Source organism: Trichinella spiralis, assembly GCF_000181795.1.
Source record: "Trichinella spiralis strain ISS 195 chromosome Unknown Scfld4, whole genome shotgun sequence".
Taxonomy (NCBI): domain Eukaryota; kingdom Metazoa; phylum Nematoda; class Enoplea; order Trichinellida; family Trichinellidae; genus Trichinella; species Trichinella spiralis.
In genome coordinates, this window is record NW_003526943.1 from 3,710,283 (window position 1) to 3,979,989 (window position 269,707).

Here is a 269,707-nt window from a genome sequence, read left to right on the forward strand (position 1 = left end):
AGAACAGAATAGGACAGAACATGAAATAATCAGGCGAGAATAAATGATTTCGATTTTTGAAGAGAATTTTAATAAGAACAATAGACCGTCGTGATCTATCTGCCATGTTGTCACAATTAAACTGCGGAAGCATTCAATGCGCTGATTTTTGACAGAAGCTGATAACGGTTATCGATCGACAAAATGACTGTCATTTTCAGACAAATTTGACAAAAAAGGGAGCAATTAGAATTTTATAATGATTGCGATGAAAAACAACGATAATAATAATTATTGTTATAAAATATTTCTCCTTATTATAAATGCTTGTTTAATGGGAAAAAATTATCAACAATTTCATTCTCATGTATATATTTCAAAGTCAGCATTTTCATTGGAAAATCAAATGGGCAATTACTTTTTTTATTTTTTCTTTTCACGTAAATGTATTAATAAAATTTAAATTTATCGATACATTTGTGATATGAAATATGAAAAAAATATCAAAAGTATTTGAAAATATCAAGAATATTATTAAAACAAACAGGTTTAATTTCTGCTTTTCATGCAACGTTGCTCATTTCCAGTTGTGAAAAGAAATATGCGAAAATAGATAACATTCTAGAGAAATAAAATAGAAGGTTTTAATTTTCACACAATATGTTTGCATATCAATTGGAAGGCTAATATTTCTTATATTTTATGTTTAACAAAAGGAGATTTGTATAAAATTGCAAAAGTATCGATTAATTTCATTTTTAACAAACTAATGGCATGTTGTTAAATGTGCAAATGTTAAATGAAATATTGTATCCGCTTTAAAAATGAATATTTTAATGAATAATCAAAAAATTATAGTAAACAAACATTTCTTGACATTATAATCACTCAACTTTACCGGTATTAGTAGATTATTAATTAAAATGCCTATATTGATCATTTTCATTTATACCTCACTCTAATTGGATATGCATGTGTAGATATTTCAACTTTTTGCATTTCTTAGATGATATGTTTATTTAAAAAAAATTTTTATTAAATAAAAAAAGGAAGCAAAAAAATTGAAATACTTTATAAAATAGCATGTAAAATTGTTATTTTTATTTTTTGATAACTTCTTGACTTTAGCATTTTGCGTCATTATTAGCAAGCTAAATTTGTAAGAATATTTCAAGTTTTACAGCTTGATCCTTTTTATTTTGCTTTGCACAACTGTATTTTTTACAAATAATAATAAAATTACAATTAATCTAAATCATTAATAATTAATTATTGTTTTTAATTAACAACTTTTTGCTGAATTATCAAACATTTGCATTTTAATTTTGATTTAGAAAATCCGTTATATATATATTCGTATTGAACAAATTTAAATATGTCTTTGACAGTTTTTTGATATTCATTGTACCAGAAGAGATGTAATACTTTTGAAAGTGCAAAAATTAAAAGTAATGCATTGAAAAAGAATATTTACAACTCCAGTCTGATAGTTATAGCAAGATTATAAAGACCAGTAAGAAATTGTTAATTTGTTTCAAATAAACAGGTTTAAAACGAAAAATATTCCAAGGATAAGCTTCACAGATATCATTTTAATGTAATAATGCAAGTTATAATGAAAAATATATATCATTTAATGGAAAAATTAAATGTTGTTTAATTTCAATTACAAAATTTTAATTACGAATGATATCTTATAGATTTTTATTAAGAGGGCAATATGTTGACATGAAATTTCTATTCTTTCAAAGATGACTATTTTTGCAACAGAAAACAGGATGTTTTCAGTTTGGATATTTTAAAAGTTGATCTCATTTATTGAATAAATGAATCTGATAAGATTTTGAATTTCATGATTTTTCTATTATTAATATGGTTTGAAATTGGAAAAAATGATCAACAATAATTCATAAATATCAGGTGAAATTATTGTTGCAGACTACAAAGCCGTCTATTTGCCGTGTTTATTGTATTTTGTTAATTGTTCTGCGAAATATTGGAGAATTTTTTAAAATGCACATGATTATATGTTTAATAATATGCATATTCACTGCAATTTTTTCTTTGTAAAAATGGTTTCCACAGAACTTTTCAGTAATGCATGCATTCAAAGAAAATTATTATTTTTTTAGTGAAAATTGCTTTTCATTTGATTACGCTTTAAAAGTAGTTGTCAAGATGACGGTTATAAAAAAAACTGTACGCATTACTTCATTTTCAGTTGTTAAAAATAATATAATTCTTTATTTTCCATTTTTCAAATAAAATCCAATCAAAAAAATATTATTTCAATAATATTCACTTTTCAATTATAAAAATTAGCAAAAAAAAGCAATTTCAAGTATCAATTTAATAATTAATTGCACTTGCAGTATTGTGAATTTTTATACAGGTGAAAATGTTCATTTCTTATGAAATATATGAATCATGCATATGTCTATGTAAAATTGAATTATTTTCTTTTCCCCAAATATTAAATTTATTAGTTATGAAAAAAATGACCATTTTAATTATGCAAACAATAGCATTTTCTTTTTGCACGATGTTGTTCATGATTTGTTTGTGATGAGAAATGGAAGAGTTGAAGAAGGGCTGTATTGTTTGCCTTCTGAAGGACATGAATGGCTGATAATAGCGTCGGATCGAATTATGTCAATAAATGTTTCTTTGAAAAGTTAACTAGCTAGAAAGCTGTTTGTCATCTTCTTGCACGGTGATCGTTTGTTCTGTGAAACCGAAGAGGTGCAAGATTTCGCCTTTTGCCCTTCCACATTGCTTGGGATGAAATTTGGATGTTTGATCGACTGAAGGCATTTCAGCTTCTCCTTTACCCCCTCCCCCTGGAGACTAATTATATCCACGGATGGTTTTGTTTCTTGAAAGAGAACAATAATACGCTTCGGTTAATCACTCCCCTTTTGGCGATGATTCTGCAACAACGTCGATTTTCCCTTTCCAAGCCAGCGTTTCCAATGCAAGCAATCTGCTTTTGTCGCAAACGTTTCAATTTTTGTGATTTCAGCATGAATCCTTTTGACAAATCAAGCTTGCAATCAATTGATCACACCTCTGAATTTTTTCATGCACTTTTCAAAGCTCAAGCATGTTTGGAAACAATATTTTTTTTAATCTCTTCCCTTCCATTGCAAGCATTTGAGAAATTGAATATTCATTCTTAAAATATAATTTTGTTTTTTCAATTTCTAACAAAACCACTGAACAATAATACACTGACTATTATGAGAAGCAGAAGAAGTGTTTGTTTTTGATGATGAACTTAATTTTGAATAGAACAAAAAAAGAAATTATCCCTTGGACAATTTTTGTTGTTGAAAAATGTTCAATGGAAAAATGAATTTCGCATCTTTAGATTTCGAGATTAACCTTCGATTGTGGAAATTAGCTTTTAGCCAGTTGTTGGTGAAATGTCGATTGCTAAGCAATTGACGTGAAATGTCGGTACGTGACAATCGGAAGACCTGGAAATTGCCCTCTCAAGGCAAATTTTTGACATCAAATTGAGATAAGAGCAAGTTGAAATCAGTATACGGTAGATACTGGATAAGAGAATGGTTTTTTCAAACAGACTGTTCAGTTCGTTGTAAAAATTTGCCCTTTCTAGTATTTGGATTTGTTTGAACAATTTCAATGATACTAGCTTGTATTTTCAATTATTTGCATTCAATGAGAAAAGAAGATGTAAGTAAAATGAGCATTATCTCAATTTATTAATTTTGCAGCCTATGTTTTCAATTTATTTTAATTTGCAATTAAATGCATTATTTATTTCATAATCAACAAAATCATTACGCTTTAAAAATAGTTGTCAAGATGACGGTTATAAAGAAAAGACTGTACACATTATACTTCATTTTTGATTGTTAAAAATAATATAATTCTTTATTATTATTTTCTTTTCTCAAATACAATCCAATTAAAAAATATTATTTCAATAATATCACTTTTTTTAATTGCGGTGAAAATTTAATAAAAATAAATTTTATTAAATTAGTATAACGTGAAGAATTACAGTACAGAATTTTCCATATCAGAACGACATATTAGCAGCAACCAAAATTCATTTTATGAATAATATTTATTATATTTCTATTGTTATTATTGTTGTAATAATTATATTAAATTGATCAATGAAGAATGGGAAAAAGCAGTGATGTAAATACTGTTTTTTCTTCAAATCTTTCTTGTTATTCATATGTGCATCACTTGCTGAATAGTGACATCTTTTCAATGGGAGAAATCTTTAAGATTTAAAGTAAATTAATTAATTATTCTGATATTTATTACGAATAAAACGCTGAATGAACGTTTTATAAATCGTTTAACGTGGAATTTTTTCAGCATTTTCTACAATGGTGTAGCAACAATAATGTGTAGTAAACTGCAGTACAACTCAGAACTGTTTCAATTTTAACAGTCAGCTTTGCATTCAGTTAGGCTTTGAATCTCCTGGAATACAAAGAAAATGTCAAAAAGATTTATTTCTCATTGCTAATGACAAGAGCGTTTTCTCAAAAAAAAATTTGCTTGCTAAATAGGAAACTTTGCATACGTGACTCTAGCTGTTGCACATTAACTTCTAAATTTATTCAATTTGCATGCTATTCATATTTAAACATGTATATATGTATTTCTCTGATGAAGTACGTGAACACGTGTTTATTTTCATGGATTCTTTTAAATCATTTTATAAAGCAAAATTGACAAAATGTTATCTATCACATAAATTTATATTCCATAAATCATTATCATGATACAAAATTAATTTGAATACAGATATGTCTTTTTAAAAAAGTGTCCTTTGCAATCAGGGCTTAAATTAAGATATTTCATATTCGACGTTTAGATAATTTTGATGACCGTTTAAAAATTAGTTCATTTTTTTTGAATAATACAATTTTACATACATAGATTTGTTAAACTTTAAACAGGATAAAAGTTATTTTATTGCGTTATGAATTTTTATAATTTAAATAAAAAGTTAGTTGAACGTTGACCGTTTCCATTGAAATTCGTTTTGTGATGCTAATGATCAATAAAACAAGATGATAGAATAAAATAAAATACAGACAATATACGTCCAGTTTCACTTTTGTTCTGCGGTGGGTCAGTCAGATAAGAGTACTCTAACGAGATTTCCGCTTTAACCAGCAACAACAAGCGGCTGATGCTTGACGCATGCCGATTCCTGACGTTGATCTGAATTGAACGCGTTGTCAGTTGGAATTGTGTCTTCATTTTTCACCGAACTGCAAGTTCCTAGTTAAAACCTAATTATAATGCATTTGTCTACAATGGAGCATTGTGATGCCGGTTCGCGGCTCGTCATTGTGAGCAGCCGGCTAATCAATGCAACCGTTGATTGGGACAACAGAATGGGAGATACCCAAGCGACTGTTGTTCGTTCGAGGTTTTGTTTTCCATGCATTTCCCCCCTTCTTTGTATTTTCCCTCATTCATTTTCATTCATGTATTCTGCCATTTTATGACAATCGTAAATTTCTAATTTGTAATTATTGTTCTATTCTTTTAAGTAGCCGTATGTCATGCTATTTTTATTATCATTATTATTTAGATCTTAATTGATGCTGTTTCGTTGTTCACGTTTGCCACTGTACACTAGAACCACTGAACAAATACATCAGCTGGTAAGTTTGAAATCAATTGTTAACATAATGTTGTCAAAATTTATCATCTATTTCTGCTTTTTGCTTATTTAAAAACATGTTAAAATTTGACAAATGATATAAATTCCAAGACTGAAATTATATCATTTTTGGTAACAAACTTATACATTGCAAACATATAAGCTTCATATCATTTTTTGATAATTTTTGTTTCTGAAAGATAATACTTCAGTTGTGGAAACGCAACAGTGCATATTTGCAGTAATATTTAATTTGTTTTTCATTTTAAATTGCATAAAAATCGTCTGATAAACTTAGTTTCATGTAGCTTTCTTTATTCAGCGTAAAAAATTATTATATTCTCTCTCCCAGGACACTCTCACGCAATGCAGCACCATTACATACAGTATTTTATTTATTCGTAACATTCATTTTAAAATTATCTGACATCATACAGAATAAACTGACCTAACCTTTGTGAATAATACAATAATTTGAATAATGTTACAGTAAGCAGAAAAGTGAAGCAATTTGAAACTGTTTTACAATTTCAAGGGTAATATTCAGCATAAATGAATAAGATACAATAAATATAGATTGATTAAAGCTGCTTTTTGTAATGTTCTTTTCCTGAAACAGAATAAATTGAAATAAAACTACAATAGTTAATTTCTTGTGCTGTTTGTAGTCACATTTTACACTTGATAGTAAATGATTAAAAAAACGAATAATGAGAACAACAAATTCAGCTAAACGAGCATCAACGGTTGCAACTGCATTACAAAGAAAAGCAGTGAAAAGCTGTCATTTGCATTGTAACCATCTCTGTTCCAGATGCTCAACTTTGAGAGGAAGCCAATATTAAACCTTTGTTTCCATATTGACGGCGCTAGTCAAGCGACACGCATTCTCAGTGATCAATTGAAGCATTGTCTTTCTGACAATTTATCAACTACGCTTATTTGCGCTAGTACTGCCGACGGTTATTTAAAAAGAAGAAAGCTGTTGTCCAGTCGCTCCTCTTTTCTGTCTGTCTGATGGCTTCTGGATCAGCTTGGGCAAAAACTTTTTCTCGGTTTGCTTACAGATTGGATAGACAAAAAAGGATCCATTGTGTAGGTTTTAATTATCCCTCCGACCAACCTTACCACCGCCAGTGGGGATCGCATTGTTGGCTTCTTTCTATTACCGTTCATCTCTTCACTGATCACTGGGCGCATAATTTTTCATTATGCGTCAATTGAAGCCTTCTTCTACACTTTTGGTGCCGATAGTTTTTTTTTCACTTGATTTTCAAAGAAACCAATGTCTTTTTGAATAGCTTTCTCTGAAAAATTTTCTCTTAGTCAATAAAATGAAATTCGAGCCAAATACAATGAATACAACGGATTCTTTGTCACTTTTCAAAGACATTTCCATTATTACTGGAGACGTGTCAAATTTTTCTTTTCACTGAATTTCAACATTAAGCATATCGGTTTAATTTCTTTGCTGAAATTGCACATCGTCTCATGCCTTACACCTTCGAAAAATTGACCAAAATAGTCACTGGAAAATTATTTTTGATTTTGACACATTTAAACTGTTATTTTAAATTATTACTTTGTAAACGAATAAGTATCATCCATGTATATGTCAGCTTTTGTAAATGATCTATTGCAGGTGAGCGTATTATTCATTTTAAAAAGAAGCTACGATATGAAATTTAGAAGAAAACATTATCACATATGTTTATTTTATGAAAAGAATTAATCTTTCAATTATTACAATAACAGAGATGTTTACGGAATTGGCTGATCGTTTTTCATACAGTATTTTTAAAGTCGTATCAGATTTTGCTGAACAAAATATAAATATTTCTCATTCTCAAATACAGTTTTTAAAAGTTGGTGAACTGTCCAAAAGCATAAACTCTTAAAGATGCATAAACTTGCAAATAGAATTACAAGATAAAACATACGGTCAGAAGAAGCAGTTTTTACTTAATAATTACGTTCACAAAACTTCATTAGATTATTTTCACATTCTATGTCGTAATTGTACGTGAAAAGATGCCTATGTTGCATTCTGCGGTGTTTTTTTCCACCCACATTGCTTTTTTACGTAAGCTTTAGCTCATCCAGAATTTACCGTTTCACCGCACAGTTGCTTTGTCCATTTCTATTTGTCAGTGTATATGTTTCTCTGTAAATTTTCAACTTTTAAATATTCTTCAATGCTCAGCTTCTACATTCTATTTTGCTTGACTTTGTTCAATCTAAATCAATCTTAAAGTTAAATATATTTTGATTAAAATATTCAATTTTAAAATTCATTTATTTAAGGAAACTATTGAAAACATTTGTTTAAATCCAACTTTAAAATTTGTATTTTAAAAGCGTTGGTTTAAACGTTTAGTTCAAAAACAAAATAAAAGTTTAAAAGATTTGAATTTGAAATTTGAAAGCAAACTTTTTATAACAGGTATTTTTTTATCGCTTGGAAAGATGAAATTGTTTTTTCGCTTTACTTTGCTAAGTGGCTTTGCGTAGATGTCAAGCACAATAAATTTGGCAGGTCTGAATAATTTATAGTTCTTGAACAGATGCTAAAACGTTAAAAAGATTTAATGCTCACATTTTCGAATGAAAAACAATACTTCAGTTTATACTGCTAGCTTTTAACTATTTAAATTATTTTTATAATTTTTAAAGCGGTTTTGAAAAAAATTTTCGATGCTATAACATTCTGCTGAACATGATGATTTAATTGAATTAGAGAAAGTGTAGAAATCCAAATACAGTCTACTTAACTGTTATCAAAGGCATTCTTAGTGTGTATAACTTTGTCGAATTAATAGTAAATGTATGTAAATATAAATCATATTTTAAATCTCATGTTTTCTAAATGTAAATCATATTTTAAAGACATATCTTAAGCATACATTATGTATATGTGTGTGGGTATGGGTTATTGTTATTATCATCATTTTATATCAGAATTTGATCTCAAAAAAAGGAACAAAATTCAGTAGGAATCCTGATTCTGGAACATGTTTGATTGGTTTGGCAAAGAATCTGTATTGTAATAAATCATTGAGTAATAAAATTACTATTAATTATCAAATTATTATCATATTGATACACTTATTAGCATTTGATTACTGAATTGAAAATTAGACTGTGGCTTTCGCATATAAAAACGTTAAAATGGAAGTCCAGCGATACGTTTCCTTCAAAATATCCATACACAGTGAATAATTATCTCTTTATGTAGATATGCAGAAATATAAAAATATTTAAGCAACATTAAACAAAAGGTAATTTAATAATGGTATTGGCATAATTGTCGGTCGATGTGCAAAATATGCATGGCAGACAAATCAATTTTTAGTAAAATTGTAAATATACAAATAAATTGTAATCTAGAAAGTTTTATAATGAATATTCATTCAGTGAAATTTCAGCAGAAAAAAAATTAATGAAGAAATGATTATTGCATATCTCACGGTAGTACTCATTTAAATAAACAATAAATAATTAAGCAACAAATAGCAGTTTATGATTCTTTTTCTTTCCACAAAAGAAGTAATTATATATTTTTCAGCATATTTTCAATTCTAAAGTATTGCATGTTCTTAATTTTCTTTTACAAGTTAGCATGAAGTTAGTTGGTTGGTAATACAAAGTCACAACCAAGCAGAACTAATTTTTATGCATTTTTTTTCTTTGTTCCAGGGGTTCTGTTTGGCACTTTTTACAGATGCTTCTTTTTTGAGAGAGAGAGACAGAGAAAGCTAGTTATTAGCAAAAAGGCTTGCAGTTTTAATTTCTAGTTTAATCCTCTTCATGCTAACATCATGTTTTCTGTGTTTATTTTCAACTTAATGAATGCATCTTCAAATTTTTTCCAAATAAATGAATTTCAAAATCAAAATTTTAAAAAATTCCAGTATTTTTTTATACAATTTAAAATTTGAGAAAGGTGCAAAAATGGTATGCAATATATTGTTGCAAATGTTTTATTGCTTCAAGCAGCACAAATGGATTCAGTTGTGCAAACGGCAACCACCAACCCCTTTATATATATATATATATATATAATGAACCTGTTTTGCCAAACAGAAGCTGCGCAGCTTTACGCTAGTCGGGATTCAGATTTGCAGCTTATTGTTGTTCATGTTTTTATGAAAAATCAAAATCTATTAGCATGGAGCAATTGTTCACCGGGTGTGTCATGAAAATATATATTTCATCCAGTTTGCAAGTTTTAAGCCGCTTTTCCTTCTCCAATGCTATAAGTAATCCGAGGGGTCAATTGCAAATAGCGACAACTGACTGTGCTAAACTGGGCGTGGCCAAGCATTGTTTTCGATGCTTTCACTTTGCTTTCAGTGCTAGAATTTTTATTTTCATTGCTGCTGTTGTTTTTCGTGTTTTATTTTCTTTTTATTTTCCCTCAATCTCGGGGCAGCATTTTTGTTTCGATCCTCTCGAATGAAAACGACATTCCAGCGGCTGCTCTGCTTTGAAGCTGACTGTAAGTTTCAAATAGCCCAGACTAGTTGATTGTTGAATTCAGCATCGTTGCATTGTTAGAATCGGTGTATTTTTTGTTCTGTATTTTTCAATTTTTTTAAAAAATTTTCCGCTAAAAACATTTTCTCAACAACAACTGACTTCCAGCTAATTGAAGCTTCAAAGATATTTGATCGCTTTAATTGACCTTTTGGAAATTTTTGCATATTGATGAGATGCTATGTTGCTTGGCTTTTTTCTCTGATTCACATGTTCTGATTTTAATGGTTGATTTTCAAGGCAAGTTTTTACGTTTCATTTTTTGAGAACTATTCAGCCATTATTTTAACCAAGTTACATGTTAAAGCAACTAAGTGTACAAGTGTTAAAACATGTTGAGCCGTTGCTGTTGTTGCATCTTTGCTTGCATTTTTTATGATTGCAAATTTTTGTTCCGTTTAAATACTCCAGTGCAGTTTTAAATGTTGAACTGAGACCCATTTCATAAAATACAAGTCTCTGGTAAAATTCTTTTTAGCTACTGATACACTTTCTTCTAAGCATGCAGCGTCCATGTTTGGAAACTTGTTTAACTTACAAACTTAACTGACAATTAGATATTTCATTATTAATATGCGTTTGTGGATTTAGACTTGAAAATTGCACAGATGCTTGTATTAGCATAAACTTCATTTTTCTATAAACTGTGTGAGTACTTCTTGATTTCTGTCATTTCCATAATTTTCTTGTTCTACGAAGTTGAGTTTATACAGGTTTGAAATTTTAGCTTTTTAGACAAATATTACGTATTTTGGATAATTATCCATTTGAAATAATTGTTTTTCAGTAATTCTTTTCAATTATTTTTGATATAGTCTTCTTGAACTAAGTGCAGCGCATTATTAAGTGATTAATGGACAGCTGCATATTAACAATTGAATATTTAAAAATGTTTTCCAATATGTCACCCCTTCCATTATATTTACTTGAACATTCATTTTTGTTGTAATTTACTATTATTCTAATTATGGATATTTTTGTAAATATTTTATTTATAAATATGAGCTGTTTAGAAAGAGTGGAATAAGTTGTTATTAAGTTGCTTCATTCATTAACTAAATATTATTGCTTCCTTACGAATGATGCTTTTAATAATCTGTGAAACACTGTTTTTACATGCTGATGTTGATAAAATCGATATCAATTTCAATCTTTATCCTAAATGTGATTATTCCTAAAAAATTGCAGTATTATTTGTCTACTTTCTTATGTTGTATTTGAGTTAGATTTTATCGGAGAAAAAATATTAATCAGAATAAAGCAAAGAAACAGTCAAAGTTAGCAGCTAATCACAGACTGTTATTTTTGCAATTAAAAAATTATTTTAAAATGGAGCATTTTAAAGACCAACTTTCAGACAGTATGCTTTGGACATTGATGATTTGAATTGATTAAGAAGGCTCGCGTTAGGCAAATAATAAATTTATTATTATCGTTGTTGTTGCTGTTGAAAACCATATGTTGAGCATTTCTTTCTGCTCGAATTCTGTTGACTACCTAGGCCTTAACAATGCGTGGTGAATTGGCTTCGATTAGCCGCGTCAAAGAAAAATTAAGTATTCGCAGTAGATAACTGCAAAGGCAACTTGTTTACAATTTGCTGTTTACTTTGTTTACCACTTTTGACAATATCAGCATATGATTATCCTAGTCGATTTCTTTCCGCTTCTGGTCCCGGTTTAAATTTAAACTTCAGATAAACTTCAATCTTAGCAGATGTCCAATCCACAAAATTTGTTTGTATGCTTTGTCAGTGTTGTTGTATAAGTGGACGCGCATTGTACAAACAATACAATTTACACGCTTCTGTTATGCTTAGCACGCTTGAAATTTACGGGACTGTATTCGCGTGCATGCTTTATTTAATCTGGACATTTCCGGTGTTTGGAATTTCCTTAAATAATACAGTTGTGATGTTATATAATTCTTATCGGCATTTAAATTTAATCAGTGGCATCTTTCCTGTAAAGTGCAATAGCCTGGAAATAGCGTTGAGTATTCTTTTTATTGTTTTTATTTTTCAACTCTGATATATGAAACATATTTTCCATGTAGAAAAGTTCTGTTAGATTATTTTTTCATACAAATAATTAATTGTCAATTTATGATTTTGAGCAGATTTATACGAACAGGCAATTGTAATCATTTTCGAATAATAAGATTTTACAGTTAGAGCTTCAGTAAGTATGCAGAGTATGCAAGTAATGTACAGTGATGTGACAAAAAACTGAAAAGGATAACATATAATTTTTCAAACATTTTATTTTCATTCATTGTTGTTCTTTTTATTTTTCATATTTTAAAATATTAAAAGTTAAATAATTGTAAATTATTAATTTCGAACATTTCTACTCTGTTTAAGAAAACTAAAGGCATATGTATATACATTTACATTTTTTATCAGTTATCAGTTTTATTAGAATTATTTGCTAAAATATTTTACAGCTCATTTATGTTAATTACATATATACGTTAATAATATGAGTTTTTCTTTGTTGCTGATGTTTATCGTTATATTATTTTTTCTTTCTCTTATTTCGTATCTAAAGTTTCTTTTAAATACAAATCATTATATTTGATATAAATGGAAAAAAATTTCAAAATTAAATGCATAATGGCCATTTGTATTTTTCGGCAATGAAAACATTCTTAAAGTATATTTTCACACAGAATTTTCCATTTTGAAGCTTGATGTATAATTGAATGATGGAGTGAATTTTCATCTATTCTACAACGTGATAATAAGGAAATAATTTATTTGTTCATTTATTATCAACTAAAATATAAAGTAGACATTAAAAAATTAAACTGTAGTAAAGAGTAAATATTTCGCGCGTAAAATTTTCTTTCTAAAATTAATGCCAATCAATTTAACAACTGTCTGTCGAATTTATTTGTAATCAATCAGTTAATTTTAAGTGTTTAGTTTTTAAGTAGAGAAATTTTAAATATGCAAAAATGCCAATTTTGATTTGACCAACAAATATGGATTCATCATTTTGGCTTGAAGATGAATATTTTAATAAATGCGTGTGGACAGTGTTTTTACTTTCTTTCTTTGTCGTCCGTGAATGATTCCATCATCTTCACGGCAATGGTGGCGGAAATGATTTGTTCCGTTATCTGTTTTCCCATTTTGGCATGTGCGGATCGAATTTTTTAACCGTCGGTCATCTTCTCTTTAACAGCTGCAAAAATACCATGGAGAATTTGAAATCGCTTTTGAAATTCCTTTGTTCAGCTTTTCTTCGTTGCCAATTCCTTTAATCAATGCATCTTTAAAGCGGTGTGCGACAACACTGTTCGGCATGTATTATATTAATGCGCAAAGCTCAGCTGAACTCTGTCATTTTTGCAGAACTTGGCCGTCGGCTGATGATGACTTTTGTTGCTTCAGCGACTGACTAACTAAATCACCAATAATAATTGCTGAAATGCGGAAAAGTTTGTAATCTGATTAAAATTATTGGACTTTTTCTTGTATGGTATTTTAAGAAAAATCAAGATTGTTCAAGACAATTTATTCCAATGTAAAACTGTCCGCATCTTGTTGAAATCTTGACTTAACAAGTAACAAAAGTTCCACAGAGGAAAATTTCATTTCTATATGAGCATATTTATTTATTACCGTTTTGTAAGCGGATGTGAGCAACTATTGTAGCCTATTGTGGTGAAAAGTATATTCAAAAATGTAAAATATGTCCTTTTGATTTTTGTTTGATGGACAAATTTAACAAGTTTCATATTAAATACAAGACGAAGAAGAAGTTTATTAAGGCAGGACAAAGAGGTTTTCTGAAAAAAAGCAACCACAATTATATTTGTTTTGAATTATCTCAATTTTTATTTAAATTAAAATTGAACTTGTATTTGGATTTGCAAAATCACACCATCTGTTCAAAGATTTGAATAGACTAAATAAAATTTTAATAGATGATAAATAACTGTAACAGAATAAGTTGATCACTACGTTATTTAATGCACACAGAGCAGATATTTGCAAATTTATAGTGGAAAGGTTTAAAAATAGAATTATCGGTAATGATGAATTGATTACATGGTCACAGATGTTTATTGTTTTATTGTGGCCATTTTTTAGAAGAACAAAGTGCCACGTGCAAACCTGAACATGCAGCTTAGAATAATCATCTCAGCGCAAGCGCATGTTATTGTATCTGTAAATAAAATTAGCTTCTCGTAAAAGAACAATCACAATTGAATAATTGATTCAACATTTAAAACTGCATCCATTTTGATCAGATATGTTTTATCTTATTTTTCCTTCTTTTTTTTGTTTGCTAAGGATATTGTTGTTGAAAGAAGAAGCAAAAACGATGTCCATTTTGTGCATTGTCGTTTTTCAATTTTATAGTTTTTTTTTGAAAGGTTTTCCAAAGCAATTGTTCATAATTTTACAATATAAGGTGGTAAAAGCGGATCAATTGTCTGAGCCGTCTTCTTTCAGCTTGAGTGGTAGCTTTCGTTTGTTTATTATTATTCCATTCACCCATCCTATGGTTATTGTCATCTCATGCGTGTATTGTTCGCATTGTGATTCTCTCGTTTGAAGAGACCGGTTCGCTCTTATATTATCTTAATCTTGCAGCTTTTTTCTACAACTAAGCATACACACACGCATCATGCATACATTCATTTGTACGATTGTATGCTACTGTTTTCATTTACTAAAAAAATATATATATATTTCTTGATAAGTTAATAATAATTAATTTAAAAACAAAAAACGGAAAACAAGTTTAAAAATTGGATTTTATTGTTCGTTTTATTGTCAATAGTAGTGAAAATTTGAAGTTGCGACATCCTCTGTCAGAAGCGTTTTGTTTACACCGTAGGTTTGCTTTATAGCAGGTTCGGATGTGTTATTATTGCTGTCTTGCTCATTGCTTTCAATTGTTCGTCACATTGTTGTCTTCTAACATGGTTTTATAGTAGATTAACAATTTGGGCCTGAAGACCAGATAGATCCGAGTAGCTACTGAGGCGAACAACAATAGCTCCGTCCATGCGCTTTTATCGACCCACCAGCTTCTCCACAACAATAGCTTCTCTCTTGAATATGTTATTTAATAATGAATAGAGCTAATGATTTTCTAAACTAGAGTGCTGTGATAGAAGATTTGTATGTATGATAATAATAATAATAATAATATATGAATATCCGATGCCAGCAGCCGACCACATCGACCAAACCTCTTACTACATCCAAATAATTTTTGTGCTGCATGCATTTAATTTTATTCTACTTCAAAACTATTATTGCAGCAAATAACTTGTAGATGTTTAACATCATTTGGTCTTTATACTATCTATATTTTATCCAGTTCACTAGTATTTTTTATCTATTTTAAATTTTAACAATATTTATTTTGAATATAAATTTAATTATAATATTGTTTTTATGTTGTTTCATTATAGTTGTACATTAAATATTTTATTTTAGAAAATTCCAAGAGAACAGTGGATGAGCTAAATTGTCAGGACGGAGGAACACTGTCAGGACACTGAAATTAAAGAATTCTATTAATCTATCTATTAGCAGTTTTCTGCATTAGTAAGTCATTGCTGTGTATTTAAAAAATACTTATTATTCTGAAAAGATGAAATATTTTTATATAATTTTAAATCACAGTGAAGGAAAATATTCATCTTTAAATTATGAAATTTGAAATTTTTATCAAGTTTAAACAAAATGCTCAAATTTTGCTAATCATTCGATTACTCTGTTTCAGATATATCAGTCAAACAGAGGCAATGAAATTAATATTTATTGATGTTATTGTTAATTATTATTGACACTTTTTTATCACTGTGATGGATAAGTGGTAGGAGGACAATTTGAGATGCAGTACATAAATGTGTGAAATTAATGACTGAAATATTTTTATCAATAAATGTAACTAACATTTTCATAGAAAATGAACTTCAAAATTATTATTGCTAATTGTGATTTGTATTCATTAATGCTGTTTAAAAGCACTTTAAAAAGTTTTTTTATGATTTTTGTACAAAAGTCCTAAATAAGAAGAAAGTGCAAGAAATGATAAAACCAGAAGTAATACTCAGTTTGTTGGATGATAATACTTTTTAAAGCTTAAGTGTTTTTTTTTGTATTCTTACACGTAGGCAATTTGCAGGAAGGCACATACATTGCATATACTGCATGACTTATTCTTTTTTTAATGTGAATCTCAAAAAACATTTGATTTTGATGTATACACTTTTTTGCTTTAAAACGTATAATGTAAGTAAATTGAACACTTCATTTTGCAAAGGGGCTAAGAAAGCCTATTTGAATTTATTTTTATTTATACGCTTTGTTTAAAATAAATTACTCTAATTTCTATTCTTGTATAAAGCTGTGAAGAACAATAAGTTAATTGCGATAAATGATAATTGTGAAAATTTGACCAAACATGGCTGTTTGTTCAGTTTCAAGTCTGAAGCTGAGGCAAATATCACTGATCTCAATTATTTCACTGTCAGGAATCAGTAGAAACTATTTCATGATTATTTAGTTGCGTATGCATTTTGCTAAATAGAGGTGTTCTTCCAAAGTGTTTTGATGCAGTGTTCAAAAGAATGAAAGTGTTATTGCATGTTTTTTCACCTGCACAGAGCTACGCATACAGGGTAAAGACTTATTGTTTTCAAAATTTAAACTTTGCGATATATTTTTTAACTACTTTGGCATGTTGCAATTCCAATTGCGTTTTCATATGTAACATATTATTAGAATGGCAAACGTTAATGCATTTGCAATTACAGTTGAAAATTTATGCATAAAACTTAAATTACAATAGTACGATAAGTACTTTTTAGAACATTTTAAAATTAAAATTTTTATCTTTATGGTACTTCTTTTTTATCATCATCTCATCTGGCAGAAACATGCTTTATATAATCTTCTAGAAATAATATCGCAGTTTTAAGGACAACAGAAATGTGTAGATTAAAACTGTGAGTACTTTATAGTGCTTTGAGAAAGTTGCTTGGCAGTGAATAATTTTTAATTTCTAGTAGCAGGAAAAATTACCGAAAACTGCTTTCTGAAGAGCTATCATAGAAGTAATTGAAGCGCTGTATTTATATACAGTTTTATAAAATTTTAATATAAATGTTTTGTAAGTTTTATATTGATATATTTGGAAAGTTGTATTTAAAAAAATTTAGCATATGCTGATAAAAGTATACTATTATTTACAAGTAAAGTGAATTATTTTTAATAATCTTTTTATGCTTTGTTTAAAACAATTTGATGTAATGATTTGTTATTTTTATATTTTGTTATGTGAAGATGAAGTGAAATTCTTAAAAGTAGTCATATTAATGCTAGATGTTGCAGTGTTGTTTTACGTGTGGTTAACTGTTCAATGTTCTATACACACACACGTACATACATATATATATGTATGTTCAAGTTATTTATTTTTAGAAAGAAAAGAAAAATGAGTATATAAATATCCATACTTGATGTAGTACTTTAGAATATTTAAAAATTTGCCAAACATTTTCCAATGAGCAAAAACATGTTGATTTTATCATTTGAATAAACGCCGCTTTTTAAATGAAATCAATATGAATTAAATTTGAAATAAAAGCACATTTCGTTTGTACATTTGCTCGACATTTGTTAGAATGTATTTTATTTAATAATAAAATTCTTCATTCACTCAGTTTTCAAAAATGAAGTAAACATGAATAGAGAAGCTTGTAAGCATATATAGTTTTCAACAGATTTATGTTTCATAAAACGTACGTTTGACGTTTGAAGTAATTTTTAAATGTTGCAAATTATTCTCTCTTTTTTTATTTCTCTTTTCAATATTTTATTTTTAAATTTTCTTTTCATGCGTGAGGTGAATTTTGTGAAACGTGGATGTGATGTAACATATTTTGCAGAAATATTTTTGGTATGTTATTGCAGCAAAGGTAGATGTCAATTTTTGCATTGTTCTGCGGATAGCATAATATTTATTTTAACACGTTGAACCGCAAAATTAATTCTCCCACAGAAAGTCGAGCTGTCTATCGGCTTCGACTGTATTGACATTTGGTTGCGTATTTTATCAACTTCAGCAAAGCTATCAGTTGGTAAAGCAGTCAACGTTTATTTTTTTTCTTATTTTTTGCAAATAATTTTGGAATAAAAATTTTCCAGCATATTTTAATTTTTTAATCTTTCAAAAAAGATGTGAAATTCAACAGAGAGAAAACTACTGAAAAATTCATTCATGGTGCGTTGAAATTAAACAAATATTTTTAATTTTTTAATGCTTCCTTTTTGTATAGTTGTTTTCTTTTAAATTATGAAGAACTTTGGTAAGATGGAGTTGAATTTTGATATTTTATTTTATTACTTTTTGAAGCATAATTTTCTTACTGAAGCAAAATATTTCATCATTGAATTTGAAAAATTATTCAGTTTTAATTTAATCAAATACAAATAGATAAATAAGCCGTTCATTTTTGCTCTGAAATTTGCCATTTATATTGCATTATTAATTTTGTAATCGAACATTTCCAAGTAGAATTGGCGTGTTAAAATTATTCATGCACAGCTAATCATTTTTCACTTTTGCAGTAAAAATGTAAATTATGATTGAAAAGTATATGTTTTTTATTGATTGAAAAAATGAATCAATCCATGGGTGCATTTGGTTTTGCCAACCATTTGTTTTTTTAATACATCCAGATTGCATAACGCGACGGGAGATTGCATTTGCTGTAACTGAAGAAGCTAAAAACATTATTATCATTGGAAAATTGATGCATATTTACGAATAACGCTTTTGTACTCTTTTTCTGTCTATCTATCGTATCTATATACTATCTTTTTTCATGGAAAAATAATCGTCGAAAAAGATTTTATTTTAAAATTAAAAATATACCTTTAAAAATAATAATAATTCTGATTTCTTCGAATAATTCAAAAATTTACTTTTCTGAATCTAATTTTTCACTTTACTATTCCATTTTGCATATGTTAAATTTAAAGAATAGTTCATTTCTTCGTATTTTTTGTAAAATATTCTCCCGGCACAGTTTGATACTAAAGGTGATTTTTAAAACTTAATTGAAGTTTTCTAGGCATAAATAGCATATTTTTGTGCATGCATATCCAACTAAATGCAACCAACTGCAAATTTAAATGACAAAATATTTAAATGTTTATTTTGAAGAATTCTTTTATTGACAGATATGTTTTTCAATTAAATTGCTGAAACTGAAATATTGCTTACCTGATTTTATTTATTTATTTATACCACGGCGTTGCCGATTTGAGTTTTTCCATTTATTCAATGCTCAACTTGATTAATTGAAATATTTTATGCAAATACTTTATCATGTATTTAGAGTGTTTTATTATTTTATCATCTTTTCATATTCATCATAATTCAATTCATCATAATTCATATTCATCATAATTCAATTTTGGCTCAACAGAAAATTAGGAATTAATTCATTGCATTTATTTAGGAAATTGAGTAATTAAAAATATATCATTGTTCGCATTGCTGAATAATTTTTATATCTAAAAAATTTGGCGCCTTTTTTTGCAAAAGTTATCTGTTAATGCTGAAATTTTTAAGCTGTTTGGAATTTTAGTGAGTTCATTTTTGAAAACAATAAGCATGCTTATGAATGTTCTTTAATTGAATGAGTAAGAATCAAACCGGCAAAGTTAATATGTTTATTATGCTATATCTGAAGTAGTTTTAATTTGAAAAACATCGGTTGTGTCAGTTGTTGTTGGGTGCCTTGATCAATTTATAGGTTATAGGTTTTAGACATCGAAGAATTTTAACTGCTTATCTGAAAATTCATTTTGATCGTATACTGCATTTTATAGAGTTTTATATTTCAACTTTAAATATTTATTATTGTGCTTGCTTAATTTTTATTACAATAATCCTGTGAAACCTCCTTTGAATGAATATGCGGTATTACAGTTATATAGTTAAGTTAAATTTAAATTGACGCACTGATTGCAACGTTGCACTTGTCATTGTGACGATAATTGAGGAAATGCACTTTCAATATTAAACATTTATTTCTATTGTGTCAAATTTATTTCATTTTTTAAAAATTAATTTTGCAGATGAAAAAGGCAGTAAAGCAAATAAGAATTTATAAAATTGAAAAAAATAAATTGGTAGCAAATAATTCGATGTTTTATATTAATAAACCTGGGCACATTTATGAATCTGTTGGATCATTGTAGCTTGATATATTAGGCACGTTTATATGAGGAACTGTTAAAATAATAATTCAAATCTTTTGTTTTAAATTAATGAAATTAATTTAAAACTTTTCTGCTGTATTCTGCGAAATGGGAATTGTTTGATTAAAAACCCCAGTAAATGCGGAGATTTGATTTGAAATATTTTTTGTTCGTATTAAAACTTTTATCTGAATTAGCAATGTATAAATTTGATACGTTTCATGTCCCATTAATATTCAATACCATTTTTAATTTGTATGTTTTGAAATAAAAGCATTTATTAATTAATTGTGATTGTGATGATTCGGTATACGAGAAAATATGCAAAGTTATCTTATGTTAGCTTAGTTTTTATATAATATTATCAATTAAGTTACCTTTTTGATTTTATTTTTCATTTAAAAATTTGTTAAGTCTAATAGTTCTTCTTTATCTTATTATATTCCATTTTAGAATGAACTGGTGGGCGTTATGAAGCATTATTTGGTTGAACCGATTAGCAGTTTAACATACGTCAAGGGCGATCTGGGATATACTTCTCTGAATAGTTTTCAGCGTCATATCTTTTTTTATTTCGGGGCAATGAATTGAATATGATGCTATTTCGAAGTGTTTCATTAGTTTTTGTCTGTTATTGTAGAAATAGTTTGTATTTTAAAGTACTTCGCTTTCTATAAAGTAGTAAAGGTCGCGTATAGCTCTGCTTCTTTGTTAGATCGCATTGATTAACAATCGCTAAGCAATTGTTATATCATTTTTTGGCTAAACTATTTTGCTTTTTATAGCTATCACTGCGGAAGAAGAAATCGAATTGAGGTTTTACAGTAGATTTTTGATTGGTGTCGCATTAATGATCAGGTATGTTCTGCTTTTGGGTTATGTTATAGTACATTTAAGAAAACTTCTTTTGTATACCTAAATGCTAGTCATCTTATGCAAAGCTACTTTGTACGTTTTGAAGTAAAATCATGCAATTAAGAAGTAATTGTAGAAAGTAAAATTCACAATAACACTGATGTAAATATCAGAACAATCACACAACCTGTATCTTAGACAAAATTGGATAATTTAATGAGTAAAGACTACAATTGATTTTATTTTGCAGATAAGAGACTTAAATTTCAGAGAAACTTCTTATCATTTTTAATAGTTTTTATTTTACTTTACTATTACAAAAATTTTTGATGCATCTGAAATTTCTTTAATGAACCTGGGTATTATATATGCTTTGGTGATGCCTTGCCTATTAATTCTAATTATTGGGATTATACTGGCAGGTAATTTTTTATGCTTGTCACTGATTTCCACTTGATTGCTATTAATTATTTTAAAAGGCTTTATAGCGTGAGAGAGAAAGAAAAATGTGCTATTGATAGCTAATAAATTATTGCATAATTGCAATATGTTTAATACAGAAATGAATTTAGTCATTTAAGATGATTATAACCGTGAAGAAATTGACATTTAAAATTATAGAGTCAGTTTTATTAGTTAACTTTTTCTTGTATTTTATATATTTTTTTCACATATCCTTCTTTTGATTACGGTTATATTAAAATCATTAATAATGTTTAGTTATCACTAATAACAGTTATTTGATACTGCAGGTTACACTTCAAGAGGTTTTTCTTGTTTCAGCTTTAAATTGAATGCATTGTTTATGATGCAAATAACACACATTTGTCGATATGAATTTTGGTAATTCTGAGTCATAATTTTGATATTGCACAGGATAAGAATATATAAAAGAAATAAGTTGTTCTTGCAATACCGTTTTCTATATTTCTGTGTTGATAATTTGTATTGTTTCATGATATAGATCGAGCGTTGTTAGATGCCATGAAGTTTACTTGAAAAATTAATGATTACATATGTAAGTTGTTTTTAATATTTTAAGGCATATCTTATAAACTATTCTGTCTTATGATCTAAAGATGGACATACTGTGCATTCTGATAGAATAAACTCAGAATTAAAGGCATTTAAGATAAAGTAAAGAGTAAACACAATTTATTTGAGAAAAAAGTAGATGTTAAGAAAGAATTGTTTGATTAATTGTTTTATTTTGAAATGATATGATTTGGGAAATCAACATTATAAAGTATAATGAAGTACATTATACGTGCAGTCGTTCCATTTTTGCATTTTAAAAATATTCTGAAAAATTAATTTTTGATGTTTCATAACAATTTCAAAGAGCATAAATGAATGTTCTGAGTGAAGGATTGAGAAAAATGAATCACTGAATCACAGTCTGGCATGTTGCATTTTATGGTACAATTTGTAGAGTGGATAATTTGCTATGTACTTTTAAGATATTCTATCATATTTTAACTGTATAGAAATATAGCGTAATTTATGATTTCAGATATCTCTAAAGTTAATCAGCCTTTACTTATTAATCTTTTTTATGATTTTCTGCCTTTTATATTATAATTAATTTCTGTCAAAATTTTTCTTAGCAATCTTTCCTGCAGTTAAATATCCTTGACAACTTGATCGTGTGAAATATGCTGTCAATTGCTTGTCCTACGCCAACGAGGGTTCATCGGACTCACAATCAAGTTGAAGAAGATCGGCTGCATTTAATCTCTGGTTCTTCACCCTCACTTTCTACATCTTCCTGCAGTCCAGTTGACTGCAGCACTGCGTCGTCTTCAACAAGTAATGGTGTGTTGGAAAATGACTCCTGTTCACCTAAAGCTGCAGTATTGCGAAAGTTGCCTGCCACCACGTCTGGTATCAGCGATGTACGTCACGAAAATATATATCCTGATCTCTTTTTACACACCAAACGACAAGGCCTTGTTCCGCTGGTTGATGGGAACTACTTAACTGAGGTGTTGCATTGTTGTTCTGATTGGAAAGAAAGGTTGTCTGTTTTGGATAACTTGATTTTACAAGTTGAAGATATTAAAAATAAAATATACGCTGACGCAATTAAAGTTGACACCAACCCTGATTCTGAAACAACATCCGGTGAAGAGCAGTCAAAAACTGAACATTTACCACATGTCAGAAATATTCAATCACCTTCATCCATGCAAGACGTGAACAGTCGGTCTCCGATGGGAATGGGAATCAACATGACGTTACCCAATGTTGTTGGCTCTATTCAAGGACAGGTATTATATTAAGACAGTTTAGTATAATTAAGAATAAAAATAACTGTTAACAAGTAGTTATTTCCCTTTTTTAAAATGCAGTGCTATTTCTGCAATACAAGTTTTATATTAAAATAAATATAATTTAGACCCATAAATGCATAATATTATAATTAAAAGAATTTCTTATTGTTAATTAAAATTAAAATGAAGAATTAAAAAAGCATAAGCGCATTTTCATTTTTCAGTGTATTTGTAAAATATTTTCCCGCTACACTTATTTTTGAGGTTTTTCAAATGACAACTAAACAAGCAGCTATTGAATAGTAATAAATACTAACAATAAAATAACAAAAAACTGTAAAAAATGATAGCAATAAAAGCTTAGCACAAGCGAAGGTAATGACAAAATTGATTTGAAATCCACTAATATTTTTGTAAGACGTGTTCTGTATATGTTAATCATATTAAATAAATCGTGCAGTTATGACTGCTCATATAATCATAAATAAAATATTCGATAATGAAAAGTGAAAAATGTAATTTTCATACTAAAATTATTTTTTTTGAAACTTCTTTCTGAAGTTTTTTTCTGAATGTTTATTTTTCTGTTAAGACATGTGCAATTGTTCTAATGCATGTTATTAGAATTGCTCAAAGCAGATTTCATATTAATAAGCTCATACTAAAATAAGTAAAGAAAATGGTGTTATACTTAAAAGAGATTTCTGAATGCTAATAAACTTAATAAACTTGATTTTTAAAAATTACGGATGGGTGATAGATAACTTTATAAGGAATTTTAAAGTAGAAAACTAACTGAGTTTACTTAAAGAAATCACAGTGTACAGTTTCATTCATGATAATGGTTACTTTTATTTTAAGATAACTGTGGAAAACGATTGCTCGAATGCAATAGCAAACAGTCATTTCTTTTTCCAAGAGCAGCAACGACTGATGGCAGCAGCTGCAATCTCCAGTTTTCCTTCATATCCTGTCCATTCGTTAACATCATTGACTACCTTTCCTCCTGCAAATCCATTGATGCTTATTGGTGGTTGTGATCCACTTTTTGCAGCTAGCTTTGCAAGCACGTTGGCTGCGGCGGCTGCCAATGCAACAACAGGGAATAATTCGTACAAAGCTTCTCAATCTTCATCTGCCAGCAGTGTAACAGCGCCAACAGTGAATGCTGACTTTCCATTAAATTTAAGCCGACCTAAAGCTCCGGCTTCTTCAAATATTGAAATAAAACGGTACACGTATTGTTAAATATATGTAAAATAGATGGTATTTAATGATATATAGCTTAAATATTTTGAGCAGAACAGCACGGAAACTTTAGCATAAATAATGAATTGAATAGAAAATATCAGTAATATAAGAATACCTATTTATGGATTATATAATAAAATAGTGATTTAAATTATTTCAGAAATGGATCTTTATTAAAAAATCGTTCTTCTGATATTATGAACCAGAATGCTATTCCGACATGCGCTAATGCTAAGCGCCATTGTGATAACGGTCTCAGTGAGTCACCAAAAGAGCACCTGCTGCTAGTGACTTGCAATGAGAACCAACATAACAATGCGCATAAGGTAACTGGGACTAGCTTTGGACAACGAATTGGCTCCAAAACTCCACCCATTAGGCAGGGATTAGTATCCCGCTCTCCAGATCACATAAAACGTCCGATGAATGCATTTATGGTTTGGGCGCGTGATGAACGAAGGAAAATGTTGAAGTCTTGCCCAGATATGCACAATAGCAATATTTCAAAAATACTCGGTAAACTCTTCAGTTGCGGTTTTTTCTTATTTCATCAAGTTAAATTTTTATAGGTGAGAGATGGAAGTCTATGAGCAGCGATGAAAAGCAACCTTACTATGAAGAGCAGTCGCGTTTGAGCAAATTGCACATGCAGCAGCATCCTAACTATCGTTACAAGTAAAATAATTATTTCATTTACTGATTTTAAAAGTAGAAGTTTAAAAATTTTAATGTTGAATGTTTTAAAATATATAATAACAGTAGTATCTAAATTTACTTTTGAGTAATATTTTTTGCTTGTCAAGTGTTACTTCACTTCAGGTTTGAGAACATAATAAATTAATGTAAGCTCAATGATTAAAAAGTTGTTTGTTATTTAGAAACAAACAGTTAAGACTGTTTAGCCAAAAACTCAATTAAAAACAAATAAATGTTAAAAAACATTTCATGCGCAAAATATATTAAAATTATTTTCATATTAATTAGTGTTTTAATGAATTTATTTGTTATTAGAATGTTTACATACAAAACATTCTTAAATTTGCATTACACATCTACATTATACAAATATATAAGCTGTAAAATAAAGTGTATGTCAGATTTTATTACAGAGTGTGTTTCTTAGGCCAAGGCCAAAACGGACATGCATTGTAGATGGAAAGCGAGTTCGGCTTTCTGAATACAAGCAGCTCTTGCGTACCAAGCAGGCATCTTGGTCAGCCATGAATGCTGGAATGACTGTGCTGTCTGCAACATCAAATTTAGATGTGTCTGCTTCAGATATTTCTGATACTTCAGAACATGCAAACATTTACCAAAGTCAGCTAGTCAGAAATGAAGATTTTAATGAACTACCCGTTAAACGCTCCCCCATGGCTTCTCCAGTTACTTCGGCAAAGCCTTAAAAGGGAGATCTTTGTAAATATATTCATCACCTCAAATTTTTTGTTTTCTCTTTGTTCTAACGCTCTAAAAGGCAACTTATGTAAAAGAAGATGCATTTCTATACTTATAACAAACCTGAACGCCATATTCTGTTCTGTTTTTTTGTTTGCTAAATGTTAATAATAATGTGTTTCTGTTTTCTGAAGTGCTTCATTTTAGCAACTGTGTTTCAATTCAGCTATACGTTTTTTACTACTTGCTTTAGACAGCTAATTTGTGTCATATATTTTTTCATTTATGGTAATATATATTCCTTTATTTATAAAGCTTCCTTAGAGCCTCACATTATCTTTTGTAAATGTGTAATAGAAACAATGCATGATTATTAAAAAAGCAACATTATAAAGCAAGCATCGTTTCATTTAAATAAATCTTACATTCTTTAATTTCTTTGAAATATTATATAATAAGTAATTAACTTATATTTCAGTTGTTATGAAGCTGCGATTTACATTAACAATACTGTTCGATGGCTATCTGGGTAAAAAAGCTAATGCATAATATTTTTTAATAAAACAAAATTCAGTAGATTCAAAATGTAATTGCATTGCATATTGCAAGCAAATGGCAATATAAATAAACGCATAACGCTTAATGAACTTTTTTGATAAGTTTTTTCATATAAATTATTTACAAATTCAATTTTCATTAACAAATTATTAACATATTTTCAATTTTTATTCAAAATCAGCATTTAATGTTATTCTTAGATACCATTGTCTGTAAAGTATTTATTCTTCGATACAGTTTCAGTGCTCGACCGAGAGGTATTTTCAAATCATTAATAATAAATTCTTTTTCCAGTACCATCAGAGTGCACCCGTCAATGAAATTTTGTTCAAATACCAAAGCCTCTTTCTCAAATCCCAACTTTGCCACAAAATAAGATACATCTTTCACTGTCCATTCACTTAAATTCGATTTTGCCGCTTTCATGAATATCGTATCATTTTCCAAACTTGGCAAATTAAACCTAAACGAGAAAAGTAAAATTAAAGTGAATTGAGATTTTCCGATTATATTTTCGAATTTACCCGTCTTTAAATTGGTTTTTGATATTGCTGTGGAATACCATTTCAGAATAATTCCTAGTTCTAGAATTCTAGAAATTTAAACAAATTGCTTTTATCATGCAGGTAATTAACAAAGTAACATATGCATCAGAGAATTACATTTCATTTTTTCATGATAATCGCAGAAATAAATATAAAAAAGTGAGATATGCTGTATCAGGCGATGTTGATTTTGAAATTCATTACATATCAATATAATATATTTGAATTTATCATAAAAACAACTCACAGCAACTTATAAATGCAATATATAAAATTATGTATCAGACCAAACAAAACAATGTTATTTACGCAGAAACACTATTATCAATCACTAAATTGAATTTTAAAATAGTAATAATGTGGCAGTTCTAAGAACCACACTTTAAAAAAACAAATTTAGTTTAAAATACTAAAAAATTACCTCTTTTTAATATCAGATTATATTAGTTTTTATATTATTTTAATTATATTATATAACTTTACAAAATAAAACATTACTTTTTTATGCGTACAAAAATTGTAACAGTCTTTATGAAAGCAAAAATATTTTCTAGAAAGTTCAAAAATACTACAGCATCAATTCTAAAATGCAGATAAACTTAATTATGTGTGTACATATTAATAATACTAATGGCATGTTTTCTAGCAGATACAGTAGATATTTGCTTTTCAAGGATTAACTGAAGTCACTTGTGCTTTTTTAATATTTAACTGTCGTGCATTACATATGTAATATTTTCCCAAACAACGCACATGACATAACTTATGCTTAACATGTTAAATCTGGATTTGAACATGAAATTTACAATAGTGCATGGCAGGCTTTTCTGCAGCTTAATGTTACTTCATGAGGTGATATTTTAATACAAACTGCTTGAATATAATATTATATCATATTATGTATTACAAATGAGAAATATTTGAAACGTTTTAAATAACTTAGTAACAAAAGTAAATGACTGGATTATGACAAATTTAAATACTTCTGTCTACATACTTGTACTGTTATAAATCACATTTTCAGATAGCTGATAATGACAAGTGTTTGAAATTTTAATTTTGCCTAACTTTTAGTTTGATACAGAAATCTAAGATTAGGTATTTCATTGAAAATATAAGCAGACTAAGGTAAAATTTTTATCCAAATTCTTCTACTGACTGACTTTATTTGTCAACGTTGATTGGCTAAATGATTTTCTGTATATAGTTTACTAAAGTTAGTCATTTTCTTGTCCACTGTGTAATTTTACTTAATTAGAAAAACTACAGTTAAATAGTATTTCATTTATTGCTTTTTATTTTCACATAATGTTTTGATACTTTTGATGTTTTGTTACAAGTCTTTTGAATATTTTTATCGTAGTTTTATATTTATTTTTGTAGCTTTATTCTTCTTCTATGACTATTGTTCATCGTTTATGATATTTGATTCAACTCTTCTTAGCCCTATGACGATGTAGTTCCAACGTTTGTGGGGCGTTTCATTGAACAACAATGTGGAGCTGAAAATGTGGCTGGACATATTCTTCGGCCTGTGATTTCTAACAGCGTGACATTGCTAAGCTATTGGAACGTTAGCAAGAAGTCGTGAACAATGAAAGAGAACATATTCTTGATTGATTTGTTAAATTTTTAATGAAAAATAAAAATTAAAAGCTTCAATTAAAGGGTACCCAACACCTAGTTATTCTTCAAGACACTTTTAACCCCTCTAACTACATTAAAATAATTTGAGAAAACTGAACGAACATATCTGACAACCCTATACATCAGTTCTGAAAGTATTAATAGTCATTCTTTAATTACTGACAGTCATTATAATTAACGCTCTGATGGCCCTTTGGCGCTATCTACGCATTCAGTCCTCTTGAATATTTTTTGCTTCAACTTAAAATGCTTATTTTTCACATTATTATATCATCAAGTTTACTGAAATTCTGCTTATAAGTTTATCTTTCTGCAGACTACCGATTACGTCTACAGACTTCATTACATTCAACACTTCACTTCATTATTTATTAACACTTGTCTATTGAATGTGAAATGAGCCTTATGTAGAAGTTCCAGATCTAGCGTAGCAGTTAGGACAGATGTTATGGAAGTGCTCTCTCTGTACAGCACTGCGCCTGGAATAAGTCATAACAGTGTGTAACTGCAAATAGCAGCACACTGGGGCCAGTTTCTCATGGTCAGGTGATGGCGTAAACCTCTAGCATCACTAATGATTTTTCCACAGATCCAGACAAACGTTTCAGTGTATTTTCCTCTCTTCAATTCAAAGCATTTGCTGTAAAGCTTCTACTTCCAACAGAATTGTAGTAGTCTATGATGTGACCTTTAGACCTTCCACTCAGGATGTTTGATTGTCCATATCACATTCACAGCCATTCACGTGACATTGAACATATAAAAATAATATCATGGGTCATCGATGATCTTATTGCTTGCTAAAGCACAGCCGTATTAGTTAATTCAGGATGCCTACACCAGATTTCGTGATATTATAACTCAAAATAACCTCTGGTTTATGTTTCTTGACATGGTGCATAGTGCTCATACTCACTTTTCTTTGGTACTTAACTTACTAATGTAACGTTTTTGTTAAAATAGAAAAAAGACTATGGCGGACGCCCTGGTGTAACGGGCATTCATGGAGAGATGTCGCGTTTATTATTTCTTAGTGTCGCAACAACTGCGCTATTTAATGCCAAAAAGTCCTTTGCTAGTTTTACACAGGATGAAAACACATCAAAGAACATCAAACAATTATCAGTTGTTATATTTCAGTCTATGACACTCTATGGCAAGATCAAACGTGTTACCAACTCAGTTATCTTTACATGAATCACTGCTTCCGGTTGTTCGCTGACATATACCTCTCCTGATAAGGGGTATGATGTTTCAGTGCACAATATATTTATCCAATTTATCCTTTGGACATAATGTACTGTCAGAGCTTGCTTTGTCTACTTGTTGACAGAAGTTACTCATGAACAATCAAGCATATATCAGGCCAAGTATATATCTTTTATATTATATTATATATATATATATATATATATATATATATTAGCCAAAAATATGTAGCCTCTGTCTATTATTACCTTAACAGTGCTTTTGCTGATTTTCTGCATCGCCTTGACTGGAGTATTTTTCTGTTTAGCAGGTTTTCAGCCACTTCTATGCTACTGAAGAAATGTCTATTGTTGCGTTTCTTCCTTTCGTACACCACTGTGAAAGTGGACGATTTCCCAGAACGACTACATTCATTCAGCTTGATGAAATAACAAGGTATACCAACCTGACAGTGGATATGAGGCTGCTACATCACAACACTAGAATTAGTATGCTTGACACAGTAAAAGGTTCTCCGTTCAAAATTACTTTTGGCATGAAGTCAGCATTCGGCATGGAGTCCTACATTTTGCCACAGAGTTTGCTTGAATGTACCGTAATAGAAGAGGATATTCAAAGCTTTTTAGCGAAAATGAATCCAGTGATAAAGCAGTCTGTGACAAGAAGGAAGAACATGGATGTAAAGAATACGTCGCAAATGGTGAAGCGGGTGCCTCACACCAATCTGAAACACTCATCGACGTTCGAAAGACAGCTGCTGCTGGAATTAGAGGGTTTGCAATGCTGATGACAAGAAGGTCTGCCAAATTCTTTATAGTTTATGAGGTTTGCCAATGTGCTACGCTCTGGATTCCAGCAGTTGAACGTGGCAGAGCAGACTCTAGGAATCTGCTTGTATCGCAGTATCCAATGACCTGTATGCTGTTGGCTGTAGAGAGCGTGCACTGTCTGCCGAATTTACCGCGGCTGACCTGAATATCATTGCTGAAAGGATTTTGAATATCGAGAATACTCCACAAGAAAAAATTTCAGTGAAGTCTGCTACTGTGAAGTCTACTCGTAGCCAGGGTTATGTGAAATGCCAATGCGTAATCTTATGTAAGTCAGGACGATGCACCTGCAAAAGGAAAAATCACACCTACACTCTTCATTTTATTTTGGTAAATCATGTAAAAATTCATGTTATTTTTAGGACAGATAAATTAAAAAACATAAACAACGATTTCCTAGCACAACGGTTTGCCCATTCTGTGCATTTTAGCATTTTAGCCACGAAATGGGCAATGTATCACATTGGCGGTAACACATATGATATATCTGATACATTATATAAACATCAAGAGATCAAAAGCATCATAAGCATGGAATTTATCTTCAACTAATAAGAAACTAGTCGTTATATAAAATATATTAAAGTTATTAAGATTGGTTTACAGAAAATATTTTGAAATAAGTGTCATGAAAAATTTAAACAGCTTTTGTTTAAATTAGATACTTTTAATGTAAAATTAAAGTTAAAACATAAGTAAAAACAATTTTAAAATAGCGTTGTGAATATTTCATGCTCATTCTTGATCAGCATTATACTGAAGGCAGAAATCGCTTGTACACAATGCGCAAAATATTAGTAGAATTTAGAGCTGGTAAAGTATGTCGAATTGGCAGTAGAATGAGCTTTGACAGACGACTTGGTACCTGTTTTATGTATGAAGAAGATGATATGAGCTTGCACTTCTGCTGGAGAGAATACGACACAGTTGATGTTGAGGACGTAAGTATGCGACGTTGCAAAACCTTACTATTATAATAATTATCTATAAACTATAAAATGAGCGAAGAACATTCTGAACATAATTTCTTGTAGCTGTTTCAAACAACAATAATTAAGTACATTTAGAAAGAATTCATTTTCACTGAAAAGTTTGAAATAATAATGTCTTTTAATCTGCTGTTAATACACAGGTATCTTACTACATAAGCGTTTAGGACATAATCGTTACACCAGGAAACGCGAAATTCAAATGTGTGCCTTCATATACAACGCGCCGTGTTTATCAGTTAGTGATCAGTAATGTAGAAAGTTATTATTATTGGATGCAGGTCAGAACAACATCAATTGTATTAGCATTAGCATTTGCTTTTACAAAAAATGCTGACAACGTACTTTTAGGAGCCTGCCAGGAAAGACAGCGCTTATTGCAAAACTGTCAATAAAATTTTAGAAGGTAGTCCTTATTATTTTTTTAAACACTTAAGTTTAAATAATTTCTTCATCACATATCAGTGGTTGTTTCATAAAAATTTCTTTGACGATTAACATATAAATATGCATATTAGTTAATATATTATAGCAATTAGTGCAATTAATTGCATTTAAAACACAACAATGTTGTGGTTTAAAATGAAAAATAAATTTTAATTTGAAATCAGATTATGAAGAAAAGGAAATGCATAAACAAGAACAGCTTCTTGAAAGTTCAAAGGACAAAATCACTACTGGAATGCAACCTGATGATATCAAAAGTCACTCTGATTCTGAAATTATTCTTCGAAGCAGGACTAGAAAACATACTTCATTAAAATCAGATCTGCAACAAGTTTTTGATGAATTTTTAGCTGAATTGAGAATTTTAAATAATGAGAAAACTATATTTCTCCAAGATTACATGAGAAAGCAGTCATCAGATGATCACACTTTTCATTCAAGTAATTAAAAATTCAGCAAACTAAAAAATATTAAATTACCAAATACTGGCTTTTTGCAGATTCTGAAAATGCAGTTGACATTAAAAGTATTCTGCTTAATGACAAAGAAAAAGTGAAAACAGGAAAATGCCCCTCATCGTCGCGTCTCCTGAAGTAAATTATCTATTGTAAAATTTATTTTATATCTAGATAATTAGCATAGGAAATATTTAAATGAAACATGACTAATTAACGTGATTTTTACGTAAATTGAAATTAAGCTATATTAATTAACTAAAATTAAAAGCTGTTTATTCATACATAAGAGAGATTTTAAGAATCATTCCTTTTTAAATTTGTTGTTGAATGAGTAAAGTGAAATTTCATTTAAGTTAAAATAAATGAAGCTGAAAGTATTTAATAAATCATGATTAATAATTGATAGATTGAATCTTGGTAAAGTAATAGCTTGAGCTATGTAATTAATAAAACAATTTTAAAATCATTGAATAGTTGTTTGGAAATTTTCATCTATTTTCCTCTGGTTTCAGAGAAGAATGTATCATGAAGAAGAAAAATGAAGACACAGGATTCAGATCAAATGCCAAAAAAGGTAATTAATTATGTAAAAATGACGCATTCATTAAGCTAATGAATGTGATTATTATTCTTATTATTATTACTGTCAAGTCTTAATTTTGTAAATTAAATCTGGGAAGAAATTTCAAAAATATATTTTGTGAACTTCATTACTTCCTAAAGCTCCTTCTTTCTAAGCTAAACCATTCATTCATACTACTTACATTTTTCCCTTTGTATAAAAATATAAAATTTATTTATACCTAAAAGTATTTTAAAACAATAGATTTTAAAATGTATATGCATTTTCAGATAAAAATAATGAGAAATATTTACAATCTAAAGCTGATAATGGCGCTGATATGACAAAAAAAAATGGTCAGTCAGAAGAGGAATGAGAATAAAGATTACAGATTTTTATATTTTCATATTTAAATTTCAGTCAAATTTTTATTTCATTGCATATATTTGCAGCAACAGTCTTTTCAGAAATTAATCATTAAATAAACTTCTTATAAAATTCATATAATCAAAATTGAAAAATATGCAAGAAATGAACGTTAATGAGAAGCATATCTTATCGATTCACTCTTTTCATTCACTATTTTCTTCAGTTGGAAAATAAAAATAAAGTAATAATAAAAGTGAATAGTTCAACCAATACGTTGCTAAAAAAACTATGAGGTTCATGTATAATGAAATTTATTACATGCTAAGTATTTCTTACAAATGCTAAGAATTTATTCTTTATTGAAAGTATAATTTAAAATATTATAACAATTAATTAAATAATTCATTATCTGCAGTAGCAAAATGTGCAGTAATTATAATATAAAATAATTATCAATTCTTAATTTCTGAATAATTAGATGCAAAAAATAATTTGGTATAAAGTGTAAATTTATATAGAATTTATTCCAAAATCAAATTATTCTTCAAATATGCATACTGCTAACATTTTTCATTCCATCTTTCAACTAGTGAAATACTGCAACATTTTTGAAATTGCTAGAAATTCTTGATTTTGTACGCTGCAAATTTTACCTGAAGAAGCGCTACAGAAAAGCATTTGACCTTACCTATGATCTAAAATTAAATAAATTAAAAATTTAATAATTAAATTTAGTTCCTGAAAAAAATCTGCAGAGAACACGCGTTGCTGTACATGAGAAAAACTTCCTATCAATATTTTTAAACAATTTTGTGAACATTTTCAAATGTAAAATATTAACTATAATAAATTTATATTTCATTACTTACATAGATAACATTTTTCATCACATAGACAGAGAGGTTTTCTTCAAAATAATTAATTTTCAGAAGCATTCTAAATATTATTTTGAAAGCAATGAACTCAACCACTCATTTCAAGAAAAAACAAATTTAACTTTCAAATCATGCTTACGATATGGTTACAATTCAGGCACATTCTTTTACAGATATAAAGTCGTTATATAATTAATTGACCAGTATATTTTTTAATTAATGAAACTTTTTAATGCTGATTCATTTCAGCTAATAAAAAAATAATCTTTACTAAATAACAAAAATTCATCTTTATTATATTGCAAAAAAGTAAATTTGCTAATTCTTATAAATGTAGCAATTCCAAAATTTTTTATTACAAGTTATTACCAAATCTAACATCCGCTAACAAAAAATTTGCACATTTCTAATTTTCATAGAAAACCAGCGTTTAATTATTGAGAGTTATTTCGAGATGCTATTGTTTGCAAGGTATTTATTCGTCGGTACAGTTTCACAGTTCGACCAAGGTGCATCTGGAATTTGTCAAAAATAAATTCTTTATCCAGCAACAACAAAGTCTTCCCATTTATACGATACATTTTAAATAACAAAGCCTCTTTCTCAAACCCTAATTCTGCCACAAAATTACATACATCTTTCACTGTCCATCCATTTATATTCGATTTTGCCGCCTTCAGGAATATTGCATCATTTTCCAAGCTTGGCAAGTTAAACCTAAAACAAAACTTAATGTTAAAGGCTTTCTGAATAATATTAGCTGATTTACGAGTCTTTCGGGTGTTTCTTGATTTGAATTGTTTTGAGAACCTCTTTGGCGTAATACGTCATTTAATCTTAAATCTAAAAATAATAACTGCTTTTATCACAGAGGTACTTATGTAATTAACTGATGCATCACAAATTCACAGAGATGTTATAAGTAATTCAATGACAGTATCAACAATTAATATATAAAAAATGTGATTCAGTAATTTTGAGGTTTAGTGGAACTTGAATGCTATCATAAGTAATCATACTCTAATTAAATATAATGTACCAGTAAACTTCAGCAACATATGCATGTTACAGATGACATCTCATTATGTAATCAAACAATATAGGGTTATTTATGTGGAAGCATTAGCTTTCAAAAATGACAATTGTGAAACAGCTAATAAGATATATACTTTACAGAAAAGCATTTCTTTTAAAATGTTAACCTTATATTTGTTATTTGATACATGATACATGATATACAAAAATAAATGAAAACTTGCTTTTCAACGTATGCAAGAATGAAAAATTGCAGCAGCTCTGTGCACAAAAATATTTCTGTAATGCTGACAAATGTTAAATTACTGCTTTAATACTTTGAATGAAATTGATAGACTAAACCGAGTGTAGTGATTGATAAACAATAAATAAATTAAACCAATGATATTTTTCTTATAAATACAGTAGATATTTAGTTTTCAAGCATTAATTTAAATAATGTCATGCTATTTTATATTTAACTGGCATTCTTTAAATCTCTTACATAAATTACATTTGAAATGACGTAAATTCACATGACAGTAGATTATCTTTAGATTTATTTATGCAAAATGCTAATTTGAAATTTGTTACACTGTAGCATTTCGATAACAGCTGAGTTGTCAACTTTTGAAGCCGTATATTAATGTCCGGTATCATATATTCATAAAATATGCAAATATTGATATAAATGTAGGTTTTCTTCGTTTTTCAATATAGTGAAACGTCTTTATCTTAGCCACTTTAAATTTTCTTTTATAATTCATTTCAAGCTGCAAAGCTGTGAAAATTTTCTAGTGAAAATACAGTTTATTTTAACGATCTGTGAGAATATTATAAATATAGCTAATTACTGCGCTATATAAATTTAAAATCATATTTTTTAATTGTTGAGACAGAGATCATTATGAATATAAAGACATTTTGATACATTTATGCTTCATCAGACAATTTTAAAAAATTTTCATTTAGACATCAAAATTTTAATTATTTGTATTGTAATCACAATCTTTTCATGCAGTTTAAAATTAAACTGAAGAACATTTTAATTAAGAAATTATCACTTTTTAATAAGATTGCAAACATTGGTCACACTGATCGACTGGCTTTTAGGAGCTAATTTAAAGAATAAAAAGATATTTCAATGTTATTTAAGGTCAGTAAAATCAGAAGCAACTGTGAAATTTTACAAAATTTATTCTTTTTAAAGCATAAGTGAATTCTCTTTTACTTCAAAATAATCAAATTGAAAATACTACTTCAATAATTTCATAATATTCATAGATGACTGCATTATGAATGTTTATCACATGTGCTGCAGATAGAATATATATATATGTTAATGAAACTGAAATACTGTTTCCTCATTTTTAACTAGAACTCTTGAATCTACTGTAATTTTGACTCTTGAGAAAATTACAGTAAGTTTATTGCAAATTTACCTGCTTTCATTTATTACGTATACAGGAATATCCCGCTTAACGCAGCCTCGCTTAACGCTGTTTTACTATAACGCTATTTTTTTAGCATGTCACGTGACTCAATTTTTCTTAAAGTGAGAAATTTAGCTAAGTATTTTTAATAGCACTGGAACGATTTTATTAAATTATGCTGTTTGTGCTATTTCATACATTCCATCAATTATTTACGATAACTGGTTTGGATTCTGTTGTTATTATATATTTAGTCAATCATTTTTAGTGTGCTATGTTCATTATCTCACAACGAGATTAGATGATGAATTGAAGCACCTGGCAGAGCTATGCACTGATAATAAACCAACAGTCACTGATTCAAAGGCGGATATATTCTTGAGAACTATAACAACAGAATTCCCGAAGAACAGCATCCCCAACATCGCACAAATCAGGGATCAGTTCATACAACAGGATCTTAATGATGAATGAAGTTCCAAAGCAAGAAGGGATGTTCTAAAAATGATATCTTGTTATCAAGAAATTCTACATGAAAGGATATGTACGGATAGTCTCATCAGCAAGTAATCTATGGTTGAGGAATCAAAGGCTAGTCCAACCTCACAATGATTAATATGAAAAGTAAAGTATGTATACGTTTTAATGAATATTTCAAATAAATTTTGTTGTATATATTCTGACTTTTATTGGAATCGATGTACCATAAAAACATGCTATTTGACCCTGCACAACGCTGTTTCATTTAGCGCTCTTTTTTCAGGAACAGGCCAAGAGCGTTAAGGGGGGTATGCCTGTATTACATTAATATAAAACATTAAATTAATAGATAATTAGCATTAATAAAATTAAATATTAAGCATTACAGATATAAAAAATTTCACAGGTTTTTATGTAAGCAATGCAATAAATGAGAAATTAGTCTGTTCAAAATGTAAATACCTTTAATCAGCAGCAGTTTGTACTACAGTGTCATATCCACCACAGAAAAAATCTCCTGTGAATCAAATACTGAAGAAAAAATTCAGCAATATATTTTTTCTAATAATTAATTTTAAACTTTTTTGAATATAATGTAATGTTTTTTCTGTGATTTCCATCAACTTTTCGAGTTATGATATTCTTTAACTCATGCAATTTAGTATGACGTAAGTTTATGGTAGTATTTTAATTATAGTACTTGTTCAGTAAATACTGTACTCTCACTCAGTAAAGTACGGTCATACCTCCAACACTGCCAACACTACACTTGATCTGAAAGGTAATTTTATTGAATATTATTTTTAGTTTAGGTTTGAATTTTTAATTTTTCTATTCTATCCATTATTTTCTGTTTTATTCACTGCCATTGTTTAGTAAAATCAATAGTTTTCCTGAAAATTATAGCCCTAATTGCACCCCGTTTGTTAACTTTTTTGGTGTTAGTATGTTTTTTGTTTTTTCAAAAATATTAAAGCAAGTTAATAATTTATTTTTTATAAAAAATATTCATGATATATATATATATATATATATATATTTTATTTATTTATTTATTTATTTATTTAATATTATGTTATGTCATGTTACGTTGTATGCAATCATATGATCGATCATATGATTTTTTATCTTATGCTAATATTTTATGAAAAATTAATTGAAGAATTGTATTGTTTGAAATTGTTTATTTTTCCGACAATGAATTAAAACTTAGTAATATTTGCGATGTAAATTACAGCTGAGTATTTTCATGTTTGCATATTTTTTTTATTTTTAAAAATGTTGATTTCATACTTTCAGATTATTGGTTGATCTGTGTTGATCTGAATAAAAAACATAGTTTTAACAAACAATATATACACTAGTTTGAATTGCTGCTACATTTAAACTACAAATGGTTTAGACATGCTAGAAAATACTGTGATATTCCAAAAACTGAAAAAATTTAAAAACACAGAAAATTTTGGAACTTGGAAATTGATTATATGGCAGTTACTTTTGCTGTTACATGCACGAAAATGTCCGCATGAATTAGCAAATCTTAATACTTTTAAAGCACAATGCATATTAGTGCAATGCCGACATGCAAAACTTATCTTGAAGCACATAGAATATTGTTCTGATCAAATTCATTGCAATGGTAGGTGTTCAAATACTAGACTGTTGCTTTTTATTATGTTGGTTTTAGCATTTTTCGATGTGTTTTAGAGCCATATTGCAGAAGTTCAAAGAAATTGCTTTTTCACTGGAACAACTGTAAGAATGATAATTGTGATATTTGTGCAACAGTAAAAAAGACTAATATTAATCAGTCATCAGTTCCAAAGCAAGACGGGCAACAACAGCTCAACAACAGCTCACAGCAGGATGCATCGAAACAGAGTGCCATTTTAACTGCTTCATCAGAAAGTATTTTCTTCAAATAATTCCGCTTTATTAAGTGAATTAAATTTCAGTTACATTAAGAGAAATTTCATTTGGCGTTCATTAAATTTCATAATAATAAATATTAATTTTTATAGTATTCTCATTTGTATTTTAATATTTAAGCAGATGATAAAACTCCACAGTTAATATTATTTATAAGATTAAAATTATTTTGTAAGAGAATCTATTAGATATCAATAATAACTTTATGAATTATGTTTTTAATTATATAATTGTTTTTAGCTTAAAACTTGAATTTTTATTTATGCATAGGTAATCAACTGTCCTTAGCTGAGTCAGAATCATTATCAAGCAACATTAATGATGATTCTACTTCACCTGCGGCAGTATGTGAGGTAAGTTATTTTTTAATGTAAATATAAAAGTACATTGCACTTTGGTTAATATGAACATGAAAAATGTTGAGTATTTATTCATCTTAACCAGTTGTTCATCTGTAAAAAGTGCGCAATAAATGTGCAGGGAACATGTTGACAAATAATTTGTGCATGCTAGGAGATTAGCTTTACTTTTGAAAACGCGCTTGACATCAGTTTAACGTTTACTGATTATCAATATTAATGTTAAAAAATTGAAAACGTTCACGATTTATGTCTACAATGAAATTTTCAACTTAATCAAGTGAATCAAAGACGGATTGTAGGACGACACGCTGCGTTTGAGTAAATCATGTGATTTTCATTTTCATGTTATCTTGGGTTAATGTGTTTTTGGAGAAAAGCTGTTCGTACTGAAAGGCAATTCATGTTCCGCAAACATGTTTGATGTTCTCGTTAACTCAGTTCATCTTTATCCTATTGCATATGTTACTTTTTTTGCCATGAAAATTGTTAAGCAGGCAGGAATATATCATGAGAGAGGAAATGAATAAATGAGTTGATGAATGATCCAATCAACACAATGAAATAATTCGCATTCGATATAGAAAATGCCATATTACCCGGCACCCTGCTTTTTGCTTCATATACCTTTTGAGCATCTATCTTTTACATGATCTGTTGTGATAAATGAGATGCTTATATATTATTATTTTTGCTATGCCTTACTTTTTTATCTCTGGGGTTTTCTGACGTCTCTTTATATGTATCTTGATCCTAAACATAAATCTTAGGTTAAATGATCAGTCAGTTTCTTAAATAATTTCTATCAGGACAGATAATGAATATCATTGATCAGTAACTCTGATGTGCTTTTGAAGGCTGGCGTATGCAGTGTAACGTGATAACAAAATAGGTTGGCACAATTGAATTCTCAATGGTGATATGCAATTGCTTTCAACGCTTTTTCGTTTGAGCAATCATTCATCTGGGCTGTTTGTTGCAAGTGATGAAAACCTGTGAGAACATATCAACTGATTTCTGACGTTGATTGTGCTTGAAGTGATGGTGTCAAGCAGTTCTATGTTCATTTAATTTGTCCATGGTATGAATCATTTGCACAAAATGGAGTGAACATCTTTTAAGATAAATTTGCTTTCTATTGTATCTCCTACGTTCTGATATGAGTACAGGCTGATGTACTCATATCAGTACTAATACAAGAGAGAGTCAAATAGGGAACACATAAATAAGGCATAAATAGTGAATGAAATACTTAATCTATTCTAATAAGATGGCCAAAATTGACGCGTGTTCTTGCTGTCATAAATATGTCATGAATGAGTTCATGAATAAGTGAGTGGATGCATTATGAAATCAGTTCCTACAGTTGACTTGACATACACAAATAATTATTACTTAATTAAATACTCAGTTATTTAATAATAATCTTGTAACATAATGATACACGACGCTTAATTTTCAAATATGTAAATTTTATACATTTTAGTTTATTTTATCTGATATGTTCATTATACTGCTTTAATATTTTTATTTAATTTTTTATTTACATTGAGATTGCATTCATACATTACAAATAATTTTTTGAAAAAATGTAACATAATGTCAGTTTTACTAAAAGTGAACATTTGAAAGACAAAAAAAAATTCAAAAACTATGTTGTGTAAAGAAAAATATTCAAATATTATAAATTTCTGAGATAACATTTGTTTTATATCTAAGACTAATGTTTTTCTGTTATACAATAATGTATTTTTCAGTTACTTTTATCAGTTTTCCAAACAATGTTAAGCATGCAAGAATGTGTTGCATTTCGCAGAAGTCACTTCTTTCAACCAATTTCAATTTCTGAAGTAAGTTATTTCATGGTTATTTAATTTGTGAAATAAAACATTTAGAAATCTGAAGAAAATCAAATGAATTTTTGCACTATTGAAAATAATTTAAAGAATAAGAAGTATGATTCTCCTTGGCAGTTTTGTGAAGACATGTGGCAATTATTTGAAAGGATATCAGCGTATTATTATAGGACATCAAAGCTTCATCGCTACTGCAATACCGTAATAAATATCATTACTGCGTTGCACACGACTAAATTTTTTAAGTAAAATATTTTTAGTTGGAGCAGTATTTTTCTGTAAAAATGGATGATGTGATGCGAATGCTGGGCTATTGCTGTTGTCGAAGTTTGTCATACACAGTAATGCCACTGCCTTGCCGTGGAAACCCAAGCTGTTTTATCAGAAGAAATGGTTGTTATTACTATTATCAAAAAATGTTAGTAATGTTTCACATTTTTTGTAGAAATTTTATATAACGTTATTATTATATATAAAGTTTAAAGCGTTTACAATTTAGTGTTGAAGTTGATGGTAAATGCAATGTTGTAAAGTATATTTACTGCCGAAAATGCTTCAATGAAATTCCTGAAGATATAATTATTGATGAAAATTCAGATGCTTCAGAGTAGAGTTCTTCAAATGCCCTCTTAAATAATATGACAGTATAAATTATTTTCAGCATGATTAGAAAAGAAAAGTTTGTGATACTGAAAAATAATCAAGCTATTTATGAAACGTTCGTGACTTGTAACATCTGTTCTAAGAAATGGCATCGTATTTGCGCACTGCACCATGATGGCATACACCCTGAAGGGTATTATTTTTATAAAATCGTTAATTATTAATGTTTAAGAAATAGTACTGCCGCATTTTTAATGAATTTCAGGTATTGAACTATTGAACAAATGTATGCTAAGTGTTGTGTGATTATAGGTTTATCTGTGAGAAATGTTGCATCAAAAAAAATATAACATTACCAAAGAATAAATTCACTGCTAAACGTAATAAATAAAAAATCTTTAATTTCTATTTTAAAGTTTTTGCTGTGATTAAAAAAATGTTTAGTACTTCCTCAGAACAAGATGTCTGCACATATAGAAAACCGAGTAAATAAGCTGCTACGTAACAATAAAGCTGATGATAAAGAAGTTATTATTCGTGTTTTGTCTGACTGTAATGCCGAGACAGAAGTGAAACCATTCATGAAAGCTTGGTAAATGTGCTTTCTGTGTTTTGATATACTTACAAATTTTTTCAATAGGTTTTGCGATTCTGGTTTAATGTCTGGCACATTTCCCTACCGCAGTAAAGCAATTTTTGCTTTTCAAATAATTGACGACAAAGAAATTTGTTTTTTTGGAATGTTTGTGCAAGAATATGGAAGTAGCTGTCCTCCGCCGAACTCAAGGTAAATACTGATCATTTTCATTTTGCAATACTAAATTTGCAGTGCTTTCTTTTACTTTTTGATAGTGAGCTCAATATTTTGAGATATTAAAAAGAATTAGTGGTTTTTTATAGACAAATATACATTGCATATTTGGACAGTGTAAAATATTTTGAGCCTCAAAATCTTCGAACGACTGTCTACCAAGAAATTTTGCTAGGGTATATGGAGTATGCTAAATCTCTTGGGTACAGGAAATCTTCATACTTTACTAGAAAAAATGGAACAAAGATGCCATATTTTAATTTTAGATTTATGAAAGTTAATATTTGGGCATGTCCATCTAATCGCAATAATGAATACATATTTTATTGTCATCCTCTTGAACAAAAAATTCCAAATGAAAAAAAGCTTCAAGAGTGGTATAAATGTTTACTGGATAAAGGGATAATGGAAAACATTATTGTGGATTACAAAGTAATTCTCATGAATATTTTACGTATCTATATGAATATGCTTATAGCGTCATTCTAATTTGGCTGAGGTATTGTCTTTACTTTTAGGAGATGTACAAACATATACAGGATAGTCATTTTACTTCAGTAACTGAATTGCCGTATTTTGAAGGAGACTGGATTCCTGAAATGTTAGAAAACTTAATAATGGAGCTGAAAAAAGGCATTCAAAAGCGTACGACTGATGTATCTATGATAGATGGCCCGAGTTTGGCTCACACAATTCAAAATAATGATCAGAAAGAAAATGTTACGGTTAGCCAAGACGTTATTTCTGAAAAACAAATATTTGAAGATGCACTACTCCATATTAAGAAACATAGGGAGGTATTTAGATACTATCACTATTATGGTTTAATTTTTACTAATGCGTTTTCAATATACTGCAGACTCACTTTGTAGCAATTCTCTACACAAATAACGTAGTCAACATTCTTAAGCCTATTGATGACATCGATATGTTGATTTCTTGCAAATTAATGCGCACCCGAAATCATTTTTTTTCAATGGCAAAGGAGTTTAAATGGGAATTTAGTAGTATGCGACGTACAAAATTTTCAACAATGGCTATTTGCTATAGGCTCCATAATTGGAACATGGAATCAATTGCAATTTGCGCTAAATGCAGAATTGCTTATGCATCATGGCACTGTACACTCTGTGAAGTAACGAAATCCTACTATCCTTAAATATCCATGGAAATTTCAACTTAAATTTTTTAGGATTTCAACTGCTGCCAGCTTTGCTATAATAGCACAAGCCATCATCATCTAATGGAAAGAATTTTATAATCTACAAAAGAATGAAGCATTTATTAGAAATTTTAGCATTTATTAGCATAATGAACTTATATTCTTTGTTAATTAGACTATTCTTCATATTTAGTTTTAGACAGTTTAATATTTTACTTCTGCATTTAGGCTAAATAATGCAATAATTGCAACTTTATGCATGAAACATGCAGTTGAAATTATTTTTCAAGATATATTCGTTTAGTTTAGCTATGCATAATCATGATGCATAAAATGCTTCATGTTTATGATGTTACAACTTGAATTTGTTCAGATACATTCAGCAATGGAATTAAAATTCACTGCCTTCTTATTTGTTTTATATTTTATATTGTCATATATTTTTGGTGGGTTCTGTCCATTATGTAAAAAGTAAAGTGTGCAGATGATGATAGCTTAAAAAATGCACTGCACCAGAAAGTCTACCACTACTTGCCAGCGGGGCAGTACGGTTTGGTCTTACAGACGGAGACACTCTCGAGACCAACGGCAGTGGTATTCCTTAGCGAACCAAGTTTAAATGATCATAAAATTGCTTTGGTTCAATATCACGTGGACTCAGACGTGAAAAGTATAGTGAAGCTGTGGAAAAGGACAAAACAGGCAACTGCGTTACACTGAAGGTTACCATGTCATGCTCCAAGTCATTGGGCAAATACAGCTAAAGAGCGCTATGTATAGAATATTACTCTATGGTGGTGATGCTCCGCTTCAGCAGCTGCAAGTAAGAGAAGGGGAATGGTAGCAGAGCTGTGGCAGACGGAGCTGCTTAGCAGTGATTGCAAATCAAACAAAATTGCAAATATGAAACATTCATCTACAATTTTATTGATGATCACTGTCATCAAATTTCATTCCATCAGTGGAGGGTTTCATTGTTCGTTCGATATCTATACATCTAACTTGTCGGTTACTATTTTGTTTTTATGTTTAATGGTCTCGACGAGAGTGAGTTGACAAAAATGCAAGGAATTAGATACAGCAACACACAGAAAGAAAAAATTTTTTGCAAAAAGTTTTTAAATGTTTACTGCAATGCATGAAGGTTGTTTGGCTCAAGATTAGTTTAGAATAATTGAAAATTTTTGAAAATTTATAAATTTGATTGCAAAGAACTGTTAATCTAAAAAAAGTGCATTTTTTGTGCCTTAGCAGTGGGTAAATACAGTAGAACAGTAATACCTTTAATACAGTAAAACTTTGATTATCTGAATTTACGGGTTTCGGTTATTATAAGTGGACGTTATCAATTCTTTTAAATGTATGTACATAATTGAACCGTTTATAGCTGCTATCCCCACTCAGGCGCAAAATAGTAGACATTGTGTTTATCGTTACTCACGTTATTTGCTTTTTGCTCCCTAAACTTGCATGCAACGCTTATTAACGTGGTCGGTTTATTCTTCACCGCTGCATACAAAAAGTACCAGGTTTATTTTGTATCATATTTTATATAATCAGTAATAAGTTTCTGTTTGAACAAGGATTGCTTCTTTGCAGCGACATCGCAAATATGTCTGATTATCATCAGCTGAGTACCGATGAATTCTTTCTGCGCTTCATGCACTTCAACCTGACTTTGAGGCAAGAATAGGTTTCTGAATGACCCGGCCCTTCATTTAGTATATCAAACATATCAGACGAATCGGTCTAATTTGCCCTACATTTTCACAGCGTTTTCTTGCTGGTCGCTGAAAGCGCTATGTCATTGGACTTCGTACCGTTGTCTTATTGGTTGCTTGCTTTTTATCATGTTTTCCTTTGCTTTCACTTTGCTTTTCATCATAAACGCTGTTTATCAGTCTTAAATCACCAATGGCAGCGTTTTCTGATAGCATTTGTTGGATTAAGCAGTCCATAACACCCTGATCTGCTATCTGATAGAAAATCTATTTGAGATCAAAAGAGGTTATTTTGATTTAGTTGATCTGCTGTATTTTAACCACAACTGATTGCCAAACAAAATTGGCTTTCTGCTAAAGCTTCCTCTATCACAGATGTTTATTTCTGCGCTAACCCAACATACGCAATGTTAGCAAGCATGAAGCATGAACTGATTTTTTTAAAAGAAAGGGACTATATAAAGATTAAAGTAAAATTCCTTGTTTGAAAACAAGAAAGATTTTAAAAGAACATTCACGCTAAAATTAGAAAAATGTTCACATGCTGAGATTTATTAGTTTGAACAGTTTTAGCTGAACAACTTCAGCTGTGAACAGTTTATAATTTCCCATTTTACTAAAATCACTTTACTAATGCATCTGATGTGACAAGAAACGCGAAAATTTTCTGACAAAGACGTACGCACTATATGCATATAACTCATAAAATTTCAAGCAAGCACGGACTTTGTCTGATCATGCATATAATAACAATTTTCTTTCAAGATATTTGTTTTACATTTTACACGTTTTAGTGATCAGCATTTTTAATACCATTTTTTTCATTATTCTATATTTTGCTATTGTTCTATAATGAAGTTTTATGAAGTAAGATAGGAATAGCTCAACAGATACATATGCATAAATTCATTTTTTTCAATTCAAAGTCTAGATTTTTTTTAAATAAAAGTTAGTATGCAAGGTATTCTTTTGAACGGTATTTAAGGTTTGGAGTAGAAGAAAATTTTCTTTTTTTGTCATGTTCGTTATTCTTACAATGGTAGATATTCCTGTTAGCTAGCCGGTTCGAGTTGGTTACTTTAAACAAGATAAATAAGCTCATTAAAATTCATGAGCATGGATTAACATTTGAGATTTGAAGCAGCGTCTGATTTTACGATTTTAATCACTTTCTTCCCTCTTGTTCGTCATTTTCACAATGACTGATATTTCAGACTGCATCTTGTATAAAATTGTGGCGACCTATAAATTCCTGGTTAATTTGAAGCAAAAAAGTCTGGGAAAGTTTTTTTTGTTATGGTAGAGTGAATTGAACCACATACTGGTATTAGCGACAGGTTCTAACATTAGACTGCTAACAACCAGGAGAATCTGGGGCATAGATGATACATTCAAGTTTGTACCTCAATGGTATCAGCAGCTTTTCGCCATCCAATCTTTTGTGGCGGGTAAGCTAGTGCTATTAGTCCATTGTTTATGTTCAAGTAATGACACTGGCACATCAGGTTTAGTTTTTGAAGCTTTAATAAACAAAGAGACAGTCCTCAAGGTCAGTCTTGATACACTAACAATTATTTGTTATTTTGAAACAGCCCTGATACCTGCGATTCAGGGCTACTTCCTGAATATTATAGGATACTACAGGACAGTTATTTCCACTACTGCCAAGCGGTACATAGGAAACTTAGTGAGCTGAGTTTGAAAACTCGATACAATTGAGAAAATAAAAAAAAAGAAAGAAAACATGCTAATGGCCACGGCTTTCCTCTCTGTACTGCAAGGGTATTCACCTGCCTGAAGTAAGCACTATGAGTAACTTATCAGCATTATTTCAGTTCTTCAGCAGAAGTAAATGAGTGATAAAAGACTGCGCTTTGGAATGTACATAATGTAAATATTAGAACCAGCAACCACTTAGAAGCATGGCATAATCTGCTCAACAAGATTGCGGGTAAACGCAAGTCAGGTTTTATGAATTGCCCCAACTCCTGATAGCAGAACAGGGTGTTATGGGCACGTTAATTTGACATGTGCTATGAGAAACCGCTGCCGTTGTTAATTAAGGCGGATAAACAGCGTTTATGATGTAAAGCAAGAACGCGTTGCGCAATATACAGGTGGATATACTAGCGGTAAGCGTACGCTGGAGCGGTTCCTTTAAGCGTCAGTGTACATAGCGCCAAAGCAGATTTAGTGCGGCTTTCCAAGTGGTGGTTCCATATTATATTTGTATTTTATGTATTGTATGGTATAGTATACTATAGTATTACTTCCATTTTTCCTTTTACATCGTTTCCATTTTGTTAATATCATTCACTGATATGTATAGTTAATCATTGGTAATGTTGTTGTTGCAGTTGCAGTGCACGAACAGTTGAAAACTCAGTACAGAAGTATAAACTGCTGGTCAGCTGCATAGTACAAGTATTTTCTATTTTTCATATATCCTAGCTGTATATAGGAACTAATTCCCACTATTCAGATTTTTGCTATAAAGTAAGTCAACAGATGCTATTCAGACGCAGGCTCTTATGTGATAAAATCTTCATAATACAAATAGGAATCTTAGTAATGACAGAACAAGTTAGGGCCAAACTAAACCAAAATTTTTTAAACAAATTAATAAAATTACATACATCAAAGCAGAAAATTATTGGGGTCCACAAGCTCCCAGACTTCCAAAAAGCCCCTAATTAACTTTGAATCATGATTTTTGATCGACTTAATCAATTTAAATGTATTTTAGATTAATGCTATTCATTAGTCAAAAGAGCATTCTTTACCAGCTGATGGGAAGAGAGATACAATTACACTCTGGGGTCCAAAAGACCTTCTAAGGGTTTAAAATTAGTTTTTATTCTAGCTCATTATTGATGAAATAAAAGCTGACCGATTTAGATTAGCAGGATCAGACTAACACAAACCCCAGATCGTGACCAGCAGCTTTCAAAATTAAAAAATGTTTTTTTTGTTTTTTGTTGTTGTTTTTGTTTTTGTTTTTGAAGACTTTTCCTAAATTTAAAAAATTATTTTTTTATTGTAAACAATTTTCTTTGTTCGAAGTAGATAATTTATATTTCCTCAAAAACAGACGATCAAACAGAAAAATTAACTAGGTTAATGGATCACAAAATATTAATAAAATTAATAAAAATACTAAGATGATTTCCAACGTATGTTTTAAATTGTCTAGTATGTTAATGTATAAAAGCAAAATTCAATGCAACATAAGAAAAAATTTGAGAAAGCACAATAAACGCTAATTATGTGATTGATGTAGGCGAGGTAACAGGAAGAATGCACAGCGAGTACCCTCCAGATCGCATCAAAACAGAAATGAACAGAACAAAACGGCGCATGCCGGCAATTTGTTGACAGGTGACCGCAAGAATATTTCCTAATCTGAAGACCATGGCAGCCTCCTTTCCTTTCCTAAGTTGTGCAACCTCATATTTATTTAAAACAACCATAAAATACACTACAGATTTCTCTGTAGATCAGTATCAGATCTGATAGTCCAATATTACTTCTTGAAGAACCTCAGCGAACATTTCTTTCTTGTACCTACACTAATTTTTTAAATTTTAGATATTAATATTTTAATATATAGTATGCGTGGGAATTAGAAATTGCTACTTTACATTTATATTTGATTTATTAAAAGGCATTCAATTAATTTCATCAGTTATTTACAAACATTAGGTTTCACATAATAAATTGCTTGTTGACAAATAAAAACAACTTAGTAACTTGCAGTTATATATTTGATATTTTGTACTCTAATGCATATTGAGCTATAGAAAATGTTCACTTTGATTTTAATTCTTTATTTCACCTTTATGAAGTAAATATTAAAACACCGGAGTTCAAGAGATGTACGTATGTTTTATTTTGTGCAGTTTGTAAAATGTATAAACTGATATTGAAAGGGTGTAAACATAATATGATACGCAAACGGAAATGGAAATGATTAAAAATGATAATTATAATGAGTAAGAATAAGAGTAACACATGTGAATACTCATAACAACAGCATTCCTGACGATCACTTATGTTTCCTCTGCCTTGCAGTTACTGGAACATGATGCAAATAGCATTCTGTCTGCTTTGGATATCCATATTTATGAACATGTCGACCAAATAAAAAATTATATTTTGAAATTATATAACGTTAGCATACTTATTAACAACTGTTTAGAAATCGATTGAATCTTAATTATTTTTTTCAATTTAAATAATCCTCCATGATCAATTTAATTAAACCCGCCTTTTTATAAATTATTGAATCATTTAACTTACAAGACAAAATGCACAGATACTTATTCCAGTAAAACTTAAAATGAAAAATGAGAAGTTACTCGCACCCCGACGCAGTATTCATATTAAAGAACGCATTTAAATATTCATGTAACAATAGAGGGAAAAGGCACTTGGATAATTTCTAAACACAACTGTAAACCCTACTCATCCAAATATCTATCTAGTCATTTTAGATTATAGATTTGTATGAATTTCTGTTATGTTGGGACTGCGATTATTGCACTGCATGTTCCTACTGTAATGTTTACTGTTGACTGTAGTCTAATGTCTGAAATTATGCTAATTAATATTATTCATATTAATTGTTATTACTTATATTTAAAAAATTCTAAAATATCATCATTTTAGTCTTTATTTATCTTACCATTTTATAAAATGAACAACAGAGGATAGAGGTGAGACTTAAACGTGTTTTTATTAATTACATCTTTACCACGCAGAATTTCTATGTATTTTAAAAAATAAATTTCATAATAAAACTGACTCTAATTTAGTCTATTATTCTGTATTTTTTAGGAAGAACAATACATTCAAATCTGTTGCAAAGGTTTACTCTTACAGTATGCATTCTTTAAAAAACAAATAATTCTTCTTGTAAACATTTACATTTGTTATGCTTTTGATTTTATTCCCAAAATGAAAGAAAAACACAAGCTTCGTCACATAATATAACAGTTTAAACAAATGAAAAGAATTTTGCGACGGCCTTAACAGTAGCAAAATTATATGTAACTCAAACTTAATAGAAGTACAACATTTATAAATCATAACGCCGAGCGCGAGCCTTTCTCCGAACAATTCTTTCCAGATCATCTTCAAATTCGGTCTTTAATATGCGAAGCTTCTGCTCAGAATTGCTACAGTGGCTATAAAAATTTCTAACCACACTCATTGCGAGGGCAACGTATTTAAGAGTGGGTACGTCTCTATCTGAATCTGAGAGCTCTGAAAAATACGGAATAAAATTTTAATAAATTTGACCTAATATAATATACTTTGTATACCTTCTAATGCTTTTCCTAAATCACATCCATTTGATGTGAATTCGCATTTCCGCACCACTGAGGGTAGATGCTTATCTGTCTGCCTGTCCGTCTTTTGTTTCCCTTAATTTAATTAACGAACATAAAAAATAACAAAAATAAATTAAGAAATAACTTAAATTTACCTCGCTTATCGCAACAGAGGTTATGTCGAATCTTAAAACGATGAAGCCATCCGTTGCTCGCCTGAAAATCATTGATTTCCAGCTGAGATGCAAATTCTAAAGCTTTCTTTTTAATTGCAGCATTTGTTGGTATAGAATTCCTCGCTATAATACAATGCATTATGCATATACTAAAAACAAATTAATTAATATTACCTGCTTGTTCATCATAGTACATTTTAATCATGATATCAATTTCTCTGAACTTCACTTTCGGATAAATATAGGCTTTGCTGTTGCCAGGGCGAGATGTTAGAGAATTCTTAATCGGACCTGTTCTTCCCATTGGCTTCGATGCTTTATCAGGAGTTGGTTTTATCGCCAGGTTTTTCTCTTTAATCATTTTTATCGTTGCATTTCCTTGTCGATCCTTTCTCAGTCTGACGTGCACTCTTTCGACTGCCATTATAAACTGAAAAGTCATTCACTTTATAATAAAATCCAAGATACTGCATAAAGTAATATCCTCATCACAACACAATGCTGAAAATAGCAACGAAGTTACGCAACAGATCTCTGAAAACGAGCGCAATAAAGTAACCCTTCTTTTAGTGATAATTAAGACTAATCACGTAAACAAGAAAAGCGCATATTAAAAATAGAATTTTTAAAATATGAATATACAGGTTTAAATTAAGATATCTTAAATTATTTAAACGCAATTTTATTTTTTACTATACGTGAGTTTTCGTGCTTAGACAAATATACAGTATGGAAAGTATTACTGTAGCATGAGCAATAATTCATTAAAATAATAATCAGTATTGGTAAAGCCATGCTAGTGTCGTTGATTCTTTAACATATTACTTAAAAAATAATTTTTTGCAGGAATTTGAAAAAAATTTTAAATATTTAAAGTGCCAAAGGAAAGGAGGTCAACCTTTCAAAATTACATTAGAATTGATGAAGTATTATAAAGGCTCATAAAATAGAAAACTGATCTATAAATTTTTTTTTATTTATTTTATGTCAAATTAATTGAACATATGTGCTTTACAAATACTTTTAAATTATCAATTAAAATCATCATTACATAACTTAAAAAATAAATGTTTAATTTAAAAAATGCATAAAAATCTGAGAAAACTAATTATAATATATCACTTTACAAGAATTATAGTCTTAAAGACTGAAAAAATAGTAGTTTTTTATTGATGTAAATGTTCATACGATTAAAAATTTAAGTTTTACCCATATTTATATTATTTTGTTGAAATAAATATGAAAATTGTAAAATAATTATAATTATATTCATTATTTTATTATTTTGCTACGAATTTAAGTAAACTGTAAGTGACACACTTTTAATGTTACTTGAAAATCCATTAAGTTGAATGTTTACGTTCGCATTGCCAGTTTGTTAACTTCTTTTGTATTGTTGTGCGATACTGTTCAGTTGCTGTCATTGCGTTGTCTTCGTATATTTTCCGACCCGTAGCACAAATTGTTAATAGTTGCTTATTTTTATCTCGATTATCAGTTAATTATCAACTTGGTTATAAAGCTTTCGGCCTGCAGTCATCTACCCTTTTGAAAAAAAGCACTTTTTCCGTAAGTGGTATTTTATATTAAAAATTTCAGTCTCATTTCTTTCATGCCTAACGTTTTATATAAGTTAAACAAGCTTGTATATTGCTTGACGTTCCAATTTGAAGAATACAATTTTGATAAGTGATTCTTATATTACATTATTTTTTGTAGTAACTTCGAAGAAAGCATTTTTACAAGCATTTTAATTAAGGATTTTATATTTTATTATGACTTATATATTTCTTAATTCTTATGACGTATGCATGACATGGAGACATTTCTTAATTCTTATAGTCGGGTATGTAATTATGCCGTTAATAAATTTTAAAAGATTGTTAATAGTTGTTATCCTTCTGGTACTTTTTTCAATCTTTAGTCTAATTTATCTAGCTTTCTTTACTGATTTATTATTTATTGCAAATTGATGGCAATTTATTTTTTTTAATGAGCTTGTTCCATTTTGTTTAAGAAGTGCATTTTTTGAATTCAAAACAGTTATTGATTTTTATAGGCAAGCATGAAAAATTCTGAAGAGTCACCAAATACAAGTAATTCGAAAGGAACCTCAAAAAAGAAAAATGTGGATGTGCCACATTCTGATCCACTTGGAGTTTTTGAATCTCTTGATGAAATTAAAGCAAGTGGAAAGAAACGTCCTACTATTGAATCGATTTATCAAAAAAAGTCTCAGTTAGAACATATTCTTATTCGTCCAGATACTTACATAGGTTCTATTGAACCTCACACTGAAGTATGTTTTTTCATTTTTATTTAAGGTGAAGTTGCTACACATATAATCTGTATACAATATGCAATCTGTATGCTTGCTTTATATAACAGGCTGGATTCAATGAATTTCTTTTATTTAAAATATTGATAAACCTTACTTTAAACGTTTTGTAATTTCACATTTTCACTTCATTATTTTCATTTATTTACGTTATGAGTTTATTGAGGATGCCTCTTCAGAAACTGAATATTTCTTTGTTTTATAGAACATGTGGGTTTTTGATGAAGAACAGCAAAAGATGGTTATACGTGAACTAACATACGTTCCGGGATTGTACAAAATTTATGATGAAATTGTTGTCAATGCAGCTGACAACAAACAGCGGGACCCGAGCATGAACTGCATTAAAATATCGATAAATGCGTAATTCTGTTTATGCAATTTTTGAAATAAATAAACATTGTGTGATGCTTTAGAACTAAAAATGAAATCATGGTATGGAACAACGGCAAAGGAATACCAGTGGTAGAGCACAAGGAGGAAAAGATGTATGTCCCAGAAATGATTTTTGGCACACTGTTGACATCTTCTAATTATGATGACACGGAAAGAAAAGTCACTGGTGATTTGCTTTTTATTAACGTTCATTTCAAGCATTTAAATTTGTTTTGTATGATGATCATCATGCTAATTTGATAAATATGAAATGATATTGCGATCTGAAAGAATTTTTTTGTACATATTTGTTTTCTTCTTATTTATTATGATTGATTGTTTATGTAATTGTTCAGGTGGTCGCAATGGTTATGGTGCTAAATTGTGCAACATATTTAGCAAACGATTTGTAGTTGAGACAAGTTGTCGAGAGTACAAGAAACATTTTAAGCAGGTATGTTGACTTTTTAATCTACTCGTAAAGTTGAATATTATTGTGATTGATTAAGGTGTGGACAAAAAATATGACAGCAACAGAGAAGCCTGTCATTTCTGATTGCGTAGATCAAGATTTTACGTGCGTCCGTTTTATCCCAGATTTAGATAAATTTGGCATGGAAAAGTTAGATGATGATATTGTTGCGTTGATGTGTCGCCGAGCGTATGACATCGCTGGATCTACTAAAGGAGTGAAAGTGTTTTTAAATGGCAAACGTATTCCGGTGTGTTTATGTATATACGTTTATAAATTTTTTTGATATGTTATTTTTTTGTTTTGCTTGGCCAGGTCCTTGGATTTAAAGAATACGTCGATTTGTACTTGAAAGATCGTACTACTGATACTGGAGAACCATTGAAAGTTGTTTACGAACAACCACATCCCCGTTGGGAAGTAGCGGTGGCTGTTTCTGACCGTGGGTTTCAGCAGGTCAGCTTTACCAACAGCATAGCTACAACAAAGGTTTGATTGTTTCGAAAAATCTTATGTCAAAATATGCTTGCAGTTTTGTTTGTCTATCTTTTTGCAGGGAGGTCGTCATGTTGATTATGTTTGTGACGGTATTGTGGAGAAAGTGATTGAAAATGTGAAAAAACAGACAAAAAAGACTGGAATGAACGTCAGACCATTTCAAGTGAATTCTTTGTTTTTCTCGTGAATTGATTGAATAATGTTCACTGTTTGTGCGTTGCATTGCAGGTGAAGAACCACTTGTGGCTGTTTATAAATTGTTTGATCGAAAATCCGACTTTTGATTCTCAGACAAAAGAGAACATGACACTTCAGCCAAAAAGCTTCGGTTCCAAGTGCACATTGAGCGATAAATTCTTTTCCCAAGTGCTGAAATGTGGAGTTTTGGAAAGTGTGCTGTCTTGGTTGCAGTACAAGGCTCAGGTTTGAGATATTCGCCATTAGCCTGCGCGTTGCGTTGAGCAGCTCGCCAACAAGGGTGACAAATTTATTTTGCAGGCGCAGTTGGACAAGAAATGCCATTCTACTAAGCATTCGAAGTTGAAGGGTGTGCCGAAGCTTGAGGACGCCAACGAGGCAGGTACAAAGAATTCTCACCGATGCACGCTGATACTTACCGAAGGAGATTCGGCCAAATCGTTGGCCGTGGCCGGCTTTAGCGTCGTAGGACGGGATTTCTACGGTGTATTTCCGTTGAAAGGCAAAGTGTTGAATGTGCGAGAAGCGAATTACAAGCAGGTAAATTGATTAAAACTTTAAAAATAAAATTAAAAGAACAGAAATTGAAATCAACCCTGTGCGAATAGATTATGGAAAACGCCGAAATTAATAATTTGATCAAAATCATCGGTCTGCAATATAAGTGCAAATATGACACGTCAGAGCAGATGAATAGTCTTCGTTACGGCAGGGTGATGATCATGGCTGATCAAGATCAGGATGGATCTCATATAAAAGGATTGGTGATCAATTTTTTTCACCACAATTGGCCAAACTTGCTTCGTCGCAATTTTATCGAAGAATTCATCACGCCAATTGTCAAAGCGACCAAAGGCAGAGAGGAGTTGCAGTTTTTTAGCATTCCTCAATATTTTCAATGGAGGGCAGAAACGGCCAATTGGAAAGCTTGGAAAGTAAAATACTACAAAGGTAATGGAAAATTTTTTTTCCATTGTCTCTAGGAAATTAAGTATTTATTCAGGTTTGGGTACTTCGACGGCGAAAGAAGCGAAGGAGTATTTCACCAATATGGATCGCCATCGTATAGTTTTCAAATACGAGGGTCCGACGGATGATGATGCGATTGAGTTGGCGTTTAGCAAGAAAAGAGTGGAAGATCGTAAAAATTGGTTGGGCGATTGGATGTTGCATAAGAAACAAATTCAAGAGGCTAATTTACCAGAAGTTAGACAATTGGGCTTGCATTTAGATTTTTTTGTTCGTATTTTGTTCATGAATTGTTGGTTTCCTTTAGGAATATTTGTACCAAGAGGATACGAAAGAAATTTCTTATAAATCGTTCATCGACAAAGAGTTGATTTTGTTCAGCAACATGGATAACGAGCGTAGCATTCCTTCGATGGTTGATGGCTTGAAGCCTGGACAACGAAAAGTTTTGTTCACTTGTTTCAAGCGCAACGATAAACGAGAAGTGAAAGTCGCTCAGCTAGCTGGTTCCGTTGCTGAACATTCAGCTTATCACCACGGCGAAGTCAGTCTGATGAGCACCATTATAAATTTGGCTCATAATTTCGTGGGCAGCAATAACATCAACATATTGCTACCGATTGGTCAATTCGGCACTCGACTTCTCGGCGGCAGAGATGCGGCCAGTGCAAGATACATTTTTACCATGCTTAGGTGAATATTTCCCCCCTCCTCCCTTCTTTTTTCTTTCCTGTATTGTTGCTTCTCAGCAAAACGTGTTTCATTCATTTAATGATTTTTTTCTATTCTTCAGTCCCGTCACAAGAGCGATGTTTTGCACGGATGACGAACCGAATTTAAATTTCCTATTTGAAGATAACCAAAAAATCGAGCCTTTTTGGTATTGTCCAATTTTGCCCCTCGTATTGGTCAACGGCTGTGAAGGAATCGGCACTGGCTGGTCAACTAAAGTTCCTAATCACGATCCGAGAATTGTAGTGAAAAACTTGAAGCGTTTGATGAACGACGAAGAGTTGCTTCCAATGGTATGTTTGTTGAGATTTATATTTCATCTTTTCTTAAATGTATTTGGTGTTCAGTATCCGTGGTACAAAAATTTCCAAGGTGAAATTTCTACTTTGAATGCCAGTCGTTTTGTATGCTTTGGTGAAATTGCTTCTGTCGACGACACGACATTGGAAATTACTGAACTGCCAATTGGAACGTGGACGCAAAATTACAAGGAATCAGTACTGGAACCAATGCTTTACGGAGCTGATGGGAAGCAGCCGGTTATTCAGTAAGCGGATGATCAGTAGTGTTTCACTTTATTATAACGTTTGTATAATCATCGCAGAGATTTCAAAGAGTACCATACGGACACCACTGTGCGTTTCATCATTCGCATGAGCAAAGAGAAAATGGCTGAAGCGAACGCTCATGGAATTCACAAATATTTCAAGCTGCAAACTATCATAAATTCTTCATCAATGGTTATTTTTTTTTCTTAATGATTTTTCATGTTTGATTTTTTGAAAGTAATTTTTGAAGGTGCTGTTTGATGAACACGGCTGCTTGAAAAAATTTGAAACCGCTAAAGACATTTTGATATCATTTTACAAGGTTCGTTTGGACATGTACGTCAAGCGAAAAGCTTATTTGGAAGGTCATTTGGAAGCGCAAGCAAATCGACTCAAAGCTCAGGCGCGCTTTATCATGGAAAAAATTGAAGGCGTGATCAAGATCGAAAACATGAAAAAGAAACACATCGTAGAGCAGCTAGTCGAACGGGGTTATCCGGCTGATCCAGTGAAAAAATGGAAAGAGGCTGAAAATATGAGAAAGGTAAAATGAAAATTTTGATGCTTGATTTATTTTTCTTTCGTCTTCTCTAAGGTGAATTGGTTTTTCAGTTGAAAGCAATGGAAGAATTTGTCGATGAAACGGACGAAGCTAACGAAGTAGAAGAAACAGGAGCAAATGAAGAAGATGTTTGTTTGTCTGATTATGATTATTTGTTGTCGATGGCTTTGATTCGTCTGTCCGAAGAGGAGAAGGACAAACTGTTGAAAGATCGTGACGTGAAAATTGACGAATTGAACAGTTTAAAGGCGAAAACGCCGAAAATGCTTTGGATAGAAGATTTGGACAAGTTTTTGGATGTTCTAGACAAGCATGAACTGTCGGAAAAAGAAGAAGCAGCTTCTGCCGTGAAGGGAATAGTTACCAGCGGCAAAGGGAACAAAGCTTCTTCTAGAAATGCGAGGAAGAAAGTCAGCACGATTACTGCGATGCCAGAAAGCGAGGGAATTCGAATTCCGCCACAGATTACCAGTGATTTGCGTGAAAAAGCTGAAAAGGCTGATCAAGTGAAACAGCGCATGATCAATCTTGTAAATGCTCATTCACTTTTGCTCTTTTAATTACATTCGATTATTATAATTGGCGGATTGGTTATTTTATCAGAGAGAGGCGGCAAAAGCGGGCGATGAGGAAGCGATCAAGAAGTTGGCCAAGCGCAAGCGGATCACTGGTCCACGCACTGTTGCCGGTGCCAAAGTCGTCGCCAAAAAGACAAGTATGTGTTGTTGGTGGTGGTGATTGTGATTGTATTATTTTTTTTTTCACTTCTGAAGTATGGAATGTTGTTTTAGAAGAAAAAGAGCTCGAAAATGGTCAAAACGAAGATCAAGAACCGGCGGAGGTTTTTTTGTGTTTTTTTTTCTATTTTATCCATTTTCTTGAAAATTTGCATTGATAGGATGCATCGAGACCGACAAGGAAAATTCAGAAGAAACTGCAGTTTTACAATTTTCAACCTTTTGATTCAGACGCGAGTGCTGATGATGACGACGACGGCGATGATTTCGACGATGACTACAAAGTCAGCGATGACAGTGGTGACTCTGTTGTGAATGAACGAAAGGTAGGTAGATCGATAGATATACAGATGCTTGGCTGAAATTATTGCAGTTATTAATTTTTTTTTATTTTGAAAGCTTCAGCTGACTGGGAAAAAGAAAGCTAAGAAAGATCAAGAAACCAAAGCTGGCCCGAGCAAACCGCGGAAAAAAAGTGCTTCACCAAAAAATAAAGCTGTTCAGAAAGGTGATGATTATTTTTATTTTACGAATTGCAGTGAAACTTTTTTTTCACTCTGGTAGTGTATTGGTTTTTTTGTAGGTGAAACATCGAAGAAATTGAAAAAGAAAGCGGTGAAAGAAAAAGCTTCTCCTGGTTTGAAAAGGAAAAAGAGGCGAGTTGTAATCGATGACAGCGACGACACTGACGATTATTCATCTGATTAAAAAAATGTCAAAAAAAGGGCATTTAACACTGAATGATTGTGCATATTGTTCTTCAACTACTTCAGTCTTAGCATCTTTCTCATAATGACTTTTTTAATTAAATTTAAATCAATTTTTTAAATTGTGGTAATGTTTATATTTTACTGGAGAAATTATTCCACGAACAACTGCCCGTATTGATAATTTTGCAAAGTTACAATTTTAATAGTATCTGCAGAATATCATTTTTCCATTTATTCCTATTTTTATGTTTTTATTTAGTTTTTTTTGCTTATTAAAAATAAACAGTTAATAATTGACTTGTGTTCTCAGCGCATTGTTAGTTTGGATTTTAACAATTCACAAATAAATGCAGTCTTGAACTTAATCAGTCGATTTATATTGCATTCAATTTTTATTTTGTAATTATTTAAAATTTACAGTTTAACAAATTCAACAAAATAGATATTTGCACTACATTACATTGAATGTGCAAATTGTATTGCAAAGTTTGAAAAATTAAAAAATAAATTGTCTGTTTTGTTTTTTATTATTCACAATTAATTTACTAATACAGTTTTTTAATTATGCTTCTCTTTTTGGCGTTATCGATGCATTTTTGCTAGCTTACGTGTAACAAGTTCAAATAGAAAGTGGACAAATTTTTTCTTTAATTGATTTGAAATTGCGAGCAATTTTTAATATCTAAAGCAGCGTTTCTCAAACCTTATCATTAATAAATATAGTAAGAAACAGTTGGAGTTCATTTTTAATAATTTTAGAGTAGTGATTACATTATGTGACTCGTTCAAATGTGAATAATGCAGAATGATAATTTGTTACAGAGGCAGCAGGCATTTGCAAGGCAGAGTTTAAAGTTACTGTGTCCAAAGAATGAGAATAAAATAAATCAGATGACAAAATTTCACTTATAATCACTAATGAATGAATAAATTCACTCATTAAAGAAAAAACATCCCAACATTAAATGAAATAATTCATAATTCTTATGTACAATCATATCGACATCAGTAGAAGAGTACAATTTATTCAATCTAGTGTTTCCATTCAACAATGCATAAACAAAGATGAGCTTCAAATGCAAAAAAGAATACTAACCAAAATTATAAATTTGCTGCAATTTATAATTCATAATCAAATTTTCAAATACTGCTATTCGGATGTTCATGTGTAAAATGTGAGAACTGATCGTTGATTGCCTCGTACAAGCAACACTGGTGGCATTCCTCTTGTCAGCACATCCAACCAAATCATGTAAAGCAAATCAGAGCATACGCGACGTCGTGGTATTGGCATTGTTCTGGAAATGGAAATTAAAAATATTATTGTCATACTGAAAGCTAAATTTACAACAGTAAAAAGCAAGCATACATCACAATCAATGAAGCGTCACTGGAATTGGAAAGCATGAACTCCCTCGTTCGAAGATGTCGCCAAGTCTGTATAAAAAAATTAAACGTTGAAATTAATTTCGTCATTTCGTTTCGAAAAAAAAACTTCATTTCTGATTTACCCTACTATGCTCAGCTAATAATTCAGATTCACTCAAAGCTCCTGTTCCAAGAAATGGCAAAATTGACTCTTGAAAATCATCCAAACTGAAACAAACAAATAATAATTGCAAAGATATGATTTAAAATTTTCGACCTTTTTACAAAATAATCATACCTCTTCTGATCAGGTTTTTTTGTAATATTCGGAATGGCAGTCACTTCTGTACATCCAACCCTGAATTTACTGAGCAACGTAGCCATGCTAATTGAACAAATTAAAATCAATTACAATTCAAATTTTGTTCATAAAAATGTTCACCTGGTCTCCTGATGTTCCAACTCTTTATTGTTCGCAATTGTGAATACTCGCAGTTTGGCACCTTCCAAATAAGATTTGGGAAGTTGAAGCAAGTAAGGAAGCAGAAGAGTCAAACCTACAAAAATAATGTATCTGGTTTTTCTTTTTTAATTTCAAAATTTCCTTAAAAATTTTCCACGTTGATTCACTCACCTCCATCATCAAATAGCCAATAAACGTCGATTGTAGCATGTTTCACTTTTTGTCTGAAAAGATCTTTTTTCAAATAAAAATTGTACTTTTTAAGCGTTTTGTTCTTTTTTGAAAAATTTTGGTAAATTGTTTTCTTTGGCTTCGCATTATTAGATGTCTCGATTTCTGATTTAAGCTCGTCTTCGTCCATTTCAATAGTGAACGCTAAAATTATTATTATTATTATTATTATTGTAAAATTAATTATAATAAATTAGAAATTGTTGCTATTTGTGAAAAATATCGAGTGTATGAGGGGTTTCAATTGAAAACAATTTTCAATCAGCTTAATCGAATCGATCATCCAGTTATTGTTAATCAACATTTATGAACAATTATTCATGAAAACCTACTTTGGCAATCATTGATACTTGCTTTCAATTCGGGATTATTGGTCTGCTGTTGTTCCTCTTGATCCATTAATGGTTTACATTCGTCCACATTTTCTGAAGCAGTCACATTTTCAGAATTGCAACGAAAAACGCAAACACCAAAATCAGCATCAAATGCCAATCTGAAACAACGCAAATTGTGTAAACTGACATTCTTCTGTGTAAAAGGCAGAACAAAATAACCCTATAGTGGTAACGTATTCGACTATGTCATCAAGTTTGCTGGTTTTCCAGTTATTTTTGAAGCCCAAAAGAAGAATGTTTGGTTTCAATTTTCCAAGACCAGAAATCTTTAAAGCAACTCATAAATTTAAATCGAAACAAAATTACCAAAAATAAACGGAAAAACTTTACTTGTAAAAGCTGTCGAACACCATCGCTCAGGCTTGCACTGCTAACGGCGTGGAAAAAGGCGCGATATTTGTTTTTAGCTAACCAGGCTGTACACTTTGCCTCTTCAGCACTGACTGTTGAAATTAAACTGTCCGGATTATCAGAGACAATTACTTCGGCACTAATCAGAAGACAACTATCTTTGGTGATGCTCGTGGCAAAATTCAAAAGATGATTACATTCAGACAAATTCCCTGTTAATACTAAAATTTGTGGCCTAAAAATATAAAAGATTATATATATATATATATGAGCAGTTTATTGATAAAACAGAAACCTGTAATTTTTCACATGCTCTTCTGTATTATCAAGACGGTGCATCGCGTTCAAAGCGTTTCTCAAAGCATGCGCTTGTCCACTTGATCCCCAATTTACGTCTAAATTAATTCAAATTTTATTTAAAATTATAAAAATTTCTATTTCTTAAAATAAATTTAAATTTAAATTGTATAAATTATTTGCTACCATTCTGTACTCATGAAAATAGAACCTTCATTTCATAATACTGTATCATTTTACAGTTCTCATTTTCGATGGCGCAAGTAAATATAATTGTTGCTATTTGTGAAAAATATGGAATTGGAAAAAAAAATTCGCTGCCATGGCACCTTTCAAAAGAAATGCAGCATTTCAAGAAAATGACAACATCAGTCAGTGATCCGAATAAAATAAATGCGGTAATCATGGGACGCAATACGTGGTACTCCATACCGGAGAAGTATAGACCACTTAGTGGTAGGTTTAACATCATCATCAGCGGCACTATGCCTCAACTAAGCGACGAAGATGTGATTGTTACTTGGCATTGGCGTGAAGCTATCGAAATAGTTGAGCATCCAATTTCTAAAAAAGCCATTGAAACATTTTGGATTTGCGGTGGCGCAAAACTGTACAACGATGTGATAGAATCTGGTCTTTGGAATCGCTTGTACGTCACTTGGATAATGAAGGAATTTGACTGTGATGCATTTTTTTCGTTTCCAGACAAAAATACAATCAAGCTTGTCGAAGATGATCGTATTCCAAGTGATATACAAGTCGAAAAAGGTATCCATTACAAATACGAAGTTTATGAAAACTGTATGAAAATGCAGTCTTAACTATTTATTTTTATCACAGAAATGAGTAATAAAAGGGTATCTATTGGAATTTTGTTGAACGTAAAATTTAAGCTGAAGTGAAATGTTTTTGATGTTTTAGTGATCCAGTTTTAAATAATCATAGTAATTAGTAATAAATTAAAGTAAACTGGCTTTTGAATTCAAATATTTGTATTGGTATTTTAAAAATATGCTTTTAGTGGCAAATTATTTTTATGAGAAAAAACACTTACTAGGTTTTCTTCTTAAAAGGTAGATGTAGAGAATCAAAATCACAGCTACTGTAACCAAAGTTGCCCACCAGTTGATGACGATCATCACGCCCAAGCATAGGAGCGCTCCGCACAGTGAAAGCCACATGTTGTAGTATTTGAACGCTGGTCGAAATCCTTTGAAAGCAGTTCAAAAGTTTAATAGAAAATAGCCATTCAGTGGGACTTTTCATTAATGAATTCAATTTTTATTCCAAGCAAATGATGCGCTATTTTTAGAAATCAGTTCTAGTGCAGGGAAGTAATCTTGTTAAATTATTTATGTGAATTTTAACTGCTTGATTGCACTTAAAGCACGTTTCTAAAAAGTTATAATTTGCTACTGTGAATTATATAAATAAATAAATCCAATAGTAACTTAACGATTATTTAAATTAATAAATATGATGATCAATTTTACTCTAGGTATTGTTACGAATTATTCAATATGGCTATAATAAAGTAAACGTAGAAACTGAACTGTCAGCATAATTATACTTTTATTGTTGAAAAGAATGAAAATTATTTATTTATTAATTATGAATATTTGAAATTCTACTCTTCATATTTGCGGCAGCTTTCTATTGTCAGAGTTCGAATGTGAAAAGTTTGAAAAGCGAAGCTTGAATGATAATAAGCTTTCAAATGTTTTAATCTTCTTACCTAATGACTGAGAATACGACGCATCAAAGCAGGCATAGTTGATCAGTGCATATGAAGCAAGGAAGAAGTTTGAAATTATTGGGGCAATAATATTCAAATCTCCTATAGTTTCGAAAAAAAATTAATATTGTTGTATAATTTCAATAATATGTAATGAATAAGGAAAAAAATCTGTTGATCACTGCTTACCAATAGCGATAACGCAACAAGCGATGAGAAATGTCAATATGTAAGCTGGTCGGGGTTCGTTGTTTCGACCATAGCCACGACCAAAATAACGAATGTATGGAAAAAGATTGTCATTGGACAAAGCCTGTATAGCTAGTTTATAAATATTATAATGAAAAGATATTGAACTTGCTTGAAAAATTTTCGGAGCAGATACCATTGAAGACAAAGCAGAACTGAGACTAGCAGCAAAAACACCTGCAGTGATAAGTGGGCTAAATGCACTTTGCATTTCCATGACCTTATAAATGAAAAAAATGCATATCTTTCCAAGAATATTTTCAATTTATAATTATTAGTTATTACTTGAAAATAATTTAACAATCCGTATGTACAGTTTTCACTTGCAGCGCAATTGCTCAGTGTTCCCAGCTTGAGATCATCCAACACTCCAGATGCATCTTTCAGGCACGTAAAACCCGTTGCCAAAACGCACACGCAGTAAACACTGGACGTAATTAAAATGGCTAGGAGAGTGCCTTTTGGAATTGCATTGTGGGCATTCTGGAAATTATTGTAAAAATTGCATCATAAATTGTGTGCATATTTTAAAAAATTATATAGATTGTCACTGTTGTTACTTTCAAATCACCGGATATATTTGCTCCGGCCATTACACCCGTGGCGGCAGGGAAGTAAATGGAAAAAAGGCTGAAAAATGTTTCCCCACGAAATTCTGGCAGCAGATTTTTCATAAATGTTTCCCCTATTAAATGTAAAATATTGTTTAAATCAAAGTTTTGAATTTTAAATCATCTTTTACATGAATATCCCGTAAATCCTTTTGCTTGCATATCTTCGCTCTTCGGTAGCGTGGTTCCAATGAGATAATTTAGCACGGATATGCTAAGTATGGCTAGCAGTATCATTTGTGCCTAAAATTAAACAACAATTAAGTAAACTTTCGTTAATGTGAACAAATAAATTAATTTTGACTCTTAATTTTTTACAAAAAAATTATAGCTATACATTTTAACGCATTTTTATTTTTTGATATTACATAAACTAAGTGATGTTGTAAAATTAATTTTGTAAATTTGATGAAAGATCGTATTTTCATTGAGCTGTTTGTGCATAATTGAATTTTTTCAAAATATTTAAATAAGCTTCACAAAAGAAACAAACTTAAATAAGCAAATTCTTCTGAAAAATATTTTTTCAATTACTTTTGTCTCGAAAAGCACGCCAACAATTACGATAGCAAGGATGACGACAGCCGTAGCAAGAGAGATTATTCTTATGTCATTTAATGATCCATCAACGATATAAGTGTCATGTTTCTAAAAATAAATAATTGCAATTATAATATATTCTTCATTTATTTAAGAAGAAAAAAAATGAACCTTCATAACATCAACTACACTTTCAGCAAAGCCGACTACATACATGGCAACCGCAACAGCATTGGCAAATGAAAACAGCAACCCAATGCTACCGCCGAATTCTGGCCCCAACGATCGAGACAGTAAAAAATAGGCTCCTCCTAAATTAAAATTTACCATCAATTGCATTTTTGTTTCTTCTGTTAAGCTGAGCTTATTCAGAAAACAGTTTTAATTGCCTCCTCGAACTTCCCCGTTTGTAGCAATGGCACATAGTGATAACGAGGTCAAAATGGTGACAGATGAAGCAAGAAGAACAATAGCCAACGTCAAAACTGAAACACAATTGATTAGCATATTTTTCAATTAACGTTATTTATTCAGCACTTACGGACACCGGCTTGACCAGTAATCCAGCTAAGACGAAGATACAAAATTACTCCAAATATGCACAAGATGCATCGAATCTAAATATGAAAGTTTTCCAATATCATCATAATGTAATATAATAAGTCGCTTGTGTTCTAATTTAAAAAATATGTTCATGCATTTATGAAATTATTTTTAATAACTTTTAATAATAAAGTAACATTTTTTACCAGAACTCCTTTGATCCATCCCAACTTTTGTTGAGGTTTAAATCTTTTTGTAGAAATGAATGCTTCTAAGCCGGAACATTTTCTCAAGCTTTTCTGATCCTAAAATTAGTGTTTCAATGAAATTTATAGCGCAACATCCGTTTCCGTACTTCATCATGGGGAGATTCTGCAGAAACATTTCTACCATCTCGTAGTTGCTGCAAAGTTGGCCTAGAGGATACGGCTTTTACTACTGACATCATATTGCGATAATGATCGATGTGAGGCACTTTTTCCATTGTTTTCATATTTCTGTATATTCCAATATTTATAACTGATGCACTGTGATTCGCATGAAGTAAATACTTACGCAGTGGTGCAGGTTAAATCGTTTGGTGCACTTTGACGATCGTCGGTTTCATTTAAAGCTTCTTCATTTTCGTTGACAATTTCAAAGTGGACTTGTTTCGTTATATGGTCAGAAATGGACGAGTCAACGTGTTCATTATCATCAGAGCATTGGTTTTCCATTTTATTTTGACTGATCTAAAAACTTGCGGATAACTTTACACGCAGCTTAAAAATGCTTTAAACAAATTGCAGTGAAAACTGCCGTCGAACATTTTCAATTTATATCATCGCCATCATTGATAATGCACACATTGTTTTTGTATGACTCAACATTATCACTATGTATAATCCAACAATAAATGCATGTTTTTTATATTGTTTATGTTTTTAAAAGACACCACAATTTTATCATATTTCAAAAAAATACTTTAGCAAGCTTGATTTCTGATTTTGTGAACTACTGATTTTGAAAACTGTTGGCATTACGTTGGTATTGTGATGATGAAAAAGAAATTTCAATTAATTTCCTTCATCACCAGTTGAATTATCAGGTAAACCAGGACAGAATTTAACAAAAATTCGATAAAACTATACACTGCATGATAGGCTGCCAACAAGGAAATGCAATGCTAACACACGCAACATGAGTCAACAGAAATTTGATGACATGCGAAAAAAATCTCAGCAGCTGGGAAAATTTTAAAATATGCTATACAGATTTTTTTCTGTTTTGACAGCGCAGAAAAAACTGTTGAAGCTGATTCACTGTTGAATAGTGTAAAATTGATTCTAGACGTATCATCGCTGAAAACTGTCTCTTCACTCAACTAATAGGCTGTCTTTAGTAAGTAATAAAAATTCCATACTTCAAGAAAAATATTAAAATAAGTGTAATTTGATCAATGGGCAAAATGATCATTAAACCAATGCGTGCTACTAATTAATTAAAATTTTCATTTAATAAAAGTCTGTTTATAATAAAAAAAACAATTGTTTTTCAAATTCTTCAACATGAAAAATTTACTAACTGCATATTTGAAAAATGACGCATCAGTGAACAGTGACGATGATAGTGCGCAAAATTATAAGATAAATTTAATATTAGTTCGGCTAACAGGAAGAATTGGATGGAGTGAAATTAGAATAATTCTTAATCATTTTAATTGATAGTAGTAAAGGCAACATTGTGGCGTTCACTTTTTAACTGTAGGATGAAACAATGGAAAAATGTACAACTTCCTTGATTTGCTAAAAATTGCAAATATATAAACATTTACAATTTATGAGTGAACATTTTTTCAAATAAACTGACGTCACCAAATCAAGCAATACAAGCATACTGTCTGCTTGCTAATTTGAAATTAAAGCTTAAAGGAATTCGCGTTTAAACGTCTGTATTTCAATTAGCATGTTATTAACAAAATGTAATGCACGATATATAATATACAATTCAAAAATAAGAAAAAGAGCATTCGCCATTCAGTGTTATAATGATTTTGTTGAAATTGAACAAGCCAAAAATTGTTTAGCATTTTCCATTGCCAACGATTGCATGAAAACTTTGATGAGATAAAAATGCAGGTAAATATTTGAAAATTGATTCTGTTGTAAAATAAAATTAATCCATTATTTGCTAATTGTCTATAAAAACTGCTTCAAATACAATGAATTCAACTTGTCCGCTGTGCTTGCTTAAACTTGTGGCAATTTTCTCAATAATAATAGATTAAATCATTCGCAGTGGCAAAAGATTTAGATCAACAATCAAAACTGGGATCATTTTTATCATCAAAACAGCAAATTCAAATTCCGACTAATTCATATCATACCGTGATAATGTGATTTGTCAAGTTTTGCATTTGCAAGTGAAATTTTGGCAAACTTTTATCGCCTTGAGTAAAAGTTTAAACGATGACTTAAACAACCAACTGCCATCAGGCGAAGAAGAAAAAAAAGAAGAGGAGTTAGCATTTTTTTTAAAGTCAGACACATATCATTTAAATCAATGTGATCGTTGGTCAGGAAATAACCGAAACTGATCAATCAGCACAGTACAATTCAACGATTGGTCAGTGACAGTGCGGAATTATTAAATTGAAATCGATCGAGACCAGCATCTCTGGTCGACTTTTGCCAATTACAATGCTCTCCGTCAATTTGCGTAATCACAAAAACCAAAAACATAAATTAAAAAAAAACTGTCAAAATTACTTACTTTACAACAATAGCGTGAGATAAAGAAAAATTTTTTTAAGCCAAAAAAGAAAAATTAAACAAATGAAAATTTGATGGAAGTTTTGAACGAAATAGCCGCGCCGAACCGAACTGTATGCTTAACCTGCGCTTGGATGACTGCTAAAGCAAATATTTGATCAGCGTTCATTGAAGTGATGCAAACGTTCGATTTGAGAGCAAAAGTTCGTCAATTGAAGGACCCTTTTGACAATGTGACAAAGTTCTTGCAGTATATTATACAAGCTGAAATTAGTAGATGTTTGTAAAATTTGATCAAAAGCAAAAAATTCAAAACACCTCTACTGGCAATTATACACGGATGTACACATATGTTTCGTTGCCACCTGTAGTTGTTTACGTTAGACCCATTTATCCAGCTGTTTCAGCAAAGTTTACTCAAATAAAGCTCAGAGTTGAAGATATTTTTTAATTTTAATAAAATTAATACCAACAGAAAATAAAATTTTAAATTTAACACAAAATTCAAAATTATTCCATACCCACTGTTCATGCGCAAGTGATGCTAAACTGAAATTAGTGGAGGCATGAAAAACGCCAGAGGCACAGCAAATGATTATTCATTATTGCTGTTAGCGTCGTTCTGTTGCGAGCTGAAATGCTCATGCACTCGCAACAACTGTTCACTTTACCTCTAACACGATTCTATTCAACTGAATCCCCCTTACAGATAATTTTGCAACGCTTTTAAGATATACGCTTCCTGATTATGATTATCCAAAAGATTAATAAAAAGGTAAAAAATGAAATAACACTATGAAACACACATGCACAAATTTATCTTGAGTATTGCAACAGCTAAAGTTTGGTTAACATTAAAGTCATCAACTTTAGCTTTTTCTCTCTGTTACTTGTTTGCGATAGGTTATTATATTTTATTGAATTATCTAATGAACAGTTGTCAAAATACCTACTATTTTGAAGAATTGTGATCATAAATCAGCAATGAATCTAACATCTGTAAAAAAATTTAGCAATGTTATATATCGTTATGAACAAGTTTAATCAATTTTAAACATACAACACCGTTTAGCGTATAAATAACCTTTTTATTAGAATTTCTTTCTACTGTTTTAAAAACAGCTGAATTTAAAATTTATCAAAGTAATCCAAAAGTAATTTATGCTTAAAAAGCTATTTTTTAATTATATAAATGGCTGTAATTGTTTTCTAAAATGAGAAAAGAAAATATCTGAGCAGGGAATTAAAAAAAATCTTTTTAAATAAAATTACGCTAACAATAAAAGAAGTTACATTATTATGGAACATATATTTTTGGTACTGAAGCTAAGAATAAGATCATTTATTGAGAATATAAAGTAACCAATAAAATGCGTTACATTTAAGGTGAATAATATACTGGATTAAAATTAAAAGGAAAAATCTTAAGCAATAAACATTTGAATATTGCAATAATCTTTGTACTGCTAAAATTGAAATTTTAATTGAAATAAGATACTGATCGTATTAAAGAAAATTGCGAAAAAATACTTTGCAATGTTAAGTAGCTAATTAGTTTTTTAAAAATCAGATGGCCTTAAATTAGGCATTTTTATAGATAATTGTAGTTAAAATTGTCCGTTGTTTTGATATGTTAAAAGCATCAATCATAACGTAATATTGAAATTGCTCCAACATTAAAATTTCAAGATTGTTAACTGATTTTCTTGCAAAATATGCAATTTTCAACCATCTACTAACAATTGTTTGTTATCTTTATAGAAGGAGAGTTTATTCTAATAATTTCATTTAGTGTGATAATGCAAAAACTGTTGCAAATGAGCAAATACAAAATTTAGAAGATGACGTTCATGACCAATTGAAAGAATATAAAATTTTACCGCATTTTTATGATTAAATTGTTATTACACACATTTATATATTATTGAATGATGCCAGTTTGTTTATAATTTATGAATACTATCATTTATGAGTGTAGTTATCTCATGACAGTGCATACCTCCTGTAAGCTGCAATCTTCTTTTAATGAAGTCAGGGTGATGTTATTGAAAAGATCCAAAGTTCTTCTTCTGGACACAGAGAACCGAGTTTTACCAATTGGCTCTTTATGCATGTTTTCAATATTCTTCCGTTAACTTTGATCTTGTATAACTGTTATTTCAATTGATCTTAAAAGATTATTTTTAGTCAGTCAATTAATGCAATAAAAATATGAACATCAAGAAATGAAGTAAATTGAGCTCCAGTGTAATTATAAGTGCAGGCATCGTGTTTTTTACGCGTTATAAGGCTACATTTTAAAAGTAATAAGAAGATCATATAAAGAAACATATACAAATGATCTAAAGTATATTTTTAAAAAATATTTATGTACTTAATAGTTTAATTTGCATAAATTATAACAACATATATATATATCCTGTTTTTTAATGAAAAAAACAAAATTAACATTGAATTTAATAAGTAAATTAACTAAATATGTAAAATAATAAATAGAAAATTAGTATACATTATTACAAAATGCAGACATGCCATGTAAGATTAATCAAAATATGATCACATAGGGCTCTACTAAACGCACTGGTAAAACACTTAAATGGCGTTTAATAAGTGAATAAATAATAAATGGTAATTTTATATCACGGTGTTTTCAAAATACTCAATATGAATAAGAGCGTAAAAGAATTGAAATGGAGAAAAAGAATATGAAATACATGTTGAAAAAACTTCAAAAGCGAAATCGATACTCATTGATGCTACTGAGCCACAATATCACAAGTAGAAGGAGTAGGTTGTAGACAGGCGTAAAGTAACATTAAAAGAAGCTATACAACATTATTTAACACTTCATAAGAAAAAATCGACCGATTTTATTTAACTTAGAGGCATCCATAAATAGAGGATGTTTAAGGAAAATTGATGCCACTAATTTAACTGGTCACAGTGACCACTTCCGATGAATGGCACCCATCTGCGTCATGAATAAATCACTGAGACGATACGTGTGTGAAAGGAAAAAGTGGTCGACGTTGTTCGCTAATGTTCTTCTGTTATCATTCCATCAATAGAAAAAATTGATTTCGGCAACGTGGCTACTTTAACTTTTATGACCGCTTCGTTCAGGTAGGAAAGACGCCCTGACGAATCTTACTTTCAGATTTCAATATTCAAAAATTTTTTGCACTATTGATCCAAACGGATTTGATCACTTCCTATCGCTTGAAGAAACCATAATTTAAGCAATTTTTTATTCTTCAATATTCTTTTAATGATCATAATAATGTGCTGCAGTATAACCTTAACTTTCACGTAAAAAACGGGAATCCTCTTCACAGAAGCTTCACTACTGAATGATTTCGACGTATGTAATTTAAACTGTAATTCTAGTGGATTAAATAACCAGTAAGGCACTTTACACTGAAGTTTTTTAGCGTAATATTGCTCCACATTCAAAATATGATTGAAAATTTTCACTTTAAATGAATGTGGTACATTATTAAATTACTCTGATATTTTAGTGCCTTAAAAGTGGCTTCAAAAGGAGAAATCTATTTCACTTATTATTGCTAAACAATTTATTCTTTTAATTATCGAATGTTTTAAAAGTGTAAATTTTAAATTTTCTATGCTTTAATTAAATTTATAAAATTTCGTTTTAAGGAGAAATTATCTTGTTCAACTTTTTTTCTAAAAAACTCCTTGTAATCACTGAAGAAAGTACTAAAATTCTTCCTATTTACTTTGGTTTTTCAAGCAGTTGAGAAAACTTTTTAATGAATCATGCTTTGCTTTACGACTTCAGAAAATAAAGTAAAGTTTAGAATAAACAATAATTATGCATTTTAATATTTATAATTTACCTTAATTAAAGTAAAAAATTATAAAATAAACGTAATTCATTGGACTTTTATTTGTAAATTCCAACAAACTATTCAAATTTAGAAAGCAAATCTTTAAGAATGCATTTAGTTTGAATTTCTCGAATTAAAAAAAATTATTAATTTTTAGTGTGCAAATTTTCAAATCATCCATACGCTTCACTTCTCAAAAATTATACAAACATTCTAACTTTTCATTCAGCTTTATGCTAAAAACATGAATCTAATTGTTACTTAAAGAAGCATGAAACTGATCATAAATTAGTTTCATACAATTTATTTTAAAAATGCCATGAAGGCATGATTGTTTTTTATGCTTACATCTGCTTTTGCAATATATTTATGCATCTGTTGTCATTATTTTGCTGCTTAATCAAAGAATTACTTTGTGGAAGAACTCAATAATTATAAAAAAAGAAACTTAAAGCATTATTTTTTTTACTGAAATACGTCTCTAAGATTTAAAATAGTCTACGCCAATATGGCGCTTTAAACAGCTTTTTCTCACTAAATATATCATTATATGACAACTTTTGCGTAATGTTCTTATTCTGCTTCATTTAAACTATTTATGAGCGGCTTAACTACAATCGCTAGATTAATTATTTATTCTGTGTATTTGTGAAGACTTTTAATTTTGCTAACATTGCTACATAATTTGGAGAATTGTTTGCTTCTTTACTAAGTAAAACAATATGAGCTTTTTTGGTAAAATGTTTTAAGCTTAAATCTTTTAATCATATTTTTATTTTTTAGATTTTTTCTTCAACGTTGCCTTTTCAATAAAAAGTAATACTAAAACACAAATACATTTGCATCAACTGGAGATATAATCACTGTAAAACGAATTTACTAGAATTAATAATAACATTTTTAACTTATAACGGAAAAGCGTAGCAACAATAATTAAACTACAAGACTTACATATTAGTATTTTTTTGAAGAACTTCAATGTCACATATATATATATATATATATATATATATATATATATATATATAGCATTTTAAAATGTACAATACGTGCTACTTCAAGCATGCATTCATCAGCATGTTAAAACGAAATCTTACACAGAAATTGCAAGGTGATTGCACTTGTCAATGAATAGCAAATTACTGACAGGTAAGGATTCAAATGAAATTTTTTGTAAATTACGGCTTGCAATGACTTGTAATTACTGCTACTTTTAAAGTTCGATTTGCCAATGTTTCAAATTTGCATTAATTTATAATTTTTTAAACCAGTTAACATGATCGCAAACCTGGTTCTACAAACTTCAATAAAACTTAAGTAGCATATTAATAACTTGAGCTAATGCATGAATAAGTAAATTTCAGAAATATAATTTTATTTCTATTGTAGAAAAATCTGTTTTAAATATATAAATATAATTTAAGCATTTTTTTAAGTGGCCTTCAAGTAGGCAGCTCACATTTATATAGCAATTAATTTATTTTACTTTCTACTTAGAAAGAAAATATACTGTTCATCTTTACTTACACTTTAGGTACATTTAATATACTTTAGGTTTATCTAAATGTTATTAGTATTTAATCTTGAAATAAATAAGAACTATTTTATGCAATTTAATTGTTAATAATGAGAAAGCAATTGCATCCTTTTTCAAATTAAAATATTTGAAGCAAAACTTGATGCGCTCATGTATTTTAACATTTTTCCCAGAAAATTTGCACAAGTTAAGCATGAAGTTTTAATTTCACTTAAATGAATTTCTTCCAGTTTGATTTATATGTTGCAAACATTATAAACTGAATTTCAAGCACTATTTTTAAAAGTGAAATTTTCTCACTCATGAATGAAAAGTATACAAAACTCTGCTACAAACTGATTAAATCAAAACCTTTTTCACAAAAAAATTTATTTTTAACATTCACTATTACAAAATGAGAACTTCAAATAGTTTTAATTTGTTTAGAAAATAATTTCAGAAAGAAGATATTGTAACTTTTTATTTTAAATCAATGTTTAAAATAATTACTTACTTTTTGAAACTTTCTAAACTGGATGCAAAGATTAGCTTGTTACAACAAAATTACTGAAAGCAACTTCATCCAATGGACATTTCTTCTATAATAAATCAACGGCATTGATTAATCGGTCATATCTAGCTAACCGGATGTCCGGTTCAAACATCATGCTCAAAGACAAAAAAGCGACAGGAAGTACAGTCAACAAAATTGTTATAGGATTAGTAAGTAAAGATCAAAAGATCGGTCAAACAAACTTTACAGTAGCGCCTTTTACTTAAAACGCGTTCTGGTTATTATTATTTACCAAAGTAGATAATATTAGCAATAATTGTGCAAACATCCTGTATGATTTAGTGATATTATATCCTCTGTTTGACCGTTTTCTTCTTTCACTTCCTGTTTTGCCCTGTTAAACTGACCAATAGAATGTTTTGACCTATAATTATTAATATAAATCAAAAAAGCATAATGTGACGGCTTATTGCCAGTTGTTCAACAATTATTCGGTTTTGAAATGCTTGCAGCTATTTTCTTGCTCTTCATCTCCGTTACAAATGCTTCGCACAGGCTGACCACTGATCAGTTATCAATGACTGATCGGGTAGTTTCGTGTCGTGCACATTGTATAGATGCATTTTCTGTTGGATTGCATCTTTCATCAGATTTTACTTGCAAAATGCATGCGGACTGCCATATGTGTTGGGAAAACTGCGGCATGTTCTATCACCAATTTGGCATTTGGGGTTCGATTTGCAAAGACCCTGTCGTTTGTTTTTCTGGTATGTTGTAATATTATAAATGTTTTTTATGCAATATTAAAGTCATAAATGTTTTAGGTTGTCAATTGGCTTGTTCTATATATCGTCAAAATTTAACGAATCGTTCAGATCGATCAGTGGCTTGGGCTTTTGCAGAACCAATGAAAGTTATCCGTTCACCAGCAATAAGTAAATTGGAAGTGCAATGGAATGCTCCAATCCCTCTCCTACCGCTTTCACCACCTTTTCCGAATATGGTCTACGCATTGTTTTGGAAGATGGATCGACGTCCTAATATATGGTTTCCTCTGAATCACACAGTTGGAAATTCCTATGTCACCGGCAATGTTGACATTGTTCATTCAGGAATAGATTTCTTATTGCTTGCTTACACAAGACAAGGCCGTATTGCCGTTAGCCAGTTTCAAGAGTACAGCCCTCCAAAAGCAATTCTTCCACTGATCAAAAATTCAACTGCAGTTAATAATATCGAATCTCCCGGTGGTTCAAAAGACACGGAATTTTATTTATATCTATCTGCTGCTATATTCGCAGCAGCTGTTATATGCTGCGTTGTTGTAATCCTGATGTTTCGATTATATACCTTCTGTATTCGATGGAAATCTCTCAACCGATCAAATGCAATTCAATTTAAAAGACGTCCAACTATTCAAAGTCAAAATGAGCCGTTTTCATTGAAGAAAAAAGGTGATTCAACAAGACAATCGACCACAACTTTGGCTTCAAATAAAAATTTGATCCGGGTAAGCAAGTCAAATCGTCGTTTTCGTAAAGTAGCCATACCAACACCCCATACTTATGTAAACGTTCGCGTGCCTAGCCCACATCGTTTTAAAAAGGATGATTTGGTTGTAAACGGGAATCGCTATTCACTGTCAGATTGCGTTTTGAAAATTTTGGAACGCCCTGATGGCAAAGACCAAATTTTGCTAAATCCTTATGAGCTAAAAAAGCGTCTTGAAGAACAATTATCTGTTATTGTTTAAACGTTTACTTTATATGGTGTACTGTCAGCAGATATTTTATGATCTCCCGTACGTTCTCTTTTTATAATGACATTTTGTTGATTAAATATTACAACTATAAAAAATGATGTCTATAATTCTCGTAAGTAATTTTTTGAATAGATTTTACAGATAATAAATTATAGTATTCTAAAATTATTTATCAGATATGATAAATATAAAAGTTATGCAAACTGTTGAAAATTTAGCAGTCTTTTTGTTAAAGTTTGAAGATTTATAATAATTCAGTTTTAAACAGATCGTTTGTATCGCACTAAATTTTCTATTTCAAAAAGATTAAGCAATGCAACTTTATGACATGTATTAGCAAAGCTGGAATACTTCTTGCTGAAAAACTTTAATCGAATATTGAATAAAAACTATTAAAATGAAATGATTAAAAACGAGTTTATCTGACAACAAGCAGCTATTTATAAATATTAAACTCAACTAAAAAGGTTACTTGCAAAGTAATCTAATAAATTAGAAAAATTATTAAGCCGGAAAAAAAACTAGCAATAAACAGATAAGATGGGTATAATTTCATTTTAAAACATAAAATGCAGTGAATTTATAATAAATTAATGCAATACTTTTAAGTAAATTACTAAATTTGAACTGACTCAGATGATAAATTTACAATAAAGTACCGTTGTTTTGATTATTAAAAGTTTTCATACTTGTTTCTACAGTAAATACAGTCTGCCGTCAACATCTGCGGTATGTGCGTTTCAGCGGAACAGCAAATGCCAAATTTCCGCCTATACTTGCCGTTTCTGTTCATACATCCGCCGATGCCTTATAATCCTACGCAATTGTCTGAAAGCTGCAAGGAATAATATCACGAACATGCAAAAGCCCGAGCTATTGATCGATTTACGGGCCGCATACTGATTTGCATGTTAAATATTTATCCCGCATTATTTTATTTGTTTAATTAAATGTATAACAATGAAAATCATTGCCAGAAATGAATGAACTATTTCGTGCATCTTTTTAAAAAAATTGTGACTATAGTATTTACTTCATGCATTACGTGTTTACTCAAATTTTGCGTTATTCTTGCGCTGTATTGGACCATGCTAGCATAAAGCGGAAATTCTGAACTTCCAAACATGCCCGGACCGGTTGATCAGTCTGGAGCAAGCGTCTGGAATCACTGAACCGGTGCAGCCGTGAGCTAACCTTCCGTTTGCAGCGTCTCTATTCCGCTCACCCTAACGTTTTTATCTTTTTCATATTAGCGTTAGTAGCGGTTATTCAGCTTCCCAATTTGATTAAGTCGTTATCACTACTTTTATGGTGTGGAACCTCATAAGCGGAAACAACCTTGCACTGAAGCTGCAGATCCACAGCATGCATACACACTAAGGTCTGAAAACAGGATTAATCTTTTTGGTGGTTTCGAAATTCACAAATAATCCAGTTCGGGACTGTATTCATTTTGACTATATTTTGATATGTACTTTTGTAAATAACATTTATAAAACAAATAAGTGATTATAAAATTTTGAAAACTACATACAATCTTGAAATAAAAAAAACTTAAATAGCATGTTAACAGCAAAAATAATGCTTTTTCCGAAAGCTTATCATTTTATGTTAAAAATTATATTACAAGTATATATTAATCACACTAGCAAAAAAATGTTAATAACAATATTAAAAAAATAATTTCCAAAATGTTTATTTTGAATTCATATTGTAGGATGCAAATAAAAAACATAAATTCAGGTTCTTTTGTCTACTGTATTTTTTTCGTGTCATTTCAAAAGGGTCGATAATTCATTTAGTATTTATTTGTTCCTCTAAAACGGGGACTTTTCTTTCGTCTCTTTTTCATTCAACTTATTCTGTTGGTTTCTTGTTGGTTTTCTGGCGATGTTGGTTTGGATTCTTTTATCCAATTTCTTATCGATAGAAGCATTTCAACGACTAAGCAAAAAGCAGTTAATTATGGTCGATCATGTATTAACATGTCGTGCACATTGCGTCGATGCTTTTGCTGTTAAAATGAATCCTCATTCTGATATTTCCTGTCAGAGCAAAGTCGACTGCAAGATGTGCTGGGAGAACTGTGGAATGTTTTATCAGAAATCTGAAATTTTGAATTCGATATGTAAAGATTTAAGAATTTGTTTTTCAGGTAAATAACTTAATAATTTATACTCTTTTTTAAAAAATTATTATAACACTATATTTTATTAGGATGCCAGATGGCTTGCTCCATATATCGCTATGATTTTCCAGTACATAAAGTTGATCAAATGGGATGGAGCTTTCTTGAGCCGTTGAAAATCATCCGTTCTCCAGAAATGGGCAAACTGGAACTTTGCTGGGATGAACCAGTTCCTCTTTTTCCCATTTCCACACTTCTTCCAAGTATGGTTTATGCACTCTTTTGGAAAACAGATCGTCGTGCAAACATATGGTTCCCTTTAAATCATACAATTGGGAATTCGTTTATTACGAATAATCCAGATATTGTTAATTTTGGGGTTGGCTTTTTGTTACTTGCTTATACGAAAGAAGGACGAGCTGCTGTGATCGAGTTTAGCAATGACAATTTAGAAAAATTCGTGCTTGCTGTAGAAAACAAATTGCCTGTTGTAGAAGAGGGCGATTATCCTAATAATGAAGCACAGTCTGAATTTTACTTATATTTAGGTGGTGCCATATTTGCTTCAATAGTGGTAATTATTGTTGGTGCAGTGCTGATTTTACGACTGCAGGTGATTTATACTCGATTGATGTCACTGAACAAGAGAAATGCAGTTAGCTTTAAGCGACAACCGAAAACTTTAGATGAAAATCAAAATGGTGATGGGGATGTTGCTGCTTCGCAATCGACATCAATTCAAGTTGCAGATTTGAGTATGGCTGCAAAGCCGTCGAGCTGCTTAAAAAGAGCTTTTATTCCACTGTTGCCTACTTATGTGAATCTTCCACAACTTCCTTATTACGTGAATATTCCTGCAAGTGGTTATGTGAACATATCAGGATGGCAATTTAGTCGGATTGATAATGCTAACTCTACTAGCAACTCCGCTGGAAATCATGTTCTGGGTCCTTTGGTGAGCAATTTTCAAGCAGACAATGGAAATGAACAAATTTTGCTTTGTCCCTACAATTTGCAAAAGCAACATGAACTTTCTACTAGTGTTTGATTACTCGATGCAATTGATTTAATTGGACATGGTCATGAAGTTTTAAGTTTGCATTATACTTAATACAGAAAGAAAACATTCGTTTGTTTGTTTCTTGCTGACGTGAACTTTCAGTTATTGTTATATGTTTCAGTGGCATTTTTTTGAACACTGAAAATATTTCTTGTTGTTATCTTTTGGTGAATTAAAACTGTTGACATCCGCTATTTCTTTTCGATATTTGAAGACAGTTTGTTAAAATTATTGAAATTTTGTTTTTTGTATAAAAGGTTAAAGTGATATTTAAATATTATTGAAAACTGAAAATTACTAATATATAAAAGCAATACACTTTACTTTAAAGTACTTCGAAATGACTTTTGCTTAAACTTGTATTTTGTTATTTCAATTACTGAAGCATATTTATTATCAGTTATATGAGATAATGAATACAAAATGAACCTCTACCGTAAAAAATATCTTAAATCGCTAAAATGCAAACTTTCGCTGAAAATGAAATTAAAAAGCAATAAATTTTGATTGATTAAAATATGCAAAATATTTCATGTCGAAATTTATAATGTCGTCTCTCATTTACTAAGCATGTTTAATGAGTATGCTTTGGAATGGCTTCACGTACAGAGCCATCTTTCATACCAAAGTAAGCTTTTGTAACTACATCAATAAAAAGCCCTGTTTCTACCACACCAGGAATCATAATTATTTTTTCGTTCAACTGTTTAAGCGATAAATTACCATTTACAACGCTCGGAAATTTCCAGTCTATGATAAAATTTCCATTATCAGTTACTACGGGTCCCGCCTTTTTTAAGGCCATTCTTAAATTGCATTCACCACCGTAAGTGTTTTGAATTCGTTGCATTATTGGTTGGAAAGCAGACGGTATAACCTCTATAGGTACAAATGGCCACTGTTCGCCCAAAGAACGTGATTGCTTTCTGAAGTCAGCTATGATAAAAAATTTTTTAGCGCAACTCATAACTATCTTCTCTTGAGTTAAACAACCGCCACCACCCTAAAAAAATTTATAAATTAAATAAACTACTTTACATGAACTAACTGCTTTCTTTTACAAAAGAAAATGCTCATTGTTTATACATTAAATCTTACTTTAATGCAGTTCAAATTTTCATCCACTTCATCAGCGCCGTCTATACAAATATCCAAGCATGGACACTGTTGAAGATCTCCCAAGGGCAGTTTATTGTTTATAATAAGCTGCATTGCTTGAAATGATGATGGAACGCAGATAATATCTTTTATTGAACCATTTTTGTAAAGACTTCCAAGTTGGTTTACCGCATAAACAACTGTTGATCCGCTTCCAATTCCAATTTTTTGTCCACTCTAATTGAATTATCAAATAAATTTTTTATAACTTCCTTTATATCTTTTTAAAATTAACTAGCTGTTTAACAAGTTTCGTGTATTATATAATTAATATTATGTTTGATCATAATGTCCATGTACTTTGAAAAGTATTTATGCACTTAGTGAAGATTTTCAAGTGGATCAAAAACTTCAGAAATGTTAATCAATTATATATAAAAATAATTTTCAACTCTTTATTATTACTTTACATTAAATTCCTTTTTATTTCAGTTCTTATCAAAATTTAAGTTGATTTTTTCGCAACTGCAAGAGTTGTGTAACAATAATAGAATTATTTTTCTAAATGTTCCAAAAGAATATCGGTTCCTTTTGTTTTTGTATGCCATTTGTAAAATGTAAAAAGTAGAAAATAACTAATAGTAATGAACAGCAGCTATTTTGCTTATATTACCTTTTACTTTTCTGACAATTATTAAATAAGCTTATTAATAAATGATAATAAATTTATAATAAATTGATAATTCTTTTATTGTTTAAACATTAGATCAGTAAAAATAGAGCTTCTTAAATTTAGCATTCCAAAGGCAACTATCATTTTGGATAAGCAAAAGCAGTTGTCTAATTACTTCAACGTTCGCCCGCACACAGATAACAGCGGCCAAGTTTTTAGCCTCTTCCAGCTGTAGTTCAGCTTCGTTATGCTGCTGCATTGATTTTGCAGTTCTTATTGCAGCGATAGCTTCCTTCTAAAATTCAGTACCTACTTTATTTAAATTATTTACAAAAATGAAAAAAAAAAGAAGAACAAAATGCAAACTTTGAAATGCTGAAGTATTCAAACAACATGAATAGTAAAATTGAATTTCGTCTCGTCAAATGATGTTGAAAATTTGGAGCATGAAATGTGCTCTCGCTGAACGCAAGGCTTGCTGGAAAAAGAACTGACAGCTAAACTAGTCATAAATGCTTTGAATTTACCTGGTTTGCGGATGCAATTAATTCTGCACTTGGCAAATTGCTGCTTGTTTCAATAGTTTTCTAGTTCTGTCAGAATGATTATGAATTTTTATTGATCATGCTTTCCAAAATGCATATCAGAAAAGTAAATAACTAGTCGCATCGTAAAATGCTGAAAATGTTGAAATCATTTTCCAGTATTCAAGTGGAACAATCAGTTAACCTGTGCAAAGTTTTATCGCAGTCATGCGTTACTTCCAAGTTGCTTCATTTCGTCCACTAGTAGTACTTGCATAAAAATCAATATACTTAAATGTACTTGATTATCATTTAAATTACAGATATTAATTTATAATAAAATTTCTGCAAGCATTAAAGAGTTAATTTAAAGTGTTGAAAATTTTATAGTTTTATAACCAATTAAAAATAATGATTCTGATATAAAAAATTGTATTTTGAATTACAATTTAGTAGACTTTAAGTTCTCAGAAAAATGTAAAAGCCACTTGATAAACCACGTTAATGCTTTATGAGCTTACTTTAAAAAATAAAATATAATTCTATTAATTTTAATAATTAATAAATTAAATTTTAACGAGAGTTAATTTCATTTGGTTGTTGCTGTTGAAGTTTTCTTTATTCTAAATAAACAGTTCCTGACAAGTGCTCCTTCATGATATTACATTAATGAGAAGTTCAGTTTATATTTCGATAACAACATTTTCTTCCACGAGAATGATAAGCATATGAAACTGAATCATAAATTCAATTTCATCATTGGTTATCGGTGATGGAGCCGTACAAATTGAACAGCTTCGCTACTTCGCTAAAGTCGTGATGTTCAGCTCCTTCCTGCAACAGTTTCCGGGCAATTGGCATTCGATTGAATACATTCCAAAGAAGGATGCCGACGATCCGCTTGCCACGCAAATAGAACACCACTCCTTTTCCATAATCGTCGTCGGTTGATGTTTGCGATTGATTAACAGTATCGACTTCTGCTGATTTAGCCGGAGGCACTTCCAGCGCAGCAGCAGCTTCAGTTTCTGAGCGGATGCTGTGACCTGTTGCCTCGACCACCGCTTTTGGAGTGTCTTCTTGGCTAGCTTTTGCAAAAATGGCGACCGTGGGCAGGCTGGAGTCGACCAAGCCGATCGCCTCATAGCCAACATCCGGGCCCAAGTCAGACCAGAACATCGACTGATGAGTGTACGCTTTGGCGGAACCAGTCATGTTCTCGCCAGCCAGACGTCCGCTGACCACTGCGTGGTCGTGGTGCTCAACTCGACGACGGCCCAACTTCACGTCGTAAAAGCTGCAGCAATCACCAGCAACCCATATATCACTGCGACATCTCAGCTCAGCGTCACAAAGGAAACCGCCGAGCTGTGGATCCAGCTCAAGTTCAGAACTTTCAGCCAGTTCAACATTCGGTTCCAAACCAACCGCCACCACTACGTGGTCTGCGGTTATGGTCTGACCGTCGAGAAGTTGTATTTTCACCTGACCGTGGCGGTCCAACTCGGCACCGGTGATTGTCGCTCCGGCCGTAGTCTTCACGCCCAGTTCGTTCATTTTCTTCGTCGACCACTGGCTCAAGTATTCAGGCAACACTTTGGCCATGCATCCGGATTCAGGAAACAACTGAAGCACTGTCAAGCCGGACGTCGCACCGCGCTTGGCCAACGCGCAGGCCAGTTCGCAGCCCAAAAAGCCACCACCGACGACAGCCACCGTTGCCGACGGCTTGCGTTCAAGCACAGCTTCCAAATTCAAAAAATCATCTACCCCCCTGAACAAAGTGACATGCCCATTACAAATGTGCTCAAAAGCGGGCAACTGCTTCGGCCGACCGCCAGTGGCAATCAAGCACTTCTCATAGACGATCCGCTGACCGTCGGCTAGTTCGGCCACGTGTTCGGCTGGTCGCAAACGAACCACCCTAGAATTCTTCAAAACTGACACGCCCCCGTGTTCAGTAGCCTCAAGCTGCAAAGGCTCGACGAAGAACTGCTCGTGTTCGAAGAAGATGGTCCTTTCGCGACCGTTCCACTGCTTGAAACGCAAACGACGTGCCAGGGTCCGGTCGTTGTCGAACCACAGTTCCTTGGAAAGCGGTGGTCTCATGTACGGAATGTACGACTCATCGGTAACGATCAACACCCGCGCCTCTTCGTCCAGACCACGGATCGCCCGGGCGGCGGAGAAGCTAGCCGTCCCGCCGCCAACCAGTAGATAACGTACCTGTGAAGGCGCCCGGGGTCCGGCTGCACGGCTGGCGTCGCCTTTCCAAGTCCGCCAGCCTTGGTAAATATCCAACAATTCATTCTTGTAATAATAACAACAAGCTATTGAGCCAACCGCGATCACCACAGCAGATCCAAATCCAAAAGCACGTTTCCATGAAAATCGGTAGTCCAACGGTGGAGAATGCTGGTTTCCCGGCATATCTCCGAGTGCCGGTATCAAAGGTTTCGACCTCGAGGTCTCGTTCGGTGTTTCTGATGACGCTTTTGAAGAGCACAACAATCGATTGCCCTTTCTGACCGTGCATAATACGTCAATCCGCCCGCACACTGCCTGCACTATACCAGCTGGCCGATGATACTGCCGACAAAAATATCTTGCAAAGCAGACACTTGGTCCAGACATTCTAAAAATCACTGCCCTGAAATTCTCATACTTTTACTATTGATCCACAACAAATTCACTCACAGTGGCCAAGAAAAAACAAAAATCTGCTTTATTCAAAATAACAAATGCAATCATCACCATGTTAAAAGGCAATTTCAAAACATTTGATGTTGATGATGAAACAAGATCCGACAAAACAAAAATGCTAATGACAATTTTGAAATGTTTATTAAAAGAAGCATCTCATTTCCAGTAAACTGAATGCAGCAGAACATATTTTCAATGGTAATTATTTGTGAACAAATACACGTTCAAAAAATTATTTCCTTACTATAATTCTTTTATTTCATTACGACTTTTATAAAACATATGAACAATTTCTTTTTGATATTTCAATTATGATTGCACTGTGAGAGAGTAAAACATTTGATACGACTAGTATTTACAAAAATAAAAAAATCCAACAATTTAGAATCTTTGAGGGTTGATTGTCATCAAAATGTAAAACTATTAGCATTACAGATAATGTAAATATTAACTTTAACCAGTGAAAACTTTACTTCCAAAGCACTTTTTGAGTTCACAGGAAAATTATGCTTACTTTTCATCTTACAGTACAATCAAATCACACTATTTTCAAAAAGAATTTTCACTTCTTTTAATATTTAAGTTTTTGCACAACATTTACAGTTTCCTTAAAAAAATAATGTTTCACACTTTATACTGTGAGAGATAAACTGCACAGCAAATGAAAAGTATATCTGATAACAAAAACATCAACAGAGATACAAGCATCGTAAAACGTAAAAAGCAGTAAGTTGAGGAATAAAATTACTGAAGTATAAACAACCTATATCGTTGTACAAATATCGAAAAGATTAGAAAAGTCAATCATTCATGACTTTTTAAACAAAACTTACACCATTGTTTATATACGACAAAGTATTATAAAAATAATCAAATTTTAAAAACCTTATTAGAGAAAATTTTATTGGAGTTTATGAATCTGACAAAATTTCAAACATTGCTGTTACAAATTAGACAAAACATTCAAAAATAATGAAATGGAATGTTTCACATAATCTCACAATGGCAAAAAGGAATTCAAAAGAGATGGAAGAGAGTTTAAGAAATAAAATTAAATCATTACTGTTACCTTTTTAAATGTAAATGTATATATAAAATTTATTGTTAAATGCTTCACTTATGATCTTCATTAATAGAAACTTTATTCAAAAACAACAGAATCAAGTTGATTCGAGTTAAATGAATCTTTTCTGATAAAATTTCGATAAACCATTCGAAACAGGAACTACGTAAAAATAACTTACAGTATGAAATGCACTAGCAATATTTATGCAAATTTTTATGCATTGAAATATTTATTTGTCCAATGGAAATATACGTAGCGTGTCTCAAAAATACTCTTTTCAGGAAATTTTTATCTCTTCGTATTTACCTAAATGCACAGTGGATTAACACCTCAATCACCTAAACAAATATCCGAATTTTAATTAAGATTTAACTTTTACAGTTTTTTTTTCATTTAGCTTAAAACTGAAATGTAAATTTTTCATAAATGAATTTTAAAAGAAAATTACTTTCAACAGTAATAAAGAAAAAAATGCAACAACGCAATGTTAGATTTCATCAAAGTAAATTGTGATACAGTTCTTCAAAAACATATAATTGCCATACTGCGAATGAGCTTCTGCCTTTAAAGGAATCAATCACGTAGAACTGCACATGTTTGTAGCATATTAATATATTTTAAGTGATTTTACATTTGAGCAGTTATGTGCAACTTGCGAGCACTTAGAAGACAATGAACATCGTAAAATAAACTTTTAAGAACAAGAATAAATCACTCGTGCTTTACTTAGGAAACTAAATTGTTTAATATTACGTTTACAATCAATGCAATATAGTAATTCTATACTTCACTTGATAAATACAATCAGGTTCGAGTAAACTGTTAATTAATTAACGGTTGATGAAACCGAATCGGCCTGGTTCAATCTGTAGGTTGTACAGCTCCCTCATGGGATTTGCGTTTGTTCAACGACTGGGAACTGTTGATATCAACTATATCCAGTTACATACGGTGTGACTGAAATTCTAACAGATTTTCTGAATGTAAAGCCTTTCGAACGCTCTTTCATGAAAGAAAATAATTCATTTGGCTAAGAACAATTATGTTACAAAAAACCCGTATATTTATTATTTCCAAATGTAGCACTCGAATACTGTGCAGTTTTGATTCGTAGGTTCCTGCCATTATTAGAAAAATTAAAACAAATAAAGTCCAAAATGTTAAATTGTGGCTATAAAATGAAAAAGTAAATTAATTAAAGAAATTAAAATTGTTAATATCTTAAAATCTTTAATTCAAAATTTATTCGGAATGAAAAGTTGTCATTTAACTGTATCAAAATTTTTGAATATGCTATAAATAATAAACTCATTTGTAAAAATTGCAAAAATCAAAAGATTATTTTAATTTTATATTAAAAATAAATTAATTAAAACAAAAAAATGTACATAAAAAAATTAATGAGAATATACATAGCAAATATAATTCAGAACTGTAATTTTACTGTAATTATTTTTATTATTTGATTTAAAATTCTTCTTTTTAATTTAAGAATTATTTTACATTGTTTTATTATAAATATTTGATTAAATACATCTCTACAGAATTTTGAAGTTCATTCATTATATAGGTCAATGCAAACGTACTTGCAAATCATTACACCGTCTGCTGAAGTGTTATTCATCAGTGCTTGTTTCCGTGTAAAGTTTGTTGGTGAGTTTGCTCTTGTGGCTATGTTAAGTATTAAAATTTTTGTTAAGTTTTCTGATTATTTAACATTTACTTTTCAGTTTCTTTAATTTTAGCTTATTGTATTGCTGCTAATCTGAACTGAGTGACTTGTTCTTTTGGTTTAAGCTTAGAAACGGCATACAGTTTAACCGTTAACTATCATATAGAATGCATGAATTGATTTTATAATGTTAGATGAGTTTTTCTTTCTTATGAAAATATATAAATCGAAGCAAGTTTCACCTTTCTTATCAAATCATCAAATTATGCCGTACATTTCCTCGTTTTGTTGTCCGCGTTTTAGTAATTAAGTTGCCTCTTATAAGTAATAAGTAGTCATAGTAGGAAAATCACTGTTCTTTCACATATACTTGGTATTTCAGATTGTGTACAATGCTTGAAAATTCAATGGCTGATTCTGATACCGAAGATTCTGTTAAAGTGGAAGACATAAGCGAGCTTCTGTCAAACTATGTTGCTGATCAGCATTTCCGCGAATTAGCATCATTGCCGCAGTGTGTTCTGAAGCGAGTGAACGCTTTGAAACGTTTGCAGCTGGAAATGTTGAAGAATGATGTTGATTTTCAAAAGTCTATGTTGGATTTGGAATACCATTTTAGTGCTTTACAAGCACCACTACGAGAGAAACGGCGTCAAATTATTACTGGAGAATACGAGCCAGATGAGGCGGAAACAGAACTTGTTGAAAATGATGAATTCCTGAGATCGTTTAATGTGGTTCGTGAAACAATACTGAAGAAAAGTCCAGAATTGCGAGAAATGGTTACTGCCGACGTCAAAGGAGTTCCAGATTTTTGGGCAACTGTATTGAGAAATGGAGAGTTCACTGGGGAATTGGTCAATCCGAACGATGAGATACTTCTTAAGAGTTTGACTAACATCGAAGTGAGGTACAGTAAAGATCCTGAAGGATTTTCACTTCACTTTTTCTTTGATGAAAATGACTATTTCACCAATACTGAATTGACAAAACATTATGTAACAACGACTGAAATGAGAAAAAAGAACCCATTTGATTATGACGGTACTCGCATCATTGGTCGAAAAGGATGCAAAATCGATTGGAAACCTGGAAAGAACTTGACAGTGAAATTGGTTAAAAAGCGAAGGAAAGGCAAGACTGGAAACTGCTTTGTTCCGAAGGAGATTACTGTTAGTTCTTTCTTTAATTTTTTTGATCCGAAGTATGATGCTGACGATATTACTGAAGCTGATGAAGAGCAGAAAGACTATTTACTGGAAGACATAGAAGTAGCAGAGGTAATCCGTGACCAGTTGGTACCAAATGCAGTTTTGTTTTTTACTGGCGAAGCAGCAGACCAAGATGATTTTGATGATGAAGAAACAGCAGATTTTGATAAATCCGAAACTGAAACTGATGAAGAGTATTGACCGGTCATTGATTAGATGAACTATTATTGAAATAAAAGATGAACTTGGAAATTGAGCTTTGATTTTGTTCATAAATGGTACTTCATATAAAAATTAATGGGTATCTAGTAGAAGTAAAAATTTTTTGAAAAATTTAGCAATTTGGGAACATTTTTTAATTTAAACAGTTATTATGTAAAAGAATATGCGAGTTAAATCAGCAGTAAATGATTTTCATACTTAACAACTTTTTGTTAGCACTTATAGGAAGCAATGGGATGCTAAAATTGTGAAAATCTGTGAATAATTTTTTAATGTTTTTTTTTATTTTATGCAAAAATGAAAAAAAATAACATTTGTAGGGATTAAGAAAATATATGAATGTATCTAAAATACTGTCCAGAATATATAAAATTTTTAAGTTTCTCAAAGTTCTAATATAAGGAAAATCTTACTGTAATTAAAAATTCAAGTTCTATTTTAGGATGTTGCAGCAAGTGTCAAGTTTTCGATTTATTCTTCTGACTGATGAAAAACATTTAATGAATTTTTTTATCTTATTGGCTTAAAATTATTTTTGTGTGATTATTTCAGAGAAAGATAATTCTTATTAATGTTAGTATCTTTGTTTATTAGCATATGACATTTGAAATTTTATTGCTTACATTGCTATAATATTTTATTTTAAATCTGTATAAATTTATAAATAATTTTTTTCAAAAAATCAAAATTTTAAGAATAATTTTATTTTTTATAGTTTCAATTGTGTTTAAATTAAAAAAAAGTCGAATTTGTTTTATATAAACAAAATGATTTAACTGGGGCTAAAGAAAAACCAGTAACACAATGGTACAAAAATCCAAAATAACGATCTCAACGATGAGTAAGAAAACGCGGTGAAAATTTGGACCGAACTGGACGAAATCACTTATTGTGAGCTTTGAGAAAATGTAAAACCTCTTTTGACGTCATTTGGCTTATGAAGATCATGTTCAGCAGAATATGATTAACTTGTAATTTTAAATTCCTAAAAAATAATCTAAAAAATAATATTGGATGAATAAACAAAATAAAGCAAACAGACGGCAGCAACCATCTCCGTTTTCTGTGAGTCATAGAGAGTTATGAAGATTCAAACAAAAATTTGTTGCATGAAACTAATTTAAACGGCTCTAGAACGCTATTTTTTCAGGAACAGACCAAGAGCGTTAAGCGGGGTATGCCTGTATTACATAAATAATTATTAATTATGGATATATAATTTTATATGAATTTGTTTATTTATTAATTTAAATTCATTAAATGGAAATATTTTAAATTATTTATTCTATAACGAATTATTTTTTCATTATAATGTTAAATGATATTTTTGAAATGCTGACGAACAATTTAAACCCTCTGAAAAATTGTTGAAGCTATCTACATTTCTTGGATTCTTTTGATCTAAATAAATAGCTGAGCACTAAAAAAGTAGAAGCACGCATCAACGACCTTCCTTTAATTCTCATTAGCAACGAAGCAAACGAAGAGATGGCGTTGATCCCCAATCTCTTCCTAATCAGCCGCAATCCGACTTCCAAAACACGCTACGAGCGCCGCCCCGAAGCATTTATTACGCACATGAGCGTACCAACGAAGGCCTGTGGAAAATCTTGCAACAACTATTTGCTAACAAATATAATGTAATTCTGACACCAAAGGGTGCAGATATATATATTATAAAAACGTTCCATACACAAAAATTAAACATTTTCACATGCAGTTAGATAACAGTACTGTTACAATCAAGCTTAAAATTTTACGCTAATTCATAAATTTCAACTTAATATAAATAAAAGAAAAATTGAAACCCACCAATGAACCATGGCAAAGCCGACGGAATTTATCAGTGCATAAAATCTGCAACTGAAATATTGCGTATTTTCACTGAATACCATTTGGTCTCCAATACTTTTTACGAAGGGGAAGATCAGGAAACTATTACCAATTTCAAATCAAATTTCATATACTACAAAACGTGATATGAAATATTTAATGGAAAAAATTCAGCAAGAGTGTGGAAACTGTCTTTGCTACACAAACTATATAAACATTAATGACAATAGCAAAATGGGATTCACTATGAAATTCAGATTCCAAAAACATTTACAGAGTGTTTGTTACACATAACATAATCTAATGTAGATATTTAAAATCGTCTGCTCAAATTTGGTCTTGCTTATGGACCTCAAACATTAATTAACATTTAATAGGTAACTACAGCTTTTAAAATATATTAATCACATTTGTTATCCAAAATCAGATTCATTGATTAAAAATAACCTAAAAAATTTTTGCCACTTTCAGAAGCATATAAATACACTGTATTTATGTTTTTTATAAATTACATAAATAACATACGAATTTTTAGAATACAGGGAATCCCGAAAGATTCCCAAGACAAAAATTCAACACAACCAAAAGGCTGTTATTGATAATTACCTTGAAGTGGGTTCAAAGGTTGAACTATTTGTTCAAAACCTAGGTTACCATTTGTTTCAAGCTTTACCACAAGTTGGGTTTTGATGAATGAATTTAATGGGTTTAAAGAAATCCTGATAAAAAACATTTACAGTGTTTGTTACGGATAGTATAATCTAATGTAGATACAGTGAAACTCCGATTATTTGTTATCCGAACATTCGATTATCCGTACACATTTTGGCAACCTGCATTTTAGTAATACTGTAATATTCTGTTGGCTAGTTTTTATGTCCGGTAGGCCACTACTAGGAAGAGAAAGGTTTTGAGTTTAGAGCAACAGCTAGACGTCTGTAGACTAGTGGAGACGGGCGAGTGGCTTAGGAAAGTCGCCGAGAGTTTTCGTATGGGTCTATCCACAGTTATAGCTATCTATCGCAGTCGACCTCAGCTAACTGACTTTGTGCAGTACATGGATACTTCGAGTAGCTGTTCTTCACGAAAATGGATTAAAAAAGTGGCAAGTGACGCGTTTGATTCAGAAATATATACATGTGGTTCCTCCAGCAACTTGCATTTCACCAACCAATAAGTGGTTTCATTTTGTTAGAAAAAGTTCTAACTTTCAGTACTGAGCTAGATATTGATAATTTTGTAGCCAGTTCAGGATGGCTAAGAAACTTTAAAAGTCGGCATGGCATACGCGAGCTTAAAATTCACGGTGAAAAATTGTCTGCTGACAGTGAGAGTGTCGCAAAATTTACAGGGCAAATTACGTCGCATAATAAACAGAATGTCTACTCTTTCTTCCGCGTCTAATTGAGAATAACAGCTATAAACTCTTCAGTTACGTACATACATTTTGAAAAATTGGAAAAGTTTGATCAGCCAAAAATCCGATTATCGGAAAGAGCCCAAAAACCGAATGTTCGAATAATTAGAGTTCCACTGTATTTAAAATGATCTTACGAGTTGGTAATGTTTATGATGCTTAAACGTTAATTAACGTTTAATAAGGGATTACAACATTTAAAATTTGTTAAATACATCTGATATTCAAAACTAATTAATAAACGAAGTTATTAACCCAATTAAAAACTAGAATACTCCCAAATAATATTCACTGTTTATTATTCACACACAAACTTTAATAAAGATACCCCCCATAAAACATAGGAAACTCCAAAAAGTTTCCCAAACAAAAATTCAATACAACCCACCCGTTGTAATTTATGTTTACCTTCAAATAAATTGTAAAAATCAAATAATCCAAGTTCAAGCCTATTTTACCACACGATTAAAAATTAATAACAAGTTCGATTTTGCTAATATTATTACTTCTTACAAAACACGAACAAGAGAGCTTATTAAACAATCAACATACATCTTTATCTACTGATATTATTTCTACAACCAATACTTGAAAGTAAAAATTATTATACGTTAAAATAAAGACAAATTTTGTTCCTTTCTGTGCATCCTATATCGATTCTAAATGTTGAAAATAATTCTATATGCTTATAAAATATATTCAAACCATTCAGAATAAGAGAATTTAACACTTTTGTTGGAAATTTTTCGAAACAGAAGCGTATCCTAATTCTTAAAACCTGAAGGCTGAAATACGGTGAGTAGCATTTTCTTAGTGGAAATTGCTATAATCAACTCGGCACGCAAAATAGACGTAAATCAACACAGTTGCAAAGGCTATTTTGTTGTATTTTTAAAGACTTTAAAACTATTTCACTTAATTAATTTTTCGATAAAAGATATAAAACTGACTTAATACTATCTGATGAAAAAATTTACATAGAGTTGAGATCACTCAGATTTTTTTACACTTGTTTTTCTAGCGTGTTTCTTGCCTTCATGAATTCAGAATTTCGAATTTAAGATGTTGTGAAGACCAAAAAAAAGTTCAAAAACACGGAATTGAAAAAGACATGATGCTTTGTGTCAAAAGAGATGTCACAAAATTTCAGATCATAACTATGAAAATTGGCGGAGTAAAGTTCATATACACCACGGGGTGGAATGCACCCCAAGAATCCATCACATGATTAATCAAGAAAAGTTATTTTAGAAGAACAAAAAACAGAATAATTTGCATGTTGATATAACAACTGCAGCTTCCTACAAATAAATATTTGGATTGAAATCTATTTTAATTTAATAAACTGCTAAGTGAACCTATGTAAATATCACTCTGAGCTTCATTAAAGTTATCATTGACAGCATTATTTTGCCAGCGCTCCCCAATTGGAGAGGAAATCTGTTTGGATCTCTTTTCTTTTAAATTAAATGAAAATGGCTCAACTTTTGAAATGAACTATTTAAATTCGAATTGAAAATTCTGAAATCATTTTAAAAAATATTCAAAATATTTGAAAAAAACAAATTTTTTTAAGTGATAAAAATTTAATCAAGTATTTTGTAAATAATTGTCTAAACTATGAAGTTAAAAAAGCAGTTTTATGTAAATCACTGAGAGAAACTTCAAATAATAAAAGATGATACAAATTAAATTTTTTACCAAAACTCCCTTGCCAATTAAGGAGATCTTTCAGAAATTTGTCGATCATGGAAAAAATCCAATTAACGTTTAAAGAGTGCCAAATATTTATTTTTTATGAATTTATTATTAATTTTCTTATGAAATAATATTTAAAAAGCTAATATGCTGAGGAAGATTTACTCGCAGTATTTATTATTAAGCTGGACGGGTAGCATTCTATTAAAAGTATAACAAATAAATGTATTTTAAGAATTTTTTATTTTTCATCTTTAATTAGGCCTTAATAAATTAATTAAAATGTTTATTTTAATGAAGCCTACTTAGGATATTTATATTTCATTAATTTATATCTGAATTTATAAACTTACTGAGATTTGTATAAAGTTGTTTAAAACTTGTCATTAATTTTACTTTATTAAATAACTGTTAGATCAAACAAAAGAATACAATACTTGTCAAGAGTGTTCAATAAATTGTAAGTGGCAACATTTGCTTTCTATTATGAATGAATTGTATTTTTAGGTAAAGTTTTTCAGTTCTGAATTAACTGTAGAACTGAGATGTTGGATTTGAAAATCGATTTAGTAGCGGTTTTTATTTTTGTGAGTACCGTTTCGGTATGCAGAAACTTTATTTATTCCATATTTATTTGTTTATTTATTTATTTATCTATTTATTCATCTGAAATTCAATTTCAGCTTTGCACTTCAACCACTGATGTGCTTTATGTACCAATGCTTGACAAAATTTGTGTATTAGAAAAATTAAATCAGTCACGATTATTGTTCGAAAATGAAATAATTTTTTCTGCAGTGACAACTTTTCCACACTGCGTTGGTATTTGTTACCGAAATATCCTGCATTCAAACCACCAAATTCTTTCATTTGACTGGGTGAAACAGAGATGCGTTCATTATTTCAATGTCAGTAGAATGCATGTTGTTGAAAATATTGAAAATACTAATAAAGCTACATTTTACCTTTTAGAAGAATGCGTAGATGGTAATGAAAATTTTAAATAATTCATCTTTCACAAATATCCGTTTATAAAATTTATTTCGTTAAAAATATCAAATGTTTCACATCAAAAAAGGGAAAAAGATTTTTTTAATAAATAAATTAATTACTGAATTATAGTTTGTTTCGTTTAGTTAATAGCAATGTCACAATTGACGAAGGTGAAGTGGAAGAAAATATTTATGCAAATGGTACAACATTTTTGGAACCAGTACATGAGGAGTGCACTGTGGAGCGTTTTTCTTTCAATGCAAGTCGCTCGGCAAAACGAACTGACGCCATGTTTTACTGTACACACTTGGAAATTTGCATTTCTTATTGTCGGATGACAATTTCACCAGTTGTATGCAATGCTGTATTGTTCTCCCAATCAGAGGGTATATGCGTTTTGCTCAACTATGAGGGCCGACGTCAAAATAAAGGCAATTTAACAAAGAACTTCATTTCTGAATTTTTTGTATTATACGATTGCAGATACGGTGAGTTCATATGTATGTTCATATATATAAACTTTTTATTTATTATGTAAAAATGAATTACATCGCTGTTGAAATTCATTTAAATGATCCTATTAATTCGCATTGAAACATGCATGTCAAAGTGACTTTTTACAAGTGAAAAATAAGTTGAATTTTTGCTCTAACAAAAAGCTTTACAACTTGCAGCAGAAGCAGCTGTCGAATCAGAGATGCTCGGATTGGATAATTATACCATTAGTGAACATTATCATTCGCAAATTAAACTGTACAGTTCGACGAAAGTTATATCATGCGAAATTTATCGGTTGCCGTTTGTTGAAAAATTTCTGTCGATGCGCGTCAGTCTGTGGTTAACGAACATATTCAAAGAATGCCTCCAGTTGTGCATTTTTGCCAATTCAACTAATGAAAAGTGCAACAGTGTCTATTATTCAAAAAAGATGGGCACGTGCCTCATTTTTAACATCGCCGATGAAAGTGATCTGCTCATGGAAAACACATCATACAATAGTCCACCTTTTCTCTACTACATCAGCAGCTGCACTGAAAGTAAATGTGCTAACTTTAAAAATATTAAATTGAAAATTGTATAATTGCATTACGAAAAGATAAAAAACTGAAATCATTATAGACGATAGAAGTTTGCATTTGTCTTTTGATTACGAAACTGACTCAACGCCTGAATATTCTGACGGTGAACACGGATATCATTTCGATGAAATGGTTTATGAAAATTATAATGTCGGTGAGTAGATGAAATTATTCTGCTTTTGTATTTTCTTTTCTGTCATTTATTAATTTGTTCTGATTTGTTCGAAATAAATATGATCAATTTTATAACATTACAATTCATTTTCGAGTGAAAACCCAACCAATTTCAGAAGAAGAAGAAGAAAAAGAAGAAGAATCAACAGAGACGTCTTTATCGTTTGTCATTGGAAATACAATTCTCGAACAAGACATTATAAATAGTTCTGCGATGGGAATTGTAAAATTTTACGATTTTATGGAAATTTGCATAACTGAAAAGCTCAATTTTAAACTACTTGAGTATGCTGTTGCAAGTGAGGTAGCAAAAAGATGTTGGTCATTGAACAGTTGCTTGCTAACTTGCCGCACCTCAGTACTGAGAACTGGTTGTCGAGGGGTATTATTTTCACGCCAAAATAGCAGGTGCCATTTGCTGCACGTAGGAGACATTTTCGATCATGTTACTGTCGATCCTGAGGATGAGGTTGTCCGTTTAATATCATGCAAGAAAGGTAAAGAGTTGCAAATTAATATTTTCACAATTCTATTGTATCATTTCAAATTCTGATCCATTTTAGATAGAAAAAATGAACGTACAAACAATCCAGAACCGTTGCGATATTATATTGAAGAAATGCATCAAGTCTGTCAAATAGAATTATACATACCATCAGTTTTATCTTCCTGGATTCCAATTAGTACCATAAAAGATGTTGACAACTTTCAGAAATGCTTGAAATTTTGCGCCACGCATAAGCAATGTTCAGCATTTAATTTTTCGAATGTGAAATTGTGTACATTGCTTGAAAGCGGATCTGTAAATAATATGTACAACAAACCTAATAATTCTGTTTTTGCAGAAGTTCTGTATTGTGAACCTGGCACTGTCATCGATCTGATATATTAAAAAGAAATTTTTTCTTGTTTAGTAATATTCCTCTTCAATTGAACATCGTACTTTAATTATTTATAATTTATCTTTGCAAATTATTATTACTAAACTAAGTAAATAAATGGATGATCATCAGTTATCGTGCTGGATATCAGCTAGTCGCGTTCAGAAGCATCTTCTCAAAAGTGTTGAACAAATTCACTGAATAATCATAGTTCAAAATATTTTTCAATAAACAACAATGCTGCAATTGTTCAATACGATTGATGAATAAAAAAGAGAAAAACCGATGGAAAATTGCATTCCAAACCTTTAAAAGTTATCCTTGATTTCAGATTAAAAGTGAATAAAGAATATGTGATCAATTTTAAAATCAACAGATAGCTTTGTAAAACACGAAATGGAAACATTAAGCATAACAACGAAAACAATTTCGTGCAAAAAATTCACCACAACATGCAGAGCTAGTAAAGTCAACAACAGCAAGGGCTGTTTATAACTGGCGGGCTACATATTTTTACTTGTTACAACGTACATCCAGATATCTATCATTGAACAGTTGGCTGAGGCCAACACTACGGTTGATTATGAGCATGGAATGGAATGGAAAGTGAAAGAACAGTTAATCAATAAATTAAGAAAATAAATAATTTTCAATATACAAGCAGTTTATTTGAGCAGAATATTCAAGAAAAAAAAATAATGTTCTACAGTGAAAGGGACAGATGAAAAACGATCTCTCAAAAATGATCTAAAATCATGATGTTTCAGATTATGCTGACCACAAAAGATACTGGCCAAAAAAGTCCACCATCACCATAAATAACATAAACAAAAAGATAATACGGTCAACCACAGGTAGGTATAATCAAAAATAACAGCTTCATAATCATATGTGAAAAGATGCGCGTTTCAGAAATGCAGCCCGTTTTAGAAGCATGAAAATAAGGCAGTTAAAATGAAACACATCCTTATCGGAGATCAGAATCGGATGACACTTGTTTGGACGTTAACGGACGCTGTTCAGCTTGTCGTCAACAACATTCTTTCGACTTCATCCAAATGGGATAGAAATTCTTCCGGCAACAATTTGTACTTGTCCTTCACTTTGACGGTACATATAATTTTCGAATATTTCGAAAGTAAAACTTTGCGTTTACGACGGGCTGCACGCCTGTCCGAAACTTGCCTAGCAATGAATACTTTCAATTCGTAATATTGTTTCTGCGCCAGCATGTCACTTTCATGTTGCAAACGATGCAGTCGGGATTTCTACATAAAAATAATATATACACAACCGCAAGGAACATTCCAACAAACTCAACAAATACATTTCAAACATTCAAAATTATAAAACATACCACCATTAAACAAATGTGAAAGTCAACTTTATATTAAAAAAAAATGTTTTTTTACACAACTGAAACATTTCAACAATCGATATACATATCAGCTGAAACTATATTACAAATAAAATTTGAAACAATATTTTGAAGCCAAAAATAAGTAAACAACAAATAACATCAAAACTTACTTTAAATTTAAATTGATATCAAATAAAAAAATTATGATCATGAGAAAATTCCCAACTTACTTTCTCTTTTTCAAAGCGTTTGAACGTCTGCTTGACTGACATTGGATTAAAATTTAATGGCACCGGCGTAGTGTAGTTCTGAATTGAAAAGTATTTTTTAAAATCATTATCATTATTAAAGATCTCGACTGGAGGACGGAATATTGGTTTCAAAAATACCTTCTGGCGTAGAGATCTAATCAGATTTATCACATGCCCTTCGTAAAGCCACCGAACTGCAGTTACCGGTTGAACGGAATGCTTTGCAAAATGATTGCGATTCATAATCGCTACAATCTCTCTTTCACAGTTCCATCGTAGACGCCACTGCAAACAGATTATAAAACTTAAAACAGAATTTTGGAATAAAAGTACAAAATAGAAGTATATATACTTAATGAAAAAATGTACTTTTATAATTCAAAATAAGGAATGCTTTAATGTTTAATAAAATGTGTGATTGACTGAGGAACAAAAATTCTGCAATACCATTTCATCGTGAATTTTTTTCCGCAAATCCCATCTTTGCCTTTCCTGACAACCAAAAAATGCACACCATGCCACATTCAACCCCACGGGCATAGGTCGCTGAAAATATATTTTCCCTATGAAACTGCAATCAAACATAGAATAAGACAAAATAATTACCAATCGCTTTTTGTACACTTTGCAGCCAGGACGAGGCCATTTCAGTGTCTTGAAATGTGCAATTCCTGGAATTTCCGGGTAGCCAACTGAACGCATCTGCATAATCGATTTAGCCCATTCTTTTCTTCTCTAAAAATTTTCCATTGAAAAATCATCTCAGGACAAAAGCAAACATACATACGTTTAGAATTTCAAGTGCTAATATTTAAAAAATTACGCTATTGGAAAATAACAGCTACAATATGCGCAAATTCATAAATATGCATGCTTTTCTAACTTACACAACTGTATAACCAATAATAATGCGAATCTCCACTATGATCATCAATGTCCCAGAGATCACTGGCCGTAAAGGTCTCTTTTGGCTGTCTCGGCACGTATTCAACTTGCAAATGTTTGAACTCTTCAAGATGATAAACCTGATCCGACTTGAAAGACAGCAAATAAGACTTTTTCGGTTTTTTCGTCTTAGGATTTCTCTGCTGTCGCCGAGAAGAACCTAAACAAATAATTTCTAATGTTCATAAATACTATTTATAAAAAAAACTCTTTCTATCAATGGAATTTTTTCATTTTTAAAAAAAATATTCCTATTGATACAGTTTTCAAAAATTTCAATAATAAAATTTACTTTTTTTGTTAAGCATTAGCTTCAACGGTGGCACTTTGTTATCACTTGATGATGCCAACTGTTCATCACTTTGTACAGCTCTGTAAGCTTTCGAAGATGAGGCTCGACTGACCGGCGTTGGATCGTCATTTAGACCGCTTGCACGAGAAGAAGCTTTACGACTTTGGGCTCCACGTCTGCACCTGGAACGAGCGGATGCTTTACGAGCTCGGGTTTTGCCGACGGTTGGATTTTCGACCGCCTCAGCCGGGGTGGGACGACTTTCATTTTCCGTATCCGAATCGTGAAATTCGTAAACATCACCAGCACCGGATGTGCCAGCGCCCCGGCCTACGCGTCGTCCACGATAACCAGCTGGTGGACGAGCAGCACCCCGGCGGCACATTGGTCGTTCAGACGCTGAAACTGTTTGCACAGCTCTAGCACAGCTCGGTGGGCGCCCGCGCCTGCCACGACCTCGACCTGCAGCCCTCCCACGCGCTGCTCGAGTTCTACTGCTAGTTGATTCGTCATTTTGATGAACATGAGATGATTCGTCATCGTTCATGCCCAACAAACATGCATCTTCTTGGTCATTGTGAACGCTATTCACCATTCTACCTGCATCTTCTAGTAAAGTGTGAACGGCGGCCATGGATGCTACATCAATTGGCCTTTTTCCACCTGTAGTACACAATGCAGGATCAGCGTGATGTTTCAACAACAATTCTACAATCTATAAAAAAATGCACTTTTTTAAAAAATAACATGCTAAATTATTCTGAAAAAATTCTCGCTACTTCTAAATGATTGTTTTTAGCGGCAACAAACAATGGAGTGGTGCCATCAATCGCAAGTTCATTTGCATCAGCACCTCTGGATAACAAATCCTCTACCATTGGACGGAGACCATTCAAACAAGCATAATGTAAACCAGAACTGTGTTTTACATTTTCTAAAAAATAAACATTGCAAAATCTACCTTGCATTTTCAGCAATCTCAAACACCTAAAGCATGCTAAAAGTAACAGTCTTATTTCACTGGTATACAGTTCCTGGAAATATATTTCAAAATACAAAATAAAATAATGAAATTGAAGTGAATAAAATATTCAATAAAAAATTTTGTTTTTAAATATATAAATCCGTCGTAATAAATTAAAAATAATTTTAAAGTTTGCGTAAAAATAAGCATACAATATCCTTCAACTATGAAACAGTTTACAGTTAAGTCATAAATTTCAAAACATTAAACAAAACTTAAACGCCTGATCAATAAAAATCATATTTAAAATGCTCCTATAAAATCGACCGTTACTTCTAACATTAATTAATCTAAAAATGACAAACAAAAAAAAAAGAACTTTACATGCCAAAAATACAATTTGACATTTTACAGTAATAAACTTACAGATGCTGCATTTCTTTATAGGAAAAATGTTAACCTTAAAATGGTTTTTTCAATCGGCAAAAAAATTACAATAAAAAAATGCACAGTTTACATTATTACATTATATCTTTTCGGTACCCATTACAAAAGAAATTCGTAAAAAATTAACACTAGGTAATTAATATTCAAATATATTTTCACTACGGATATTAACTGCTTATGACTGATTATTGTAGTGCAAGTACCGTAATGTGTTTATTATCATAAAAACAATCAAGTGCAATTACCGTATACCAAAACCCAGTGATATACTGACAGTAGAAAGAAACATCCATTCTGTATAAATGCAGGTTCAATAAAAAAGACATCAAGATCGTTAAAGGACTATTGTTACATCAAAATTTTCCTCTTATCAATTTAAAATAGGAAATTATATAACGTTATATAAATATAAATAAATATATATATATATACAATGGCATGTGGTGTACTATCAAAAACTTATATTAAACAGTTCTACTAGAAAAGCCATACGTACACTAAATGTAATGCTGCTTCTAAGAGTTTCTTGAAAATTCAGCATTACAAAATTATCAAAATTTAACTACCATTAATCAAATTTAAGAATAAAATCTGCCGTACTATGCCATGTGTGCACTTCTAAGTTTGTCTTCTTTAGTAAAAGTAGAAACAGCTGAAATTTATAAAGCTGCAACTATATGCCGATAATCCTTTTTTACTTGACTTACTTAACAAATTGTCATAATGAGTGTATATTGACACTGCTGAACTTAATAAAATTAGCATTTAATAAAATAATTCATATTCAAAAAAATATGTACAATAAAATTTACCACTTCCATTTAAATCAACACAAAGCACTATTTAAACCATTACGTTCTCAAAATTAAAAATAATGTTAAAAGAAAATCATAAAAAATTTTTCGACAATCATATATTCCATAATTACCATTTCTTTATAGCAAGAAATTTTGATTTTTACAAATAAAATGCAATTAACTTCATAAAGAACTGCAATACAATGATGTAAAAAATTATAATTTCACTACTTAAAATTTTCTCTAATGTTTTCTTTTTTATGACAAATTATGCATTCTCAATTATTGTAAAATTAAAATATTACCACCTACCAGTGATACCGTCTTGACGAACACAAGCACCGTTTTCTTCAATCTGTTGACAAGAACTAATTATACTAGGTCGTGTTGTCATACTTAACATAAATTTGAGCATGCCATTTGAAAGCCCTTCTTTATTAGACGAACACTTAGAAATAACTGCCGGATGCAAAGCATCATATGAGTATGTGGAATCTAAAAGCAGCAAATATAGTAATGGGCAGAAATAAAATAACCAGAAAACATTAAAATGCATAACAAACTGAATAACGATTTTACGAAAGCTATAACATTTTTTAAAAGAAATAGCACATCATATTTAAGAATAAAATTTATTTCCAAAACTACTTTCATTGTGGAAACGTATACATAAAAAATACATTATATAAAAATTTCGAAATCTACTTTAATGATTAACGTAAATACAACTTTACAATACATATGACGTGTTTAAATTTTTTTAATTTTACCTTGAGATAAGTGGATTACATTTGGTGAATCAGATCCCGACGCATATTCATTTTTGTCTTCTAAATCTTGCTCCATATTTAAACAATGCTGTATGCTATTCCAATCAAAGAGCAACAGCAACAATAGGGAAAAACATCCTATATAGTTTTTAACAATGTATTAAAATATTTTATAAATTCTAAGATTAAATTTAATTAAAAAAATTTAAAGTACATTTTAAAAAGTAAGTAACTGCAGACATAACTGTGTAAAGCAAATTAAATTTTGCTGTGCAAAACATGAATATCACCCCATTAAACAAAATGTTTATAAAACTACCATTCTGAAACACAGCGTATACATCACAATGTAAACATTTTGTAGCTACCAATATATATACAAAATTTCATTTAAATAAAAAAATGTGCATGACAGAAATATAAATTTCACAAATATGAAAAATTTTATAACGAAAATAAATGCTGTAGAAGTTAGTATCTCATACACAATAAATAAAAAATGCATTTGCACAATTGACAGTTTTCAACTTATATTAAATCATTCTTTAATTTTGCAAAATTTAAATCTATTAAAATTATAATTCAATGTTAAAATTGTTTACAAATAAAATTAATAAAGCAAATGTCAAAAACAATAAATACATCATACTGTTACTAACCGTTATCAAATACCACAAAGGTATAGCATATAATTACTGCATAGTGCAGCAATAATAAAATTCAGGAACTAAATGAAGAGTATTTGAAATATATAATAATAATTTTCAGGCAAAAATTATCAACACAAGCCCTTACAGTAATATCATAATGCAAGCACAACTTTAGTCTTGTTAACCAACATGAGACACTTTTTTATAATAGTGGAATGTTAATTTCTACTGTATATAATATCATTTTCAATTTGGATAAGTTTATGAATTCTTTTTTTCAGTTAAAACGACAAATAAATTCAACTTCCAAAACTTTTTCTTTTAAATCATACTTGACTGTCATACCCACAGTACTGTAATGCATACAGATATTCAAATCATATATTTTTTATCACCTTTTATGTGTAATGTAATAGGTTATCCACAGTATACATGTGGAATACAAATCTCATTTCCGAGCATAATTTACAAACATTTTCAAACTATCAATCATTTACTTTACAAACTGCAATTGTTGCAAATTTCAATAAAATTAGTAAAAGTTTAAAATAGATCAGAAGAAGAAACTGCGGGATCTATCCAAAGCATAGTTTAAAAACAATTAGCAAAGAGTTCACAACAATCAGTGGAACTCGCATTACCGTTTGAATGGAATGAATAAAATTAGCTAGTCCTAATAATTTGTCGTTTCCACTTTTGCTTTCAGGAACGAGTCCAATTTTACGTAAAAAGCGATCTCGATTTAAAACAGCCAAAGCGTTTACAAATAAAATTGTCGATTCTAATAAGCTGTACAAGCCAAATGCCATCTCTATAACATTATTTTGAAATATTAGCAAAAAAGAGGACAAAAACAAAATATAAAGCTTAAAAAGTTATGCCTTAAAAATTTTCAAATATTTGGATAAAACGCGATCAAAGGCATCAAATAAATTATAGACAATTTAAGTGATGACAAATAAAAAATTAATTATATTAAAAAAATACTTTCATTATAATATTAAACCTTCAAAAATGTACATGTTCAAGGAAAATAGGCTAAAATGATTAAAGATAAATGAAACATATTACTAATGTAACAATATTCAAAACCTAATTTCTCAAATTTGTCAAATTCATATACAGATAAATGTAACTAAATTTAAATTTAAAACCAAAATCATTCCTGTTCTATCTTAGTTTTAACGTGATACCTTGCCACACCGACAATGATAAGAATATTTCTAAATTTAACTTCGTTAATATTACTGTACATATAACACCATAGTAAAGATTCAAAAGTACAATTATTTGAAAACTTCGCCAATTAAATTATAATAAAAACAACTGCAAATACATTTTAAATGTTATATAATTTTGGTACAATGAAATTAGTTGCTACAGAAATTATAAAATCTTAGTGTTTTTAACTGCTTATTGTAAGGAGCTTTCAATTTGACTTTTCATTTATTTTGCATAGCTGGAAAAGCGAGTAGACAATAGCTAACTGCTAGAAAGGGGTCTAACACGCCATATGCTGGGACAATTCTGATTTTTATTATGCATTGAAATCCTTGTTGCATTACTTTCGCTATTTTTCAGCCTGGTTTTGTCTGTGCGGCATTTAATTGTTCTCTCTCGCTCTGTTGATAGTAATTAATGCTTGTTACATTCCACGTACTCCCATCATTTTTTTAAATATAATATTATGCGATAATAATTAATGTAATAATTAATGCGATAATATTAGTAGATAATTGCATTAAATCAATAAAATTATGATTTTTATTAATTTCATTTTTATGAATTGTTTTCAATTTATCTTGTGTTAGACAATAATTATGATCATGCAGTATTGTATTTTAAAACATAAAGAGAGTGTAATAACAAGCGCTGATTATGTGAAGAGAGAACAATTAAACGCCGTACAGACGAAGACCACACAGAAAAATAAAAAAAGTAATATAACACAGATTTCAACGAGTTGTTAGAATTCACTTGTCATATAGCTTATTAGACCACTATGTTGTCTAGGCAGTTAGCATTTGTCTAATCACGCTTAAAAAACTTGTTGCCTAAAAATTTTGCGCAACTTGCTATTATGGACATGTACTTTTTGTATTATAATGTTATATGATTCTTAAATGATATGCTTTAATTTAAATCATACTTATTATGGATTCTTTATTGTAAACAAAAATTTATTTTTTGAAATTAATACATGCAATGAAGGATTCTAATTTAATGAATTAATATATTTCGTCTTTTTATAATTTTTCTTTAATTTATGCTTTAGTTCATGTAAATTGTGAATTGATCCTGTAAATTGACAATTAATAATTCTTTTCTGTTGTCGCGCACGTAACTGAAATTTACATAAAAGTAAAAAATTATTTTTAAAATCATATTTGTTTTTTTCTAATAAAGTAAAAAATGGAAGAAAAATGGTAATTGTAAATTAACAATGTACATACTTTTTACGATTTCATTGGTTCAAATTTTGGTTACATAGCTTCAGGTTACTCAAGAGGTTTTTATTAATATATACGATCTTCGACAATATAGTTAGTAAAGTAAGCAGTTAATAATTAAGCAGCTTCTATTAAAAACCTCAATGAAAGATTATTTTTTAAGTTTAGCGGAAATGTATTCCTTTAATGAGATTTTGATATCATTGGTAAGTTTAAAATTTTTATGTTATGAATGTTTTATTATATGCATTCGTGTGTGGAAAATTTAAGAATGTTCTCGATCAATAGACATATTGCGTAATGATTTCTCATAAAACAAAGAACATTTATCTCGTAGTAATTTTATAGTTATCCAGCATTCGTCTTTTTTAATAAAAAATTAAATTTTCAGATAGTTTTTAATGAAATCAAGATTGTAATTCTGCTCCACATTTGATTGTCAGACAACTGAAAATGTTTTTGCAAACTGTCTTTGCTTAATATTTTTTGGATATACCTTTATGTTATAGACTTCTTTTCTTTACTCTGGAGAAAAATAATAAGCATTTAAAATAATTTTTGCTATTTATTATTGTTTTCATTCAATGTAATTTTTGTTTTTTAAATTTAATTTCTGATTTTTAACTTTACGATTAAATTTTTAGAGGTTCAGTGATTCAGGAATTTTCAGTCTTCGATAGAAGAGAAAATATGGCATATAGAATATATTCTGGTTTTCATTTTCCTTTTATTCTGTACAATCCAACTTCAGTTTTCCCATAGTGAAATATTGTTGTTTTCTATTGTATACTTTACGCTTTTCTGATTAAATAGTACTTTTACAAAGCTATTAACTTATTAGCTTGCAGCTAAATGGCCTGTAGAATAACCCCTCAAAAAGTGTACAAAGTGTATAAGTTAAATTTGTTTCTTATACGTATTCATAGAACAATATTTATTAGTTTCCAAAGTGTTATGTATGAGCGCTGCAGATCGTCTCACGTGAACAAATAAGAAATACGAGAATTGTAACCAAGGTTAAAAGAACTCTGTCCGCTTTAAATGTTCATTTCAGCTTTTCACCTTTAATAAAGTAATTTATTTATATTTTTTGACGCGCGATGAACTTTTTCAATTCAAACGTTGTATTTGGTTTGTTGTGTGCTGATTTGCGCCTGATAAAAAATCTATTGGAATGCATTCAGCCGATTGCACTGGGAATTTCTCTTTATCCATGGTACTCTTGCACTGCTTGAAATTAATTTTCGGTGTATCATTTTGCTTGTTCAACAAAATACTTTTGTATGACGGTACTAACAGCAAAACTTTACAAAAAATACAAGAAGAACAACTTCTACAAAGGTCTTCAGATGTAACATTATCTAAAAACAACAATTTGATTTTCAGCAGAGGAATTTAATTTCGGAAATATATGCATAATATTAAAACTCACTTGAAGAAAAATTCCCAGAAACTGTATATTCTCCTTTGCTCTAGGCTGGTTGCATATCGACATCGTTTATGCACATCTGTAATGATTCAAAGCATTTCACTCAATGAAGTGCGCTAATTGAATACTTCAAATGCTAAATGAATGTAATGGGATTTCATTGCAGTAATTTTCTCCTAACAATATTTTAATTATTTACTTATAAATTTACCAATTCAACACAGTTCGTTTGGAAAATAAAATTTTCCATCAATTACAGTATTTTGAAAAGCAAGTGTTTTAAAAATTGTTTTATATTTTCATCTTTCAATTATAATTGTTAAGAATATCTTTTGAAAACTTTATTTTGAGATATGCGGAACTGCGCGTCAGATGTACAACCAGCCGGCCCTGGTCAACGAAGAATTCCGTACGGTTGCTTCAGCTATCCACCGCCAGCTGGTCCTGCGTATTACGCTTACGCAGAACGATTTCACATTGCCGATTCCACGTCACCTTATGCTCAATATTATGGAAATAATATCTTGGCCGCCAAACCGAATGAAATGACTTATTATAATTCTGCAGAACTGGCCGACATGTCGGACAGTTCAGTGCAAAATGGCTACTATATCCACGGTAGCAACGCTTATCCGGCAGTGATTGCGGCCGACGAATTCACCGTGCTTGACCAACTGCGGTCTTTCTCGCTGACCAATCCGAATGCACGTCACGTGAAACGGAAATTGATCATCGGCAGCCAGGTGTGGGAATTGGACTCGTCCGACGAAGAAGAAGATGTCGACTTCATGCATCGTATTGACGCGCAGCCAAAGAGCCAACGTTTATCCGAAGCTTCGGCTTCGGTGCCGCGAGTCCAAAGTGAATGTTCGGCTGGAAGTGACCGTTGGACGCCTTGCGGTCGAGCGTTGAACAGAAATGGCAATTGCCGTGGGCGGAACCGAAGAAAATTGCACACGGATAACGTGAACAACGGTCGAACGGGGCGTGGCAAAAGTACAATTGTCGACCAGCCGTGCTGCAGCATTTTACCTGATTCTTCGTCACGGCGAACTGTATGAAAAGCCAAAAAAAAGGAATGAAAGATACTGTATACTGTAAAACCGCCATGTTTGTAAGTTTTTCGCGGTAGTTTTGTTTTTATGCTTTTATTCGAAAAAAAATTCCAAAAAAAACTGAAAAAATCCCTAAAGCCCAAAAAAAGTTTCTACGTTTCCTCATAATTTATTGTTTTTTGTGTTCATGAGCCGAGAAAATGGCAACAGCAAAAAAATTATAATAATCCATTTTCCACTGTCACCTGTATCGTGCACTCGGGAGAGCATCAGATGATTTGTGAAATTTGTTCTTCTTCTGCAAACTGACCAAAAAGCATTTTTTGAAATCTGCAACACAGGCAGACAGATACACATCAATGATCTATTATTTTTATCTTAAGATCTTATGCGTATGTTGTTTTTCTTTTCTTTTTTTTGTGGAGAAGAAGTAAAATAACAGGTGACAATACTGTTACTTTTTCTGCTGTTTTTGTCGGATGGCAATGTGTTCAAGATTTGCTAATTTTGAAGAAATTTTTAAATTTCTAATCCATCTTGATAATTATCACTATTTGCATAAATATTTCATTCCCACATAAGCTGAATGGAACATTTGCAATGGTCCTCCATTAATGCAAAATAGCCGACTTTAATTCGATCAAAACGTTGTAAAAACAAAGTATTATGCTTGATGGAATTAATTTCCTTTGTTACGTTATTTTAAAAAATGGAAAAACAAAATTTTGTTCATTCGATTTTCGCAAGTCAAATAAATGATTGAAACAGTGATATGCTGCTTCCAACGTGAATGCAAACAAAAAGTTGCTTATCGACCGTCCGTGGTCGGTTCCGGTTTGTTTTCGATAAGCATAGTTTCAGTTCAGTTGGACATTTGATATTTGAGCTCGAATAAATTGCAAAGCCACAGATGCCTTTGCATTTTGTCACTTGTCAACAGAAACATTCTCCGACAACAATCGTAAACAATTTGTTTACAACAGCTGACCAGATATTTCAAATCAACAAACATTGGTTTTTGAACGTTGTATTTGTTTTCTGGTAAATGTTTTGTCTTACGAATTTCCCAATTTTTGTTCTTATTTATAAAATTAATGCAAAAATCAATTGTTGTCATTGCGAACAATTTAAATTATTCCCCAATAATCGTTAATTTTTTTATTCTTTTTAATCGTAATGTGATGATATTCATGTTTTGAATAAATCTGATATTTTTCAAATAATTACGTAATTAACGCTATTTTTACCTAACTTAAAAGTATGTCAATCAATCAATCAATCATAATAAGGATATTCAGTAAATCATCGTCCAGAATTAGCACTTCTCATTATTTTATATAAAATTTTGCTGCTCTAGCATTCATTCTACATTATAGTACAATTTTTATTTTTAAATAGTAATTATTTTTCTTCAGTATTAACTTTCATTTAAAAAATTTAGAAAATTTCGAAACGAGCATTGCAATACTATTACGCGAATAAATTTATAATTAAAAAAAAAAGGTTGATGAAAGTTATTTGAAATTTATATGTTTGTTTCATTAAATTTAAAACATTATTTTTCATTTACCCAGTTATTGACTGAATTTAACAAAATATCGTTATTCAATTATTGCATTCTTATAAGTACCTGCTTTCTGTTATATTTACTGTAATATAGTAGAAAATGCTTGATAATCTTTAATGTTGATTTTGACTTGTGACAGTATTTCTAGTGTGTGTTTGTTGTTTAAACTGAAGGTTGTTTCAACTGTGTTTACTCTTAATTGTTCCTTGTTAGTTTCGTAGGTAATGTATTTATTTACTCCTCTTGTATTTTTGCAATTAATTGATCTGACAGTTCTTCTTTATTGGAATTTATAATCTGTTTAACTTGAACAATTATGAATTGAAAGTTTTCTATATATTAAATTTAACGATTAAAAATTATTTCGCCAAAGTTAGCATGATAGACAGAGCGATTCGTCAGTGCTGTAATTTCGTTCAGTAAATCAATTGAATGAATTTTTATTTCAGTTCAACATTTATTTTTAGGTGCTTCAATTTTTTAGTTTTAGCATGGGGCGTTATACTGGAAAATCGTGTCGTTTGGCAGTCATGCTTATATTGACTTTCAGTTTTTTCTTGGTCGAAATCGTATTTGGATATGTCACAAATTCCACGGCACTTGTGGCCGACTCGTTTCACATGCTCTCTGACGTGTTAGCGTTATTCATTGCTTTTTTTTGTATGAAAGTAAGTTTTAGTTTTCAAATATAAATATGTAGATGCATTTATTTTATATTAATATTTATCTTTTCGTTTTTAACTGCTATAATTAGTATTTTATCATTGCCAGTTGTTTGCTTTTAATTTTATAGGTAAATTTGTTCATAACTATGAATATTTGCTTTGGGAATGACGCTAATCTGATAAAAAAATTTTTCATGCGCTTATTTGACTAGCATTGAAATATGCTTTAATCGAATTGAACATTAAGTTTCACTTTTCTTAAACATACATGAAAACATAGTGCTGCGCGTCAAACAGTTCTACATTTTGTAAATATATAGACGTTGCTGTTGAAAATTTACTTTTTTAGTTTTCTAAAAAAAGCCCTTCGAATAAGAATACGTTTGGTTGGATTCGAGCAGAAGTTTTAGGGGCTCTTATAAATTCAGTATTTCTTTTGGCACTATGCTTTTCCATTTTTATAGAAGCCATCAAACGACTTCTGGAGGTAATTTTTTCAACTCCAGAATTTACATTTTTATGTCTGTTGTCTGTTTAGCCAGAAGAAATTGAACATCCGCTGCAAATTTTAATTGTTGGTGTGCTTGGATTTTTGGTGAACATCATTGGAATATTTATGTTTCATGGTAAGTGATTTGAACGCCAAACGAAAATTTTATTTCCCTTGTTGATAATTATTTCTATGTATGAATTTATGTTAAACATATTTCGAAATTGAAAATTTCGTTTTCATAAAAGGCAGGACTTTTGTTAAATTTTGTATTTAACTGAAATGCAAGTTTGAACTTAATTTTCAATTAGTTGCAGATGTTTATGTAGGGAAATTTGATTTTTTTTAAAAAGTATGCATATATATGCTAACTGCTATATGTATAGATTTGACGTATTTTTTTAAACTTTGCAGTATTTGATTTTTTAGTTTTTGTATATTAAATAGTAATTTAATGTTGTTTTGTTTTGTATATATTAGATAAATTTGTAATTTCTCAATTTTGTTGCATATTGAAAATTAATGTTAAGAAAATTGTTTTAAAATATGTTAAATTTTTTGAAATTATTTTTCTTTTTGAAAAATTGTACCATATTTTTTGCATTTAGGTCATGCATCTTTAAATGGCCATGGACATTCGCATGGTAGTCGATTTGCGGATAGAATAAATGAAGAATTTGAAGAATCGTATGAGCAGTTGAATTCGATCTCAGAAGCACACAACATTTCATTTTTGTCTGATAGCAACGAGGCTAACAATTTCAAAAGACCCAACGGAAATAGTTCGGCTAAGTCGGAAAAAAATTCGAAATTAATATCAAATGTTAATAGTAAGAATTTTAAAAATAATTTTTTCATTTTCAATACTTACATATTTTATATTTGAATGTTGAAAAACTGTGCTCATGAAGAAATTGTTTTAATTTATATCTTGTTTGTTTACTGAATTAATTGTTTAGTGGCTAGCTCAACACAGATGAACATGCATGGAGTTTTTTTGCACATACTTGGCGATGCGTTGGGTTCTGTAATTGTTATAGTGAATGCGATCATTTGTTGGCAAGTGAATAACACTTCATTGAGGAAATATTTGGACCCTAGTTTGAGGTAGCTAATCTTTTGTATATGTTATGTGTGAGCAGTTGTTTTAATTCTTAGATATATACTTTTAGCTTATTTCTTGCACTTATTATTACTGCGACCACATTGCCTTTATGTGAGTATTTTGATGTTTTTTGTAATTTCAAAAATCACCGAGATAATTTTTTTAACTAAATTTTATTAACTTATTTTTTTTAACTAGTCATGAAATTAATTTCGAACAATTCCAACAGCAATAAATAAATTACTGCGTGTTTCTCTGATCGCGGTTTTGATTTTTCTACACATAGTGGACACTTTTGTATTAAAATTTCCATTAATTCTGACATGCTGATAATTAATTTATTAATTATGCAATGGATTGAATGACTTGTAGTTAAAGAATCAGCTTTGATTTTGCTGCAAACTGTGCCGACGCATATTAACGTTAAAGATATTCGATTGAAGCTGCTTAAATCAGTAAGCGAGTGAAAATGAAAATAAAATAGGTGGATATATTTTGATTTTAATTTATAGATTGATGGTGTGATTGCCGTCCATGAATTGCACATTTGGCGGTTAGCTGGAAACAAGATCATTGCAACCGCGCATATACATTGTAAAAATTTGGAAGATTATATGAAAATTGCTGAACAAGTGAAAGAATTTTTTCACAAAGAAGGAATCCATTCTACCACTATACAGCCTGAATTTTTTGAGGTATTTCAATATAGAATTTTTTGAGAATGAAATTGAGCATTATTTTTATTATTTTGTGTTTTGTAATTGAATTTTGCTGGACATCCATAAACACATCCCTATGTTCCTAATAGGCACACATTTATGCTTGGCAACTGTTGTTTGTTAATAGAATTTTATATTATGTTTTGCTTTATTATTTATTTGTGTTCTAGAGATAAATTGGAAAGTAATTGTATTATATACATTATTTTTTTAAATCAATTGGTATACTATCTAGGATACTGCGGCACGGAAGAGTACAGTAGTTTCTAATTCGTGCGCTTTGGAATGTCCAGGGCAGAAAGCCTGTGCACCAAGCACTTGCTGTGGTCCGAATGAAAATTCAAAATCAAGCTCAACTTCTTCAGAATCTCCTTAGCCGGGTTTCGAACTGTTTGAGTACATTTTAACTAATATTGTTTCTGTTTTCATCTCTCTGGATATTTGATTTATATATATATATTTTTTTGAAAGAAAAAACGCGCATATATGTAAAGCACTGCACAGCCGGTGAAACGTGCAAATCGATGACATTTTGCCTGCTTACTTATTTAAATTATTTGCTGTTTTTTGTCTATTCTTTTTATATTTAGCTTAATATGGAATGTTTATTCTTTTTTAAATGTTTTTTCTTCATCATTTTTAAGCAATGTTACTTGCCGAATGTTATGCAGTTTTGGCTGTTTGTTATTTTGATGTTATAATTATGCTTTTCTATTTGATCACAAATAATTATAAACGTTTACAGTGTAAAAGTTACAAGCAAGTCATGTTGTATCTTTTTGTTTAATTTTGTACGAAATTTGTTGTCTGATTAATTTGCAAGGACAGGAATGAATATTTTTGTTACTCCTAGGAATGAATGAATTATTATAATAATGATATTATTATTATTAGTATTATGAATTTGATCGTTTGTCTGTTCGTTTTGTTTTGTTTCAACTGTTGAAAACTGACTTGCATTGTAGCATTGTCTAACTGCATTTTACAATACTCAAAAAGTGATTTTAAAAAAAGAATATATATATATATATATTGATGAATTAAAGTCCAAGCACATGTGTGTGTGTGTTTCGTAGTTATATATTATAAATTGCGCGATTGCAAGTTCGAATGTGCTACCAATTACCAATGGCAGCAGTAATATTGAAGTACTGAAGTTGTGAAGGGAAATTTCCTGTTGAAACAATAGTGCTTTTCAGAGCTAATGCTTCGATTGTTTGTTTAAAAAGCTGATCTGTTGATGTATGGAGTGGAAATGGAAAAGGCGGATGTGCTGTTTGTAAGTGGTCGATGGGCAAAAATTATCTTGGTCAAAATCCGCACCGAGATGCCTTTCTTCCCAACAACTTGTCCAAATTGTCTGGTGGAAATTAGCAGAGCGTGAAGTTTGTGTCGCTCGTTCCGGTAATGCGGTTCCTGTTGACGGGCGTGTCTACTTCCTTTTCTTTTTGTTCAACTTTTTCGTCTTGCAAAGCAAAGATGGGCGGCTTTTGCAATTTCCATTTCCACTGCTACATTGTCATTTTCACTTTCTGCTTTATTTGGCTTTTTTTTATTTCCTTATTTGTTTATTTTTTTTTGGTTTAAAGATTTTTCATCAATTCTGTTAGTCATGAATTTGACGGTTTCAATAAATGAATCGACGTAATGCTTCAAATAATTGAAATAAACGCTGCATATCCTCTCAAATCCTTACTGAACCCCCATCTCACTAGCAATTTTCGGATGATTGCACAATAATTGTTGAAATTATTTTTCAAATATTGATAATGAATTTTTGTTCCCTTTGAAAACTGTAACTATTAATAAATAATAACAATAATGTACGGTTACTATTATTATTATTATTATTATTGTTCAAGTTTTGCATGTGAAATATTTTGAACAGACTGGAACAACCAAATTTGCTAATTATATATGGTCCGATAGTAGAATGCCACAAAATTATTGAAAAATAGATTATCTATCGGACATTTTAATTACCGCAATTTAGTACAGATAAAATCATCGATTTAGGTTTAAAGCCAGAAGGAATAAATTTCACTTTTCCATGACTGTTGTCGTCTGAAAATAGTGCTACTTCACATCCGACATTTTTCTACAAGGGTAAAAGGCAAGGCAATATTTTTTTGTTTATTTGTTTGTTTGATTTCTTGGCATTTTCGATGAAAATGCATATTTTTATTTCTCTTCATTTTCCAATCAACATCATCTCCAGGTTTTTGAAAATTTTTCATACAAGTGCTCTGTCGTTGTGCAAGCTGTTGATGGCTGCTGCTTCGACTGGCCACCTCCCCTGTCCATTATCTACATCTTTACCGTAAACAATCATCAGACAAATATTTTATTTGCTCTTTGTTCAAAGGTTTTCTTTTTTATTGTGAAATTTTTTATGTTTGTAGAAATGTATCTTTTATTTTTCATTTTACTTTTATAGTTTGAATTTAAGAGAAAAATTTATCCAAATTTCACAAATACTCCTCAAAAATATTGATATTTTAAACTTTTTGTTGATTTTTTTAAATATAATTTTTGTTTAATTGAATCAAAATATGAATATTGTATGATAATTTTAACCCATCACTTGATGTAATTTAGAAGTCGAAGAATTTGCAAATGTTTAACTTTTGCATCTTATTCGTATTATTCAGTATTCAATAACAACAATAATATGAATATGAATAGTTTCCAAAATTGTTGAGCAGCTGTGTTTGCTGTGACATTGCTGAACAGAATCGAATTTCAGGTCCAACTGCACCTCTCATGTGCGTGAAATGAACCAGCTGACACGCATCATCTGCCTCTGAAATTCAACGCCCGCTTGCTTCTATGAGCAAATTTTCAGCCTAGCCGACCTCTTCTCCCAACTGCCCTTTGCAAACATCCCGTCCAAAAAGAGACTGTGCTGCCTGTCGTCTGCAGTTGAGAAAAAAAAGATATTATGCATAACGGTGTTGCTGTTGGTTTGCAATTTCCAACTTGGCTTGAAGCAGTTGCGACAATTTTGCTGCTCACAAACGCGACCATCGTCAAAGCAGCGTTCGTTTCGTTTCCCCAGTCGATGGGTTCCACAAAATTCAATAATAATAATCATAATTATACTTGTAAATCTGTTGCATCTATTTTAATTTTATTTGCAGTCAATGATTTATCTTATTATATAAATATATATATTTTTTTTTGTTTGTTCCTTCAAGCGAAAGAGTCGAGTCAGTTGGTGCAACTGTTGACAAAAGCTGTGCCGAATTGGAATAATAATACAACCAACACGAACCCAACGAACAATTCAGGTGCATTAAATTTATTACAATTATAATTTGCATGGAATAATAGAATAATAAATAACATTTGAACACGTTTGAAAAATGCACGACATACTTTTGGTTGTTGCATTGAAGAAACAATGTTCCTATTCTTTTAACAATAAGATCGACTAGTTTGGAAAATTATTATTAATTCGCAAATGCTTTCTTTGTTAAGCATTTGATGAATCTGTATTATTATTTTCAATTTGAAATAGACGAGCAGTTTAATTGAAAATATTTTTTTCTGATTAAGAAATAATTTTTCCAAAATGTTCCGTTGTTAACTGAATTCTTTTCACTAATGTAAAAGTATCCTACAGACGTACTGATTTTTAATCGGCAAATTGCATAATGAAAAGTTTATTGAAAATATTATTTTCTAAATCATAAAAGTCATTTCAGAAAATAAGAAAAATTTTGATTATGTACTAAAGATGCAAATCAACGAGACGGAAGATAATGTTACTGAAGGTAAACTCATCCAAAGATTGATTTGATTGCATGTCACTTCCTAATTGTCTGTTGATAGAGGCTGCAACGAATTGTGGCTATTTTTTTCATTTATATTAAAATGCATTCAAAAATAAAAAACAAATTCAAATTTTTTTATTTAGGTGTAGAGCCAGTGGAAATTGATACGAACGTTTTGATTTGGCATCAGCGGTTGAATCCGAGTGCAGTACGAGTGCGATGGTATTTTTCGGCTAGATTCACTCGCAAGCACAACATAACGGGTTCGTTGGTGTTGTACACGTCGGATGCCAGTTTGGAAGATCACAAGTGGAAGAAAATAATTGTCATCGAACCCAGACATCATTTGACCATTGGCGATTTGGATGCGAACAAGAAGTATTACGTTAAAGTTTTTCCCAGAACTTCTGAGACGACAATTCTGCTAAACATTTTGCCTCTGATTGTACTACCGTATTCTTTCAATTCAATACATTCTGCTCATTTCAATCAATCAACTGAAGCTGCGTTTGAAACTGATCGAAAAACTGGCGTCGTACGTGAAATTTCTTCTTTTTTTTAAAAAAAGTTATTAAAATTTATAATTTCAATCCAATTTCAGCAAGAACATTTCTGCTTGAAAATATGCAACTTGACCGCCGTGTCTAATCAATGCCTTGCGGATGAAAAATGTATTCTCTTGTCAAATGATCAGTACAGTTTACCGGTTTGTTTGCCAGTCAAGTCTTGAATAATCTGAAGCAGAAGTCTCGCCATTGATGCTTTTTTAAAAGTTTACGTTGTGCAAACAAGTCAATCAAAAAAAACATCTCGTAAATATTTGTACCATCTTTTCGATGGACGAATAAGTAAACATTTCTTTGAACAGTTTAACAGTTATTCTCATTAAATCCCACTGATAACAATTTTCAATTAAAAACTGCATCACTTTTGATCAAAATATGCATCTCTATATATACATAGTTATTAAATGATTAGTATTAAAATCTTTTAATTATTATTTAAAGAAATATATGTATTACATTTAACAAATGAAATATTTTATATCTGCTCTTTTAAATGCTTTTAGAATTAATATTTAATAACAATAATATTGAACGTGAAATACAGTTACTGTAATATCGTATACTAACCGTAATTGTGTTCATATTCAAACAGTCAAACAAAGACGCATTGAACGTCGATAAGCAGCAGTGCATTTTTATGTGATATAAATGTGAAATAAATATAATAACTGCATGATGTTTGCATGCATGCGTGATTTTTTATATTCAGTTAAATTGCGCATTTATTTAAACAAAAGTTTTTAGACATATTGATTGAATAGGGTGGTTTAACGCATCTGTGCAAATATATTTTTCTTTAAATATTTTAAAATTGTGTTAATGAAGCGGACATCGACTGTATGGAATTTAAATTTTTTTTAAACATAAACGCTTTCAGTGAGTTGATAAAAATGACAGTGCGACATCGTCCAATTAAGCAATGGGGTCGTTTCAACACAAAAATATTTAAAAAGTTGTTTGACAAGAAAATGAAAACCAAGGTTGAACCGTTTGTCATTCCTGCATCTTTGGAGGTGAATATAATTTTCTTATTTTTCTATTTTTTTCACGTCAACTTCTTTTATTAAGGCAATGAATATTAAAGTTGAAGATCCAAATGATCCCAATTTTGGATTGAAATTAAACGAAACAAACAAGCTGCCGATGTCTGAAACGTTAATTCCACAAGGAACTCGATGCTTTTTATTTGACGGATCCGAATCGCTTGCAGAAGGTGCTTGTGAATTGGAAATTTGTTTTCTGATTTTTTTCTTTTTAATTTAGGAATTTTGCAAGCTTTGCATATAACGAATGCCGTTGGTAGGAAAGGTTTACCAAGTTCTACGATGAATCTGCTTGATTTTGAATCGACCGTTTCACTGGAAGAACGAATTCGAAAAGCTGCGATGCAGGCTAACATATGGGATGCGACGTTAGTGAGCCTTCCGGAACGTAGAGATCCTGCTCTTTGGTGGATAAGTTGGCCAAGATATCACGGCATTCCCGTTTTAAAAAAGAGGTAATTTTTTCAAGAAGTCAAGCATTACGATTGTTTTAATTCTATTGTGTAATTGTTAGATTCAATATTTTTTGCTGGCATTTCAATACAGCAAATTTAGTTCATTATTGAATGTTAAGTTTTCGATTTTAAAGTGAAAATACCAAGAGGTTATGTTCACTAGTGAAGTTTGGCAAAAACATTTTAATTAACCGTGAAAATTGAATTTATGATTTTGTTCAGGCGTCGATGTGTGAATTGTTAAAAAATTTTCATATTTATAATAATTCAGTGCTGTTTTGGTGGACTTTTTCTTTCGCTGTGCTTTAACGTTGGCCGCCAATCATCCAGAAGTGAAGGATTTGCGCTACACTCGTGATGCATTGATAAAAGCTTTCATTGCAAAAGGTGGTAACTAACGAGAACGCGTTGTGACATTATTTGTGTATATTTTTTTTCTCGTTGTAGGCGAAACACTTCTTTGCTTTAAGCAGCAACCGATGATGACTGTCACCGGTCCTCGACCGTTGGAACCCGTGCTTTCCAAGGAGGCCGTGCTGAAAACAATTGAGGAACCTCTCGTCAGCATTCACCCTGTCGGAGAATTGATCGACTTTACAGAAGAAAATATTTCTGAAATAGAAAACATCTGGCGTATTTTTTGTTTAAAATATTATAATTTTATTTTTATCTGTTTCAATTGTGGAAGTTGGAATTGTTTCAGCTGGTATTGCGCCGTCTTCTTTTCCATCAATTCATACTATTCTGACGGTGAAAGACAAAGATTACCGATATCCGTGGACAGCGAAAGAGATGACCGGCAATGCGATATTGAGCTGCTTTACGGCGGCGTTAATTTCCGCCATCAGACAGTATGGAGTAAGTGAGATTAAAATTGTTGTTTCATTCATCCGAAGATACTGGCCAAAATCTACATCAGTTGTAAGCAGAATATGAAAAGTGTTGTACTTTTTTGTAAAAAAAATTTTATTTAACTTGAGCTTGAAATTGTAGTTACTATAGCCAAAAAGTATTGTTTTTTTCAATTTTCTGTACTCTACATTGATGTTTGAATGAAATTTCAGGATTACTGTGGCGTTTTGGAACGTCCCATAGTGTCGCAGTGTATTCAGTGTTGTGAAAATAAATTCGACTTTATCACATTTCAACTGAATACTACAGACCTGGCGAAAAGTGACGGTGTGAAAAATGTCGTCTGGTATGACGGTGGTAGGTGGTCATTGGTTGATTGTTCGTAATTTAATTAATTTCAAAATTGCCCCGTTTTCAAGATAATCAACTGTTCAAATCGCTGCCTTATTGGGATGAATTTGTGGAAGTGGAAGAAGCGAATGCTAATGTTCTTCGAAAATTTCTGGCCATGGTATTCAACTGTTGCAAATGTTGATCGTTGTTGAATGGAAGATCCAATGGTGAAAAGTCTTTCTTTTTTGTTTGTTAAAAACTGAGAAATAAATAAACATACGACAATTGAAATTGTGAAATATATGCCAAAATAAAAAAGAATACAGAAAGAAGTTCAACAAATCATACTGAATTTGATGAACTGGAAATGATAAAGCGTTTCTGTAAGGAACAGTGTTGCTTTGCTTGTTCGAGATAAGAAATTGACGTTAAAATTGCTGAACAAACTGTCAGCAGAAGTTAATCAGGAGATGTTTTTTGTTTATTTTATTCCAGTATAAAAGCAGGCATGTTCTGTCAATTTGCTGGGCAGTAAAATTAGGAAAAAGAAAGTATTCCAGGAAAAGAGAGATAATTTTAAAAAATACCGGTGAAATAAAATAAAAATAATAAATTGAACAATGGACAGTCCACTTTGTGAAACCGAGCTCAGAGGAGAAGATGTTTGGCTGGCGTTGGCGAAATATTTTGCTTTGGATCCAAAGCTCAATCTTCTCGACAGTGTCTCAGCCGTGAGAATTGGAGTTGGCCAAGGCTACATGTGCAGCGTTATGCAAATCAAATTGAACTGGAAGCCCATTTCCATACAGTAAATATTTTCCAGTGAATTCAGAATTAATTCTATTTTTGTCCTTTCTGTTCAGATACTGTCAGCATTTACCTCAGTCAGTTATAGCCAAAGTGCCGCTTTCAAGTCAAATGAAGGAAACTTTTGAATCGCTTGGTTTCAATGATAGCATTCTTGAAGAAATGGACTACCATTCGACTATGCAATTCATGCACAATGCTGAATGCTCGTTCTATTTGTTGTCGTTGAAAGAAAAATTGAATTTTCCAGCAGCAAAGTGTTACGCAGCATGGAATACAGGTGTGTAGATTTTGTTTATTTTTCAAATGAAAAAGCAATTATGGTTTATATTGTTTCAATGCTTCAGATGAAACAAGAGTGAATGTGATTTTATTGGAAGATTTGAATGATGTTGCTGCGACAAAGGGACTTTTTCCTGGACTTGGAGTCGAGGAACTGAAAGAAGTAGTCGAAAAGATAGCTTTGCTGCAGGCTTGGTCTTTGAATACAGATGTAGAATGGCAGAAGGTGGTTATGAATGGGGAAGTGCTTTACGAAAGATTTTTCAAATTTATAGATCATTCTATAAATTCTTTGGACGACTATTTGGCAAAATATTCGGATAAGTTGGCGTCGTTTGATTTGAATAAAGCCAACTCAGTACTCAAGAAGCAGCAGAAGGACATAATCGAGGTGAGGTGATTTGAATTGAAATTCTTAATCAGAACTTTTAATATATCAAATTGAATTGCAATTGTTCGCTTTCAGTTTTTCACTGAACATCGAAAGCTTATACCTGATGTGATCGTTCATGGTGACCTTTGGTCAAACAACATGATGTTCAAGCTTGATGGTGAAGGGGGTAAAATTTCGAATAAACTGGCAGCAATTATAGACTGGCAAATAGTACACGGTGGTTCGTTTGTTGAAGACGTGGCACATTTATTCGTTTTCAGCGTGAACACGGAAGTTCGACGTGCTCATCAAGAAGCTGTATTTCGTCACTACTACGACACGTTGATGAAGCACTTGCATAAGCCGTTGACAGACGCCACTTTTGAAGCTTGCTATGATATGTTCCGCAAGACTTTGGCATTCAAGCAATTGTCCTTTGCCGGCATGACGGATCGTTTTGTTGATGTCATTTCCAAGGGGGATGAAAAGTTGGCTCAAGAAATGGTCAACCGGATATTCGAAAGTTGCGTTGATGGGTTGATTTTTCTTGGTTGTGAGAAAAATTAATTTCAAGAAAAAATGCCAAAAAGTAGGGTTGATTGAAGGGAAAAAATTTTGCTTAACTTGCAAAAAAACAAGCAATCTTTTATGAAAATATAACTTGAATGATGATTTTTTTGAAATGAAAAGGAATTCAATTTTTGAAATGCAAATTTTACAATAATATTGGTGAATGAAATGAAATGAATGGCAATTGGTGAATATTTTATGTTTTCTTTCCGCATGTTTTTGCTGTTTCAAATATTCCAAAGTCAAGCAAAGTACATATATTCAATCATTTCAAAGCGTTTGAAAGCATTCTTGCAACATATTTGAACAGCTAGATGATAAGGTGTCTCTGTTGTTTCTATGCAAAATAAATCATATCACATTGGACTTTTAAATATGAAATAATGTTTTCTTCTAAATATATGCTGATAAAGGAGGTCTTTTTACTCATACATTTGAATGATCGATTGAACATCAATTTTTGGAATTTCTCAATCAAACAATTGATGATTTGTGAAAGCAACTCTGCTTTTTTGCTACCTAAATACCTACAGCTGTTGGAAACGTTGATTTCGTCAATAACTAAAATTTTGACACTAAACAATTTGTTGCGTTTTGTCTGTTGAATTTTTGCAGAGTGAGGGGGGGTTTTATCTTTTCCTTTCTGCTTCTTCACCACCATCATCATCGTATTATTGTTATTGTTGTTATTATTATTGTTATTCTTTATCATTTTTTAATAACTTGCTTATATTCAACAAAGCTGCCAAACTTTTTCATTGCTACCAACTTTTTTATAATGGATTTTACAAGCATGAGAGGACGAAATTGCATAAGCTGCACAGTATGGCTCAGAAATAGTTTGGCATTTTTCAGCGTCATCTGCAACACAATGTCCAAATTTCACCTGCTTTCATTTGTACTGTTGATCGTTTACACTCTTATTGGCGGTGCAGTGTTCTACGCATTCGAAAGTGACCAGCAAGAACAGCAGCATTCCAATATTACCGTGGCAAATTTAAATGAAAAAAATGAACAAGCTAGACGAATGTTGGATCATTTGAGAAAAGTTTTCGCGTTGAAGATGTGGAAGGTTGGTCGTCACGCCGGAGCTATGTCGACCAAGTTCGCGCGGTCCAGAGCCATCTGGAAATGGTATGAACAAAATGTGGACAATGTTACAGAATTCTGCCAATCAACAAATCAACAACCCAACAAAACAGCCGTTGATTGGTCGTTTTGGTCATCCGTCTATTATGCTGTCACTGTGTACACCACTATTGGTAAAATGTGATAAAAAATATGAATTTGCAAGTATTTCATTCGTAAAGATACAGATTCTTCTATTTAATTTGTATTGCATTTACATTTACGATTAATACTGTTTTGGTTCAATCGATCCATCGAAAAAACAACTGATCTAGATTTTTATAAATATTGTTTTATGCATATCTATTGATTTAGGTTATGGAGATATGACTCCATCGACAACATATGGCAAAATATCGACAATGATTTATGCCCTTTGCGGTATACCTTTGATATGTTATATATTGCAAGATTGGGGTTTGCAGCTTCTACTTTCTGCGAGATATCTCATTAAACTGTATGATAAAATGATTGACAGACTGTTTTCAAAATGGAAGAAAAAAAATATGTTGAATATAGGTTGGCTAGAATTTGGCGATTTGCCTATTTCTGTTGCATTACTCATGGTAATCTTTCTGTTGTGCATCTCTGCGTCGATGTTTCTCATTTGGGAAGATGAGTTGACTTATTTTGAAAGTTTTTATTTTTTCTTCATCAGTTTCACTACAATTGGATTTGGTAATATATTCAAAAGTGCAATTAAAATTTATTATATTATTTGATAAATTTTCTTTTCAGGTGATATTGTGCCCAAATACCGCATTAGCATGGCCATGTGCATTGTTCCAGTTTTGATGGGTTTAGCTACTGTTTCAATGACGATAAATCTTGTGCAGAGTAAAATAGAGCGATTATTTGAAAATATGAAAAAAAATATAGAATTAGAATATCAAAAGAAGCAAACTGATCCCAACAAAAGTTTAATGAGTGTAGACTCGGATGAAGATGTCATGACGCGTCTGAAACATATTGGGGATGGAATGTCCTTCGAAAGTCGATTTCTCTTTAGAATGCTTAACAGAAGTCAGAGAAGACTGTTGGAAGAGTGTTGGAATCGTCGCGTTAAAACAGCTAATGCTGCCAGTCAAACTATACTGTTAAATGCAGAAGAGGAGTCTCAAACGTCCATAGCGATGCAATTTCCAAGAAGAAATACCTACGTGTACAATGCAGAATAAATGATGAAATGGAAGAATTAGCTGTCCGTTTCTTGGCAATCAAACAGTGATAAATGCGCTGTTGGATTTATTTCATTGCTTTAGTAACATTTTTCGCTACTAAAGCGCTGGTGTAGTGTAGAAAAAATATAAACTGAAAAAAGAACAGTTAAAACATAATTATTTTAAAATTTCAAAAATTGATTTTTGGCTGAGTTTCTTAATAAATAATTAATTTATTTCAAATGTATTACAAAAATATTTGTGAAAACATTTTAACTATGAAAAAAACTATAAGAAATTAATTAAAGAGCGCGTCACTGAAAATTAATTACTCATCAAAATTAAAAATTCATTCATAATTAATTTAATTACTGGTTACATAAATTTGAATAGAAAAGCAAAATTGTTGCACATTCTCTTCAGTTTTGTAACTTTTTTTAATTGGTAATACTTTGTTGATTATCAAATATTTGCTTATACATTACAAAATTAAAATTTTTATTTTAAAATGTCTTACTTTTATTTATTAGATTTACCAGTACTTTGATATTTACAAGAAATTTTGAACTGGCAACTTATATCAGAATGACAGTTTAAAACATTCATAAAAACAAGCTTTGCTTTGCATTTAATGAAAAAAACATCAAGACTTTAATAAAAATAAAGTGAATAATTAAAAACTGGTTTAATTTTTTTATGAATATGTAACTGTAAAATTTAAGCGATGTACATTTAAACAAAGACAATAATAATATACTATTTTCTGAAATTTTTTTCAAATAATAATAGACATTTTGTATAAATATAAGATAGAATTAGCTATAATTAATAATTTTAATTAGTTTAACTAAATTAGCAACAGCTTATAAGGAAAATATAATTTATCAGCATGTTTCAACTAAAACTTTACCAAATTTATGCAGCAATTGCGGCATGATGATAATATAAATAAACATGGCAGCGTAACGCAGGATTCTTAATTTACTTAACTTCAGTGTACTTTGTATCTGTAATGCAACATTGTGAAAATATCTTAAAGTTCAAATTCTAGCATAATTTATCTATGTTGCATATTTTTTATACGGAACTGCTTGCAATAATTACACAGGTCAACATAATTTTGTGGGTCTCCCAAATATTAGTTGATTTTGGGTATTTTTGACACGCTGATTATGAAAATGACATTTGTTTTCTCCCATCACGTGCTGTTTTTTCAACCGCGTTATATTACTGTTTCCACTATTGTACGTAAGTAACACATTGTGCTTTCTGTTCTAAAAGTAAGTAACAAGACATAAACGTGTAAGGAGACCCTGCAGTAATAAAAAAGGTCATTACAAAAGTGCTTAAGTAGTCCGGATTCATTTTGTCACATTTGCGGCAGTTTTGTAGTGAAGAGCAAAAGGCATAAAATAACAGATTTTGTGAAGAAGGCACATTTCGCATACTTTGGTATAAAGCTAGGAAATCAAGACAAGTCTTGGGCTCCACATATAGTCTGCCACACATATGTTGAGCAGTTGCGGAAATGGTGCAACAAACAATGAAATCTCTTCCCTTTGGTGTGCCTATGGTGTGGCGGGAACCACAAAACTATGTTGATAATTGTTATTACGCATGGTCAAAAAACACTTGCCATCAAAGTTTAATTAATCCGGAAAAAGTTCTCTTATCACCACTTTACATAAAACTGGGTATCATGAAGCAGTTTGTTATAGCACTGGATAAAAATGGAACTTGCTTCCAATACCTTTGCACCCAGTTTCCTTTATTGTCAGATGCCAAATTAGAAGAAGGCATATCTGTTGGACCTGACGTACAGAAATTGATTAAAGACAAGATGTTTTCAAGCACAATGACACAAGTTGAAAAAGAAGCATGAGTTGCATTCACGAATGTTGTTTCGGAATTTCTGGGAAAGAAGAAGGACCCGGAATATGGACGGTTAGTGAATGTTATGCTTGAAAAATTTGAAAAGTTGGGATGTAGCATGAATTTGAAGCTCCACTTTCTGCACTCACATTTAGTTTTTTTCCACAGAATCTTGGTGATGTTAGTGAAGAACAGGGTGACAATACAAGGTGACAACATAAACAACGGATTGAGAAATTACATTTCACTTCGAAATAACTTTGAATTTTGAAAATGTAGCTAAATTTTTTAAAATTTATTTTATTAAATGAATTACTTAATTAATCGTTTTCTAATATACATTATCATTAATTGTAATAAAAAATTCAAATATAGCCAAAAATTATTATCGCAAATGTTGATGCACTTAAATGCTACTGTCAGTTCATTACTGCAAACATGGAAAATTTTCTTTAAAAAACATTTTTAATACTAAAAACGCATAAAATGCATATTGTGCACTTTGTTGCTATCAGTGACAGGTATTATCAAAAATATAATCAGAGAATGTTAAGTTAGTTGAGCAAACAGAGACAAATTCACAGTGCAACAGACATCAATTTTTCTAAGCATGTTGATGCATGTTGAGTAAGCATGAGAACTGGTGCAAGAATTATATGTTAATTGAAGCTTTCTTTTAACGTACAATTATTTAGTTTACGTTTATAATTCTTTATTTATTTGCAGCTATTTTCTCTGAATGTCAAATGAACGCTGCTAAATAAATAAGAAATTGTATTAACTGCAATTATAAATAAAAAATATTTACTTCCATCTTGTGTTAGTCCGTTGCTAAAGAGCGTGACTAAAATGCTATTTTATAAAATGCTCATTCAGGTAATTATTATTAATTAACCTTAATCTGGGCACCTGTCTACATATGTAGACAATCGATGTTTGGAGCAGTGCTGTGATATGAAAAAAAATAATTAGCCCTATTCATTCCAAAACTATCGAAAAAATTCTATGCTCTACCTTCACAGTAAATTTTTCGGTTCTTCGACGTTTTTAAGCTGTTGTTTCATGTTTACTATTCATATTCCGGGCATCTGTCTACATTTGTAGACACATAACACTTTCTCTTTTTTTGATGATTATACTGAAATAATCCACATCTTTGATTATTTTTGAATGTGGTCCATGTTTGTGTGTTTTACGGAATCTGGGATAAAGTTTCTGTAGATTTGTGAACTCTAACAAAAGCGTTTTTATGGACCGTTATTTTACATCATATTCCACTGTGCAACATCTTCTTGAGCATGGTCTTACAGCTATTGGTACAGTGTTTGCACATGTTTGCCGTGATGCTCTGGCATGCTTGCGTAAAGCAGCACGACGTGATCTTTACTCTACATTAGCTGTTTATGAGCACAACAGAAAAGTTACGATGATCAATTACGTGCCAAGGAAAAGCAACAATGTTCTTCTGTTGACTTCATGCCACGCAAAGTTGAAAATAGACAACCGGAGAGATGATAAAAGATCAAACATCATCAATGATTATACTCTTGGCAAAGGATGCGTGGATAGCATGGATGCTAGAATAGAAGATTTTTGCTATAAAAAAAGCCCAACAGATATACCATGCTGAGGTTGAGCTTCATCGTTGAGGTGTGCATCAACAGGGCATTCTTACTGATGAGACATCAGCAAAGTTATCAGAAGACAAAGAAGCGTTTTATGAGAGAGCTTTCAGCACAGCTGGTATACAACACAACGAAATGAGGTATGAAAATCAAAAATCTATGCACAAACTAAACGTGCCTTCATCCACTACAGACTGCCCAAAATCACAAATGTTACAGATATCAGTTATAAGACGACAAAATCCATCAAAACGCTGAGAGCAAGGACGTCAAAGGAAGGTCAAAAATCAACGTGAATTTGCTGCCATTCATGTAAAAAGATATATACGTAGCAGCCATAAAATCAATAAAATATCGTGTAGTGCTTGCATTGAATAAAATAAATAACCTGTTTGTGAAATTATTATTAGTTCTAGAAAAAATAATCATTTTAACATCATGTACAGAGACCAAACATGACGAAACTTCTAGTGTCTACATATGTAGACAGGTGCCCGGATTAAGGTGTAAAATTTGCCGCCTGGATGAGGGTTAATTGAAAATAATGCAAAGCATTTTTTATTTTTTAAACTTCAAATCACAAAACAGGAACATTATTGCATGCAGGCAATGGATATTCACTCTGCAAGAATATCCATTAGATCGATTGCCTCTAATTCATATAAAGCGGAGGAATCACCTCTGAAACACTGCAATGATGGATCATTGAGAGTATTGAGAGGAGAATAAAAATTTTTGTGAAGTACTGTGCATTTTACAATATTTTGCGGTTTATTCGAATCAATGCCACAACATCCATTTCTTTTTCGCACCTGTGGAACTGTTAGCTAAAAATAATTTAATTATTTTATAATTTTAATTTTTATTTGTTCATGCATTCCTTTCTTACTTTTGATACCTGAATTTTTTGACATCATTTCGAATAAAAGTTGTTACCTGCATATTTTTCGTGCAGTTCGACCTTTCGAAGATAACTTCTGACGAAAAGAAATAAACTGAGAAATGAATAGTTGAAAGAAGTTCCCTAATCAAATAATAATAATAACGATCGCTTCTATATGCAGCATTAAACCAGTCTTGGAGGAGTAAATAAAACACTTCCATATCAACAATATGCATGGTTTTATTGCTGAAACTTTCAGGAATTTCACTCCAGAAAACAAAAAGAAATAAAATTATATTTATCCACATTCTATTGAAAATTTTATTTTGCAAAAGTGTAGTAGAAATCAAAATTTCACCAAATTATGATATTAATAAAGGAAGAATGCCGAACAAATATTATGAAACAATTTAACTTGACATTCATCATATTTATTTAAAATTAACTTGGAAATAATTTCTTCAATATATTTTAAACATTTTAATAATGATTTTAAAAGCTACTATTAATAACAACAGTACCCTATAATTACGGCAGTACAATAAATAATATTAAGTAGTTAATCTTCATCCGGGCGGCAAATTTTACACCTTAATCCGGGCACCTGTCTACATATGTAGACACTAGAAGTTTCGTCATGTTTGGTCTCTGTACATGATGTTAAAATGATTATTTTTTCTAGAACTAATAATAATTTCACAAACAGGTTATTTATTTTATTCAATGCAAGCACAACATGATATTTTATTGATTTTATGGCTGCTACGTATATATCTTTTTACATGAATGGCAGCAAATTCACGTTGATTTTTGACCTTCCTTTGACGTCCTTGCTCTCGGCGTTTTGATGGATTTTGTCGTCTTATAACTGATATCTGTAACATTTGTGATTTTGGGCAGTCTGTAGTGGATGAAGGCACGCTTAGTTTGTGCATAGATTTTTGATTTTCATACCTCATTTTGTTGTGTTGTATACCAGCTGTGCTGAAAGCTCTCTCATAAAACGCTTCTTTGTCTTCTGATAACTTTGCTGATGTCTCATCAGTAAGAATGCCCTGTTGATGCACACCTCAACGATGAAGCTCAACCTCAGCATGGTATATCTGTTGGGCTTTTTTTATAGCAAAAATCTTCTATTCTAGCATCCATGCTATCCACGCATCCTTTGCCAAGAGTATAATCATTGATGATGTTTGATCTTTTATCATCTCTCCGGTTGTCTATTTTCAACTTTGCGTGGCATGAAGTCAACAGAAGAACATTGTTGCTTTTCCTTGGCACGTAATTGATCATCGTGACTTTTCTGTTGTGCTCATAAACAGCTAATGTAGAGTAAAGATCACGTCGTGCTGCTTTACGCAAGCATGCCAGAGCATCACGGCAAACATGTGCAAACACTGTACCAATAGCTGTAAGACCATGCTCAAGAAGATGTTACACAGTGGAATATGATGTAAAATAACGGTCCATGAAAACATTTCTGTTAGAATTCACAAATGGCTGTGCCAATTGCCTAACTTTGGTGCTTGCTAGATCAATTTGGCGTTCTTCACCACTTCTGTCAGTATATAACAAACCTTTCAGAACATAACCATTCTCTGAGTCACATATCCAGTTGATTTTCACACCGCACTTTCCTGGTCAAATGGTCAAATGGTCAATACATATGGTAAAATGCAACAGTGGCAATCACAAATTGACAACAACAGATTATCTCTAGCAATAAATAGCTGCATAATGGATATCGCTCATCCAGTTTTTAAAGCTGCCATAAACAAGTGATTGTTTTTGTCACATATTCAGCTAATAACAGTGATTCTTAAACAAACGTCAAGAAGGTCTGAGAGCACTGACAGACACTCATGAAGCATAACGTATTTATCTTTGGGGTTGACACCCTTTTTGACTAATCTACTCTGTAAAATCCACAGAAACTTTATCCCAGATTCCATAAAGCACACGAACATGGACCACATTCAAAAATAATCAATGTGGTAACCTCAGAGCACTTTAGCTACTACAAACATGTAGATTATTTCAGTATAATCATTAAAAAACGAGAAAGTGTTACGTGTTTACATATGTAAACAGGTGACAGAAATATGAATAGTAAACATGAAATAACAGCTTAAAAACGTCAAAGAACCGAAAAATTCACTGTGAAGATAGAGCATAAAATTTTATCGATAGTTTTGGAATGAATAGGGCTAATTATTTTTTTTCATGTCACAGCACTGTTCCAAACCTCGATTGTCTACATATGTAGACAGGTGCCCAGATTATGGTTAATATATTACAGACACTTCAAATTGTTAATATTCTCAGTACTGGCATTTTTTTAAATTTAATTAGTCATTTATTTCATAAAACAATTTTTATCATCTGAAACAAAAAGTGAAAAAATTAGTAGTGCCATAAATTCAAAAATAAAGTTTCATTAATTTTCAAAATATCTCAAATTAGTTAAAAAATAACAATCCTTAAAATAAAATAGTTTGACAGCGATAAGTGAATTTCAAATACCTTTTAAATGTAAAAGAGAGACGTTCTAAGTAATTCAGATAAAATAGCATTATTTGCACATATGCCTAATGTCCATATCAAATTGCATACATACATTCATGATTTAAAGAGTAAATTTGCAACAGCTAGGGATCGTATTTGCCGGTAAGATTCTTTTTATAATAACAGTAAACAGTTAGAAGCAATTCAATTGGATGTTGCTCAAATTATAGTTGTTTAGTTTTAATTTTAAAATAAAATTAAGAAAATAATAACACACAATTTTATCACAGTATATAAAGCTCAACAACAAAACGATAATCAGAATAAATTTACAATTACTTCTTCTGAAAATGGATATTTTTTTCAATAAATTCACAAAAAAATACAATACAAAACAGCAAATGAGAAGAACCTTTTGTAAAAAACGAAAAATTATTTTAATGTTCATTCTCTTTATTTCCATAATTGTCACAATGATAATAATTATTACAGCTGTAATTCAATCCTATTACATGCCGTGCAATATTTACAAATCAGAATAAATTTCTATTCATCTCATAATGCAAATGCATAATTCATTTCACTGCAATTGCCATCTGGAAGAAATATGTTTCATATCTCCGAAAATGCATTTCTCTATCATTTGCACAGCCCTAAACAATACTTTATCCCTTTCGTTGATGTAACGAGAGCAGAATGATAACAAGCGATAAAAAGTGGAAGAAAACAGACGAAAACACATTTGATTAAATGCAAACGCTGACGAATCTCTGTAAGTTGTTGTTATCTGAGGATAGTGACAGTAAGCTTCATTCCAAAATGGAAAGTCAGAACGCGTTGTCCATGTGGCAGATGAAAATGTAGTTTTCTTTTTCGAAAAATCAATTCCAAATAATACAACATTACCACCATCCAATGGTGCGCTACTCTTCGAAACTGATTCAGCCAAGTACAAGGGTAATGTCTTCATTAAGAAGCATACCGGGGGCAAAGATATTAGTAGTTCGTCTGCAGTGGATGAAACGTCTCGAAATATTGGACATAACAATGGATTGAAAAATTTTTCTGTTCTCTGCACAGCACTAGGACGCCTCAGTTTTTCCAAAATATTCGTAACTTTACGGCTGGCATCAGACCACCGTAAACTAAAAACGTCAAAAAAGTAACTAAATTGACAGTAGCATCTTATATAATTGTACAACATTGACGCCACTATATATTAAAATATTAATCACAAAATTTTCTTCATGAAAATAACAAGTTAATTAGAAACGAATTAACAAATACAATCATAAGCTTCACTTCACACTTTAAAAGAATCAACAAACTTCAACAGTATAAATGCTTGATAATTATGAGAAAATGAAAATTATCAAAAATATTTCCTAACCTACCCAAGCACCTCTTCTACAGGCTGCCCTTGTAAGATAGCTGTTTTCAATTCATTATGAAGCAGCCATTGCAAAAACGAAAATTGTCCTCCTTCGAAATCATTATCATCGACTGAGATGCTTAAAATAATATTATTCAGCATCAAAAATTTTAACGCTCTTCGATGTAAAAATAAACAAAACCATACAATTCATGTTGATCATTCAAACCAAACAACAATTTCAAAACGACAATCAAAACTGCCATCACTTGGGTTTCTAATGGAATTTTGGGCCGATCTGATCGATATTTGGAACAAAAATTTGACCACTGAGTATCAGTATCAAATGATATCTGACGAAGGACAAACACCGCAGCCTTAAATAGTTCACCTAAAAAGAAACCGCTTTCCTTTAAACACGTATATTTATAAAAATTAGAAAAAATAAATAACTCGGAAGATTCAGATCAACCCAAAAGCGAGTCAACACAAACACGGGTTTAATGTTAACAAAATCTTCAAAGGAAATGAACTCTGCCAAGCGACCGAACATCCAATACAAATGAGACAAGGAAAACAAGCTTGAACCCTAAAAAAGTTTTTTACATGATTATAATAAAAAACATAAAAATAAAGATTTTCAAAAATAAAATGAATAATTTCATTCAAATAAGCAACTAATTTCAATATTCAAAACAGTCTTAATATTAAAATTCAAATTCAAATATTAAATATTAACACTAACCGAATAGAATTTCGCCACATTTGGATCATCATTGTTACAAAATAGCGGATCATTTGCAAAATACGGTAAATGGCCCATTTTCAAAAGACTAGAAAATTTCCAATCGCAGACATATGGCGACACTATTAAAATTACAATACCGAAATATATCAGATAAAAATACTCTGCACGAACACTTCATGCAAGCAAAATAGCATATAGCCAACGTAACCTGAGGATTAACCAACGCCAACTTGTTCTACAAACAAAAATGACAATTCTCAAATACAGAAATTTCGAAAAACAATGATTTTCAAAGATTTATGAACATAAAAAAATAAAACGAAGCTGGATAACAAAACCATACATTACATAAAACATTATTTTACAAAAATCGATAAGCAACACTTATTACAATTAAAGATAAAAAGCAAAGGTACAGGCACAAAAAACAAATGTTTAAAAAATAAGACAAGCAAAAACAATACAATTCATATCGTACTTTAGAAGTCGAGCTGCAATCAGACAACTGCTCTGAATCATCTTCATCATATCTGAAGTTCCAATCGGCATTACAAATAAAGTTATATTGCAAGCTCAAAAACAATATAAAGATCAAAAATTAAATTCATCTCGAACACTCAAAAGTTAAAACTGCACATTTGGATACCATACCAAATTTCCTTCTAAAAAAATCATCTCAGCACTAAATAACCTACTTCTATCGAAGCAAATAATAATAGATAAATGTGAAATTTATCAGACTTACTCCTCGACCCTTTCAACATCCAGCAAAACAGAACTCGCACGTTTGACTAACAAAGCATCTTTAACGTAGTCAAACCAAAGAATACATATTGCAGTCTTAAACAAAAAATTAAAGTATGCAAATTAACAATATTTCAAATGAATGACTTGGTAAATTATACCTTCACACTTTCAGGAAAACCACATGTAATCAAAGCGTCCGCTTGCAACTGCATGACTTTTGTATAAGCATTAAGCATCAACTGCTCAGGGGTAAACTTAATATGATATTCAACTTTAGACTTCGAATCAGATGAGGAAACATCCATAAACAAGCTTCCATCTTCACCTTCATATTCATATTCATGATCCATTTGTTGCTCAGAATGCTAAAAACGAACACAAAACAACACTAATAACAACAACCACTCGTGGCATTGCAAAACCTGCGACTGAGCACCACAAGAGACACAAAAGTAGTAACCATCAACGACGCTAAATTCAGAACAACCGCACTGAGAACAACTATCCATTTTTTGCTATCATTGATATTTTTATGAAATTGAAATATATACGCAAATCAAAAATCAAAAAATAAATTATAATCATCAGCAGTACTAAATGAACTATCGCCAAGAAACAAAAGCAACAACTATGTGATAGCATTTTCAATGCCGCATCGCTGAATGAAGTATACATGATAGATTATTAAATAAAATGTAAAATATTCAATTCATACATTACAATGACATAAATGAGTAATGGTATGAGTGTTGTAAACTTCGACAAAAGTATCACTAAAATAAAACGAACAATCATAATGATTCACCATCTTCAACAAAACGTGCTGCTATTTCCGCTGGCACGCAGTCAGTGTGACAAACACAATAGTAAATAAGCAAACAGTAAGCATTTTTTGGAATAAAAGCTAAAAACCATCAGACTGAAAAAAAGAGTGAGCAAAATTATCCTAATCCAGATGAAACATACGCAACTGTGATGAACTTATCACTGCTTGATAATTTCTGAATAATTTCAGTGAGATAGTCATGACAACATTACTGTTGCATTTACAATAACATTTAAACAAACATCTTTATAAAAAATATAGATTTGTGATATCGTGCGTCGATTTCATTTTTAAGACAAAATAGAGCAGTTTCACACATCTGAACAGCAAAAATCAATGTCCATGCAGGTAAAGACTATTGTCAGCCAGACAATGCTGGCATCTGATTCATCACAGCAGCACCAGTAAATGTTATCTGTAACGCAACAACATCTGCTAGTATATCATCCTTCTGCATCTATCAAATAAAACATTATCTCATAGTTTTCACAAAGAAAAAATATTATTCAATTATTAATTTTATTACATAAACACTACGAACCTTCATTATTATTTATAACTACTTTTTCATAATTCAATTTTTGTAAAAATGACATTATTGTATTTCCTACATCGCTGTTAATAAAAAATAAAACAATTTTACATTTTAAATTTGAAAAAAATAAAACAAATTAGGAATTATATTTATGCCAATAAAAAATATCCATTTATTTTTGGATATACCGTATACGGAATTGCATATAGTAGTCCGTAAATTAAAATGATCAGGTACACACATGAGTGCCCCATTTTCAAATGCAAACAGCAACTGTATCTGCTTACTTCACTCTCCAATTTGTCAGTGATCTCAGTCGGTTGCTCCGTGGCCTTCCTCTGTATTTCATTGTACTGGCATAAAAAATGAACCCAAATTGCAGCGAATATGATAAAGTCGACGAAGCCAGCACTTCCAGATCGGTTTCAATACTTCCCAAGTGCAACGGTCACCGTTTGCAAGAGTCCAATGATTCTTCACCTTCCATGTTCATCGATGAACGCTTTCGAATCATTTCAACTCTGGGCAAAGGTAATTATGGAACCGTTGTCCTTGCTGAAGAGAAAGAAACAAAAAAACGATATGCCATCAAGATAATAAAAAAGAGACACTTGATGCTGAGTAGTTTGGGATTCAAGCAAGTGTTCAGTGAAAAGAAAATCTTGCAGATGGCACAGTTTCCCTTTATTGTCGACTTTTACGGTTCGTTCAAGTCCAATTCCAATTTATTTTTGATGCTAGAATTCGTCCAAGGCGGTGATCTGTTCACGCATTTGAGAAAGATGAACCGCTTCAGTGAAAATGTGGCTAAATTTTTTGCGATACAAATTGTGCTCGCATTCGAATACTTGCATAAATTGGATATTATTTATCGAGATCTGAAGCCAGAAAATATTCTCCTAGATCAACACGGATACTGTAAACTGGCTGATTTTGGTATGTCAAAACAATTGAACAACGAGCGCACGTACACAATATGCGGAACATGGGAATATATAGCACCAGAGATTATCAAAAATCAAGGATACGGTACCAGCATCGATTGGTGGATGTTTGGAATTTTACTGTATGATTTGTGCAATGGCAGAACACCTTTCAAAGCAGCATCGCTGAAAGAATTGCAACAAATCATCTTGAAAGGCAAGTACAGAATGTGCCGAAAGTTCTCTGCGCCGTTGAAAAATTTAATCAGACAATTATTGAAAACGGATTGCAGAAAACGAATTGGTTGTCGTGGTGGCGGCGCTCGTGAGATCAAATCTCACGCGTGGTTCAACAACATCAACCAGCGAGCAATACTGCAACGCCGCATCACTTCTCCATTCTTGCCGACCATCAAAGATCGTGATGACATGAACAACTTTGATAATTACGAAGAGACGGCAATTTCCGAATCGCCAGAGATCGAATTAGAAAATGTTTTCCATGGTTTTTGAAACTTTGTTGCTATAAACTTATCATTGTAATAATACTACTGATACCGTGATATATATTATACAAATATTATTGTTATCTATTATCGAAATAAAATATTCATTTTAAAACAAAAATGTAAATTTGCGTTTCACGATTTCAGTAATATAACCCTGTGTTCAAAAAATACCAGATATGTTGTACATGATAATTGTATACCTTGATGCCGGAACAAGCAAATTATTCAGCTTGAAATATGCTGGTCAGATCGACTGCTTGGTGGATATTCATCTCAATTGTTTTCATTACAAAATGACCTCGGTCAACGGCAGTTAGCTTGTGAAAGAATTTTTCAATACATTTCGAAACCTAAATTAACAACTGTTGTATAACTAATTTATTATTATAGTTGCCCTTTAATGAACAACAGACACCTTACTATGATTCTTAAAAGTCAACTGTACAAGTTATTTATGTATTTTTCTTATCCAACAGACTGATCATATCCATTATTGACTGAAATTGAAGAAGAAATTTAAATAAATAACAATCAAAATTGTACTTGATGGACCTCATCGATTTCCATCGACTTCACTTTCCGCATCAGCAGCTTCTCTCCTTTGGCTCTAAAAAGCTGACAAAAACTAACCGAATGCTTCTCTGTTTTAACATTTTCGTATTTTTTCAATTCGTTGTTGCACTGTTCGAGTTGTTTGAACAGGTGAAACAAACAAAGAAATAAAAGAAAAAGTAAAATATACAAAAACGTATAAAAACAATAGTTACCGACAAGGTTGAACGATAATGATATTAGAAAATAGCGACCCAAAGAAGTGAACCCCATCCATGAAGTTTCTTCATCACGTCATTTTTACTCTTTCTGTAAAATGATGTCAATATGCAATACGTAATTACAACTATAGACAACGGTTCGCGTTGGCTCTGAAGCTTAACTTCGAGCTGCACATTAGTTTGATGTTTCAACTTACACCACTGCGATTGCGGGATCACCTAACACCGCACAGGCCTTCCATTAAAGCGAAACTCTTGTCAACTCTGTCACCTTCAAATAAATAAATTCAACAGTTCAAACCATTCAGCAAAATATTACACGGTGTGTAAATTAAAGAAAAATTTACTCTACAAAGTCATTCAATCCATATTTTCAGACGGAAACATTTGTGTTGCTACATCCATCCATGTTGTGACCAATTAAGGTTGTATGAAAACAATGCCATAATGCTGCAAGAAAGCGCTCTTCAAATTAAAATTGGTTAATACTATCAGCAATATGCACTAGAAATTTTTCAACAGTTCCACTAATTTTGCATTAAATTTCGCATATTCATTCAAAAATACTTGATTTTGTAAATATTCATACAGTGAATATTGAATTCGATTCAGTGGAAAAGAGTTTCCTTTATCAGGCAACCGCTGACAATTGACCTCTTCCATAACTGTTGTAACAATTCCATCGTTGTCAGCAATTTGATAAAACAATCTAAAATAAAATCAAGCATCATAATACATACTAAGCAAAAATAATGTGGAATTATGATAAAAAGCTTACTGATAAAACTGATAAAATTCTTATCGTACATTCAACGCAAAGCCACCAACAACTAACTGCCTGAATTCATATTCATCACATCTGGAGTTCTAGTGGACACTACAAGCAAATTACTTTAATCATATAAATAATATACACAAAAAAATGTTTGAAAAAAAACGATCTTTTTCCTTGAATATATAACAGTTAAAAGTGCGCATTTTGAAAATATTCAAAATTTACTACAAAAAACATCATTTCTAAATTGGATAAATTACTTTTACTTAAATAAATAAAAATATATCAATGAGAAATTTGTCTAACTTACTCCTCTTTCATTTCAATCTCTACCAGAACAGATAAAACAGTCGGGCAGAATGCCATACTAAGAACAACCGCTTTCTGAACGACCATTCTTGCTTTTTCACTATCACTATCAACAATATTCTGATAAAACTGACAAACATATGCAAATTAAAAATCAAAAAATAAAGAATAATCATCAACAATATTGAATGAACTATTTCCAAAAAAAACAATAGCAACAACTATAGGAAAGCACTTTTAATGTCGCATCGTTAATGGAGTATGATGCATGATAAAACATTAAGTAAAATGTGGTATATTCAATTCAAAGATTATGCCTAAATTATTACAGACTAATGTTTATCTAAACAGTAGATGAAGAATAAGAGGAAAGCAGAGGAACAATATTCATCCATGAGTAGCATCATCTTCCACGAAATCTGCTGCTTCTTCTGCTGTCACGCAATCAATGTGACTCACCTGAATGTAAACAAGACATTTCTGGTAAAAGAGCAGAAATTTCAGATCAAATATAAAACGGCTAACCTTGTTCCTGAATTTCACCCCGTAGAATTTATCCGCACTTTCTAACAGCTCCCGACGAAATGTTGTTGTTATGAATTGCGCACTGCTTGATAATTTGTGAATCATTTCTGTGACAGTGAAAGCAACATCTTAATTGCATTCATAATTATATTTAAACAGTTTTTTCTATACCAGCTACTGATTTGCGATGTCGAGCGTCTAGGGCAGCATCGATTTCATCAAAGAGATAAAATGGGGCAGGATCGCACTTTTGTATAGCGAAGATCAAAGCCAATGCAACCAAAGACTTTTGACCCCCTGATAGCTGCTGCATCTCTTTCGTCTCATCTGCACCACTGAATGCTACCTAAAACAGCAAAGCAGATTAAAGCCCACCATGTTTTCGTATTTTTTACAAATAAACAATTATCTGATTCTTGAAACAAAAATCATGTTATTCAACAATAAACATTATAATATACTGATTAACTTGTAATGTTAAGTTCTATTTTCCGCTTTTAAGGATGTTTGACTTACGCATTTCTTCCTTCAGTATTAATAAAAGATTCATTCCGTCTGCTGATTAGAAATTATATTTGAACACATTGGAAACTTTTCCGGTTTACATACTGTAAGATCCAACAAGACTAAACGTTAAGTACAATTATGAATGCTCTATTTATAAATGTTACTTGCAATCATATTTACATATTTCAGTCTCTAACTTTTCTTTTATATGATTCAGTTGCTGACCTTTTATTTCTAATTTATATGACTTTGCAGTGAGTGAAAAATGAACATGAATTACAGCAAATATGATAAAGTCGACGAAGCCAGCACTTCCAGATCGGTTTCAATGCTTCCCAAGTGCAACGGTCACCGTTTGCAAGAGTCCAATGATTCTTCACCTTCCATGTTCATCGATGAACGCTTTCGAATCATTTCAACTCTGGGCAAAGGTAATTATGGAACCGTTGTCCTTGCTGAAGAGAAAGAAACAAAAAAACGATATGCCATCAAGATAATAAAAAAGAGACACTTGATGCTGAGTAGTTTGGGATTCAAGCAAGTGTTCAGTGAAAAGAAAATCTTGCAGATGGCACAGTTTCCCTTTATTGTCGACATTCACGGTTCGTTCAAGTCCAATTCCAATTTATTTTTGATGCTAGAATTCGTCCAAGGCGGTGATCTGTTCACGCATTTGAGAAAGATGAACCACTTCAGTGAAAATGTGGCCAAATTTTTTGCGATACAAATTGTGCTCGCATTCGAATACTTGCATAAATTGGACATTATTTATCGAGATCTGAAGCCAGAAAATATTCTCCTAGATCAACACGGATACTGTAAACTGGCTGATTTTGGTATGTCAAAACAATTGAACAACGAGCGCAAGTACACAATATGCGGAACATGGGAATATATAGCACCAGAGATTATCAAAAATCAAGGATACGGTACCAGCATCGATTGGTGGATGTTTGGAATTTTACTGTATGATTTGTGCAATGGCAGAACACCTTTCAAAGCAGCATCGCTGAACGAATTGCAACAAATCATCTTGAAGGGCAAGTACAGAATGTGCCGAAAGTTCTCTGCGCCGTTGAAAAATTTAATCAGACAATTATTGAAAACGGATTGCAGAAAACGAATTGGTTGTCGTGGTGGTGGCGCTCGTGAGATCAAATCTCACGCGTGGTTCAACAACATCAACCAGCGAGCGATACTGCAACGCCGCATCACTTCTCCATTCTTGCCGACCATCAAAGATCGTGATGACATGAACAACTTTGATAATTACGAAGAGACGGCAATTTCCGAATCGCCAGAGATCGAATTAGAAAATGTTTTAAATGCTTTTTAAAATTTCTTTGTTAAAATTTATCATTATTGTGCTACCATCTACAGTTATTCAAATATTGTTGCTATATATCACTGAAGTAAAATATTTCTTAGGCTATTGTTTAACTTGCAATGAGGAAAGAAATTCACGCCTTGCAATTATTAGTTTGGTCTGTCTAGTACAACTCTGTGCTCAAAAGCGATAAGTTTAATGTTTATGATAATTGCCTACCTTGATTCCGACACCAGTAAACTGTTCAACTTGTGGTATGCTGGCCAAATCGACGGCGTTGTCGCCGTTCATCTCCATTGTTTTCATGACAAGATGACCTCGCCCTGTGGGAACTAGCTCGTGAAAGACTTCTTCAAAATATTTCGAAACCTAAATTAACAATTGTCGTTCATCTGATATATTACTATTGCTTTCCTTTAAGAAACAACAAATACAATACTAACCAACTTAAACGTCAACTGTATAGCGTCGTATTTTTTCTGATCCAACTGACTGATCATATCCATAATTGACTGAAATTGCAAAAAAAAAATTATATAAGTGACAATCGTAATTGTATTTGACGTTTTGATGATATGGAAACCTCAAGATTTCCATCGACTTCATCTTTCCGCTTCAGCAACTTCTCCTTTTGCTCTGAAAAGCTGACAAACTGATCCAATGCTTTTTTGTTAACATTTTCATATTTTTTCAATTCGTTGTTGCACTGTTCGAGCTGTTTGAACAGCTGAAATAAACAATGAAATAAACCCATACATAAAAAATGACATTTACAAAAATATCTAAAAAAATGTCACCTGCTTGGATGAAAGATTATGATATTTGTCGAAAGCGTCCGAAGGAAGTGAACCGAGTTCTCGAATTTTCTTCATCGTGTCTTCTTTCTGCAGTATGAGAATAATTAAAATTGCACTGCATAGTAGATTAACAGTGATATTAACTACGATAACGATACGAAATCGAAATGCCTAACACAGCAAACAACAAATAAAGCGAACCTTCCTGAGTAGCATGCTTTGCTTGTTTGCCATCTTTTCCATCTCCTTCGCATCTTCGGTAATTTTGGCCTGCACATCACGCTCTTGATTCTGGCACATTTCTAACTGCTGATTTAACTTTTTCTTTCCTATATAATATTCTTCCAACTGATGTTCTAATTCTACAGCGAGAAAAAACAAATTTTTATAATAATTTCAACGTAATTAAATACATATGTATTGTTCAAATGCATGTTATAACTCAAAGTATGAAGTATGAAAATAATTCTATTCAATAAAATATACCTCCCATTCGACGACTAATTTCCGTTATTCGCTGAGTGACAATCAGCAATTCTGACTGATGCGAGTCAAGCGATTGCGTTCGGTCAGCCATGGAGATTTCTTGTAACCTCTAGAAAATTATAAGCTATGGTAAAAGACGAAACAAAACTAAAAACCCAATGCCATCCGCATCTGTTACCAATTGCAACTCCTCCTTCTTTCGAAGTAAATTTTTTTGTAACTGATTCTCAAGTCGATTCTTTTCCGTTTCTAGCTTAAATAAAAATGCAAAATTTAAATAATATTGTTCTAATATTAATTAAAACTGAAAATCACCTCAGATCGTTCGTTGAAAAGCACCTTAGCAGATTCCTTGAGCTTCAGTATGCGACGGTTCAATTCTTCCAAGCTAGACTGCTCATCGACGGTCAACTGCGAAAGCATCTCTGAACCCAAATCTCGGTTCAGACTTTCTTTCTGCGCCTCTAGCTGCTGTAGAGTGCTTTCTAAAGAACTAAGTTGCCGTTCCTACAAAAGTAAAAACTGTCGGTTTTCTTTCTGCTCAAATACTAAAAATACTATTCTAAACAAATTCTATTGCCTTCGGATGCTTAGACTGCTGAAGCATCTGACGTTCTTCACGAAGCAAGCGACCATCCTGTTGCAATTTTTCATACACATCTCTATTGTCGAATCAAATATTTAAAGGTTATTTATGCATAAATTTAAATTAATTCATTATTATCACATCATTTTGCCAGTTTTCGTTTCTAATTTTTGCATTTCAGATGACACGCCGTTGATTTTCCCTTCAATAACAGTTAACTGCTCGCGTTGGCTATGCAGCTGAGTTTCGAGTTCCTCAGCTTGCTGTTTCAAATTCCACCGTTGCGACTGAAGTTGTAAACGAGATCGCCTTACATCACAAAAACCTCCAGTTAAAGCACCACGGCTGCTAACCCTGTCACCTTAAAATAAATTAACATTTCCGTTTGACTACTTTGTCTCTACATGAGAAAAAGCCATTTACCTTCCAAAGTGATGCAGTCCATACGCTCAGAACGAGCCATTTGTGTTGCTACGTCCATGTTGCGACAAATCAACGTTTTCCCAAAACAGTGCTGCATTACTGGAAGAAATCGTTCTTCAAATTGAAGTTGGTTAATCATCGGCAACACGTACTAGAAATTTTCAAAAATGTGATCAATTCTGCTTCAAATTTCATATACTCATTAAAAAATACTTGATTTTGTGGATATTCATGCTGCCGACATTGAATTCGATTCAGTGGAAAAAAGTTCACTTCACCGGGCAACCGCTGACGATTGATCTCTTCCAAAATTTTTGTACCAATTCGATCGTTTTCAACAATGTGATAAAATAATCTAAAAATACAAGGAATACAATATTTCTATTTCATTAGAATAAACAAAAAATAATATTTTAAATTTCAATTTCCACATGGCTTACTTGTTTCCAGCAGTCATCTCAACTGCAGTATAAAATCGTTTGTCAGTTTGAAAATTTTCAATCAGCATTCCATAATAGCCGTCGACGAGATTCGAATGTGCATGACGTGATCGTAAAGATTCAATCACCTTTTTCACACTGTCCATACCGTAAATAATTGCCTAAAGCGCAATAAATACTTTGGCAAATTCAATTCATTTTAAAAATTCGACTAGCATATAACAGTAATTTTTCTAACCACTCCACATTTTCTTAACTATTTGAAATGTAAATTAATGCCAAATAATTGCCACATTTAGTAATTTTAATTATCTTCATTGCTAAACTATTATAACTGATAAATTATTATTCATAAAATAACAAAAAATATTATTCACAAATTAATCTATTGTAATCAAATTCTTCGACTGTTTCTTCAGGTTATAATTATAACTTTTCTTACATTAAGAGCTACATTACAAATTTGTAAGTAAATAATTATAACAGCGCAAGATAACATTTTCTCACCTTTGGAACTATTGATCGCAAAATCATATCCATATGATTTATTTCCTCTTTGCATGCTTGAAGTGACTGAGACAAACCAGATTCAGTTCTCCACAATTCTCTAAAGATGATATTTTATTTTTCAATTTTGAATGCATCCGCAAGAAATCATTCGAAAAAAATATACATACTGCCTTTCGTTTTGTAAGGCATCACGATTATGCTTAAGTTCATTCTGATGACGCTTGTTGCGCTCAATGCTTTCTCGTTGTTGTTCCAATTCTTGGGTAGATTCCTATAAAAAATTCATATTTGTAAGCTACAATTTTCAGTTCTTTTTATTGAAAAAGCGTATATAAATTGAAAGATTGAAAAATCTTACAACAAGGCGGACTTCTACATTGTCGAGGCGTGCTAATTCTTGCTCCAACTCAGATTTCAATCGAACAATCTAGTCAGTTAAACAATATACAACTAGCATTATTTAAATTGTAAAAAAAAACTGCCGTCTGAAAAAAACTACCTGATCTCGTTTGTCGCTTATTTGACGAGTAATTTTTGCAAGATTTTTTTTGATCCACTGATCACGTTCCTCAGCAGAACGAAACTGTTCAGTCCAACCTTGTTTACTGTACAGTTCTCTCTGACGTTGCTCAGCAATTGCCAGTCTAAAATATTTTTTCTCAATTAAAAGGAAAAATTAATATTTCTTCTTCATAAACTATAAATATCACATTAATATGTAACAAATCAGTTTCAACTGAATAAAACCGCTCACTCTGTATTAACTTGTTGTTCTTGTTTTATTAATTCATTGAATCTTGGCTGCACTTGATCCAAGCTGGCTTGTTTCTCCGTAATTTCTGCCTTCAGTCGATCCAACTCGTTTTCCGCTTTACGCTAAAATTTTTTTCAATAAAAACACGGTTAAAATTATAAAGACTGTACACTGAAATTATGCAATAATTATACTCGATTAGAACGCTCGCCCTCCACTTCCTCTTTCAAATCTCTAATGGCTAATTCCAATTTTGTCTTCTCTTTAAAACGTTCAGACTGTTCAGAAATCATCTGCAGTCGTTCTTCTTCGAAACCACTCCATTGCCGTTCCAGTTCACGCAACTGCTTCTGTATATTCTTCAAAAATAAAAGTAATATTTCATCATTGAATAAACAAAAAAATTCTGTACATATTCTACTTGATAATAAAATGTCAGTTTCATTACCTAATTCATTAACGTGAAAAACTTTAAATATTAACAGTCACGCAATGTTTATCACATAACATTCATTATTAAGAAAAAAACTAGCATACATAGATTTGATCAGTCGCCTGCTGCAGAGTATCATGAAGTTGATTACTACCTTCGTTGTAATTTTCACGTTTTTCAGCAAGCTAAAATAAATCTTCTCTTGTACTATTAACATTACAGTCCTGTAATTTTAATTAACTTACAAGGTCCAATTTTCGTCGAATATCTGCCAATTCATGATCAAAAATTGTAAATTCCAATGCTCTGAAAAAAACATCAATCAAACAATTTCAAAATAAAATTCATAAATAAAAAATTATTATTTTAACAACTAAAATATAATTATCTAAATAAGTCGTGGTCAAAATTGCAATTACAGTAGCCTTCCGGTTAATGAAAACATTTGATTAGACAGCAAAATGCGAGTAAAAGAAAATTCGCGTAGGTGATAGCATTACGTTAAAGCTACAAGTTAACGCAAACATCAAGCATGGCTTAATATGAATTTCCTTTTAACGTAAACAGTTTTTCCCCAAAAGCATTATCGCCTCTGAATAACACGAACTTCAGTTTCAGTATATACTATGGTTTTATCTATATCTTTGGCTACTGTCGTCTTTAAACCAATTAACAATTCAGAAGCAAATTTATCGTCTAGTAATAAAAAAGTGAAAACTATCCGACAGATTGAATCAGTAGCCAAGCAGCGCGAAGTGTGTAAATCCCGAAATTTAGATCTGTCAACAGCTGCCAATATCTAGAAAAAGCGTGAAAAAATATTGGGTGCCTTTCGCCGAAGCGAAGCTAAAAGAACAAGGAAACCGGTAAACGAAATGCCAGTCTGCCTTTAATGATGAAGAAGGCGTAATGAGACTGTGGAGATGCTGATCAAGATCAGGCAATTTGCTGAAAGGCAGCGTGACGTACAGCAATTTTTCATCGATTGATTCACCTTCCCAAATTGATAGTTTTGTTGAAGTCACAAAATTCAGTAATGTCAAGCAAACCGCCATCTTCAATTTTGCAATAAAGATCAAAAGCTATTCCTTGAGGGCCTGATGCGTAATCTGATTTCTGCTTCCGCTTTCTAATCTGCATTACACTATTTGTTAGTTTAGCAATACATTAATTATTAATGCTGATGGAAAAATAAACGCAATAATACTAGTCGAATTTGTCGAAAGAAATTTCGAATTGTCGAATTGTAAAGAAATTGGTCGAAAGCACTGGAAGAAAGTGTTGTACATTTTATAACAACTTTGTCTGTTAAAGCATTGTTATGCATATTATGTAATTCATTAAATAATATAATACATATAATAAATGTTTTATTGTGAAATATGATAGAAATGCATGATATATAACAAGCGTTTATTAGCGTCAACAGCGCAACATAGAGAATAACTGAACGCTGCACAAACAAAAAACAGACAGAAAAATGACGAAAGCAGAGCAAAGCAGATTAGAAGACGAAATTGACCAATGAGATTGCGAAACAGGCCCACATATTTTCTCAAAGAGTGGCTTCTGTCTAATCGCTTAATGTGTCAAGCGCATTTACGAAAATAATGTTCATCTTCTGGCATGAAAAAATTATTTTTCCACCTGCTCCCTGAACATTTATTGCTCACATTTATAACAGATAGTTGAAATTTTTCTTGATGATGTTAATTGAAGTTGACTGTACTATTCTAACCTGCTTTTACTTAACTTATGACAGTACACCACACATAATTCGAAATGATCATTTTCATTAAATCTGGGAATTAAAATGTTAATATAAGTTAACCATGCAAAACCAGCAATTGGTTCTTCGAAAGCATAATAAAACGTAATGCAAATTGAAAAAACACTTTAACGTCGAATACATGCAAAAGAAAAAAAAATCTTTGAAAATTCTTTAAATGCACTTGACAAAAATACTACCATTAATGTGAATAATAAAAAAATATTCTTACCTTCTCATTCGGTCTAACTTTTGATACTCCTTTAGCTCTTGTGTTTCTTCTTCGAGTGTCTTCAAACGTTCTTCTATATATTTCAGTACTTCGATAATTTTTTCAACTCTAGCTTCTACGAAAATAATTTTGCAGTTCAACAATAATATAAATTTAACATCACAAGTTACTGCTGTCCCGTAACAATACATTGCTTTCTTCTTTGCGTTCGTCGTAAACTCGCGTACCTGCCACTTCTCTTAATAATTTCAGTCTGTATGAATCAGGAGCAGTAGCCAATTCATTAATCTGTAAACATATAAGTTTTTATTTTTTATTTTCCTGTGTTGTCTAAGGTAACGAGTTTATGACAAAACAAAGAAGATGCATACTTTTCCTTGTTTTACGATATAATATGGATTGCTTTTTGAAAAACCAGCACTTTCTAGCAAGCTTTGCACTTCTTGTTTCGGTATCATTTTCCCTTCGAGAAAATACTGATCTTTCTTTGGACCGATAAGGCGTCGCAGTCGAACTTCATCTTTTTCAAACTTAAATGTCAGTATAAACAATTAACACACAAACCAATGTATTTTGTTTCTTTCAACTAAATTCTAAAGGTTCTACTTTCTAACAACATTTCAACAAAAATCCTTTCATTTGCGCATGCTGAACATGTTTACATTCTAATTAAAATATTTTTTATTTATTTAATATTTGAATATGTGCGTATTATTTAAAAATAAAGAAATCAATGCTTACGGGAAGTCTATAATCTGAATTGTCAAAGACAATTTCAACAAACGCTTGTAAAACTCGAGGACCTGTGCCTTCGTGTAAAAGTGACTGGCGTTGTTCAACACGTAAGTGAGAAAATTCGTCGGAAAGCACGAACTGAATGGCTGTAAAATGACAAAGCGTAAGCTTCATTTAAATGTAAAATATATTGTAAAAGTTCACCGTAAAAAAAGTTGCTTTTTCCAGATCCATTTCGGCCAACTTAAAATGTAATCGTCATTTAAAATATAACATTTATATTTCACTTATACCTATAACGTTGTGCTTGGAACTGAAAGGTTCTACTATTGTCTGGTCACGATAACTACGAAATCCTTGTAAAACAATCTAAAATTATTAATGATAAATGTGCATACATGTTCGATTGATGTATTTAAAATTCTTTTACAAATAGAATAATTACATAGTGAATGATTTATATTTCAATATAAAGCTGAGCTGTCATGCTTCATAGAGTAAAGAAGTGTAAATTATTCTGAAGTGAAAAAGAAAGGAAATAAAAAATAATTAATGCAAAAGTAATTAACGAAAATATAAATATTGTTGTTTGTAAGTTATAATATGTAATAGTAAAATAATAACACACCTGCTTTATAAACATTGGAATTTGTTTTTAACACAACTGCAGGAAAACACTGCATACAGTGAAATATAAAAGTTCAAAATTTGAATTTAGTCATACTGTAAATAGCAAAAGTAATGTCTGGGAAAATGACTGTTTCATTTATTTGTTTTGCTTACAATTCTTATCCAGTTTTATAATTTTTTTTAATTTTGTGTTTAGAAGTTTTAGATAATTTACAGAAAATAAAGATGGGTTTGGCCTTATGCGGTCAGGATTTTTATCGCGTTTTCCTATTGGTTTATGGAAATCGTGTTTTCATTGGGTAATTATGCCCTAGCTTCTCATTGTATACTTATGGCCTCATAAGATTGGTTCTCTCAGCTAATTTTTCATTGACTTAAATTATCATGTTTTGATTAGCGAAAATATTTTTATTTCATTGGTCCAAATTTTTTGATTATGGAACAACTGATTCCGTAACATTAGTACATTTGATGCCATTTTTATCAAATACCGTTGTTTTCACATTCGTATGATAGCTATTTTTCTTTAAATATTTTTTTATTTGACAGTTTTTAGTAATTAGTGTTTGTAATACAATTTAAATTTTTATTATTATGGCAACTAAATGAAGTTTAATGAAATGAGATAGCAGTAGGCCAACAAATACAGTGAAATAATTTTTTATTTTTTAACGCATACATATGGAACCAAATTGATTTTTGAGATACACACATGAAACCAAGATACAATTTTTGATTTTCTGTACAGTCTTTGCAATGAGCTCCTTTCAGATTAAGATTTTGCGCCTAACACCTTTAAATTACTGCAAACAAATGTCTCAAGAACTGGAGAATTCATGATCTCGTCAACACAACCAAAAGGCCACTGCTTCGATCTCATATCCAATATCCGAAATGTTATACAGAAAATGACGCCCACCGCCACAAGTTGCCACGGTGAGCAAACGCCATTTGTTCATAAAGATTTGATGAACAACACGCACATGCTCATTCGGAAAGAAGCCCTGAAAAAAATCCCTTAACGCCACCGTATGACGGACCTTATCGCGTCATACAAAGAAATGCACAATTCTTCAGTTTGGAAATAAATGTAGATCGACGTTTGGTTGGTGTGGACCGACTGAAACCAGCATTTCTACCTGTTTCATTGAACTACTGTTCCCAAATAATGTCTGAATCCCCAGAATCAAAAAATTCCCTGCCTAAGAGAACACGTTTTGGCTGCGTCATTCGAATCCCAAACTGTTTTTCCTAATATTGCTGACACCAGGTGGGGGTACATGTAGTGACATACGGATGCACCATTTTCTGTATGATTAACCAAATTTACGCATTTGGAGCACGAAGTCAGGCCGTTGACCCAAAGTATATATAAATCCTAATCTCTTCGAATAAATTCATTCTTGTACGTATCGCACGCCTACAAATGCATTCACAAAAATTTTAATTCACAGTTTAAATGCAAAACATATTACAAATTATTCAAAGTAAGCAAATGTAAATTATTCAAAACTCACTGCCTACAGCAGTGTAAGCACGAACACATTATCGATCTACCTCACCGAAAACCACATCTAAAGTTCCAATAATTGCCACCAAATCGGCGATAAAATGATATTTAGATATCGGCTCGACCATAGAAAGATGAGCAAAACCGGGAGCTCGAATATAGCACCGATAAGGTTTACTCGACCCATCCGAAACCAGATAAACACCAAATTCTCCTTTAGGAGCTTCTGTTGGTACATATGTACAACCAGGTGGCACTGAATATCCTTCGGTAAAAAATTTGAAATGATGAATCAGCGATTCCATGTCGCGTTTCATTTCGGAGCGCTTTGGCGGAACCAACTTATGATCGTCAACTTTAACTTCTCCAGCAGGCATGCGATTCAAACACTGATCAATTATTCGTAAACTTTGTCTCATCTCTTCCATCCTCACTAAATATCTATCATAGCAGTCGCCTTTAGTACCGATCGGCACGTCGAATTCTATTTGATCGTAGACTTCGTACGGCTCAGTTTTCCGTATATCCCATTTGATGCCCGAACCGCGTAACATCACCCCACTGAAGCCCCAATTCAATGCATTTTCTGCAGTCACTACACCTATATCGATCGTTCGTTGTTTCCACAATCTACTTTCGGTCAAAACATCCTCCACTTCGTCAAGTCGAGCGGAAAATCCACTTGCCCACGCATGGATATCATCAAGCAAACCGAGAGGGATATCCACTGCCACGCCTCCGGGTCGAATGTAATTGGCATGCATCCGGGCGCCACTAGATCGTTCATAAAATTCCATTAATTTCTCACGCTCTTCAAACAGCCAAAACAGAGGTGTCATCGCACCTACATCCAACGCATGCGTAGTAATGCCGAGAATATGATTAAGAATACGCGTCAGTTCTGCAAAAAGGACTCGAATCCATTTTGCCCGTGGAGGCACTTCAACAGCGAGCAACTTTTCCACGGCTAGAGAAAATGCATGCTCATTGCACATCATTGAAACATAATCAAGACGGTCAAAATACGGCAATGCTTGCGTATACGTTTTGTACTCGATCAGCTTTTCCGTTGCACGATGTAGCAAACCGATGTGAGGCACCGCCCTCAGTATAATCTCCGCGTCCAATTCTAGCATCAAACGTAGGACACCGTGTGCAGCGGGATGCTGCGGACCAAAGTTCAAAATCATGTTTTCCACTTTACGTTCAACAAGGTCAGGTGTTAAGTTCGGTCGGCGGTCATCATCCAACATCCGAGCACGAGCTAGATCCGCCTCTGAAGGACGAAAACCGTCGGATATAGTTTCCGCTTCAAAATAAACTTTATTAAACCTTTTGTAGAATTTACCATCAGGGTACCACACTGGGCCAGCATATGACCGACGTTGTTCACAGTTCACCGGAGATAGGATGCGCATCACTCTTTGCATTTCTCTAGTTGAAATGTTTTTGCAAAAACGTGAAACACTCATTTTCGATATTCTCGTTAACAATTTCTATATTCTATAAACTTTCTCGCCACAAACAATCACTTTCACAGTAATTGATAATTAAGTATCTACAGTAAGGATGACGTTGATTAAATGCACTTTTTGAAAACTTAAATGAAGAACCTCCTAATAATTAATTAAAATGTTAAATAATATCTTTAAAACTAATTTTCCAAAAAAATGTTCGGATATTACTGATTAATCTTTCTTACAAAACAGGACCAAACTGAAGTTGCAATTTTCTTATTACCTACATATTAAATAATTATAAATTACATTTCCTCTAATTCTTGATTTCAATAACAGTGTCATACTTCAGTTTCTCAGATTTTAATAACAACAGTCAAAGCGGACATAAAAATGTTCACTTAAAATAATATTCGCTGAAACTTAAAATCACACTACAAATATAAAACATGAAAAAACAGTAAAGGCCAAATGATTACAGTTCATCCAGCATATGCAGTTACACGATCAATTGAAAATTTTGTAGTAGAAATAACTAACTACTTTTCCTTTTCACTTGAAATTTTCAAATCTGTACTTTCAAAAATCACTTTCCGAAGAACGGAGTTTTCCAAACGCAGCCGTGCCAATTCTTCCAAATCTGCCGCACTTGCCCTTTCACCATCTCGAATACACGAGTCAAAAGCAACCAAATAATTTATCAATTTTTCAAAATCACGCGAATTACGTGACTGTCTAGCGGCAAACATTTGTGAAGCAATTGCCGCTTCTATCTCGTTTTTTCGTCGAAGTTCTCTAATTTGTTCCCTGTAACGCTGCATTATAAAATCCAACGCTGCCTGGTGTTCATTCAACATCTGAAACAGTTGACGATTGTCTTCTTCAAGAAGTCGGATCTGTCGATTCTCTTGTTTCAAATTTTCAATAAGAGCGAATCGATTGCTAGCCGCTGAAGCTGACTCAAGCTCGGAAACGCAATCCTTGTACTCTTTCAAACCGACCACAGTGCTGTACAACCGTCTCATCGATGCGATCATGTGATTCAGACCATTTTCTTTATCTTGCAAGCTGGTAGCCAACAGCCGCGAACTGTTCAACATCTGATTATAATCCATGAATTCGAGCTGATTTCTAAAATATTTAAAATATAAATTAAATAGAATCAACACTAATATTAAATAACCATAATATCATAATAATTATAATTCAAATAAAATTATAAAAATATAAAGCATAAATAAAAATTCGACATCATTTTACCTTTCACTAACCACTACTGTGTGAAGTAATCAAGTACAAAAATATTCATTTACAGTATATAATGCTTAAGTTTAAGTTAAAAATTTTTTTAATAAAAAATTTTCATTTACATTAAGTATCAAGTATCATTAATATACATTTCGTGTTTTGTTTGGGGTATTTTTTATTAAAAAAATGAACTGTCTTTTTATTGGTAAAATTTTTCAATTTTTGCGGATTCAGATGCATTTTACGTAGTCCTTAAATAAAAATGCGTAAAGGTGGGTTATCAGAAAATTTTTTATTTATAAATATTAATGAATGTATGTTAAATATGAAATTTTATTTCAATAAAATTGTTTTTTCTCATATAGCACAACTGATTAACTGAGTAAAAAAGCATTTTTTAAATATTTGCGTTGCTTACTTGGCAATTAAAATTGAGCTTTACAAAATATCTGAATAAAATCATAACTTTGGAGTGAAATTTAAACAAAATTAAATCTAAAAACAATACTCTTTCAATTTGAAGTTAGATCACTGCTACAATCTTAGAGTCAAGTTTTTTTGAACTGCCATTGTTTTATTTGAAGATGATATTTTCTTGTAACTTCAAGCGTTAGTCATGTAATAAACTTTTTTAATATCGACAAATTACCTGCAGCCCTGCTCATTTTTTATCATTTTGTGAAGTGTTAATTATGTTTATTTTTAAAAACACACTGCATATTTATATTTGAAACGTTTTATTCGTATTCAGCACATATGAAACATAATAAATACATTTAAATATTTTATAAATTTTTTAGTAATTAGGTGATAGTAATTTTGCAACGACTGATGATAAATGTTGATGAAAATAGTTCCACTGATATAAGTCAGCTGAATATCAGTCGTTGCTCATTGAATAAATAACCAACGATGCCAGCAAATAAATGCACAGAACAAAGGATGCGCGATGTACTAGTAACGTGTGCAGCAGGCTAAAAATTCGCATTTGTTATGCTGCGGCCGTTATCTCATACGATTAGCATATGTAGCGGTGAGGTGAGAAAGATAAGTGCTTGTATGATGGTACTCATATGTAGCATTCAGTGTCAAAACGGGAAAGTATAAGAACAACAGGCAGAATAAACATTTACAGAAGCGATTAGACAAAGGCAACTTTAAAGGAAGGTCGTCTGAAAGCAATGTGCCTAAATAAAGTGTTTCAAGTAGACTGATCCTATACGCTCCAGTAGTTTGTAAGATTTGTGTATTCCAGATATGAAGAAGTGGGAAAAAGCATCTGCAGAAAGATTTATCTAGTTTCATTTGTGAGAAATCATACTGTTTTTTAAAAATCCATGACTTAATATAAAGGGGGTTGATATATGTAAACTGATGAGAATTCTGGGAGGCTAAATGGCATCACAAAAATATCGCATACTCATATGAATATTTGGTTAGATCAAATAATGAGCGATTAGTTGTCTAAGCAATTTATGTCATTCCAGCAATGCTAATTTGGTATATGATTTATTTGTGTTTTATATAAATGAGCGTCATAAAAGAAGAATTTTAAGTACTGACAAAAGTAACAATATAGTTGAAACAAAAATGAAATAAAATTAATAAAGAGCAAAAGTAAATGCTAGTAGTGAAAGTAAAAACATGAAGAGCTTAAAGCTTTGCACTTTATAAATTTCCCTGAATACTTCTTGAAAGTTTGCACTACCTTTTTACATTTTGTTTGTTATTCCTTTAAAAAATATTTTATTCTTACCATTTAACTATGCTCATTTTTTCTATTCTTTGGTGCTTTGATTCTGTTGAAAATTTTTTATTTTCACTTGATTAGCCATTTGTGAGGAATATTTTTATTTATTAGTAAATGAATTCTATAAAATATCTCATTTAAATATTATTTTATGTAAAAAGTGTGACATATAAAGATCAGTCAGTGAAACATTACACTGCAATGTGATGACCGCATAGAGCTACTAATAATCATAATGCTGTTTATCTTAATAAACAACGAAACAAGAAAATTAGTTAGCTGAACCTTCTTACACTTATACAATATAAACTAAAGATCTTCAGTATACGTGACGGGTGTGCGCATTATAGTTAGTCAGTGTGTTAATTACTATTGTTGCGTGTGTGGCGCATAAACGTTTGTTTCTATAACTGATATTCTCAATGCAAGAACACAACACGTAGCATAATGATAATTGATACTCATAATCGTAGAAAACAATAATTAGCGCAATGCAACTGCTCATCATACTGCTGTTTTTCATTATGCTTATATTCTGAGTAATTTAATTTAATCATATGACAAGACTTTTTACCGTTGAGCCATTTGTAATATTTTACTCTATTTAATTATTAAATACATCATAATTTTGATGAAAATGATAATTAAATAATATTGATAAAATTTTGAAACATCATTTATAAAAGTCCTTTTACCTATTTATGAGTTGAAATAAGACTTTGAATATTTAATGATCAGAATTTTAAATTCATTTCCTTAAATTTCAGTTTCAAAATTTTTTCTATGACATTTTCATGTATTATAGCAATAACCGAACTGTTTGATGCTTTAAAGTTTTTATTATATCAAATGTGCATTTCTATGAAATTATCTTCTTAATCAATAATAAAAGCTGTTCTAAGAATTTAGGAATTAAAACAACAGTGATAAAAAAACTGATTTTACCTTGCCAGGACAATGCTAATTACATTACATGAAGAAATATGATTTCATATTAGCTTTCTATATTATTCTTTCAATTTTATTTTCTTGAAAAAATGTACGGATCGTTAACCTCAAGCTGATGAATATGAATAATCTGCAGTGCCCTGATTTAAGAAGTTAAAATATTAAAATATAACTTACACTCAAAATCTTTAAAGCTGATTTTCATTCCATGTAACCTTTAAGATTCTATTTTTATTATTTATCGTTATAATAATATAAATGTGGCATTTGGATAAAGAAAGTTTTTTCTTTTGAAATTTTTATTTGAAATAAAGTTAACGTAAATGCTTATTTTGCTTATAGCATGGGACCTTGATAGCAGGTTGGATGAGCGATAACTGTGAGTATATTATCGATAAGTGCACATCTGAGTTGGCATTATTGCACTGAAGTTTGAAAACAAGCAGATAGATTTCAAATGCCGCTTGACACTGTTATTCAATAGAATGCAAACTGCGGCATAAATGGTGCAGCTTATATTTTGCATAAGCCAAAAATAATCAGGCATGAGGCTCAACACATTTGGAGTTAACAGTACCGTTTTGAGGTTCAACATTGCGGGGATGTTTTGGAAAAGCAATGTAAACACTACAGCAACAAGGATTCTCTTCATGATGATCGTTTCTCGTTTCAGCTGCAGTTGACGAATATCTCTACATGTGCTTCTGTTTCTCTTCAGCAAAATTGCAGCCAAGAGAAAGAGAATAACAGTTACGGAGCCCAAAAGGCTGATACAAAAGAAATGCATTGTATACAGTTCTTTTGGTAAAACTTCCCGTTCTATGCATATTACTGACACATGAATTTGCTGTTTGTAAAAAGTGCAATACCAGCATAAAATCAAATCAATTAACGATAATATTGCTATCATCACCTGCAGCATTGAAACAGCCTTCGATCTGAGTTTGTTATAGACTCTTGCCTTTGAAACGGCAATCAACCTTTCTACAGAAGAAGAAAAAACTGAAATTGCTAAAATAGTATCCCCAAGCACGTAAAACGTTATATGAGGAGATTGTGTGAGACATTGCTTTGGTTCTAAAGTCGCCTTTAAATCTGTGATCAGTACTATCCGCAGATAAAAAGAAATAAAGCCTGCACCAAGAAAAACACTACCAAGAGCCGATCCTAAAATAATAAACAAACAAACAAATTAATTATTAGACTTCAACAATGAACGATGCTCATAACGCACCAGCAATGAAGCGTTGTGATTGTCGCAGCTTTTTCTCAGACAATATGACAAAAAATAAAAGTAAATTTGACACGATGCAAAGGAAACCAAAAACAATTTGAGAAATGCAAAATGCGCTCGCTTTGGCGCTCAATGAAAAATAAATTATACTTTTGTTTGACATTTTCTGTAGATCAAAACTTTCGTTAGATTGTTACAGTGGAATTCAAATCACATTTTAGCTCAGCCTATTACAACAGTTTTAAGAAGTTGACGAATTCACTAAAACAAGAATTATAAAAAATTAAGTTTATCATAAGAAAATTAATTGTCATTCATTCGAATGGGAAATGCTTAATGAAATTAGCCAATCACAAAAGTTGCATTTATCTTCCGTTGTGCTATAGGACAGACAGTTTATTTGATAATAATATATAAATAAATACAAAAATCAATGCATCGAGACACAAATGATGCAAACATCATTAAATTTTAACCAATTTTGTTTTACTAATCATTGCTATATTTTAACGAATTTTCTAATATCAAGCTTAAAATGTTCAGTTCAATTCAATTCCAAATATCTGTCATATTTTTCAAAATCTTAACAGCATATATGCTTCTATTTCCTTTTCACCGTCTTATAAAGTAGTGTGTTGTTTGAGAAAATTTAATAAGTTATTTTTCATTTTCTTCGAAAGTTTTTTAATATTTCTTTTTAATGGGTCAATTTATTAATTTAATTATATTTTAAATTGACATTTTTAAAACCCTAAGGAAATTGCTTGAAAAAATTCTTTTGAGTTCATTAAAAAGAAATGCACTATAACTGTAAGTGAAAAATACTTTTCAATCTTGATTTTACAAAGAATGAGTGGCATTCGAAATTTCGTAAAAGTTTTGCAATACCAACAATATATATAGTTTAATAAATAAATCTTAGTACTTTATGAATATGATAAGTGCAAATTTACACAAAGGGAGCAGCAGTTTTATTTTTTGCAATATAATTATTGCTTTACAACAGTATAGAACTTTTCATCTTCAGTCACTTATTGAATCTACACTTAGGAAATATCTTGAAGATATTAATTAAAATTCATTCCCTACCATTCAACTTGAACGACTGCACGCATTCCCTTTTCCATTTCATCACTTATTAAGAATTAGCAAGTATGAAAACTTTAAATGTCACAAAATGAACATTTATTAGCCTGTATTTTACATTTTACCATTTTTGTTAATTACAACATTCAGTGAGTGAGAACGCTTTGAAGTGCTAAAAAAAATTATATACTTTCATCTTTCTTTTGAAAAAAACATTTTACATCATTTACATATTTTCTACATGATTGCAAAATAAGTTTTAATTCGTTAATTTTTTTACATTAGTTGCTTCATAAATTTTGTTTACAAAATATCAAACCATATGAAAAACATTACGTATAAATGGTTATATTGAAAGTGATCAGTCGGAAAATGTTATATTATAATTCGTTAATTAAGCAATACTGCTTGTTTTATGATGATCACTAAGCTGTGTTTTAATGCATATGAATGAAATAATTAAATGCATGCATGTCATTAAGTTTGTTCATTCATGATACTAACTGATTATTTCTAAAAGTGGGAATGCATCAAAAAAATCAAATATCCAAATTCAGATAATTCATCGTGCATTGTTTTAACCGTTATTTATATCATCACTGCTATGCAATTATTAGTTGAAAAGATTTATTTAAAATTTAACCGGTTTACATTAAAATTCGCTATTATTTTAATTTTAACTTTAATTTTATTCAACTTTTTCATTTTACTACACTTTCTTAATTAAAAAGATTGTTTCAAATTTAATAAATCAGATATAATAGATGCATTATTAAATAGTAACTTATTTAAATTAATTTAAATGGAATAAAATAAATTTTTCAGAATAAAAATTTAATGGAGCATGAATTTATTGCATGCATAACCGGCCCATGAGCAATAAATAATCTGAAAATAAATTGTGCCATTAATATGAGAAAAATAATTAAATAGTTCAGCATTTTAAATTTTTTCAAATGGACATACGGTACAACTTCTCATTTATTTAAATCTGCGTGATAATCATTTTGAAAATTTGATAAAATTTGTCAAAGTAAACTTTTTGTCATAGATAAATACGGGTAATATTTTCTAAATAGAAATGTATTGATTTTAACGAAATACAAGGTTGGTTGTAAATATATTCTATCATTAATTTTTTGAAAATCAAACAACTTGCTATCATTACACTTCATTGATTTTCCTAGCAATAACCTTTTGCGCAAATACAATAATCCTGTCAATTTTATGCCATTCAAACAATTCGCCTAAAATTTATGCTTGAATTCTCAATTTAAAAGTTAATTGAAAAAGTAAATATATTTAATTATGAATTTCTGTATAATATATTAACAAAAAAGAAATCCAAATATATCATATTGTTTTAATTATCTGTTTTTGTGTGCAATTGTATAAAATGAAGTATACATTTAAATATGTGAAAATACTTGGAATTTTAAACTTTAAATTAAATATTCTCTCAAAAATCGATCATCACAAAGAATTTATCAAATGCTATTGAAAAAAAAGAAAATTTGCATGGTAATAATTTGTTAACATGAAAAATAGGCGAACGAAAATTTATAACGCAGTGTAATTGTATCAGTTCATAACAGTACGATATGATAATTAGCAATATTTAATTTATAAAATTATAATAAAAGAAAAAAGAATCATAGCGGATAAAAGTGAAAAACAGATTATCTACCGTTGAAAAGGAGTCACTTTCAACAAAACTTTTTCACTTTTGTGTTTGGACTTTTCCAGTTCACAGATGGTTTTCTCTGATTTTCCACAGGTAGAGTGAACAATAATTATTTTATTATTTGCAGCGTGAACTGAATTGAATTTGAACGGTGAACAAATGCTGAAATGGAAGAGCATACGGCTGAATATATTTCTGATGCTGACGGTCAGTAGTATATGCATTGCAGCATGAACAGATGCACTAATATTTTGTGCAATCCAAAGGTACTGGGAGTTCAAAAATTCCAAATCAGGGTTGTAAACGACAATCAGATGAAGCGTCGCGGGTACGTTTTGAAAGCAAAATGTGAACGCCAAAGCTACAATAATTCGTTTCATCACTCTCATTTCACGCCTCAACTGCATCTGCCTCACATTGCAGCAGATGCTCCTATGCTTCTTGATAAACAGTGCAGTTATTATGCATAGAATCAAACTTGAATAGCCCAGCACACTGATGAAGATGAAATGCATCACGAACAACGTCTCAGATGCTATTTCCATGTGAACGCAGTAATGCACTTTGGGGCGTGAAGTGGACAATACCAAAATCCAAAGTATTGCACAATCCAACAGTGTTGCCAGAATTGTGAAACGAATCAAAAAGTACTCTGTTTTCTTTATGAACATTTGATCCAATGTTATCGTAGAAACTGCGATGCATCTCTCGACAGCCAAAGAAAAAATGCTCACAGCCAGAAGCGTATCTCCGAGCTGGAAAAGCGTGATATCCGGAGCTCGTAACAAGCACAACTTTTGGTCGATTGTTTTATTTGTAATTTCAATCACTTCAATTCGAGTGTTGTATGCTACAAATCCGGCTCCAAGAAATGCATTGCCAAGGGCGGAGCCTAAATAGCAAAATCGGCACTTATCTTTAGGCAGTTCTCAAAATAGTAGCTCCAGTCAAGAAAAAAGTTTTATTTTACGTCCAAAATGAAAAATATGCTAGCTTTATATGCATTTCTACTGCGCACACAACAGTAATGTTTTATTACATAATTCTTACCGTAACAGATGCGACAACATAGAACACTTTTTCAAAAAGAATTAACTTTTTGAATTAATAAATTATTCCACGTATAACTTTAAACTTTTTAAAATTGATTAAATATACAAGCTTTAAAAAATTCTGCAAATTATAATAATGACCGTTTTTTGCGATTAATTACAGTTAATTAATGAAATTAATATTACAGGCAATCAATCTTTGTGATTTTTTCAGCGATTTTTCTGAAAAAATTATTGCCGCAAGAAGAACATTTGTCGCAATTGAGCTGAAGCCGAATACAATCTGGATCGCTTGAACAGTTGTTGCGTCTTTATTCATAATTTTCTACTTTAATTTTCTAAAATAATTTTTATATATATGAAATAATATGAAAACGCCATTTATCAGTTGTCTACTTTGTAGTAATGATGAATTTTTCAATTTCAACAAAATCTTCCACAAAACAATAAAGTTGAAACATGAAATCAAGCATATTATAAATGAAAATGAATAAATAAGAACGTCAACAGTTGAAATAAATGAACAAACTTCTTTTTAATTTGTAAAACAAATTTTCTTCCTGCAATGTAGAAAATTGTCAAAAGCAGTTTTCAACTATAGCATTCATCATGAACGAATAATAAATAATTATATTACAACTGCATTTGTAAAACTGATTATTTTATTTTAATAAAACAATTTTGAATGTACGTTTTTAATAACAAAAAATCATACTGTCAGTGGAAATGTAAAACTTCAAGAGTTCACGTGTAATGTTAAATGCACATTAAAGGAAGCGCGGCATCATTAAGAAATGAAGAATAATGCTATTGATAATAAGCAACGTTGCTTAATTAATATAAAATCATAAACATCCGATGTAATTATAATATGATAATCGACATTCTCAAATTAAGTAAAATTATAACAGTTTTCAAATTCACTGTGTCAAATAGCCATATAATTTCAAGCAAACGTTGTTAATTTTTTTTATTTTATGTTAATTTGAAATGTTTCAAATATAGAAAGTATTTTCTCTTTTTTCAATTACGTCTTTGTATATGCAATTACATTTACATATACATGTTAATTATATTCATATGAAAAACTTACAATTACCAAAATACTGAAATTCACATGTTTATACTTCACTGAATTTGATATGACATGACTGATTTGATCTAGCCATAAATCAAGCATAATCAAATAATACATTTTTAAAAATATTTCATAGCTTTCAATATAATCAAGTAAATCTGATGCACATTACTTAATTTTATTAAGAAATTAATTTTGTAGCTATATGCGAAAAGGAAAAAATATATATTTAGCAGATAATATGTTTTATTTTTAAATTTGTTAAAAACGGATGATAAAAATAATAAAAATGATAATAATAAGTGAATCAAATTTAATTTAGAAAGGATTGTGCGCAAAATCACGATGTTCAACATGGTTACTCATTAACTGAAGAGAGCGATTCTTATAATTAAACTTCATTGCTTGACGTAATTTATTGTATTTGAAAATTATAAATCGATTATAATTAAAATTTGATTATATAATTAACGTATAGTTAAGAGGCTTATCTATTAAGGATGTTTAATAATACTCATAACAACAATAATAATACTATATTAATTGCTGCCTATTAATTAAAAAATCAAAAATTTATTAATTTAAAAATGTTATCATATTCAATTGCCTTATACTTTCATCACATGATGGCACCAGTGAATACTGGAACTGTTTTGAAAATTTTGAAAACCTTTTGATATATTATTATTTTTACGATATATTTGGCTTTTATTCATAGCATTTATATATATACAGTCCAACTTGGTTAAGTGCACATTGGATAAGTACACATTTCCCTTAAGTGCACAAGATTTTGGGCTAGCAAAATTCCCTGTAGTTAATTATACTGAAAATAATGGATAAGTGTACAACTTGATTAAGTTCATCCTACTTCTGAGGTCCACGGGATTTACTGTTTGCAATATGTAGTCCTTAATAAGCACGCGTATCGCAGACAAGGCGAGCTTGGCCAAAGTCAGAACAACTACTGCTTTCCCAGGAGTTACTCGCAAGGAGGCTGTCGCATGTCTGGCGACAATTCGGTCTTATTTTCACAAAAACAGAGTATATCAGACAAACCTAGACTGAATCAGAGAGCGGCTAGTATGATACTACAAAATATAATTCAAACCTACCTTTCTGACTATTTTACATAAAATAAATGGGCATTTTTTTCACACAAAACCTATTTGTAAATGTGAAGTTATTGCTCCTTTCAATTACTCTGCATAATTCCCAACTTTGGATGAGTGCACAACTTGGACAAGTCCTTGCCAAATTCCATATGCACTTAACCAAGTTCGGCTGCATTTACGAATTGAAATTTGATTCCATGATAACTCACCGCAAACGTTGTGCAAAATTTAAAAAAACTACTGCATCTGAACGAAAAATTGCTAACAAAATGAAATATGCTGTACAAAACAAATTTTTAAGCTATAATACTACATATATATATATGTATACATGTCGTGCATATTTATTATCAGCAACGGAAATTAGAAAGGCCTTAATTAATCAAAATTATAAAAGTATGTCTACGTTGTAGTAGATATCAGTGACTCATTTAATGCTAAAAACAATACAATAACATTCAGTTTAATGTATACTTGCTGCTAAAGAAAGATGAAAGCATTCCTCAGTATTGTTCAGATGTCATCAACAGCATGTAGCTTTTTGCTTCAGTTAACAAAAATTCGAGCGGTGGAGAATGCTGAAGTAATAGAATATAAAGCTGAATATGTTTCTGATGCTGACGGTCATTGGTGTGTGCATTGCAGCATGAACAGATGCACTAATACTTTCTGCAATCCAAAGGTACTGCGAGTTCAAAATTCCAAATCAGAGTTGTAAACGACAATCAGATGAAGCATCGCGGGTACGTTTTCAAGGCAAAATGCAAACGCATGATAAGACTCATCGGCTTCAAATTGTTATTTGTGATTTTATTTTTTTAAATAGTGTTTTCAAATAGGAAAAGCAGTAAATCACAATAGTGAGCAAAAAACACTTGCAAATTTAATTTATAATAAATCGATAACATGCTGATTAACTGATTTGACTCATAAAAAAGAATCTGAGTCTTTTAGATACCTTAATAATGCATTAAGATTGCATTATTTTTGCAAATAATAAATTTATAATTGGAAATTTATTCTCTTTTACAAGTCATGATGCTCTGTAATAATGCAAAATAAAAATTGAGAAGCATTTTAATAAGTACCTACAGATTTTACATGCACAATACCGAATATGGAATGTTTTTGTAATTAACAGGAACTGATTTTTCAGAAAGCTTCCACTAGCAGTCTATGCTCCTGCAAAAAATTTAATTATGAATTATATAATAACACAATGTACAACCTAATAATTTAAAATCATTGTTACATCACGCTTTAAAGTAAATTACACACAGTTAAACAAGCTTTTAAAATTAAGGCGTAAATTTTAATTCAAAAATTGCTTTCTGAGAAAATTTATAATTAATTTTACTGTTTCAAATCTTAATACGATCTGATCTTCCAGTTCCTCCCGCGATACACAATGTGGCGGGAGATTGATGGTCTGAGATTGTTGCTGGTGCTCGTCAAGCAAGCTAGTGCTCTTTGCACAATCAGCAAACGAAGCATTGAGTGTGTAACTTTATTTAACGATTAAAGTCAGTAAGGAATAGACCATACTGCATTCAGATCGACAGTTAAGATAGTAATGCACAACCCTGCAGCACGCTAATTGGCAGCTACCACACGACTCTTTCAATGCACATCCTCAATGCTCTCTTTGCTCGAATTCAGGCTTGCTTTTATAGAGCTCAAGAGAGTCAGTCCCACAGTCTCTGTTGGTCTGTAAATCCATTTCTATTCTTCTCCTGTCAACCGAATTAGGTGTAGCCAATTTGGCATCAGGGCCCCAACTCCACATATCGCCGACACATGTTCCCAGTCAACTATCAACAGATTTTGATGGATAGAAATGAGCCAACTGCAGCACTTATTGCTTCATCTTCTGTCTCACACCCACGAATAAAATGATGCAATCGTAACACCTTTTGCAACATCTAATTCGCTCAACGCATGATGGAGCTCTGACAAGCTAACTGATTTAGCTGAACAGTTGCGCGAGTTCAGACATGAGATGATACTTTCTGCTGATGCGACTACAACATGCCCAGGAATCTAAGAATAGAACGGAATTTCCAACATATTACAAAATTATATTACGTAAAACACAATAATTTCACATATTAATGTTTCAACTGACAAAATTGCTTTCATGAAATTCACAGCACTCTTGCACTGTTTTCGACAAAGTTGCTCAAACTCAAATTAAATTTACTCTAGACTGCTATGCTTGACTAGTGCTACTGTAAATATTTTTAAAGCTTTCAATTTTCTTTCATACGTTATTCTTCAGCAATAGCAGTTTGATTTCAGAAAAATAAAAAAATAACTGAAATTTCATCTACATGAAACATAAAATTTATTGTTAACTGAAAAATTTTATTTTAAAATCAATCCAACCGACTAATTTCTCTGACAACAGGCTGTTTTACAGATAAAATAGGTGACCCACTGACGTCTGTAATCACACCTTGCCCTCGGTAAAGGCGACTGTTGAGAGCAATCCACGAGCAACGGACAGCGATTGCACGTCCCGTTCGACAGTCAACCAGCAACTTTCATTCATAAATTGTATTATTATGCATTCTACATACAATAATTAAGAAAAATATTCACAGATAATAAATTCAAAATGTTTCCACTGATCAGTAAGAATACAATATATTATGCAACATTAAATCAAAAGTAATTTATAAGAGACTACCAGAGAAAACAATACAGTAAGGATAACTTGCATTTCATGACAGTATATCTATGAAACGAAAAGAACCTGTCTTAAATGGTAAGAAATTCGATGCAAATGTATTCATAGACCGGATATTTTTGTGTAAACCATAGGATAATTTTTTGCTTTTTATTTATTCACGAATTTACATTTAGTTAATCCCGATATAAGGTTATATTAGGTATACAAAATATGTTTGTTCTGTTGACGGGTATATTTTATTTTCATTTAAACAATTACTGATGAGATATTATTGTCATATATTTTGAATAATTTTTTGTTTCAAAATGCTTTTACACTCTGTGAGTTGTTTAATTATTCTGATGATTCAGTTTATCTTTTACAATGGAAGAAGAAGAGCAAGTCACTTCAAGAAAGCGTAAAGCGAAAAGACGAACTGAAAGCTGGGAACTTTCGTATCGAACTAAACCTGATGCAGCAGCTGATCGTGAAAAAAATCGTCGTTACAGATTTCTGGCTACAAAAGGTGTGGTCACCCTGTTCAACGCCATTCGTGAGCGTCAGCAGAAAACTTCTAAAAAGTTGGAAGAAGCGAAAACAACTAGATCAAAGGAAAAAGTTATTCGTGAATTAAAGAAAGATGAATTCTTCGAATCGTTACAAAATTCTGACATTGTGAATCCTGTCAAAGGTTCAGGAAAACAAAAAGACAAGGCTGAAATGACGTCAAAATGGGAAGTGCTGCGTGATGATTTTCTTGTTAATGGTAACTTTAACAATTTGAAAGATTGGGATAAAAAGAAATGATCAATCTGCATTTTACCGGTATGTTGTTTACTGTTGCTGAGAAAATTATTAAATGGTTTTTTTCATATTTATTTTATAAACTGTTTCATTTGTCACTTATTTAAAAAACCTATAAAATCAGTTTTTTAGTGTTTTATACAAAAACTAAATAATATGTTAATTATTCTTTGTTGATCATGTGGAAAATTTATGATAAAACGGAAATCAGTTAGATGAATGAAATTTGATTAGATCTGAAAATTTTTAGGTGCGAAATTGCACTACAGGTATTTAAGTACAGTATGAATAAATGATGTTTAAGTATATATTTCTGATATTACGTAAATTTAGTTAAAAATTAGTTCAAAAATTGTTGTAAGCTGAAAACACTTATAATTTCAGTAAACTTAATATCTGGTGAATTTTTACTTTATTATATTTTAAAGTGCAATAGTTTACGATACATTGATGTGTAAATGAAATTACGATGAAAGCGTAGAACTTTTTTTATTAATTGTTTTCAATCAGTAGAACAGATGTTAGGAAAACAATATCGCATGTTATAATTCATAACCAGGCAGTTTTTTTGATAAACGGTGATGAACGTTTGGCAACTGCTGGTGCATGAGATGCGCTGATCAAATTCAACGTTACATCCCATTTGCGCAAGGACCGGTAGAAATTTTCGGAAATGTGTATATTTGGACATTTTTCTCTGAGCAGCTGAACCGCACGATCGCAGCTCAGTCCTTTCACTTTCATGATATACTGTACAACGAAAACCGCGCATCGATTTCGACCATTGAAACTGTATATCAGTACTGCTTTGCCGCAGGCTCTGGCGGAGTCGATGAAGCGGTTCGCATCTTCGAAATACGGCGTCAAATCTAAGGTACTTTGCTCGTCGACGGTGATGGTCATGCGGGCCCGGCTGTGGGCAGTTTCACGAGGACAAACGCAAGGCACATCGCTCTTTTTATGTCTGGGCACTTGGCACGGTTCCAGGTTGGTCAGATCGATCAAGAATTCGATGTTGTACTTGCAGAGCAAATGCGCGTTGAAAGCCGCCTCGACACCGCTCATGAACAAATAGTCGTATACTTGACAGGCGGCTTTTTCCAAGCAGCTACCCCGTCTTGGCGCCGGAACTGCTTGACCAGAGTAGGAGATGGATCCGTGAGAAGCAGACCGGGAATGTGGAACCGAAGAACTCGGGCGTTGGATGAATTCAGAACTGGTTGGTCCGTTGCTGCACTGATTGAAGAACACAGAACCATCGGCTGAAGCACTTTCATCAGCTTCACTGTGCGATGAAGGGCAATCGATTTCTACGCTGTGGTGTGCATGCGGACCATTGCTGTTCGCGCAGCTCAGATAGATGTGAACATGGCTAAATATTAAAAATGATCATTTTTCAATCTCTGTATTTCTCTTTCTTAGCATGCGCATCTGCTTCAATGTGCGCAATCATCATGAACAGTGATTTCATAAATTCATATTAAACTTCGAACACGTGACAAAAATGCAAATAAATGCTAAAAATTTGGAATTGAAAGAATCTGTTTATTTTTGGCTTCATTATTTTTATTATTCAACTAACTAATAATTTCAAACTGCCTATGGTTTAATGTATTCCACTAAAAATCAGCAATAATTTGATAAGCGTTTGTTTAATCACCTTATCCTGCATAACTAATTTCATTTATTAATTTGTTTTGTATATAACTACTACTTATCTCTTTCACTTTACTTTATTTTACATTTTTTTTCGATAATTCGTTTCGGTAAGTCTGCAAAATTAACAAAACTAACAACATATCAAGTAATATCAATACATTTATTTTAAAATGATAATCATAAAAGCTGCTTTTTTAATTTATATATTTTAAAATGTACTTAACGTACACATTTAATTTTTCATACAAAAAATAAAATCATAAACTGAATTCAGTTTCTTCCCTAAAAGTATGCCTCGGGAATGAAAAATGTAAAATGAAATTTTTACTTTTGAAAACGTAAAAATGCAGTGTTAAAACTGAAATGAAAAAGCAAATGAATAAAAAATCCAGTCGAAGTATAGTAAGACAAGCAAGAAATGGATAAAGCATGAAAATTGAATATTTCTGATCACAGCAGTAATTGAATAGAAATTTAATTTAAAATTCTAACTTAAAAAGCAGTACCAAATTTATCTATGTATGTTGGCTAAAATTGAAACTTTTAATCATTTAACATTTGAAAAAGCAACAAATTTCTTCCTTGTATATATATATATATGTGTAGGTTAAACTTTGATATAATTGTATTAATAGCAAAATTGAAATTTTCAAATAAAATTGCAATTATAATTTTTCTTCACTTATTGTACATGTGGAAATCAATTTAAAGTAATTGAAAGACTTCTTACCACAAATTAACAGCTCCATGTATAATAAATGACGTATCCATTGCAGTTATTTGAATACCATAATTTTATGAAATTATTGTAGTTAATATTTTATGCGCTTATATAGCATGCATTAAAAAATAATACGTTGAAAAACCAGCAAAAGTGCAAGTTGCTGTAAGCTGTTCAACAATTCATTTCATATCTCAACATAACAAACAGTATATCTCATAAAGCTGAAAAAAATTGGTTTTCTTCATAAATCAATAAAAAATGGATGAATGAAAATAAAAGGTAATTTATAAGAAATATGAATGAATACATGTGGTAAAACATAATATAATGTAAGTAAAGTATTTTTTATTCTTAATGTGAAGCAACTTTTTATATATTTTAGAGGTAAATTCATTTATTTATTATAAATTATTGTTTATAAGATGATTTTCATTATAATTTACTTCCAATTTAAAATTTAACTTTTAGTTTTAACTGACTTAAAACCAAGCCCATATTCAGAAATTAAATAATTCCATGCTATAAAATCAATGATGAATTATATTATTTGATTTATACATTATTCGACTGAGCCGAAAGGTTTCATCTTTTTAAATCCCATGGAACACCATGACACGCATAATCATAGCAACCATTTGTATAAGGTAATAATATGCAAAGTCATTTTCTGAAATTTAATAAAGTAGATTAAAATTTGCTTATTTTATAGCTTTTTCAATCGCAACTAAATATTTTATTCTATTGCCTTGCATAGTCACACTTCACTGGCAAGTCAACAGCATGATCGATGACTAACATATCTTGCTTATGCAATAAAAATCAGTTTTCAAACAAAGTTAGTTAATTCTTATGCATGACCAGACAACAGTGAATGCCTGTCTTTACTTTCAGGTTTTTATTTTTAACAGTAATGCATTTTTTCCTCACAATAGTCACATGACAAAACAAAGACACTCCAGTGTTAAACGACAATAAATTAATCTAATTTCTAACAAACACGTATTGTATTAGCAAACAAATTACAAAAAACTTACCTATTTATAAAACATTTTAATAAAACGTATTTCATAAGATATGCAATATTTAGTGATATTTAAAAAATGTGATTATTAATTGAGAAGCTTATCTTAATTTTCAGCTTTAGTGACTTATTTAGCTAATAAAATTTCAAACCGGATTACTACTGAATGTGTATTCGTTTTAAAAATCAATATTTTTCTAAATTTACCGTGCTGTAATATTATAAAACTTAAAAAGTAGTTATGCTCGCATACTTGACTTTTTATTTTAGCAGCACTGAACCATAATCACCGTTGGGAGAAAATGGAATTTGAGAAATGCCTATATTCAATTTCTCTAACCGCATACTGTTCCGTTTGACGTCAACATTTGAAATTCGCCATTGTCAACAGATATGTGCATTATTTACTCATTTTACAATAACAAAAGGCTTTGTGTAAGATATTTTTCAAAAAAATTAACGCAGAAACTTATGTAACAAATCAAGTGTAAAAAAGATTTCAATGTTTTTAACATTGATCATAAATTTCAACTATTTACATCATGCCAAACATTTGTTCAAGTCAACACGATGTGTTAACATGCAATAATTTCACATGCTGTTGTTTAATACCATATTCATTATAAAAAAATATGCAGAAATAAATGAGAAAATAAAAAAACAAACTATAATAAAAAATAAAATCCTGCAAAAAAATGTTGAAATATATCGAACAACAAATTTCTATATATGAGAAACAGCATTCAGATAAATATTGTACCTGAAAATCATATATCTATAAAATTATAAAATTGTAATTCGTTCAAGTTGAAATGTACGTTAAAGTGGTGAAAATAATTGTTAGAACCTAGTTAAAACCAGAATATATCCATCTGTAGCAGCGGAAATTCAACACCGAAAAGTTGGGTGGAGGAATAAAAAAACATTTGCAACATAATATATTGAGATAAAAAAACTTTATTAAACTTACACATTAATCCACGCTATTGTATTGATTCAGTGTCATATTATTGAAATGTATATTATATTCTCTGTTGGGTGAATCATTTTCTTGCTACATTTTTTTAAAATTTGTTACAGTTGATGCTTGGTTTTTTTTTAATTTTGAATTCAAATTTGTAAGAACTTTTCAAAATACAATCAAAATTGACGTTTTTGAATAAAAAATAAATGTGAAATAATAGAAATGAATATCATACTTTGCATCAACAGCCGGCGGTGATTTAGTCGGCATGGATTTGATGTCTGGATCGTTGAAATTGCGGCTCAAGGTGACTTTGAAATTTTCCACATTTCTGTTCATCGTTTCAGCAGCGAATTGCAGGTCGAGCAAGCAGTGTCGTTGGTGAGGCAAATTTGTCTTATTTTTATTGTTGAACTTGATTTAAAATTTAAAGAAAAAAAGTTGTTTAAATGATAAAACAGAAAAGCATATTAAAGTGGAACAAATTTACCAAGGAAGCTCTGAAGAAGACGACGAAGCAGTTGGACTGTGGAAATCAGACGTCTCGTGAAAAATGCCGCACCTGCTGATGATATTGGTGGACTATACGGGTTGGTGTAAAGACGACTAGCCGGCCATTGATCGCGTCGGTGCAGCGGCTAATTGCACCGCGTCACTTTTCATCGTTATGGTAACTGAAACGGAATTGTTCCATTGATTAGCATTGGCGGAACTGGTGGCAAGCTGTCCGGATTTGATGGATTTAAAAATTGGAAGATAGAAGTTTTCATTTTATTTTTTTATTCTTTTTTTTGTTATATGCTTTGAACTGTTCACCGGCTAGGCTAATAGAACGACTGGTTGGCTGGCTTAAGTGAAAAATCAATCTTTGATCAAGTGATAAATTATTCACCAGATTTGTTCGATCAGACTGGAGATTAGAGGTGAAGAGATTCAGAAAGAAAAAAGAATTATTATTTTTTCAAGCAAAAAAAATTCATTTGAAAAGAATGTGATGACAAAATTAAAAATGATGATTATGCATACGGTTACGGAGACGGTAAAGGGGAGGGGGGACAGGCAGGCAGGAATTACAGACGTGATGTGGTGGTGTTCTATCGGACGACGTTGATTGATTGAAAAAATGAAAAATATTATGAAAATTGTTTTGTATAAAAATCGTGCCAACAGGTAAATAAAAGCTGTTGTGAGCGTGATGTTTTTTCTGAATTTGTATTATTGAATAAATAAATTATGCTCAACCACATACAAACAAATATCACACCTGTATGAATTTAATATTAATAATATTTTTGAATATTTAAAAATGTCATTATAAAAAAAGAAGAGAAACTTTTTAAGTTCGATCAAGGTTGTTTGATTTGCTTGAAATTGGAAAATAGTAATTTTAGGGAATCAAATTTATTACTACCAGCAGATTGATGTTATTTTATACATTTGAAGAAAAAAGAATAAATGAACAAAGTTGCGTATTATTTGGAACAACAGTTGTATCGTAGAAGTGATAATTGTTAGCATAATTAATAATAATCGCGGAAGAAAACACAATGAACCTCACGTTTCCCTCATAATTAGTTTAAATTCATATTGCATTTTTTGAACATTTTTTTTTGTAAATTTTCTTATTCATCATTATTTTGAACCGTCAATTGAGCAGCATTATTATTACTACTGGTGATGGTTGAATTTGTTTTCTTTTTCAATTTTCACGGCAAATGATGCAAATTATACAATAATTCAAATTCGGCTAATATCAATCATTTCGCAAGCACGAGAAGAAAAACAATAAGCAGCCGTTTGTTCATTTGACCGCACCAAGCAAACGACCAATCAAATGCTCATCATCATCATCATCAGTTTAGCTCAGAAATAAATAAATTCAAATTGCAATGCTAGTTGATGTATCTTTCCAGTTTGCAATTGCTTCGATGACCCATTTTGTAAAATAGTACACTTCCTGCCATGTGGAAATGTAGTTTATTTATCATGCAGTCGAAATGCTACAATGCATAAGCATCAATTCAACGTAACTGTTCATGTTGAATAAAACTGTGTATACATATTATTTATTCATCGATTGACTGAAACGACAATAATAATAATAATAATAATAATAATAATAATAATAATAACAGCAAAAAATAGATAATTAACCTCCGTGCAATGTGGAAATGAATGTAACTTTGTCATTCGGTTTCAACACATATTGCAAACCGTTGCAAAGTTCCCAGTCGACTTCGTTGATGAGAACCAAAATTCCTGGACGCACGGAATTGCCACAAATCAACATGCTGCAATTGTTCACGAGCAACATGTTCTGCTTGATCCATTGGAACAACGAGGCCAGTGTCCACGCACGTCCATCGTCGTCGGTATTGTCCAATTCAATTTCGTGCATCTGCTGCGGACATTTCAACAACCGCTCGGAACCGCCAACAAATTCCAACGTCAACTGCATATTTACTTACACCTGTTCTATATGCTTTTTCGCTTCAAAATCGAATTTACCAAATTTCAATCTAAATCGAATTTTAATTCAATAATAACACGAAAAATAATATGTGCGAAAAAAATATCGAACCGGCCATTTTTCAATCGGGATATTGCGAAAAGTGGTAAAAGATTATTCACACGACATGAAAACAAGAGAAATTTGAATGAGAGAAAAAAAAATAATTTCTTCTTTAATTAAACACAACGCTACATTGGCAATCAAATCACATCAAAATCACTTGTTTCTCCGATGTCCGAAATCGAAAAGTCCAAATTGAACAAAACCACTCTCATCCATCCATCCATTCACACACATATCACACGTTCACATACACAATAATTCAATACCAACAATCAACATGCAGCATCAGCGAAACTGCTTGCTTTGCAAATGATCACTGAGCAGATTTTAAAGCATGTTTTCGACTAGAAAACTAGCCAAACACAATGATAATAATCGTCATCATCATCCAAACTATATTTCTACAAATTTTCACATCAATGCAATGAAATCATCGATTGACAGACAAATTTCACAAATCAAAAAAATAAAATCACTGGTAGTAGTGGTGGTGGTAAATTGAAAAGTAAATTTTCAATCTAAAAATTTTCTGTTCGGATTTCTTCCAAACACAGCCACTCGAATATCCGGAATCAGCTGAAAAGAAGAACAATTTTATGATTATCAAAAAAAAATCAATTCATGTTGTTCAAATTGATCTCCCACTTGATCGCTTATTATTTCCAGACGACTTTCCAAAGTAGAAGAGACGCGTATTTTGCCACCATGCGCGAAAACTTCCACCCCACCGGCTGAATCGTCAGCAAGAAAATTTTCCCTGTCAACAGAGACGCGACAATCGATGGAACTCGCTCGACGTGCTTCTTCCACACACGACGGTATCAATTGCGTCAAAAGTGTCAAATCTTTCTGTCGACAACGCAAAGTCACCTCAAGTTCGAGCAGTTGCAAAAGTGCCTTGGAAGAAAAAAAATTTCTTTTTTCTTGGCAATAATATATATCACGATGCCAGCAGTAATCATCACCAATTAATCCAAATAGAACAAAAATTATTATTAATTACTTGGACAACTAAATTTTTCAAAATTGGAGGATAAGCGGTTGGGTCGTTGGAAATTTGCAACAATCTGGACCGTGTTTCGTTCAGAACATTGTTAATGTGATCTTCCTGAGCCTGACAATGAACAATAAACAATTACTCTTACTAATACTTGTTAGTATTGATGAACTTCAAGTGTGATCATACTTTCAAAATTCGAAGACGCGCTTGATTGAACATTGCTGAATTTTGAATTTTTCGTTGCAACTCCACTTGTTTCTCTTTTCGTTCGTAATAATCCATAATTTTAGATCGATGTTGTTGAACCAGACGTCCCTTTGAAAATCGTCAAACATCATTAACCAAAGCAAGCGAAACGGATATTATAACTATTGGTTTTAGCGCACAATTAATAAGTTATGTAACGATAAGGAAATTGCTTGATTAAAAGAAAAAAAAAAAATATATATATATATAGATACCTTCTCAATGTTGAACTCTTCCTCCGCTTTGGCGTCAATTTCTTCGGCTTTTTCATTGGCTTCTTGTTCAATAAAAGCGATCATTTGCCGCAGTTGCTTCTTGACGTCATCGTCGGACAAGCCCATCTTTTCGCTCGTTCAACAACTGCAACATAACATGCAAACAACAACAACAACAACAACCAAAAAAAAAACTTTTTCCAAAGAAAAAGAGCGGACTATTTTTGTCAACGCTTTTGGATTTTTTCCAAAAAAAAACAAGCGCCGTAAAGTTTTACACATTTTTATGTTTCATGGCAAGGAAAAGTGAAAAAAACATACACGCATATTGTGAGAGTGTGTGTTTGTATACTATTATCAGACTGTCATCTCGCCGGCGTTGAGGAAAAAGTGCGCGTCGGTTCGACGAACAGTTTGGGCGCGTGTTTGATCAAAAAATGCAAAGCGCACAATTCTAACTGAGGCACGAAAGACGGAGGGGCGGGGTCGATTCTGTGCTGGTCAAAAGTGGCGGCGGCGCCGTTGCCGGTCATCAACGTCAACACCAGGATGCGAGCCAAATTGTCGTCGGTCATGCGGTTCTGGGCGCTGAGCTCGGCGACGCGGTGCAGGTGGCGCGCGAACAGCGCCAGCACCGCCTGGTGGGCGGCGGGCAGCGTGTCGCGCAACACTCGGCCGACCAGCTTCAGCTTGTCGGGGTCGGCTTCGAGACGGCCGCCGACCGCGCGGACCAGCTCGCGCCGGGCGGCGTACGTCACCAGGGGGATCGGCAGCAGTCGGAAGTAGAGTTTCAACAAGCCGGTCAGAGCGTGGACGTCTTCGACTTCGGCCGGGCAGAGGCGCGCCGACCACGGGTCGGCGTCGAACTGCAAGCGCAACTTTTCGATCTGCTCGTGCGACCCGGACACCCGGTACAAGCCTTCGGTGTCGAGACCGCGGCGCTCGATCTCGTCCACGCACCATTCGACAACGTGGGGCACCGGCACCCGGTGGGCCATGCTGAACGTGGTCAAGTCGACGCCGAACGTCCGCTTGACGTATTTCAAATCGGGCCGACAATCTTGGGGAGTTTTTTCGGCACAGCGCCGGTGGGCCGCGAAGCCGCACTCTTCGCACTTCAAACCCTGGCCCACCAGACCCCAGATGTAATTGCCGCAGTAGTCGCACCAGTGGGGCGTCAGAAATGTCTGCACTTTGAACGTGTGACTTTTCACCGGACGTTGTTGGTGGTGGTCACTGTCGACCACCATGTTGTCTTCGACGACCACGACTCCAACAGGCTTACGGCAACAACAACTCGGCGACAACGCACACCCACCTGCAGTTTGTGAAAAAATGCAGTGAAAAAAACGAAACGAAACGAAACAAAACAAAACAAATAAACAAACAATACACAACCGGAGATGTGCTGCTCTTTCAATCGTTGACGCATCCGTTGGAATTGGCTGTAGGGCGAGTGTTCGTAAATGGTCTGCTCGGCCATCCGACGCACGTAGTCGGCGGCGTGTTTTTCGATGTGCATCGAGATCAGGCCGTCGGCGACGAGCTGTTCGACACTGTCGAATCGCTTTTCGCCGACGAAATGTTGACCGTCGTAGAAGAGTTTGTAATTTTTCGTCTGACCGTCGAACCGAATGCACAACGTGTACGAATATTCGGCCCGTCGGCTCTGGCGCACCAAATAGCTCCCTTCGCCGGCGCTGGCCAACAGACGGTCCGACTCGTCGCGACCGATCAGACCGTGGAATTCGGCGCCGAAAAACGCCGGCCTCTCTTCGACCGCCTTTTCGCAAATCACCATTGTCGGCTTGACCGCGCCCTCTTGGAGCAGCAGCAGTTGATTTTTCCAATAAGCCGACCCGAGTCGATTCGACTCGTCGACGACTTGATCGCCGCTCATCATCGGCCCACTTTCGACGAAAAAAAAAATTTACCAAACCAACCCATCTCAACAATATCGTAATACTGATATGCAGGTTGCAATTTTGTTATTCCTAACACTTACAGTAGATTTTGACCTCGTTTGGAAAACAATTCGAACTGTTGGACGATTGGACGAATCGGCAGAAAAGAAAAATCAAAAACAATACTATTTCTTTTTTTTATCGAAATTAGCGATAAATATTCAATTTGTCAATTCATCACTTTCATCCGAATCATAATCGGAATAAGACGGTGGCAAGGTGCGATCGACCGTCGGCCGTTCTTGCCGAGTGAGAAATTCACTTTGCACTTTGATCACTTCTGCCACCGTTCTGCACTGACTGTACTTTTCGAGCAGATCACCGTTGAGGTTGAAAAAGCCATGACCCCATTTGAATTTCGACATCACTGTTTTCGATTGCTCTTTGAAACCTGCGACACGACACTGATGTCGATCATCACTGTGAATATTACCGATTTAGCAACATACCAATAGACTTACCGACAATGAAAAGTGCAGCCGCGAACGCTTCTGCACACGACAACTGGCACGATTTGCCATAATTGATCGGATTGCTCGCTACTAGAAATGGTAAAAGTCTGGCATGTTTGCATTTCAATTTACCGAACGCTGTTCCTTCAATATTATGCCAAGAACAGTCAACTGCTGCGATGCCATATTTCAATATTATTTCTCTAAAAAAAACAACTGATCACTTTAGTGAAAAATCAAATGCAACAAAAACAACAACAACGATTTACCTATCTTGTGGTTTTAAACAACAACTGGCCGTAGGAGTGAGCGATATTCCACTCCAAAAGCTACCTAATCGGAGGCTTTTCACAAATCCCATCCTGAAACAAAATTCCTTTTAATACGAAAACTGGTTTTTTTCTACTTTTCATCTAACCTGACTAATTTACGACCAGTGCATTTTTTCACATCACACTGATTGAAATCCCACATTGCAAGTGGAATAGCTGTACGACCACTTTCTGCATCTTCGTCACTTGAACTATCTTCTGACGACTGACGTTCTTCAGCATTGTCTTTGCACTTTTCAAAACTCGTTCCTACTTGATAAAAACCGGATCTCAAATGTTAAACAATTCAAAAATAAAATAATAATAATGTACCTTCCATTTTCAGTAATTGGAAAAATTGTTCTTACAGTATCTCCAGGACACCCACAACTCTGTATGCAAGAACAAATCATATATTTATAATTTTTTGTGCTTGAATATTATTTTTGACACCCAGTGTGCCTAAAATCATAACATCAATATCTATCCAATTGCATTCTATAGCTATTCAATTGCAAAAAAATAACTGCACATTCATGACTGTTTACAAGAAAATATTTTTTCATCGTGAATAAATGCAAAAAATTCAATATTTTAATTTAATTTGGACAATTTTGACCTCATTTTTTTGCAAAAATATAAATAAAATTACAGTAATTTAAATTATTTGAACATGATTTTCCTACAAAAGTTTTTCTTTTCCTAAGTGTTTGCAGTTATTGAAAATTTGTTTTTGTCCATGCACTAGCATAATTATTGTATTAGTTTTATTTACTTTAATAAATTTATTTTACGAATCGCAATGTCACAGCTTCCGGGACAAGTGTTCATGGATGTTCCACCGACAAATTATCCGGTCAACAGTGTTACTTTTTATTGTTGGCACATTGTTAATTGTATTTATTTTCGTTTTTAGGCAGGCGGATCGCCTGCTCAGATGGGCGTGAGAATGAATCTTCCACAGGGCCCGCGTTATTTTCCTCCCGGACCTGCGCCTGTGCATTTGCAAGCGAGCGGTATGATGAACAGCCCTATACGTGGGCACCTCAGTCAAGCGGTTCAGAACAGTTCTGTGCAGCGTCGCGTGCCGTCTTCACAGGTCGTAAATCTGCAGGCCAAAGTGCTACCAAAAAAGCCGAAAAGAGTTGCAGACCGAGAAATTCCTGTCGCGGTAAATTTCGTTTCACATGCTGCTTATTTTGTTGTTTGATTGTTTTTTTTTATTCAGGCACTGGTTAAATTTGTGCCAGAAGCGAAAGCTTATGCAGATTTGTTAGCGTTTGAGCAGAAACTGGACATGGTTATAAGCCGAAAACGTGCAAATATTCAAGAAGCACTAAAACGACCGTTGAAAATAAAACGAAAATTGAGAATTTTTGTTTCGCACACGTTTATAAGTGGAAAAGCAATGGAAGTAAAATGAAAATTTTTGATTATTTAAATGAAAATATAATTAATAAAAGTGTAAAATTTGCTCGTACCTTATTATTATTGCCATTTTGTCATTTAGAATGAGGAAGAATCATCCTGCTTTTCGCAGTGGGAATTGCGCGTTGAAGGGCGCCTTTTGGAAGATTTGATGCCCACTGGCTCTTTGGCACAAACGCCAGAAGCAAATCGACATTCGAAACGAAAGTTTTCATCATTTTTTAAAACTTTAATAATTGAATTGGACAAAGAGTTGTACGGTCCTGATAGTCATCTGGTAGAGGTAAAAATGATTTTGTATTTCGATAGTAGAGTGACTTTGTAAGTGATTTTTATTCTAGTGGCATCGAACTGCTCAGACAACTGAAACGGACGGATTTCAAGTGAAACGGCCCGGTGATCAGAACGTTAAATGTACAATTCTTTTGCTTTTAGATTATCAGGTTTGATTTATTTGAAATTAATTTCATCTTATTTGTAAAAATGTCTTCTATAGCCGATGAAATATAAACTGGATCCACGATTGGGCCGACTTTTGGGTGTACATACTGAAACACGAATAGGTATTTTGGAAGCTCTATGGCAATACATTGTTCAGCATAAATTACAAGATCATCATGAACGAGATTTAATCAATTTTGATCGCTATTTGGAGCAGGTGAAAACTTTTCTTTTCAAGTTGAATTTTTTGTTTGCGAAATTTTATTATTACGTTAAGCGACGTGTAAAATGCTCGTTTGATATGTGGGAACTGTCTTGCAAAGAAATTATTCAATTATCAATTTTAGATATTTCAATGTCAAAGGTTACGATTTATGGAAATCCCTCAACGATTGAATCCTCTACTCCAACCTCCTGATCCTATAATCATACATCACATAATTACGTAAGATTACTTTGTTTAAATGTGGAATAGTTGAACATTTCTATATAGCACTGATTGATATGCTTATATTTATTTAGTGTAGATGGTAATGAATCTCAACGCTGCAAATGTTACGACGTGGATGTAGAAATTGTACAATTTTCAAAGGCTTTTTCTCATATGCTGTTTTCTATTGTTTTCCGTTTGTTTTATAGGACGATCCCTGTCGAGCAGTGATGATGCAGTTTTTACAATCGCAACAAAGTCAACAGGAAATTTGCGCTTTTGATGCTAAAGTGAATGAAAGTTTCTTAAACTTGGATTATATTACAGAGAATATTTTAGATTTTCGAGACGGTTGATCAAATTAAACAACTTAAACTTCAGCGTGACTTTTTTCTCCGTTTTGCCGAAGATCCACAGGGATTTCTGCAACACTGGCTTTTGTCCGAATGCAAAGATTTGAAAGTGGGCAAAAGTTTCAGATTTACGTGTTTCTTCTGGTCTTTTTATCAGTTTGTTTTTTGAGAACATGCACAACCATGTAAGCCAACCTGAAGCGGATCGCAGAAGTGAGTTTTACGATCAAATATGGATGAAAGAAGCAGTGAAACGTTTTCTGCATACTGTGGTACCCCTCTCTTGAAGATCTGTCGTTTTTAAATTAATTTAATTTTCCACTTTCTTTCAGGTTTTGCAAAAGAAACAGGAAATTGATTCTGGCGTAGCTTCTTCCTCTTCTAATACAATGCAATGACAAAATCCAGCAATCTTTCGCTGGTCACATAAATACGAATAATAATAATATAATGTGTATGCTCAGCTTAAAAAATTTGAATCTCACTCAGAAAGAAGTGCTTTTTTTAATATTAATTTACTATGACAAAAATAGTAACAAAATATATCCAGAACCATTCATTCTCCTATTCTTCAACAACGGTTGACTGGTTGTTTACCATTGTCAAACATCCGATGCCATCGTTGCTTCAATTGGGCGCTGTACCAGCCGGTTTTGGGCACATGTTTTTCGCATATGGCAGTTGGTTTACGAAAATCTGTCAATTCTTCATGTCGAGCGTTGTCTAAGCTCGATTCGGCGACGAATGATTTATTGTACGTTAGCAGTTGTTGTTTTATTTTTGTCATCTTTTGCCGAACATTTTCATAACAAAATCCTATAAAAACCAATTTATTAGCGATGCAAATGTATGCATCTAAAAAATACGGAAAAATACATATTGTACATTATGCATGCATTGTATATTTACATATTAATCCATATTGAATAAATACATAATAAAATTCACCTCGCGGATTTAAAACCAATGTGTACAGAAAGAATGAATGGATTGTTTAATTTTTGAACATTTTCAAGTGTTTCTCTTATTTACGATGTTACTAACAGAAAAGCTATTGATTGAAGAAGTTTCAGTATTAAAATTGTCAATGAACAAATTAGCTTCTTTACCGCATATGGTGCTAATTTGATGCATAGCACCGCATCTTGGACACGGCATCAAATCGTTGTGCAACTTCAACAATTTGTTATGGCTGAACATGCGCGTTCTTTTACGAGCTGAAATTCTTTCTCACAACAGTATTTGAAAAAAAATGTATAAAAGTGTTGTTTTTCTTACGTCTGCAAGTTTTCGACACCGGGGTACCCCAAAGTATGCTCCAGTCGGTCACGTCGACCGTGTTCCAACGTCGGATATGGGTGTTCAAAGATTGTAGTTCGAAAAATGATGGTGTTCGAAGAACAATGCCTGCAAAAGATAAATTCCACCATTGAAGTAGAAAAAGCAAAAAAAATATTTTTACCATAATCTAAACGAAAAAAATTTGCCAGTTGATGCTGAAAAAAACGCACAAATTTTCCAATTGTCATATTTTCATTTTCAATGTACACCTACATATATATTAACAATGCACATCATCATTGGCCGTACAATTTATCCCACAAGTGAAATTATTCTTATTATTTGTTCTGTTATTAATAGATCAAAAATAAAAATAGCAGAAAACCGGTAACAAAAAACCGAAGCAATTTCAACATATCAATATGAAAAGAGAAAACATCATTTCAATGAAGCCAAAGTTTAATTTCATCACCAATGGAAAAAAAGATGTAAAATACTTGCCGGGAAAATTATTCATTAATTTTATGTGAATCAAAAAAAGAAAAAAAACTATTATTATTATTATTAATATTCATCTTCGTCGTCTTCATCATCATCATCGGCTAATTCTTTCGCAAATTCCAGCTCTTGTTGTTCTCTTTCTCTCTTCTCCTGCAAAAAAAATAATACATACAGCTCTGTGCGCGGTTAAATTCAGCTAATCAGTCGGTTCAGTGTTTCTCATACATACATACATACCTCAGCTGTTTCTGCACTGTTGTACGATTTGGGCGGAAAACGCATCGCCTTCATCGCCTGGTTGTACAATTCCAAGCAGAAATTAATGCGAGTGTGAAATTGGTTTTGCGGTTCAATTGTAGCGTACAAGTCGTAGACTTCCCTGGATTGTAAAAAACCTCTCTCGTGGTTCACTTCCGCATCAATCAGCCCTTCTTCTATAGCCTGTTAAATGAATAAATAAAAATAATAATAATGAAAATACACCTCTGAAATTAAAAATGATTTAACAGATAATAATAATAATAAATATACCTTGGCCATGACATATTCCGCATCAAGTGCACTGCTCAAGCCTAGCATGTGTTCGATGTCGCAAAAATTGATACAACTGTAAGCGAGAGCAATTCGACGGACGGCTGTTTTCACAACATTCGGACGCAAGCGAATTATCAACATCAATGTCTGGTCTTTCGCAAACGTGCCTTTGTGCTTTTCCAACGTTTCGTCGAACATATCCAAGCCGCCAATTCGAACCGCTTTTATTCAAAAGAAAAAACATATTTAATAATAATTATATTTTTCAAAAATAATAAATTCGCCAACCTTGTGCCAAACCCTTGTAAGGCATGAGAGCTTTTTTGAAAATTTCTTGACGAAAAATTTGACGCTGAGGCGAATCACCAAGAAGCAGTTCGACAGTGATCAAAAACTTTTGTACCTGCGATGAACAGAACAAATTTGCATAAAATCATATTAAAACAAATCATTTAAACATACACTTCGACGAAAACCGGCCGCTGTGTGCTGTGGACATTTGCGCAATGCTAGACGAAAATGAGTTTCCGCCAAAGAATAATCTCCTTCGATCGCTTTCACTCTACCTGAAAACAAGCAAAACAACGAAATAAACCAACAACGAAGAAGCACACAAACACTTGGAATTACCCAAGTAATAAAAATATCTGGCCATTTCACTGGTACGAGCATCTTCAGGAAACGCTGTTTTGCTGTGAAGCTTTTCGGCCATGTCGTACATGTTTTGCAAAATATAAGCGCGAAGTAAGCAGTTGGTCAGAACTGCTTGAGATTCGACTTCGTGGTGCAAAGTTGCCGACTGGAGCCGTTTCATCAAAGGTCTACAATGAGTGAAAGAATGCTAATCTTATTTGATGGAATATTCTTGTTTTTTTTTACCCAATCAAATTAGGCAAGTTCCCTTTGCGTTCATTAATTAAACAATAATAATAATAAGCTTTGGCAGCAAATGGATCCAACGAACGACGACTATGCTGTTGAACAAGCCGAACAAGATTCATACTGCACGTGAAAGCCTTAAATACGCTACTTTATACATTCCGTGACAAATTGCATCTTTTTCTGTACAATTTCAGAAATTTCACCACAAAGTTACATACCATATCAACTTATACTTCAACATAACAAGAGAAAAATAAATAAAACATGCTAAAAAGCAGTTTTTAAAATACCTCTTCGTGTTTATTTTCTTTCATCAAAAATACAAGAACCAACAAGTAGATGTATGCTTCGACCTGTGGCAAACTGCCAATTGATGACGGCATCATTCCAAATGTCTTTTTCACTTTTAACGGTGACGCAATACCTCCAACTTCTGTCTAAAAAAATACGAGCCTATATATTATTATCAATGCTTTTTTCTCTCTTCACATCATACAGCCTGCGGTTCGGATTCCACTTGAAGCAATCGTAACAAATCAATTCGAGTTTTTGCAGAACTCGGTGCAGTGAACACTTGATTAACAAGTCTTATCAGCACAGAAGCGCTCAATAATTTTTTCGTAGATCCCAACGCCCGCAACACGCGACCAACACTACGCGGCTCCTTCGACTGTTCACAGCGTTCTATGAAACGGCAATGCTCCTTCAAATCTAAATCAGTAAATAATAATAATAAGAAGAAAAAGAAGAATTATTATCGAATTATATACAAAAAACATACAAATTATGAATAAGAAACTAATTTAAATAGTTATAAATTAACTGCATGAGCTGTAAAAGTAAACAATAATACCTGACATTTACAGTAAAGTAACACTGTAAATACTTTTGAAGAAATTAGTTTATTTCAGCATATATATTTTTTTCTTTATTTATATTTATTTAAACATTCATAAATCAATAAATCAATCATTTATGAAAATTTTAACTAGTCAAATCTCAAAACACATTAAAAACACCATGCAAAAACAACTCTGTCGAACATATAACAACTTTCAAAAATAGATGTACACGTCATACAAATAAAGTTATAATAAGAAATACATAAAACATACTTATACTTGAAAAGAATTACATATGCCATGTCATTACAACCAATAAAGAATATAAAATTAAGCGTAACATTATTCAAAAATGTAGTTTCATTTTATTATAATAAACATTTTTCTAGCCAAATATAAAATTAAAAATAAAAACAGATACGATCAGGTACCTTCCAAAGTTATTAAATCAGGGTCACTGGGTGGAACGGCTTCTTTTTGATCTTCTGAGTTGTCTTCAATTTCCATTGCCTCTTCTGTTTCAGCATGCATTATTCCAGACGAATGAAAATGTTAATTTGCAGAATCTGAAATTTTTGCAACATAATTCATAAGAGTACTTTTGAGAAAAGACTTTCGCATTATAAATCAAATTATGTATGAAAAAAGTCAAAAGCAAAAATAAAACGTAACACAATGAAGTGAAGTCGTAGCAATTTCTTTCACTACACCAGTATGCCATTTACCAATTAAAAATACTCACTGTTGGTTAAATTATAAAAATTTCCTTTAATTCATAACTACTTTTCACTATTCGATATTTAAAAAGTAATCAACTTGCCTGAAATATTTAACTGCCAAATTGCTGCTACATACGGTAAAATTAAGAAAAAAGCAAGTAACATTCATTTGTTCATCTCAAATGATTTTGAAATATGCTCCATAAATTCATTTTTACAATTATTTGAAACATATATAATGCATTTTTAAAGAAAACACTGAAATTTTCACTAATTTTATATTCATATAAATATTTCGTAATTTGTGTTCTGCATGAAAATCAGTTTTAATAAAACTGTTAGAACTCAATTCTTAATTTCTCAATTAAGCAAAAAATTGTTTTGTTTTAAGCAATTTTATTTTTTGAATTGATATGGTTTTATTTTTTTTATTACTTGATTTATCAACTTCGTCTTGCAAAACAGATATAATTAATCTTTGTTCTGCTTTGCCTTATAACAAATTTCATATAATCAGAATGATTTTGCACTTTTAACAGTTTATTTAATTTATTGTATCAACCATTTACGAATGCGCTAACCTGAATGTACTTATACTTTTCAGTGTAAAAAACAAAGTATGATCTGCATGTAATTAGTAATTCAACAGTTTATTCTTTTTTTACTCTACACAAATAGAATGTGGCTGCTTACCATAATGAAGTAAATTCTTAATAGTATATCAAAAATCAAGTAATGAAATAATGAACTTCAAAACAGCTTGTGATATTACTTAATTTGTCATATATGACATCTGCTTAATTTTGAGTTAATAATTTTTAAGTACAAAATAATCTTCACATATTTATAACCCTTCAATAATTCAATCCATAAATATTTCAAATTAATGTATTATTTACTATTATTTAATTTAAAAATCATGTATAAAACCGGATATAATGTAATGCAAAAAAAACTTTATTTTTTTCAAATTAAATTTTCATATGAGCATGAAAAGATCTTTTCAATCAATTTAGTACCCCTCAATAACAAATTTTCATCGGGTTTTCTTACTGGTCTTTGAAAGCGTTATCTTATTATCGTTTGTGTTGTTGTCCTATTGGTTTTTGTTGTCCAATTGTTGATTCATTCAAAGTTTCTATTGTGATTTGTCGCAGCATGCTTCGCTTCATTGGTTAAAATATTTCCATTTCCAACTTTTGTAATTTCAGTGGTAGAATTTTTAATTTTTTCAAATTTCATTACATTAATTTTCATCACAATTTATGAAGTTTTACCATTCATAGAAATATTATTTTTGTAATATATTGTTGTGAACTTTATACTTTTTAACGATCAGTGCTTTCAAAAACAATTTTTTCACTGTTCTATATTTTACTGTATTACAATGAAGTTACATGAAATATGACAGTAATACCTCTTCAAAAGCAACACAAAAAATAGTAAGTAAAACAATGATTTTTATTTTTTTTATTCAACAGCAATAACAATTAAAAAGACATATCAGTGAACAATATCAGTAAAGTGATAAAGAGGATAAATGAAAAAAAGAAACAACACAAATGTAACACAAAATTATCACTTAGAAGGCCGCATTAAATTGGTTTGGGCGTTTTTACGACACATTTTGCCCGGTTTAGGTACATTGCGGACTTTACACGTTTAAAAATGGGGAACTGGCCTGAGGTAGCTGAATCAGCGGATGCGGCTGAAGCTTCTTGATCATAGATGGTGGAGATGGGCGTTGTTTCTTCAGCGCTTCGTTTTTTCAAAATCGCTTTCTTTTCCATTTTGTATGCTAGATGCTCATCCACTGGGCAGTTTTCCATGTGATCTTTCTGACTGATAACGGCCGTCACTTCCAAATTTGTCCACATTGCACCTTTGCAGCCTTGTTTGTCCTATAAACTAATCGTTAATAACAAGGAACAGATGCTGCACATTCAGCACATGCCTTCGAACATCCCCAATATTTCTTCTGTTTACCGGTATGTTTCAATTTGTACGCCCTGCCTTCATAAACAAGGGACAAACCACCGTAGCGATTTTTCACGAGACGCAATTCAGAAACATCCGCCATTCAAGGGACTATCAACAAAACAGATAATGGAAATCTTCGTCTACCACATTTTCAATTTGAACGCCACTTTTGTTTAAGTGCTAATAAACGATTATGCAAAAAATATGTTCCCAGATCCATCGATGGTGAAGTTTCCCAGCTATGAGCTGCGCAGTTTGTCAGGCTCTTCAAGAGACAAAATATAGTGGGTCGAACACGTCAGGTAAAAATAGTCAGTTGTCGTCTCGTGTGTAAAAAGTGATTTTGGGTCAAGGGCTCAGAATCTTCTGGTTCCGTACTCATAAATGATCCACGCATGCACTTGATGGCGTCAAAAAGCATAGAAAGTGACATTTTTTGGAATCTACATTTTTCGATGAAAACAATTTAATTTATGATATTTTATTCAGGTCTGAAGTATGTTGGATGACAAGTAGAATAGAAATCTCATCCTACGAAATTGCGAAAGTGCCTGTGGATTTTGACTCAACAGCGCATCTTTAACCTTCATCATATGGCTGCCCTATGGAGCTGACTGCTCACTGACTTATGTTCATGTAAGGATCCATGTATTCACTTGATGACGTCAAAAAGCATTCAGGATAGCTTTCTTCAGAATCTTCATTTGTCGATAAAAACATAATACAATATAGGTTACTGGACTTCGAAGTACGTTGGATTACGGATATAATGAAATCCTCGTCCTCTGAAATTGAGCACGTGTCCGTGGATTTTGACTCTGAGCGCATCTTTAACCGTCATCGCATGGCTGCCTTATGGGGCTGACTGCCCACTGGCCTTTGTTCATGTAGAGAAACGGTGAGTTAGAGGCAGATTATTTAGGTTTTCTAACATAGATTCTTTTCACCAAGTCGTCAGCGAGATTCTCTGAACACAAGACGAACTGCTATTGCTCATTAGATGACACTTCAAGAATTTCTAAAATTCGACAATGACTATGCAAGATTGCCATGACTTTAAATCAGAATGCTGTCAACAGAATGAATCCATCAAGGGACAAAAGCCCTCCAGCCGGCCCAATTGAGACTAAGGTGACTAAGGTGTGTCTACTAAGGTTTAGGGTGATCTCAAAGAAAAACGGAATAAAACGCTAAGGAGACATATAGATAAGGTTTCCGATAGAAGCAATTTATTTCGAAAATTTTTAACAAGAATGACAAAACAAGCACTCAACAGCGACACCCACACTTTTCTATGCCCACATCCAAAGAAGAAACTATAAAACCGTACTGTTACCGTAATGTGCAGTTAGGTTTAAATTAACAAAATCTTTAACGCAAATAGTATGAATGACAGTTTTTGCTTATGTAACGTATCAGTTTTCAGAAACATCATAAGGCAATTTTTACTACAAATATGCATTAATAAATGTAAATAATAATAGTTCGACAGAATTATAAATTACGGTATTAATACCTACATGTCAGATATACGGTTGTTGTTGTAGTTAATAGCTATGTGACGTGTCAGTAAGGACTAATAAAACTAGTTATTTTGTACGCGTGTTATTACACATTGTTGACTTTAATTGCTACGATGGTGGAGCGTGACAAATTGGTGCAACAGATAGGATTCACGGTGTTGAAATTAGCGTCGAACAGAGGTAAAACTGCAGCAACACCGGCGAGACGACCGTCGATTGCGCTCGATACTTTTGACGGATAACAGTCCTAGGAGGATTGGATTGTTCGTTTTGGAGTGTGCACAGAGTTGAATGAATGGTCTGATGAGGAAAAGTTGAATTGGATTACAAATGGAGGAAGCGGTAAGGGTCTGACGAGTCTGACGAATGAAAAGGAAGCGTTTTAATTAAGAACGAAGAATCGACTCATGGAATTGTATCAACATCTTCATCATGAAAGATTATGTTACATCCAGTTCAATATGAGAAAAAAAGCTGACAAAGACTGGTCCAGTTTTAGCGAGGATTTGTTAAAATTAGCTACAAAAACTTTTCCTGAGTTTTCCTGACGTTGCAGAAGTTTTTGTCGTCGGTTCAAGATAAAAACGTTCGGATGATTGCTCGCCTTGGGCAACCCGAAATATCTGGAAGAATTGGTAAGCGAAATTATTTTCCACGAGTGTTTTGTGCATGCACCGGAAGGTCATCTTGAACACTGCTTTACTGGCCCGAATACTACCGCGCAAGGAACGTATAATCGGGAACAGAATGACATCGTTATTGATGAAATAAATCAGACGTTGGAGAACGTTGGAGTTTACACTGAGGAACGCTTGGTCACGTCAAGTGGGCCTGGAGAAACGGAACGATCAACCGAGACGTCCACATTCGTAGATGATGGCAGCGCAATGTTGGAATTGCGGGAAAAGAGGCTATATAGCTCGGAATTGCCGCCAGCCTTCGAGCGCACGAGTGCCGAAATCGTATGAGTCGCTTCGTATGAGAACTATTCATATGGGTCGAATGAGTGGTTCAGTGGAACAGTTCTACTCGAAAGCCTAGCAGCTGTGACTTCCGTAGCAGATACTTATTTACTGCCATACCGGGCACTGTATTAAATGCGCGACTCGGGTTTATGGTTTATATTGGAGCGGAAACCGCTGATGGAAGCCAGCACCTAGCAGAAAGCTAGTAAAGGACAGTGCCATCTACTGGAGTTCAAAGGAAAAATGGCTATGGCCAACGGCACTCTGATCAGAGTGAAAGGTATTGCGGAAGTCGAAATACAAGTTTGCTCATGTTCATTCTTGATGAAGGTGGTAGTAGTGGAAAATCTTGCCTTCCCAGCCCTGCTTGGCGTTGATTTACTTCTGAATAGCCGATGTAGCATTCACCTGAATAAGTTGCGACTGACAATGCAGGGCAATCTAGGCAGGTTTCACCCAATAATATATACGGAAGGAAGGAACGAGCTTAAAGCTAAAGTGGGAAACGCTGCGGCCAACCCCACTGAAACATCTGTTCAAGAGCCAAGTGATGTCAATAAGAAGCATTTATTGGCCTTAACCGAAAGTAGTGAGCAGCAGCTAACCAGTTATTAGAAAAGGCTACTGTATGCAGTGCGCTATGAATATAGTGATGGTTTTGCTTCTGGTGCGTCTGACTTACGACTTATGTAAAGTATCTCATCGATACGGCGGGGGAAAGCGAAACTAATCCGTCACGCTCCAAGATTGTCACCACTGGAATACGAAGAATTAGTGGCAGCGATAAATAACATGGAGCAAGATGGCATAATGCAACTTTCACAGAGCGCTTGGGCAGCAAGAGTTCTACCACTGAGGAAGAAGCCAAAGTAAGGAAGGATGAGACATTTTCAAAAATATGTTGTGTAGTTTTTCTACCCATATAAAACATGCTGACTGTATATATACATGGAACCAAAAACTCATTTTGGACGTCGTCATGGCATGTATATGCGATACATGGCAGCTGTTGTTTTGAACATCGGAAAGGGTCAACAGTTCACCTTGTGTGGAATTTCTGAGCTACCTGTCGAGGATTTACTGTAAAAGTTTGCTGCGCACCTTCTGTCCAGACAAGTAGCCTTGCTTTTCAAATAAGTTTGGACTGCCTTACGCTTCACTATGTACTTTGACACTGTCTTTCGGCAAACGAAATCAGGACGAAACGTTAGACAGATTGTGGTTCTACCAGATCCTGATGTATCTGAGCCAGATACAGTTTCTGACGATGAATTAGATCGTTTATCCCAACGATCCCACGATTCAAGTGAGGATAAAGATGATGCTTTCTTCAATGCTATTTCAAGCCTGAAACATCAGCATTGTTTGGTAAATAATCATTGTTATTATCTTGCATTGCAGTTAGGCCATGAAACTGTTCAGAATCTGATGCACAAATATCACCAGTTCTTAGGCCAGTCGACTACTTTACCAGGTATTTTACCCAAAGCTTCTTTCTCACATTTCATGTGATACCAGTCGTAAAGCAAATCAGCGCTTATTTTCCAACTTGGAAGAGACTGAAGCTGAAATTGAGGTTTTGACTGGTTTGTTGATCAAGATGGGCATTATTTCGATGTCACGGTATCATATGTATTGGGCGAACCAAACGCGTGGACGCTGTGGCAAATTGCACGAGTCACAATGGATTCGAAACACTACTGCGATTTCTTCACTTTAACGATAATGACAAGGTTATCATGGACCATGCTGATTACGATCGATTCTACAAACTTCGGCCGCTTCTAGAAAACATCCGTATGATTTGTTTACAAGAAACTGCAAAGTGTTCATGAACATCCAAAAAAACGCTGTCGTGTTTGTCAAAAAACATATCAAATTCTTTGCATGGAATGTGATATACGTCTGTGTATTACTAACACACGAAATGTTTTTAGTAATCATCAGCAGTGGTGATCTACTAACGCTCTTTTGTCGATGTTGTAAATTAATATCAAATAGAAGTAAATAAATAAATGAATATGCGTGAAAAGTTGTCTAAAAAATGCTTTGTATCTTGAAAATATCCATTTTGTTAATCTTCAAAAATAAAGGTAATTAGCTATCAAACATTACAAAAAACTAGCACGACTCATTTTGAAAATTGAAATAATGTTTTGAGATTCAAAAAGAAATAACATTTGATATGAAAAAACGAATTTTTACCATTAATTCCTGGTGGTACTTTAAAGCAACATTTCCAAAAATAGTATAATAATTTGTCTTGAGACTTCTAATTAGAAATATGTTCTATCTAGGTGTATTTTAATGAAAAAAGACAGAAATAATAATAATTGCACTGTCAGAAATAATTTGGGCATGAAATGGTTGAGTGCATAACAACTAGAAGATCCCTTGTGTGAAACTTTATTAAAAGTAGACAGCGGAGTAATAGAATCACCACAGTAGTTAATACACGGTGACAGCTCAAATAGCTTTAGATTTGAATTGGACAATGCTTACTGTGATATATAATTTGTATACGCATATAATTAATAGATCAGGAATTATAGCGGTTTTGTTGTTTTGGTCCATTTTGCTCCCCACCTAATCTTCCGTGATCTGGACTTTTTACCAATATTTGGAAATTAAGTAGCACTGGAAATTAAGTCACAGCCACCAAAAAAATACCTGAGATCATCGGTCATTACAATTAAACCAAATACGGAGTAGACATTGTCGACTAGATGATTCGGGAGTATACCAGATAATATGCAACAGGATAACTCACCGATGTCCTGCTGTTCATGGTGATCCTGGACACTGCAACATTGAATGCCTACGTTGTATAGACTTTCATGCATCATAACTAGATGGAAATGAGGAAAGACACCAGGCGAATGTTTCTGCAGCAATTGGCGTCAGCATTCGTGCGACCGCATGTCCAGCACAAAATCAGTACCAAGACAGATCTACCATGCAATGTTCTGAGGGGTGCACAAAAACTCGGAATCACCCGTGAACAGCCCAGATAAGAATAACAGTTCTCATTTTTAGTGAGAAGAAAGCGTGGTATATGTGGCATCTGTTCAAGAGGAAATAACAAGAAAACAGATTTCCAATGCTCCATCTGCCAAAAGTTGGTACGCAGACAGCATGCAATTAGGGATACATTGCATACATGTAAAGTTTGTAGAAATTATGCCTGAACTAATTTGATTTTCTGACAATTATAATCATTTATGTTCAGAAAATTTATAAAAATTATTTGTTTTTCAAAAAAAGCCACGCTATTACAAAAAATGTACGGCATACATTTGGTACCCCACTTGACCGTTTGACGTTCAAAGTTCACTTGATCTGCAAAGGGTTAATGGCGTTTTATACCGTCAATGGTATGCGACGGTATGGATCGCACGTAATGTTATAACTGGCATTCCCGAGCAACAAGAAAACTAAAGTATTACGTGAACTATATGATACCATAATATCAAGACATTTGGAGGAGGTGAAGAGAATATAAAAAGTCATGGAAAGATTCTTCTGGTCAGGTTATGCACGAGATGTAAAATATAAGACTAAATCCTGTTTGGACTGCAGTAGAAGAACCCCCCCCCCTTTTTTTTACGCACAGTCAGAGGGCACATCTTAGAACAGAGGCGTGCAAGAGGCGGTTTCAAAAAATCAAGATGGACAGTTTTAATCCATTGCCACGAAGCGAGCATGGAAACAAGTATATTTTCTTGATCATCGATTGCTTTACTAAGTAAGCTGAACCTCTTCCAATACCATACAAGAAGTTATGAATATAGTGGACAAGTTAGTGGATGAATTTATCTACAGATACGGAATGCTAGAAGGTATTCATACAGATCAAGAATCACAATTTGAATCTGCCTGTTTTACTAAGTGCGTAAGACCTTAGGAATCAAAAACCGAGAATGACTGCTTTCCATCCTCAGTCAGATGGACTGACTGAGCAGCTAAACCGTTGTTTACTGGAAAGGAATTTATACTAATGAATAAATAAATAAATTAATGTGAATAAATACTGCGAGAGAATTCTAAGAATTGAGATAGGTATCTCCCAAAGATCACGTTTGCATACTATGCAGGCGTTCAGATCCCAACTAAAGAAGCCTTCCTTTTCCTTTAGTTTGGTGTACCTTTCCAGTTACTCGTTGACACTGGCAAACTTACCTGAGTCGGGACCTCTCGGATTCCATTTATTTCCATGACTAAGAATGGCAATTCTTTGCACAAAACTGTGGCTTATGCAATCGAAGAAAACGATTGAAGGGAGCGCACGAAAGGCAGAAATAATATTTCAATCGGCGAGTCTTTGGGGAAACATTTCAAGAAAGCGATTTGATACTGCTCTTCATTTGGGCGATCAAATAAGAAGAGAACAGAAAATTCCACCGTACAGTCCACGGCTGTTTTCCGGAGTCAACAACAGTACATTTCAACCAGCTAAAGCCATGCAGACGATACATCAGAATTGAAATGAAAAACACAATGCATGTAAGTGATAGAAAAAATTGGAGATTAAAGAAAGCAGATACCTTATAGGCAGTCCCGACATTTAAGCCGATCGTCTGGATAGATAACAACGATGATGACGACCATTAACCGGGCAGACTACTGCTCAACATCCTGTTCGAGCGGCGAACGCGGCGATTCTTTGTAAAGTACAGTGACTACGTGATGCACTGATGAGAAGAAACAAGATTGCAAATTTGCAGTAGGACGTGCTTTAAAAACGCAAGAAAGGATGATGTAACTGAATTACGAATTATAATATAGATACCTACAAATCAGATATACGGTAGTTATTGTGATTAATTCGCGCAATTAAACTTATAAAACTAATTATTTTGCACGCGTGCTATTACATATTGTTGACTGTAATCGCTATGATGAGGGAGTGTGTCAATAACAATGAGCTAAGTAGTTCATTCTCAAACTTAGCTAAATGCAGACTTAAAATTAATATTCTGAAAAAGAATACATTAGTGAGTTAGTTAAAATTCAATTTGATATATTTATTATTGTTTATCAGAAATATAACTTTTCTAAAAGATAAATTACCAAAATAAATCTTTTACCAAAAATAAAAAATACTTCAATACAAATGAGCTTTTATCTTTAAAAAAGTCAAAAGTAATGAGCCTAACCAAATATTATGACTATAACTTAAAAATTATTGACACAGTGCTAGCAAGACATTAATACAGTTGTGAAAATTGTTGATATCTCCAGCAAAATTGCAACATTAAAATCTAGTCGACATGGTCTTCTTGATTTTCTACAATGCACCGTATTTTATTGTCATCATTATAATAAAATAATGGCACTATGAAATTATCATTGCAGTATATGTTGTGCAGATGTTGTTTTTTATCGTAAAACAGTCTTTCGGGACTATGAAATATAAAGTGTACAAAGAAAAAATAACTCTGATATCCGATTTATTTCACTTCAATTCTATGTGAATTTGATGTTATGAGCCTCAACTGAACTTCGCTTATTGAGAAACATTTGAAGCCCAATCTGCTGAATTACTTTGAAATTGGTATATTCAAAAGTATAATCATATGAAATTCATCTAGAAAGCTGCTTAAAATAGGTAGATACAATAAGCAAATTATGATAATCGATACAGCTGGTTAAAATTTAGAGGCAAATAAAAACAGTTTTTCTTATTTGTTTCACTTATATAAAATTCACGAACAGAAAAATATTTTGCTAATTGTTTTATTGAACTTAATTATGCCTGATTTTATGTTTTCGTTGTTTGTCATACTGTATTCTTTGATTTGAATTCTTGTTTTTCTATTGCATAAGCTAGTCTATTTGTTTTTCCTGTATTTTATCTTTTGCGGTATTTATATTTCATTAATAAATATGTGTTCATACAAATATGTTGCTACTTAATTTTTATTTTTTTGAATTAATATTATTTTTTAAAGCTTGTTTTTTTAATCGATGGGCAGGTTATTATTAATATTTTTTATTGATAATTTTATTTCTTCAAAGCTTATTCTTATTTATAGAAATTGTCAGTATTAAGTATATTTTTATCATATGTGTGAAAAATATTATTGATATATTTTCTATATAATATTGTTTGTAATTTATTTTATTTAAATTTTAGAATCTGCTGGAAAAGTATATTATGTCTTCACCTCCGAAAAATATGTCCAAAATTAAAAGTATGGAATAAGCGTTTTATTCATTTCGTATTTAATTTAATTATGTGTGTTTTTTAATTTTTTAGATATGAAAAGTACACGGAAGAAAAATAATAAGGTTTGTAAAGATTTGTTTTTAGTCTTGTTTGATATAAACATTTTTCAGAAAAAAAAGGCAGAGAAGAAACCACCCGAAAAAGATGAAAAGCAGTTTCCGGTATTTACCTCAGCTTGTGACGGTAATGTCAATGTAACAGATAACTTTCACATTGGATATTTTATTTGTGCATGTTTTCTGTTTACAATACATATATGCTTTTATCTTTTCTAGAGAAATACAATTTGGATACTGGACCTATAGATTTGAACTACTTAAATATGTCAAAATTGCTTCATGCTCATGCCGTATACAACACTACTCCGTCATCTGTGCTCAGCTCTTCGGAGAGGCTGAAAAAAGTAGAAGAACATTTTCAACTTTACGAATCTTTCATCGTTGATAACTTTAAAGAGTTACCTTTACCAAGTATGCTCAATAGTTTTACAAAATCCATAGTGATACATTTGCATTTAGATGGTCTTAAATGTGAAAGAGGTGAGAAACTCTTCCAATATTTAGAAGAAGCACTGAAAATACAAGCGGAAGCATCCAGTGAAAATGTTGAATTTATTAAAAATTTTAATCAGAAAAGCCGCAGAATTGAACTGCCAGATTTACCCTTTGATAATTATTGAAGCTCATTTTTCACTTGTTATTCAGATAAAATATGCATTTTTCAGAATATCAGAATGAATTTTCAAAATAAATTGTATTTTTTTTCAGTATCATGTTTTATCTTGCTTTCTCCACATGCGAGACGCTTAAAACTATCCAATTTTAGTAAATTTAAACCATATGAAATATTACTTTCCGATGTAATTATTTCAGGTTGTAATAACAAATTGACTTTTTGCAAATAAGTATATATTTTAATTATGTAAATGAATTGTGATTTAAGAATTCAAAAAACAGTTTATGTTCACATGAACTTTTATTGCTTTAAATAAAATTTCATTTTAGTATAAATCTGTTTTTTTTATAAATTTCGTTGTGTGATAAGCATAAATTGTAAAAATATGAAATTTGTATTTATTCCTTTATGATGAATATCCACAAGTCGCGATCTAATTAAGAGAGCAAAAGCTACTTGCAAATAGCAGCAGTTCAGAGATATCGAGAAATCAATCAAAAAGTTTACAGTCATAGCCGCAAACAATTCATGTTTTTAATAACAAGCAAAACTATGCTTGCTAATTAAAAGTATAATTGATTTTTTTTGCAATGCTACATTAGCAATGTTTTTTGTAATGTAGGGCATATTTTTATATGAGACAATGCACTATCTATCAACGATCTTGTGACATCGAATTACAACTTCATTGTTGCGCAAACAGCAACTAGTATTCGTCAATTTTCGTAATTGGAAAGAAAGCAGAACGCATCTTATAATGCAATAACAGCAGATGTTTACTTTTGCATCTCTGAATAACCGCCCAAACCTGGATAACAATGAGCAAATGAATCATTAGCAAATAATTCCAATTTCTGAGGAAGTTGAAAAGTTGTAATGCATACAAAGAAGTTCACTGAAGCATTTTTGCAATATTTATCAAATTCTTACTCACCATTTGATCACTTGATTGCTTGAAAAAAAAACTTATTTTTTAACTCTGCAAGAAGCTTGCAAAGCACATCTTTTGTCATTTGATAAAATTTAATAAGCAATGCTCAAGATTTTCTGCTTCAGCCTTCTGTACATACTTGTTTCGTTACCTGCAGGTAAAATGAGAAAAATACAAATTGTCATTAATTTTTTTCAATGTTGTGCATACTGCACAATTTCTGAAAATTAATTTTCTAAATGTATCTTACTTTAAAACAATATTTTATTCTTTATTTTTGTCATGTTCTGTTAAAATTTCTTTTTCTACAATTTAGCTCAGTCGATCGCTTGTTATCAGTGCAACAATGATCCAGATCCGTATTGTCATCAGAGAACATGCTACCACGGCTTATACGGTTGTTTCAAAACTGTAACTTACACGGGCGGCTTGGATCCTTGTAATAAATTACTTTTAATTAAACTTTCTTGGCTCGTAATGTGTATTTAATCGTATTTTCATTTTTGCCTTTGAAGCCGGTGCACAGAGTGAGTACAGCCAAAACAAAGTGATTAATTTGAAAGGTTGCCAATTTTTACCTTTCACCGGACTGGAAGGATGCCATGAATCAACTTTATTTGGTGATATTCGTCAAGTTACTTGCTTTTGTCATCACGATTTTTGCAACGCTGCCAACAGTCACAGGGCAGCAGTATATTCAATCTTGACCATTTTACTTCTTTCAATTTCTTTCTCCATCTACTGCACAGTTTTATAAATTAATTTCTCACCCAAGCGCATGAAAATGCTAGTGAATAATTTCAGTGTGTTTTATTATTTATTTTATACATTCATTTACATGTTGCAGCTGTTTTATTGCAAATAATTTCTTTTCTGATTACAATACAGTTCTGTCCTATTCGGCATGTCAAATAATAACGCAAATAAATTTTATGTCAAAATAAGCAGTTGAGACAATATTTCATTGATAACATTTTTAAATAATAAAATTAATTAATAACATTTTCGATGTACGCGTCTCCTTGTCAAAAAACTTGGTTAAAATTAATAATCTTTCAAAAGGTGTACTGTACTAAATATAATTCATCATTATCAATAGAAAAAAGAAGAAAACATTTATATCAAATTGCTTTGTATAAAAATTCAGTTATATATAACACAAATTTTTTTGATATTGTGATAATGCAAACTGCTTTTTTAAAACATTCACACAATTAAGGATAAAGGAGATTATTGCATTTAAAGAAAGAATCATTCAGCAATATGGTCATCTTCCTAATGAACTGTAAAAAGAAAATATTTCATTTTGAATTTCAAATATTGATTTAAAATCATATAATGAGTAATCATAATGATGTTTCAAATAATAATATCGCAAACAATCTATGAAAGTAATTAATTGTAGAAAAAAAAGCATCAATTCAATTTTCAGATTGATAAATGACAATACTATAGACCATTGTGCAAAAGCAAACATGTGAACAAATGGTACAATAATATAAATGTATAAGTATTTTGAAAATATAACTGTGAGACTGTAATTTATTATTCTTACAATATGAAACTTTCAATAACTTCTGTTTACGTCACTTAGGTGCAATCTTTAATTAATTTTTGTGATATACTGTTTTTAATTAATTAATTAATTATAAAAATTTTGAGATACCCTATTTTACTTTGAAAATTAATCGCGCAAAATGAAACTATAAAACATCATTTTTATCAAATGTTTTACAGTATGGTCAGTAAACTTTATTGTCACTTTAGCAGTGTAAAATTTCACATCAAACAGTTTCCTGCAGTTATGAAATTTAATGGGTTTTATAATAAATGTTTTATATTTACTTGCTTATTAGGCTTAACAATATCAGTATATGCATTATTTTTGGAAATAATCAAAGAAGCTAGACCTTCTTATGTTCCATTTTGTGATGTTAGCGAAACAGTCAGCTGTTCGAAAGCTTTAATGTCTCGGTAATTTTTTGCAGCTTGTACAAATAGTTCTCTTTAAAAATGTTAAGTTTTTAAGGGTATAAATTTTTTTATTGAATAAATTCATGATTCAACAAAAAGAATGACAGTTGCAGTTTTAAAGTTTTACATTTACTATCAAATCGAATTATCGAAGAATGAATAAAAATTTACCTTTTTGAAAATTATTTTTGGAATCGAATTTTTACCCAAAACAAAATTCACTTGTCAGTAAAATGAATTTATTGTTGTCTTTAGATGGAGTCGTGGATTTGGAATAGTTGGCATATTATTAGGCGAGAAGCATTTTTTGAATATAAGAAACCCAGTCTATGGAATATTTTTCTACATAACTCTAATTCTTCTAAGTATTATTTACCTTATATTAAAATAAATATGAAGGAGAATTATTCTTTTTCAGAACTTACGAAGAAAAGAAGATGTACTAGGAAAGTGATTTTTTATCTCGTTGTTGTTAGTAATATTGGTTCGTTGTATTTAGCTTATTTGTTATATGCCGTCATTCATTCGTTGTGTCTTGTTTGCATTTCTATATATGTGGTGAATTTTTGTTTGTTGATATTGCTTCGTGCAAGCAAGTAAAATTGTTCGTTTAATGTTATTTAAAGATTTAAAATATTTTCACTTGTTATGCATCAATTTTTATAAATATCTTTAGGTGATTTCTCATCGTTAACTGCAAAATGGATTACTTTTTTTGAAAAGTCGGAAAGCACCAGATTTGTTTATAATATATAGCGATATGTTTTCATGAGTGATTAATTTGCTGTATAAATAGAACTTTCATGAATGAATTCTTGAATTGTTAATTTCACGTGTAACATTTTTTAAATAACAACTAAAATGTGAAATTTCAGTTTAAGTAAAGCAGTTTCTTTGAAATTTAGAAGCAACACGATGTCATATTTTAATTATTTGTTCAACTGTCAATTTAGTGCAATCATAGCATAGTATCCTCAAATTTGTTCAGATCGTCATGCAGTAATTTGTTTTTCTTTCCAGTGGGCAACAGTGGTTCGCTCTGCTCGGCCATTGAAGATTGATAAGCTTCATCTTGCAACTGTTTCGCTTTGGGATACTTTTTTGAATATTGTTCAGCATTTGCTGACAGAAATTTCCACGAATTTTGCACCGCTGTCTCGTCCGCGACCGTAACGTTACTTTGCAGTGGAGCCGACGATTTTCGATCCGAATCCGCGTTCAAGGTGCCAATCAAGCATCGTTCCTGACTTTCACTTTTTCCTACTGTTATTTTTCGCGTGAAATAAATCGGCAGTTGGCTGATTCGTTTCAGCTTTGCTCGAATTTCGTTCCGCTCTTGTCGCTTTTCCGTGCTAAAAACTTCCGTTTCACTGCGGTCTCTTAAACGTTTCGACGACAAATTTGCTGCGGTTTTTCGACGAACATTGCTCAAATCTACACTAAAGCCTTTCAATAGTCGTCGTTCGGCCATTGCATTTCGACGTTTGTTCAACACTAAATTTGTTTAATTCAACATCAAAAACAATATCAATTCATCAAATAGGTAAGTAAATCTATCACGCTGTTTTATTTAAGTACACTTACCACTTCGTCGACTACTGTTCGCTTGACCAGTATTGAAGCCTGCTTGACCAAGTATAGACAGCAGTTCGTATCTAAATGAAGATATATCTTGCTTCAGTTCATTGATATCTTCTTCTGTAACTGTTTCCGCTTTCTGTTTGTTGTGTTGAACTTGTGATATGTAACGTTTTACCAAATTTCGCATCACAAACTGAAACCAACAACTATTTTCCCATAATATGAAGTAATGGTCAATATTTTGCAAGTGATATTACCTGATAATTATTCTCTGTTTGACTGACAGTCTTCAGTATTTTTTGCAGCTAAAATTGGCTGCCATTTTAACAACAGCTTATTAAATTAAAATTTGATTTCACACAAAATTTAAATAAATACTACGGTAAAATGTATTTTTCAGATTAATATCAGTCAAATGAAATTCAACCCCTGCATTTATTGACTTGATCACTTTTACTTACTCTCATACTTTTCTTAGCGGATCTGTACTTCTTTAATGAATACTGGCGACAGCAGAGCTCTTTCAACCATTGAAATACATAATAAATGGCTTTTGGAGATGGAATAATATTAAAAGGTGGAGGCAGAGTGGCTGACTCTTCAAAGTATTCAATCCATAATCGACTTCGGGCAAATTTCCATTCAGTATCAGCTTGATTCTAAAATCAAGCACAAGTTTGCGAAGTGAGATTTAACACAAAGTAGCTGTTCTCTTTTTTTCGTTCATAAAGATCACTTACGGATATATATTGGTAAGAATTGCTCATCATAGCAATGAGCATATTTAGCAATACAATGATGGAAATGACGCCATACGTGCCAAACATAGTTTTACCTGTCCATTCTGTGACAGCGTGATTTTCTTTCAAGCGAAAATTTTCCAAATCAATCATACCAAAAATAGACCAGAACAATGTTTCCAAGCTAACAAATAAGCTGAAAAACAGAAAAAATGCCTAGCTTAATTATTCAATAAAAACAAACAATAAGGCGTACTCAGAAAATGAAGAAAATTTTGGATTGCAACTGGTCTTGTAATCTTCACGCATTTCTTGACTGAGCAATATTTCGTCGGATTGGTCGCATTCATTTCTGCGCATCGATGCATAATACCAGAATAGCTGATTTAGTCCGCATGCGAATGCAAACAAAACCAACGAATATACAAAAAAGAATTTTATAATATCAATGACCATTCTTCCTAAATTAAAGTCAATATCACAGATACGCACAATTGATAGAATAAAGAAAAAATTGTAATAATTTACCAAGAGAAATTTGAAGTGGACCCAAATGTGGATTAACAGTAAATAGATGTACCATCTTTAGCGAAGAAAGTATATTGGCAGTTGCGAAGACGCATTCTGAAATCAATGTAGGATCCCAAGCATTCCAATACCTGCGTGGCAATAGACGACCTAGGTGGGCAGTTTCTGGATTTTTCAATTCATTTTCCACCTAAATCATGGTGGGACATATAATTTTTAACAGTTTTTCAAAACAAAACTTACACCAATATAAGCAATAATTCGAAGCGTGATTGTAGAAATGTACAGCGAATTGGTGATAAAGTCAAGTATATTCCACATATTTTTCACATAGTCCGTCAAGCCGACATCCCAGAGTTGTTTGATTTCGACCCAAATTAGCCCGACAACCCAAGCTACAATGGCGCATTCTATGACACTCGGAGCCGGACCTCGTTTCTCCTTTCGATCCGGATCTTCTCCGGATTCATCTTTCACACTGCCAGTTTGAGTAGACCAAGCGGAAAGCAGATCATAGTTGATCCTCTGACTGGCCAATATCAGCAAAACTAAACACAGACAAACAAAACCCAAACAAGAAAAGTTGATGCCCAAAATAATAATACAGTATACGATACAAATAAAAGTGCAATACGATGCTCCGTGACAGAGAAATTTGATAAACGGCTTTCGAACAAACTGACCAATGCTTGATTTTGGCGCCAATAAGTAAGTCACTGATAAAATTGGAAAACCAATCGAAACGCTCAATATTAAAAGCAACTGAAACGAATATGATTTTTCTTTTCATTTAAAATCAGCCAACGGAGTTAGTTGTTGAAATACTTTAAAAATGATGTGCCTTCTACGATAGCCTGGCAAACCTTCATACCAAATCGACGCGAGCAGTTGCTGGCAATTTGGGTGAGCTACAAACTAAATTATAACAATATTATTAACTTTTGTATTCAAATTTAGATGTATAATTTTAATTGAAATTTATTCATCTTCCTACTTTCTTTTGACGAAATTGAATGGCCAGTTTAAGTCGGGATAATTCCATTCGTTTTCCAATATTTCGTTGCACCGGCCAACGGTCCGAAGAATCATAATTGAGAATAGTCGCCAGCTCGTTCGAACTGCGCGTCTGGTCAAGTAAATCGGCAGCAAATTTTTGGCACTTTTGACTGAGCTCCTTTAAAATAAGAAATACATTCGAAATTTGAATATTTTTTTTACAAAAATATTTCCCACCAAGTAGTCAAGTTTGAACTGGTGTTCAATTGTTGACAAGCGACGCAATTCCCAACTTAATTCAAAAGAATAAAGAATGGGATCTCTTGCTGAAAGGCAAATCAAAGACGGAGACGTCAGTGCTCTGTATGCGTTAATTCTGGACTGTGTTAGTTGTAAAGAATCTTCATTATTTGCCTAAAAAACAGTTAATTAATCAACGAGAATTTGCAATGCATGACTATTCATGGAGGTTATTTTAAATTTTGTAAAAACAATAAAATTTAATATTTGATTACAAGTTTACCTCAACACAGTCTTTACACGAACAGTGTACATCATGAGGATGGGGAATGGATGCTCCGCGATCAAGGAACAACTTTATAATTTCATAATTGTCTCTGTGAGCAGCAAGAATAAGGGGGTTGATATCCGGTGAAAATGCTGAATACTCGTTGATTTCCACGCCTTGTGTCTAAAATACACCTATAAATAAGTTTTCCACTATTTACTGAAAACGTACGCTTATTTATGCCCATTATCATGGATCAACTTGAAAGCTTTTAAACGTGTGCTTGCGTGCAGAAAAGAATGACGTCGCTTGAATATTGTAACATTAATCAGCAAATAAATTTTTTTCTGTTTAGCAATATTGCTTTTAGCTTTAGTTTTAAACTATTATTTATTTATTTATTTTCTTTATTATCTAAACTATTTAAACAACAAAGAAAAATATCCACCTGATGTAAGGTAATTAATTATATTTGAAAAAAAGGAAATTTATTTCAATTATTACAACTTTAGAGTAAAAACAACATGCATACTTCGATATTGAATTTGTCTAATTTTTCCAGATGGTTTACAATAATTTCCACTGCTTCAACATTTTCCTCATTTATTGCGTACAATAAGCAGTCACCGGTTTCCACATTCGCTTCGAGCAGAACTTCGATCATTTCAATATTTTCATTTTCAATCGCAATACGTAGGCTGGTTCTGCCAAGCGGATCTACACAGCTGGGATCGAAGTCGGATGCTGGATCTGCACTTGAGCCGGCCAATGACAGAAATTCCCTAACTGTGGCTACGTCACCACGTTCACATGCCAATAAATATTGCTTTTCCATCAGCGATAATTCACGGTCACGATTCTTAGCATGTTTCCGTTCTGTTCCGTTTTCCATCTTATTATCTTTACCTAAAAGAAAATGAAAAAACAAAACCAATAGATAAAAAATTTTCATTTTTTCTTCACAAATGAATAATCAGCAGCTTTTTATAAAAAGAAGAAATTATGCATGTATGCCTACAATTAAATGAACATATTTCTAATAAGTACAGGACGTATTGTTAATCAAAGATGAATTTTTAATTTTAAATAATTTCGAAATCTACGCATGTCACGGTTGAGGAAAATCAGATTGATGCTTCAAGTCAAGGAAGAAAATTTGGTCTAGGCAAAGAGCACTGCTTTGAAGGATGACGAACAAATTCAAACAAGCCAACGAATGGCTTTTAAGCTGTGAAGCCGTCGAGCAATTAAGCGCGCCAACCGGATGAACATATGCCTGCCAGCCAACACAAGGGGGGGGGGGAGAAGTTTGGGATTCTCGTAATTAAAAGTTCTGCAAATTGAAAGATATTAGAACCAACCAATTTTACCCAACCACGGCTGTTCTCATATATAGATAATTACTTTTCATTCACTTTCATATCACTGAGAAACAAAAGAAAATAATTATAAAAATATTTACAATTTTTTTTGTTATAATTTGTATGAAAAATTGTAAATTCTACTTCAACTCAATCTTGTTACTTGAATTATTAATTTTTAATATAAATCAGTTGTAAATCACAAATATAATTTATTGCTGAAATTAGCAAAATTTTAAACTAGCAGTTTAAAAGCTTAGAATAATTCTTAATCTAGTTGTATGAAGTTAAAAATAATTTTTAAAGAATACGAATTGAAAAGCATACTTTAAAGAGCTCTTGAAAATGAATACACCGATAAATTGGCAAATAATCTATTCAAAGTAGAAAACTAGATAAAAATAAATAAGTTTATCAGGAATTTGATGGAAAATATTTATAAGTAAAATATGTTCGAAATGGCAACGAAAATTTTTCTGCTTTGTCACATTGGTCGAATGGAATCTTTCCACACAACAACAGACAAGAAATAACGTTACATCAAAAGGGAAAATTGTTTGTTTATTAAAACTGAAAGTTGTTGAATAATTAATTAAACATAAAAAATATTTTTCTTCGTAATTTCAGTAGCTTTTTATAATGCGTGATAAGAAGAACTCAGAAATAATCATTCAATATAATGAAGCGCAACTCACAGCAAAGGTATTTGTTAATACGTTCATATGTACACCATGTATACAGAGGAAAACTTTTTTGCATGCTTTAAATTAATAAAAATATTTTTAAAAATGAATAAAACAACAGTAAAAAATAAAAATAAAGCAAAACACGCAGTAGATGAGGAAGTTGGATTTGACGAGTTTGCCGTAATTTGAAAACAATAAGTATGCAACATTCGAATGTGCATTTTCAACAATTAAAAAACATTTTACATTTTAAAATTTTCAATAAAACAACACTTGAAACAAATTTATTTCAAATTTGTAAAAGCATATTTCACTTTTTACTGCTTGGCATTCAGTCTAGGTACGTTTGAAACATTTGCAAGTTGTTACGGTTCAACATTTTTGCGCAGAATTTTAGTTCTACATTGAAGATGTGAAACGTGAAATGTAAAACAGCAAAATTAAACAATGAAAGAGCAGTATTTTATATGTATCATAAATTTCAATTTAAATAATTTCATTCAAAAAAGCTTTAAGCTTATTCTAAAATGTAAAAGAGAAACCATGTAATAATTCTAGCACTTACTTTGAAGCTTAAACAAAAAATAGAAAAACTGAAAATAAGCTGTCCGTAAAAATTCAAGTAAAAACATCAGAATATAAATAACGATGTAGTGGAATTATAATTATTCATATTTAACAAAAACTTACTTTAATAATGCAGAGTAAGAGAAAAAAGGTAGTCAGAAAAGCGAACAAGTCGACTTTCGCCTGAACATAATATTTGCTTGCATATTACTTTATCCGCTTGATTAATGTTGAAAACCATTTAAAAGTGTCGCGTTGCTTCGTTTGATTTTTTACATTTCTGCAATTTTGGTAGTTCATGGGCTTTAGGAATAAAAGAAATAATTGACTGGCTATGCCAATTTTGAGCTTGGTCTCATCAATGCTACAGAAGTCTCTATTCGGTTTTTTTCCAATTTTATAAAGTTAATCAACTTTAAATAAATTTCGCTTTCCCACATTCACGTTGGTGGAAAAAATAGATTCTTACAAATTTTCAACTTTACTGTTGCTGCTTTCTCAGCATGTCGAAAGCAAGACTCCTGAATCGAGAGGTACAATTCGACCTCGTCTTGTGGTTCTAATCGAATCCAACTATGATTGCCAAGTACGATTGATTTGTTAAACGTTATGCATGGGCTAACAATGCACTTAATTGATGCACGCATCCGTTTTTGACCCATTCACCATGCATGGATAATGCGTGAAACGGCCAGAATCCAATAAGCGACTGAAGACGGCCGCCGAATTGCAGACTGAGGATGGAAATTTATTATTATTTTTTATGCACCAGTATTAAATGCAGAAATTACGGCTGCTTATTTATCATGCTTAGGTCATTTGATTTGGACTTGAGTGGATAAAAGAGGGCGTGTCAGTCGATCTAATCATGTTGACCGCACGTCTGACCAGCATTCGATTGCGCAATGCTAATTTGACAAGCATTTTCAATGCTTTAATTATGCGAAATGACCAAGTTTATTGGTCATCAGTTGGAATAGTTTCTTGTCATCTGGTATCACTGAGTATCGTCAAATTGGTGACTTTCAGACGATGGGAAAAGTGTGATTCAGAGAAAAAGTTTTACTTGTTCATAAAAGGAATTCAGCCAATTTTTTATTAACAAGTTCGAATGTAGAATTTGTCATCAAGTTATCGTAAATCTTCATTGGCAATTTTTCAAAGCAAGCTTCATTGTGAGAAGTCATAAAGCTTGTTGCCCGATGCATGTGATAATTATTTGATCAGCTTTGAGAAAGGCAAATAGTGTTGCATCATTGAATAGAAATCCCATGGTATTGTCCACGTAGCAGTCAACTATAAAATCATTAAAGTAAAAATGGATTTTAGTTACGCCACGAAAATTTTCAACACATTTTCATCAGCAGTTTTTGCTTAATGCATTTAAGCTAGGCTTGTTGTTAAACAAATAAACACGAGTAATTTTTACGATTGAACGTGAAGCTTGAACAAGTTGATACTTGTGCTTACCCAGTCTTATCTCATAATATGTGTCTCATTTCAAGTGCAACTTGTTAAGTAGAAAATTTGATAAACTACTTTTAATTTATGGTACAAATAGCCCGTTATAGCTGCTAAAATATTGTTCATCAAACTATTGAAAATGAAAGTACTTCTTTTAAATTAATTTCTGTTTCCAGTGATGCAAAAAATTAATTTGAAACATTTTCCTTATTTTCATCATTTCTCAATTTGACTTTAATGCTTAAAGAGCCCATTAGTAATTGAAATACATCATTTGTTTATTTTTATAATTTATTTTCCTGTCACTGAAGAGCTCTTTATCAGTGGACTGTTAATTCTGCATATTAATTTCAAATTACAACATTATATTAATCATTTATCATATTTAATGTATATTCACATACATTTTACTTGATTATAGCAGCATTTTCATCAAGTTTATGTCTATATGTTGTTGTTGAGCAAAAAATTTTAATTATGTTATCTTTTAAGAAGAGCAATCTAATTCCGGACATGTTGCAGAAATTTTACATTTAGAATCTTTACTTGGTGTTGCTATAGATAATGCTGAGTTATCTGGTACTTTAGAAGGAGTGTTTGTTCATTTGAAAGATATTTTAAATGCAAGTGCAGATGTTGCACAGTGTTTAATTCACTTGAAGTATTGTATAACTGTAATGAAAAATGCGATTATTACTTATAAAACGATAAGCAGCAAATTCTAGAATTCGCTACTGCATGTGCAACAGTTATTCGATTCAATTCGAACTTGATCATATTTGCATATGAAAAGATGCCATTTGATTATACCGATGCTAGTTTCTGCATTTCTGTTTCATTATGAATATTTTGAAATGCAAATTCTTTCATTTTAATTTTTATTAACTCTATATTATTAGAATGGTAAAAGGTGAAACCATTTTGCAGCAAGTTTATTAAGTCTCAGCTTGTAAGACAGACAAACTCGTTAAGTCAAGTTTTAAAATAGTGAAATATTTCTACAACTTTAGCAATTTTATTTTTTTACAAATAAATGAATGGCATTTGTCATAATTTGATGAAAATGTCGACAATTTTGACAGCACCTGCTGCACCTGTGCTTCAAAAGCTTCAATTTTGTCTGTCATTTGTGGAGCTGCCTCAAAAATCTATTCTTCTTCAGAAAACAACTTCCGCTTGAAATCATACAAAGCTGACGACATCACTTTGTTAGCTTTACATACAATATGTCCTTTTTTCTTAAAAATTAATGTTCTGCTATTGTAAGAGTTTAATTAAATTTAATTTCAAAGCAATAAATATATCCTTTTCATACATTTTCATAAAATGTATCATTCATATTGCTTGTAATAGTGCATTATCTATTTCTGAATAATGATTCATTTTTAATGTGGTGATGAATTATTTATTAGTAAAAGAAATATTGAATTTGAATAAAATTATAAAAATAATTTGCACCTGGTGTCACATTTTATACTTTTTTCAATTAAAGAGCATCCACAAAGTGACAATGAATAAAAACATGATTATTTCAAATTTTGTAACTTGTTATATATTAACATTGGACATTTTGAAATAAGTATGCTATGAAAATATAATTCACTCTTGATTTTAACTTTAAAATTACTTGATTTTACAATCTCACAAAATTTGGACAATTTTGATTTCATATAAATAAAAGAGCACAAATTAAACAGATCTCATTTCAATTTCATTTAATTAGCATATATTTATAACTGTGAAATGTTTTACATAATAAGAAAGGAGCAATTTAGATTGGAAATATTTTAAAATCTTATCAAATGAGACATTGGAATTGTAAAAGTGATAAATTTTTTATTACTATTTAAAATTGCCAACTTGAGCACGATTGGTGATGAATTTTTGTGAACAAGAAAAGCCAAATCGAGGTTAAGAACAACTTCAACGACAGCTGAACTTATCATCCCACGCAAAGCATTTTTGAAAAAGCAGATCCTCTTGAAAAGCTACGGTACAGTGCAGCTTTTCTGTCTAGTGATGAATTTTAATTTGACCAATTCGAAACGCTTCAATAATCTCATTCACAATAGAGAATAGTTATTTTCTTGTTTTTTTTTAAAAAAAATACTGTCTCACTTTCACCTTCAAATAAATGAAACACGTGAATATTATTTTCTACTCTGTGCTCTGTGTCAAAAAAGACAACACTTCAGTAAGATTATTTATAATAAATTTTTAATTAATAACAAATTTACACTCTTCACGTGGTTTTTTACGCTTATAATTTTTTAAGTAGAAAGTTTAAGCTTTAATTTCAAAGGGGGAGGGGGTTGTAGTTGGAATTTCAAATCTTTTAAGCAACATTTTAAACAGTGCATAAAAAGTATGCGATAAATCTTTATTCCAATAATTTTTTTATTAATTTTCCTCTTAATATATGAACACAATTTGTTGTCAAAAATGGATTTTCAAATGTGCAGTTTATTGCATCCATTTAGCATTTTTATTGCAACAATAAATCATCAACAACTGGTCGTTGGTCGAGAGAATAAGAAGAAATTATTAATTTTGTTTGCTTTTTTTGAAATAGTGCGTGAAATTACTTCGAAATCGGTTAATTTATTCAAACATTTCAAAGAATGAAATAAATTAAAAAGTTTGTCAAAAACTTTATTCATTAACAATGACAATTCCATAATTTGTTGATAAATTGATATAATTGAATATTTTTACAGAATATTCAAATCCAATTTAGGTAAACCTGTTGTTTTCGTAATTTTTAAATAATACAAAGCATCTCTTTATTTTGAAATTAAATTCACTTAGCTGGTCAAAAAGGAATAAAATGTTTTTTGATAATTCTCCACTTTAGCCAGATTAAAAGTTGTTTACTTAAAAAATATGCATTTATGTGTTTTCCAATTTAAAAATAAAATTAAAATTTGTCTTTTTTGTCGGAAAATAATTTTATTTCCAGTTCTGATCTTCTTCTTCTTCTTCTTCACCTTCTGGCTAAAAATTATTGAATCATTTTTGATCATTTCAAATGATTTTTCTCTTTCCAGTTTACTGTCAAAATCAATTGAATTTCATTTAAATAATAAAGTATTTATTACATTGGCAGTTGAATTTAAAATTTTCTTTCAAAAATTCTTTCTCAATGAGAAAATTTACTAAATGTCTCCTTTGAAAGATGTTAATTGAGTTGAGCTTCATTCGAAAATTGTATTCTATAAATAATACGAAATTTATTCAGAGAACATTTTATTTGATTTAATATAGATAATTTCATCACAGAAAAATATTGAAATTCTACATGAAAATTATTTCTTAAACAATACTTTTAATAAATTTATTATAAATTTTAAAATAATGTATATATGTATTTGAATAATACTAACAAACGGATTAATTTGCAATTGATAATCATGTACTAAAATTTGAAAATACTTGACTTTTTGGTAAAATTGAAAAGAAATTTTAAAAAATCGTTTGACATTTTTAATCATTTATTTTCTGCATCAGTATTATTTAAATAAATATCTACATATGAATACTCTGTTCCAGCAGTTTGTATAGTTTCATTTATTTTTGAAATCTGATCAAAATATAAAAATTGGCACTGAAATTGAAATTATAAACGTTAAATATTTTTATGATTCATATGTTTGTTGAAATATAAAGTTGAAAACATTTACATGTCATTCAGAATTTGAAGTAAATCTGGCTGGAATGTTTTGAAATGCACTGTATGCTTTTAATTTATGAAGTTCATCTAAACAAGGACATCTTGCAAGTATGCGTGTTGTAAATTCGATCGTTCTTCATTCTCTGTGGAATAGATTTGAAAATAGATAATGAAACTGCGCCCAAAAAAAACTTGCCATTCTGATGCAAACAAACAAATAGCAAATGCAAATTACAAAAATGCATTTGAAACGGGGTAAAAATGCAAATTGGAAAACGTATACCGGTGAAAGCAGTTGACAAGCGTCAGAACTTGTTGTCAAATTATTCAAGAAAGCCCATTTGGACAAATATCGGCAGATTTTAATCTGATAACATGCTGCTGCAGCACCATTTCAGTCAGATGTTATGCAAGAATAAATCGACCGAATACTGTATGCAACCTGCATAATTGTCTGTGATTACAAAAAAATAAGGAAGAAAATCACTTTTCAATTTAATTGAAATATTTTTCACTTGTGTTCAAATTTCTCTTTTTTTTTCATTTCATACTTGACTTGAGTTGATTGAAACGCTTTATTTGGTTTACTTTGTCAAATTAAATAATCAATTTAATCAAATTATTTCTATTAACACTGTAGAGAACTTATTTTGAAAAACAGAACATAATAAAAGCAAGTTTATATTTTATTAAATGATATTAATTCAATAAAAACTCTGAATGAATTTATTTTTTGATTAAAATCTATACATTAATTTTTTAAAAAAAGTTTTTTTTTAATTGTAAATATTTGTTGTTTGAAAATTTACATTTTATCAAATGGGAAGGAAAATCATTTTTTTCAAAATAGTCCACAGCAGAACATACAGCATTGATAAATTGCTCAAATATTGTTGCAAAAAATATTTGTCACCAATCAATATCAGCAAACATTAAAAAAATAATTAACTAAAATTGTTTTACATTATCGTTTTAGTTGAGTGTTGAAAAAATAATACAACAAAACTTTTAATTAAAATTTGTATTTTTTTGACGAACTTGTTCATCTTGGGGGTACTATACTATATGAAACTGTAACTAGAGGAGAAAGAAAAAAAAAGTTTTTTTTTTCTGAAATTTTTATCAACTTCCCTTTCGTATGTTTGTTTGTTTGTTTGTTTGTTCCATTTCAAAATTAATTGTTTGTTTTTTGGAATTTGATGTTGTTTTTCTCAGTATAATTTTTGTTCCGGAAAGTGGATGAAAAATGAAAGTGTCGCGCACAGAAGTCATAGGCGAACGAACGGCCGGCACGATGACAGACATCTGTGCTAGATCAGTGTGATGAACACGTTTGCCAACAGTGCAGTAATAATAATAATTCGTTATCATTATTACTGTATACAGTAGGCGTGGTTCAGTGGAATGGTCGAAATTGTTTTGACCAAAAAGAGCCAAAGTAGAAAGAAATGTTAATAATGATGATGGTTGTTATTTGTGAAAAAAATATTTCTCAAGTAAGATGAAAATAATAATTGGCCGCCCACGCATAAATTGACAGTTTACCGTAAAAAAGGGATACGATAGGTGAAATGTGAAAAAGAAGAACAAGAATAAGAAGAACAAGCGAAAAGGGGGGGGGGAACTAAGAGAAAGGCTTCAGGGGGAGAGAGAAGGGGAGAAAAAAAAATTTACACGCCCCGGGCATTGTTGGACGCGTTCAAGTCAAATCGGCCAACCGGTTTATAGGTTAAACAGTGAACGTTTGCGTCGAGAACAGTGAGAAGCACTTAGCCGGCCGGGCTCGCCTTTATGGTCCGCTTTGTAACCCGCCAGTAAATGAAGAGCGCTTACAACGCGCCACGCCCGCCATGCTTGCCGTGGCTCCTGTGCTACTGTTTGCTTGTTGCCGCTTGGAATGTCGAAGCCAGACGCCGCAGTCGGTTGGAATCGATCGCAGCGGCCAACAATCCTGGCATCATCCTCCGCATCACCAACGACGGATTCATGTACCTGAAAGACACCATTGAGTCGGTGCTACGCCATCAGCTGAGCCGGGTGCGCATCGCCCACGTCCAAAACGGTACCTTCCTCAGGGTCCGTTTCGCCTTGCACGACTTCACCATTGTCCGGGTCTCACCGGCGGCGGTGGCCAATGTCGAGCTTCGTCCTCAGCTGACCAGACAGATTCGGCTTGTGGTCGACGATTTCGACTTTTCGTTCACAATTTCCGTCAGCACGTCGCTGAGAAACTGCCCCGTGGTGACGTTCCTGGTCCACCTGCTCCACTGCACCTTTTCGCAGAGTATCCAGCTCAAATTGTCCACGTCGAAGCAGATCCAAGTCACAGCCGACCAGTGTTCGTTTCGCTTTGCCACCAGTGACGTGGAAGTGGCCGAGTACGATTGCAAAAAAGGCCTGACCAACATCATCAGGAACATATTCGCCAAACGACTCCACCAACTGATGCAGGAGAACTTCTGCCAACGACTCGCCTCGTTTACCGAGCAAACTTTGACTCGCGTAGTGCAAGATATCCCAGTCAAGCTTCCACTTTACAAGCAACAACCCCAAATTCGTCGTCCCGCATCCTTCAACAGAACATCCGCCACAACCGATATGAAACGTTCCAACAACGTCAACAACAACAACAGTGTCAGTGTTGACGACATGACGGCTTTGTTACGGGATTTTTACGTCGATCTGGGTTTGACCAAAGTGCCGGCTGTGGTCAACGCTCCACCGACGAAATATCTGATGATCGCCATGAAGGGTGAAATTGCCAAGCAAAATTCAGCCGAAGCGGCCCCGTTCCGTCCGAAACGAATCGGCAACACGCCCGGCAGACGTGGAGCCATGATGCATTTGATTTTCACCGACTTCCCGATCAACTCGATGCTCTACCACATGTATCGGGCCGGCATGCTCGACTACAAGCTGTCGTCGGAATCGTCGCCCAAAATGGCCAACTTCCTGCGCACCACCTGCGACGATTTGATGTGCGTCGGCTTCGGCATACCGGAACTGGAGATGCGCTTCCCGAACCACGACGTCGAAGCCGACTTCCGTCTGCACAACCCACCGAGGGCGGTGTTCAGTTCCGACCAAGTGTCGGTTGAGTTCGACGGTCAGTTGGACTTGTACGTCACCAGAGGTTTGTACAAGCAGCTGGTGTTCAGCTACGATATCAGCGCCGAAATCGACCCCCAGCTCAGTTTGGACAACGACGGCCAGTTGAGGGGTAAGGCACGCTTCAAGCGATTCGACATGAAGCCCAAACGCTCGCCAGGCCAACTGCAGCTGGTCAAGCTGCAAAACGAGATCATCGGTGACGTGCTCAAGTCGTTGGTCGAGGCGAAATTGAACGCCATATTGGAAAACGGCTTCGGCTTGCCCCAGTCCAAAGTGCTGAAGTTGGACAAAGCGGCCATGAATATGGAAAAAAATGCCCTCTGGCTCACGGCCGACTTGTCACTCGACGAGCACGAGTTGCAGCAACTAGCGGCAGACACGATCAAATAAAGTTAACTTCATTTGTTTCATCATTATTCTCATTTTCATCCCTTCATTCATCACCATTTTTGTACAAACCACTCATTACAACTCCGCTCGATGAATGAAATATGATACAATAAAATTTTTTCTTTATTTTATCCTCGAATTCAACTAATCGTTCATTTATTTCATATTTTAAACAATTCTTTTGCTTTCGTTTCACTTTCCCTCGTTGTTATTGTGTACAATTCAATTTTTGCTTTCTCTCTCCTCCATTTTTTTTGCTTGAGAACTTATTTACCATTGTTTGCAAGCATGTGTGTGTGTGTATGTGTGTGGAACACAAGGAGACGACACAAAGCCGACGGCAGTGCAAGTTTTGCCTTGGCAGACGATCACTGGCGCACCAACGTGACAATTTTGTAAAGCGAACAACAACAACAACAAACGTGCGAACAATTTGCGCAAAACAACTCGAAACAAAAAACTGTACTTGATTAATTTTTTAATCTACAGTATCTGCTTTGAAATGAGCCGGTGAAAATAAATTATTACAACAATTCAAAAAGCGACAAAAATTCCAATTCATTGGTTCAAAATTGCATAATTTAACATTCTTTTCAATTTTATTTTGTTCCATTTTCGAATATCAATCATGCTTCTTTGCAAGCTCAACAACTGTGCTTGAAATCGTGGATCATTATGATTTTATTGTGCAATTGTAGAATTTTTGCCTTGCTGCGCGCAAATTTCAGAATAATATTTTGTCCAGAATTAACAACAACTTAAGGTGATCAAGTTTTCCCAACTGAAAGCGCAAATAATTTACCAGCTGGAACATTGGAATAATTAAACGACACTGACATCATTATTAATAGATTCTTTCAAGATGTGGTCAGTTCTGTGTAGTTGGTGTTTGGTGTGAATAACGATAATTTTGTATGAAAACGAAACCGGACCGAAAATTTGACTTGAACACCAACGACAGGATGCTTGAAATTGGAGCGTAAGTGTCACCGCGGAGAAAAAGCCACCCGAACGATGAGAATTTCACACGACAGCACGACGCTCATTTTAATATTTCAAATCTCGAACAATATTCCCGAAATTTTCCATTTTCAAATGCGAATCTCTTCGACCGGCTTTATCTATTCGGTCGTTTCAGATTTTTGTAATTTCTTTTGAAAAATTCGTGATTATTTACCACCACACGTGTGGAAAGTAAACAATTGTTTACAAAACAACAACTGGTTGTTTGTTTCGCGTTGTTGATGCTGACTGACTGGTTTGTTGTGTCAAATTATCCCAACAGAAATTGAAATGAAAATTTCCAATCCAATGGAACTTCTCACTTTATTGGATGATTAATTGAAACGGACTTTGTTAATTTTACAATTTAAACAGTGCATTTCATTCAAAATTAATACACATTTCTGTGCACAAATTTACTAATAATCATCGATCAGTATAAAAATCAAAAACAAACTTCCGTAATAACTAATAATGTTGAATAAGAATACGTTAAAAGGTTAAATTTCTTTGAATTTGTCATGTACTAGAAAATGTATGCTCATCTACTAATTAACTGCAACTGAAAGTAGATCAAACCTAACTGAAGAATGTTTTTCGAAATATCTGTGTAAACAAATTGAAATATTTTAAATTACCTTTTTTAACAGTTGTCTGAAACAATGGAATAGAATGACTCCAATTTATTTATTTATTGTAATTAATATTAAAGTTAGTTTCCATTCACAGAATTGTTGTGATATACTGTTAAATTTCTCAGTCGATTTTACTTATATCAACCAATTGCGACGCCATCAAATTCATATGCAATTCTAATCCACTTTATTATGATTCAAGAACAAACTTTTCCAAGACAGGCTTTTCATTTCTACAAGCCTTATACTTCGACTCTTCAAATTAACTCAGCCATGTTTGTCTGAAATAATTACTAAGCATAATAAAATATTACTTACTGATTTTTCAGAATAATTCCCATGTCATTTTACTACAATAAAGGTATAAGCAATACATTGGCATACCATATCGTGTATCATCCACAGTAAAGGAAGTTTTGCAAAATGAAAAATGTAACTTTATGTTTTCATTATGCTGCCATTGAATTTTTGTGTTTGAACTTTCTCTAATGCTTAAAATTCTATTTCCTCAATGCCTTTAATCTTCGTACTCATGTACATGCATCCTAAGATGCTCTAAGTTAATAATTTTTAATTTCATTAAATAAAAAATTGAAAAAAAAGTATTTTAAAATCATTTAAAATAATATATCGTTTGATAATTTTATTGGATATTACTGTAATTACACTTGATTTTTTCATACTGTAGAGCAACAATTTTTGACAAACCATATAGCGACAACAATTTATTCGATTTTTGAGAATGTCCCGAAGATATCCACGTCCTTCTGCTTTTCCTTACCCCCAATTTCACGGTGGCCATATACGTCAGGAAGCGTACATGAGGAATATGGAATTTATTGGTAGAGGTTATGATCCATATCCGCCTTCACTGCGTGAACCACTTGCAGCAGGAAGACCTGATGGCTCTTCATTCCAAGGTTTCGACTATTCCTACAATGATTTTCACAGTCGTTCTTTCGATACAAACTTCGCCATTGATTCCTCCAATTATTTGCTTCATAAGGTATTTACATATATATATATATATATATATATATATATATATATTTATTTATTTATATTTATTTATTTATATAAATGAACTATGTTCACTTTTTCTTTTCCAGCCACCTGAATACCATCGTTACTATCAGCATCACGCACAGTTACGACAACATCAACGGGTTAATTATAATAGGAATGAGCTTTTTAACGATTCTATGTTTGAAAATCCATGGGAAGATTTAGAAAGACAGTGGAATACGAAGCAATTGCAGTATGATTCTCAAAGTCAAAAGAGTGAATCAGATGACCCTTGCAAAAAAATTTGGACAGAGGTTCAAAAGATCATAGAAAGTTCTCAGAAATAATTTATCTACAGTTACTTCGTTGTTACTATTTATTAGTGAATATTTAATACTTTTTATTATTGTTATCGTTACTATATTGTTTTTATTATACTGAATTGTTTGATAAATGATTTGAATTGTCAAGTTAAGATTTTTTGTGCATGTTTAATTTGAGAAAAGATATTTCCAAATGAAATTAACGAAATTTAACAGCAGAAATAGTGGTATGGTGTCCTTCTCCCAGACAGGGGCCAGATGCCATGTAAGTGAGTGGACGGTGGGCCGCATTCATCTAAAGTTTATAAATTGAGGTAGTAATAATAAAGCAATATTTATGCCATGAAATCCAAATGACACAACTCAGTGCGACATTTGATGCTTTGCGCCTGCAGTCAGACGCGAAAATCTTTCAATATTAGGCGACAAGCAGGATAAGGCCAGATACAGAACGTCATTTGAATGGACATCAGTCAAGTTGGTTTCGTATCTTCTTCGTCTACTTATTTTTAAAAAGAGTTATCATGTTACTTGTTTTTAGAAAAACTGCGGGCCGGATCCCGCCATGGAGCCATAGGTTGCCGAGACCTGACCTAGACCAGGAATATATTCTCTCTGAATGAATAAAAAAGTTCTTAATCAGGTGGCTTGACCTGTGAATCTTGGCACAGTATCATCATATATAGCATACTTCATACCTTTGCGGACGAGTAGGTAACGTCCGAACCCCGGCTAGAGAGTACGGCAACTGTTGGTGATGGGCAATTTGAAAGCTGAGATGGAGTGACGTCTGCGATGTATAAATGCGGTGTGCTTAAACCCGCGCTGAGTGAGCTAAAAGAGAACCGAAGTGCGGACCGGAAACGCGGAAAGAGGAGTGGCATTTCGTGAACAACCATGTGGCATAAAACGGTGGTGAAAGTTGAAGAGTATTCATTCGCTCCAGAGTATGCAGATAGAGCGCTGTAGAAGGAGGGAGTTGTTGCTGAGCGTGGTTATTCTGCTTTGTTGGGGACTCAAATGTTGTGCTTACGCCTATGCTGTCGTCTTGCACTGAGAGAGCGATGCGATCCCTACCCTACATTGAGTTTTGCATGACCAGCGTTGGCCAGTGAACGTAAACAATCGCGGTTGGGAATTATACTCACTCTGCTAGTGCGTAAAAACACCGTCCACTCGAACACTCGACAAGATTTTCTCGCCAACATCATGGTGATGCAGGCTACCACAGCCCTCCACTGGACAAGACACTTCTTGCTGGCATTTACACGCAATGTGTCCGACGCCTAAGCACTTGAAGCACATGTTCCTCCATTACATTGACTTCTTCCGCTACCTTGCGCTGACCGACAGGTAAAAGTCGCAACAGGTCAGCATGCATCTCCTATGGCAGAGACAGCAACTCTCAGACGACCATCATTCCGTGCTGATTATCTCTTTAGGGTTGCACGGCGGCGACCGCAGCACTGTTATTATTACATGGGTTCGACCCGTCCCTTCTGGACGCCTAAATGGCTTTTTCATCACCTCGACTGCTTGCAGGTAATTTGCCGGTGACGTAGGAATTCCTCGCAATCGCGTTGGATGCTTCGCCGTTCAAGCTAGAGCGAAGACAGACCTTGGTTAGTGAACAACATTCCGCTGAAATGCGAGAGCTGCTGAAGCGTCCCATTCCCATCCTTCACCGAGACATGGACAAGGCCTGTTTCCACTTTAGGCTTCTGTTCCCAGCCCAGTTCCAGCTTCCAACTCTACCAATTCAGAGCTTACTGTAGTTTCTGAGAGTCAAGTTTGACTCAATAATATAATGACGGTGTTCTGTCGTCATACTTGCTATGTACGTTGATTGATTAAAATTAATTTACAAAACTTAGCGATCGCATATACCTCTACGAGAACTAACATCTCTTACTGTAATGAATTCACAAAAACAACCCCATAACTATGGATCGCTTTTCAGTCACTCGAGATTTTCCGAATTTAGTTGAAACTCCCTCACACTGAATATACTATAATAAGTTAACTAATATTGGATAGAATAAAAGTACATCTGTTGTTCATTATATAAATATTTGATTTCTTTTTTTGCTTTCTTTATCAGCACTGACTAGATCGTAAAAAGCAACAGTAAATATAAAGATTTTCAAGATTTAAATTTGATCAATATGAAATACACAGACAGCAGCATACGTGTTTCTGTAATCCTGTAATTTTGAGAATTTGACATTTATTTTCGAAACAAAACATCGGACAAGTAATATTAAGTAATTTCTTGACGTTTTTGAGCATATGAAATATCTGTATAGCAGTATACAGTTGAACAGTATGCAAAAAATTACATTTGCACGTGTAATTAAGCCGCTGCACCGTCATTTCGCAACTTTTCGTAATACGCTTGAAATGCATCCCATTCTTCTGAAAATGATCATCAAAAAATTTCATAGAATAAGTCAAGTCAACGACTGCAAAATTATACTCGGAGAAGCGGCTTGGAGTTGTTTCGAAAAATTAGAATCTTTTTCAAAATACTGAAACACAGAATAAAACATCAACGGATTGTTCGACTTTTTCGCCGCTTCAATGAGCTTCAGCGCAATCACTGGATCCACAGCATCCAAATGACGAGCATATCTAATTGAAAAGAGGAATACAAAACACCGCCATGCTAGATGACGACAAAATCACTTCAATACTTCAAAGCTGAAATAATGTCCTTCTGTTCGAGCAAAATTTCGCAAACTTCAATTGCAGAATTTTTCCGATGCTTAAACAGATTAATTTGCATTTCAAATGAACAAAAAAACACACGAAATGAGCATTACCATGAGGATATGCAAAGCTAAATGGAAGCAGGACTCGTTTTTCGCGGCAAAAGACACCAAAGCCAACGCCTAATGTGGAAATTTTCAAAAAAATAAAAAATTTCCATGTCAACAACACATACCAGAGGTTTCAAATCAGGAAACACGCGCTGGTAAAGCATCTCTTGCAAAAGCTGAAATTCATCAGCCTCAGCCAAAAGAACAACCAACAATTTCCACACTTCGGCATCAACCGTGATATCGAAATTAAGCAACGACTGTACATATTGCAACAAAACCTTTGCCAGCCAAAGTTGTTCCGTTTCCTGAATGAAATTTAAAAAATCTTTTTTTTTCTTGAAATATATTACTTGAAAATAAATAAGGAGAAAATTTAATTCATGAACATAAATAACACTGATAAGCAAAGGCAAAAGAAAAGAGATACCTCCAAAGTGGAAAGGGGTTGAAAGATTTTTTCAATTGTCTCATTTTGAGTTAGCGGTGTTCTGTCAGTTTTTTCATCTTTCTAAAATTAAAATGAAAACAAAACTGACTGTTGAATTTTGTTCTCCATTTTCAAAATTGCACACATTTTTCGGAGAGAAGACAACGTTGATTTGATCGAAAATATCCCTCAATTCTTGAATATTCAACGCCCGCTGCCTGAGCCATCGCAGAAGCAATTTTTGAACAACATCGCCAGCATTGTTTCGCCGAATCAAAAATGCAATCAATTTTGTCTGCAAACAAAAAAAATCACAAACTTTCAAAAAGTGAAATAATTCAACAACGCTAGCTACTTTCGATGATATGACGCTTTCCGCATATTGAAAATTGAATTCCAATCTCCACAAACAACCTATATAGACAACATTATGCATAGATTTTTGAGGAAACAAACAAACAAACAAACTACCCTGTTTTGCATCGACTATGATGTCCGGCTGGTAGAATATCCAATTTGGGCAATCTGGACAGATGTTTAAATATTAAAAGAGGAAAAAGTACACAAGTGTTAGCATTTGCTTACATAATTCAAAAGAGAAATTGTCAAAATGCGACAACGACGACGTGGATACTGATGATAATAATGATGAGGTGGATAAAATTGGCGGTTGAAGTTTTACTTGAAAAAGCGGAAAGTGATACTTGATTCCATCTTTTATGGAAAAACAATCCGAAGATATATCAAAAACAAATGTAGCCTAAAATAATTTTGAGAAAATCAAGGATCAGATTTAAAAGAAAAAAAATATATATATAGATATAAAAGGGTGTGTTCAAGATTAAACATCAAAATTGATGCAGCTTACACATGCAGTGTGCTTGGATTAATTACTGAAGTTGAACCAACGAAAGAAAAAAACATAAAATTATAAATATTCATATAATTTGTCTACTTGAAGCTGCTGCTGGTGCATGAGGAACAGATTGTCGACCACGTGAACGGCAAATTTGCCGACTTTATTCACGACGAGAATGTCGGTGACTTTCGCTGTCGAAACGCTGGAACTAAGCCTAGACTGTAGTACCCTGTGGGAAAAAAGACAAAAAGTAGAAATAAAAAAATAATAAATCACAAGAAAATAAAAAAATCAACAAACATGTACTTTTTCTGTACAGGATAGAGTTGAACTTGAACACAACCGCTTGAATAAAGCATCAAATTTGTCAAAAGAACGCCAACGTACAAATTGTTGTATCTTAAAAATGATAGAATTATATAAAAAATAATTTATGAAAATATTACAACTTTTATCAGACATTGAAAAGAAAAGAAAAAAACTGTACATTTCAGCAGCAATAACTTGACGTTCCATCAGCGGTTGGCTTTTAGCCACGTTACAAACATGTTCCACTTCAAATTTGGAAAATTTCTGCAATACTGCAGAATTCTAAAACAAAATTTCAAAAAAGAATATATATATTTATTTGAAAATGAAGTGCAGCTAAAAATAAATAAATAAATTAATTAATTAATAAAATATTCACCTTGATACGAAATACGGTAAATGTGGTGCTTCTGCCGTGGGTCCAGGTGATCAAGAGGTTACAGTCGGGCGAGTAAACATAAGCGTTGGTACAGATGCGTACGGACCTGAGCCGACGCAAACAATGCTTCTGTTCGACAAACTGTTGACGGAAAATTATTTCAAAAAATATTCAAAAAAAAAATCAGAAAACAACACCTGATAAACACTGATCTCACAGTAGGAGACGATCAAAATGTCGCCGGATTTAAGCCACTCGAAGCCGAGTATTTTCGACGCACCGGAACTATCCAAATCCGACACCAGAAACGATTGTTGACGTTCTCCGAAAATGACAAATTTCTGCAACAATATTCATAATTTGAAATGAAACAACAAACAAACAAACAAAAACTGACAATAATATTCTGCGATTGTTCGAAGGCGACGGCTTTGCAGTTTGGAGAAATTTTCAACGACGAGATCATTTCACTGGATGGCAATCTGAAAGCAAATGAAAATCAAATTTATTATACAATTATCGAATCAATAAATAATTACTCGAAGTTGAATGTCTTGTTCGAACCTGCGGTGTGCATGACGCCTCTGAAATGACTGCTTCCAACTTGCAACAAGCACATCTACGATGCAAATGAGGGGTAAAAAAATGAAATGATGAATCAGATAAAAAAAAGAAAAAAAATTACCCGTCTTTGAGCGTGATCATGGAAAAATAATGTCCTCTCATTTGGTGGTGATGTGAAATTGGCCGAAGCTTTGATCAAATTAAGCATTTTGTTGTTTGTGTGAATTTACAAAGCAACAACTGAAACGTTTTCACATACAACAAACAACACATTCACAAACGGCATATCATTGTGAAAAGATATAATACTGCAAAGGACAGAATGAAAAACTTCGAAACGTAAAACAAGAAAGAAAGAAACCGTTTTAATTTGTTATTATAAGCAAAAGTTAATTATGAAATGTTGGGCATTATATAATAATAATAATCGAATCTATTTTCTTCTTTTTCATTTATGGTTCCTTTGGAACAAAGAGCAAAGTGTGCGGCAGAGGGGTACAATGTACTGAATCGATATCAATGACGTGCTGATTAAATAAATAATAACCAACAGACAGAAGTTCCTCTCTGGTCAGTGTGGCCATTGTTTGGTCATTTTTCACAAACTCACTAGCCGATGTGGAACCGAAAAGTTTTTCAGCCGCATCTTCCAATCGGGCAAAATTGACAGCCCGTTCTGTTGGTGTATAGGAAAGCCATTCCAAAGCGACGTCATCTTTGAAAACTGACGGATAGCTGTAATATTAAAAGAAAAATAAATAAATAAATGAAACAAATTCAATCAACGCATAAATTATCATTCACACAAATGCATTTTACCGATTCTTGAGAAATATATTGATCAAAAAATTCGTTCTAATGCTACGCATTTGTTCATTCAATGACGAATGATCGGTAGACAAAATTTCATCGCGGAATCTTCTCACAAAAGTCACCGGACCGTCGTACTGTTTCAATTGTTCTGCGACGTTCAAATTCATGTACGTCCTAACCGTAGACTTCACCAATGCCGACAACGAACTGGGAAAAATGCTAAGCGCAAGCGGCAATATGTCGTCAAAAGTTGCATCCAAAAATAGTCCCTAGAAAAAATTACACCTTCCTGTTGTTTTACAACAAACTCAAAAATAACCATTCAACAACTGTAACTGTTCAACATAAAATGCTAATATTAATTTTAAACAACAACAACTACCATGAAAATATTCTCCATCTCTAAAAGAACAATAAAGACTAACTTCAAATTTAGACACTAAATTCAACACCACATCACAAATGTATCATCACATTTGTCAACTGAAACCATATTACCCTCATATTAGGATAATTCATTGCAGCCCAAGTGGCAGGATAGGCACCAATAGACCATGCATAAATGAAAATATCCTCTTCCTTAAAACCTGCACATAATGTCATTGAAATTCAACAAATAAAAATAAATAAATAAAAACGAAAACAAAAATTAAACCTTTTGACAGGGCAAATTGAATGACAACATCAATGGCATTCTGCTCATTTTTTGGCCAAGGCATGCCAGTGCTGGAGCCGAATCCAGGATGGTTCCATGCGAGAACGGAAAAATTCGCTTCAAGAGGACAACGGGGCAAGCCAATTTCATAAAAGCCAGCATTCCCTTCGCAAGTAATTACCAAAATGTTGCCATTGGAAAAACTTTTCGAATCTCGTCGATCAAACAGCATGCAATCTATATATTCGCCTAAAAATCGTCCTAATGAAATGCAAAGCAAAAATATACTAACATGACAACTGTACGGATCGTAATTTCAACGATGCTAAAATTAATCTTCATACCAAATAAAAGAATGGAACAAACCATTGCTTTACAAAATGATGAGTAAAAATAAATAGTCACCATATGATAAACTTATTAACTGTACAATTTATGAGATATACCAAATAAAAATAACAAAAAATACCATCTTTATCGCGAATTTTGTGTCGAATTCCACGAAATTCGTCAAACAGTTGCAATCTGCCTTGCCGTAAATGAAATTGCACAGAATTGTGAAACCATGACATTGAAGCTGGATACAAAAGACGAATGCCTATTGTATTTGCCAATAGCCAAGATAATAAAGCATTAAATCTGGCATTCAATGACGAGCCATTCTGCAACAATGGTTCACTTTCCAAAAAACGTCGTTGCTTTACTTTCTCCCCTGAAAAGTGATGATTCAAATGATATCAACGCATATTGCAAAACTAAATCACACCGTCAAATAGATCATTCCAAGTATATTCGATTGGAAAATGAGTAAAATCATATTCATACTGACGCAACAATTGATAGCATTCAGAATTATCCGAACTTATGGTAAAATAGCACTGCGACAAATGTTCAGCAAACTGAACGTACTTTGCATTAAATCTGCGTCCAAAATAACGACTCACATACACTAAGCTGCAGATGCTAATTGCGGAGAAGAAATATCTCGATACTGTTTGAAAGTCATAATCTGGAATGGAGCGCAACAAATGACAAATCCAGAATGGACTTATATACTTGATCAAAGCATAAGAAAAGTGAAGCCACCAGCAGGACAAGTTTCCAAATCTTTCCAAAGCATTTTCATTATACTTTATGAAACTCGTTTCCGGTGAAGCTGAACGAATTCCATAAACATTAGGACCAAAAGCAATTAAGTAATTAGTTCGCAAAAAATTCATTATTACAGGAAACATCGAAACACAAAAATAAAGTTATCACAAAGACACGTTGAATAACAATTCGAGCTGTTGTACCAAATTAACTGAAAAGTTATATCGGATACAATAAAAATTAATATCCGGCAACAATTTTTCAGTTTCAACCAAAACTCAATACTGAATTGCAAATCAACACATTAAATACTGTGAAAATTTTAATACTGTATATAAATCAAGTACAATTCTTTTTTGAACAAAAAATGCAGCACAAAATTTTTATAGAACATCTTTTATCATCTATTCAAAATAATATGCTAAATATTTTTTTGAACATCATATATAAATAAAAATTAATTAATCGTAACATGATAAAATTAATTAATTGAAATGCTTTCCATGAATCATTTATTTGCTAAAACTGATGTTTAGTTGAAGCTATTTTAAGTGTTGTACAAATAAAGTAATTCACGAACTTTCCTTACTTGATGTATATTGCCCAAAATAGCGCTTATAAAATATTTGGAATACTTTTGAAAGAATTAAAAATAAAATTTTATAAAATTGCAACATTTCTTGTCCAGTGATATTCAGAGAATTTTCTTTTTTACTAGTGAACGAATAAAAGCATCCAGGTGCATGTTATTCTATTTGAATGTCTAATTCGATGAAAATAATTATTCCAGACTGGCAATTACTAGTTCTTCATTATTCACTCACTGGCTCATTAACGTGATGATATATTTGAAAGAATCGATCAAGAAATTGTTAAAGCTGTCAGCCATCTGAAATAGTCGACCACATGATGAAGTGATTGAAAATGATCAAAAGAAACTATCCGTCAACTGGGAAAGTTTTCATGTTACAGATCATAAACAGTTTTCTGTTCTATGCTGAAGATACTGTACTTGTGTGACTAGCAAGAGTTCTAACTCGATCATGGATTGAATAATCAAGATCAACCAAAGATGAATAGTTGGAATTATTCATTTATAATTACTGCTTGCTGTGGAGAATAAGAATGATCATTTTCATCAAGAAGCATCAAACATAAGTAAAATAATAATCAGTGGTCAAATAATGATAGTTAGACACGTTGATTCAAAATTGTAGCAAAAATGGATGACAAAAGTGAAAGATTGGTTCGGGCGTAACGATGCAAAATACCTCATCCGTCTTCCACTATTCCTCGTAAACTATGAACCCTTCAAGACTTTTTTCCATACGATGTTGATTCGGCTGACTTTGATGCGCACATTTCACTGTTTTTGCTTAGCTTAGCGCTGTTAGCACGCTGAAAATCCAAAGCAGTGCCAAGAATCAAAGGTAACTTCCCTACAAGCGGCCATATTATAAGTGGGAATTGCAGATTCTGTAAATTCCCATTCACACTGATGTTGCTGGCATTATTTTCAGTTTTTCACTGTAGTTAACGTCCAATTTCAAATTGTTAAAAAAATATTTATGTAAAACATTAAATAACATCTGAAGCAGTGCTGCGGCAAAGCTTCTGTTTCCACAGTTTGCTCCACACTGACGCAACAATTAACCATTATTTGCATCTGGAGAAGTTCGATAGTTTTCAAAGTGGTCAGTTGGTCGAAGTTGGTTTACTGGTGGGTCGCGACCCACACTTTGAGAACCACTGGTCATAGACATTATAGAGAAGAAAAATGTCATGAGAAGTTTTACATGATAGCATTTCCTAGACGTAGTTTTTTGTTATCCACATTTTAAGGCAATGTTTCTGCTTAAAAAAAGAATTGAATATTCTTCGAAATATAATTATAAATAAAATAGCTTTCCTAATGTGGGAATAGAAATCAATGATGCACCGACAAATCAGAGCAAAAATTTTTGTTAAACATGATGCAATACGTGATATATCAAACAAAAGTCTATAAATGATAAATTAAAACAACAAATATATTGTGTGCCAGAAACCCCTTTTTATTTTTTTGAATGAAAATGAAAGTAATTTGAATGGAATTCTTTTCTCAATGAAGTAAAATAAGAAGTTCCGCCTTCTACAAGTGATGTTAAAATTTAAATAAAAATAATTTTAAAAGAGGAAAAGTATTTTTTACATATTTATATAAAAATTATTTTATTATTATAATTGCATACATGAATGAATATGCAATGGGAATGTTAATGAAGAAAAAATGATCTTTCAATCAATGAAATTGTATTGATGCAGATGTTGAACAAAGAGAAACATTTGGGTCGCTCTATGTTATATGTGCGTGTGTGTGCGTGCTTGATCTTCATCAGCAGTGTGTTGGTTGCTTTCTTCAACAACGCCAGTGGGACGTTGTCGTTGTCATCATATTGAAATTTTCAGAGCAAAATTGGGACGAACCTTTTGACACGCTTTTCACCACGGACGTCTGCCAACTTTTGGACATTGTTTCGTTGTGAAAATTTTTCTTTGTTTCCAAAATCTCCAACGAAGCAGAAATACAATTTTGCCACTAAGTAAAGCATTTTTTTTCTCTGTTGAAATAATGGAATTAACAAAAACGGTTCCAACAGTCATGAGATCTTGGATCACTGTTGTGATGCTGTGCCATATGGCCCGTGGAAATTGGGAATTCCAACGTTACGATGGATGGTACAACAACCTGGCCCATCCTGAATGGGGAACAGCAGGTATTTTAAATTAATACATTTTCTCTCTCTCTCTCTTTTGTCTGCTCATTTCAAATAATTCATTATTCTACACTTTACATTCAACATATATAGATATTTTAATAATTTTTTAACATTTAATGATTAATAATGTGTATTTTAAATGAATTTCTAATTGGATTTTTACCACGAAAAAGTATTGTAAAAGTTCGCTGAATTTAGTTATTCCATTTGCTAAATATGCTGTAAACATTTGTGAAGTCATGTTCCCAAGATGTAAAGAATATTGATAAGGAGAAAATGTGAATATGATATTATTTATTTATGCTTATAAATTTAAAAAGATGCATGCAATACAAACAAAATAAGTAAATGTTATGTATGTTAATATACTAATAGTGCTCAGCATTCAATTTTAACATTGTAGACATTTTTAACTAAACGGCATCTGCTTCACAAATGCGACTTCATCAAATGGAAACATATTTTCCGTTTTATCATGTTTGTCTATTTACAAAATATTTGAAAAGATTTTAAAATATTCAAATATTTAAAAGTAATATATTAAAAAAGTAACTTTTAAATTATTACTTATGCAAAATTATTTATATTTTGTTCTACTCTGAAAACTTAGATGAACTGATGCTTAAAAATGTATACACCTTGAACATTAATTTCTCCTTGGAAATAGTTTGCAAATATTTCATAATTTTTGATAAATTTTAATATTCAATCGATTTTTAGTCATTTAAATATAAATATTTAACAATTGAAATGTGGATGATGAAAATATAAATTAAAAATATTCTTCTTAATATTAAAAAATTTCCAACATTGCAAAATATTATCAGTAGCATTGAATAAAATTATTAATAACAAGAAATTTTTGAATGAAAACGAAATTTAAAATTTTAATTCTACACATGTATGTTTTGTATACTGATGCAATAATATAAAATTGTGGATATCAGTGAATGTCTGACACATGTAGGTCGCAATTTGGTAGGCCAGTTTCTATGCTGTTAAGTGAAAAATCATTGCTAACCAATTGCTGATTGACCTCGTAGAACAGACTTTTAGGTTTCTAGGTCATTTGTGATGATTTTTCCATAAAATTGAAAAGCAGTTTTCGAAAAAACAGAAAAAATAGAGTTTTTGCTATTGTTAGAAAAAAACAAATGCAAAATTCAGCTAACTGATTTGTTTGTTAGTTTGAACTGAAAATTTTGTATGTGAAAAAGGAAGAGAGAGGAAAAAAATGACGAATAATAATTTTAATACAAATGTTGATTAAATTGAAATTTCAAATAATAAAAACTGTTCGTGTAGAATTGTCTAGAATTTAAGATTTCGATGCTTTCATTAAAATTTCATCCAGTTTCAGAGGGAGAAATTGAAATGTTAAACTTGTCATTTTGAATTATTTAAAATCGAAAAAAAGTATGAAAATAGTTTTTCAATGAACAATTTAACATTATTCTGAATAATGTATTTCTTTTTTGGAAATTTGTAAATTTAAAGGGTTTTATTCATTGTATCATTTGTAGCAATTAAGGTAGTTCAAGCATGCATGAACAGTTTCAACAAAATGTGAAACTCGATTTCACATCGAGGTCAGCTGAGATTAATTTCATTCTTCACATTTTTCCATGTCACTGTCAGAAGTATCAGTTTTTTCTTTCTTTCATTCTTTTCAATTATTTCAAATTCAAATAAACTCTTTTGTAAAATTTAACTTCATTTATAAAAAAAAATGAAAAATAATACTGTTTCAATTCATTTATTTGTTTACTACTGTAATTGTCATATATAAAATTACATTTATATAGGCATTATTTAAAATCTTGCATGTGAATTTCTGAAATAATACTGAATTATTATTATTCATATTCTTGTATGTATAGACCTTTACAGGAACTTTTATCATCCTATGAACATTTTGAAAACATTATTTCAAACAATATACATAATGTTTAGCATTTTGTTCTGTTTATACCTTGTTTATTCAGCACGTGCAATCTTCAACCACGTGTCCATTTATTGTACAAGAAAATTTTCGATGTAAATATTATTGCAATCATTAATGTTGTCAGTTGTCAAGCATGACATCAAATTAATTATTAAACTTAAATAAATTTAATTTAGTAAACAAATGTATCATAGTATTATTCAGTGAACATCTGTATTATCATGTGAGGGTATTTTATAAAAAGAACGCAAAAATATGTTTTTTCTAGAAATTAATTTTCCAGTGAACAATTTAGCTGAAAGTATTGCATTTAGTATTACAAAAGAAAGTCATGTCAGATCAACTTTTACTAGCTGTCATGTTTATAATATAAAAATTATCAATGGATACTAAATTTTTTTCAATACCTTCATTTCAAATTAGGTAGCCGTTTGTATCGACAAACGCCAAATGCATATTTAGATGGAGTATATCAAATAAACGACTCTAGTCCAAATGTTCGAGTAATAAGCAATCTGGTATTCAAAGGGCCAGATGGAATTCGAAACAGTCGTAATGTAACCACCATGTTTGCTTTTTTCAGTAAGTTTCTATGTGTAATGATATTCAAGTATTTAAAATTTGCATTTTTTCAAGGCCAAATGGTGGCATATGAAATTTTACAATCAACAGAAATTTCATGCCCAATGGAAATGCATCACATTGCTATTGAACGATGTGATCCAATTTTTGATGCTAAATGTACAGGTAAAATAGCAATGCCTTATTTACGAGCCAAATATGATAAGAATACGGGTTTGGGAATTAACAATCCTAGAGAACAGGTAAAAATGCTGAATAAAAATATTTTTTGAATATTTTATCTCCGCTATTACAGCTGAATGAAAGGACAAGTTGGATAGATGGAAGTATATTGTACAGTGTTAACGAACCTTGGTTAAATATAATGCGTTCATTTGAAAATGGTACACTCAGAGAAGGACTGATGAAAGGTTACCCGCCACTGAATGCAGAAAGGCTTCCACTGATTAATCCACCTCCACCACAGTTGCATCGCCTGGTTGATCCGGAGCGGATGTTCAGTAAATTTAACTGATTGAAACATTTCTGTAGAAACTTTTCTTCTGTTTTTATTATTGACGTTTTCAGTGCTCGGAGATCCTAGAATGAATGAAAATCCTCCTTTATTAGCTTTTGGTTTAATGCTATATCGATGGCATAACAAACAAGCGGAAAAATTGCAACAAAAATATCCGCACTGGTCAGATGTCAAATTATTCGAACGGGCTCGTCGTTTTCTCATAGCACATTTGCAAGTATTTCGATATAATCTATAAAAGAAATAATCAGCTTATTGATTATTCATATTATAGAATATTATTATGTATGAGTTTTTGCCGGCTCTTTTGGATGAACCAACCAAACCGTATGAAAAGTATAATCCGCATTTGCCACCAGGCATAAGTCACGAGTTTGCCGTTGCAGCATTTCGTTACCCTCACACTATGGTTCCAGCTGGAACGTTTTTAAGGTTTTATTATAATTTTCATCAACTTTTCTTTAACTAATAGCTGTTTAGGAATGGTCAGTGTCAGTTTGAAACAAATGTAGGTGGGTACCCTGCTCTGCGTCTATGTAACACTTGGTGGAATGCACAGGTAATCATCATACTTAGATGAAATTTATAAATTTGAAATGAAAAAATATAGTTTTTCCATTTTATCCCATCACGTAGGTTTGAATTTGGTGCTTTTTTAAATTTCTTAAAAATTTTTATTTTTAATAGGATGAATTGCAAAGGTATGGTATGGATAAATTTATTCTTGGCATGGCTTCACAAGTAGCTGAAGAAGAAGATCGTTTTATTGTCAGCGATTTGAAAGGTGAGTGATTGTTTTAGGCGAATGTATTTTTCAAATGAAACCAAAATTAAGATTTCGTATTTGGACCAATGCATTTTTCTCGACGAGATCTACCCGCTTTGTCATTAATGCGCGGTCGAGATAATGGCTTGCCGGATTATAACACCATACGTAAATCATTCGACCTCCCTGCCGTCGACTGGCATACTATAAACCCGGATCACTACAGTGCTGATCCACAGGTTGTGGAAACTGCTGTTTTATTTCTTCTTTCTGGTCTAAGTTATTATGGTATTTTAGTTTTACGAAAAGCTGAAGTCGCTGTATGGAGGAAATATTACCAAAATGGATATGTATATTGGTGGAATTTTGGAATTCAACAACGGAAAGGTTGGAGAACTATTCAAACGTATTATTCGTGATCAGTTCTATCGAATTCGTGATGCTGATAGATTTTGGTTTGAAAATCGTGATAATAAGTAAATCTATTTGCGTTGTTCTTTAAAATCTTCATATTCAATGATGTAGAATGCAAAATGAGGTTTTGAAAATCACGTTCACAATTTACAGAAAAAGTTTGCAGTGTTTTATCATTTTAAGCTTCTTTCATAGCAGTACTAGTTTAAATTATAATGTTCTGCAAACAGTGCAATTAATGTGAAAAATATGGATGCACTTTAGGCTGTTTACTGAAGAAGAAATTCAGGAGATAAAAAATGTTCGACTGTATGATATGATTATACAAACCACAGGCATTAAGCCTAATGAAATTCAGAAAGACGTTTTCTTTTGGAAAAACGGTATCATGCAATTAATAAAAAGCTGCAAAAATTCAAGAAATTAAATGCATCATTTCAGGAGACCCCTGTCCTCAACCATTTCAGCTTAATATTAGCATTTTGGAACCTTGCATTCCGTTTATGCGACATGACCATTTTATGGGTAATGAAGTTTCCTTCATCTATTCTTGCATCGCATTGGGAATTGTTCCAGTAGGTATGCATCAAAAAATTGTATCAATTTTTATTGTTTTAGCAGTTGTGTTTTATTTCAAATAATTCTATGGAATGCAGTTTGCTTAAATTATAAATAAATGAAGAAAATACTGTAGCATTTGTTTCAAAATTGTTTAGCATGCGTTGGCATTGCAATGTGGATGGTGAGACGGAGTAAAAAGCGAAGAAATGCTGGATCGTTCAACATTAACAATGCGAACATTCGCAAAGAATTGAACAGCAGCACTGATGAAAATCAATGGAAAAAAGAAGAAAATAAAGTTTTTTCCGTTTTTCACGGTTAATTTTGTTAAAGAAACTTCAACTAATTTTGAAAATGCCTGATCATAAAAACATATCATAATTTTAATAAAATATTTTCCATTTAGGTATCGAATGGTTGCATGAACATTATTGCCGTAGTGTTGTTATTTGTCTTGACAAAAAACCAGCCATTCGCTTGCTCAAGCGTAGAGGAGGTCTTTTACGTTCAGTTTGTCTTGAAGCAGTAAAGACCTGTAAAATATTCGTTAGCGATCGAGCTTTTCTTCTTATGGTATTTCCAGACGACTATGATATGGTAATATTAATATTATTTGTGCTAATTATATATTTTTCTTATAAACTTTACTTTGATCTTTTGTTTAGGTTCTCCGTTTTGATTCTTATTCTTCTTGCACAAAGCTGCTAAGAAGTTTAGAATTGCTGCTGCGATGGCATGGTAAAGATATAGAAATAAAACACGAAAATACTGAACGCTTGCTGGCAATGGCTGAAACTGTTGAAATTAGAAAGCAAAAACTTGAACACTTTTTCCGTGAAGCTTATGCTAAAGTGAGCTTATTTTTTTTATATGGAAGAGAAATAGCTTCAAAATTTTCATTTTGATTTATAGGCTTTTAATGTCCCAGAAATGCGAAGCGAAGCTGTAAATATGGATGACGTTTCGCAGTCTGTTCTTCAGACCATGCTGACAAAGGCTGAATTTGCTGATGCCTTAGGAATGGATGAAAATGATCTCATAATACAGCGACTTTTCCGATGCGTGGCACGCCAACATCCAGACAAAATTTGTTTTCGTGACTTTCTTGATGTTGTTATAAAATTTGCAAATGGCACCATAAAAGAAAAGCTGCAAATATTGTTTAATATGTGCGATCGCAGAGCAGATGGACATGTGGATAAAAAAGAATTTGCTCACGTGATACAGTATATCTTTTTATTGCATTTTTGATTTTGAATTATTATGTATTTTTTACATAATATAATAGTTCCTTTTATTACAGAATTTTCAGAAATTAGAAATAACCTGAAATAATTTTGTAAAATTAATTTTATAAATTTAGATCAGCTATGAGCAACGCTGGTACGTGCTTACGACCAGAAGAAGAAGCAGAAGCAATTGAAAACATTTTCCGTTCTTGCGGAATTGATCCTAAAAAAGAATTTCTTACTTTGGAAGATTTTGAAATAATTCACAGTGAATTTAAAGGCATTGGCTTGCATTTAAAAGGACGCAATCAGCATATTTTGAATAAAACATCTTTAGAGCGGTTAGTTTTAAAATCGAACATTCCTTATTATTTTAATTTCTGTAAAACTTTTAGTACTGAAAGCATTTGTTTATCTGTACCAGTTACAAATAGAGAGTTCACTGTTAAAAATTTTGGCAACAACATTACTAGCTGGCTTGAAGATTACAGGCAGCACATCACTTGTCTCACTGTCTTTTTTACACTTTGCTTTGCTGTTTTTTTTGAACGCTTTTGGCGTAAGCTTTTATTTATTTTTCTCAAATCAGAAAATCTAATCAATATGCTTAATTTTGGCACGTTAATTTATTTATTTCAGATTTTTATTCCATGTCAGAACACGGCGATCTAAGACGCACTATGGGACTGGGGATTTCATTTAGTCGAGCTAGCGCAGCAGTCATTTCCTTGTGCATGGGGGTCATCTTGCTGACAGTATGCCGTAATATTATTACATGGCTTCGAGAAACCCCCCTTGGATATTACATTCCATTTGACGCCACATTATCATTTCACAAAATTGTTGGTATTACAACTGGAATATTTTCAGGTATATGATTTTGACTTTTACATGCATTTAATATTTGTATTAAACCTGCTTGTTTTTAGCAATACACACAGCTGGTCACTGCATTAACTTCTATCACATCTCAACTCATGATCTAGAAGGGTTGAAGTGTTTGTTTCAAGATGCTGTTTTTGAGTATAGTATATTCCTAAATTTATCTCCATTTTAAATGAGTTTGCTTTAGCTCTGACATGAAACCATCCATAAGTTACTGGTTGTACGGAACTGTGACCGGAGTTACCGGAATATTGCTTGTACTTGTTATGAGTGTAATGTACGTTTTCTCTCTGCCATCCATCATAAACAGCGCTTATCATGCTTTTCGAGTCACTCACTTGCTTAACTTCCTTCTTTATGCGTTGACCATAATTCACGGTTTGCAAAAATTACTGACGGTTAGTGTACCATTTTTATGAGAGCTTTTAATAAATGTACATGCATTTTCATTTTTAGCAGCCAAGCTTTTGGTATTACATTACAGTACCCGCTGTTCTGTTGGTGCTGGATCGACTGGTCAGTCTTAAAAATGATTATAAGCAGCTGGAAATTTTATCTGCTGAATTATTACCTTCTGGTTTGTTTATTTTTTTCCTTTTAAAGCAAATTGCTACCAACGTATTGTTTTAGATATTACATTTATTAAATTTAAAAGACCTAGAAATTTTCATTTTCGCAGTGGTCAGTGGGTGCGAATTCGATGCTCAGCTTTCAACTGCAAAGTGAATGAATGGCATGCATTTACTCTTGCTTCTACTCCAGATGATCGAACTTTAAAAATTTACGTCAAAGCACAAGGGCCCTGGACTTGGAAACTCAGAGAAAGTATTTTGGAGGCACAGCAATATGGCACCAGCTATCCTTTAGTAAAATTAGCCGATGCACTTATCCTGATAAAAATTATTCTAATTGTTTTTAGTTGCAAATGGATGGTCCTAATGGTGCAGGTAATCAAGACTGGTATAATTATGAGGTCTGCATTATGATTGCTGCTGGGATTGGAGTCACTCCGTATGCATCTGTTCTTATGGACGCAGTCAAAGCAAGAAACAGTTCTAAACATTCAGATTCCATATGCAGAAAAGTATAAAATAGTTTTTATCTATTAATCACATTCTAGTCAGCATAACATCAGTGTTGTAGATATACTTCTTTTGGATTTGCCCAACTTATAAAAATTACGACTGGTTCATTGAAATTTTACGTAAGGCGGAGGAAGAAGATAAAGAAAACATGGTAGAAACGCATATATTTGTAACTCAGTTCTTTTATAAATATGATCTCCGCACTACAATGCTAGTATGTTGTTTGCTTATTCTGTTTTGCATATTTTATGTTAAGCTTTATTTTCATAGTACATATGCGAGAAACACTTTCGGATTGAAGAAGGTCGAAGTATGTTCACTAATTTGAAAGCAACAAATCACTTTGGGCGACCAAACTTAGAAGCATTATTTGGCTATGTGCAAAGCAAACATCCAAAGGTATATTTTATTGATACGTAAAAATTACTGTCTAACTTATGCATTTCAAACCTGGTTATATTTTTTAGCTAAACTGCATCGGTGTATTCAGTTGTGGGCTTCCAAGTGTAAATAAAAGTGTCCAGAATACATGTGAAATAATGAACAGACGACGAAAAACTCACTTTGTTCATAAATTCGAAGCCTTCTAAAATGTGTTTAAGATATAAGATTTTCTACTGAAGAATATTTTCATTTCAACGAAATCCGACAAACGAACGAACAAAATTTTAGTACTGTTGAAAAGTTTGCTGGCAAACTTGCTGAAAACAGTTATACTGCTTACTACCATTCTTTAGCAATACTTAAAAAAAGTAAAACTTTAATTTTTAAACATGGCTGTTTTCTTTACCTATGTTAACTATGATTTACTACATTTTTGTTATGAACGTTAATATAAGACGTCATGTAATTTAAATTTTCCTAAATACGAAGTTCATTTAAAATGTGAAGTCACATGTGAAACAAAGCAACACCGCATTTTATTTTTATTGTTCTTAAATAGTAAAACGATGTCCTAAAAGAGTAGACCTGATTTCCCCAATGAACTCCGCCTACTTTTTTACAAAAGCAATGCTCTGAAGCATGGTGTTCGCTTATGATTTTGCACAGTGACTGTGTGTTTTGTGAGTATTTTGTCAATTTAATTGTCTGAAATAAAACTAACCATAATGCTACAGATGTTTTATAAAAAGAAATTGCAGTTAATATAGCAAAAAAAGTGCAGCTGTATGTGTTGGATGGTGTGCTATCTTTCATGCTTTTTGATGCAAGCTGCTATATATGACTTTTATTATTCAATAAAACAATTATAATAAAATTTCTAAAACATTAATACTCCAGGCATTGTTATTTTTGACTAATTATTTTAACTTTTGCAGAAACAGATTTGCATAAACCTAATAGTTGTTTCTAAATTATCGCAGAATTGGAAATACTTATATGATAAAGAAAAAAAGTTATAGAATCAAAAAATTTTTTTGAATAATTTTAGAATTTACACTCATGAAACTTAATTTTGTGTACAAGTTTATTAACTGAAAAAATTTCAATATGCATATAATACAAAAATATAAACAAATTTTAAGCGTTGTCATATCACAGAGCTTAAAGCTCACACGAAATACGTTGAGTAGGCAAAATTTCTTGTGGCTCAGTTTCAATACCTAAAGAAATTTCTTTTCCCGTATTTAATCGTTCACTACATGTGCAATTTTCGCAATGAATTTGCAAATCAGATTTCCATTTTTCCAGTTGATTTTTATCTGCTGCTGGTCTCTGAAAATCATTAAGTGTCGCATTCTTTGTAAAAGCACACTTCTGAACTGGATCAAGCTTTGCTAGCAAAACTGGCGTATGAGATGACGCTTTGGAAATGTCACTATCGATAGTCGATATGGATATTTCTTCATAATCAAGCTGCAGAAATGTCTTGAATTTACAAGATGAAAAACGTTCTATGAGCCTTATAGAAACACCAATTGTGAGGCAGCTTCCACCTGAATATATTATTTAGCTCATAGAATAATAAAGTAAAATAAGTAAAATTTTAATATTTCATATACTATGCGCGTTACCGTCCTTTATAATATTTATAATCATCAACATACCTGTGGCAAGAATAAGCCAAAAGCACCATCCAAAACGGAACGTAAGGTGCGAATGCATTTCCAGTGTATTTGGAAAAGGGATAGTTAAATGTTTTGGGCAAGCCATGGCATAAACTGCATTCGAGATCAACAAGCAGCAACCGAGAAGTGATAAAATTCGAGAAAAGTATCTTGGTAACATGCACATCACCAACAATAAAACACACCACAATGAAAACGATATCCTAAATTAGCATTGCAAAAATGATTTACATATGAAAATAATTTTTATTTATCAATTGGAAACTTATTTGATGATTAATTAATAAATTTTAAAAATTTTGAAACAAAATTACCAGAGAATAAAATCTGTGTAGTATCCGGCTAAACGGTAACCTCGGCCCCAGATAAAGCCGGCTTTTTCCATTGCAAAATATTCAGTTACAGTAATTATTGGATAAGGCAAGCCTTTATGCAATGATTCCATCAAATTTTGCTGCATTGTTCGGACTGTTGAAAAAGTTATTTATTTGTATAATGAAAACACTTTCAAGTAAACTGATTACCATCGGTAAAGTGAATACGTTCATTGTAATTCATATAATCTTGGCTCTTTTGGTCAGATTCACCTGAAAATTTTTAAATTTATATTGGAATGCTAATGTTTAAGTCATAGAAAAATTTATATAGCTAATAGCAAAATAGAACAAAAACACCATCGCAAACAATGTTTTTGCTTTTGTGGAAACTTTATTTATTGAATAAAATGTTCACTTTTAACTCTGTGTATATGTGATTAAAAACTCTGTTGATTACTAGCATAAAAACTGATGAATTGCCTCATTGCAAAAATAGAAATTTTTAAATTTCTCAAAAGTAAAAATTTTGGCAAAATAAAACAGAATAGAATAAAATGATGTGAAAAGCACTTTTTTATAAAAAGCAAATATTTAATTCAGTGCGTGCATAAAATGCGCAATAAGAATATGCATTTCATATGAACAATTGCAAATCTTTGAAGTATCAGGGTTCTTGGGGTATTTAAATATTAAACAAATTTTCTGTCTATTCTTACAAAAAAAATAATAACTAAAATGATTTCTTCTGAATCTTTCCTGCATATAATAAAATTAGAAACACAAAATATAATTGCACGCATTAATTTTTAAAATAATCATGATTTTTCATTTTTAGATAATTTATGTTTCAAAGACTAGCAATTCAGCACTTATTATATTGAGTACTTAAAATAAAGCAGTAAAGCTGCATGAAAAATGTCGAGTAAAATTTTACCCTCTGAATTTTACCCTTTAAAATTATTAGTTTTTATCAATCCAATAAATAAGCTTATAAGTGTAAAAATTAATTTGCGCTAAGTTATTTAGAACTTATCATAATAGAAAATTCTACATTTCGAAGTGGACGTTCAGCTCATGGTTCATAATAGAACTACGCACTGTTGGCTACGTCGATGATTTTTTTTAGTGCGCTCATTTATATTCCGTAAAAGCTAAAACATTGTTAACGAATTATAAAAAAGTAATTCTTATAAAAAGAACAAACCTATAAGAGTAATATTGGCATGGGAGAGGCCTATTTTTACGCCTAGGACGCCAAAGAATCGTTCCGCTGTGAAGGCACGGTAAGGAGAAAAGAGTGTTACCTCTGCTTCGTGCCAGCATGGATAAAAATGAACCACTTGAACAGAAGAAACACAGCGTATATTGCATTGGTGCAACTTACGTTAATAGCACTTACGCAAAATTGAAGCGCCGACAAACAAAGTTAAAATCACAGAGAGAAAACTGGCCAATTTCTAAAATATTTCAAAAATGTTTAAATATGCAAATGAGTATTTTCTTAAATTTTAGTTTTAAAGTTTATAACAACGCTGCAAACAGTAAATTGCAAGTCTTTTTTGCTTTGAGTAATAAATTCTTTGTAATTTAATTAAAATTTATCACAATATGCACAACTTATAGCTGAATGTATCATAATTTCGTTTAGAAACATGTCAGTAATATTTTGTATGCCAACATCAAATTCAATTGTAACTGTATACTAATTATATTGAATATTAACGTATTAATGTTAAAATTAATTCTCGAATTGCTGCACGTATTGAAATTGCTCCTTAAACCTGAATTTCATTCATTGCACTAAAAACCCGCATAGTAAGAGCAACGGTTGCAATTTAAAAAATAAGAAGCTACAAAGAAAACGATCAGCATTTATTGTGTCATTTTTCTGACAAATATACTATTCGTTAACCCAGAAAATATCTTTGAGAAAAAAGGCAATAAAGTTATTCACCTATTACCGCACCCCTTGTTTGGCAAGAAAATAGATTTTTTGCTATTTAAAGATCTTTCTGTTTATGTCATCGTTGGGATGTCGAAATTGACAAAAATTGGAACAACACAATGATTCAGACAAGGACCTAACTGAAACTTCTGTCATTACATGTCAGGCATGAATATCCTTTTTTTCTTGTGGTTTAATTCATCGAAATTCAAGTACCTTTTTCAGTTTGACTGAAAAGGTTTAACTTTTTCAGTTTAAAGATTAAAAAGGAATAATTTAAACCAAACTAAATATTAAACTTTTTCAATTGCTCGAATTTATTCACTACAATTCAAAAACTAGAGAATTTTGTTTTCAGCCCTGTGCTCTCATTCTGCCATTTGAAAAATAGGTCTCTACTACCAGCATGCACTTCTAAGCATCATCTAATCGTTACTACTATTACTATTATGATTATTGTTATTATTATTATCATCATTTATGACAGAATAATTTGCATTATCAAGTTAAAACAAAATCAAAACAAAACAGTTTGTAAATACATATATACGGTAAGCCAACTGTACTGTAAATATTTGTCAATTTTATGAATTGTCAAACTGTTTTGCTAGTATTAGCAAATCAGTTTGCATTCCTACAATCGTTTAACAAGATACACAATGTTCTATAAAGAAATAAGATGTTTTGAACTGCTGAGTGAAGTAATAGCATACTGATACTATTGGTATAAAAAGGTAGTAAACCAGATATATAATACAATTAAATAATGTATGTTTGCTTTCTTAGGCAATTGTATGTTTCATAAAATTAATAAAGAAGGAAATTAATTAAATTCAAAGCTTTTTATAATCAATTATCAATAAATTACAACTTTTGGCAAATAATATAAAAGCATTTTATTGGGGAAAATGGATTGCTTCAATGATCAATAACTTTGGAATGTTCCATGAATAAAGTGATTAGAACTGGTCATTTCACTTCCAGCTGTTGCTGTTGGTGTTGTTGTTGTGACCAAGCAAAAGAAAGCCATTATTACTTCTGGATGAAAATAAAATTTCTTCTCAGTCTTAACAGACATTATTTTCAACTGACACATGAAAAAATTTTTTTTACTTGTGACAGTAAGAAAGTAGACTGAATGTGAAACTTGTCAATGTATTTCACTCAAAATGCTGCACAGTTAACTCACAAAAAATAATCAAGTTCCATAAAAGAAGCAAAGGGCAAAAAATTGAAAACTGCAAATGGAAAGCATTTATTCATTCTCTTTTATTCACCAAAATTACAATATTAAAGAAGTTTTCTTTTAAATAATTATTAATCCGTTTTCAAGTTATTACTAATTTATGCAAAGATGCCAAAATATTATTTGAATAAACAAACTTTAAAAAGGCATTACATGAAGTGCATTCTTTGGGCACTGAAAAGACTGGTAATACTTTTATTTTTTCTTTTAATAAAACTCATTAACAAAATTTTTTGAGCTGAATCTAATCTAACTTTCTACTGTGCATAAGTAATATTCGTTTTTCTATTCGTTCTCAGTTAGATGCAGATGGCATACAACAATTTTGTATGCCAAAAATATTATTCAATAAAATGCTATTCATATAACGAAAGTGGTTTTATTCATTAACCACAAAGTAAAATGAAAAAGCATAGCAAAACTACTAAAAAGAGACATTTTCCAAAAATTAAGTCCAAATGCATATTGTTTTTTTGTCGATAATAATAAACTTTAAACCAACTATCTGAAAGCAGCTACACTTATTCAAAATGGAAAGAGAAACAAATATTTACACAATTAATTTGTTCTTCATATAAAATAAAAGTGCAGCAGGATACAGGTAGAAATTTTAATAAGCTGATAATAAGCATGATTATGCTTGTTTTTTCAGTTGCTTTCATTTTTTGCTTTTTGATATAATAACAAAGTATTGGATAAGGTAACAATAATTCGATACTGAACGAAATGGCCATTTAGTAAACAAACCTTTTTATAGCAAATAGGAATCTAATCTATAATCTGGTACCAGATACTGCTGGGAGACACTGTAAATTTATTTTTAACTTTTAATCTCATCTATCGGCAATACGATGAAGATGGCAAAAATGAAAACTTGTTCCCACAAAAATAAATACGTCATCTTTGATGTCACTTTCAACAAATTTATAGCTAACATCTAAACCACCCTGCAATTATTAGAGTGAATGAATACATATAAGAACTTTTGAAAGCTTAAACTGAAATTTGAAAGCATAAAAATTTAAATTCCCAAAAGCATATACGTTGCAAAGTTTATATTTCAAATAAGATGATAAATCAAGAATTGTTTCATTACCACTTTTAAATTGCTTTTGTATGACAATAAATAATTCACAAAAAACGAAAGTAAAATAATGCATTTTTCTTACACGCCTCCGAATACCAGGAAAGATGATCAGGAATGTGATGAAAAATATGGAAAACACTACTGCAATTTTAGCAGTAGTAAAATCGATGAGAACTGAAGTGCGATGGTCTCCATAAAAAGTTGGTCCGCCATTATCGCGGAATGCGTTGAACCAACCTTGAATCATTCGATCAATGCACAGTTGATGAACAGCAAGTCTAAAATTTTCACTGATTTAATTGGCAAACAGTAACAGCTGCTATAACTTGGTATATGTGTGTGTGTGACTGTATGTGTGCAAAACTTGAATAAATTGTTTCCAGCTTTGTAAAACTGGCCCTTCGCCTTAAATCTACGCTTTTTACCTGTCGCTAATTTTTTTATATTGGTCGTTGCTTGAAAAGATGAAGCAATGAAGGTACAATGAACAGTTGGCGAGGCTATTTATTGTTTTTTAGATAACTCCAGCAAGGTGAAGGTCTGGTATGTGCGGAATGTAGTCCTAAGGACAATTTACGTCATGATAGGTAGCTTGCCATGAAGCAGTGAACTGGTATTTAGATATTTAGAAAAAGAAAAAGGAATAGAAAATTGCTTGCTTGAATAAGCTGTGAAATACTCATGCCAGCTGTTCTTGCTGAATATCATTTCTGTAGTTTGTAAATTCAATGAACGCATATCATATAAAAATGTAATAGAAGCTGCCACATCGGTGAACTGTAGTAAGCTTCAAGGCTAGAGCATTATAAATCATCTTCCCACGTGTGCGGACGTACCGACTTCCGTTTGCACTTTCCCAAATGCTCGCTTTCGCTCAGCTTGCCTCCATCGCCAACGTCTAAAGCGACGATGCTGTTGACACGCCCTAAAAACCTATTTCTATCATCAAGTAGGTCTTTTTAAAGCCAAAGGCAAAGTGTGGCAGTTTTGCATGGTCGTACAATAGCACATCAAAGAACAGCAACCACCTCTGCTTTAACATGAAACCCTGCGTGGATACATTCTTTGGAAAATTTTGCTGAACTTTGACAAATCTTTCATTAGACTATAGTGGACTTTCGATTTTGCATACTTTTCCAACTATTTACTGATATATTTGCTAGATGGATAAAAGAACTGAGAAGTCAATGCTTAATGCATTTATACGGGGATATGGTTCAAAGTTTTGTTTTAATTTACATATTTTATTGTGCAAATGAGTTTAAAATTTTGCTAATAAAAGGCATTGATTATGGTGACTGTTGGACAAGATGAAAACAGATAATTTTGACAAACGCTGAAGAAATCACTACTTGCTCCTTTCTAATAATAAAATTCAGGCTACTGTGTTCAGTGTGTATGACTTGAAGCGCGTCAAGTTCTCAATTGTTTCTTGTTGTTCCACCCCATGCCTGCATGCTATGCTCTGAAACTGCATTCCTCTGGGCAGTGAACAATGCACGTGATGGCAAAGTTAGTGAACTTGTGACAAAACGAATCAGCTGAGTAGATGTTGATTAAAAAAGAGAAAATAAAAAAAGAAAAGATTATTTCGCAAAACTGGTCTATAACAAAAAGCTTTGCTTTTGAAAATTTTAGCAACAGAAAATTGCTTTGCATTTATTATTAGTAGTTGATTTCAGTGTAGTTGTAGTTGGATCAACAACGTTTACAAGAAGTTGAATTAGAACGAAAAATTGGTACCATTGAACTTTGATAATTTGCATTTAATTAAAAATTTCAAAAATTTATACAATGGAAAAAGAATACAATACAATTTTAAATAAAAGTAATATTTTTTTAAATAAATTTTCAAATTCTCTTACAAACTTAACAGAAAGTGCGGAAGTGTCAAACAGTTTCAGCTCTGTCAGTGTTGTTCTAGTAAATGATTGCACTGGTGTTAAAAGCATTTTTAAATTTCAACTTTCTTCATCACATTTATTACTTAGGCAGCTAACAGCAGCGCTTCAAGCAATCAAGCATTTCTAAACTTTGATGTATGTTATTTTGAACAATTCACTTCTGATAACAAACAGTTTTGCTTTTATTAAATGCAAAATATTTTTCAACTACAGTATGAAATTGCACAAACAAGCAAATAGTTGGACAGTTTCATAAATTTTAAATCTTTAAAGTGTTAAATCTTTAAACAGTAATATCATCTTGTAACAGGCATTTGTTCAATGACAACTTACCCAATCTAGTGAGTTCTATTATTGGCCAAAACTGCAATTATTGAACTCAGCAGCAGCGGATTGTAAAACAAAGAGCAGCGTTGATTGGAGCAATTGCTAAAATTGACATGGCTAAAATTTTGTTTTATTGCTGTTATTGGAAGCAAAAATTAGCGTGAAGTGTTTAGTTCAGCGTTGTGATGTGCATCTAGCAATTATAATCTTCTCGTGCTATCAAGTATCATTTTTTGCAACAACAGTTTTAATATTCATGGTCTAATAAAGTTTTAAATTTGTTAAAATACAAGAGCAAAGAATATGAATATGAACAATAAAAGGTCATGAGAAATCATCATAAGGGTAACCCATTTCAGTATAATTGACCATTTCAATGGAAAAGTGCAATCGTTCCATGCTTCAACTTTTCACTCTAGTTATCCTTCCCCATATGTTAAGTGGTGTGAATTGTTAAGCAGTATGAATTAAAAGAGCTCATTTTTCATTTAAATAAAAAATACATATAGTGAAGCAAATACCTGAAGCAAATTTTTACAAATCGGCAAGAAAGCTTGACTCCGTGATGAAAATCAAATGATGAAATTGAATGCTTGGTTAATAAAAAAAAACAAAAAAAACAATACCAATTTATTTTGTTGAGTCATTTTTAAAAGAAACAATGAGGCCAGATGTTTTGCAATGAATTCAGGTATTGAATGATTGTTTTACAAGCAATAATGACAGAGATTTATTCATTGCAAAATATAGCGCAAATCACTCAAAATTTAAAATGCAGAAGTTTCGTAAACAAAAGGTAAATTACACTACATAAATTGATTATTTTATTTAAATGAAACAAATATTTCTTTTATTGCTCAACGTATACGAAGATGTTTATACGAAAAAAAAGTATATTCGCATATCAGCTTCGTAAAATATATGAGCTTTGAGATTTTTTTTCAAAACGTATGTTGAAAATAAAATATACACTTTGTGAATGCCAATTTTAAAAGTTTGAAATTTATAAAACAGCTAATGGACTTTTAAAATACTCTGCAAAATAAAATTATCAAAACAACGAACAATATAGCCCATTTGAATTGTAGGCTAATTTTATTAGGCTTCAATCAAAATTAATCAAACCTGCAACTATAACTGTAGCTAGTCCTTTTTACTTTCTTGTGAGCGTGCAAAATGTGGTAAATGCAAAATTCAGCTACCTGATGGTGGTATTTAAAGTGAAAATATACGTGTGATTTTTGTGCATTTTTTATGCATCTTTCTGAAAACTAGTCATGTAGCGTCAGTCTGCTTTGAAAGATAACAAAGCAGATCTTGTATTGATGTCACTAATGAAAGCAAAAAATGTATATTTCTAAATGTGTTTACAGTTGCTTTCTGATTAATTTGTTTTGCCTTGCAAAATGAATAAAAGATGCTTCCAAAGGAACTTTCATTTCAAAAATTTTATAATTATCAAATGGTATAAGTCAGCTAAAAAAGTAACAGCTTTTAAAAGTATATATATAACTCTGATGAAAAAATAACATGAATTTTGCAAAGAGCATGAGTATATTTTTCCACAGGATGAACATTTTATCCATATGGTTCCAGTGAATAAAAATTCTCTTTTTTATGATTTAATCCAAAAAATTAAAAATGCATGCATGCAAGCAATGCCCATGCCATTACATTATCTCGAATTTTTCATCCACCTCTAATGTCTTTTATTTGTGATTAAGTCAGATGTTTTTAAATGCAGTAACTTTACTTTAAAATTTAAACCTGACATTTCAATAGATCATCATGGTGGATAATACACACTTAACTGCAAATAATGTACATTTAAACTTTCAGAGTATGCAAAAATTTTACGACTAATTTAAAACGACGTTAAGTTGGAAAGCTTTAGCTTAACTACTTTGGATTTTTTTAAAACACGTTTGAAATTGCATTTGAGATTATTCATACGTAAACATACATAAAACTATATTGGTTTTTCTACTTTAAATTTTTTTTGCATTTTTAAATGATGATTAATCATGATCACTGAAATTTTTTTCAATCAATGCAAAAACGTAGCAGCTGATTGAAATATGAACCTTTTTCATTGTAAGAAATTTTACTGCCAGTTCTAAAAATCAAACAATCTTTGTCATTGTCAGAAACTGCTAACATCTTATCTATCTAATCAGTAAATTACTGAACATGGGTGTTTTTCAAATTCAACAAACAGAAATCTTAGAAAAATATTTTTGAAATTAAAAAAAATATTTTTTATAATTTAACTTTAAAATATGTTTTTATGTTTCAATTCTCATTACTTAAATTCTTTATTATTATGTATTATTACTATTACATCACAGTTTATTCTTAAATTTTAAAATTTTTCAAAAAATAATTGTTAAGCTATTGAGTTATTAATGAAGTTAAGTTTTTAGTCTATATTGTAAATAAAGTGTTGTTTGCAATCACTTTATTGCCTCACTGTGATACTGTTTTGAAGTTACGATCTTACCTGCATATCAACAATTTTTAAAAATAAAAAAATGAGCATACTTGAAAGTGATATTTAAATGAAAGATGAAGCATATTTAAATTTTATTATTCTTGTTTTATTTTTATTATTTCAAAAATTGTAAAAGTAGCAACAAAAACGTGACTGTGGCACAATTTTTGAAAAAATTCTCGTCTTGCATTTCAGGTCATGGCCTTTGAAAACTTTTCTGTTGCTGATATGGCCCCTGATGAAGTTTCTAACGCTTTTTTAACGTCAGTTCAATCTTATAAAAATTTAATCAATCTGTATCAGAATAAAAATGCTGCAAGTTTAAGCTTAAAAAATATATTTAAAAGTTCACCGCAATTTTATTTACCAATTTCAAAGCACGTGATTGAAAGAAATTTGTCACTCTTCTCAGCGATTCAAAATCATAATACTCATAATGTGCCGCTAATTTATGAAAACTTTTTTAAAAGGTTATTCATGCTTTATAATTATGCTGTTACTTTTATTTTCATTTAAAATTATCAAGATGCTGGATTAATGTAAGACCTGCCTAATAAACTTTTGAAATGATAGCATTAAGCATTTTATAAACGATAGTTCTTTTGAATTTTTTTTTGAACAATTTGCAATGAATTATATATTTGTTTTTATCAGTATGCATTTTAACAGATAGAACTATATCAAATGAATTTGTTTTGATTTTCTATTAAAAAAGTTTTTTCTATAACAATATAAATGCCAAATTTATAAGAAGTATATTTAATTTCAGTTTAATTTTCTTAGTTGTTTAAATGTTTAAAGATTTGCTAGAAAAATAAGCTGGATTTATTATTTCCTCAACAGTGCGCCAACTTTGTTCATTTTTAAATTCTGCTTACTAACAGTGAACTTAATATTGACTTTCATTTTATTAATTTGACTTCATTTCAGCAAAGCAGTTTGTAATCTTCAATTTATATTTGATTTATGCATATTGTATTGCATTTGTGTCCACTGTTACTGAAATAAGATAATTATTGATTAAACAGTTTTATTTACAAAGATTACGTTTTATGATAACATATTAAAAATAGCAAACTGCAGTGATAAGACTAAATATAATAGATTAATTATAATTATCATTTATTAGCATCATGTTTTATTTACAATTTTTACAATTGCTCATGTTTTGAATTTTCAAACACAAAATATGTACATATTTATATTTCTCTAGCATTACATTTTGTGGTTTTAAATGGATTTTAAATTAATATATCTTTGGATGAAAAATGTACCATAATAAAACAAAACTTATGATTTGAGATAACACACAATGAAGCAAAGCAGTACAAAGTAAGTTTTATTTAAAAAAAACATTAAAATAACTGCTGCGTAAAGTCGGGTAATAAAGTAATCTTTTGATGCAATATTGTGTGGACAATTTTGTGCATTTCCGCTTTGCTGAAGTCGAAGTCTAAGTCAACCCAAATAGCTCCTGGTGTGTGAACAAGATTAACATTCTTCAAATGGAACATCTCAAAAGCTGGCAAAGCAAAACCCCTTTTCAAGAGATGGTTCAGTTTCTCTTCGATCACACTACGAGATATTTCATTCAACATCTCCATCATCAAATCACCCAGTTCAATAATACCAACTGGGGAAATTTCCAATACTGGGATTTTTGCTTGACCAAAAACATGATCTGACTTACTGTATAGCTTAAAGTTTGCTTCCATTTTTGCATTGGCAGTGAAAATGGAAATTTTTTCTTTTTCACCTTGAATACGTATTTCTAACAAGCCTACCAATTTCAACTTGATATTCTCTGACTGAAAGTTAACCAGTGGAACTTTCAACGTAGAAAAGTAAATTTCCAACGAGTGATCTGGATATTCTTCAGCTACATTTGGCAAAAATGTTCCAAAACAAAAACCATCACATGTAGTTTGCAGAAAACTTTTCATATCAGGAAGCATCTGCGAATTCAACGTCACATTCAACGCACCAATTTCGAATAAACTGTTCACAAATCCGCTGGCTACATATTCACTGAGTCCAATATAAAGCATCTTGTTTCCAGTCAGTTGTTTTGTTGGTATAAATTTTGCTTTTACATTGCTGCTTGCTTTGCCGTTGATCAGCACGTCACCTTTCAAGCCACTTTGCAGGTACAACACGCTGCCGCTGGATTTGACCACCGGATTTCCAACCAGACCAGTATCGACAGCTATTTGACTGAATGCTTTGTCAAAGTGATTCACCAAAGCGTCGCTTTGGTCACCTTTGCCAGCAAAATATTTTCTACTGGACTTATTCCAAATTGACATCTTGTTCGAATGTGCTTGAAAATAGTTGGAAACTTCTTTTGGAATTCGTTCTCGCAGAAAATCGCATAATCTGCTGTTGACGAATATTTTTAATTGGTTTTTGATCACGGATCGAGCAATATTGGAAAAGATGCGCAAACCTTTCACCTCGTCGACCAAAGTCACCACTTTGCGCATTGCAAACTGGCAATCGCCGACTTGCAAATTCAAATTTCCTTCACTATCAGACGAAAGCGACAAGCCAATGTTGAACCCAACGTTGGAAGCAAAAACGCTGAACGTCGCCTGACGCAGGCCAATCATATTCGAGGATACTGTAATTCGTAATGAGAAATCCAAATTTCGAACTTTCACTTTCAGTTGATCATTTAAATTTGGCTGCAACTCAACCGTGAAAGTTTCAGGAGAATGAAACGAAACCACACGTAGTTCTTCAACTTCAAAAGTGTGAATTAAAAGCACAGCACTCGGCAAGTGGTGTATCGAAAAATTTGGAAGTTCTTCGTTCAAAACTTTGTCAAGCGTTTGGACAATTTGGTTCAAGCCTGACGATGTTAGCTGCACCAATATGCCCGGCTGACGGTGGACTTGCTGTTGAATTGGTTGGTTGACGTTGTTGAACATCATCTGAGATTGTTCAAATCTTGCGATTATCGGCAACTGTTCCCAACGACGAAGAAATCGAAATGACGACACCAGTGGTACTAGCAACCATAATAATAATCTTAATTTTGTCGCTTTCTTTTTCATCATCATTGATATTAGTTAAACAAATTGGTTGAACAAAAAATTACTTGATTTCGACACCGCTTTCTAACAAAATAAAGAAACAGAAATAACAAATGCATAATAACACTATGTACGTAATATAGATAAAAATTTTTCTACTTTTTTAAACTCAAACAACCTTGATCAACTTGTAATAAACAAGGAAAATTATATTACTCACCAAAGTAAGCATAAAAACTGAAAGTTCAAATTAATATAAAATATTATTTCCTTGTCAAAAAAATGTCAATTAAACGATTAAGTGTAATAAATATTGATTATTTTATTAATTATTATTGGTTGACTATTTAAAAAAAAGCATTATTTTACAGTAACCTTGTAATGTCTTCTTTTTAAAACAAGCAGTAATTTCCAAAGTTCAATACAGCATTTATACATATTATAAAGTTTTTCTTACAAGACTTACTCTACTGAAACTTAAGGAAATACTAAACATAAATTTTTCTACTTTTAAATATAGTTTTATTAACTTATTCATTATGCTTAGTATATTTTGCCATTAAGAATTTGAAGGATAAAAAGTTATCAGAAAACAGCTACAACACAACAAATTATAAAAAAATATTTTTGCATGAATATATTTATAAATGTCAAAATGCATGCATTATAAATTAAATAAGTGTAATTTATCAATATACGTCTGGTTGTTTTAAACACGGCATGCGTAGAAATGTATTGCTTATAAGAAGGATTAGCAAAAAATAATGTTCATCTTACCTTACGTAATCAGTAAGATTTTCCTGTTCATTTGAAACAGTGATTCTTGAAAAAAAATATTTAATGTTTTCAATGGTACAGATGGGTTTTCAACATGCTTCAAAGAAACTTTTTGAAATGTAATGCTTGAGGTTTTACTTAAGTAAAAAATGAAATCTTTTGCTCTCTTTTCTGGACTAGTTTACAGAAAGTAAACCTGCTTATTCTTTTTTATATCTGTGCTTTATGAGGAACTTTATACAATGGATGGAAAATGAAACTTGATTGACCAGATGGCCATTCAACAAATTACAGCTTCCATGCTGAGCGCGCAGATTCATATGCAGACAAACAAACAAAGCATTATTTATCAATGGGAAAAATATTATCCATAGCATTTTATTTGCGTGAAAACAAATAAAGGTAATGAAACCAAATATTGACAGCATGTTTAACGAAAAACATAAAATAAAAAAAAGAAGACATTATTGGTGAAAATTTTACGATGCAACAATAAAATGGCAAATATATATATATATATATATATATATAGATATGTATGTATCTATAAAGGTTGAGTTATGTGGTAAAAAAAACTTTTAAAAATCAGCAGATGTTTGACATTTGAATTTATAATTTAATAATAAATGAGTGCACGTTTTCTAAATCATACCGACTGAATTATTAAATGTTCATTGGGATTGTGCAGTTTCAGTTGGCCTAATCAAAAAGACACAGCAGTGATTGTGAACTTATTTTTAACTTATTTTCCAGATTGAAGTGTCGAATGAAAAGCGTGTTTTCTTAGCACTTTTGCAAGGACGTCAGAAATTTTGGAAAATTGTTCAATTTAAACGGCCCATTTTTGCCCAAGCCCCGTCTACTGATAAGATGGGGCGCTTGTTTTCAAGTGGAATATTGAACACATCGGCATGTACTAGTTTCTGATCACCACTGTCACACGTTGTATGCTTCATGTCAATTGTTGAACAGAACAAATGATGCATTGCATACAAGTGTGAAAATTTTCTAATCTTACAAAAAACATACATCCACATATCTTTTTTATTTTAATTTTTATCAATAATTATAACTGTTCGTTCTTAATTCTCAAATTGCTAAATCGAACAAACAAATTGAAAAACAAGCAATATACTATTATAAAATTTTACTTCGTTTGAAACACACCAGAGAATGTTCCAAATAATTTAAATTACCAAAAACGATCATTTTGCATCATCATCTTATTCAATTCTTCATCATCTTTGTACTTTTCTTCTTCTGGTAATTCATCTTCAATATCTGGACTGTAGTACACTTGAAGGGTATGGCGTACGGTAATTTTCGGTGGATATTTCCAAAAATGCGATGCATTTCCCTCAGTTATTCCAGGAGGTACGACAGCAAAATGAATTGACATAATGTCGTCACTAGGAATCCATGCAGGCTGTATCAGTTTTCTCAATTGCACGTTTGCAACTGTTATCGCATTTGCTTCGACTATTCCGTACGGTGGTACAATGGACAGTTGATTAGGGCGAGGTGAGCAAAATTTGTAGGCAACTTTGTAGTTGGATTCATTAGCCAATTGAATTTCCGTATACCTGTCTCGTTTGTAAGACGGCTCAATAAGGACACCCTTCACTGATAATTTAACTGCAGACAAAATTTTACGTTCATCATATTCGTCCATGCTTTTTCAAACACTTTCAATATCCAATACGTTTGAGGAGCTAAGAAAAAATTTGAAATCATTTTATTTCTCCAATACATAGAAATAGGTTAAAATAAATTTCACGTTTTAAACAATGTTTAGCATTTGCATATTTTAAAGAATTCTGATATTATTGCCTATTTTCTCAACTGCATATGAACTTGTGCATATACTTCTATATATACATATACATATACATATATATATGAGAGTATAAGCATATAGAATATATATACTTCTTATATATCAAACAACTGTTAAAATTGCTCGCGCAATATCCTTACTGAGACCTTTGTTGAGTTACATTCAAGATCTTTACTAACAATCAACTAACAACAACACACTTGCAATAGCTGACACAAACACAAACTGATTACTACTCACAATTGTCTCTGGAGTTCTGTCGAGCTCATAGTATCTCTTAATAGACAGTCATGTGCAATTCTCATTTATCTCAAAATATACATTGTATAACATGCGCTACATTTACAATGTGTGATTTTCTGATACGATGAATACTTATTCAACTGCCTTCAAAATTTGGCCAAGTAGACAAGACGCAAATTTTTCAGACTGATGTTGTTAAAATTTTCACAATACCGTAATCTAGATAAAATTTTATCACAAAGTGTAAAATGCTGTTACCGACTTATCTGAGTAGGTACCTCCAATTCACAATTCTATATTTAATTTGGCGGCAATTCGTAATGACCTAATTACGTCGATCGTTACGAACTCTCTATTAGTTCGTTCGGGTAGCCAAGAGATGCTTCTCTCACGTCGTTCAACAGAGAATTGTTCGTCGAGCGCGTTAATTGAATGCAAATTATGAGGTGGATCTTTTTATTCTTGTAAAGCGCAAACACAATACGATATCTCAACACTCAATGGCAATCTCACTCTATTTTTTTCACTACTTACTTACTGTAACTATACGTGATGATCAAGTTTTCAACTATTGTCTGTAACAAATGCTTTGAATTGAAAATGTTTCCACTCAATGATTGTAGTTGTAAAATCATCATAACTGGGCAAACAGTCAGAGCTGCGCTGCACATTGATCATGTTCATTTTATCTCTGGTTATTGTTGTACAAGTTAGTGACAGGAACTTAGCAACTCAGTTCATAAGATGCTGTTATTGCTTTGACTGCGATCTGGAATTTACAGCTCAAAATCTTTTTTTTATCATTTTTAACGCTGGAAGCACATTTTGATTGACATTTTACTAAGTTTCATTTGCGTATAAATCTTGGATAATTTTTAAAGTGTTTTAAGAATGTATTCATTGAATCAAAATTTCTACTCTGCAGCATCAGTGAATTTAACTAATATTTTCACAAATACAGAGGTAGCATTTATTCAGAAGAACAAAAATATTGTTAATTTACAATTTATACTTGAAAGTCATCTTAAAGAAAATTTACAATTAATTGTGATTATTGTTTAAATTTGTTTTGGATAACTGGATTGAGAGGATAATTTTATAAAATTAAATTCAGAACATTGGAAACTAAATGAAACAGACTTTTCAAACTTTAGTCAGTTGTAGATCTGTATCACTAATGGACAACGGATGAAAAAAACACATGTATTATCTCTGAGTAAAAGTCTCACTTGTAAGCACGTTCTTTATATGAGTTTTTTATTTATTTCGGTGAATGATTATATCATTATTTCAGAGTGCAGCTAGTTGGTGAGCTTTCGACCAGAGGAGAGTGTTTCTTTGTTTGTGTGTCTAGCACAAATCGAGAAACGCAACCGACCTCAAAGATAAGTGGTATGACATCAGCTAATATTGATTACGCTTATGCTGACCTCGCTGATCCATAAAATCTAAGAATTTATAGTAAGTGGCATATCATATTCCGTATCGTTTGTATCAGACAGTTACTGCAAAAACATAAATTGAAAATTTAAAAAGCTGTATGAAGTAATGTTGCGAAATATTAAATTTTAACTGTTAATTTTAATATAACAATTAAAAGTTTTAAGCATCTGAAAACAAACATTTGGCTACAAACAAGCATGAAATATTTGATAACCTTATTTTTTTTATATACAGTAGGAACAAAGTACCATGTTCACATTGTAAGTTTTCATTGATTTATACTGGAGTATGCCTAGTAAGTATTTTTTTTTGCTAATACATTTATGAATAAAGAAATCTGCGTATTTACAATTCCCATTCTTAGAATTTGTTTTAATATTTGCTCTTTCTGCTTTTATGTCAACTTTTAACTAAATCAGTATTTGTGTATTTATTTGAAGTAAATATTAGTTGAAATTATGTTCTCTTTTTATAAAGCAGATTTTGCTTCAGAAGTGTATTTGTAAAATTTTACTAATTGATAGATAGTCATTTTTATGCGGTTTGTTTTGGTTACTTCAAATGCATTTTCGGTTCAGTTTTCTGCATTTAGTTTTCGTTTTTTGATTTCTGATTTTTTAAATTAAAACTGTATTTATTTGAATATTTCAGTTAATTTATGCATTTATTTATGAGAACCGTTTTATGCACATGTTGTTTGCAGAGTATTGCAAACTGATTTATCAGTTGAATTGATAGTTAATTGTATGTAACAGTAACGTGAGAAAACTGTTGTTTTAATGATTAAAATTATTGATTTATCATTGTTTTTGATTTGGCATTTTAGGACCGCGTAAATCTGCAAAAGCAACTGCCAAAGTTGAAACTGTTAAAGTTCCACCAGATACTTCATGGGTAACGCAGTGATTGTTTATTTTATCGACGTTTCATTTGTATTTTAATTGTTTAATATTTATATTGCTTCATAATAATTATTGTAATAGACTGAGAAGCCTGTGGAAGTGAAGGAGACCAAGAATTTGAAACCTGAAACACAGGAAAATTCCGGCAACGTGAATTTCGGCGAATGTACTGATACGTAAGTACATCCATAATTTTTATTCTCTTTCACTAATCTTAATGGGCACTACCCGCTGATTTATATAAGTATATCGTAATTGCACTTACTCTCATAATATCTAATGTTAATTCAATACCTGATCTGAAATAGTTATCTTTTAGTTGGTGTCTGTAATTAAAATAATTTATTTTAATTGAATTCCTTTAAAGCTTTTAAAGTCTTTATTTTCTTTAACTATAATATGTGTGATGTGTAAGAGAAGTACTTTTCATAATTTTATTCTGTAGTGTTTCTTCGACATTGCCATGTGAAGAAGAATGTCCTGCAAAACCAACTACTACTGTCAAAGTTTCGGAATCAAGTAAAAATATGTTGACTGAAAAAGTTCGTCATCCAAGGGTATAATTACATATTCTTATTAAGAAATTGCACTTTACAAAAGTTTTAATCTGTAATGTACAATTTTTTAAATTCACATCATTTATGTAAAAACTTTTTACGTTTACATTAAAACGAACTTTTTTATTTTTAAGATTGTTTGGTCCGAAGCAGGAAGTGAAAAGACGAAGTAATTTTTTTACTGATTGTTCTTTGTTTTTTTAAATTAAAATTTGTTTTATTAAGAGAAGACACCCAATCAGTTTTGGAAAAACGAATTAAAAGATTCCGAATGGAAAACGTAAGCAATTCCAACACGTTTGCCGCTCCTGCTACTACCGTTGAAACGAAAAAAGTATATTTCTTCAATTTGATGATTATATGCATGTATTTAATTTTTAAAATGAAATGTTTTTAGGTTTCAGAAGATGATGAAAAATTGAGAAAACGAGCTGAACGATTTAAAGTCAATTATACGGTATGTTGGTTAATTTTTTGAAATTGTATATAAATAATTTTAATGTGATTAAGTTTGCCACATTCGAAGACATAAAGAAATGTACTGTTTTGTTTTGTTTTTAGTGATTAGTTTTTTAATATAAAATCATCTTTATGTTAATGATATTAACGCAGTAGTTATTTTTAAATTGTGCATTAACGAATTTCATAAATAGAATTGTTTTTTGAGTGGTAATATTTTCTGTGATAGTAACGTGTATTATTTTTTAATTCACTTTGTAGATTCATAATATAGAAAAACTGAAATGAATGCAATTTGTTTATTTGTTTAGAGTCCAGTGCACAGTAGAAGCGTGAAGACTGCTATAGATAATTTGGGCGATGAATTTACTAGGAAGGTGAATCGAATGGTTCGATTTAATACGTGAATGTTGTTATTGATAAGGTGGTTACAGCGTTTTAGCATTATCTGTCAAAGTATTCGGAATTGAGAATTTCAGCTTTGCATTATTACTATTATGAATCACTTTCATTCTTACGCTGCTGTCAAATCAGTAGTGTACTGGCACACATACACACTCAAAATTACAGTTAGTAAATGATGTTCATGAATACTTTGTCATACTGTAATTTTTAAGTTCCATCTCGTAATTGCAAAAAAACATTCAGTTGTCAGCATGTTATTCATTTTGAAGAAAAACTGAAGTATTTTATTTATTAAAATATGAATACAATAAATACATATTTGTTAATTTGATGTTTTTCGTCTATAGTAATAATAATAATACAATAAAATATCGTCGTTTTTGGTGGCTGTTGTTTAAATCATTTATTGATCTTTTATTGTAGTTTGCCAATATATTTATATATGAATGTAAAAATTAAAGTAAAAAATGGTAAGCTAACGCAGAAAGAAATTTTCCAAGCAAATCTGCCTGATTGATGCAAATGAATGCAAGTAGTTTTGGAAAATGATATATTTTTTGTTGTTTGCTCGAATTGTTATGAATTATTTAAAAAATTCATCACTTTATATTTGTTTACTTGGATGTCTAAATGAAAATCAGTTGCAGTTGTATTTATTATTAATTTAATAAGTGTGGAAAAACGAGACAGCCAATGCGCATCCACGTGATCACGTGAAGTTTTCAAAACAGCTGGCTTGTGAAAACAGCCTCGCGGCTCTTCATGGCTTGCTTTTCCCTCTGAGTTCCCTTTTTCCATTTCATAAACTTCATTTTCTTTTGTCTACTTCAACGTTGTATATATATACACATATTTGTTGAGTATTTTCAAGTTTCGTCGTCACTCTGGTTTGGAAGCACTTTCTCATTGAGATGAAGCTTTTCACAAACGAATCCTTCTCCGCTCTTTCGTGGGCATTGTTCAGCGTTGCATTTCTGCTAATAGCTGCAATTACGTTATTTGCTTTGCTGTATTTGATACAACACACGGAAAAAAAAGTTGAAGACAAAAAATTAGCTTCAACAAAGCGCAAATTGCAGAATGACTCCAAGCCGCTGGAAGAGGTAAAAGAAATAGAAGAAGAGGAAGAAGAAGAAGAAGATGAGGAGGTGTTGGAGGAGAATAAACCCAGTTTTTTGAGAAAACGAAAATTTCAGATTGTCCAATCAATTTCCGGACCAATTACAAATCAGCCTACCATTTTGACTTCTTCAAATGATTCTGCCAAAGAAAAAGCCAGAGAAGTGATCAAAAATGCACTTCAAACTGTTGTATAAAAAAATTCCCATATTGCATACTTTTTTCTACCAATTATCCAAACCTGAAGATCATATCTGTTCTAAGCTACGATGATTTTTTCCCTTTTTTCAGTCATTTTTCAAATGATGATGCGTATGTTCTGTTGTTTATTGCAGTTGAAAACAATCTTTTTTGTTGATTTTTTAAACAATGCATTTTTGTATTTTTTATCTTCTATTTTATTATAATCTTTTAGCAATACTTGCAGTTATTTATACTGAATTGATTTTGATGGAAGAAAAATATATGCTTTTATAAATCATTGACTCGAAGAGTTGCTTCTCTTGCCAGCTGCCTGAAAATATTTCACAAACCCTCTAAAAGCCAGTCAGCCGTTTCAGAGTTCAACTCATAAATTTCAGCTGGCATGTGCTGTGTTATTCTGTGAAAGCTGATAAAACAGCTTCCTCAATTTTGGAAAATTATTCATGTATAAAATAAAAATTTCTGATATTTATTCTTTACTTTTTTATTTCAATACATATGTTCTTTCTATTTTATATTTCTTTTATAATAAACAGTAATAAATATGGTCAGTATTCCGCTTGACTTTCATTTGTCAATTTCAAAAGCAGAATTATAATAATTGAAGTTCAACTATTTGTTCATCTATCTGCTGTATACTTTTACTAGAGTTTAAAATATGTTCTCTATCCATCCAATAATGCATATCATTCAATTAAATATCTTATTGAAATAATGAGAACAATATAACGACACCCACAGCACATGACAACAAATTCAAATATATGCATAGATATAATTACAAATATAAACAACAGATAAAATGAAAATTAGCAATAACCTATTATTAATTTTATAAATTAGCTGATACTTATCAATTACAATTAATGCTTAATGCTCCAACTTTTTGGAATCGTTTTAATTCAAAAGCGTTACAACAATTTTTCTTTCTCCAAAATTTCAAATCAGCTAGGAATTATAAAAAATTTTTTTCAATTTACATGATCGTTTAGCTAGCTAAAATTCACCATAAAATTATTCTATTCAACATTTCACGACAACAATATGCATACTGCACAATTATCAAAAAAAGTGGAAGAATTCACTTTTTCTTTGTTATGCAATTAGTCATCTCTATTATCTATTCACCCATTTTCCCAACTCAAATATGCCCTTGACAATCTGTTGCAAACAATCATATCAAGACCAATATATTTATTATGTTTTTTTTGTTCAAATGGTTCTTTTGATAGCAGTTATATAAATCGAGAAAAAAAATTAGTTTTTTACCGAAAGAAAAAGCAACGGTTTACTTGGAAAAAAATGGAGTGATATAAAGAAAACTTGAACAAGAAACACGAGGGTTAGATGCCTAACGAAATGAAATGGTAACGGGCAAGGTGATGATCATCCTTAGAGAAAATGCCGAAAACTTTTGTCACAGAATTCATTCATTCATCCATTCATTTCATTCATTCCATTGTGTGCGCGATTAATCAGTCGCTGCTTCTTGACTTTTACGAACACACTTCGCCACCCGTTTCTTGAATTCAGTGTAATCTTCACGCCACTGCTTCTGAAATTTAAATTTAAATTAAACATCCACCGCAATCTTTATTGAAGCTGTTAAATTGCAGATAAAAATATCCGTGATTTACAGCTGCGTCGACATTCGCAGGCGACTGATCGTTCGGGTCGGCCAGCAATGATATAACCGATATCAGGATGCTTTCGACAGTGTGAATGGGCAGCCAACGTTCGGACGCTTTTTCGTAGCCGTATTTGTCATCACCGGGTTCGTGCAGAATCGAAATGCACACATTCCCATCCTTGTCAACTGCAAAAGAAAAAGTCCCACTCAGAGAATGAACCTACTTTTCAATAATCTATTGAAAACAACAATCATAAATCACGAAATAAATCAAAAGTCCAACAATTAATTCAACCTACTAAACAATATCATTGCAAAACCTCTATTTCAAATTATTACAATTGTAAAAATAACAAACGACGACACACCGCTTATTCTCTCTTTAAAAATTTTAAAAGTTCTACAATTTGTGAAACAGCAAAAACTTACTGTTTGGATGCCAAATTTCAGTAATAAATTTCATTTTCGGAGGACGAAGAGGATATTCTCGAGGAAAATCAAGCAGTGCTTTGAAAAATCCCCCTTCACTGAAAAGTGTGATTTAATGACAAGTGGAGAAAATCAATTAATTTAAAAACATTATGTAGACTATCAGATGCATACTATGGCGTGTCGGCCGGACCAATGATCAGCACTTCCCAATGGTAAACGTCGTTGTCATTAATCAAACCGGCGGAAAAGCCATCGACAGGTTTTCTCTTTAATTCTGAAACAAGTACATTTACATAAATATAAATAAATATATGTATCAATTCCCTCACGGATGTAACCGAAAAGCAACTTTTTACCTGCCAATTGTTTGCGGAGCAACAACGCGGACTGAGATTCAGACATAACTAATAATATCAACGGATGCTACTCCACTATATGGAAATATATTGATGAAGCTTTCAAAAGAAAACACCTAAATTATTACAGTTCAAATAATGATAGAAACAGGTAATTTAACAAATTATACTTATTCTTTAAAATATTTAATTTAATTTAAAAATAGTCGCTCTGATTCAGAAAAGGCTGCTGCGTACTTCAATCCTCAAAAGGCTAAACCAGTGTTAAATACCTTATACCCAAAAACGGCAAACATTACTGAATTACTTTACGGTAAAGAACAGGTGAAAAGGAAAAGCAAGTTCAATAAACATTACGAATACCGTAAACCACTTACACGACTGCAATTTTAGTATTTTCAAAATATTAGTTCTCCAAATATTTGAGAAGATCATTATACTAACTGAAAATGCAGAAATCAAATATACAACATGCAATCATTAACAAAGGTCGAACATTTTAAACTGTTGAAATGCCTATTCTTCATTCAAAGATAAGTTGTTCAACTTCTCCCGCAGAATGTGACAATTCTCCACACACACAGTCTCACCATACGGACAATTCTGCTAGTGTAAAATTACTAGCAGCATATTTGTAACTTATCGTGTCTGTGAAGATTATCTCCTTTCACAAAAACAAAGAAACTCGTTTCAAAATCATTTTTATCAGAGATGCTCGACAATGAAAAAATTCTTTATTATAAAAAAATATATATATATTAGTTATAAAGAAATCACTAATATTCTCTGGTTAAATCATTTTTTGATTAAATAAAATTATAATTAAATGCAAAGCAATACTTACAGGTAAGAGTAACGTATTCAATAAACACCAACCTGAAGGCTTAAACTAAAACTGAAAGGTATGACACATTTAACAAGGTTAAATAACATACTGTAATTTATAATACTATTACATTAAAAATCTCAAATGTTAACAGCTCAAAAATTTTGTAAAACTGCTTCAACAAATTATTTCACTGTTTTAAATCATTAAAAATAAATATACAATTGTAATTATACATACATATACTTTTACGGTAGGATGGTTTCTTTATCATTGTAATCTATTCTTTTCGGCATAAATTTTATAAATGAGACGGGTAATACTCTAGGTGGATTATTCAAATTTTCCACATTCGAAAGAAAGTAATAAATACATATTTATTTACATATTCATTTATTTACACACACAATGTATTACAGTATATTAATAATGCTTAAGTAATTTATACAATTAATGGTAACCCTGTCATCTGATTATGAGCAGTGTCAGAATTTTAAAAAGAATTTGATTGTAAATATTCACAGTTTTGTAATTAAATAAACTGGAGAATTGGATTTCAATTGTTCACATTGTTAGTTATATTTCAATAAGACCGATACCTTTAATATTTTGATACATGGTTAGAGAACACTGTTAAATAAATTATAACTGAAATAATTGCAGAACAGAAAGCTTCTTCTTTTGCTACAAAAAATTAATTATCAAGTACAAAGCCCCCAATTGTTGTTACGTTATTGGTGCTAGCAAACACACAGGGTTAGTGAGTGCCTGTCACTACCAGCAAATGTCAAAAAAATGACAAGGAAGTGTGTTGAACTGCCTATGGCTTTAGTAACGCTTTGCTTCATAGGTGAATAAATTGCAAAGTTCACAAATCAGGTTGCAGTTGAACATACATTTTCCTGAAGTAATTGGTTAATAATAATTACACCCAGATCAGTATAAAAATCAGTCTTTTCGCATTGTTTATACTGTAGAAAAACAAATTTACTCTTTCTTGATAATCATGGTTACTGGTTGAATAACAATGTCGTTGGGTATATTTCAGTTCTAATTTTGACAAACAGACTTTTGAAAGCTTTTTTTGTTTCTATTGAGGACCATTTCCGAGAGCTGTTTCAGAAGGCAAAATTTCAATGTGTAAATTTTCAATTGAAAGCAACTGCTCACCGGCAGCTGAGCGTAAAACTTTTTACTTGCCATACTTTCTTCGACAAATAATTCCCATCATCAATTTTCACTGATAGCTGAAGCCGGTTATTATTTCTAGCCTAGCAATCGCGTGAAGCAGTAGTTAGCTAAAAGTGGTCTTTCTTTTATAAACGCTTTGCTATTATTATTAATCACACGAAAAGCCAACTTAATTTTTACAAATCAAATGTCAATTTAACGAGTATATTCTGCAATTGCTATTGAATTATAGTGCACAAGCGTTGATTTTATCAAACATTTGATTTATCAGAGCTAAATTTATAAAAAAGTAGATGAAAGCAGATAAAACTTAAACAAAAAGATTAAATTGCCCATTTAGTATTTGAAGTCACAATTTTTCATCTCTTTGCGTTCGTCTATGATGGCCGCCATAGCTGAATTTATGTATAGTAGAAAACTGCACTGGTAGTATTTCGGTTGTCTATGCAGATGAATATACAGATTAAACGAAGATAAGAATAAAGATATGTTAATTATACGCAAAGGAAATGTAGGTCGTTGAATATGTATTCAATGTTATTAATCATTAGTCTATTTTGATTTAAGATAAACAAGGCTGAAAACATTATATACATATATATATATATATATATATATATATATATATATATATACCATGGTTACATGATAGATAGAACACTCAACTAACTCTCGGACGGATGACATTTTCGCATGCAAAATTGAAAAGAAAGACGTCTGGAAGAAAGGACATAGATAAAACGAAGCCAATACAGGGTATTTATATAAATGATAAAATTGCGAGTCATACGAAACTGCTAGGCAATTTCTTCATTTAAAATATCTAAAACTATAATGAACAGCAAGCAATGTTACTTTCTCCTTTTGCCAAGATGTACAGAAGAAAACTGGTGAGCTTGGTTTCAACGAAAAGGTGAAAAAATATTGCTAGCCAACACTATTTTATATCTTGGCTGTATCGCACGTAAAATATGCAAAATTTTGAAAATATTTTTAAGTTTTAGAAATTATAAAAGAAATTTGATCAATAAATGCCAATGAAAGAAAGGCAACATAGCATACGAGCGAAACGGACGAAATGAATCGAAAGTTGAAACCAATCAAAAAATAAAACTGCCGTTTGAAAAAATGTAATCTTTTTATCTGAACAAAATGCTTTCAACATACAGCAAGTTTAAAATTATTGACAAAAGTTTAATAGATAATAATAAAAATCATACAAATATATAATTTGTCAATTGCACATCTTTCGCTTACAGATCAAAACAAACAAAATAAATATTTTAATATTTCTGAAAGTGAAAACAAAGTTTTTGCACTAATGCAAAGATAGAATAGAACAAAAGTAAATAAAGTATAAAACTGCTCAGATTGTTTTTCTAAAAATTTCTTTAAATTGTGAATCAATAAAATTTGACAATTCAAACAAGAAACGCTCTGGCACAACAAACACATCAGCGCAGAAAATGTACAGTGATTTGTCACTTTAATTTGAAAAAAAGAAAGAATTCTAAATTTCAACAAACTGCTTCCAACTGTTCAAATGTGAACACATCAGTTTATCATCAATCAATATCATCACCACAACGAGGAAAATTTCATTTTCAATTAATTGCAAATACCAATTTTATCTTTTGATTGTTTTCATTGAAAATTAAAAGCAAAAAAAAATAAAATCAATCTCAACGTAGAAATTAAATTTTCAAGCGGATGCACTTTCACAAGTATCAAAAGAAAATAGAAATCATGAAAACGACGAGTGGTGATGGATGCCATTTTATGGAAAATAAAAAAAATTTCTCCAAAATTATTTATTCAATATCCACGTGAAAATATGATTCTTTTTGTTTTGGAGACAGAAGAAAAAATTGAATTATTAAACAAAAATAATGGATCAACATGCCATTGAATCGAGCACCAATGATGCAACTTGACGAAAGAGAGAAAAAAAAGAAAAGTAAGTACAACTCTTGAATTGAAATTGTCGAAAATGGAAACTGCCCTGCCTCTCGAGTGAGAAGACCAAAAGTACAAAAAAGATAAACCAAATATAATCGAATCGAACAATGAAGAAAAGCTATTCGGATGAAATGTGAGAAGAAGGAAAAGGTGTGGCACAACTGGATGTTTCTGTGCGCAAAAAGAAACCCTATATGTTGTACTTGTCTTGTAGCAGTAATAATGAAAATAAAAATCAATCACAACAACATTCATCATCGATAAAGCAGACCAACAATACATAACAGCACTGCAAAAATATTTTTTCACAAAAATACCTCCGATGGAAAAAAATTTTTTTGAAATATTACACAACAACGTTCATTCAGGTGACAACGTCCCTTTTGCACAAGTTGTAAAGCGAATACTGAGTATCCCTGGTGACTTCTTTCGATACTGTAATAAAAGTTGGTATCGGTAAATTTCCAGTCGTGTTGGTCGTGTAAGTCACCAAAATTTTCAAATCGTGACATCTTAAAAAAAGAAAAAGAAAAAAACACATCACGAGATGTAGAGGGAAGAATTTTCCAAAATCGACCAATAACCAACCAACCTCTTAGGACAGGGTTCTACAAAAACGTCCAGTTGATAATAGTGATGGGCGTGCACAAAGCAAAGACGCTTTTTGAATGTCGGATATGTGGCCGGATCGACGTGTGCACGAAGCATCTGTCGGCAAAATTTTCAATGTGAATTCAAAGGATAAAAATAAAATTTTGAAAATCATATTCACTTCATATTCTCTTCGACTGAGCAATGCTTTCGTCTCCACTGGAACCCCGTCGACAACCCTCCGCTCGTTAATCGTGTACAGCCAGTTACCTGAAAAAATGCTTCATCCATTCCATGCATCATTTCATCAGTTGTGTTGAAACAAAATAAACCATCAGTTAACTGATGATCACAACATTACCATTTTGACCACGGCGTCGAATCCATGTCTGACCCATGTCACTTCTAACGCATTCGTGTACAACATCAAATTCTTGATAATCTTTACATTGCTTAATAGATCATATATGAAAGATAGAAATAAAATGAAAAAAAACAACAAATTTGAAGCAAAATGCAAATCACACGCGTGTATAAATATGTCAGAAGTTGGGAAATTACCGAAAGATCAAAGTTGGATACTAAAAATTTCCTTTTGATGCTATTCGGAGCCAAACGATCTCCGTACTCCACGCCGGCTCGATCGCAGATCACCTGAATAAATAAAAATACTTCAAAGTCACATTTTTTTCGATTAAATTTTCTTCTCTTTTCCAACTTGAGCCATTTTCAGCATCTTATCACGAAATGTTTTGCAATTTTCATTATCGATAATATCCATATAAGGATGGCCAACCCAAACCTGAATTCAACAAAACACATTCAATATTTAAAATAAATAAATAAACACAGAAATAATATTCAACATAAATGAAATATTCTTTCCAAGTGCTTTTTTTCTTGTTCTTCTCTTTTAAATGAACATGAGATTCAAAAATACAATAATTACTGTTAAATATTGAAATGTTATTTAGCCTTTTCAAATCATTCTTACGAAATAATATGTTCACCTGAGAAAAAAGAGAGTACAAAAATTCGTGCAGAGCTTAGTGTAGGAAAAATTACATGTCTGGTTCTGTGTTCCACTTCGCGGGCTTCTTCCAAACTTTCCAAACGAAGAGCAGTTGAGCAGTGGTAGAAATTTTCAGCCCCAACCGCAGCGCTGACCTAGAAAACAACATCACGTCTCGACCGTAAGCCGTATCTCCCCGACCGCATACGGTGCCGCTTACTAGGTGGACAATTTGATTGTAGCGTTGATCTCGCAGCGCAATTGGATTCAAATTATTTCTTCTCAAAATTTCTTCCCACGCTTCACGATTCAAATCTAACACAAATATAAATAAATATTGAGCAAAAAAATAATTTAATTTAATTTAAATATTAATACAACAATTTCACTGATCAACTTTGAGCAAAGTCAAAATCAACTGTATTGATTTCAATCTAAGAAACAAACTATGTCCAAAAGCATAGACAAAATTGAACACTATTTTTAACGTAAACAAACGACAAATTCGTTCGCAATCACTAAAACAAACAATTCTCTATACATATCTGCTATGTTGAAAAGATACAATTTTATTTAATAATTTCAGTTTCAGAATCTGTTGCGTAAAAAAACGACAAATCGACATCTAATTCAATAATGTGCAAAAAAACTCATTTCAATCGATGCATTAATAAATTATCGCTCGACCTAACTGATCATTTAAAAAAAAAGACAAAAAATTGAAAATTTGCTGAAAATCAAAGCTGACAACACTGGCCCATCCGTTGAAATAATGACCGTCTGTCTGATTTGTTAGAATGAACACAACACAAATACGGCTGCATTCGATCGATTTTATCAATTTCAATAACAGTAATTATTAAACATCTCAACTGGTCAATTTTCGCTTTTAAATTTCAAAAATATTCAACTAATTTTCACCAATCAACCAATTCGTGCAAAGCAAAATTCTCAAACTGAAACTAGTCACTTTGTCGAGTAATTACAAAAAAATCTCAAAAACAAAAAAGGGCTTTTTCTACAACTAGAAAAAAATATGCTCATTTAAGTAAAAAACACGCTGATTAAAAGTTCAATGAATGAATTCAAGTCACTCACAAGCCGAGCCGTCCATAGCACCTCGATCGCATATGACCAAACAATTTTCACCGCAAGTCTCGGCAAGAGACATGAACGAATCTTCAAGACGCAACAATGTCAAAAGCAGATTCTCTTGGAAACGCATAACCTGCTCTTCGTTGAGTTCGTTGAATCGGGCTCCGCCTCTAAAATTACGAAACAATTATGAATAGAATAAATGGAAACAATTTTTCAACTGATTAAACTTGCTTGAACATGATCGTGGCCAATTCAGGAACTCGAAACACTTTCCAGCCGATTGCTTCAAAAAATGACGCCAAAAATTCTTGGCCAGTCGTTTTCCCGCTGCACGGACCTCCAATATGAAAAATTAACACAACATGCAGTTGAAAATTATATATTCAAAATTTTCGTCCAGTTATCACCTCCGGTTAGCACCACTTTGTAAACTTTTCGCTCATCTCCGTTGCGAATCATCTTACAAGTCTGACAAACAAACAAAATTCCTGCCGCGCTGGAATTCTACTAGTCTACTGTATTCACAAAATAAAATTAGGTAATAACTTTGAAAAATGTGCATTCCTCGAAAATAATCCTAAAAAAATATTGTGATAAATTATTTTAAAAAATATTTTAAATTTCAGTTTTTTTGTATTATGAAATTTTTTATTAACCATTCAAAAGTCTCTCTTAATAAACAAGTTATATTCTTTTGTATGATTGCTTAAAAAACACGTCATTATTGCAAAAAAATTATTTTTTATAGTATTTTTTAAAAAAATTAAGTTTTTAATAAATGCACATTCAAGAATTTCAATTCAAATTGATTTACTGTTTCATTTCGCAAAACGCTAACGCTCGCGGTGTAACAGAGAGAAGAGGAATTCCCAGTTTATTTTGCTTAAAGAAATTCTAATAAATTTGCAAAAAATATAAAATCGTTACAATCAATCACTAAAAAGCTTAAATATCTATACTCCTGTGCAATACAATTTCAATAAAGAATAACCACTGTAGCGTTATTAAGTGTTTTTTTCTTGTGCATTGTTGTACATCAACTTCAACATGTCTAAGCTCTTTTGATAAGGACGATCCGCTAGACGACTTTGTCGAAGCCAAGTTTTCTTGACTTCCTTCCAATGTGGCAAATACGACTGCAATATTCTTTGCGGAGTACTCAAATCCACATCAGCATCATCGGTTTCGTTCATTACCACAGTCGGTGGAATTCTCGATATAGGCGAAGTAGATGGACTCGGAGGTGGCAAGCTGTAAATTTCCGTGTTACGTTCATTCCACTTCACCTTAATAAAAAAACAATTCTATTTCTGTTTTTCTAATCTAAAATAATAATCAAATTAAAAAAAATTGCTTCATGAACAACATTCAAATTGCATTTTAATGCAATCGT

At 31.8% G+C, this 269,707-nt stretch overlaps 69 protein-coding genes across 69 annotated transcripts in view; 31 read left to right on the forward strand and 38 right to left on the reverse strand.

Moving 5' to 3' along the window:
• Positions 1 to 6,128: 6,128 nt before the first annotated feature.
• On the reverse strand, positions 6,129 to 7,303 carry Tsp_01000 (conserved hypothetical protein). Its single transcript, XM_003376683.1, has 4 exons — positions 7,227 to 7,303; positions 7,050 to 7,172; positions 6,492 to 6,561; positions 6,129 to 6,254 (listed from the first exon to the last, which is right to left on the reverse strand). The coding sequence occupies exons 1-4, from the start codon at positions 7,301 to 7,303 to the stop codon at positions 6,129 to 6,131; spliced, it is 396 nt and encodes a 131-aa protein (XP_003376731.1).
• Positions 7,304 to 18,630: 11,327 nt separating this feature from the next.
• Tsp_00999 (vitamin B6 biosynthesis protein) lies at positions 18,631 to 18,920 on the reverse strand. Its single transcript, XM_003376684.1, has 2 exons — positions 18,870 to 18,920; positions 18,631 to 18,672 (listed from the first exon to the last, which is right to left on the reverse strand). Exons 1-2 carry the CDS (start codon positions 18,918 to 18,920, stop codon positions 18,631 to 18,633), a joined length of 93 nt encoding a protein of 30 aa, XP_003376732.1.
• Positions 18,921 to 22,933: 4,013 nt separating this feature from the next.
• On the forward strand, positions 22,934 to 26,746 carry Tsp_00998 (putative HMG box). Its single transcript, XM_003376685.1, has 7 exons — positions 22,934 to 23,548; positions 24,413 to 24,783; positions 24,963 to 25,318; positions 25,372 to 25,477; positions 25,585 to 25,621; positions 25,912 to 26,119; positions 26,676 to 26,746. The coding sequence occupies exons 1-7, from the start codon at positions 22,934 to 22,936 to the stop codon at positions 26,744 to 26,746; spliced, it is 1,764 nt and encodes a 587-aa protein (XP_003376733.1).
• Positions 26,747 to 30,496: 3,750 nt separating this feature from the next.
• On the forward strand, positions 30,497 to 33,818 carry Tsp_00997 (protein ADRM1). Its single transcript, XM_003376686.1, has 9 exons — positions 30,497 to 30,591; positions 30,783 to 31,072; positions 31,189 to 31,316; positions 31,703 to 31,927; positions 32,327 to 32,381; positions 32,587 to 32,862; positions 32,922 to 33,015; positions 33,393 to 33,454; positions 33,733 to 33,818. The coding sequence occupies exons 1-9, from the start codon at positions 30,497 to 30,499 to the stop codon at positions 33,816 to 33,818; spliced, it is 1,311 nt and encodes a 436-aa protein (XP_003376734.1).
• A 1,302-nt stretch (positions 33,819 to 35,120) lies between these two features.
• Tsp_00996 (atherin) lies at positions 35,121 to 35,517 on the reverse strand. Its single transcript, XM_003376687.1, has 2 exons — positions 35,456 to 35,517; positions 35,121 to 35,403 (listed from the first exon to the last, which is right to left on the reverse strand). The coding sequence occupies exons 1-2, from the start codon at positions 35,515 to 35,517 to the stop codon at positions 35,121 to 35,123; spliced, it is 345 nt and encodes a 114-aa protein (XP_003376735.1).
• A 3,500-nt stretch (positions 35,518 to 39,017) lies between these two features.
• Positions 39,018 to 44,330, forward strand: Tsp_00995 (TAZ zinc finger family protein). The gene is made up of 10 exons (XM_003376688.1): positions 39,018 to 39,252; positions 39,321 to 39,521; positions 39,813 to 39,895; positions 41,659 to 41,751; positions 42,018 to 42,175; positions 42,419 to 42,553; positions 43,001 to 43,147; positions 43,261 to 43,603; positions 43,690 to 43,968; positions 44,031 to 44,330. The coding sequence occupies exons 1-10, from the start codon at positions 39,018 to 39,020 to the stop codon at positions 44,328 to 44,330; spliced, it is 1,974 nt and encodes a 657-aa protein (XP_003376736.1).
• A 604-nt stretch (positions 44,331 to 44,934) lies between these two features.
• On the reverse strand, positions 44,935 to 45,277 carry Tsp_00994 (hypothetical protein). The gene is made up of 2 exons (XM_003376689.1): positions 45,122 to 45,277; positions 44,935 to 45,093 (listed from the first exon to the last, which is right to left on the reverse strand). Exons 1-2 carry the CDS (start codon positions 45,275 to 45,277, stop codon positions 44,935 to 44,937), a joined length of 315 nt encoding a protein of 104 aa, XP_003376737.1.
• Positions 45,278 to 46,132: 855 nt separating this feature from the next.
• Positions 46,133 to 47,556, reverse strand: Tsp_00993 (conserved hypothetical protein). The gene is made up of 2 exons (XM_003376690.1): positions 47,458 to 47,556; positions 46,133 to 46,309 (listed from the first exon to the last, which is right to left on the reverse strand). Exons 1-2 carry the CDS (start codon positions 47,554 to 47,556, stop codon positions 46,133 to 46,135), a joined length of 276 nt encoding a protein of 91 aa, XP_003376738.1.
• Positions 47,557 to 48,387: 831 nt separating this feature from the next.
• Tsp_00992 (conserved hypothetical protein) lies at positions 48,388 to 49,605 on the reverse strand. Its single transcript, XM_003376691.1, has 4 exons — positions 49,594 to 49,605; positions 49,367 to 49,500; positions 48,979 to 49,066; positions 48,388 to 48,465 (listed from the first exon to the last, which is right to left on the reverse strand). The coding sequence occupies exons 1-4, from the start codon at positions 49,603 to 49,605 to the stop codon at positions 48,388 to 48,390; spliced, it is 312 nt and encodes a 103-aa protein (XP_003376739.1).
• Positions 49,606 to 50,571: 966 nt separating this feature from the next.
• Tsp_00991 (tigger transposable element-derived protein 6) lies at positions 50,572 to 52,987 on the reverse strand. The gene is made up of 9 exons (XM_003376692.1): positions 52,924 to 52,987; positions 52,686 to 52,710; positions 52,475 to 52,522; positions 52,257 to 52,374; positions 51,738 to 51,993; positions 51,543 to 51,686; positions 51,370 to 51,480; positions 51,146 to 51,319; positions 50,572 to 50,642 (listed from the first exon to the last, which is right to left on the reverse strand). The coding sequence occupies exons 1-9, from the start codon at positions 52,985 to 52,987 to the stop codon at positions 50,572 to 50,574; spliced, it is 1,011 nt and encodes a 336-aa protein (XP_003376740.1).
• A 641-nt stretch (positions 52,988 to 53,628) lies between these two features.
• Positions 53,629 to 59,700, forward strand: Tsp_00990 (DNA topoisomerase 2-alpha). Its single transcript, XM_003376693.1, has 19 exons — positions 53,629 to 53,862; positions 54,107 to 54,264; positions 54,318 to 54,463; positions 54,633 to 54,730; positions 54,786 to 54,998; positions 55,064 to 55,237; positions 55,305 to 55,409; positions 55,475 to 55,669; positions 55,745 to 55,984; positions 56,053 to 56,395; positions 56,448 to 56,650; positions 56,721 to 57,106; positions 57,207 to 57,438; positions 57,493 to 57,692; positions 57,750 to 57,885; positions 57,944 to 58,237; positions 58,306 to 58,785; positions 58,859 to 58,970; positions 59,576 to 59,700. The coding sequence occupies exons 1-19, from the start codon at positions 53,629 to 53,631 to the stop codon at positions 59,698 to 59,700; spliced, it is 4,074 nt and encodes a 1,357-aa protein (XP_003376741.1).
• A 1,164-nt stretch (positions 59,701 to 60,864) lies between these two features.
• Positions 60,865 to 63,583, reverse strand: Tsp_00989 (solute carrier family 12 member 1). The gene is made up of 12 exons (XM_003376694.1): positions 63,328 to 63,583; positions 62,806 to 62,905; positions 62,490 to 62,745; positions 62,319 to 62,425; positions 62,097 to 62,257; positions 61,791 to 61,908; positions 61,705 to 61,757; positions 61,513 to 61,627; positions 61,369 to 61,455; positions 61,214 to 61,298; positions 61,072 to 61,139; positions 60,865 to 61,000 (listed from the first exon to the last, which is right to left on the reverse strand). The coding sequence occupies exons 1-12, from the start codon at positions 63,581 to 63,583 to the stop codon at positions 60,865 to 60,867; spliced, it is 1,542 nt and encodes a 513-aa protein (XP_003376742.1).
• A 532-nt stretch (positions 63,584 to 64,115) lies between these two features.
• Tsp_00988 (solute carrier family 12 member 3) lies at positions 64,116 to 67,201 on the reverse strand. The gene is made up of 12 exons (XM_003376695.1): positions 67,041 to 67,201; positions 66,841 to 66,982; positions 66,692 to 66,790; positions 66,484 to 66,559; positions 66,342 to 66,427; positions 65,937 to 66,050; positions 65,534 to 65,645; positions 65,352 to 65,476; positions 65,077 to 65,274; positions 64,732 to 64,855; positions 64,543 to 64,644; positions 64,116 to 64,201 (listed from the first exon to the last, which is right to left on the reverse strand). Exons 1-12 carry the CDS (start codon positions 67,199 to 67,201, stop codon positions 64,116 to 64,118), a joined length of 1,425 nt encoding a protein of 474 aa, XP_003376743.1.
• An 8,417-nt stretch (positions 67,202 to 75,618) lies between these two features.
• Positions 75,619 to 77,726, forward strand: Tsp_00987 (conserved hypothetical protein). The gene is made up of 3 exons (XM_003376696.1): positions 75,619 to 75,883; positions 75,941 to 76,857; positions 77,589 to 77,726. The coding sequence occupies exons 1-3, from the start codon at positions 75,619 to 75,621 to the stop codon at positions 77,724 to 77,726; spliced, it is 1,320 nt and encodes a 439-aa protein (XP_003376744.1).
• Positions 77,727 to 78,768: 1,042 nt separating this feature from the next.
• Positions 78,769 to 80,054, forward strand: Tsp_00986 (DNA topoisomerase 2-alpha). Its single transcript, XM_003376697.1, has 2 exons — positions 78,769 to 79,006; positions 79,138 to 80,054. The coding sequence occupies exons 1-2, from the start codon at positions 78,769 to 78,771 to the stop codon at positions 80,052 to 80,054; spliced, it is 1,155 nt and encodes a 384-aa protein (XP_003376745.1).
• A 586-nt stretch (positions 80,055 to 80,640) lies between these two features.
• On the reverse strand, positions 80,641 to 81,401 carry Tsp_00985 (ribose 5-phosphate isomerase A; the record flags this gene model as incomplete). The annotated part of the gene is made up of 2 exons (XM_003376698.1): positions 80,641 to 81,069; positions 81,165 to 81,401. Coding segments are annotated over 2 exons (666 nt in total), but the record flags the coding sequence as incomplete, so codon positions are not given.
• A 1,716-nt stretch (positions 81,402 to 83,117) lies between these two features.
• Tsp_00984 (drug resistance transporter, EmrB/QacA family) lies at positions 83,118 to 84,995 on the reverse strand. The gene has a single exon (XM_003376699.1). The coding sequence runs from the start codon at positions 84,993 to 84,995 to the stop codon at positions 83,118 to 83,120; it is 1,878 nt and encodes a 625-aa protein (XP_003376747.1).
• Positions 84,996 to 87,704: 2,709 nt separating this feature from the next.
• Positions 87,705 to 89,214, forward strand: Tsp_00983 (nucleosome assembly protein). The gene is made up of 2 exons (XM_003376700.1): positions 87,705 to 87,775; positions 88,185 to 89,214. The coding sequence occupies exons 1-2, from the start codon at positions 87,705 to 87,707 to the stop codon at positions 89,212 to 89,214; spliced, it is 1,101 nt and encodes a 366-aa protein (XP_003376748.1).
• Positions 89,215 to 92,059: 2,845 nt separating this feature from the next.
• On the forward strand, positions 92,060 to 92,616 carry Tsp_00982 (jerky protein-like protein). The gene is made up of 3 exons (XM_003376701.1): positions 92,060 to 92,184; positions 92,283 to 92,395; positions 92,501 to 92,616. Exons 1-3 carry the CDS (start codon positions 92,060 to 92,062, stop codon positions 92,614 to 92,616), a joined length of 354 nt encoding a protein of 117 aa, XP_003376749.1.
• Positions 92,617 to 95,510: 2,894 nt separating this feature from the next.
• On the forward strand, positions 95,511 to 97,321 carry Tsp_00981 (putative PAN domain protein). The gene is made up of 5 exons (XM_003376702.1): positions 95,511 to 95,664; positions 95,851 to 96,213; positions 96,296 to 96,409; positions 96,579 to 96,926; positions 96,993 to 97,321. The coding sequence occupies exons 1-5, from the start codon at positions 95,511 to 95,513 to the stop codon at positions 97,319 to 97,321; spliced, it is 1,308 nt and encodes a 435-aa protein (XP_003376750.1).
• A 1,008-nt stretch (positions 97,322 to 98,329) lies between these two features.
• Positions 98,330 to 103,212, reverse strand: Tsp_00980 (conserved hypothetical protein). Its single transcript, XM_003376703.1, has 11 exons — positions 103,137 to 103,212; positions 102,679 to 102,861; positions 102,277 to 102,312; positions 100,938 to 101,092; positions 100,159 to 100,873; positions 99,809 to 100,026; positions 99,528 to 99,656; positions 99,369 to 99,467; positions 99,060 to 99,206; positions 98,901 to 98,978; positions 98,330 to 98,578 (listed from the first exon to the last, which is right to left on the reverse strand). Exons 1-11 carry the CDS (start codon positions 103,210 to 103,212, stop codon positions 98,330 to 98,332), a joined length of 2,085 nt encoding a protein of 694 aa, XP_003376751.1.
• A 4,806-nt stretch (positions 103,213 to 108,018) lies between these two features.
• Tsp_00979 (hypothetical protein) lies at positions 108,019 to 108,726 on the forward strand. The gene has a single exon (XM_003376704.1). The coding sequence runs from the start codon at positions 108,019 to 108,021 to the stop codon at positions 108,724 to 108,726; it is 708 nt and encodes a 235-aa protein (XP_003376752.1).
• A 2,052-nt stretch (positions 108,727 to 110,778) lies between these two features.
• On the forward strand, positions 110,779 to 113,642 carry Tsp_00978 (zinc/cadmium resistance protein). Its single transcript, XM_003376705.1, has 9 exons — positions 110,779 to 110,955; positions 111,302 to 111,439; positions 111,491 to 111,578; positions 112,051 to 112,272; positions 112,402 to 112,549; positions 112,615 to 112,658; positions 112,920 to 113,002; positions 113,060 to 113,242; positions 113,502 to 113,642. Exons 1-9 carry the CDS (start codon positions 110,779 to 110,781, stop codon positions 113,640 to 113,642), a joined length of 1,224 nt encoding a protein of 407 aa, XP_003376753.1.
• A 2,565-nt stretch (positions 113,643 to 116,207) lies between these two features.
• Positions 116,208 to 117,772, forward strand: Tsp_00977 (conserved hypothetical protein). The gene is made up of 5 exons (XM_003376706.1): positions 116,208 to 116,331; positions 116,464 to 116,556; positions 116,974 to 117,042; positions 117,186 to 117,577; positions 117,644 to 117,772. The coding sequence occupies exons 1-5, from the start codon at positions 116,208 to 116,210 to the stop codon at positions 117,770 to 117,772; spliced, it is 807 nt and encodes a 268-aa protein (XP_003376754.1).
• A 726-nt stretch (positions 117,773 to 118,498) lies between these two features.
• Tsp_00976 (conserved hypothetical protein) lies at positions 118,499 to 120,344 on the forward strand. The gene is made up of 7 exons (XM_003376707.1): positions 118,499 to 118,621; positions 118,677 to 118,821; positions 118,872 to 119,106; positions 119,378 to 119,496; positions 119,554 to 119,739; positions 119,795 to 119,964; positions 120,171 to 120,344. The coding sequence occupies exons 1-7, from the start codon at positions 118,499 to 118,501 to the stop codon at positions 120,342 to 120,344; spliced, it is 1,152 nt and encodes a 383-aa protein (XP_003376755.1).
• A 567-nt stretch (positions 120,345 to 120,911) lies between these two features.
• Positions 120,912 to 122,320, forward strand: Tsp_00975 (conserved hypothetical protein). Its single transcript, XM_003376708.1, has 4 exons — positions 120,912 to 121,099; positions 121,155 to 121,378; positions 121,446 to 121,771; positions 121,847 to 122,320. The coding sequence occupies exons 1-4, from the start codon at positions 120,912 to 120,914 to the stop codon at positions 122,318 to 122,320; spliced, it is 1,212 nt and encodes a 403-aa protein (XP_003376756.1).
• Positions 122,321 to 123,101: 781 nt separating this feature from the next.
• On the forward strand, positions 123,102 to 124,629 carry Tsp_00974 (Ion channel family protein). The gene is made up of 5 exons (XM_003376709.1): positions 123,102 to 123,585; positions 123,767 to 123,868; positions 123,971 to 124,087; positions 124,190 to 124,288; positions 124,331 to 124,629. Exons 1-5 carry the CDS (start codon positions 123,102 to 123,104, stop codon positions 124,627 to 124,629), a joined length of 1,101 nt encoding a protein of 366 aa, XP_003376757.1.
• Positions 124,630 to 125,789: 1,160 nt separating this feature from the next.
• Tsp_00973 (hypothetical protein) lies at positions 125,790 to 126,493 on the forward strand. The gene is made up of 2 exons (XM_003376710.1): positions 125,790 to 125,859; positions 126,330 to 126,493. The coding sequence occupies exons 1-2, from the start codon at positions 125,790 to 125,792 to the stop codon at positions 126,491 to 126,493; spliced, it is 234 nt and encodes a 77-aa protein (XP_003376758.1).
• Positions 126,494 to 126,969: 476 nt separating this feature from the next.
• Positions 126,970 to 128,113, forward strand: Tsp_00972 (DNA topoisomerase 2-alpha). Its single transcript, XM_003376711.1, has 2 exons — positions 126,970 to 127,036; positions 127,794 to 128,113. The coding sequence occupies exons 1-2, from the start codon at positions 126,970 to 126,972 to the stop codon at positions 128,111 to 128,113; spliced, it is 387 nt and encodes a 128-aa protein (XP_003376759.1).
• Positions 128,114 to 128,725: 612 nt separating this feature from the next.
• Positions 128,726 to 129,926, reverse strand: Tsp_00971 (hypothetical protein). Its single transcript, XM_003376712.1, has 2 exons — positions 129,774 to 129,926; positions 128,726 to 128,935 (listed from the first exon to the last, which is right to left on the reverse strand). Exons 1-2 carry the CDS (start codon positions 129,924 to 129,926, stop codon positions 128,726 to 128,728), a joined length of 363 nt encoding a protein of 120 aa, XP_003376760.1.
• Positions 129,927 to 132,076: 2,150 nt separating this feature from the next.
• On the reverse strand, positions 132,077 to 134,872 carry Tsp_00970 (DNA topoisomerase 2-alpha). Its single transcript, XM_003376713.1, has 5 exons — positions 134,786 to 134,872; positions 134,522 to 134,728; positions 134,362 to 134,456; positions 132,891 to 133,007; positions 132,077 to 132,641 (listed from the first exon to the last, which is right to left on the reverse strand). The coding sequence occupies exons 1-5, from the start codon at positions 134,870 to 134,872 to the stop codon at positions 132,077 to 132,079; spliced, it is 1,071 nt and encodes a 356-aa protein (XP_003376761.1).
• Positions 134,873 to 136,111: 1,239 nt separating this feature from the next.
• Positions 136,112 to 137,160, forward strand: Tsp_00969 (cAMP-dependent protein kinase catalytic subunit). Its single transcript, XM_003376714.1, has 2 exons — positions 136,112 to 136,255; positions 136,393 to 137,160. The coding sequence occupies exons 1-2, from the start codon at positions 136,112 to 136,114 to the stop codon at positions 137,158 to 137,160; spliced, it is 912 nt and encodes a 303-aa protein (XP_003376762.1).
• Positions 137,161 to 137,947: 787 nt separating this feature from the next.
• Positions 137,948 to 139,851, reverse strand: Tsp_00968 (putative RecF/RecN/SMC N domain protein). Its single transcript, XM_003376715.1, has 5 exons — positions 139,710 to 139,851; positions 139,473 to 139,666; positions 139,015 to 139,142; positions 138,497 to 138,638; positions 137,948 to 138,097 (listed from the first exon to the last, which is right to left on the reverse strand). Exons 1-5 carry the CDS (start codon positions 139,849 to 139,851, stop codon positions 137,948 to 137,950), a joined length of 756 nt encoding a protein of 251 aa, XP_003376763.1.
• A 465-nt stretch (positions 139,852 to 140,316) lies between these two features.
• On the forward strand, positions 140,317 to 141,381 carry Tsp_00967 (protein kinase A catalytic subunit). Its single transcript, XM_003376716.1, has one exon. It carries the CDS (start codon positions 140,317 to 140,319, stop codon positions 141,379 to 141,381), a length of 1,065 nt encoding a protein of 354 aa, XP_003376764.1.
• Positions 141,382 to 141,567: 186 nt separating this feature from the next.
• Positions 141,568 to 152,148, reverse strand: Tsp_00966 (NADH dehydrogenase I, D subunit). The gene is made up of 26 exons (XM_003376717.1): positions 150,724 to 152,148; positions 149,165 to 149,213; positions 148,543 to 148,682; positions 148,173 to 148,331; positions 148,029 to 148,089; positions 147,802 to 147,916; positions 147,540 to 147,602; positions 147,009 to 147,069; positions 146,796 to 146,935; positions 146,047 to 146,107; positions 145,563 to 145,727; positions 145,369 to 145,490; positions 145,114 to 145,258; positions 144,782 to 144,885; positions 144,612 to 144,711; positions 144,105 to 144,265; positions 143,878 to 144,019; positions 143,665 to 143,815; positions 143,454 to 143,602; positions 142,971 to 143,162; positions 142,656 to 142,764; positions 142,371 to 142,531; positions 142,170 to 142,256; positions 141,956 to 142,099; positions 141,816 to 141,884; positions 141,568 to 141,741 (listed from the first exon to the last, which is right to left on the reverse strand). The coding sequence occupies exons 1-26, from the start codon at positions 152,146 to 152,148 to the stop codon at positions 141,568 to 141,570; spliced, it is 4,449 nt and encodes a 1,482-aa protein (XP_003376765.1).
• Positions 152,149 to 152,672: 524 nt separating this feature from the next.
• Positions 152,673 to 154,046, reverse strand: Tsp_00965 (conserved hypothetical protein). Its single transcript, XM_003376718.1, has 3 exons — positions 154,031 to 154,046; positions 153,800 to 153,876; positions 152,673 to 153,233 (listed from the first exon to the last, which is right to left on the reverse strand). The coding sequence occupies exons 1-3, from the start codon at positions 154,044 to 154,046 to the stop codon at positions 152,673 to 152,675; spliced, it is 654 nt and encodes a 217-aa protein (XP_003376766.1).
• A 2,421-nt stretch (positions 154,047 to 156,467) lies between these two features.
• Positions 156,468 to 162,330, reverse strand: Tsp_00964 (hypothetical protein). Its single transcript, XM_003376719.1, has 6 exons — positions 162,225 to 162,330; positions 160,124 to 160,975; positions 159,594 to 159,646; positions 159,266 to 159,287; positions 157,120 to 157,246; positions 156,468 to 156,846 (listed from the first exon to the last, which is right to left on the reverse strand). Exons 1-6 carry the CDS (start codon positions 162,328 to 162,330, stop codon positions 156,468 to 156,470), a joined length of 1,539 nt encoding a protein of 512 aa, XP_003376767.1.
• Positions 162,331 to 163,818: 1,488 nt separating this feature from the next.
• Tsp_00963 (hypothetical protein) lies at positions 163,819 to 164,850 on the forward strand. Its single transcript, XM_003376720.1, has 3 exons — positions 163,819 to 164,010; positions 164,039 to 164,125; positions 164,719 to 164,850. The coding sequence occupies exons 1-3, from the start codon at positions 163,819 to 163,821 to the stop codon at positions 164,848 to 164,850; spliced, it is 411 nt and encodes a 136-aa protein (XP_003376768.1).
• A 1,217-nt stretch (positions 164,851 to 166,067) lies between these two features.
• Tsp_00962 (conserved hypothetical protein) lies at positions 166,068 to 167,261 on the forward strand. The gene is made up of 6 exons (XM_003376721.1): positions 166,068 to 166,095; positions 166,194 to 166,209; positions 166,371 to 166,758; positions 166,787 to 166,824; positions 167,054 to 167,072; positions 167,232 to 167,261. The coding sequence occupies exons 1-6, from the start codon at positions 166,068 to 166,070 to the stop codon at positions 167,259 to 167,261; spliced, it is 519 nt and encodes a 172-aa protein (XP_003376769.1).
• Positions 167,262 to 167,352: 91 nt separating this feature from the next.
• Tsp_00961 (putative dual specificity phosphatase, catalytic domain protein) lies at positions 167,353 to 169,233 on the reverse strand. The gene is made up of 2 exons (XM_003376722.1): positions 169,193 to 169,233; positions 167,353 to 168,175 (listed from the first exon to the last, which is right to left on the reverse strand). The coding sequence occupies exons 1-2, from the start codon at positions 169,231 to 169,233 to the stop codon at positions 167,353 to 167,355; spliced, it is 864 nt and encodes a 287-aa protein (XP_003376770.1).
• A 543-nt stretch (positions 169,234 to 169,776) lies between these two features.
• Tsp_00960 (conserved hypothetical protein) lies at positions 169,777 to 170,608 on the reverse strand. Its single transcript, XM_003376723.1, has 2 exons — positions 170,548 to 170,608; positions 169,777 to 169,853 (listed from the first exon to the last, which is right to left on the reverse strand). The coding sequence occupies exons 1-2, from the start codon at positions 170,606 to 170,608 to the stop codon at positions 169,777 to 169,779; spliced, it is 138 nt and encodes a 45-aa protein (XP_003376771.1).
• Positions 170,609 to 173,320: 2,712 nt separating this feature from the next.
• On the reverse strand, positions 173,321 to 173,629 carry Tsp_00959 (ubiquitin-related modifier 1). Its single transcript, XM_003376724.1, has one exon. The coding sequence runs from the start codon at positions 173,627 to 173,629 to the stop codon at positions 173,321 to 173,323; it is 309 nt and encodes a 102-aa protein (XP_003376772.1).
• Positions 173,630 to 173,934: 305 nt separating this feature from the next.
• Positions 173,935 to 175,354, reverse strand: Tsp_00958 (vacuolar proton pump subunit E). The gene is made up of 6 exons (XM_003376725.1): positions 175,208 to 175,354; positions 174,933 to 175,061; positions 174,750 to 174,860; positions 174,392 to 174,643; positions 174,223 to 174,322; positions 173,935 to 174,147 (listed from the first exon to the last, which is right to left on the reverse strand). Exons 1-5 carry the CDS (start codon positions 175,331 to 175,333, stop codon positions 174,260 to 174,262), a joined length of 681 nt encoding a protein of 226 aa, XP_003376773.1. The 5' UTR covers positions 175,334 to 175,354; the 3' UTR covers positions 173,935 to 174,147; positions 174,223 to 174,259.
• A 354-nt stretch (positions 175,355 to 175,708) lies between these two features.
• Positions 175,709 to 178,347, reverse strand: Tsp_00957 (conserved hypothetical protein). The gene is given in 8 exon segments (XM_003376726.1): positions 175,709 to 176,399; positions 176,422 to 176,525; positions 176,596 to 177,117; positions 177,402 to 177,591; positions 177,605 to 177,826; positions 177,893 to 177,985; positions 178,042 to 178,224; positions 178,268 to 178,347. The coding sequence occupies 8 exon segments, from the start codon at positions 178,345 to 178,347 to the stop codon at positions 175,709 to 175,711; spliced, it is 2,085 nt and encodes a 694-aa protein (XP_003376774.1).
• A 389-nt stretch (positions 178,348 to 178,736) lies between these two features.
• Tsp_00956 (SWI/SNF complex protein) lies at positions 178,737 to 180,984 on the forward strand. Its single transcript, XM_003376727.1, has 12 exons — positions 178,737 to 178,823; positions 178,851 to 179,105; positions 179,163 to 179,348; positions 179,445 to 179,645; positions 179,704 to 179,769; positions 179,859 to 180,020; positions 180,151 to 180,248; positions 180,326 to 180,371; positions 180,443 to 180,523; positions 180,573 to 180,695; positions 180,757 to 180,858; positions 180,919 to 180,984. The coding sequence occupies exons 1-12, from the start codon at positions 178,737 to 178,739 to the stop codon at positions 180,982 to 180,984; spliced, it is 1,473 nt and encodes a 490-aa protein (XP_003376775.1).
• Positions 180,985 to 182,431: 1,447 nt separating this feature from the next.
• On the reverse strand, positions 182,432 to 185,157 carry Tsp_00955 (26S proteasome non-ATPase regulatory subunit 3). The gene is made up of 11 exons (XM_003376728.1): positions 185,058 to 185,157; positions 184,638 to 184,660; positions 184,281 to 184,487; positions 184,075 to 184,221; positions 183,782 to 183,918; positions 183,533 to 183,723; positions 183,365 to 183,468; positions 183,191 to 183,305; positions 182,900 to 183,123; positions 182,606 to 182,809; positions 182,432 to 182,518 (listed from the first exon to the last, which is right to left on the reverse strand). Exons 1-11 carry the CDS (start codon positions 185,155 to 185,157, stop codon positions 182,432 to 182,434), a joined length of 1,539 nt encoding a protein of 512 aa, XP_003376776.1.
• A 1,783-nt stretch (positions 185,158 to 186,940) lies between these two features.
• Positions 186,941 to 192,601, reverse strand: Tsp_00954 (NADH-ubiquinone oxidoreductase chain 5). Its single transcript, XM_003376729.1, has 6 exons — positions 192,584 to 192,601; positions 191,587 to 191,850; positions 191,257 to 191,378; positions 190,915 to 191,160; positions 189,378 to 189,471; positions 186,941 to 187,246 (listed from the first exon to the last, which is right to left on the reverse strand). The coding sequence occupies exons 1-6, from the start codon at positions 192,599 to 192,601 to the stop codon at positions 186,941 to 186,943; spliced, it is 1,050 nt and encodes a 349-aa protein (XP_003376777.1).
• Positions 192,602 to 193,173: 572 nt separating this feature from the next.
• On the reverse strand, positions 193,174 to 194,018 carry Tsp_00953 (conserved hypothetical protein). Its single transcript, XM_003376730.1, has 4 exons — positions 193,993 to 194,018; positions 193,729 to 193,807; positions 193,421 to 193,571; positions 193,174 to 193,247 (listed from the first exon to the last, which is right to left on the reverse strand). Exons 1-4 carry the CDS (start codon positions 194,016 to 194,018, stop codon positions 193,174 to 193,176), a joined length of 330 nt encoding a protein of 109 aa, XP_003376778.1.
• Positions 194,019 to 194,711: 693 nt separating this feature from the next.
• Positions 194,712 to 196,721, forward strand: Tsp_00952 (conserved hypothetical protein). The gene is made up of 8 exons (XM_003376731.1): positions 194,712 to 194,807; positions 195,014 to 195,112; positions 195,765 to 195,788; positions 195,950 to 196,007; positions 196,073 to 196,104; positions 196,153 to 196,225; positions 196,318 to 196,512; positions 196,561 to 196,721. Exons 1-8 carry the CDS (start codon positions 194,712 to 194,714, stop codon positions 196,719 to 196,721), a joined length of 738 nt encoding a protein of 245 aa, XP_003376779.1.
• Positions 196,722 to 197,750: 1,029 nt separating this feature from the next.
• Positions 197,751 to 199,349, forward strand: Tsp_00951 (putative lymphocyte antigen 6I). The gene is made up of 4 exons (XM_003376732.1): positions 197,751 to 197,805; positions 197,965 to 198,045; positions 198,164 to 198,339; positions 199,311 to 199,349. Exons 1-4 carry the CDS (start codon positions 197,751 to 197,753, stop codon positions 199,347 to 199,349), a joined length of 351 nt encoding a protein of 116 aa, XP_003376780.1.
• A 1,231-nt stretch (positions 199,350 to 200,580) lies between these two features.
• On the reverse strand, positions 200,581 to 204,867 carry Tsp_00950 (transient receptor potential-gamma protein). The gene is made up of 13 exons (XM_003376733.1): positions 204,508 to 204,867; positions 203,991 to 204,158; positions 203,705 to 203,881; positions 203,466 to 203,645; positions 203,297 to 203,386; positions 203,155 to 203,233; positions 202,715 to 203,019; positions 202,472 to 202,661; positions 202,188 to 202,404; positions 201,944 to 202,127; positions 201,665 to 201,862; positions 201,207 to 201,396; positions 200,581 to 201,116 (listed from the first exon to the last, which is right to left on the reverse strand). Exons 1-13 carry the CDS (start codon positions 204,865 to 204,867, stop codon positions 200,581 to 200,583), a joined length of 2,874 nt encoding a protein of 957 aa, XP_003376781.1.
• A 2,590-nt stretch (positions 204,868 to 207,457) lies between these two features.
• Positions 207,458 to 208,992, forward strand: Tsp_00949 (conserved hypothetical protein). Its single transcript, XM_003376734.1, has 5 exons — positions 207,458 to 207,648; positions 207,707 to 207,797; positions 207,919 to 207,955; positions 208,546 to 208,696; positions 208,953 to 208,992. Exons 1-5 carry the CDS (start codon positions 207,458 to 207,460, stop codon positions 208,990 to 208,992), a joined length of 510 nt encoding a protein of 169 aa, XP_003376782.1.
• Positions 208,993 to 213,541: 4,549 nt separating this feature from the next.
• On the forward strand, positions 213,542 to 215,224 carry Tsp_00948 (LBP / BPI / CETP family domain protein). Its single transcript, XM_003376735.1, has one exon. The coding sequence runs from the start codon at positions 213,542 to 213,544 to the stop codon at positions 215,222 to 215,224; it is 1,683 nt and encodes a 560-aa protein (XP_003376783.1).
• A 2,379-nt stretch (positions 215,225 to 217,603) lies between these two features.
• On the forward strand, positions 217,604 to 218,213 carry Tsp_00947 (TonB-dependent receptor). The gene is made up of 2 exons (XM_003376736.1): positions 217,604 to 217,867; positions 217,971 to 218,213. The coding sequence occupies exons 1-2, from the start codon at positions 217,604 to 217,606 to the stop codon at positions 218,211 to 218,213; spliced, it is 507 nt and encodes a 168-aa protein (XP_003376784.1).
• Positions 218,214 to 218,388: 175 nt separating this feature from the next.
• On the reverse strand, positions 218,389 to 219,073 carry Tsp_00946 (transcription factor GATA-3). The gene is made up of 2 exons (XM_003376737.1): positions 218,888 to 219,073; positions 218,389 to 218,484 (listed from the first exon to the last, which is right to left on the reverse strand). The coding sequence occupies exons 1-2, from the start codon at positions 219,071 to 219,073 to the stop codon at positions 218,389 to 218,391; spliced, it is 282 nt and encodes a 93-aa protein (XP_003376785.1).
• A 502-nt stretch (positions 219,074 to 219,575) lies between these two features.
• Positions 219,576 to 219,964, forward strand: Tsp_00945 (hypothetical protein). Its single transcript, XM_003376738.1, has 2 exons — positions 219,576 to 219,731; positions 219,752 to 219,964. The coding sequence occupies exons 1-2, from the start codon at positions 219,576 to 219,578 to the stop codon at positions 219,962 to 219,964; spliced, it is 369 nt and encodes a 122-aa protein (XP_003376786.1).
• Positions 219,965 to 220,542: 578 nt separating this feature from the next.
• On the reverse strand, positions 220,543 to 221,874 carry Tsp_00944 (conserved hypothetical protein). The gene is made up of 8 exons (XM_003376739.1): positions 221,758 to 221,874; positions 221,548 to 221,733; positions 221,439 to 221,519; positions 221,134 to 221,316; positions 221,012 to 221,080; positions 220,883 to 220,953; positions 220,666 to 220,820; positions 220,543 to 220,604 (listed from the first exon to the last, which is right to left on the reverse strand). The coding sequence occupies exons 1-8, from the start codon at positions 221,872 to 221,874 to the stop codon at positions 220,543 to 220,545; spliced, it is 924 nt and encodes a 307-aa protein (XP_003376787.1).
• A 31-nt stretch (positions 221,875 to 221,905) lies between these two features.
• Positions 221,906 to 223,757, reverse strand: Tsp_00943 (hypothetical protein). Its single transcript, XM_003376740.1, has 10 exons — positions 223,671 to 223,757; positions 223,525 to 223,604; positions 223,383 to 223,467; positions 223,183 to 223,326; positions 222,986 to 223,126; positions 222,802 to 222,888; positions 222,598 to 222,696; positions 222,394 to 222,516; positions 222,059 to 222,198; positions 221,906 to 221,963 (listed from the first exon to the last, which is right to left on the reverse strand). Exons 1-10 carry the CDS (start codon positions 223,755 to 223,757, stop codon positions 221,906 to 221,908), a joined length of 1,044 nt encoding a protein of 347 aa, XP_003376788.1.
• Positions 223,758 to 224,001: 244 nt separating this feature from the next.
• Tsp_00942 (protein BAT5) lies at positions 224,002 to 225,249 on the reverse strand. Its single transcript, XM_003376741.1, has 4 exons — positions 225,018 to 225,249; positions 224,861 to 224,949; positions 224,369 to 224,631; positions 224,002 to 224,284 (listed from the first exon to the last, which is right to left on the reverse strand). The coding sequence occupies exons 1-4, from the start codon at positions 225,247 to 225,249 to the stop codon at positions 224,002 to 224,004; spliced, it is 867 nt and encodes a 288-aa protein (XP_003376789.1).
• Positions 225,250 to 225,304: 55 nt separating this feature from the next.
• Tsp_00941 (hypothetical protein) lies at positions 225,305 to 226,237 on the reverse strand. The gene is made up of 3 exons (XM_003376742.1): positions 225,784 to 226,237; positions 225,487 to 225,729; positions 225,305 to 225,342 (listed from the first exon to the last, which is right to left on the reverse strand). Exons 1-3 carry the CDS (start codon positions 226,235 to 226,237, stop codon positions 225,305 to 225,307), a joined length of 735 nt encoding a protein of 244 aa, XP_003376790.1.
• A 2,483-nt stretch (positions 226,238 to 228,720) lies between these two features.
• Positions 228,721 to 237,442, forward strand: Tsp_00940 (dual oxidase 1). The gene is made up of 27 exons (XM_003376743.1): positions 228,721 to 228,865; positions 231,237 to 231,395; positions 231,450 to 231,637; positions 231,691 to 231,895; positions 231,963 to 232,129; positions 232,205 to 232,335; positions 232,393 to 232,471; positions 232,600 to 232,696; positions 232,748 to 232,917; positions 232,976 to 233,154; positions 233,357 to 233,475; positions 233,534 to 233,671; positions 233,809 to 233,970; positions 234,060 to 234,250; positions 234,319 to 234,504; positions 234,566 to 234,879; positions 235,017 to 235,223; positions 235,278 to 235,441; positions 235,522 to 235,752; positions 235,812 to 235,878; positions 235,955 to 236,165; positions 236,224 to 236,348; positions 236,423 to 236,633; positions 236,687 to 236,851; positions 236,911 to 237,066; positions 237,123 to 237,251; positions 237,320 to 237,442. The coding sequence occupies exons 1-27, from the start codon at positions 228,721 to 228,723 to the stop codon at positions 237,440 to 237,442; spliced, it is 4,419 nt and encodes a 1,472-aa protein (XP_003376791.1).
• A 955-nt stretch (positions 237,443 to 238,397) lies between these two features.
• Tsp_00939 (putative dual oxidase maturation factor 1) lies at positions 238,398 to 240,373 on the reverse strand. Its single transcript, XM_003376744.1, has 5 exons — positions 240,337 to 240,373; positions 239,446 to 239,508; positions 239,236 to 239,389; positions 238,901 to 239,124; positions 238,398 to 238,789 (listed from the first exon to the last, which is right to left on the reverse strand). The coding sequence occupies exons 1-5, from the start codon at positions 240,371 to 240,373 to the stop codon at positions 238,398 to 238,400; spliced, it is 870 nt and encodes a 289-aa protein (XP_003376792.1).
• Positions 240,374 to 249,593: 9,220 nt separating this feature from the next.
• Tsp_00938 (LBP / BPI / CETP family domain protein) lies at positions 249,594 to 251,297 on the reverse strand. Its single transcript, XM_003376745.1, has one exon. It carries the CDS (start codon positions 251,295 to 251,297, stop codon positions 249,594 to 249,596), a length of 1,704 nt encoding a protein of 567 aa, XP_003376793.1.
• Positions 251,298 to 253,242: 1,945 nt separating this feature from the next.
• Tsp_00937 (conserved hypothetical protein) lies at positions 253,243 to 254,801 on the reverse strand. The gene is made up of 2 exons (XM_003376746.1): positions 254,669 to 254,801; positions 253,243 to 253,685 (listed from the first exon to the last, which is right to left on the reverse strand). Exons 1-2 carry the CDS (start codon positions 254,799 to 254,801, stop codon positions 253,243 to 253,245), a joined length of 576 nt encoding a protein of 191 aa, XP_003376794.1.
• A 1,060-nt stretch (positions 254,802 to 255,861) lies between these two features.
• Positions 255,862 to 257,898, forward strand: Tsp_00936 (conserved hypothetical protein). Its single transcript, XM_003376747.1, has 8 exons — positions 255,862 to 255,868; positions 256,400 to 256,467; positions 256,557 to 256,651; positions 256,921 to 257,032; positions 257,167 to 257,201; positions 257,258 to 257,366; positions 257,430 to 257,489; positions 257,803 to 257,898. The coding sequence occupies exons 1-8, from the start codon at positions 255,862 to 255,864 to the stop codon at positions 257,896 to 257,898; spliced, it is 582 nt and encodes a 193-aa protein (XP_003376795.1).
• Positions 257,899 to 257,988: 90 nt separating this feature from the next.
• On the forward strand, positions 257,989 to 259,212 carry Tsp_00935 (conserved hypothetical protein). Its single transcript, XM_003376748.1, has 4 exons — positions 257,989 to 258,064; positions 258,569 to 258,731; positions 258,768 to 259,044; positions 259,093 to 259,212. The coding sequence occupies exons 1-4, from the start codon at positions 257,989 to 257,991 to the stop codon at positions 259,210 to 259,212; spliced, it is 636 nt and encodes a 211-aa protein (XP_003376796.1).
• Positions 259,213 to 260,480: 1,268 nt separating this feature from the next.
• On the reverse strand, positions 260,481 to 262,870 carry Tsp_00934 (ubiquitin-conjugating enzyme E2 G1). Its single transcript, XM_003376749.1, has 7 exons — positions 262,704 to 262,870; positions 262,482 to 262,532; positions 261,638 to 261,753; positions 261,453 to 261,555; positions 261,279 to 261,376; positions 260,857 to 261,035; positions 260,481 to 260,774 (listed from the first exon to the last, which is right to left on the reverse strand). The coding sequence occupies exons 3-7, from the start codon at positions 261,681 to 261,683 to the stop codon at positions 260,691 to 260,693; spliced, it is 510 nt and encodes a 169-aa protein (XP_003376797.1). The 5' UTR covers positions 261,684 to 261,753; positions 262,482 to 262,532; positions 262,704 to 262,870; the 3' UTR covers positions 260,481 to 260,690.
• Positions 262,871 to 265,848: 2,978 nt separating this feature from the next.
• On the reverse strand, positions 265,849 to 267,759 carry Tsp_00933 (conserved hypothetical protein). The gene is given in 12 exon segments (XM_003376750.1): positions 265,849 to 265,902; positions 265,931 to 266,125; positions 266,153 to 266,221; positions 266,232 to 266,321; positions 266,386 to 266,474; positions 266,566 to 266,656; positions 266,766 to 266,858; positions 266,923 to 267,006; positions 267,270 to 267,371; positions 267,389 to 267,531; positions 267,664 to 267,734; positions 267,746 to 267,759. The coding sequence occupies 12 exon segments, from the start codon at positions 267,757 to 267,759 to the stop codon at positions 265,849 to 265,851; spliced, it is 1,095 nt and encodes a 364-aa protein (XP_003376798.1).
• Positions 267,760 to 267,953: 194 nt separating this feature from the next.
• Positions 267,954 to 269,707, reverse strand: part of Tsp_00932 (conserved hypothetical protein) — a 2,601-nt gene continuing 847 nt past the window's right edge. Inside the window, exons 5-7 of the mRNA XM_003376751.1 lie at positions 269,350 to 269,600; positions 268,315 to 268,481; positions 267,954 to 268,102 (exon numbers count right to left, since the gene is read on the reverse strand). Of these exons, the coding sequence (XP_003376799.1) occupies positions 267,954 to 268,102; positions 268,315 to 268,481; positions 269,350 to 269,600 (567 nt within the window). The remainder of the gene's footprint in view (positions 268,103 to 268,314; positions 268,482 to 269,349; positions 269,601 to 269,707) is intronic.

Coding starts and splice junctions, on each gene's coding strand:
- Tsp_00941 (XM_003376742.1), bottom strand. CDS start 226,237: ATGAATTTTTTGCGAACTAATTACTTAATTGCTTTTGGTCCTAATGTT. Junction 225,730..225,783: donor TTGGAATGATCTATTTGACG/GTGTGATTTAGT, acceptor ATCACTTTTCAG/GGGAGAAAGTAAAGCAACGA. Junction 225,343..225,486: donor CAAAATTCGCGATAAAGATG/GTATTTTTTGTT, acceptor GATTAATTTTAG/CATCGTTGAAATTACGATCC.
- Tsp_00958 (XM_003376725.1), bottom strand. CDS start 175,333: ATGGGCTTGTCCGACGATGACGTCAAGAAGCAACTGCGGCAAATGATC. Junction 174,644..174,749: donor TGAAAAATTTAGTTGTCCAA/GTAATTAATAAT, acceptor TTTTCTTCCAAG/GCACTTTTGCAACTGCTCGA. Junction 174,323..174,391: donor TGGAAATAATAAGCGATCAA/GTGGGAGATCAA, acceptor TCTTCTTTTCAG/CTGATTCCGGATATTCGAGT.
- Tsp_00991 (XM_003376692.1), bottom strand. CDS start 52,987: ATGACAGCAACTGAACAGTATCGCACAACAATACAAAAGAAGTTAACA. Junction 52,375..52,474: donor AATACTTCATCAATTCTAAT/GTAATTTTGAAA, acceptor AATATGTTAAAG/AATCAACGACACTAGCATGG. Junction 51,481..51,542: donor CCTCTGTTGCGATAAGCGAG/GTAAATTTAAGT, acceptor AATTAAATTAAG/GGAAACAAAAGACGGACAGG.
- Tsp_00974 (XM_003376709.1), top strand. CDS start 123,102: ATGGATTTTACAAGCATGAGAGGACGAAATTGCATAAGCTGCACAGTA. Junction 123,586..123,766: donor CACTGTGTACACCACTATTG/GTAAAATGTGAT, acceptor CTATTGATTTAG/GTTATGGAGATATGACTCCA. Junction 124,289..124,330: donor GACGATAAATCTTGTGCAGA/GTAAAATAGAGC, acceptor AAAAAAATATAG/AATTAGAATATCAAAAGAAG.
- Tsp_00934 (XM_003376749.1), bottom strand. CDS start 261,683: ATGTCTGAATCTCAGTCCGCGTTGTTGCTCCGCAAACAATTGGCAG. Junction 261,556..261,637: donor GCTCCGCAAACAATTGGCAG/GTAAAAAGTTGC, acceptor TACTTGTTTCAG/AATTAAAGAGAAAACCTGTC. Junction 261,377..261,452: donor GGTCCGGCCGACACGCCATA/GTATGCATCTGA, acceptor CACACTTTTCAG/TGAAGGGGGATTTTTCAAAG.
- Tsp_00976 (XM_003376707.1), top strand. CDS start 118,499: ATGACAGTGCGACATCGTCCAATTAAGCAATGGGGTCGTTTCAACACA. Junction 119,107..119,377: donor ATTCCCGTTTTAAAAAAGAG/GTAATTTTTTCA, acceptor ATAATAATTCAG/TGCTGTTTTGGTGGACTTTT. Junction 119,497..119,553: donor AGCTTTCATTGCAAAAGGTG/GTAACTAACGAG, acceptor TTCTCGTTGTAG/GCGAAACACTTCTTTGCTTT.
- Tsp_00983 (XM_003376700.1), top strand. CDS start 87,705: ATGCAAACGTACTTGCAAATCATTACACCGTCTGCTGAAGTGTTATTC. Junction 87,776..88,184: donor AGTGCTTGTTTCCGTGTAAA/GTTTGTTGGTGA, acceptor TTGGTATTTCAG/ATTGTGTACAATGCTTGAAA.
- Tsp_00972 (XM_003376711.1), top strand. CDS start 126,970: ATGCATATTGTGCACTTTGTTGCTATCAGTGACAGGTATTATCAAAAA. Junction 127,037..127,793: donor ATATAATCAGAGAATGTTAA/GTTAGTTGAGCA, acceptor ATGGTCTTACAG/CTATTGGTACAGTGTTTGCA.
- Tsp_00963 (XM_003376720.1), top strand. CDS start 163,819: ATGAAAGCATTCCTCAGTATTGTTCAGATGTCATCAACAGCATGTAGC. Junction 164,011..164,038: donor ATACTTTCTGCAATCCAAAG/GTACTGCGAGTT, acceptor ATTCCAAATCAG/AGTTGTAAACGACAATCAGA. Junction 164,126..164,718: donor AGACTCATCGGCTTCAAATT/GTTATTTGTGAT, acceptor CTGATCTTCCAG/TTCCTCCCGCGATACACAAT.
- Tsp_00998 (XM_003376685.1), top strand. CDS start 22,934: ATGCTGTCAATTGCTTGTCCTACGCCAACGAGGGTTCATCGGACTCAC. Junction 24,784..24,962: donor TCAAATATTGAAATAAAACG/GTACACGTATTG, acceptor AAATTATTTCAG/AAATGGATCTTTATTAAAAA. Junction 26,120..26,675: donor ACATGCAAACATTTACCAAA/GTCAGCTAGTCA, acceptor CTTATATTTCAG/TTGTTATGAAGCTGCGATTT.
- Tsp_00967 (XM_003376716.1), top strand. CDS start 140,317: ATGAATTACAGCAAATATGATAAAGTCGACGAAGCCAGCACTTCCAGA.
- Tsp_00992 (XM_003376691.1), bottom strand. Junction 49,067..49,366: donor GTTTTGATGCGATCTGGAGG/GTACTCGCTGTG, acceptor TTTTAAATTTAG/GAAAAGTCTTCAAAAACAAA. Junction 48,466..48,978: donor GCTGCTGGTCACGATCTGGG/GTTTGTGTTAGT, acceptor TGTACTATGCAG/CTGACCAGCAGTTTATACTT.
- Tsp_00946 (XM_003376737.1), bottom strand. CDS start 219,073: ATGCCACTCCTCTTTCCGCGTTTCCGGTCCGCACTTCGGTTCTCTTTT. Junction 218,485..218,887: donor TTACCTACTCGTCCGCAAAG/GTATGAAGTATG, acceptor TATAAACTTTAG/ATGAATGCGGCCCACCGTCC.
- Tsp_00986 (XM_003376697.1), top strand. CDS start 78,769: ATGTTGGTTTGGATTCTTTTATCCAATTTCTTATCGATAGAAGCATTT. Junction 79,007..79,137: donor TGAAATTTTGAATTCGATAT/GTAAAGATTTAA, acceptor ATGATTTTCCAG/TACATAAAGTTGATCAAATG.
- Tsp_00984 (XM_003376699.1), bottom strand. CDS start 84,995: ATGTCTGGACCAAGTGTCTGCTTTGCAAGATATTTTTGTCGGCAGTAT.
- Tsp_00957 (XM_003376726.1), bottom strand. CDS start 178,347: ATGATTTGTTCTTGCATACAGAGTTGTGGGTGTCCTGGAGATACTGTA. Junction 177,986..178,041: donor ACTGGTCGTAAATTAGTCAG/GTTAGATGAAAA, acceptor ATTTTGTTTCAG/GATGGGATTTGTGAAAAGCC. Junction 176,526..176,595: donor CACATCTCCGGTTGTGTATT/GTTTGTTTATTT, acceptor CACAAACTGCAG/GTGGGTGTGCGTTGTCGCCG.
- Tsp_00968 (XM_003376715.1), bottom strand. CDS start 139,851: ATGCAGCAGCTATCAGGGGGTCAAAAGTCTTTGGTTGCATTGGCTTTG. Junction 139,143..139,472: donor AATGTCTTGTTTACATTCAG/GTGAGTCACATT, acceptor TATGTTTGTCAG/TTTTATCAGAATATTGTTGA. Junction 138,639..139,014: donor GAGATTGAAATGAAAGAGGA/GTAAGTTAGACA, acceptor ATTTTATTTTAG/ATTGTTTTATCAAATTGCTG.
- Tsp_00951 (XM_003376732.1), top strand. CDS start 197,751: ATGCTCAAGATTTTCTGCTTCAGCCTTCTGTACATACTTGTTTCGTTA. Junction 197,806..197,964: donor ACTTGTTTCGTTACCTGCAG/GTAAAATGAGAA, acceptor TCTACAATTTAG/CTCAGTCGATCGCTTGTTAT. Junction 198,340..199,310: donor CCAACAGTCACAGGGCAGCA/GTATATTCAATC, acceptor AAAAATTTTGAG/ATACCCTATTTTACTTTGAA.
- Tsp_00952 (XM_003376731.1), top strand. CDS start 194,712: ATGAGGGAGTGTGTCAATAACAATGAGCTAAGTAGTTCATTCTCAAAC. Junction 196,226..196,317: donor ATTTACCTCAGCTTGTGACG/GTAATGTCAATG, acceptor TATCTTTTCTAG/AGAAATACAATTTGGATACT. Junction 196,513..196,560: donor TAAAGAGTTACCTTTACCAA/GTATGCTCAATA, acceptor ATTTGCATTTAG/ATGGTCTTAAATGTGAAAGA.
- Tsp_00945 (XM_003376738.1), top strand. CDS start 219,576: ATGGCAGAGACAGCAACTCTCAGACGACCATCATTCCGTGCTGATTAT.
- Tsp_00938 (XM_003376745.1), bottom strand. CDS start 251,297: ATGATGAAAAAGAAAGCGACAAAATTAAGATTATTATTATGGTTGCTA.
- Tsp_00940 (XM_003376743.1), top strand. CDS start 228,721: ATGGAATTAACAAAAACGGTTCCAACAGTCATGAGATCTTGGATCACT. Junction 228,866..231,236: donor TCCTGAATGGGGAACAGCAG/GTATTTTAAATT, acceptor ATTTCAAATTAG/GTAGCCGTTTGTATCGACAA. Junction 236,634..236,686: donor ATGGCACCAGCTATCCTTTA/GTAAAATTAGCC, acceptor AATTGTTTTTAG/TTGCAAATGGATGGTCCTAA.
- Tsp_00955 (XM_003376728.1), bottom strand. CDS start 185,157: ATGCATGCTGAAACAGAAGAGGCAATGGAAATTGAAGACAACTCAGAA. Junction 183,124..183,190: donor TTACAAGGGTTTGGCACAAG/GTTGGCGAATTT, acceptor TTTGAATAAAAG/CGGTTCGAATTGGCGGCTTG. Junction 182,519..182,605: donor ACAGTGCAGAAACAGCTGAG/GTATGTATGTAT, acceptor TTTTTTTTGCAG/GAGAAGAGAGAAAGAGAACA.
- Tsp_00943 (XM_003376740.1), bottom strand. CDS start 223,757: ATGCTTAATTTGATCAAAGCTTCGGCCAATTTCACATCACCACCAAAT. Junction 223,605..223,670: donor ATGATCACGCTCAAAGACGG/GTAATTTTTTTT, acceptor TTTGCATCGTAG/ATGTGCTTGTTGCAAGTTGG. Junction 223,327..223,382: donor AACAATCGCAGAATATTATT/GTCAGTTTTTGT, acceptor ATATTGTTGCAG/AAATTTGTCATTTTCGGAGA.
- Tsp_00942 (XM_003376741.1), bottom strand. CDS start 225,249: ATGCTGTTTGATCGACGAGATTCGAAAAGTTTTTCCAATGGCAACATT. Junction 224,950..225,017: donor TCAATTTGCCCTGTCAAAAG/GTTTAATTTTTG, acceptor CATTATGTGCAG/GTTTTAAGGAAGAGGATATT. Junction 224,285..224,368: donor AATATATTTCTCAAGAATCG/GTAAAATGCATT, acceptor TTAATATTACAG/CTATCCGTCAGTTTTCAAAG.
- Tsp_00959 (XM_003376724.1), bottom strand. CDS start 173,629: ATGCAGTTGACGTTGGAATTTGTTGGCGGTTCCGAGCGGTTGTTGAAA.
- Tsp_00953 (XM_003376730.1), bottom strand. CDS start 194,018: ATGGAATCCGAGAGGTCCCGACTCAG. Junction 193,808..193,992: donor TCCGAGAGGTCCCGACTCAG/GTAAGTTTGCCA, acceptor TTTATTCATTAG/TATAAATTCCTTTCCAGTAA. Junction 193,248..193,420: donor GATGTGCCCTCTGACTGTGC/GTAAAAAAAAGG, acceptor GTAATACTTTAG/TTTTCTTGTTGCTCGGGAAT.
- Tsp_00987 (XM_003376696.1), top strand. CDS start 75,619: ATGCTTGCAGCTATTTTCTTGCTCTTCATCTCCGTTACAAATGCTTCG. Junction 75,884..75,940: donor CCCTGTCGTTTGTTTTTCTG/GTATGTTGTAAT, acceptor TAAATGTTTTAG/GTTGTCAATTGGCTTGTTCT. Junction 76,858..77,588: donor GTCTTGAAGAACAATTATCT/GTTATTGTTTAA, acceptor CAGTAAATACAG/TCTGCCGTCAACATCTGCGG.
- Tsp_00973 (XM_003376710.1), top strand. CDS start 125,790: ATGACATTTGTTTTCTCCCATCACGTGCTGTTTTTTCAACCGCGTTAT. Junction 125,860..126,329: donor TACTGTTTCCACTATTGTAC/GTAAGTAACACA, acceptor AGTTTGTTATAG/CACTGGATAAAAATGGAACT.
- Tsp_00981 (XM_003376702.1), top strand. CDS start 95,511: ATGACAATTTCACCAGTTGTATGCAATGCTGTATTGTTCTCCCAATCA. Junction 95,665..95,850: donor ATTATACGATTGCAGATACG/GTGAGTTCATAT, acceptor TACAACTTGCAG/CAGAAGCAGCTGTCGAATCA. Junction 96,214..96,295: donor CATCAGCAGCTGCACTGAAA/GTAAATGTGCTA, acceptor AAATCATTATAG/ACGATAGAAGTTTGCATTTG.
- Tsp_00995 (XM_003376688.1), top strand. CDS start 39,018: ATGCTAGAAAATACTGTGATATTCCAAAAACTGAAAAAATTTAAAAAC. Junction 42,554..43,000: donor GATGGCATACACCCTGAAGG/GTATTATTTTTA, acceptor TTTTTTCAATAG/GTTTTGCGATTCTGGTTTAA. Junction 43,604..43,689: donor ACATTATTGTGGATTACAAA/GTAATTCTCATG, acceptor CTTTACTTTTAG/GAGATGTACAAACATATACA.
- Tsp_00965 (XM_003376718.1), bottom strand. Junction 153,234..153,799: donor AGCTCAATTTTAATTGCCAA/GTAAGCAACGCA, acceptor GATTATAATCAG/ATGTTGAACAGTTCGCGGCT.
- Tsp_00966 (XM_003376717.1), bottom strand. CDS start 152,148: ATGAGTGTTTCACGTTTTTGCAAAAACATTTCAACTAGAGAAATGCAA. Junction 144,886..145,113: donor TAAGCGACAAACGAGATCAG/GTAGTTTTTTTC, acceptor AATTTTTTATAG/GAATCTACCCAAGAATTGGA. Junction 142,532..142,655: donor AATTAGTCGTCGAATGGGAG/GTATATTTTATT, acceptor TTCTCGCTGTAG/AATTAGAACATCAGTTGGAA.
- Tsp_00936 (XM_003376747.1), top strand. Junction 257,202..257,257: donor GCAGGAAGTGAAAAGACGAA/GTAATTTTTTTA, acceptor TGTTTTATTAAG/AGAAGACACCCAATCAGTTT. Junction 257,490..257,802: donor GATTTAAAGTCAATTATACG/GTATGTTGGTTA, acceptor TTATTTGTTTAG/AGTCCAGTGCACAGTAGAAG.
- Tsp_00993 (XM_003376690.1), bottom strand. CDS start 47,556: ATGTGCCAGTGTCATTACTTGAACATAAACAATGGACTAATAGCACTA. Junction 46,310..47,457: donor AAGCTGCTGATACCATTGAG/GTACAAACTTGA, acceptor ATTTTCTATCAG/ATAGCAGATCAGGGTGTTAT.
- Tsp_00956 (XM_003376727.1), top strand. CDS start 178,737: ATGTCACAGCTTCCGGGACAAGTGTTCATGGATGTTCCACCGACAAAT. Junction 179,770..179,858: donor AACGGCCCGGTGATCAGAAC/GTTAAATGTACA, acceptor TGTCTTCTATAG/CCGATGAAATATAAACTGGA. Junction 180,249..180,325: donor ATCATACATCACATAATTAC/GTAAGATTACTT, acceptor ATATTTATTTAG/TGTAGATGGTAATGAATCTC.
- Tsp_00969 (XM_003376714.1), top strand. CDS start 136,112: ATGATAAAGTCGACGAAGCCAGCACTTCCAGATCGGTTTCAATACTTC. Junction 136,256..136,392: donor CATTTCAACTCTGGGCAAAG/GTAATTATGGAA, acceptor AAAATCTTGCAG/ATGGCACAGTTTCCCTTTAT.
- Tsp_00997 (XM_003376686.1), top strand. CDS start 30,497: ATGTCTATTGTTGCGTTTCTTCCTTTCGTACACCACTGTGAAAGTGGA. Junction 31,928..32,326: donor ACACAGTTGATGTTGAGGAC/GTAAGTATGCGA, acceptor ACGTACTTTTAG/GAGCCTGCCAGGAAAGACAG. Junction 33,016..33,392: donor TCATCGTCGCGTCTCCTGAA/GTAAATTATCTA, acceptor CTCTGGTTTCAG/AGAAGAATGTATCATGAAGA.
- Tsp_00948 (XM_003376735.1), top strand. CDS start 213,542: ATGAAGAGCGCTTACAACGCGCCACGCCCGCCATGCTTGCCGTGGCTC.
- Tsp_00990 (XM_003376693.1), top strand. CDS start 53,629: ATGAAAAATTCTGAAGAGTCACCAAATACAAGTAATTCGAAAGGAACC. Junction 56,396..56,447: donor GAAAGTAAAATACTACAAAG/GTAATGGAAAAT, acceptor GTATTTATTCAG/GTTTGGGTACTTCGACGGCG. Junction 57,439..57,492: donor ACGAAGAGTTGCTTCCAATG/GTATGTTTGTTG, acceptor TTTGGTGTTCAG/TATCCGTGGTACAAAAATTT.
- Tsp_00950 (XM_003376733.1), bottom strand. CDS start 204,867: ATGGAAAACGGAACAGAACGGAAACATGCTAAGAATCGTGACCGTGAA. Junction 204,159..204,507: donor TAGACAAATTCAATATCGAA/GTATGCATGTTG, acceptor GGTGTATTTTAG/ACACAAGGCGTGGAAATCAA. Junction 203,646..203,704: donor AGTTCAAACTTGACTACTTG/GTGGGAAATATT, acceptor CTTATTTTAAAG/GAGCTCAGTCAAAAGTGCCA.
- Tsp_00944 (XM_003376739.1), bottom strand. CDS start 221,874: ATGCATAATGTTGTCTATATAGGTTGTTTGTGGAGATTGGAATTCAAT. Junction 220,821..220,882: donor GACATTATTTCAGCTTTGAA/GTATTGAAGTGA, acceptor CTTTTCAATTAG/ATATGCTCGTCATTTGGATG. Junction 220,605..220,665: donor ACTCCAAGCCGCTTCTCCGA/GTATAATTTTGC, acceptor GATCATTTTCAG/AAGAATGGGATGCATTTCAA.
- Tsp_00979 (XM_003376704.1), top strand. CDS start 108,019: ATGCGGAACTGCGCGTCAGATGTACAACCAGCCGGCCCTGGTCAACGA.
- Tsp_00935 (XM_003376748.1), top strand. CDS start 257,989: ATGAATCACTTTCATTCTTACGCTGCTGTCAAATCAGTAGTGTACTGG. Junction 258,732..258,767: donor CTTTTGTCTACTTCAACGTT/GTATATATATAC, acceptor AGTATTTTCAAG/TTTCGTCGTCACTCTGGTTT. Junction 259,045..259,092: donor AAGAAGAAGAAGATGAGGAG/GTGTTGGAGGAG, acceptor CGAAAATTTCAG/ATTGTCCAATCAATTTCCGG.
- Tsp_00949 (XM_003376734.1), top strand. CDS start 207,458: ATGTTGACCGCACGTCTGACCAGCATTCGATTGCGCAATGCTAATTTG. Junction 207,649..207,706: donor AAGTGTGATTCAGAGAAAAA/GTTTTACTTGTT, acceptor GTTCGAATGTAG/AATTTGTCATCAAGTTATCG. Junction 207,798..207,918: donor AAGCTTGTTGCCCGATGCAT/GTGATAATTATT, acceptor AATGGATTTTAG/TTACGCCACGAAAATTTTCA.
- Tsp_00971 (XM_003376712.1), bottom strand. CDS start 129,926: ATGCACAAACTAAGCGTGCCTTCATCCACTACAGACTGCCCAAAATCA. Junction 128,936..129,773: donor GTGAATTTGCTGCCATTCAT/GTAAAAAGATAT, acceptor AATTATTTTTAG/CTAACAGTTCCACAGGTGCG.
- Tsp_00933 (XM_003376750.1), bottom strand. Junction 266,657..266,765: donor TATCCAACTTTGATCTTTCG/GTAATTTCCCAA, acceptor TGATCTATTAAG/CAATGTAAAGATTATCAAGA. Junction 265,903..265,930: donor AAAATTTTTTTCCATCGGAG/GTATTTTTGTGA, acceptor ATATTTTTGCAG/TGCTGTTATGTATTGTTGGT.
- Tsp_00961 (XM_003376722.1), bottom strand. CDS start 169,233: ATGGATACGTCATTTATTATACATGGAGCTGTTAATTTGTG. Junction 168,176..169,192: donor CATGGAGCTGTTAATTTGTG/GTAAGAAGTCTT, acceptor TTTAATATTTAG/CCATGTTCACATCTATCTGA.
- Tsp_00962 (XM_003376721.1), top strand. CDS start 166,068: ATGAAACGAAAAGAACCTGTCTTAAATG. Junction 166,759..166,786: donor TGCTGCGTGATGATTTTCTT/GTTAATGGTAAC, acceptor ACAATTTGAAAG/ATTGGGATAAAAAGAAATGA.
- Tsp_00988 (XM_003376695.1), bottom strand. CDS start 67,201: ATGGAAAACCAATGCTCTGATGATAATGAACACGTTGACTCGTCCATT. Junction 66,560..66,691: donor GATGGATCAAAGGAGTTCTG/GTAAAAAATGTT, acceptor TTTCATATTTAG/ATTCGATGCATCTTGTGCAT. Junction 64,856..65,076: donor GATTGTTAAATTATTTTCAA/GTAATAACTAAT, acceptor CTAGCTATACAG/GCTTTGTCCAATGACAATCT.
- Tsp_00964 (XM_003376719.1), bottom strand. CDS start 162,330: ATGTATTATTTGATTATGCTTGATTTATGGCTAGATCAAATCAGTCAT. Junction 160,976..162,224: donor CAGTATTTTGGTAATTGTAA/GTTTTTCATATG, acceptor TTTGCTATTTAG/GCTCCGCCCTTGGCAATGCA. Junction 157,247..159,265: donor TATTTATTGCTCATGGGCCG/GTTATGCATGCA, acceptor TTATTATTTTAG/GATCGGCTCTTGGTAGTGTT.
- Tsp_00960 (XM_003376723.1), bottom strand. CDS start 170,608: ATGCACATATCTGTTGACAATGGCGAATTTCAAATGTTGACGTCAAAC. Junction 169,854..170,547: donor GTCAAACGGAACAGTATGCG/GTTAGAGAAATT, acceptor ATTAAATTTCAG/AAAATGACTTTGCATATTAT.
- Tsp_00982 (XM_003376701.1), top strand. CDS start 92,060: ATGGGTCTATCCACAGTTATAGCTATCTATCGCAGTCGACCTCAGCTA. Junction 92,185..92,282: donor AAAAAAGTGGCAAGTGACGC/GTTTGATTCAGA, acceptor TCTAACTTTCAG/TACTGAGCTAGATATTGATA. Junction 92,396..92,500: donor TGAAAAATTGTCTGCTGACA/GTGAGAGTGTCG, acceptor TAAACTCTTCAG/TTACGTACATACATTTTGAA.
- Tsp_00989 (XM_003376694.1), bottom strand. CDS start 63,583: ATGGATACCTTTTTCGACTTGTATATCACTTGGAATACGATCATCTTC. Junction 61,758..61,790: donor AAGAACAAAACGCTTAAAAA/GTACAATTTTTA, acceptor AGATCTTTTCAG/ACAAAAAGTGAAACATGCTA. Junction 61,628..61,704: donor TTGGCTATTTGATGATGGAG/GTGAGTGAATCA, acceptor TTATTTTTGTAG/GTTTGACTCTTCTGCTTCCT.
- Tsp_00954 (XM_003376729.1), bottom strand. Junction 191,379..191,586: donor GTTTTCTAGAAGCGGCCGAA/GTTTGTAGAATC, acceptor CCTCAATTTCAG/CTTCAGTCTCTTCCAAGTTG. Junction 189,472..190,914: donor GCTACTTGTCTGGACAGAAG/GTGCGCAGCAAA, acceptor CAATTCTTCCAG/ATATTTCGGGTTGCCCAAGG.
- Tsp_00978 (XM_003376705.1), top strand. CDS start 110,779: ATGGGGCGTTATACTGGAAAATCGTGTCGTTTGGCAGTCATGCTTATA. Junction 111,440..111,490: donor CCATCAAACGACTTCTGGAG/GTAATTTTTTCA, acceptor TTGTCTGTTTAG/CCAGAAGAAATTGAACATCC. Junction 113,243..113,501: donor TACAGCCTGAATTTTTTGAG/GTATTTCAATAT, acceptor TATACTATCTAG/GATACTGCGGCACGGAAGAG.
- Tsp_00996 (XM_003376687.1), bottom strand. CDS start 35,517: ATGACGTATTACGCCAAAGAGGTTCTCAAAACAATTCAAATCAAGAAA. Junction 35,404..35,455: donor AAGAAACACCCGAAAGACTC/GTAAATCAGCTA, acceptor GTTTTGTTTTAG/GTTTAACTTGCCAAGCTTGG.
- Tsp_00975 (XM_003376708.1), top strand. CDS start 120,912: ATGGACAGTCCACTTTGTGAAACCGAGCTCAGAGGAGAAGATGTTTGG. Junction 121,379..121,445: donor TTACGCAGCATGGAATACAG/GTGTGTAGATTT, acceptor TCAATGCTTCAG/ATGAAACAAGAGTGAATGTG. Junction 121,772..121,846: donor AGCAGAAGGACATAATCGAG/GTGAGGTGATTT, acceptor GTTCGCTTTCAG/TTTTTCACTGAACATCGAAA.
- Tsp_00970 (XM_003376713.1), bottom strand. CDS start 134,872: ATGGATAGTTGTTCTCAGTGCGGTTGTTCTGAATTTAGCGTCGTTGAT. Junction 134,729..134,785: donor CTTGTGGTGCTCAGTCGCAG/GTTTTGCAATGC, acceptor GTTCGTTTTTAG/CATTCTGAGCAACAAATGGA. Junction 132,642..132,890: donor CCTGTAGAAGAGGTGCTTGG/GTAGGTTAGGAA, acceptor TGACGTTTTTAG/TTTACGGTGGTCTGATGCCA.
- Tsp_00947 (XM_003376736.1), top strand. CDS start 217,604: ATGTCCCGAAGATATCCACGTCCTTCTGCTTTTCCTTACCCCCAATTT. Junction 217,868..217,970: donor CCAATTATTTGCTTCATAAG/GTATTTACATAT, acceptor TTTCTTTTCCAG/CCACCTGAATACCATCGTTA.
- Tsp_00994 (XM_003376689.1), bottom strand. CDS start 45,277: ATGACAGTGATCATCAATAAAATTGTAGATGAATGTTTCATATTTGCA. Junction 45,094..45,121: donor CGGAGCATCACCACCATAGA/GTAATATTCTAT, acceptor AGCGCTCTTTAG/CTGTATTTGCCCAATGACTT.
- Tsp_01000 (XM_003376683.1), bottom strand. CDS start 7,303: ATGAATAATACGCTCACCTGCAATAGATCATTTACAAAAGCTGACATA. Junction 6,562..7,049: donor AAAAATTTGACACGTCTCCA/GTAATAATGGAA, acceptor ATAAATTGTCAG/AAAGACAATGCTTCAATTGA. Junction 6,255..6,491: donor CCGTCAATATGGAAACAAAG/GTTTAATATTGG, acceptor ATTCTGTTTCAG/GAAAAGAACATTACAAAAAG.
- Tsp_00939 (XM_003376744.1), bottom strand. CDS start 240,373: ATGAGCGCACTAAAAAAAATCATCGACGTAGCCAACA. Junction 239,125..239,235: donor TACACAGATTTTATTCTCTG/GTAATTTTGTTT, acceptor ATGCTAATTTAG/GATATCGTTTTCATTGTGGT. Junction 238,790..238,900: donor TTGGCTTATTCTTGCCACAG/GTATGTTGATGA, acceptor TAATATATTCAG/GTGGAAGCTGCCTCACAATT.
- Tsp_00977 (XM_003376706.1), top strand. CDS start 116,208: ATGCATAACGGTGTTGCTGTTGGTTTGCAATTTCCAACTTGGCTTGAA. Junction 116,332..116,463: donor TTCGTTTCCCCAGTCGATGG/GTTCCACAAAAT, acceptor TGTTCCTTCAAG/CGAAAGAGTCGAGTCAGTTG. Junction 116,557..116,973: donor GAACCCAACGAACAATTCAG/GTGCATTAAATT, acceptor AAGTCATTTCAG/AAAATAAGAAAAATTTTGAT.
- Tsp_00937 (XM_003376746.1), bottom strand. CDS start 254,801: ATGTGCAGCGCAGCTCTGACTGTTTGCCCAGTTATGATGATTTTACAA. Junction 253,686..254,668: donor GATCATCACGTATAGTTACA/GTAAGTAAGTAG, acceptor TTTTGTCTGCAG/TTAAATTATCAGTGAAGGGT.
- Tsp_00999 (XM_003376684.1), bottom strand. CDS start 18,920: ATGCAATCTCCCGTCGCGTTATGCAATCTGGATGTATTAAAAAAACAA. Junction 18,673..18,869: donor ATGTATTAAAAAAACAAATG/GTTGGCAAAACC, acceptor GGCAAATTTCAG/AGCAAAAATGAACGGCTTAT.
- Tsp_00980 (XM_003376703.1), bottom strand. CDS start 103,212: ATGGAGCAAGATTTAGAAGACAAAAATGAATATGCGTCGGGATCTGAT. Junction 99,657..99,808: donor ATTATTGGTTATACAGTTGT/GTAAGTTAGAAA, acceptor GAAAATTTTTAG/AGAAGAAAAGAATGGGCTAA. Junction 98,579..98,900: donor AACGCTTTGAAAAAGAGAAA/GTAAGTTGGGAA, acceptor ATTTTTATGTAG/AAATCCCGACTGCATCGTTT.